The sequence below is a fragment of the Rhinolophus sinicus genome, chromosome 18 (genome assembly GCF_057876585.1).
Source record: "Rhinolophus sinicus isolate RSI-liver-muscle chromosome 18, RSI-T2T, whole genome shotgun sequence".
NCBI lineage: Eukaryota > Metazoa > Chordata > Mammalia > Chiroptera > Rhinolophidae > Rhinolophus > Rhinolophus sinicus.
In genome coordinates, this window is record NC_142518.1 from 115,355,656 (window position 1) to 115,638,440 (window position 282,785).

General features: G+C 38.3%; 2 protein-coding genes, 1 non-coding gene and 5 pseudogenes across 5 annotated transcripts; 3 read left to right on the forward strand and 5 right to left on the reverse strand.

Moving 5' to 3' along the window:
* Positions 1-10,014: 10,014 nt before the first annotated feature.
* On the reverse strand, positions 10,015-149,763 carry TEX11 (testis expressed 11). The gene is made up of 29 exons (XM_019747905.3): positions 149,638-149,763; positions 145,703-145,858; positions 135,968-136,052; positions 133,409-133,488; positions 123,700-123,780; positions 123,489-123,608; positions 118,079-118,159; positions 106,463-106,548; positions 98,285-98,339; positions 94,795-94,890; positions 85,979-86,060; positions 83,529-83,607; positions 81,546-81,697; positions 79,174-79,259; positions 75,991-76,128; positions 67,178-67,280; positions 63,033-63,157; positions 57,207-57,292; positions 54,537-54,593; positions 51,864-51,904; positions 50,569-50,655; positions 49,100-49,170; positions 47,346-47,462; positions 37,540-37,612; positions 22,476-22,625; positions 20,912-21,020; positions 19,816-19,936; positions 10,713-10,880; positions 10,015-10,086 (listed from the first exon to the last, which is right to left on the reverse strand). The coding sequence occupies exons 1-29, from the start codon at positions 149,761-149,763 to the stop codon at positions 10,015-10,017; spliced, it is 2,883 nt and encodes a 960-aa protein (XP_019603464.3).
* LOC109455950 (keratin, type I cytoskeletal 18 pseudogene) lies at positions 16,767-18,000 on the reverse strand (annotated as a pseudogene).
* On the forward strand, positions 139,247-139,792 carry LOC109455951 (putative ribosome biogenesis protein RLP24 pseudogene; annotated as a pseudogene).
* Positions 149,764-154,087: 4,324 nt separating the features above from the next.
* LOC109455973 (large ribosomal subunit protein mL39 pseudogene) lies at positions 154,088-155,175 on the forward strand (annotated as a pseudogene).
* A 7,790-nt stretch (positions 155,176-162,965) lies between these two features.
* LOC109455955 (actin, cytoplasmic 2-like) lies at positions 162,966-164,733 on the forward strand (annotated as a pseudogene). The gene is made up of 3 exons (XR_016019958.1): positions 162,966-163,747; positions 163,851-164,032; positions 164,118-164,733. The product of XR_016019958.1 is annotated as an actin, cytoplasmic 2-like (transcript).
* A 5,177-nt stretch (positions 164,734-169,910) lies between these two features.
* On the reverse strand, positions 169,911-176,602 carry SLC7A3 (solute carrier family 7 member 3). Of its 2 annotated transcripts, XM_019747918.3 has the most exons (12): positions 174,964-176,602; positions 173,584-173,983; positions 173,111-173,269; positions 172,764-172,941; positions 172,470-172,582; positions 172,121-172,343; positions 171,809-171,948; positions 171,609-171,711; positions 171,213-171,379; positions 170,861-171,027; positions 170,410-170,518; positions 169,911-170,273 (listed from the first exon to the last, which is right to left on the reverse strand). In XM_019747918.3, the coding sequence occupies exons 2-12, from the start codon at positions 173,951-173,953 to the stop codon at positions 170,143-170,145; spliced, it is 1,860 nt and encodes a 619-aa protein (XP_019603477.1). In that variant the 5' UTR covers positions 173,954-173,983; positions 174,964-176,602; the 3' UTR covers positions 169,911-170,142. The 2 variants fall into 2 exon arrangements, with proteins under 2 accessions (XP_019603477.1, XP_019603478.1); XM_019747919.3 differs by lacking the exons at positions 172,121-172,343; positions 172,470-172,582.
* A 1,841-nt stretch (positions 176,603-178,443) lies between these two features.
* On the reverse strand, positions 178,444-179,558 carry LOC109455956 (charged multivesicular body protein 1B2-like; annotated as a pseudogene).
* TRNAK-CUU (transfer RNA lysine (anticodon CUU)) lies at positions 178,839-178,912 on the reverse strand. The gene has a single exon. It is a non-coding gene; the product is annotated as a tRNA-Lys (tRNA).
* Positions 179,559-282,785: the final 103,227 nt, after the last annotated feature.

Here is a 282,785-nt window from a genome sequence, read left to right on the forward strand (position 1 = left end):
GTATGGTTGGTGGCTTCCTGTTTGACAACACAGAGAGGGCCATGAGTATGCAGACATAATATGAACATTTTCTTTGATCATGTATTGCCTTGCAGTTTAACCGAGAGCTGTGGGGAAGCCATCAAATCAAACAAACACGGCCCATTTCCACCTTCCCCCACCTCATGTTCTGGCAGAAGACATGGGAATCATCTCCAAGGACTTGGGGAACCAGGTGGTGTTTTCTTCTTACAAAAGGAAGCTGGTACTTTGGAACAGAAAAGAATATGTGGAAGACCAAATGACTGCCTATAGAGATTGCTTTTTAGACTAGCATTTGTCTTGTCTGGACCATAGTTTAAAATACTGGATTGCTGAGCTCTTGGCCAGAGGCAGAGTTCTCTATGATAACTGGGGAAAATGTGTCTACCCAGAGCCTTGCTTATCTGATAAACAGAATTTTAAATTGAAAATGAAGGGAAAGGAGGAAAATGTCCTGATAATATTATAAAATCGATTACTATGGACGATATCAGGTATGATGAGAACAGCACGGGAACATGCGCCCCTTCAGTCCTAGAAGAGCACACGTGGGGAAAGAATCATAACTAGAACTGACAACTTAAGCTGTTCCTCCATCAGTGCAGAGCACATGCATTGGCTTGAACCATATGAAACTGCCAATATTTAACTCTTTTTGACCAACAAAAATGGCAACTTCATGTGGTTCAAACTAATATTATGACATGAACATGAAATTTTCACTCAAGGTAACAAATGTCAGCCAAAGGGATCATTAAGACTTGGAGGAATGAAACTTACAACTGGGATTGCACGTCAGGAGGAACATGTTGTGAAGAAGATGCCCTTGAGAATGGCAGTGTAACTGTCACAAGATGTCTAGCACTTCAAGAGGCCAATATTCAATAGAGCAGAGTTTGGAGTAAGGAAAGGTTTATTGATCTACAACATACTGACCGAGAAGATGGGAGTTATCAATAGTTCCTCAAATCCATCTTAAGAGGGCCTCAAGTTCAAGCGCCTTTTATGTCAAGGGAAGGAATGAGGAGTGGGGCAAGAGGCGGGATCCAAGAAAGAGCGGAAAACCTCCAAATCTCTTTGTTCATGGTGGTCTTGCTCTAGTCCCAAGGTTCCTGTAAATCTTTGATCAACAGTCATCTTTTACACGCATTTCTCCACCTCTTCAACAAAGACTCCTTCTGACAAGGGATTGTTTTTGTATCATATTCAAGACTCAAGGGGAATTCCTCTAGTCAATTAGCATATGGATAGCAGGAGCCATCAGCCTGTCGGAGAGACAGAGTGTGTGGGCATTTCATTCTGTTTCAGAAGGTGACATTGTGCTATATGCATAGAAATCCACAAACGTGAGGACAGAGCCCTGTGCAGAGTTTTGGCGAAGCTAAAAGCAGAAAGGAACAGGAGCGATGTAGTGTAAGGCCATCACACAGTAACCTACACAATGAGGGAAATGAATGATGGATTCCTGATGCAGATCACAAAACGGAATAGGGCCACACCTAGCAGTGATGAGGAACTCTGTCCAGGGTTGCTGTAAGTTTCATTTGCCTAAAAGCAGAGCATTTAGAAATTCTCTACTTGTCTTGCTGACAGTATTACCCCTCAGAAAGTAAAGAAATCAACAAGAGGGATTGTTTACTCTTCATGATGTCATTCTGACCAATAATGAAGAATTGATTGGTGAAGTGGAAACTTGAAGAGCAACTGTATTATCTCAGAGTTTGTGAGGGCATAAGGCTAGACATAATGAGGGATTTTGCCTTAGACTGTAAGTAAGAACACAGACTTTCAATGGTTCAGAGAAAAGAAACATAGCATAAGGGCAAAGGAAGAGCAGGGGTTGAATAGATCAAGCTTTAAGTCATGGCTCTGCCATTTTCCAGCTGGGTGACCTTGCTTAAGTTACTTAAACTCTCTGAGCTTCAGTTTCCCAGGAATGACAAGGGAGGGAGGGAGAAAGAAAAAAGAAAAGAACAACAATGGAATGATACCACCTACTTGTTGTTTGTTAAGACAATTAGATGAGATAGCACTTAGTAGGTAGGCATTAATTGTTAGTTTTCTTGCACTTTCTACTTGGCCACCCTCCCAAAAGGGTTAAAAGGCTCTTAGAAACTAAATTCTGACCATACAATTGTGGAGTATTTTAATGAAGAAGTAAAAGGAAAGGTATCTAAAAAAGAAAATGCTGTAAATGCACAGACTTCTTTGATGATGAGACATTAGAAAGGTGAAAAGAAGGCCATCTGACCAGGGATAAATGTAAAACAGTAACATGGAACTGCCAAAATCATATCAGGAAGGCTGGACCCCAAATGAGCTAATTCTAGGGGTAAGAAAAAAAAAAAGCTGTTTTCAGTTTTGTTTGCATCAAGAAGCAAATGAAGAAGGCTTTAAAATCTGCATGTTGGGGCAGATAGTATGTTTTGTTTCAATTAAAATTTGTTTTCAAAATTATAAACACATGTAAAAAGAATTCCAACAGTACCACAGGGTATAAAATGAAAAATGAAATGGTGTAATGTTACCACACAACAAAGATAAGACCTCTTTCATTACAACTTTGCTATGGTCTTTTCTGCTATGCAAACAAACTGTCCATCAGATTGGAATGCGTCAAGCACACAAGAGAAAATTGAGGATAATAGTAAGCAAGAAATTGTAAGAAAGTATCAAGGTGCTTTAAATGATTTTGACTCTTGGCCGAGACAAATTATATTTCAGGATGTTGAGAGAACCTGTAGATGAGATCTTTGCACTGGTGTTGGTAACCTTTGAGGAACCATGGGGAATAAGTAAGATGCTGGAAGGTTCCAGTTGAGATGTTGGAGTAGGAAAACACTGTCCTCATCTCCTCCCATAGTCACATCAAAATTACAACTAAACTACCGAACAACCATCACTGAGCCTGAAGTCTAGCTGAACCAAAGTCCCGTAACTAATACAGAAGAAGCCACGACGAGACTGGTAGGAGTGGTGGAGACACAGAACAGGCTGGTCCCACACTCGCGTGTGACCATTAAAAATCAGGAGGGATATCTCGGCTGTGGAGGTACCCCTCAAGGAGTGCGAGGTCCCAGCCTCAAACCAGGCTCCCCAACCCAGGGTTCCAGTACCAGGGAGAGAAGTCCCCACAACTTCTGGCTGTGCAAACCAGCAGAGATTGGGGCTGAGTGAGACGGAGGGTGGCTACAGTCCCAGGTGCTCCCCTTAAAGGACCCACGCATGGACTTACCTGCTAACAGAATCATTCTGAGCTCCAGCACTGGGGCAGTGGGGACATACGGGGAGGAACTAAGTAGTCTGGCTTCAGGACAAGGGCTGTAGGTGCAGCTTAGTCCTGGATGGAGGAGCTGGCGGAAGCCATTGTTTCTTTATTGAGCACTCCCCCTCCCTGTGTTCAGACACAGGTGGCCACCATATATGAGTCTCCATTAACCTACCTATCACTGCTCTCCCTGCCCTGGTGATTCCCTGAGATCTTGCTCCACCCAACTTGCGAGCCCACCCAAGCCACTTCCAGTGGCTTTTCCATACAAATGCCTATCTTGGCTCATGCTGAAGACTTCCATAAAATCTCTCAAAGGTTCAGCAAGCCTAAACAAGCAGCAGCTGGCCTTTGCATGCCCGGTAGCTCTTGCTAAGCAGCCCCAAGCCTGGCATTAGTGTTAGCTGGCTTCAGCTCACAGCTTACCCTCCTCCAGGCACCTCCAAGCCCAGCACAGTGGCAACCATCTGCAGATCATTTGTAGCTCATATCAAGTGGCCCCCGGCAGGGCACAGTCAGCGGCTGACCTTGGCCTGTAACAGAGCCCCTCCCAAGAAGCCCCAGAACTAACACCCAGTGGCCAGCTTCAGACCACACCAGAGCACCACCCAACCACCTCCAAGGACGACACACCCAAAGGGCAGACCTGGCAGACACTAGAGCTCTGCTGAAGCGAGTCCTGCTCCAGAGGGTCAGGCCCTGCACAACAACTCCTCCACTGTAGTCACAGCCAGTCCTCACAACCAGTCAGCCCAAGAGTCAGTCCCTCCCACTGACATGCCAACAGGAACCAAGGCTCAACTACAACAGGAGGACACACAAAGCCCACACAAGGGACACACCTGGAGCACCTGGTTCTGATGACCAGAGAGTCTGTGCCACTGGGCCCCAAAGGACACCTACTATATAAGGTCAGTCTACTGAGACCCGGAGGCACAGCAGCCCTACCTAATACATACAAACAACCACAGGGAGGCAGCCAAAATGGGAGATGAAGAAACATGTCCCAAATGAAAGAACAAAGCTCCAGAAAAAGAACTAAACAAAATGGAGATAAGCAATCTATCAGACACAGAGTTCCAAACACTGGATATTAGGAAACTCAATGATCTCAGGGAGAACTTCAACAAGATAATAAGAAAGATAAAAATTGAGAGAGAAAACATTAAAAAGAACCCATCAAAACTAAAGAATACAGGTTCCTTTGGAGGGATGTGAGAAAGAATCTGTTCCATGCTTCTCCCCTAGCTTCCGGTGGTTTTCCTGGCAATCTTTGGTGTTCCTTGGCTTGTAGAAACATTATAGTGTGCTCCCTGTGTGCATGTCTCTGGCCAAATTCCCCCTTTCTAAAAGGTCACCAGTCATGTCAGATTAGTTCCCCACCCTATTTTAATAGGACCTCATCTTAACTAATATCATCTGCAACAACCCTATTTCCAAATAAGGTCACAGTCTGAGATAATGGGGTTAGGACTTCAAGATATTAATTGAGGGGGTCACAATGCAATCCATAACAGGGTTATGATGAAAAATATTGCTAAAAATATTCTTGCATACGTTTTCGTGAATATATGTACTCATTTCTGATGAGTATATTCCTACAAGTGGATATACTGGATTTACAGAATATGCGTATGTTCAGCTTTAGTAGATTCTGCCAGTTTTCTAAAATGGTTATATCAATTTTCCCTCCCATCATTAGTGTATGAAAAGTCCAGTTGTGCCACAGACTTACAAACATTTGGTATCATCTGTCTTTTTTATTTCAGCCATTATGATGGGAATATAGTTGTATCTCATGGTGATTTTAATTTAGATTTCCCTAATTACTAAGAAAGCCAAATTCCTTTTTATATAAAAAAAGAATACAATAACTGAAATGAAGAATATATTAGAGGAAATCAACAGATTAGGTAAAGCAGAGAATCAAATCAGCGATGTGGAAGACAAGGTAGCAGAAAACACCCAACCAGAACAGCAAAAAGAAAAAAGTATCCAAAAAAAATGAGGGTAGTTTAAGAGACCTCCGGGGCAACATCAAGTGTACCAACATTCACATCATAGGGGTACCAGAAGAAGAAGAGAGAGAGCAAGGAATTGAAAACCTATTTGAAGAAATAATGACAGAGAACTTTCCTAACCTGGCAAAGGAAAAAGACATACAAGCCCAGGAAGCACAGAGAGTCCCAAACAAGTTTAACCCAAAGAGGCCCACACCAAGACACATCATAATTAAAATGCCAAAGATTAAAGACAAAGAGAGAATCTTAAAAGCAGCAAGAGAAAAGCAGTTAGTTACCTACAAGGGAGCTCCCATGAGACTGTCAGCTGATTCCTCAACAGAAACTTTGAAGGTAAGAAGGGAGTGGCATGAAAAACAGGGCCTACAACCAAGATTACTCTACCAAGCAAGGCTGTCATTTAAAATTGAAGGAGAGACAAAGAGCTTCCCAGACAAGGAAAAGCTACAAGGAGTTCATCACCACCAAACCAGTATTACAAGGAATATTAGAGGGACTTCAAGACACACACAAAAAAAGATAAATATGTGACTAATAAAATGGCAATAACTACATATCTATCAACAATTACTTTAAATGTAAATGGATTAAATGTTCCAATCAAATGATAGGAGACCTGAATGGATAAGAAAACAAGACCCTTACATATGATGCCTACGAGAGACTCACTTCAGATCAAAAGACACACACAACTGAAAGTATAGGCATGAAAAAAGATATTTCATGAAAATGGAACCAAACAAACAAAAAAGCTGGAGAAGCAATACTTATACCAGACAAAACAGATTTTAAAACAAAAGTTTCTGGGTATTTACCCTAAGAAACCCAAATCACTACTTTGAGGGCATGTGTGCATCTGTATGTTTATTGCAGTATTATTTACAGTAGCAAAGATTATGGAAGCAACCTAAGTGCCCATATCTAGACAACTGGATGAAGAAGAGGTGGTACATGTATACATTGGAATATTACTTGGCCATAAAAAAGAATGGAATCTTGCCATCTGCTACCACATGGATGGACCTAAAGGGTATTGTGTTGAGTGAAATAAGTCAGGCAGAGAAAGGCAAATACCATTCGATCACACTTATATGTGGAATCTAAAGAATAAACGAACAAAACAGAAACAGCCTCATAAATACAGAGGACAAACTGATGGTTGCCAGATGGGAGGGGGTTTGGAGGGCTGGGTGAAAAAGATGAAAGGATTAAGATGTACAAATTGGTAGTTACAAAAGCATCATGGGTATGTAAAGTACAGCACAGGGAATATAGTCAATGATATTGTAATAACTATGCATGGTGTCAGATGGGTACTAGACTTATTGGGGTGATCACTTCTTAAGTTATATAAATGTCCAATCACTATGAAACCAATATAATATCGTACATCAACTGTAATTGGACAATTAAAAAAATTATAAAAAAGCACAGATGCTGGAAGCCTAAAGAAGGATATATGCTCTTTTTTAAAGGTTTTGGACAGGTAGATTTCACTTAATCACAGCAAGTTTCTAGAATACATTATGGGAAGAAGATTGCTTGCATGAGACCTATAAGGGAGCTAGTGATCACAAAGGTTTTATAAAACCCTTTACCTAAGAATGATTCCAGACAGACTAAGCTCATTTTCTTTTCTTCAATGAGCTTAGAAAATGTGAATGGGTAAAGCAGGGGAACGTTGTAAGCACAGTGTATCTGGATTCCAGCAAGGCATTGACAAAGTCACTCATAATATCCTTGCAAAAAAGTTGGAAAACGTAGATAGTAGTTATTGAATGGTCATCCCAAAGGCTGCTAATTAATGGATCAATGTTTATTTATGTCCTAGTTTATTATCTGTCACCCCTACTCAAATATAAGGTCTTCAACAGAGGGACTTTTTCCTCTATTTTGCTCATGACTTTATCCCCAGGACATGTAACAGTGCCCAGTACATAGTAGAGAGTGTTCAAGAAATGTCTGTTGCATGAATCAATGAACTTGGAGCTAGGCCTTCAATGCAGATTACCAAACTTTTCTCTGGCCTCTCCTATTCAGTATGTTTCATCATTTATTTGGATAAAGATGTTAGGTGGCCTGCTGACCAAATATGCAGACAATGTGGGCATCTGAGAGAGGGAACAAAATAATACAGTCTATCCAAAAAAGAACTGGCAAGAGCAATTTAATAGAGATAAATGTACTCACATGGAAAAAAATGGGAAGTACAAGCTAAGGCATTAATGACAGTAAGGGTGAAAAAAGGACTTGGAAGTTTTCACTCATTCTTTGAACTACTTATTGAAAGTGCGAGGCACTGTGCTGGACAGTGGGGATACACAGCCGTGAAGAGAACATACTGTCTGCCCTTGTGGAACTGAAAGACAATTGAGGGAGACAGGTATGAATCAGATTCGTTCACCAACAAGAGTATATTTACAAACAGTGAAGAATCTAACAGTGCTTAGAGGGCATGTAATGAGAATGTGACATGATCAGGGAAGGTTCTCTGAGGAACTGACTGACACTTGAGCTGACTTCTCAAAGCTCAGAAGGAGGAAACTAAAGTGAAGGAAGGGGAGAACTAACAGTAAGTGCCGTGAGTCAACTGTATGAAACACCCGTGTAAGTGTAAATGTGGTCCTCGCCCTTGCTTGCAGTTCAGCTAGGATCCCTTGCTTGCTCACTGGGCTGGGGACTAGCTCATGACTTGGCCAGTGTTTGTCAGGCCTTGGGCTAAAGGGGCAGCACTCATGGTCAGGGTGGTGGGGTTAGGCCGGAGGAGACAGCTGCATGGCAGGGAGACCATTCTCAAATTGGGAGATTGAGCAAATGAGTGAATATGTGAGCTTCATAGGAGCAGTTTCTCAACATTGGAAGAGAATTGCAAATACAGAAAAGGAGGAAGGCTAGAATACACTCTGGTGTTGGACTGAAAATGGAGTGTCACTATGCACTCGGTTTCACACATACACACACACACACACAATTTCCTAGCTCAATCCACTGAGGGGACTTAGAAATAATGACACTCCAGGAACAATGAGTACACCTAGCACCCAGATCTTGGGCACTGACTACCAAACATGCTCCATTAAAAGGGGCCAGGGATCCTTGATTAGAGCTGGCAAAGGCAAAACACAAGATGAGCCTGGAATGACTTACTGTGTCACCAAGTAGGGAAGTGTTCAAAGAATGAAGGGCACATGTCAAAAGTACACAGGAGCCAGCTTTGAGAAGCAAAACAATGATAATACTGGATTATAACTCATTAAATAAAATAGAAGTCCATTAGTTGGTACTAAAATATTTTCTTTTTAAACTTTATTGGGTAACAGTGTATTTTGTCACGGATCCATCAGCTCCAAGTCAAGTCGTCATTCTTCAATCTAGTTGTGGAGGGCACAGCTCACTGCCCCATGTGGGGATCGAACTGGTGACCTTGTTAAGAGCAACATGCTCTAACCAACTGAGCTAACTGGCTGCCTCGGTACTAAAATATTTTAAAAACACGAATCAATAAATGGAGAAGAAAATGCTCTACCTAACAAATGCCAGTAAGTGAGAAGGGAATGATGGAAATTTAAATATCCACCTTTAGCAACCATCACAGTAAAAATGAATTGAAGCCAAAAGTGGTGAGTGCAAGTTTAATGAGAAACACAGGAGTTGGTCTCAGAGTATCTTCCACTGAGTACCTTGTAATTACTTACTAATGAATTACTAAGTACCTGGTAAACACCATCTGAACTTTAACCAGTGGTGGGACAACGTGACATTGTGTCCTATTAGCATGCTGCACTGAGAAGAATGCCTCACTTTTGCGGTATGTCTCCCCAAAATGCATAAACTGAATTTAATCATTAGGAAACGCCAGACACATGCAAGTCAAAGTTCCTGCTACAAAGTAGTTAGCCTGTACTGTTCAAAAATATCAAGGTCATGCGGGACAGGGAAAGACCGGAGAAGTGTTTCCATTTGCAGGAGATGAAAGAGACATGACAACTAAATGCAACTTACGAGGGGCTTTATTAGGACAACCGGTGAAATCTGAATGTGGCCTATAGATTAGATGGTAGCATTGCTTCATTGTTTATGTCCTAATTTTGATGGTTGTACTGAGTCTCAAAGGGCATCTGGGACAGAGAAAGCTGACTTGCTATAGGGAGACAAGCTCCTGTTCAGTGTGAGCAAGGGCTTTTTGCCCATCAGACAGCAATTTCGGAAGTTCCCTGTCATAGGATTTGTTCTGATAGGGACCAGACAGCCAATTGTCAAGGATGCCACAGAGAGATTTCCTGAACCCAATCAGTGCTGGGCCCAGAGGCCACTGAGGTCCATCTGATGAGGAGCCTGTGGTTCCCTCTTATCTTCAGGTATTGGGATTTGAGCTTTTGTAGAAGAAAATGCACCTGTTTTGGACCGGGATGGGCATTCATTTGTGTTCAAATGGGGCATGAATCATCTTACTCTCACAGGGGCTCTTTCAACATGTAATTATTAGCATTTTGGAAAATTCACTTGTCCCCCAGGAAAGAGCTGGTCACAGCAGTAAAAGTCAAAGTGCTTTAATTTCAGAAAATGTCATTTTATAACATGAAACTAGAACTTGAGAAGACAGAAACAAAGCTCAGAGATAGTCTGACAAGAATTTAAACATTGAACGCCGCAGGACCATGCAGCATCTTGCAGTCGCTGTCGGCTTGTCTGCTCGCACGCCTCTCACTCTTCACGGAAACATGAGCCCTTGTTTTGTTCTAATGCTCTCACGAGCTGACTATACAGAATGTTCATCTGGGGAAAAGAGTGGCAAATAGATTTCTTGAGAGGAGAGGAAATGTGGAAAAGCTTTCCCATCTCATGGCGATGGCATGAGAGTAAACCCTCCCCCGAGCCACACTGGGGAAGAGGGATCCCACAGCACCAGGTCCGTTTACTCGGGACAGGCAGATACGCAAACCATTAACCATCTGTTGCTCTATTCAGTAACAAGACTTTCTCTCCACCAAGCCTCTCCTGGTTAGCGAAGGGCTTAGAAGTCTGCCACTCAGAACAGTTCCTGGAGAAAATTGCTTTCCCAACAGTCACCGTTTGCACAGAGGCCAGTACTTCCCTACATGCACTGGCATGGGCAGTGAGTGATGCATCTTTCCAGAGCCCATTCCTGGCACCCCTTTTAATTAGCTTCCATTTGCTACCCCTAAGTCCGCCCCTGTTCACCATGCTTCCTGCTTTTCACTCTAAGAAATGACTCTTCACAGCCCCCTAAGTTTTGCAGTTCTCTGGAAGCACTGAGAGGAACAACCACCCAAATCTTTTCCCAGCCAAGGAGGGTAGGATTGAGTCCTTACTGAGGGCCCAGATGGACCTCTCTGCCTCGACTCATGCCACCCACCACCGCAAGCCCTCTCCCTCCTCACCTGAGTTTCATAGTTTCCCTTGAGGTGGGGGCCAAGGCGGGCAAGGAAACGCAACCCCAGGCCACACCATTTTTCAGCAGATACACACATGCCGCTGCCATACATATATATTCCAGTGTTCCAGGACTTGACCATGAGCATGAGAATCTCCATTTCTGGGTAGGCTTCCTGTAATCCAAGAACAGTGGGTTGACAGTTATCACGGTCACAATCATTGCACCACTGACTATACCTGTGCTGCATCCCATTATTATTAAATAAACAATGGGAGCCACAGCCTCCACGAGCAATTCTGTGCTCCTGGAGAGCAGGAGGGGAGCACCTTGAAGGTTTGGCAGCTGCAGAATGCTCCAAAGCAAGAACTCATGAAAAGACAAAGTGAAAAAGCCATGCGGCCCCCGTGGTCTGAGGCCTGGTCTTCCTGTGTCCTGACTGGGGTTTCCCTTGGTGCTGTCCTCTGTCAATCACCTCCCCAGTACCTACCTCTAATTTGCAGAAGGTTGTCAAGAAGCAGTGTTATTGAATCTCTTAATTTCCTTGACCAGAATCAGTCTGTGTTTGGAATAGAAATTATATTAATCTTTATTGTTTGCATGTATGTATATATAGAGATAGATAGGTAGGTAGGTAGGTAGGTAGGTAGGTAGGTAGGTAGGTAGATAGATAGATAGATAGATAGATAGATAGATAGATAGATAGATTTCATCTTAAGGAATTGGCTCACACAATTGTGGGGACTGGCAAGTTTGAAATCTGTGGGGTAGACCAGTAGGCTGGAAATTCAGGTAAGAGTTGATGTTTTGATCTTGAATCTGAACTCTGTAAGGCAGGCCAGCAGGCTGGAAACTTGGGCAGGATTTCTAGGTTATAGCCTTGAGGCAGAATTCCTTCTCTAGCAAATCTCAGTTTTTGCCTTAAAAGCAAAAACTCATTGTGGAGGGTAATCTCTTTTACTTAACGTCAACTGATTGTCATTTTTAAGAAACGTTAATCTTTAGTGTTGACAGTATTTACCTAGATATGAAAAAAGGGCACATTGCTATGCCGGTCCCTTCACCTTCTGAGTGGCTGATCACAAGATTCTGCAGTAGTGAGAAGGATTAGTGTAGCGAGCCACTTCCTCAGTTCTTGTCTGAGCTGGATGGCAAAGGGAGCATTTATGTGCTCACCCTATGTGCTCACCCTGCCCCCCCCTTAAAGCCCTTGGAAGGGGAAATGCAATATGAGACTTAGGCAGCAGGGGCAGTGTCAATGACATTCTCTCAGCTGTATTCCTTTCCCTCTTTTGGATCTATAAAAATCATCATGCAGAAAAGACTATGAGAATGAGGGTGTTCGGAGGGACAAGACAAAGCTCTGAACCTAAAGGACACACAGCGCCTTTGGGGAGACCGGGCATCCACGTGGAAGGACTACACCAGGTGCACGATTAGGGGCCAGAGCGACACAGCAGTAGGTGTTCTAGTTCAGTAAAAGAAACAAGCATGGGGTGACGTCAGAGGAGGTCTATCCAGTCTTTCTGCTTGAAATGCCACCCCATCATGGTTCACTTGGCAAACTTCTATTTTTTCTTCAAATTCACAAGCAGAGTGAGTTACTCCTTTCTCTCTGTTTCCAGAGCAAGTGTAACATTCCTCTAATACAACTTCTCAGGTTGTTTTGAAACTGTTTATATATTTATCTCTTGCAGACTGTTGAGCTCCTAGAGTTTCAAGAAATTTCTCTTGATCATCTTTGTATCCTCGGAGTCCAACACTGTGCCTGGCACACAACGGGAGTACAACGTATGTTTGCGGAATGAATCAATGAATGAATGAACAAATGGATAACTATCTAGTCAAATGCAGCCTCCGCAGTGAGGCTTCCCCTGACTCTCCACAACTGCTGAGCCCCACCACGCTGTTCACAGCACTTCAGACACTGTGCTGGCTGTGTCCTCCCAGAGGCTGGGCGTTTGCTCCTCCAAGGCAGAATGCATCTACCTTTGTGTGTTCACAGCCTGGCACAGTGTCCGACAGTGTTGTGATTTTAACAGAATGAGTGAACACACAACCGAACAAGAAACATGTTCTTGGGATCGGACCGGTGGCTTAGGCGGTTAGAGCTCCATGCTCCTGACTCCAAAGGCTGCCGGTTCGATTCCCACATGGGCCAGTGGGCTCTCAACCACAAGGTTGCCAGTTCAATTCCTCGACTCCCACAAGGGATGGTGGGCTCTGCCCCCTGCAACTAAGGTTGAACACGGCACCTTGAGCTGAGCTGCCGCTGAGCTCCCGAATGGCTCAGTTGGTTGGAGCGCGTCCTCTCAACCACAAGGTTGCTGGTTTCAACTCCTGCAAGAGATGGTGGGCAGCGCCCCCTGCAATTAGCAACAGCAACTGGACCTGGAGCTGAGCTGCGCCCTCCACAACTAAGATTGAAAGGACAACAACTTGACTTGGAAAAAAGTCCTGGAAGTACACACTGTTCCCCAATAAAGTCCTGTTCCCCTTCCCCAATAATCTCTTTAAAAAAAAAAGAAACATGTTCTTAGGGTAGACTACATACCAAACTAAAGAGCTCCTGCACAGCAAAAGGAACCATCAACCAAACAAAAAGGCAACCAACCGAGTGGGAGAAGACACTTGCAAACCACATCTCTGATAAGGGGCTAATATCCGAAACATATAAATATCTCATACAACTCAACAACAAACACAAACAAATAATCCAATTAAAAAATGGGCAGAGGACCTGAACCAGACACTTCTCCCAACAAGACATACAAACTGCCAACAGATATATGAAAAGATGCTCAACTTCAGTATCTATTAGGGAAATACAAATAAAACCACAATGAGCTATCACCTCACCCCAGTTAGAATGGCTATTATCAACAAGACAAATAGTAACAAGTGTTGGAGAAGCTGTGGAGAAAAAGGAGCCCTCATACACTGTTGGTGGGAATGCAGATTGGAACAATCACTATGGAAAACAGTATGGAGTTTCCTCAAAAAATTAAGAGTAGAATTACCATATGACCCAGCAATCCTTCTTTTGGGTATCTACCTGAAAAAGCTGAAGACATTTATCCATAAAGATGTATGTACCCCTATATTCACTGTAGCATTATTCAACAGTGGCCAAGACATGGAAACAACCAAAGTGTCCTTCGATAGATGAATGGATAAAGAAGATGTGGTATATATACACAATGGAATACTACTCTGCCATAAGAAAATATGAAATAGTGCCATTCGCAACAACATGGATGGATCTTGAGACTATGCTAAGTGAAATATATCAAAAAGTCAAGACCCATGTGGCTTCACTCATATGTGGGGTATAAAACTGAAAGCAACAAAGGAACAAGTCAAAGAAACAAAAACTGACACAGACAACAGTTTAGTGGTTACCAGAGGGTAAGGAGGGAAGGGGGTGGTAGATGAGGGTAAAGGGGATGGAAAGAGAACTGACTCTGGGTGAACACACAATGTGATACATAGATGATGCATTACAGAATTGTACACCTGAAACCTATGTAACTTTACTAACAATTGTCACCCCAATCAATTTAATTTTTAAAAAATAAAGAAAAAATTAAACAAAACAGAAACAGACCTATGGATACAGAGTACAAAACTGATGGTTACTAGATGAGAGAGGGGTTGGGGGCTGAATGAGTAAGGGGAGGGGATTAGAAAGTATGAATTGGTAGTTATAAAATAGTCCCAGGGATGTTAAGTACAGCATAGGGAATACAGTCAGTAATATGGTAATAACTATGTATAGTGGTAGGTGGGTACTGGACTAATTGGGGGGATCACTTCATCAATTACATAGATGTCTAACCATTATGCTGTACACCTGAAACTAATATAACATAATACTGAATGTCAAATGTAATTTTTTAAAAAGTCCCAGGAATATACAATACAGTATAGGGAATATAGTGAATATTATTCTAATAACTATGTAAATTGTCAGCTGGATAATAGACTTATTGGGGTTATTTGTGAAGTATATAAATGTCTAATCACTATGTTGTTTTGCACACCTGAAACTAATTAAAAAATTAATAACAGGAACAAAAACACTCGTAGACACAAACAGAAGTTTAGTGGTTACCAGAGGGAAAGGGGGGATGCGGGATGGTAGATGAGGGTCAAATATATGGTGATGGAAGGAGAACTGACTGGGTGAACACACAATGTGATATATAGATGACGTATTATATAATTTTACACTTGAAACTTATATAATATTATTAACCAATGTCACCCCAATAAATTTAATAAAAAACAATCTCGAAGGGTTATATACTGTACGATTCTAAATCTCAAGTTATATACTATACGACTCAATTTATATAACATTCTTGAAATGTCAAAACGATAGAAATTTGTAATAGATTAGCGGTCACCAGGGTTTAAGGAGGGATTGGGGGCAGGTTGGAGAAAAGTGCGTAGGGGTATAAAAGGGCAACGTGAGGACCCTTTGTGGTGACAGAAAAGTTCTGTGTCTTGACTGTAGTAACGTCAACGTGCTGGTCGTGATACGGTACTGGAGTTTTGTAAGATGATACCACTAGGGGAAACCAGGTAAAGGGTGCATGGGATCGCTCCTGCTGTTGCTTATAACTGCATGTGGATATACACTTATTTCAAAATAAAATGAAGAAAAACAACCAGAGCAATCTACTTTCTCTTAAAACTAATCGAGAATATATACGTACTCTCGACTCCGTAGGCTCGCCTGCTCAAGCGTGCAAGTCATCCTTTCTGCCTTTCCATCGGCAGAAAGTTCTGAATACCAACGGGGGCCTCTCCTTAGGACTGAAATTTCCTAGCAAGTACAGGCCAAGATGTGTCCTCTGGTTGAGAGAGTCCCGGAATTGAGGTCAGAAGACCTGGGTTCTAGTCCTGCCTCTCATTCATTAGCCACATGAACTTAGGCAAATTGGTAACTTGACTTTTTTGAATCAGATGATGATATCAGCACTCTCTCCTTTGTAGAATTGCTGTGGGTGGAGGAATCGTATGAAAGAATGGATGTAAGAATGCTTTGTAAAATGTAAGGCTTGGTACTGGGAGGCAGGAGATTTTATATTTGTGCGATAGCCATTTTGCCACTGTGTGGAGGCACTTGATAAAGGTTATCTGCTCAATAAATAATGAGTGAGTGTCTGGCCGTTAGAAAAGTCAAACAAGGGCAGAATTTTCTCGCAAACATTTAAAACAAGGGAGATGCACAGCACATTCAATCAAACAGGGAAAAGCAGCATACACTATGTAAGAGTCAAGAGGTTTATTAAATTAACCTCTGCATAAAAAAGCTAACTATCCCATCAGGTTTCAGGCGATGAGCAATAATGGATGGGAGACTTTGCAAAAAACCAGAAAAATATTAAGCTGTCTAGGAGGCAACTTAAGAGCCAGAGAGATGGAACAGTAATATATCAGACACAATAAAAGTGGCAAAACCAAAATACTCAGAGTCGTTTTGGCCTTATATAGAAACTATGGGAATCAATCCATTTGGATTTATAGTGAAGTTTAATTTTAGTTTGCATGTTACTATGGCGAACACATCTGAAGGTCTAGATGAGGCTCATGGCTCAGAAACTGAATTTTCTCCTCTTCCCTAAAGAAAGTAGAAAAATGCATATCCAAAATGTTCATTGCTAAAGTTATTTTGTGTGTTTTTTAACTTCCAGTTCCACAGGCCATAACCACACAGCTCCAGGACACTTCAGGGCGGTGCACGTTGATGCTGCTTTGCAGCAGGTTGTCGCCCTGATGCACTGTCTTCCCACCTGTCAGGCTTTGCACGTAGTTATACATGAAGAAGCGGTTGAGCATAGAGCAGAATCGCAACCTTGGACACTAACACAAACTCAAGTAATGCCTTTCTATGTGACTTGAAGCCAGCCATTTAACCTTCTTAATATGTCACAGCTCCCTTGTAATGACAATACCACCTGACAGGCAGACAACCTGTTCAAGTTTATAACACATTATTTTTTTGTTTTTGATATTCATTGACCTCTGAACATTTTATTGACCTACTACTCCCCTAAAAGGTGCCATGCTTCTGCTGCCTCAGCACCTCAGACCCCACTTTGCCGTGCACAGTCCTGCGGGTGCTGGGCCTTTGGATGGACTACATGGAGTTGCTGTGCAGGGCGTCACCAAGATCCCAGTCTTCCTCTTTTGCCAGCAGGCTTCCAGCAGGTGGTGACGTCAGCCTCCAGCTTGCCCCTGACATTCAGCAGGGCCGCGCAGTCCTGGGTCTGGAGCAGCTCTGACTCCAGGTACAGCAGGATGCCAACAAGCGGTTCCCTGTGCATGGCACAGCGTGTCCCCACCTCCCTCAGGCTCTGCTCCAAGCTGGCCTTCAGATTGCTCATCGAGTCCAGGGGGATCTCCAAGGACTGGCCTGGACAGGACGTCTCAGCGCCGTGAGTGTCATCTCAGCAGCTCCTATCTCAGCAGTCTGTGAGGTGACCACTGCGGTGCTCTCCTCAACCCACTGGGACCCGCACTTGCCTAGCTCCTCTCGGTTCTTCTGAGCCAGCTCGTCATACTGAGTGTGGATGTCGGCCACGATCGTGCTGAGGTCCTGAGATTTGGGAGCATCCAGCTCCATGGCCAACCCAGCGTTGGCAATCTAGTTTTGCAGACCATTTACTTCCTTCTCATGGTTCTTCTTCATGAAGAGCGGCTCCTCCTTGACAACCTCAATCTCCGTCTCCAGCTGCAGCCGAGTGATATTGGTGTCATCAGTGACCTTTCGGAGCCCACTGATGTCACTCTCCACAGACTGACACACGGCCAGCTCTGTCTCATACTTGACTCTGACGTCATCAGCAGCAAGAAGGACATTGTCAAGCTGCAGAATGATGCAGGCATTGTCCACAGAACTTGCAAAGATCTGAGCTCTCGGGTCCTCGGTGGTCTTGAAGTAACGGCCCCAGTCTCTGACCTGGGGCCCCTTCTTCTCCAGGTGTTCCCAGATTTAGCTCTCCAGGCTCCGATTATCAGCCTCTAGGCCCCTCACCCTCTCAGGCAAGAGGCCAGGCGGTCATTCAGGCATTGCATAGTCTCCTTCTCAGTCTGGATGGCCCCTGGCCATCCTGCAGCCAAGCCCCCAAGCCCCCAGCCACTGGTGGAGTGGGATACAGAGATCCAGGAGCCTGATTCCCTGCGCCTGCATACACGCTGGCTGTGCTGTGCTGCTGCTTGGGCGACTACTCGGAGCCTAGGGGCCGAGAGTTGGTGGAGAAGCTGGAGCGGGTGCTGAAGCTCATGCTGTTCTGGGAGGAAGGCGAGGCCAAGCCTCAGGTTGAGGATGCAGCAGCACACACAGCATTGTTTCAAGTGATCTTAAAACCCCAAATGGAAAACTGAAGTCAAACAGCAAAAGAGGGATATCCATACGCTAAAACAGACAAGAAGCCATTAGACCCTTATCTCACACCACAAACAAAAACGAACTCAAATGGATCACAGACCTATTTGTAAGAGATAAAAGTATAAAAATTTCTACAAGAAAACTCAGGAGAAAAACTTTGTAAGTTTGGGTAGGCAAAGTTTTCTAATCATGACCAAAAACTTGACCCATAAAAGAAAAAAATGATAAATCTGACTTCATCAAAATCCAGAACTTTTGCTTTTTAAATGATGCCATTAAGAAAATGAAAACACAAGCCAAAGACTTGGAGAAAATATTTACAAATTATATATTTGATAAAGGATTTGTATCTGGAATATATAAAGAACTCTTATAACTGAATGAGAACCCAATTTTAAAAATGGAAAAATAATTGAATATACATTTGTCCAAAAGAGACATACAAATGGCCAATAAGCTCATGAAAAAAAATGATCAATACCACTCACCATCAAGAAAATGCGAATCAAAACCACAATGAGCTACGACTGCACACCCACTAGGAGGGCTGGATTAGAAAAAGAGGGACAGTAGCAAGTGTTGGTGAGGACGTGGAGAACGTAGAACCCTCTGATGGGACTGTAAAATGGTGCAGCTGCTTTGGAAAACAGACGGCAGCTCCTCAAAAAGTTACACACAAAGTTACCATATGACCCAGAAATTCATTTACTCAAGAGAACTAAAAACATGCCCACACAAAGACTTATATACACAAATGTTCACAGCATCATTATTCATAATAGCAAAACAGTGGAAACTCAAATGTCCACCAACTAGCGAGTTGATAAACAAAATGTGGTGTATCCATTCAACAGAATATAATACTATTTGATTTATTCAGCAATAGGAAGGATTAAAATGCTGACACATCCTTGTCACTCCAATACATTTTAATAAAAGAAATACTGACACATGCTACAACATGGTTGAACCGCAAAACACTAAATTGAAAGAAGTCAGACAAAAGAGGTCACACATTGTATGACTGCATTCATATGAAGTGTCCAGAGAGAGAAAATCGATAGAGACAGAAAGCAGATCAGTGGTGGCCTGGCCCTGAACCTGAGACTGACCACAAATGGCAAGAGGAAACTGTTTTGAATAATGGAAATATTCTAAAACTGGATTGTGGTGACAGTTGCCTAACTCTATGAATTTACTGCAAATCACTGAATTGTACACACACCATGGGTAAATTTTATGATATGTAAATTACACCCTAATAACACAGGGTGTAATTTACCCGAATTACATGCACCGAACAAAACAAAACACACACATACACAAAAACATCAGAGGGACCAAAATACAGGTCTTCAGTGTTTCTTCTACTCTACTACCTCCTCTGAGAAATGGCGGAAATATCCATGAGCTTTCTCAAAGAGTTAGTATCGTCACGGTGGAAGCAACAATTCTACCAGGTTTTAAAAAGACAAAATAATTCAAAAAGCCCGGTGGTACTGCTATTTTGACATAATTCACAGTATACCTGCATTAAAAATGTTCTACTTTGAACTATTTCCATTTCATAAACTAGGGAAATTTTGTAGTGTCTAGCTACACTGTAATAGGATTTTATTTACCCTAAAACTTATCAGAAAGCAATATTCTATATAACGTCTAAGACACAAAACAGCTCAGATCTTTAAAATTAGTTGAAAGTTTGACTTACGTTTTGGTTGATAAAGCTCAGAGCATCTTCAAAATAGCCCCAAACTTCTTCGAGGGGACAGAGTTCTGCACTTGGGGCCCCATCTGGTACTAAGAGGTTAATCAAGCTGTGCATACATTTGCTGAAATAAAAAAAAGAGAAAACTCATCCCACAAGGAAAGAAACCATTGGCTTCACGGCTAAGATAAGTGAAGTCCAGATCTCATCTCACACTAAGAACCTCAATGTCTGTTCTTCCCTCCAACTTCAGAAGACAAGAGTTTTGAAGCCAGAAATGGGGCTGACCAATCCTTCCTTTTATTATGCCTGTGGTTGTCTTTCACTGGTTTTCTTAGTTTCCTACACTAAGGAGTTGAGGGTGTTTACTACATTCTACGAGCTGGTTCAATCGGCAGGCACTTTAAAGCATCTTGTTACATCCTCAAATGGGCAATGGATCTGGGATTTAAATTGGGAATAACTCCAGGAGAACTGTCTCTCAAATCTCAGAAAAGGGAGATTGCAATACTGTTTTCCAGAAAAAAATCACACATCTATTTTTTCCCCATGTCTAGGGATGGAAAACATAAAATCTCCAATAAATAATATTTTATATTATGTACAGCATTTGTTGGCCTTTAAGGAAAGGTGCTTAGAAATAAAATCTGAGGCAAAATAGCAAAATGTTAACACTTGTTAAATTTGGGTGGTGGATACTTTGTTGTTTGTTCTATTAATCTCTGTACTTTTCTGTATTTTTGGCATTTTTCGTAATGAAACGAAGAAAAAAGGTAGAAGAAAAAAGGTATTTTAGTAGATACATAAACTCACACAAAGAAACAACTTTTCCTCATTTCCTCCTTTGGGAAAACCAGACTCCTTGACACAGCTAATTAATTCTTGGTCCATAATAAATATTATATAATATTACATACTATATAATACATAATATAATATGGAGCTGTGCTGAAGACTTTCCAGTCCAGGAGTTACAGGAGTGCCTCAATCACCTTTTAAGTTGGGCCAGTTGAGTAGGACTAATGACGTGTGAGGCACCGACTACAGCTCTTTCCGCTATCAAACAGCCTGGATACAGTGTTGAATTACAATTACTAACCTGTATTTGAAAACATCAAATGATTCTTTCTTTTTGTGGAGCAGTAACGCCATTTTCAAGGCCTTCAGAGCGATGGAAGGATAGTATGCAGGCGTTTCCATTGCTAATGCTATAGGAAGGGAAGATAAAAGGTTGTGAATCTCATCATAATCTCATGCATCACAGTTTTTATCCCAGGCTACAACTTGCTTTCTCTCAAACAAAAATGACCTCAAGTAGATGAACAAAAACAAACAAACGCAAACAAGGAATTGTATAAAACAATGAATCCATGGTGGCTTTCAGAGATAGCTTCTACTTTCTGGGCAGTAGGATCACTAGGTCGTCCTATCTGTTTCTGTGACCCTGAGCACAGTCATACAGGTGAAGCAATAATCTTATGAAGCAGAGTCAAGGAGGGCACACTGAGAAGGAAACAGAAAGCAGGTCAGTAAAAGGGCGGCCATCAAAACCAGATTTAGACGACAATATACTGTTTTTATCTGATACTAAAAACAGGAAACACTTGAGTGTCCAAGATAACAAGGCCTAAAAATACCAGATGCATTTACCCGGCCTCTAGAATTGGAACTCCTTCCTACAAGGAGCAGTGGTCACCATCACATGCCCATCAAGTATACGCCATCTGCTCCATGTGTCTAGGAATTCTGCCTTGGCAAGACAAAGAAAGGCACAGGTGACTTCTGTGCACTTAGGACTACCTAGGACCTTTATGAAACACACTCAGGCTCCTGAGGAGGGTGACAGATAAAAAGAGAATAAGGCCACTTCTGGCAGGACGTTCCTGTAGAGGCTCTGGCCCCCCAATACTACTTACAATCCAAGCAGAAATTAGAGGGTGGCAACTGTGTTACAAAATCTCCCCAATATTTCTCTGTACACTTTAATAAATCGCTATGGTTGCATCACCTCTGATTACTGAAGCGGTCCATTATCATTTCTAGCAGCTGAGCAAAACTAAGTTGGAGCTCCCCCTACTGTGTAGTTATACAGGGGTGCCAAAAAATGTACACAAGTGGACAGTTTGGTCAACATTGCTCAAGCAGTAGTTCGCCGTCATCAGAAGTGTCTGGACATCGATGGGAACTACTTTGAGCACCTCTTGTAATTGCAGAAGTCAAACGTGACTTGTATTCATCTTCTGTGATCGGTATATATTGAGTATTACAATTTTAATACAGTTTTCCTTTCTTAAAATGTATATGCATTATTTTGGCACCCTCTGCATAATTCAATTGCATGCATAGAATAAAAACTTATCACTACTGATTGTTATTGCCTGTTACAAGCAATGGACTTCGCCAGGGTTTATAAGTACAACGAACAGAAGTGATTATGGTTCATGACCCCAAAGAGCTTATAATCTTATATAAAAAAAAGATAAATGCACAAATGATTGTAATACAAACTAGTTCAATGATGCCATTAGAAAAGGAAAAACCAAGTGCTATCAGGAAACGTGTTTTTTTCCCCACCTGGAGGTAATAGAGGAGAACAGAGAAAAGAAATAGTAGTACAATTTCAATGGGTACTAGCCTTCCAAAAACATCAACATAGTTCTTACATGCGATTGTTTCCAGTGTTTTACTTTCTATGTCAGGCTGTTCCCACACTGGCTCCAGGAAACTGTCCAGTAATGGATCATTCTGTTTGACTTTAACTTCAAACTCATACAGGAGAAGCAACGTCTCACATGGATCATTTGGGAAGTTCCCTAAGAAAGAGGCAAAAATGCAACATTTTCTGTGATTACATTTCATTACTCTCTCCTATTCTAATCTCTCTTCTGGGGACATTTTCCTGTTGAGGAAAATTAATTTGACTTACAATTTGGAGGTCATCTCAACTTCTGTAGATACTTTTTTTACATTTTGAAATCTAGAAACTCACCAATGTTTTCAGCACCCTGTATTGCAATCACTAGCATTGCCTACATTTCCTACAATTATTGCCATGGGGTTCTGAAAGTGCCTGGAAAAGTCCTGCTGCTGCCTATTTCAAGTCCAATGTTTCCCTGTCTAGCTTTGATGACTCAGTTAACCAGAAGATGCAGTGTTGTACAAACTAACTATGGTTTTATTTTAAGCAAAGGGGAGTTTCCAAATTGTTTCATAGCATCAGTCAGCAATATTTCTTGGGTATCACCATGGGCAGTGTCTTGTATCAGGTGACATATACCATACTATATGAGATGGTTTCCATTCACTGTTAGACTGAACTTGTAAAAAAGTGCTGAGGTATAGCATACATACAGTGAACTGAATGAGGTGAATTTGTCTTAAACAGATGATGAATTTTCAGATGTTTAAATCCATGTAACTACTGCCCTGATCATGATATAGAACAATTCCAACACTGTGTTCCTTTCCAGTCAGTACCACCTTAGCAGACTTAACAGCTATTTTGACTTTTGTCACTATTGATTGTTATTGCCTGGCCTTCAACTGCATTGCTAGTACATATATAACCAACTTCTGAATATTGACCTTGTATCCTATAACTTGCTAAAGTCATTTAGTAGTTCCAGTAACTTTTTGTAGATTCTTTGGGATTTTCTATATAGGCAATCATGTCACCTGCATGTAAATAGTTTTATTTGATTTTTCACTCCACAAGCATACCTCGTTTTACTGCGCTTCACTTCAAAAAGTGAAAACTAATTAATGTAATACACCAGGTCAATAAAATAAGAAATAGAAACTACATAATGAGAAAACTACAGACGAATATCTCTGATGAATACAGATGAAAAAATCTTAAACAAAATTCTAACAAATTGAATGCAACAATGCACTAAAAAAATTATTCATCACAACCAAGTGGGGTTCATCCCTGGGGCACAAGGATGGTTCAACATCCACAAATCCATCAATGTGATACATCACATAAACAAAATAAAGGACAAAAATCATATGATTATATCAATTGATGCAGGAAAAGCATTTGACAACATACAACATCCATTTATGATGAAACTACATAACGATCTATCTCAATAGGGTCAGAAAAGCATTTGACAAAATCCAACATCTTTTCATGATAAAAAAACAATTAACAAACTTGGAATAGAAGGGAACTTCCTCATCCTGATAAAGGGCATCTATGAAAAACCCACAGTGCGGTGGCCGGTTAGCACAGTTGGTTAGAGTGCAGTGCTGGTAGCACCAAGGTTGCCAATTCGATCCCTGCATGGGCCACTGTGAGCTGCGCCCTCCTTAAAAAAAGAAAAAGAAAGAAAAAAAAAGAAAAGAAAAACCCACAGCTAACATCATACTTAATGGTGAAATACTGGATTTTTTCCTTTTAAGATCAACAACAAGACAAGGATGCCCACTCTCACCACTGCTATTCAGAACTGTTCTAGAAGTTCTAGCTAAAGAAATTAGTCAAGAAAAAGAAACAAAAGACATCAAGACTGGAAAAGAAGTAGTGAAACTATCTCTATTCACACGCAATGTGATCTTTTAAATAGATCTCTAGGGAGTCCAGTAAAATACCATTAGAAACAATAGACAAGTTTAACAAGATCAGTATACAAAAATCAATTCTATTTCTATACAATAGTAATGAATAAACTGAAAATAAGATTAAGAAAACCCATTTTCAATAGCATCCAAAAGAATAAAATACTTAGGAATAAATTAAACATGTACAAGACTTGTGCATTGAAAGAAATTTTAAAAGATGTAAATAAATGGAAAAATACTCCATATTTATGGATTAGAAGACTTAACGTTGTTAAAATGGCAATATTCCCCAAATAATCTATAGATACATCACAATTCCTCTCAGAATTTCAGCTGTGTTTTAAATTTTTTCAGAAACATTAAGAGTGATCCTAAAATTTACATGGAAATTCATGTGAATTTTAGGGGCCCAGAATAACCAAAACACTCTTGGAAAGGAAGAACAAATTTGGAGGACTCACACTTCCTGGTTTCAAAACTTAATACAAAGCTATAGTAATCAAGACAGTGTGATACTGGCATATGGACAGACATATAGGTCAATGGGATAGAAATGACAATCCAGAAATAAAATCGTGTGCCTATGGTCAACTAATTTTCCCCAAAGAGGTATAGACCATCCAATGGGGAAAGAATAGTTTTTGTTTTTGTTGTTTTAATTATTTAAAAATGGTTCCAGGGCAACTGGACAGCCACATGGAAAAGAATGAAGTTGAACCCTTACCTCACACAACATACAAAAATTAACTCAAAATGGATCAACGACCTAAATGTAACAGCAAAAACTGTAAAACTCTTTAGAAGAAAACCCAGGAATAAATACTCATGACTTTAGATTTGGCAGGTGATTCTTAGATATGATACCAAAAGCACAAGCAACAGAAGAAAAATAAATTGTACTTCATTAAAGTTTTAAAAAATTGTGCTTCAAAGGATGCTATCAAGAAAGGGAAAAGACCACCAACAGAATGGGAGAAAATATTTCCAAGTCATGTACCTGATCAGAAACGTGTATCTAGAATATATAAAGAACTCTTATGACTCAATAATAAAATGACAAATAACCCAGTTAAAAATTGGGCAGAGGGTCTGACCAGACATTTCTCCAAAGAAGATATACAAATGGCTAATAAGCATATGAAAAGATGCTCAACACCATTAGTTGTCAGGAAAAGCAGTCATCAGGATATCAAAACCACAATGAGATATCACTATACACTTACTAGGATGGCTAGAATAAAAAAAATCAGATAATACAAGTATTGACATAGAAGTGGAGAAATCAGAAGCCTCATACACCACTGGTGACAATACAAAATGATGCAGACACTTTGGCAAACAGTCTGGCAGTTATTCAATTGATTAAACATAGAGTTACCAGGGCCAGCCCGGTGGCTCAGGCGGTTAGAGCTCCGTGCTCCTAACTCCGAAGGCTGCCGGTTCGATTCCCACATGGGCCAGTGGGCTCTCAACCACAAGGTTGCCAGTTCAATTCCTCGAGTCCCGCAAGGGATGGTGGGCTCTGCCCCCTGCAACTAAGATTGAACACGGCACCTTGAGCTGAGCTGCCTCCCGGATGGCTCAGTTGTTGGTTGGAGCATGGGCTCTCAACCACAAGGTTGCCAGTTCAATTCCTCGAGTCCCGCAAGGGATGGTGGGCAGCGCCCCCTGCAACTAAAATTGAACACGGCACCTTGAGCTGAGCTGCCGCTGAGCTCCCGGATGGCTCAGTTGGTTGGAGTGCGTCCTCTCAACCACAAGGTTGCCGGTTCGACTCCCGCAAGGGATGGTGGGCTGTGCCCCCTGCAACTAGCAACGGCAACTGGACCTGGAGCTGAGCTGTGCCCTCCACAACTAAGACTGAAAGAACAACAACTTGAAGCTGAACAAAACCCTCCACAACTAAGACTGAAAGAACAACAACTTGAAGCTGAACAAAACCCTCCACAACTAAGATTGAAAGGACAACAATTTGACCATTGTTCCCCAATAAAGTCCTGTTCCCCTTCCCCAATAAAATCTTAAAAAAAAAACAAAAACAAACAAAAAAAAAAACATAGAGTTACCATATGACCTAGGTATATACCCAAGAGAAATGAAAACATGTGACCACACAAAAACTTGTGTACAAATGTTACATCAGCATTATTCATAATAATCAAAAGATGGAAACAACTCGTGTATCTATCAACTGATGAATAAATAAAAATGTGGTCTATCCATACAATGAAATATTATTTGATCATAAAAAGGAAGTACTGATACATGCCACATGTATGAACCTTGAAAACATTATGTTAAGTGAAAGAAGTCACAAAAGTCCACATATTATATGATTCCATTTATATGAAAGTGCAGAATATGCAAATCTACAGAGATACAAAGCAGATTAGTGGTTGCTTAGGGCTCCTGGGAGAAATGGGGGGGATAGGTGATGTGATAGATCAAGGGTGTAGGGGTTTCTTTTTGCGGTGATACAATGTTCTAAAATTTACTGTTGATAGTGGTTACACACACCTGTGAATATACTAAAATCCATTGAATTATACACTTTAATGTGTGAACTGTATGGCATATGAATTATATCTCAATAAAGCTGTTTTTAAAAATGAATTTATACTGTTAACATTCCTCTGTGCCTGACTTCTTTTGCTCGTGATGTCTGATATTCATTTATATTTTTGTATGTGTCAGAAGTGCATTCCTTTTTTTGCTTAGTAGTATTCCATTGTGTGAATATACTGAAATGTATTTAATCCATCCATACATGCTTCTATCGCAGCAATGACCCAGCAACGCCACTCCTAGATATATACTCAGGGGAAATGAGTGTACCTGTTTACCATAATATGCACCAGGATGTTCAAGACAGCTCTGTTCATAAGAACTAAAGATTTGAAACAATCCTAGTGTACATCAACTATACCAAATTCATTTATTTTAGAACTTTTAAAAAAATCAAACAGATACAGAAAATGTGTGTGTGTGTGTGTGTGTGTGTGTGTGTGTGTGTGTATTTTCATATTGAATTCCTGGGATAAACCTTACTTGGTTATATATTGCTGGATGCAATTTCCTAAAATTTTGTTTAAGATTTTTCATCTGTCATTTAAGACATTGACATGCATTTTTCTTTTCCTGAAATGTCCTTGTCAGGTTTTGGCATCAGTCATGCTGTCCTCATAAAATCAATGTTACCATTTTTTCTATTTTCTATAAGAGGTATTTTTACAGGATTGCTATTATTTCTTCCTTTACATTTGGGAAAATTTATACCAGTGAAGCCATTTTCTTTGTGGGGATGTATTTGAGATCAAACTTCTTTAACAGGTATAGGACTATTAAAATAGTCTAAATACGACTATTTAGACCCTCTATGGGCCAACTTTTATAGATATACTTTACAAAGAATTTGTCTGTTTTGTCAACATAGTCAAATTTATTGATATAACGTTATTCACAATGTCCTTATATTGCCATTTTAATGTCTGAAAGGTTTGCAGTGATGCCTACTTTCGAACTGATAGTAGTACTTTGTGTTCCTTCTTTTTATTTCTTGATCCAGCTCACTTGGAGTTTTGCAATTATAGTAATCTTTCTGAAGAATCACCTTTTAGTTTTGTTGATTTTCTCCATTGTATGTCTTTCCTAGTTCATTGTTTTCTGCTCTTATCTTTGTTTGTTCTTCCTTCTACTTTCTCTGGTTTAATTTGCTGTTCTTTCCCTGGATTCAAGCTGGAAACTTGACTGTCAACTCTATCTTTTCTAATATATGCATTTAAAGCTATAAAGTTTCCCTTATTTAAGTTGTATCTCACAAATTTTGATGTCATATTTTCCATTTTTGCTACGTTCGATATATTCCATAGTTTCCGTTTTGATTTCTTTGACTGATGGGTGATTTAGAAGTGTTTTTTAGATTTTCAATAGTGGGGGTTTTCTAATCATCATTCTGTTGTTGACTCCTACTTTAATTCTACTATGTTCAGAGAATATACTTTACATGATTTTAACCCTTTGAAATTTGTTGAGACTTGCTTTTTAGCTCAGCACATGATCTACTTTGGTAAATGTCACAAGTGAACCTGAAAAGATTGTGTGCTCCATAGGTGAAAGGTATAGTGTTCTATATATGTTATCAACTAGGGGTGAAGTGAAGTTTAAGGTTTGGGAAACCTTCTAGAAATCAATAATGAATGTTTGTAGATGAACTATAGTACACACCTAACTCTGATCAGGAGTTACTGTGCTAAGATAATTGTACAGAAAAATTTCCAGATTCACATCTGTACTTTTACAAAAGAAAAATCACAATGTACAAAAGCAAATATGTTAGCAACAGGAACACATGACTGACACTTGGTCAGGCACTTGGGAGAAGGAATAGTATGTCTCACCATAATGAACCTGCCTCCTGAACCTGTGACCCTGACTCAATTTCTTCAGTGACTCTATAGACCTGGAATCGAAGTCCTTCCTCACCGCCATTAGGGCTTCACTTTGTATTATAGGGTCAGCTTATGTTGCCTACGAGCATAACTGGAATGGAGTGCTACCCAAAACGAAGATTTTTAGGAGCAATTTCTATCAGAGATACTTGGGTATCTTTAGATAATTGTTTAATTTCCTTTGGGGAAAAACGTCCTAAATTCACGTTCTTCTATTTCTGTGGCCTAAGTCCCGGCCCAAAATGTACACCAGAAAGTCCACTCAAGTTTTGTCATTCTGTTTAATGTGCCTTAGGATCAGCTCCAATTGCCCTTTTCCTTGGGTAATCTAAAAACTGTCATCTCTGAAAATTTCTAATCCATTGAGAACTAATCTCTGAGCCAAAAGTAATTCATGACTGGTTGGTAGTTATTAAGCCAATGGAGGAGCCCAGCAAAAATTGTCTGCTGAAGGAATAGTCATTTAATTATAGTTTTGGTGTTTACAACTGAACAGGTAAACATGATTTCTAATTCCAAAAATGGTATCTTTTATCAACTGCATCTGGATAAATTAGAATGACCATTCCATTTCTGGGCTGAGGAGACCATAATATATAAGTATGTAATATATAAAAATGTAGGCAATGCTCGACCTAGCCAGCTAAACTGATTTTCTGCTGGTAGAAGACCCATGTTGGGTTATGTTCTAAAGTGCTTAGGTTCGCCCTGTTTGCCATAATCACTAAGACTTCTGACGATGACACTAGGTGAACACTTTAGAGCCAGGTCAAAATTGTAGAACTGGAGGTAAGTGAAATTCTTCCTTGCAATGACTTATAAAAACAACCAAAGGCTTTTCTCCATCTTCATGTTTTTGAGATAAAAAATTTACTATATTACAAAATAAATAGCTTAAAGAAATCTAATCACTAAGATTACTTCTAGCTTTAACTTTTGATGACTCTTCATATACAGAGTATGACTCCTAGGAATAAGTGGTGATGTGTGTTGTAAAGAAAAAAATACAGATTATGAGGGCAGATAGTGATGAGAGTTGCTATTTTAGAAAGGGTGTGCTTAGACAAGACCTCCCGGAGTGGTGTGACATTTGCGCAGAGGATGTAGGGGAGCAAGCCACAAGAATATCCAGGAGAAGAATGTTCTGGACAAAAGGAATGGCAAATACAAAGGCCCAGAGGCAGGGACATACTAGTTATCATTGAGATATAGTAGGGCTAGAGTATAGTGAGCTGAGAGGCACAGTGATGGGAGATGAGGTCAGAGAGGTAACCAAGGGTCAGATAGGTAACCAAGGGTCAGATAACCTATGGCCTTGTCGATCAGGGTAAGGACTTTGGATTTCATTTTAAGTCTAAGTAAATGAAAAGCACAAGAGGACTGACATGACCTGACTTATAATACTCCGGCTGCTGTGTGGCTATTGCATTTATAGGGCAGCAAGACGGAAAGCAGAGAGGGTAGAAGGGAAGCTAGTACTGGCCTGACTTATTGTTGGGAAGGGACACACCACAAATCACACTACTTCCAGCCTCACCTCCCACAGATAACACTTGAATAACAAATAATTCCAGAACTAATAATGGTCTCATACTCCTGGCTTTTGTTTATTCACTTCCCACAGCTTTCCCTACTCACTCTGCAAGAGTAAGCTCAAATACTACCTTTTAGAATGGATCGTTTCTTCCTCAGTGGTCCCACATACTTTGTTTTCCTATTAGTGAAGTTATTTTGTTTTGCTTTGTATACATGTAATAGATTATGTTTCTGACTCCCTTTCTCCCCTGTAAATATCTTAAGGACAGAGACAGAAACACATTTCCTTATGTTTCCACAATACCTAGTAGCCCCTAAGAGTTTAATAAGGACTTTGTAGAATGGATGTGGTAAGCTGCTTTCCTTAGGTCACTAACATAATGGCATATCAGGATTAATTATTTTGTAAAAGCCAATTTCCATAGCAGTAAGATTTCAGTCACTGTTTATACAGTTCTTAATTAACTTTGATTTGGAATCGATTTTTAAAAGGTTGGCATTTTCCAATTTTTCCCCAGGAGCTTATGATTCACCAGCTTTGCACTTTCCCTTAATTTGTCTATTTACCGTTGGTAGCTTAATGATTTATTTACATTACTCACATGCTGGGCTTATAATTTTAGGCATTATTTTATTGGAAACACTCAAGCTTAAAAAATATAAACCTTTAAAAAGTCTGATTCATTTTTTCTAAATGTATTTTTGTTTTAATTATTAAAATACTACATGTTCATTGAAAAATTCAAACAATGCAAAAGTAAAATAAAAAGTATAAGTTTCCCAAACTCACGAATTCTTGTTCTAAGAGGTAGAAAATGTTGAGTTTGGTGTGTATCCTTCCCAGACATTATATATGACATGGGCATTCAGATATATGTGTGTATATATGTATATATATATGGATGTGCTAGGTACTGGGTGTGCACAGGTAAGCAAAAGCAGACATAGTATCTGTCCTCATGGAGCTTACAGTCTAGTGCATATGCATACAAATACATACACATATGTTTTCAAAATAAAAGTGGAATGAGAAAAGGCCACAAAAAGCACAATATTCCAAGTAAGGAGCACACCCCAAGGTGTAAATCCTTTATCAACATGAACAGAGTTCATAGGCCGGTGGAAGGACTGGGTCTGGATTTGGTTTGGTTCTGAGAAGCACAGGAGAAAGGGCTGAAGAGTGAGCAGCTAGCTAGTCAGTGAAGCAGTGGGGAAGAAAGAACCTTTGTGCTATGAGAAGTCTTATGGGTACCCATCTCCCCTGGTTGGGAAAATGTAGAGATTCTAAGAAATCACATGCACAGCAACCCTTGATCATAAGTACTGTTATAAACTTCTGTTAACCTGGATCATGGCCCTTGCCTCCTCTCCACATGAACCTGCTGCAAATAGCTGGTCTAAGGAAAAAGTACCACAATTAAAGATAAGTTATCACAACTCAGTAGCAAAAAAACTAATAACCCAATTTAAAAATGGACTAAAGACTTAATAGACATTTCTCCACGAAAGACATCCAAATGGACAACAGGTATATGAAAAGGTGCTCAACATGACTAATTATCAGGGAAATGCAAATCAAAACCATGGTGCAATAGCACTTCATACCTGCTAGGATGACTATTATAAAAAAAATTTTAAAAGAGACAACAAGTGTTGGCGAGGATGTGGAGAAAGGGGAACCCACATACACTGCAGGGGGATTGCAAACTGGTGCAGTCACTATGGAAAACAGTATGGAGGTTCCTCAAAAGAATTAAACATAGAACTACCTTGTGACCCAGCAATTCCACTTCTGGTATTTAGCCAAAAGAACTGAAACCAGGATCTCAAAGAGATATCAGCCCTCCTAAGGTTCACAATAGCTGAGACAGGAAAACAACCTAAGTGTTCACTGAGGGATGAATGGATAAAGAAAATGTGGTTTAGACATATAATAGAATACTATTCGGCCTTAGAAAAAGAAGAAAAGTTCTGTAAAATGTGACAACATAGATGGACCTTGAGGACATTTTGCTAAGTGAAATAAGACAGTCATAGAAGGACAAATACTTCATGATTCCACTTACAAGAAAAATCTAAAATTTGATCTATCACATTCATAGAATCAAAGAATGGAATGGTGGTTGCCAGGAGCTGGGGGGAGGGGAAATGGAGAGTTGCTAATCAGTGGGCATAAAGCAACAGTTAAACAAGATGAATAAATCCTAAGAGATCTGTTTTACAACACTGTACCTATAGTAAACAATACTATATTGCACACTTAAAACTGTTAAGAGCGTAGCTCTCATGATAATTGTTCTTATCACAACAAAATAAAATTTTAAAAAGATAAGTTATCAAAAAAGCCCAATATAAGATACTACATGAAAATGGGATGAGAGGAACAGGAAGAAAGAAGGGTAGGTGGAGAATTCTCACCAGAGAAATGTTGCCATGAAGCAAACGAAAATTGTGACATGTCACTATGAATTTTAAAATACTAACCATCCCTATAAAGTAAGAATATGAAGCAGGTATTCAAGAACTCAGGGAAGAGCTGGTACACAAAAGAAAATGAAATATGAGCCATTTTAAAGATAAAGAAGAAAATGGGAAGAAAAAAATAAAACCATCACAGAAATAAAGGTAAAACTGGATGCAGCAAAAAGAGACACCACTTGATAAATAGTAAGGGGTATAGAAAACAAGAAATAGGCAAGCAAAATGAAACAGAAATTGAAATTGGTTCTAACATTTTCATGTTAAATAAAATCTGACCCTTGTTCATTTTATATCTGTATGAGAGTCATGGTTATAGCTTTAAAAAATTATCGACCAAAATGCCCAATGAACACCTTTCCTGTTGACAGAAACAACAGGAAAGTTGTGTTGCTGCAGAAGTGCAACACATGGAATGCTTAAACTCATCTTTTCTTGGCTCCTAGATTGAACTGCCAATAGAACTTTGATGGATCACTTTTTTTCTTTTCTATTGACTTTATGTTTTGTTTTTGGTTCTGGTTTGTATATACTCAGTAAGTTATTCCCTCTTGGTAGCAGCAATGACTGGGAATGTGGTTTTATGGTCTGACCATTTGGCCATTTCTCTAAATGGATTAATGGATTATCTAGCCTTTGGGTAAGAAACAATAGACAACTTAATTTGTTAAGCTTTTTTGTTGTTCTATTTGACCATTTTAAGCGCAAATTATTTCATGCCTGCTGGACTGGTGAGTTTTGTGTTTACTCTTGACATGTAGCTGAAGTTGCAGATCTGAACCTATAAAATCTCTGTATGTCTGTGTCTACGTGACAATAATTGAGAAGGCCTTCACCTTACATTGTGTGAGTGTGAATTATTTTCCTATCTCTGGAGGATATTCATAAATTATATTATAAAATCTCCTACATTAAAGGAGCTCTGTTCTACTTGGTTTACAGACATTAATAAGCACCTACATACAAATATTCTTAAAATTTCCACGAAAAGAAACTTAACTTCAAACTAAAGGTTATTCTTACAAAACACTTCTAACTCAGAAACATTTTTAGAATCCAAAGTTAAGGTAGATCTTTGGCAAGTGAGATTATCTTAATAATTTTGGTTTAAATGAAAGACGTATCTTTTTTTGGTGATTTATTTGTGTCAAGTATAAAATAAGCATACATTTTATTTTACTTGGGTCTTTTTTTCCTAAATTTATACAGGTTTACTGATTAAATAATGTTATATATTACTCATATATAACATTATGAAAAATGCAAATTGTGTTCAACTAAAATTAAATCATTATTCTAAAACTTTTTATTTCAGCAGTAACTGTTTTGTAGTATGTTAGGTTTAATTTAAGTTGATTTCCAAGATATTGAGTTAATTTAAAATTTTGGACTGATACTGAGTTAATTAGTGAATAATCACTGATACTAACATACCTTTCAAGTAAAATAGAATACTTAAACATTTATTACTAAGCATAGCTTTAAGTTTATATACTTATTGCTTCTTATTTTTATATGCTATAGGGAGACAATATCTTTGAGGCATGTTAATGAGTGTTCATTTTTCTCTTTAAAAGGGATGGGTGTGGCCATAGAAAGCTGTGTTATTTGTGTTCATGTTCTCTCCTAGTCTGCTATAAATGCTTATGGGTGAGCTATAGTTCTCAATTACACCCAAGTTTTCTCTTTGAAATAGAAATTACTTTGGTTAAAAGTTACAATTAAAACAGAGACCAAAAGGATGGTTACCAGAAAGGAGGAGGTGGGTGGATGGGTGAAAAGGGAAAGGGGAATATAGTCAATTATATCATGGTAAGCTTGCACGGTGACAGATGTTAACTAGAGTTAGTGGGGTAATCACATTGTAAGGTATGAAAATGTCAAATCACTATATTGTACACCTGAAACTAATAGAACCAATATAAGACTGCATATCAACTATATTTAAACACAAATAAATTTAAAAAAACAAGTGGTCGAGATTGTATTATGAGAAATAGTGACAAATGGATATGTGATTTTGTTTTTAAAGGAAAATGTAGTTTATTCTTAAATCAGTGGTTCTCAAACTTTGTTTTTAGGATGCCTTTGCACTCTGAAAAAATAATCAAGGACTTCCAAAGAGATTTTTCATAGGTATGGTGTAACTATTGACATTTACCATATTAGAAATTAAAACAGAAAATTTAAATATATTTACTGATTGAATTAATTTAAGATGAACCCACTGCATAACATCAATTAAAAAACATTTAAAAAATTAAGGAGATTGTTTCACATTTTTGAAAAGCTCCCTAATGCCTGACTTACTGGAAATAGCCAGATTCTCATATCTGCTTCTGTATTCAATATATTATAGCACCACACATCACGTAGCCACTAGAAAACTACGTATTTTAGTGTTATTATGAAAATAGTTTTGACCTGACAGATCCCCTAAAAGGTTGTCAGTTTGTTCCGGAATATAAAAGAGCATATTGAAGGACAAACTTGGAAGATAAATTTTACTTGCCTTGGTTTAAACCTGAGTCTGATGTAAAGCTCTGTAATGTATTATAATGTAGCAATGTTATCTTGAATTTGATGGGCTTGCTTCTTTACTGATTAATGCCTTTACTTACAATATGAGTATAATGACATGTATCCACCATTATAGTCTCATTGCCCTAAAAATTTTGTTCTATCTATTCATCCCTCCCTCCCCAAATAACCCATGGCAAGTGGCGATCCTTTTATTGTCTCCATAGTTCTGTCTTTACTTGAATGTCATATAGTTGGAATCATATGGTATGCAGCCTTTTCAGATTGGCTTTTTTCACTTAGTAATATGCATTTAAGTTTCCTCCCTGTCTTTTCATGCTTTAATAACTCATTTCTTCTGAGTTCTGAATTACATTTCATTTTTTGGACATACCACAGTTTATATATTCATTCATCTACTAAAGACCTCTTGTTGCTTCCAAGTTTTAGCAATTTGCATAAGGCTGCTGTAAACATCCGTGTGCAGGTCTTGAATGGACATGAGTTGGCATTTCATTTGGGTAAATACCAAAAAGCACGGTTGCTGGATTGTATGGTAAGATTGTTTTTAATTTAGCAAGAAATTGATAAACTGTCTTCCAAAGCGGCTGTCACACTTTACATTCCTGCCATTAATGAATGATAGTTCCTGCTGCTTCACATACTCGCCAGCATTTGGTGATGTCGTGTTTTAGATTTTTGCCATACTAATAAGTGTGTGGTCATTTCTCATTGCTGTTTTAATTTGCCATTCCCTAATGACAAATGGATAAATGGATGACAGAGACACATATCTAAATATATAGAAGAAATGGATTTTTCAGTAGACAGCTAGCATTCTCACATACTTTTAAAATAAAAGTCATTGAAGTTTTATGAATTTCACTCTAAGTACTTACTACTTTAGCACTTCAGATTCAGTTATGAGGAATTTTCATTATTATTTTCTAGATAGTCTGTAATTTCCCATTTTTAAAATGTCCAAGTGGCAAAGGGTTTTGTTTCTTGATTCCATTATTAATTTCTACTGTTATTGCACTGTGATCAGATAATGTCATGTTTTATTTATATGTCTTGGAATTTATTCAGGTTATTCTTATGATCAATTTTGTAAATGTGCAAAGGTCACATGAAAAGAAGATGAGTTTTCTATATTCAGGCTATAGAGTATATTTCTATTAAATCTTCTATACTAAGTATATTATTTAGGTATTCTCTAGCCTTTCTTTTTGTTGTTTTTATTCTTTAAATCCTAATCAAAGATTAAGAGAGGTGAATTAAATTTTACGTGTTTATGTTCTTCCTTATAATTTCTATAGTTTGATACTGAAAATCTATCAAAGATATCACACAAACAGAAAATGACAGACCAATAATTTAGAATTATGAGGAAACCAAATTCATCAATATTTTAAAAATAATAACACACTGACCAAATAAGGTTCATTCCAGAAATGCAAAGATGACTGAATTTTAGGACAACTATTATAATTCAACATATTAATACTTCAAAAGAGAAAAACCATGATTATCTCTATAGAACCTGAAAAGGCATATACTTCAATTTGATATCTGTTGATTTTTAAAAATTCTAACTCAGACAGGAATAGACACAATATTTAAAAAGTTTACTTTATGAGTTGTGAATGTCTAATCACTATGTTGTTTTGTATACCTGAAATTAAAAAAAAATAAACAAAACAGAAACAAACTCATTTAAAAAAGTCTATCTAAACCGAAAAGCCAGTACTATCCTTAATGAGGAAACAGCAGCAAGATACTACGTAATTTTGAAAAATTTACTACTTTGAGTATTTCATAACAAAATGTTAGCAGTATCTGATATCAAGTATGTGGTTTGGAAAACTACGGCAGCCTACACTCAGTGTTAAAGGCTGATTAAATTAGACATTAAAATCTACTGGCATAAGAGCAATAACATCATATGGAACAATAATGATCCTAATTTTATAATCAATACTATACTTCCATAGAAAGCAAGGTAAAAAATATTGTTACTCCAAGCAGTGTGTCACGGAGTCAAAATACAGACATCCAGTGGGGAAAAATTAGGTCTCAGAATTATTTAACTAGTTATCAAATAACCCAAATTTGTGGGTTATTCAGATTTCAAACACCATTCATAACTGCATTACCAAACTCCCAGTTCCCACTATACCTGTTTCTTTCAGGAGATTCCAGATTTCTCTGCATTTATGGATCTGCTCAAGTGCACGATTCAGTAACAAGGTCTATTGGGCAATAATGTAACAAAAAATTAGTTTCAAGCAAACAAAACTTTAAACAAATTAAAATAATTTTGATATCATTTTCATTAAAACAGTTAAAAATAAAGTGATAGAAAAATTATAGTTTGAACATTTTGGAATTTATATAGAAATATTAGCCTGTATTCGTACTTTTCCTTAATGTACTGAGAAAATAAAGATTAAACATAAAATCTGAGTATTAATTTCTTTCATAATCTAGGTCAGAAGAGAAGCGCTTCCAGAATGGTGGTATGAGAAACCACGAACCCTCTCCCCATTAAACAACCGTAACTGAAAATTATGGTGAAAATTATAAAACACAATCATGTAAAGTCTCAGGAAATTGCCCTAAGGGTAGGGCATATAGCAAATCTATTCCAAGAAATATACTAAGTCTCAGAACAGTGAGCATCTGTGGCAGTTGAGCCTCAATCTGCTTACCAACCCCCTGCTCAGTGTGATGGAAGCGCTACTTTAGGTGAGTGTGGCCAAGAAGATGGGGCTTCCTTTAGCGTCAGCTTCCAGGCTGCCAGCACTTGTCATCTCCCCTAAACCAGTTCTGTACTGCAGACGCTCTATTATAAACAAGCGTAACTGGGAGGCCTGGAGCTCTCTTCCTCTACCCCGTCCCCACTCCATCCCAGGCACGGCAAACTGGGAATATTAAGTCTCAATTGCCCTCACCTTAGCTTGCTTAGAGGACTGGGTTTCCATGCTGGGTGAGGTAAGCCAAGAATGCCAGGGACTACGAATCCTGCCCAGCCCCCCATTCATAGAGCTGGACTGTCACTCTGATAGAAATGGGCCACTGTCCCTGCCTCCAGCAATAAAACAAGGGGTACAGAGTTTCTGCTCAGGAGGAGAGGCCATTAGAAGAGTGAGCATTGTAGATCTCCCAAAAAGGACACTGACTTTAATTGGAACAGAGCATGGCAAAGTTCACATCTAAGGGCACATGGAGATTTTAGTGTTGAGTAATTAAGAGGACGCTGGTAGCTCAATGACATCAACAAGCAAAAGAGTAGACCAGCTAGAAGTTTACAGAGAGAAACTTCTACCAGGGGAAGAGAAAGCTAAGAAGATCCCTTCCCCTTCAAAGGGGCTTTACTTTAATTGGATTAGACTGTGGAGCAATTTATGTCAAAGAGCATTTTCAATCTCTCTCTCTCTCTCTCTCTCTCTCTCTCTCTCTCTCTCTCTCTCCTATTAGACTGTGGAGCAATTTATGTCAAAGAGCATTTTCAATCTCTCTCTCTCTCTCTCTCTCTCTCTCTCTCTCTCTCTCTCTCTCTCTCTCTCTCTCTCTGTCTCCAGAAGCTTAACAGGGAGATCAGGGAAAGTCAGTCAAAAATAATACTGTTAAAAACCACTTTATCCCTTTGGAGAACAGAGGTCAGGGTGACTGACCATACAGGCAAAGACTGTGACCTCTGAGGAGTGATGTAAGGAGCAGTACTGCTGGGGAAAATAGACTTCACTGAACTAGCCCAGCCAGGTCACTCAACAAGTCAACAAGCAAATACTAACAACAACAAGCCCCCAAGGGGGAATTAGTATTCAAAGATGCTCCAATATATGATCTAAAATGTCCAGTTATCAGCAAGAAAAATGAAGAGATATGCAAAGAAACAGGAGCATCTGACCCATATGCAGGAAAAAGCATAGGCAACAGGAACGGACTTTGAAGGGGTCCAGATACTGAACTTAGCATCCAGATTTCAAAGCAGCTCTTTTAAATATGTTCAAACAACTAAAGGAAACCAAAGAAAGCTCTGATGACACTGTCTCAGCAAATATAGACTCTCAATAAAGAAGGTAGTGCGATGACACATTCAAGTGATGAAAGAAAATAACTAAGAATCTAACATCCACGAAAACAATCTTTCAGAACTGAAAGCAAAATAAAGAAATTCCCAGATAAAAGCTGAGAGAATCTGTTGCTACCAGAACCATTTGAAAAAACTGCTAAGAGAAGTTCTTCAGGCTGAAAGCAAGTAACACCAGGTAGCAATTTGAATCCAAATGAAAAAAACAAAGTCCACCGGTAAACGTAATTGTGTAACTATAAAAGACAGTAACATTTATTCTCTTAACTTTTAAAAAGCAATGGTATACACTCCAATAAATTTAATAAAAAATTTAAAAAGCAACTGTATAAAACTATATATATATATACACACACACATATATACATATATATGGATGTGTCTATATGTGTGTATATATATATATATATATATATATATATATATATATAAAATAGATATCCACAGACCATTACACCAGCCCAAGAAGAATACAGTCTTCTAAAGCACATATGGCACTTTCTCTCGGATAGACCATATGTTAACTAGGCCACAACATAAATTTCAAATAAATTGAAAATATCTTGAAGTTACCCAAAGTACGTACTCTGACCACAGTGGAAAAAGATTAGAAATCAGTAAGAGAATAAAATCTGGGAAATTCACAAACATGTGGATATTAAACAACATTCTTAAATAAACAACAGGTCACAAAAGAAATCACAACGAAAATCAGAAAGCACTTTTGAGATGAATAAAAACACAATGTACGCAAACTTAGGGATGCTGCTTAAGCAGTGTTAGGGTCCGAATGTGTCCCACCAAAATTCCTGTTAAAATCCTAACCCCAAAGGTGAAGGTATTAGCAGGTGGGGCCTTGGGGAAGTGCTCAAGTCACGAGGGTAGAGCCCTCATGAATGGGATTCGTGCCTTTTATAAGAGCTCCCTAGCTCTTTCCACCATGTGAAGACATAGCAAGAAGGTGCTGGCAATGAACCAGGAAGAGGGCCCTCACCAAAGAAGGCACAACCACTGATCGCTGGCACCTTCATCATGGACTTCCAGCCTCCAGAACCGTGAGAAATCAATTTCTGTTGCTTCTAAGCCACCCAGACTGTGGTGTTTTGTTACAGCAGCCCAAACAGACTAAGACAGAAAATTGGTACTGGGTGGGGGGGCGCTGCTGTAACAAATACCTAAACATATAGAAGCAGATTTGGAACTGGGTAATGGGTGGAGCCTGGAAGTGTCTGGAGGTGCATGCTAGAAAATGTCTAACACTCAAATATATGGTGATGGAAGGAGAACTGACTCTGGGTGGTGAACACACAATGGGATTTATAGGTGATGTAATACAGAATTGTACACCTGAAATCTATGTAATTTTACTAACAATTGTCATCCCAATAAATTTAAAAAATAAATTAAAGGAAAAAAAAGAAACTGTCTAACACTGCTGTGAATGGACTAGTAAGGGCAATTCGGGTGCAGGCCAAGAAAGAGAGCTGTAGAGAAAGCCTCACTCAATCTTAGACAATACCGAAGTGGTTGTAAACAGAATGTTGCTGGAAATATGGACAGTACAGGTCATTGTGACATGGTCTCAGATGGAAATGAGGAACACTGGAAACTGAAAGGCCATTTTTTTTGTTATGAAGTGGCAAAGAGCTTGACTGAACTGTGTTTGTGTCCTAGTGTTTTATAGAATGTAGCACTTATGAGCAATGGAATTGGATATTTGGCTAAAGAAATTTCTAAGCAGTGTTGAAGAATCAATTTGGTTCCTCTTGAACGCTTATAGTAAAATGTGAGAAGAGATTAACGCTTTAAAGGTAGAATTGTTAATCACCAAGGAAGCAGAATATTAAAATTGGGAAAATTCTCAGTGTATCAATACAGAAGGAAAGAAGAAAGCTTGTTAGGGAGAGAACAGCAAGGGTATGGCTGAGTTTGATAAGAAGATTGCTGTGGATCCAACACCTTAACAGAAGCTAGGAGTTATTAACCAAGATGATGTGGACATTGGTCAGCCATCTAAACAGAAGCCAGGGCCTTACTGGCCAGGGCAATAAGAATAACTCTGAAGGCCGTTCAGAGATCTTTGGGGCCAGCCCTCCCATCACAGGCCCAGTGTGCAAGGGCTAGAGGGGCAGAACCATTTCAAAGGAGGGCCCACTGCTGCCCAGCACCATCTCACCTCCTGGGCGCTGCCCCTCAAATTCCATGCCATGCTCCTCAGCTGCCCCAAGTGTAGCCCACACTGCTGTGGCTCCTTCTCCAGAAGGCACAGGTTGCAAACCTCTGAAAGGCATCAGCTTGGTGCCTTCTCCTTGGTTTGCAGAGTGCAAGAGCCGGCGCTGTGGCTGCCTCCACCTATATTTCAAAGGATGCCCCCTGTGGGGGTGGGGCCATGGCAGAAAGCTCCTACTAGGGCAGTGCTGGTGGAAACTTGCACCGGTGACTAGGAGAGTTACGGTGTGGGATTCCAGCCTGAACCCTAACCGGTGAGAACTGCAGTGTGGGCTGCATCTGGCAGAGCCCCCTAGAGGCTTGTGGGCTCAACCGCAGTGCCAGTGGACCCTGAATGTACGGTAGGGCACCAAGCCAAGGAGGATAGTTCTCAAGCCTTGGGATTTAATGTTGTTTGCCCCATTCGGATTTAGACTTACCTCGGACCTGTTACTCCTTTCCCCCTATATCTCCCTTTTGGAATGGGGATGTCTATGCTATATCTGTCCCGCCATTGTTTTTGTGGAAGCATATAACCTGTTTGGTTTCACAGGTTCACAGCTGGAGAGCAATTTGCCCGAGGAAGAATTTTACCTTGTGTCTTACCCACATCTGCTTTAGATGATATTAGATAACACTTTGGATTCAGACTTTTGAGTCAATGCTGGAATGAATGAAAACTTTGGGGATATTGGAATGGAATGAATGTATTTTGTATGAGACAAGGACATGAATTTTGGGGGAGCCAGGGGTGTAAGGCTAGTCTCAGTGTGTGCCCCCAAATTCACATCTTGAAATCCTAACCCCAAAAGGTGATGGTATTGGCAGGTGGGGCCTTTAATAGGTGTCAAAATCAGGAGGGTGGAGCCCTCATGAATGGTATTCGTGCCTTCTAAAAGAGGCTCCCGGGAGGTCCCAAGCCCTTTCCATCACGTGAGGATACAGCAAGAAGGTGCCAGCTGTGAACCAGGAAGAGGGCCCTCACCAAAGAATGTGACCATGCTGGTACCTTGATCTTGGACTTCCAACCTCCAGAACTGTGAGAAATAAATTCTGGTTGTTTATAAGCTACCTACTCTGTGGTATTTAGTGATACTATCTCAAACGGACTAAGACATATTGCTTAGAGGGAAATTTATAGCTGTAAAAGCTGATATTACCAAAAAAAAATCTCAAATCAATAACCAAACTTCCACCTTAAGAAACCGGAAAAAGAAGAGCAAACTAAACCTCAAGCAACCAGAAGGAAGAAAATAATGAAGATTAGAGTGGGACTTAATGAAATATAGACTAGAAACATAATAGGATAAAAATGAAACCATAAATTGGTTCTTGATAAAGATCAACAAAATTGATAACCCTATATAAAAACTTATCAAGATAAAAAGAGAGAAGACACAAATGACTAAAATTAGGAGTGAAAGAGGGGGCATCACTAAGACCTTACAGAAATAAAAAGGATGATAAAGGAATACTATGAACAACTGTAAAACAACAAATTAGATAACTTAGATTGTAATGGACTCATTTCTAGAAACAAACTACTGAAACTGACTCAAAAAGAAATAGATAATCTGAATAGACTACATAAAAGAAGTAAAAAATTTATACTTTGAAAACCACAAAACATTGTTGAAAGAAATTAAAGAATAGAATAGAAATATGTATGGAAATATATTCCATTTTCATGGGTTAGAAGACATAATATTGTTAAGATTGCAATAAATAATCTTCAAACTAATCTACACATTCAGCATAATCCTTATCAAAATCCCAGCTGGTTTCTTTGCAGGAATTAACAAATCAATCCTAACATTTATATGAAAATTCAAGGGAACCAGAATAGCCAAAACAATCTTGAAAAAGAAGAACAAAGTTGATGGACTAACACATCACTACTTCAAACGTTATTACAAAGCTACAAAAAATCAAAACTGTGTGCTACTGCCACAAGGCTGGACACAGACATCACTGGAATAGAACTGAGGTTCTAGAAATAAACCTTCTTTACGGTCAATTGATTTTCAACAAGGGTACCAAGATAATTCAATGGAAAAAAACAGTTTTCAACAAATGGTCCTGGGACAACTGGATTTTCAAATGCAAAAGAGTAACATTCGACTCCTATGTCATACCCCACACAAAAATTAGCTCAACATGGATCACAGACCTAAATATAAGCACTAAAAATAAAAATATAAAACTCTTAGAAGAAAACAGGGTGAATCTTCATGATCTTGGATTAGGCAATGGCCTTAGACATGACACCAAAAACACAAGCAGCATCAAAATTAAAAATGTTTGTGCCACAGCTAGTAACACCAAGGTTGCCAGTTCTGTCCCTGTATGAGCCACTGTGAGCTGCACCCTCCCTAAAAGATAAATAAATAAATAATAAATAAATAAATAAATGTCTGTGCTTCATAAGGCACTAGCAAGAAAGGGAAAAGGCAACCACATAATGGGAGAGAATAATTAAAAATCATTATCTGATAAGAGTCTAGTATCAAGAATACATAAAGAACTATTACAATTCAATAATAAAAAGACAAATAACCCCATTAAAAATGGGTAAACATCTGAATAGACATTTTCCAAAGAAGATATATAAATGGCAAATAAGCACTTGAAAAGATGCTCCACATCTTTTGTCATTAGTCATTACACCATTAGGAATGACATCATTAGTCCTTAGGGAAACGCAAATCCAAACTTCAATGAGCTAGCACTACATACTCAGGAGGATGGCCACAATCCAAAGGACAAAACAGCAAGTGGTGGCAAGGAGGTGGAGAAAGTGGGACCCTCATCCACTGCTGGTGGGAATGTCAAATGGTGCAGCTGCTTTGAAAAACAGACTGCAGCTCTTTAAATGCTTCAACACAGCTACTATGAGCCTAGCAATTCCACTTCTAGGTATGTATTCAAGAGAAATGAAAATACATATCCACACAAAATTTGTATATGCAGCATTGTTCATAATACCTGAAAATTGGAAAAACCCCAATATCTGTCAATGGATGAATGGATAAACAAAATGTGGTATATTCATACAATGGAATATTATTCAGCCATAAAAAGGAATGAAGTACTGATTCATGGGAAACCATAAAATACTATTGAAAAATTATAAAAGGAGATGGTCAGAAAAGACTATAGGGGCTAGCCCAGTGGCTCAGGCGGTTGGAGCGTCGTGCTCCTAACTCCGAAGGCTGCCGGTTCGATTCCCACATGGGCCAGTGGACTCTCAACCACAAGGCTGCCAGTTCGATTCCTCGAGTCCCGCAAGGGATGGTGGGCTGCGCCCCCTGCAACCAGAAAACGGCAACTGGACCTGGAGCTGAGCTGCGCCCTCCACAACTAAGACTGAAAGGACAACAACTTGAAACTGAACGGCACCCTCCACAACTGAGATTGAAAGGACAACAACTTGACTTGGAAAAAAGGCCTGGAAGTACACACTGTTCCCCAATAAAGTCCTGTTCCCCTTCCCCAATAAAATCTTTAAAAAAAAGACTATAAATCATCTGATGACATTTCCATGAAATGTCCAAAAGAGGCAAATCTCTAGGGACAGACAGTAGATGAGTACTTGCCTAGGGCTGGTGGCAGGGACAGGGAGTCACAGCTAATTGGTAAGGGATTTTTAGAGTGAGGAAAGTTCTGAAATTATATTGCGTTGATAGTTGCACAACTTTGTGGATATTCTAAAAACCATTAAACTGTATAGTTTAAATGGGTGAATTATAAGTATGTGAATTATACCTCAATAAGTCTGTTAAAAACAATCTGGGACAGGGGTCAGGATACTCTGTGTAAAAGGTCAGAGAGTAAATATCTTAGGCTTTGCCAGCCACATAAACTCTCTTCCACATGTTTTTTTCTTTATTTTAATTTATAACCTTTTGCAAATGTAAAAACCATTCTTAACTCTTGGGGTATAGAAAAACAGGCCATGGACTTGATTTGGCCAGCTAGCAGTAGTTTGTCCATCCCTGTTCTAGGAAAAAGATGTGGTTCCTTGATAAATTACAATTACTTTATTTTTTAAAGAATCCCTCACTTCCTCCTGACTCATACTCAGGAGAGTAGAGACAATATTGACAGGATTACGCAGTCTATCCCTGGTCCTTCATCATCTACTTATTTGGAAATACTCCAACTTATGAGGATTTAGAGAACAAGGAACAGATGTATTTAAAAGAATTCAATAAATCCTCATTAGAGAGACAGAACATGATTCATAGGGACAAGACTTAGATGGTGAAAGGCAGAAGTACATCTATAATTATCTAAATAGATATCCTTTCAAAAGCAAAGAAGATTATAGAAAGGCTACTAGGTTAGAGCGTTCTTTGGAAACATAAAGGTGTGCAAGAGAAAGAAAACAGAAAAAAAGAACAGTCGTTCGAAAAACAATAATTTAGGGCTGTACTTAAGAGTTGGAGAAATTTCCCTCAATTTGGTCTCTATTCACCGAGATACAAATTTTAACAAAGTCAGAACTGCCAACTTAAAGAGAAAACTTTTGAAAAGTGAAAAGCACTATGCAAAACCAAGATGTTATTAATATTTTTCAGTAAAGCAAAAAACCCTACTGAGAGTAAAATTACATTTGCCGTTACTTGTTAAGAAGCAAAATGGTTGATTCTGGTTTTGCTCTGGGGCACACAGATTCTTTTCTCATCTTCTTTTACAATGCAAACGTTTCTACAAAGAGGCCCCTGTACTCCGGGGGTTATCCCGAGTGCTTAGCACAGTGCTTGGTACTCAAATGGTTTTTGAATTGAACTCAACAAGGGAAGAGAAAAGATGGAAAATGCGTTGGCAGAGATCTGTGAGAGTCTGTTCCAGGTCTAAGGAATCATACGATAGAAGAGATGAACAGAAGGAACAGAAGAAACAGCAAGAAGGATTTTATACCAATTGGAAAGAAAAGAAGCTGGCAAGTATGGGAAATTGGGAAGGCTTTTTTTTTTGCCTAGGTAAGAGAAAAAAGTAGAGAGATCTAAATCTTAAAATCATACCAAAAAATGCTAGTGGGCCAACCTGGAGACAATTTTCTTGTCTAGAAAGAAAGAAGGTAAAGAATAAAGGCCAAGCAACACACTGGCGTATGGAACACTGAGATGGTGACATTGGCATCTCCCCAAAGGGATGGGGTTTAGGAAGCTGAGAGTGGAATTCAGGCAAAGGTGGAAATTCCATCTTCTTGCTGTTAAAATTGAGTTAATGACAAAATATTTAAGGATGTGGGCCAAAGAAAGCAAATGCAATTAAGTGAAGAACCAGAAGCCACATAAATAAGTTCACATGGCTGTCAAAGCTGTGGGTTCTTACAGAATGTGTGAAAGGAAAAAAAGAGAAAAAGTCCTGTGGACCACATATGATCACAGGGAGATGATGAAGATAAAGACTATTTAAAAACAGACTCGGAAAGAGTGGTCCAAGGGAAGGGACATTTTAATAGAAGAGATTTCAAACTTGCTGCAAGAAGAGACCAAGCCACATGCAACCTTTCCGCAGGAAGGAATTGGCCATTACAAACCTTTGAAATGCAGATGCTGCTGGAAGGGAGGAAAGGATTCTCTACAGAGAGTAAAAAAGGAGCGCAGCAGGGAAGGCAAACACACCCAACAGCACACTGAACTCCTGTATTTTACTTGAAGTTTGCACATTACCTGTTCAAACGGTGTTGAAGCTCTTCTCCCTTGCTGTAGGTCAAGTGAAGACGCCATCAGTAAACAAGTTTTCTGTGAGGTCAGAACTACTTCATCACAAGGACAAAACTGGGATATCTGATAAGCAATAACCAGGACACCAATGAACAGTGAGAATTCTGCCAGGTGAACACAAACAATCAGAATGAAAATCAGCAACATTCTGTCTGAATGAGAAAATTCAGCTGGAAAAACACATCTCACCTTAAAAATGATATAGACTACAACACCGATTTACGGTTTTAATTTTATATTACTTTCCATTGTTTTTAGCACCTTTCTAGAGGTAAAATGCTTCATTTCTTCACAATTTTCCTACCTTTTCCAGTGATAAGTGTTGTCATTTGGCTCTGCATTTCTACCTAGTGATCTACTTCTTGGTTTATGTTGTAATTTCTGTGTTTTTCCCCCTTTCCATTATATAGAGCCGAAATGAGTACATATATTGTCATCATTGAAAGAGACGACGTCACATCTTGACAGGCATTAGACATAACCTCACCATTAAACCGTGTTCTCCAGCTTTCGAAACGAACTCCCTGCTTTGTACTTAAAGAAAACTCTAGGCCACTTGGGATTCTTACATGGAATCCTACTATTGCTATCACAAATGTCAAAACTAAAACTAATTCATTCACCTAATTAAAATGGCAATTATACCTGAACTTCCACAGACTATTTCTTAATCTCCCCAAATGTTTAGTGATCGTAACCATCACCATCACTGAGAATTAACAGCATTTCAAGACACCCAATGTCTCTAAGTCTCAGGTTACTCGTATATAAGATGAAGAAGCAGGTGGCCAGATGGCTCAGTTGGTTAGAGCGCGAGCTCTGAGCAACAGGGTTGCCAGTTAGATTCCCACATGGGCCAGTGAGCTGCGCCCTCCACAACTAGACTGAAGGATAACGACTTGGAGCTGATGGGCCCTGGAGAAACACTATTCCCCAATAAAATTTATTTTAAAAAAATGTAAAAGACAGATGAAGAAGCTGTGCTAAATTCTCTCTATAGCTCTTTCCTCTCTATAGTTCTTTCCAGGTCTAGAACCCTTAACATCTAATCTATCTCAATAGATCAGACTGTAGACTCCCGAATGAGTGATATTCCTCAGCCCTTCTGCCTCTGCTTTTCTTCTCTTCAATACTTGTTCATCTTCCTGGCATTTACCTCTACCTTGGAAGCTAACAACTATTTAAAAATGCTTAAAATTGCAAAACAAGCTCACAATCTTACACACAGAACCTGCTGTAGGAAAATTATAAAGGGGGCCCAAGCTTCTTAGCATCCTTTTCACCCCCTGTTGTCCCCAGATACCTATTCTCTATTCCTATAAACTTGTACCTATAACCCTTCCTAATGTTTTGATAGGGACAACATTTTAGAGTACTCCCTTCCTAAAGATAGTGTGTTTTAACACAGGCCTCCAGGAGACTGAAATTCCTTCAAAGGTAAAGGACTACGTCTCCTGTGGTAGAACTTCAGGCTCTATGATCCTTGTTAATGACATTTTGGTACAGGGATGCCTGCCTCATGTTCTCACATTATACCCCATAGGGATCAAATTGTCCTTAGGTCATTCCTGCTTAGACGTGTACTGAAAGTTCCTAGATTAAGAAGTCAATTCCACTCTATACTTAGCCCTTGACAATAACCATAGTGGTGATCTCCTTGTTGTGGGCTATATACGAGACACTTAGCAGAAGAGACTTACCTTGTAAGAAAGCATGAAAAACTCTCTCATTCTTACCAAGTCTTTGGCACATTGCACAGCCAAGTTCCAAGCTGAAAGTTAACATGAAATAATATAGTTACGAAAATCTACTGTTTAATCTGCACCATTATAATCCCTATACCTATGTCTTTAATATTAATATTCTAATGAGGGGTTTCTCAGAGGTTAAAAAAGCTAAGTTTAGGTTTTTAGAGAAATTTTTTCCAGGTAAATTTGGAGACTTCTATCACTTTCAATCTTCAGTTCTAGGCCAATGACCAGTGGAGGTAGTGCTGATTAAAATAACAAAACAAACAAACAAACAAAAACTGGGGGACATACAATAAATTCTTAGCACAGATGCATCTAAAAAATGAGGATCACCAAGGAGCTCACCAACAGGAATTGCTGAACGAAAGTTAAAATTTAACAAAGATCATGGTACATTAGAATCAAAGATTGAAGAAAACTGCTGGAAAGATTTACATCTTCCATAGAGCAGTGAGAACCCCCATTAGGCAACATTTGGCATGATCTTCACCTTGGAAAATCAAGCTTAGAATTCAGTAAAAGAAGTATTAGAAAATAACTTTTCAAACTTCCAAAAATGAAAGTCATTAAACCTTTCTGCAGTTTAAATGTTTGTTGTTTTCCATGATTTGCCTAAGTTTCTTCGAAGTCAGATTGCTGTATCTATTCCCTTTTCTCCTAGATTAGAGCCCCAGTAAAGGCCACAAAGTAGAAAAAGGTCCATGCGGAATCAGTCGTTTGTGACATTGCTGCTCAGTTTCTCTTGTTTACTTATCACTGTAGTAGCTGCTTCCACAAAGCTCCTAATTGTACAGATTGATGAATTTTCACAAAGTGAATACATCTACGTAACCAACCCAGATCAAGAACGGTCTTGATCATTACCAGAAACACAGAAGCAATCCCACCAACACTCTATAAAGTCCAACCCCCTTCAAGGCTAACCACTATCCTGAGTTCCAACATCGTAAATTAGTTTTGCCTGCTGTCATGTTTTTTACTATATATAAATTGAATCATACAATATGTACTTAATGTATGGTTTCTTTTGCTGAACGCTATATTTGTGAGATTCATCCATATTGTTGTATGTAGTTTTTTTTGATGAATCACACTTAGAGATAAATTGGGCATTGTAGATCAAGTTTAGGGGCATAACCTTGGGGACCTGCAGCTATAATTCATCATTTTATTCTTAGACCCATTTCTATAGAAAAAGAAGAAAACTAATCTTTATTGAATACCTACTATGTCCCAGGTACATACACTATTTCTTTTACAACCCTTAATAATCCTACAAAGTATATACTAATTGTTCTCATTGTAAACATAATTACCCTGAGATTAAACAAGTTATCCTTGTACCCACAGAAAGTAGAATTTGAATCCGCATCTTGTGATTTTACCACCCCAGTGTTTCCCACAGAATTCCCTTTTACCTATTTTTCGAAACCAATGAGCTTCGTTAACCATCGAGTCTGAAGGCGGAGCTGTTCCAGGAAAACACTGACTAATTTTCAGGAGTGCTGCATCAAACAGGAAAATTTCATATTGAGGTCTTTAACTTTATACTCTAGCAAAGTTGTTAATCCTGCTTTAAAAACAGTCGACCATAAGTTTGAATTTAGAAAGTTCTTTTGTGCGTATGTGCATACCAAAGGTAAATTAAAATGACAAAAAGCATTATTAAGCCCCCAAGAACTTGTTAACCCAAACTTTGAGGAACAAACACGTCTTTGGAGAGATTTTTAATTTTAATTAGAGCAATCGTTCAACACCAGAGGTAGAAAGATATGATTTACATATAAGGAAATAAAGAATCCGAATAATCTCATTAAAAAGGCTGAAATGGAGACAGAATTGGAAGAGTATGGATAGGTTGGCTATGGGTAGTATGGATAATATTTACTGAGCTCCCGTGGCAAGTACAGTACAGAGCCAGAGGTGGCATCATCAGAAAGCATTTACTACATACCACATGCCCATCTGAGAGACAAGAGTGCCAACCGGCAACATTTCTCTCCTTTGAAAAGCTTTTATTTCTAAACCACTTTGCTACATTTAACACCTGTTGACAGGTATTTGAGGTATAAAATTGAACTACTGCAATAAATGGAATAGAGTTTCTAAGACAGGGAGTTTGGGGTACATCTAGGACATAAGGAAATAAGTGTGAGCAGCAGAAATGGGAAAACCTGTTAGGCAAAAGGGGCATCACTTCAGAGAGCATGGAGTTAGTAAAGGAATGAAGGGGACAGGGAGGAATTATTAGTAGACAGGGAAGAGGCCATAGACTTGGGTAGATAGATGGATAGCTTCAAAACAACAGAGTAAACCATCTGATTTGATTCAAGGGACATGACAATTAGCAGGGCTCAGAACATTTTCATTTGTCTTTCACCTCTTCAACTACTAGCTTAGGACCAAGTAGCAATAGGGAAAGGAGGGAGGGAGGGAAGGAAAGAGGGAGGCAGGGTCTTTAAAACAAACTGGAAAAAAATTGGAATAAAATCAGAGCTGAAATCACATTTGGAGATGAATGCTAGTGATGAAAAATTTCTCTGAGCTTGTGAATAAAGAAGCCAAGGTAGACTGCTGTGAGAAATGTTAACAAAAGCATGAAGCTTAACTCAAACGTGAAGTCTGCGTCAGTGTATGCAATGTACTTGAAGAATTCAATAGAGGACAGAGGCAAGATGGACTAAAACAACCAGTGGTCCAAGGAGATATTTACCTGTATTCAAGCAAGTCAAAAGTCGATCCATTTCTTGCATTCTAAAAAATAAAGAACAGAGTGCTTTGCTACTGTTCCAAAGCTTTACTATAGAAAAGTGCCACAAAGAGACCCTACTTGTGCCCGAGAGCTGTGCAAAAATGTAAAGTTGTGAAGTTTGGTGGTCAAGGCTCCAACCTAGCAAACCCTCAACACTGTTTCCCCATCTAGGATACCATTCCTCATGCCGTCCTGAGCTTTCCCTCTTCCTGGTCTACACCACTCTCAGCAAAGCATTTCAATGACTGATAAGGTTTTACATTACAGAGCCACAGAATTTGAGAGTAAGTAGTGATCTCTGTGATTTTCAAGCTTCTTTTTGAAGAGGGGAAACTAAAACCCTTGTTTCAAATAAAATTTTATAAAGTCTAATATGCAAGAAAAACAGTGCAGCTGTTCTGGTTAAACCGGTGGCGGTGGCGGGTGGAGGCCTAGAGCCTCACCTTCCTGTAAGTCCCTGAGGCAATGACACAGAATTTCCAGGGTTCTGAGGAATACAATGTAGAAACCACTTATTCATTCCAGACTCTTCATTTCACAAATGAGAAAACAGATATGAAAATTAGGAGATGGTTTGTCCAAGATCATGCAAACTACTACTACCCAGGTCTCTTGACCCTTTGTCAAGCTTCTTTAAGGGGCAAATAAATTTTAACAGAGGAAAACATCCCATTTTACTTAAACAAAAGAATGAATATGGAAGTATTGGCAAACTCAAGTAAGGATGGTTACAAGAAATAGGAAAGAGCATACTGTAAGACTGGCCTTATCAGGAGAAGGTCTAGTATTATGTAATAAACACTGCTTCAACAAATGTAGCAGCTTTCTCAGGGATAAACATTAGAATTCTCATTTATATAAAGTAACTTCTTAGAGTAAATTTTATTAATTTGAATTTCAGCTGAGCTTAAGTTCTTCACTATTAAATTCAGTGACTACATAAAATAACCTAGGAAGTGTCCATTAATGCAAATAAATAGTGCAAATTAGAATGAGGATATGAAAAGGGGATGCATAGTTTACTTAAGAGACAAAGTGCTTTTAAAATTTTAGCACACAAGTTGTTAATACTTAGGTAGATACTGCTAATTAAAAACCATAGTATTTTTAGAAGAGAAAGGGACTTTAGAAATTACCCAGTCCAGCAATTTTTTTTATTTAGCAGATGAAAATAAAGCTTAGAGTTCAATAAATTTGAATTGCCTAAGGTAAACCAGAAGTTAGTGAAATAGCTGAAATTAGAGCTCTTTCTTTGTCTCTACCCATTGAATTAGGCGTTTTAAAAACAAGTTAGTCTAATCAATTTGTTAAATCAGGTCCTGACCTCTACTAGAAAACACTGCTAGCAGATGCTCTTTATTACTATATTTACTTGAAAACAATAACGGTACACTTAAAAAATATTCTGTAATTTAAGTGTATCATTAATTCAAATAGCATCTCTTTCCTTTTCCCCATCTCCGTATTAGTTTTAATGAGTGGGGTTTGACTGTGCTTCAAAATTACCTGGACTATGAAATGAAGCGCCTTAAGTCCAGAGATAAAGATCTTCTTGTAAAGAACTGATATTCAGTCATTTAAATAAACTGAGTGGCTATTATGTGTCAGATACCACGTGAGGTTCCAGCCAGGAAAGATAAACACAAGAGCCCCTTGAGGGCTAGGACTATTTGTAGTTATCTTCGCAAAAGCAAAGTAGAGATACACGAAAAGCAGAGTTTTTGTCCAAGTAGAGAAAGTGGAGATACTGTGTTTCCCCCAAAATAAGACCTAGCCGGACAATGAACTCTAATGCATCTTTTGGAGCAAAAATTAATATAAGACCCAGTCTTATTTTATATCATATCATATCATATCATATCATATCATATCATATCATATCATATCATATCATACCAGGTCTTATAGTAAAATAAGCCTGGGTCTTATATTAATTTTTGCTCCAAAAGACGCATTAAAGCTGATTGTCTGGCTAGGTCTTATTTTCAGGGAAACACGATAGGTGAGATTTCTCTGAGTGTTATCCCTAATCAAGACCTTGAATAGACTTTTCTTTCCAGTCATTAGGAGGCAGTGAATTTTGTGAATGAAAACACTGGTGACCCAATTCTTCCACTAATTGTTAAGTTCTTGGTATCTTATGCCAAAGAAAACTGTGAGCAGAAAGATGTTTAAATATTCCTAGCTGAGCTGAAATAGAATAAGAGTCAACAAGCCAACCAGGTAATATGTTTCTGTAGGAAAGTAAAGGATAGGTCCATGTTTAAGTCTCCTGTTAAGAAAGAAGGAAACAGACGCAATATCATAATGAAATCATAGCTGACATTATTGAGGGCTTAGCTAAGTGGCTGGCACTCTTCTTCTAAGTGTTTTACACATGTCTACTTATTGAGTCATCACAGCAACCCTGTAAGGTAGATATTATTATTATTCCCATTGTACAGATGGGGAAACAGAATTCCAGGTTACACAACTAATAAGTGGCAGAGCCAGGATATAAACACAGGAAAACTGGCTCCAGAGCCTATATTGATCTTACCCACCGTACTATACATCTCTCAATATAAAATTTATATTGAAAGTTACTATAATTTTTCTAATGGTGAATATATTGCTTCTGTTGAAATAACTTACTTCTCTTCAGATTCCGGCATTTCAGAAACTTTTGGATAAGCAAGACGAAACAAACACCTGTATGATAAAATATGAAAAGATCATGCTTAGGAAGAAACATGTGGAAGAAAATACACAAGTTACTAACCTTCACTACCCCGGGAGGCAGAAGGGAGAAAAGAGAAGGTAAGGAGGAGATTAATTTTATTTTATTTATAGATCTTTGCATTGTTTTAATGGTTATAATGAAAACATACCAATTTATAATTTTGGAAGAGTAACTCAAATAATTTAAAACAAATGTGTTGCTTATGACAAATTAGTAAATAGTCCCATAGTTTATAGCATTGTCCCAAGTCACCTGCTAGAACATCAAGGTATGGTATACAAGTCTTTACATTTTTCTTCCTATAATGGAACCTGGAAGTAGCCTTTGGGTTCCACATAAACTGGGATGACTAGTCTTTGAAGGGATCTGGCAGCATAATGACAAACTGACAAAATGATCTAGTTTGTGAAGTTTCAAACCCTAAACATCTTTTTTTAAAAATACCACCTATCCTGAATGATTTTAGAGATGTATCTGACTGAAGGCATGCAAGTATCTCAAGACTCCTGATACTTTTATTTCTACGACTCCATTTCCCTTCAGAAGTGTGTCCTCAAGTGCAGTTGACCAACAGGAGAACCACTATAGAACCTTCTGGCATCCAATTTTTCCCATGTCCTGACCTCACTTTCTTCTGTTTCACTACTGTATGTAAAAGTTCCCTTTTGATAAACCATTTACCTTCCTAAAAACAGAAAAGGGGGAAAATCAGGTTCAACAGATATCTTTTTTTTTTTTTTTTTTTTTTACTTTAAGCATCAAATTTCCAATGGCCTTTTTTACAGAAATAGAACAATCCTAAAATTTGTATGGAACCACAAAAGACCCCAAATAGCCAAACCAATTTGGCTATTTGAGAAAGAACAAAGCTGTAGGGATCGCACATCCTGATTTCAAACTATATTACAAACCTATGTAATCAAAACAGCATGGCACTGGCATGAAAACAATCGCACAGACCAATGAAATAGAGCGGAGAGCCCAGAAATAAACCCATGCATCAACTAATATTGCACAAGGGACCCGAGAATACTCAATAGGGGAAAGACAGTCTCTTCAATAAATGGTTTTGGCAAAACTGGATATTCACGTACAAAGAATGAAACTGGAACCCCATCTTACACTCACAAAAAGTTCACTCAATATGGATTAAAGACAAATGTAAGACCTGAAATCATAAAACTCCCAGAAGAAAACATAGGGAAAGAGCTCCTTGACAATGAATTTTTTGGGAAATGACACCCAGAGTACAAGCAACAAAAACAAAGTGGGAATACATCAAACTAAAAAGCTTCTATGCAGCAAAAAAAGAAAAAAGAAAAAAAAAGCTACCAACAAAATGAAAGCCAACCTATTAGAGTGGGAAAAAATAGTTGCAAACCATATATATGATAAGGCGTTAATAGCCAAAATAGGTAAGAAAATCATGACTCAAGAAGAGCAAAATGAACAAACAAAAAAACTCCAAATAATCCCTTTAAAAAATGGGCAAAGGACCTGAATAGACACTTTTCCAGAGAAGACACACAGATGGCCAACAGGCATATGAAAAGATGCTCAACAACACTCATCATCAGGGAAACGCAAACCAAAACCACAAGGTATCACCTCACACCTGTTAGAACGGCTATTACCAAAAAAGTAAAAGGTAACCCGTATTGGCGAGGATGTGGAGATAAGGGAACCCTCGTGCACGGATGGTGGGATTGCAAATTGGTGCCACCACTATGGAAAACAGTATAGAGATTCCTTAAAAATAAAAAAATATACAATTATCATATGATCCAGCAATCCCAATTCTGGGTATACATTCAAAGGAAAAGAAATTACTATCTTGAAGGGATGTCTGCACCCCCATGTTCTTTGCAGGATTATGCACCATAGCCAAGACATGGAAACAACCTATGTGTCCATCAATGGATAGATGGATAAAGAAGTGATACACACACACACAATGGAATATTATTCAGGCCTATAAGAGAAGGAAATTCTGCCTTGTGACAACATGGATGGACCTTGAGGGCATTGTGCTAAGTAAAACAGAAAGACAAATACTGTAGTGTCTCACTCATATGTAGGATATTAAAAAAAAATTCACAGAAACAGTAGAATGGTGGTTGACAGGGGGCTGAGGGAGGAAATGGGCAGATGGTGGTCAAAGGGTACAAACTTCCAGTTATAAGACGAGTAAGCTCTGGGAAGCTCATGTACAGCATGGTGACTGGAGTTACTAATACCGGACTGGATACTTGAAAGTTGCTGAGAGTAAATCTTAAATGTTCTCACCACATACACAAAAAGTGCAATTTCGTGAGGTGATTTTGTGCACTAACTTTATTGTGCTAACCATGTCTCAGTGTTTCAAATGATCAGATTGTACACCTTAAATTTACACAATGTTATCTGTGAATTATATCTCAATAAAGCCGGAAATTTTTTAAAAAAATACAAAACAGTTGGTATAGTAGGCATTGACTCAGCCAGATCCCAACAGCACTATTTCAGCAAAGCTTACTGGTATAGACCAAGAGTAAGATGAACAGGGGAAATCTTTTCCCATCCACAGAATAAGGATTACTCACTTTAAAGATGTAAGGGCTTGTTGTACGTCTTGTGAATATTTAGCCAAATATTGCAAAGCTTTTTCCGCCGCAGTTTGTTGTCCATTCTAAAAAGGACAAATACGTTAACATCTCAAAGTGATACTTACAAAATGTTATATATATTCCTGTCCACTAAGGACAAGAACAAAATCTAAACTTGTTTATTTTGTATTCTCAGAAGTACTGCTACTGCAAGATGGTAGAAGGAACATAAACCTTGTTGACAAAAACAGAGCAGGCTAGTACTGGCCCCGATCCAGAGACACTCCCAGCCTTGCCAACCTTTGCATCCACTGCACAGATCTTATGGTGTTCTGTATTCCCGCTTATTATAAAGCAGTAACCAAAGAACCCCAGGCGCTCAGGTCACTCTCATTTTCAGTACCCTAATCTCCCTGTAAGGCTCTGTAAATCCCTTCTTTTGTCCTCCTTTCCCATTGCTCCCCAACTCCTCCAATCCTTCCACAATGCTTTCTGAAATTCAGTTCATTATCAGCAAGATCTCATCTGAGAATCCTCTTCCCTAAACGTTCCTTTCACATTCTTTCTCTAATGGAAATCTAGGTTTTGCCAAGGACACAGCTTCCAATGAGGCCCCTCAAGGGGTAGCTGTTTTTTGTTTTGTTTTTTCACCTTGCAGGCAATTTCTTCTCACTTCCTGATGACTTATCTACTGCTCACAGCTATTTTCTCCAAAAGCTACTCATGTCTTAATTTGTGGCATTTTCAATATATAGACAGATGATGATTGTAATATCCTAGTTTCTTATTTCCTTGAGTTCCACCCTGCCAATTACCTTAGCCCTTCACGGGACCCTGGCTTACAAATTAATGCAATGTCTTCATCTCAGGGCTGGGACTAGGGTGAGCCAGGTGAGGTGAATGAGGCTCCCAGAGTGTAAGATTTAAGGAGGCGCTCAGCTCAGGGCTCAGGGTGTGCAAGGACCGACTGGGCATGTGCGTGGCCCTGCGCATCAGTACCTCCAGAGGTGCTCACTTCCTCACTCCCTCCGCTAGACCTGTACCCCGCTGTTTCGGGAGTTCTGCTTTCTGACCACCGACTCCTACCTTTCTAACTCACTTCCTCTATTACTCCAGCAATCTGTCAACTGCACTAAGACCTCCAATCCATTGAGGCTACTTATTTGTCACTGTCCCTCATCCCCTTGATGTCCTCCTCTGTACTATTTTAAATTCCACAGGGATTAATCAGAACCACTCCCTCGTTCCTTGATTTGCCTGCACCTCTTTTGCTTCACTGTATTCTTCCGGAAAAACCACAAGCCTGGCTAAATCCAACTTTCTACTGACTTTTGTGCCTGCATCCATGGAGCTGAAAGTGGCTGGATAAAAACACATACAACTATTTGCTTTATTTTCAAACTCCATCAAATGATCCTTAATTCTGCCAGGCAAGCATACCACACTAGCCTTGTCATTCACTTTCTTGCTTTTCTGGATGATTAGTTTATACCTTAGCCTCTCTTCTCAACCCCCCCCCACTTCCGTTCCCATTCTTGCTCTCAGGTGACAACCTGTTCCTACTTCACTGAGAAAACTGAAGCAGTCAGGAAGAGAACTTCCAGATTCCCACTACACCACACCCACTCACACACCAGGAAGCACATCACATACTCTGCCTTCTCGGCTGCTATCATAGGTGAATTATCTGTTTCTTCCTAAAGCCAATCCCTACTTGTACACACTTGTGTCTGTCACCTCTTGCTGGTTTAAGGACATTGCCCTAACGATTCTCCTATTTCCCTCTCACTTGTGAACTTTTTGTTCTCCCACTGGGTCATTCCGATCAGCATATAAACATTCTCATACATCCCATCTCAAACCTCTTGATCCTACTTCTCTCAACAACTACTGCCTGATTTCTTTCCTTCCCTTTGTAGCAAACTCCTCTAAAGAACTGTCTATACTTACTGTATCTGATTCCTTTCCTTCAATTCTTTCTTGAGCCTACTCCAGCCAGGCTTTTGTCCTACCACTCTACCAAAACTGTTCTTTTCAAGCTCACCAATGACCTCCATATTGTATACTCCAATGGTCAATCCTCAGCCCTCATTGCATTTGAACTACCATGTTTCCCCAAAAATAAGACCTAGCCGGACCATCAGCTCTAATGAGTCTTTTGGAGCAAAAATTAATGTTAAGACCCGGTCTTATTTTAATATAATAACACCGGCTCTTATATAAGACTGGGTCTTACATTAACTTTTTGCTCCAAAAGACACATTAGAGCTGATGGTCCGGCTAGGTCTTATTTTCGGGGAAACACGGTATTAACAATATTCAACATAATGATGGCTCTTCCCTCCTTGAAACACGTTTGGCTTCCAGGACACCACATTATCCTTGTTCTCTCCTACGTCACGGGTCACTCCCTTTCCTTCTCCTTTGTTGGTTCCTCTTCTTTTCCCCAAACCATTAATGTTTGAGGGCTCCAGGCTCAGTCTGTGGTCCTCTGCTCTATTCTGTATATACTCTGTTGGTGATTGCACTCAGTCTTATAGCTTTATATACCATCTATATATTAACGACTCTTATTAAACTTTTCTCTCCAGCCCAGACCCCTTTCCCAAACTCCAGTCATATATCCACATAGAGACTCATAGATCTCTGTTTGGAAGGTCTAATAGATACCTCAAATGCATCATGTCTAAAACTGAACTCCCGATTTTCTTCCCAAACTGCTCTATTTGCAGCGTTTCCTAGTACAGTTGATGGCAACTCCATTTGATGACCCAGTGTCTTCCTCTTATACCCTTCATCTAATCTATCAGCAAACACTGTTGGTCTTACATAGAAAGAAAAACTAGAATCCAACCATTTATCATTTATCTCCATTGTTAGCTTCCTTATCTGAGTCACCATCACCTTTTCCCTGAATTACTACAAAAACTTCCTAACAGGTCTCCTTGCTTCTACCTCGGCTCTCTTCCGGTCTAGTCTCAATACAACAGCCAGAGTATTTCTGTTAAATGAAAGTCAAATCATGTGACTGCGTTAAAAACCCTTTAAGGGTCCCCCATTTCATTCAGAGTAAAAGTCAAAGTCCTTTCACTGGCCTATAACCATCTACATAATCCAGACTCTCCATTCCTCTCTGACTTCATCTCTCACTAACCTCATTTCATCCTGACCATACTGGCTTCTGTGCTATTCCTGGCACCTACCTTATGGCCTTTGTACTGGCTGTTATCTCTGCCTAGAATACTCTTTGCCTTCACTACCTAACCCTGTATATCTACAGGGTTAATGCCCTCACCAATTTTAAGACTGCACAAATGTCATCTTCTTGATGAGATCTATCCTCACTACCCTATTAAAATAACTCTCAACAATCCCGGCTGACACCCACTCCTGGTCCTTTTTATTCTGCTCTATCTTTCCTATATCACTTATCAACCTCGAACATATTATACAATTTGCTTACTTACTATTCTTATTGTTTATTGTCTTCTCTCTTCCTTCTTGAATGTAAGCTCCAAGAAGACATATCACTGTTTCATTTAATTATTTAACCCAAGATGGCAGAACAGTGCCTGGCACATAGTAGGTGCTCAGTAAGTGTTTGCTGAATGAGTGATATCCTCACTAGCACTTCAAATGCCATTTATAAAGCAACTGTAGTGAGTGAAAACTGGATTCCATACTTGTTTTTTTGTAGGATACATTCCATTTCCTGGGTTTCATCATGCATCCTGCCTTCCAACCTCTAATTCAAACTAGTTTTTTCCCCCCCCGATTCTTTCTCCTCATTAAAATCATTTTCATTTTCAGAAACACAGTTCCATAACTCTTCCACTGGCTTTCATCTGCTTTCCATATCAAATGCCAACTTGTAAACCTTCCTTTAAAAAGATATTTGCCTCTGGGTTCCCCACTACTAAGTTTCTCTCGTTTCCTCCTCCTCCCCATTCTACATAAACATACCCTGTATCTGCATCTGCCAAATATTTTTCTTCCTCCAAGAGTTCTATTATCCTAATTATTACCTCAAAACATATATCATTCATACTGTATTTACCAAATACTTTGGGCAAAATATTGAGCTAGGTGCTAGAAATATGGTCCTCAAGGATCTCACAAGTCAATCTGGACAGACAAACCATGCATTAGCAACACAAGGAAGTATGCATGATAAAGACAAAATAACTAGCATACATGTTAAAAATTACTGAAATTAAGAATAGGAAGAGAGCACTGAAAACTGGAATTGATTTGGGAAGTCTGTACAGTGGAGGGAAATCTTAGATTGATTGGGCTTTGAAAAGGATAGTGTTTAAATTAAGTAAGAACATTTTTTAAAGGATTGGATGGTATAAACAAGACATGGAAAAAGGAATGTGATGGGCCTGTTTGAGAGACACTGTGTTTGGCTGGAGTGATGGAGAGCTTATGTCTCCGCCATTCTAGATCTTGTGCCTAATGTAATGGTGGCTTATATTACTATGATGTACAGATGTAGATGTGAACAAAACCAACTCCAGCTCTGTGTCCTGGATTTCATTTCATTTTTTAAGTTTCATGCTGTGACCTTTGACCAACCTCACTGTCCTGAGTAAGCATATCAAAGCCTTCCTAGTTGATGATTATCTATATTCCTTAAAACGTAGCCATAAATACTTTTTTTAGTAACAGCCAGCCAGAATGGCATGATAACTGAGATAAATATTAAACTGGTAATAGTATGAATTACAAACAATCCTCTATCACAAGACCACCAAGAGGTATGGCCCCTGGCACTATTTCATTCTTTGTCCCTTTGTCCTGTCAATCATTAGTACCCAAGTGATACCACAAAAAACTACTGTAACAGGGTTCTAGTAGCAGAGAATAATCTACAGAATTGCTGGATCATCTGTTCTGCTCTGACACAACCTTCCCATAAGTAAATTACCCTATAATAAATTCTGTTATAGTCTATGGAGTTGCCTGCACCATATTTTCGGTCTTAAGATACCTTCTCATTGTGGTGGCCATTAACCTTTACCTCACCATTGGATATAAAATGATGACACAGGAGAGTGATATAAGATAAAGCAGAAGAGATAGCAGCTGTGGCCCAGTTGTACATACGTTAATAAGAACAGAAACACTATACCTGTAGATCAAGCTTCACAGATTACAAATCACACATTCAGCCATCTTCTCAGTTAATTTTCACAAAAATTCTGGATAGGTATTATCTTTATTTTGCAAAGGATAAAATTAAGAATCAAAGAAGTGAAGCACTTAAATGGCAGAGCCAGTACTCCAATCTAGTCTATCACCGAGTCCAAGAGCTCTCCACAATTACTGCAATGCTTTTCCTAATCCCATGTATTATGAAGACCAGGATTTTGCAAATAAAAAAAACTTGGGTGCAAGTATTTATTACTTCTAAAGTTGTTTTGTGGTTAAAACCTAAAAAGGTCCACAGGTCTTTAAACTGGATATTTCCCCCTCGAACAGATGAGAAAGAGAAGTTTCCAAATCATAACTAACATATTTGTTTGCATGGTGTAGCATTTTAAATCTGGAGTTTCATTTAAAACTTAATGTTTTGCTATATTTATTGTTCCTGTAGTTTTAAGCACAAACCTGTTACCTCACTTTGTTTCATTTACTTTATATTACAGTGAAATGAAGAGAAATAAAGCAATTCTGCAACCAAGCTTGGTGTGATATGAGGCAAAACAGTAAAGGAAGTCAAATAAGGCCTCTCCTGTGACTAACTGATGATGATTCCATTAAATGTCTCTCAAAATGAAAAGGAGGTAAAAATCTCATAAATGGATACATAAGAATTACCTCTAGCGCAAACTTGGCAGCCAAACTGAGGAGCATGATAGATGCACTTCTATCTGGAAGTAGTTCATTCTTTTCTGGATCTTCACTTGCCAATAAATTATCTAAAGTAGTAATTGCCTGCAAAGCTGAAAAATAAGGAAACAATTCAAAAAATGAGATATTCTTATCAAAGATAATAGCTGTCAGTGGTTAATTATATCACAATGATTTTGGAGCTCAATTTATGAGCACTAGTATCTTTAAAATATTAGTTAATTTTCATAGTCATCTAAATTGCTAAACTGTCAAGAAGGACTTTAATGTCAGAAAAATGCCCAACTGAGCAATTCACCTCTATGAATTTATCCCATAGATATCTATGCAAACATGAACAAAAACATGCAAATATGTTCATATAGCAATATTTATAAACTATGAAAGCAACCTAAATTCCATCTACAGTGGATGGGCTAAATAGTTTTTGGTACATCCATAAAATGGAATATAATAAATACAGAATGAAGTTTAAAAAAAAAAGAATGGTGGTACTATATTCCATTATGTCTTAAAGGTAGACTATGATAAGCTAAATACACGTACTAAAGACCTTAAGTAACAAATAAAATAACAAGGCAGTTATAGCTAATAAGCCAAAGTAAAATAAATGTAATCATAAAATTCAATTAATCCAAAAGAAAGCAGAAAAAAGGAAAATGGCAACAAAGAACAGATGGGACAAATAGTAGACAAATAATAAGATGCTAAATTTAAACCTAGCCACATCAATAATCATGTTAAATATAAATGGTCTAGATGACCCAATTAAAAGGCAGAGAGATAGTCAGACAGGATTAAAGAAAGCAACTTTTAACTATGTGCTACCTACAAGAAACACACTTTAAATATAAAAACGAAATTGGTTAAAAGAAAAAGGATGGGCTAATAAATACTGCAGTAAAGGTAATCAAAAGAAAGCTGGAGGGCTATATCAATATCATACAAAACAGATTTCAGAGCAAAGACTTTTACCACTGTTAAAAGGTGATTTCATGATGATAAAGGAATCAATTCATTATGAGGACATAACAATCCTAAATATTTATGCACCCATTAACAAAATTTCAAAATACAAGAAGCAAAAACTGATAGAATGGCAAGGACAAATGAACAAATCTATAATTATAGTCAAAGATTTCAAAATCCTCCCTCAATAAGTAGAACAAATAGACATAAAATAAGCAAGAACATAGTGCATTTAACACTATTAATCAACTTGACTTGGTTGACATTTATAGAACGCTTGACCCAACACCAGCAAAATATACATTCTTCTCAAGTTCACATGAATATTTACCAAAAAGACAATATTCTGGGCCATATAACAAGCCTCAATATATTTAAAAGGATTCAAGTTATACAAAGTTATGATCTTTGACTACAATAAAGTGAAATTAAAAATTAAAGTTCTCTGGAAATCTTCAAATGTTTGGAAAATAAGCAGCACACTTCTAAATAACACAAAAGAATCAAAAGTCATATTGGAAAGCATTTTGAACTGAATCAAAATGAGAATACAACATACCAAAATTTGTGGATTGTCACTAAAACAGTACCTAGAAGGTAATTTATAGCATTAACTGTTTATATTAGACCAGAAAAACAGGTCTTAAATCAATGACCTCAGCTTTCACCTTTGGAAACTGAAAAAAGAAGAGCGAATGAAACGCAAAGTAAGCAGAAGAATGAAAATGATAAAAATCAGAACATAAATAAATGAAATCAAAAACAGAAAAAAAATAGAGAAAAATTAATAAAACCAAAAGCTGGTTCTTTGAGATCAATAAAATTGATCAACTTCTGGCCACTCTGACAAGGTGAAAAAGAGGAATGAGAAAGGTGACATCTAGCTTTTATAGATGTTAAAAAGAGAATATTGAAGATATAATGATTAACTTTAGATTAATAATTTCAACTTAGATGAAACTGACAAATTTCTTGAAAGACGCAATCTACCAAAGCTCAACCAGAAAATAATAGATAACATGAATAGCCCTATATCTATTAAAGAAAATGAGTTAATGATTAGAAACCTTCTCATTAAGAAAACTCCAGCCCCAGATGGCTTCACTGGTGAACTCTACCAAACATTTAAGGAAGAGATTAATACCAACTGCCCAACACAAACTCTTCTAGAAAACTGAAAAGGAGGGTATTTTCCAACTCATTCTATGAAGTCAGCATTACCCTGATGGCAAAACCAAAAACATTACAGGAAAACAAAACTACAGACCAATATCACTCATTGGCACAGGTACAAGTGTTCTTAAACTATTAGCAAATCAAATCTAACATTATATAGAAAGGGGAGTACATCATGAGCACGTGGAGCTTATCCCAGGAATGCAGTGGTGGTTTAACAGTTGAAAATCAATGTAATTGATCATATTAGCAAACTAAAAAGCAAATAAACAAACAAAAACTGACCATTTAAATAGATGCAGAAAAACCATATGACCAAATTCAACACCCATTCCCGATTAAAAAAGAAAAAACAACCAAACAAACAAAGAAAACTCCCAGGAACTGGAAACAGAAAAGAACTTCCTCAATCTGATAAAAGATATCTATGAAAAACCTCATATTTAGGGGTGGCCAGATGGCTCAGTTGGTTAGAACACAAGCTCTGAACAACAGGGTTGCCAGTTTGATTCTCACATGGGCCAGTGAGCTGCACCCTCCACAACTAGATTAAAGGACAACAACTTGACTTGGAGCTGATGGGCCCTGGAGAGACACTGTTCCCCAATATTCCCCAATTAAAAAAAAAACCTTCATATTTAATAGTTAAAGACTAAATGTTTTCCCTCTAGAATCAGGAAAAAGCCAAGAATGTATGCTTTGTCAAACTTACTCAACACTGTATAGGAGACACTAACAAATACAATAAAACAAAAAATAATAAACTGCACCCAGACTGGACGGAAGAAGTAAAATTGTCTTTATTTGCAGACAACACGATTATCTAAATAGAAAATCTGACGGTTATGTACAAGAAAGCTACTGGAACTAATAAGTAAATTTAGCAAATTTGTACAATATAAGATCAATATACAAAAATAATTTCAAGTGTGGCTGGTTAGGTCAGTTGGTTAGAGTGCGGTGCTCATTGCACCGGGGTCGCCAGTTCGATCCCCACATGGGCCACTGTGAGCTGCGCCCTCCACAACTAGATTGAAACAATTACTTGACTTGGAGCTGATGGGTCCTAGAAAAACACACTTAAAATAAATAAAAGTTTTTTAAAAAATCATTTCTATTTCTACATATTAGTAGTAGGAATCTAAAACTGATTTTTTTCATAGTGCCATTTAAAACAGCATAAAACATGGTCTACTTAGGGAGAAATCTGAAAAATGATGCGTAAGACCTGTGCACTGAAAGAAGAGATCTCTAAGAGTAATTAAAAATTTAAATAAGTGGAGGTATATAATTTGGTCATGGATTGGAAGACGACAATTCTCTCCAAACCAATCTATAGATTCAATGTATTCTTAATTAATATTCACCTTTGCAGAAACTGAAAAACTGATTTTAAATTTCATAGGGATATACAAAGGACTTAGAATAGCCAAAACAATTTGAAAGAGAAGAACAAAGTTGAAGGACTCACAGTGCATGATTTAAAATTTATTACATAGCTACACTTTATATATATATCGGGGGGTGCCAAAAACTGCATACAAGTGGACACTTTGGTCAGCATTGCTCAAGCAGTAGTTTGCCGTAATCAGAAGTGTCTGGACGCTGATGGGAACCACTTAGCGCACCTCTTGTCATTGCAGAAGTCACACGTGACTTGTATTCATCTTTTGTTATTGGTATATATTGAGTATTACAATTTTAACACAGTTTTCCTGTCTTAAAATGTGTATACATTTATTTGGCACTATATATATATATATATATATATATATATATATATATATATATATATACACACACACACACACACACACATATATACATATATATAAACACATATATATGTATATATATAAACACACACACACATATATATAAACGTTATTGTATTTCTATTATGGTCAAAGAGGATTATTTATTATTTGTGTTAACAGTCAAATGTAACTCATAAATAACATTTATACCTCTGTCAGAGTTGCCGTCTATAATTGCAATCTTGAATGAATAAAATTGAGTGAAAACATTTGCAGGATCATATTGTTCAGCTTCTGCCAGTGCTTCTTTAGCCTGAAAAAAAAATATTTGGTCTCTTTTATAAAAGCTTTAAGGAAGACCTTACTGTATTTTACTAATATTATTAACATAGTCACAATGGCTGAGCGATGCTCGAAAAGACATGAATCTAAGAAAAGTCTTTATAGAACTGTTCTGTTAAAATGCTAAAGAGACAATGAGTTCTACTTCTGAAAATAGGGTGCATTATATATGTCAGACCAACTCTCCTACTGAAAACAAACATGTTGGATAACATTTTTTTTTAAATTTCCTTCTGGTTTTTTTTTCTAAATATTGTTTTATATAGTTAAGAATATACCATACATGTAACTTGCATTCATACACACACACACGCACACAATAATCTCCATAAATATTCACAAGTATTTTTTCATATCATAAAAAATCCTCTATGAAACATAACTTTTAATAACACATGTTCCCTCATCAACTTTACCAACATTATAGCCAACATTTTTAAAATCCCACAGGCCACTGAAAATACATGCAAAGTAATTACCAAGCAAAATCTAAGAAAAAGTGAATTCTCAGAGAAGTAATCAGAGAATTAAAGCCATTTTTCCCCCCGTGGGCTTTAGTAAATCTAGGCAAGTATTATTTTTAGTTTTAATGGACCTTATTAGGCCAGGGAAACAGACATCAAGGCCCAAAGGGTCACACTCTTAGGCTAAGGGCAAACCAGAAGTAAACCCACTCCTGCAGACATCATCAGGGACTGCAAAAAAGTTACCTTGGTTGTAAGAAGAATGCAGCAAAACAGGGTGGAGAGACCCAATCCCTTAGGGATTACACAAACAGACTCTCGCATGAATTTACAGCCCCAAATTACATTATATGGGAGGCCAAAAGACCTCAAGCCATGGATTTAGATAAAACTAATTAGTTTTATATAATCCAGACAGAAAATTAATAAAGAAATAGTGAACTTGATTAACACTATAGACCAAATGGGTCTGACACAGAGAACATTCTACCTAACAGCACCAGAAATCAAGCCAGTAAGTAAGGAGTCTATCCTTTTAGGACAACCATTATAAGAATAGTCACAGTAAATAATTTCCACTGTAGTAGAAATGAGTAGCCAGAGCTCAGGAAAAATTAGAGATAGAAGATATAAAGCACCTCAGAAATGAAGGCTAACAAGAAGAAACATAAGAATAAATATAGCCAATAATACCATAAGAGAACAGAAGGCAAAAAGAGGAAAAACTTTAAAGTTAAGGAGAAATGAAGATAATATATATTTTACCACAATAAAAGATAAGCATTTTGTAAAGAAACAAAGATAAACAAAGTGATCTACAGATTCAATGCAATCCTTATGAAAATCCCAATGGTGATTTTTGGTAGAAATTTAAAAAGAAAAAAAAAACCCATCCTAAAATTCGTATGTAATCTCAAGGGACTCTGAGTAGTCAAAAACAATGTTGGAAAAGAAGAACAAAGTTGGAAGACTCACTCACACTTCAAAACTTGCTACAAAGTTACAGTGATCAAAAGAGTGTGCTACCACGTTAGGCATTAAGCACAGACATATGAGCCAATGAAATAGAATCAAAAGCTCAGAAATAAACCTCACATACATGGTCAAATGGTTTTCGACTAGGGTTCCAATACCATTCAATGGAAAAAGGACAGTCTTTTCAAGAAATGATGTTGGGGAAACAGGACATCCACATGAAAAGAATGAAGTTGGATCTTTATCTTGTATCATATACAAAACTTAACTCAAAATGGATCTAAAAACTACATGTAAAAGCTAAAATTGTAAGAGTCTTAGAAGAAAACATAGGGGAAAGTCTGCATAACACAAGATTTGGTAGTGATTTTTTTTTGGGGGGATGTGACACCAAAAGTACAGGCAAGTGTTTGTGCTTCAAAGAACACTACCAAAAAATGGAAAAGACAATCCACAAAATGGGAAAAAGTATCTGCCAATCATATATTAATAATGGGTTAATGTCCAGAATATATGAAGAACTCCTATAACTCAACTACTGAAAAATAAACAACCCAATTTTAAAAATGGGCAAAAGAACTTGACATTTCTCCAAAGAAGATACCCAAATGGCAAATGAGCACGTGAAAAGATGTTCAACATCATTACTCATCAGGGAAATGCAAATCAAAACCCCCAGAGACCACTTCACAGCCATTAGGATGGCTATAATAAAAAAACTAGAAACAACAAGTGTTCATCAGGATGGAGAGAAACAGGAACACTGGTTGCCAGGGGCTGGGGCTTGGGGGAAGTGCTGAGCTACTGTTTAATGGGCACAGAGTTTCCGTTTTGCCAGATGAAAAGAGTTATGGAGATGGATGGTGGCAGGGTTGCACCATACTGTGTATGTACTTAATGCCACTGAACTGTACACATAAAAACTGTTAAGATGGTAAATTTTCCCACAATTTAAAAGAATCGATTGTATTTCTGTATACTAGCAATGACCAATTGGAAATTGAAATTAACAAAGTGAGATCTTTTGCAATATTGTCAAAAACATAAATTCTTTGGGATGAAGTTAACAAAATATGTGCAACATTTTTATGCTCAAAACTTCAAACATCGATGAGAGAAATTAAAGAAGACCTAAACACAGAGCTATGTTGTGTTAATGGAATGGAACACGATATTGTTAAGATGTTAACTGCCCTGAAATTGACCTATAGATTCAATGCAGCCCTAATAAAAATCCCACCAGACATTTTTGTAGTAATTAACAAGGTGATTTTACAATTTACGTGGAACTCTAAAGGACTTCAGAGTAGACCGAAGGTTCTGAAAAACAACGAAGTTGACGTACAACTTAATGTTTAGAGAATCACTCATGTTCTTGCATATGTCAATAAATTATTCCTTTTTATTCTTGAGTACTATTCCCTTGTATGGATACACCACAATTTGTTTATCTATTCATCTGTTGATGGTCATTTGGTTGTTTCCAGTTTGAGGCTATTATGAATAAAGCTACTATGAACATTCAAGGTAGAAGTCTTTGTATGAATATTTGTTTTAATTTCTCTTGGGGAAATATCTAGAAGTGGAATTGCTAGGTCTTATGGTAAGTGTATTTCTAAGTTTATAAGAAACCATCATGCTGTTTTCCAAAGGAGTGGTGCCATTTTACGTTCTTGCCAGCAGTGTATGACAGTGCCAATTCATCCACATCCTTGTCAACATATGGTACTTTCAATCCTTTTTAATGTTAACGATTCTAGCAAGTATGCCATGGGTTTCATTTTAATAAAGTTAAATTTATTGTATTTCTATGGTTTACATTTATTGTGTGCTAAGAAATCTTTGCCTGCACCAAGATGGTAAATTTTTCTGCTATAATTTATTCTAGAAACTTTATAGCTTTAGCTTTTGTGTTTAGGCCTATGATCCATTTTGAGTTAATGTGTGTGTGTGCATGAGAAAGGGGGGGGGGGGAGAGGGAGAGGGAGAGGGAGAAAGAGAGGGAGAAGAGAGGATGAGGGAGAGACATCAAGGTTCATTTTTCCCATATAGATATCATGTTGTTCTAGCACTAGTATTGAAAGACTCTCCTTAGCTAATTGAATTAGCCAGACCCCAAAAAAGTACATACTGTCTGATTCCATTTATATGAAATTCTAGGCAAGATAAATCTAATTGATAGTGATAGAAAGCATACCAGTCATTGCCTGGGGCTAGGACTGGAGATGGGAACTGACTGGGAAGGAGCACAGGAAATCTTTTGGGGTGATGAAAGTATTCTATATCTAGATTGGGCTAGTGGGTGCTCTGGGGTATATATTTGTCAAAATCATCTAAATGCATACTTAAAATGAGTACTTTTTTATATAAATTATACTTCAACAAATTTGATTTTTAAAAGGAATTAATGATTTCTAAGAGTCCCTTTAGTTCTAAAATTCAATGATCTAAGAATTTACAAACTACACAAAGTGTTTGCCTGTTACAGATTTTATCAGATTATACTGACATTTTAGGACAATATGGTTGGAAGAGACCTCAAAGTTCTCTTAGTCCAAAAACTCTTCTGATGCTTGAATCTCCTCTATACCATTCACACCAAGAACTCATTCAGCCTCTGCTTAAATACCTTCAGGGAGAAGAAATTCACTGTATCTTAAGAAAATCCATTTCAGTTTTTGAACAGGTCTAATCATTAGACAGAGTTTCCTTATGATGACCTGAAATCTCACTCCTTGTAGTTAGTTCTCGCCCATAAAAACATGCATGAAATAAACTTAATTCTTTTATTCCTTGACAGCCATTCAGTTATTAGGAGGAAGCTATCATGTTCCTCCTAAATGTTCCATTTTGCAAGTTTAACATCCATGTCTCCTTGAGCTATCCTCCAAATAAAATGGTTTTGAGTGCTGTCACCATCCTGAGTGCCTCCCTCCCCCTTGGCACATTAGGGTTTGTCAATATCCTCTTTCAAAAGTGTTGCCCCCCAGTCCAACACAATATTTCAGATATGCTGTAACTAGAGCAGAACACAAGGTGATTACCGGTCTTCTTTTATATATTCTATTTCTATTGACGCAACGTAATTGAATGAACTTCCTCAGCATTATTGGCTTATGTTGAGTCTACAGTCAACTAACAACCCCAAATGTTTCACAATTGCTGTTGTTAAGCTACATTTCATCTACTCTGTTCGTGTCTAGTTGGTTTTGGGTACAGGATGTTTGTTGTTCCAGGTTTGTCTTCATCTTGTTAGAATGAACTCATCATTTCACCCAGTGAGGTCCCTTCAGATTTGACTCTGTCTTCTAACGTATTGGTTACTCTTTTTAGTTTCAGGTCATATGAACATTCAGTCCATATTCATGAATCCTCATCTACATATTTTTATTCTAAATTGATATGGAGTATACCATACAATTTGCTATTTGACTGTACACTTTTATTACTTTCTAATTATTTCATACTTGTAAATCCTGTTTCCACAATAATATTTTAAGCTTATCTATAGAAAGAATCGTGTCTTCTCCTTATTCTATACTACCAGGCACAGATTAGGCATTCCACAAATATTTGTTGAACTGAAACCTCAATTATGGTATTTTTACTGTATAGCTGTATCAAGAATGAGCCACTACTGACCTTCATCTCATGTTTACTTAAGTGCTAAGTTTCTTTACATCCCTCTGTACAGATACATTTGTGGCAAAGCCTGTACCTGCCGAAGCATCACAAGATCACTTCAAAATCAATGACAAGCTGTTAGAGCACAAACAGAGGCCACAGTGCCATCTAGTGAACATTACTAGTTTACTTCTGTTGATCACAAGTTCATTCTCAGTTCTGTAATGGAAAGGCAAGCTTTTTAGAACTTCACATAGTAAACAGAACAGCTATAAAGCCAGCACATGAGACATGGTTGTTCTCACTTTAGGTCATATAACTATTCTATAAATAGCCTCATCTTGTGGCTGCTGTCAGTCTTATTCCCATATTGGCCTTTGGGGTTGTGCTTTGGTCTTACCAATCTACAGCAGTACTAATGACACTCGTGGACCTAAACTACAGTTGCAAGCTGAGGACGGGATTTCCGTACTCAGTTACAGGATACTCAATTGTACATTACCATGAACTTACACAGACTATCACAAAAACAATCTATTACCCATCTCTTAACAAAGTTAAGGTTTTTATTATGATTTACAGCAAAATCCCATTATATCAAGTTGTGATGAATTGCTTCTCTACTTAGAACCCAAGTTCATTTTCCCCATACTAGGTCTGTCCTTTCAAGCCTATGACCTGCACAAACCAAACATTTAAAAATCCTCAAAATAATATAATAAAATTAGGGTACTGGACTTAAGGTACTATGACCTCCCTCAAAGGCAGAGTTTACGTCTATGAAACTACGTAGTTTAATACCGTCTCATATAACATACAGGGGATCCTCAACGGATAACTGCAATTGAAAATTTACATGTATGCACCTTAGAAAAGAACAAAGAAATTACCTATATTTGATGCATTATCTCAAAACAATGTTGCCAAATGGATAAATGAATCTGTAACATGATCTACTGAGAGTTTAGAGCAATATATTATTCAACTGCTTAGACTTGCCCAAATATGATTCAATATTTAATTTTAAAGCAAAATAAAATGAAATATGTTTCCCTCTTCTCAAAGAAAAAGGAACTAAACTAGAGAAAAGAATAATGGGGTAAATTTTTAAACAATATACTCTCATTCAGATCTGATAATCGAGGGCACGCACAGATCTTTATCACTTTTAATTTCCAGTTATTCACAGTAGCAAGGACAGAAATAGCATGAACAAATGGAAGTTATATGTCAGAGGAAATGGGCTGACAGGTATTTATTGAGTCTCTATAACTATTTCTTAAAGTAATGAGTGTTTACTATGCATTAGGCTTTGCATTAGGTTTCAGGGAAAATAAAGACACGGTTCCTGTCCTCAAGGAGGTGGTAATCTAATAGGGAGCTAGGCACGTATACAAATAACTAGAATACGAGGCAGAACATAAGTGCCTAGGTATAAACAGCAGTGTTACAAAGTCTTAGAGGAAGAGCAAGTCTCAGAAATTTCCTTAGGAAGCTAAGACTGTCATTAAGAGCTAGATTTTGAAAACAGAATTTTATAAGGTAGGGATGCAGGGAAGAGGTAATTTGCAATGGAGAAGCATAGGAAAAGGCAGAGAGGTAGAAAAGCATAGATCATGGTTAGAAAATAGCAGGTACTCCAGTTGAAGTCAAACAGGACACATGTAAAGGAAATAAAATAGGATTGTTTTATTTAAAGATTATGGAGGACATTAAGTAGTAAGGAATTTGGTCTTTACTTACAGGGAACCAGCAAACATTACTGAGAAAGAGACAATCAGAAGATTATTCCAATAGTCTTAGAGTTAATGAGGGCTTGGACTAGGGTAGTGAGGTGAAGATGGAAGAGGAGATAGCTGGTAAAAATATTGCAGAGGTAGAATTGACCAGACTTTGGCACACGATTGAATATAGGGGGAAAAGAAGGAATCCATGAATCTAAGATTTCAGTCTTCAATAGCTGGATATATACTCAAAGACAGTAGAGGAGTGAATGTGGGCAATGAGAGAAATCAGGGCTAGAGATACAGATTCAGGAATGAAGAATCGAAGCTAAGAAAACCGTGGATGTATTACTGAGGGGAGCATGTACAAAAGATAGAAAAGAAGGGAACAGAGAATAAATTCACTCAACAAATTTTTACTGAACACTTACCATGTGTCAAGCATGGTTGTGAGTATTAGGGATAAAATGGTAAACATGATAAAAATAGTACCTGCCCTCATCCAACATTTATTTGGTGAAAAGAGAATAGCCAGTAGCAGAAATAGAAAAGGAATAGGCAGAGCAATAGGATTAAGAGAAGATGTCATGGAACCCAAAGACAAAGTTTCCAGAGGTAAGAAGCGGTTGACAGTTATACTGTTTTGTGCTAGAGAGATCAAAGGGCAAGGAGGACTGAGGAAAGATCATTAGACTTAATCATTTAAAGGTCGCTAGTGATCTTCGTTAAGAGCAGTTTACAGAATCATAGATGCAAAAGTCATCCTCATGTCTTCTTTCTTTCCTATCCTACATCTGGTATATCAGAGAATTCTACCAGATTTACTTTTATAATCTCTCCAGAATCTGACCACGTCTCAGCATCCACACTTCTTCCACGCTGGTCCATGACACCATTGGCTGTTGCCGGGATTATTGCAATGGCCACCTAACTCGTCTCCCTGTTTCCACTGTAGCGCCCACCACAGTCTATTCAACACAGAGGCCAGAGTGACGTTATTAAAATACAAGTCAGATCATGTCACTCCCCTGCCCCAAGCCCCCCAATGGCTCCCCATCTCACTTGGAGTTAGTAACATAAATCTTTACACTAAACTATAATATGTCTTTCTTACACAATCTGTTTCCACTACTTCCCTGAAAACATCTCCTACTTTCCCTAATATTCCCTCTGCTCCAGTCACACTAGTATTTGTGCTGTTCCTCAAATAACCCATGTATAGTCCTACCTTTGCACTTGCTATTTCCTCTGTATAGAATGCTTTTATTTTTTTTGTCAGATATCCACATAGCCAGATCCCCCATTTTCTCAGGTCTCTACTAAAAAAACACCTTACTGAGTTCTTCCCTGGCCACCCTGTTTAAAATTTCAACCCTTCAGAGGCTTTGGTCAAGATGGTGGAGGAGGTAAATGGGGTGATCACTTCCTAAGTTATACAGATGTCTAATCACTATGTCGTACACCTGAAAGTAATGTAATATTGTATGCCAACTGTAATTGAAAAATAAAAAATGTATTAAAAAAATAGATAGGGCCAGCCTGGTGGCTCAGGTGTTTGGAGCACCGTGCTCCTAACGCCGAGGTCACCAGTTTGATTCCCACATGGGCCAGTGAGCTGCACCCTCTACAGCTAAGATTGTGAACAACAGCTCTCCCTGGAGCTGGGCTCCCGTGGGCTGCTGTGTGCTGCCATGAGCGGCCGGTGGCCAGCGTGAGCTGCCGTGAGCAGCCAACCAGCGACTGACTGCCTCAGCCAGGGGGACCACAAGGCTCATAATACCAGCATGGGCCAGGGAGCTGTGTCCTACACAACTAGACTGAGAAACAACGGCTTGAAATGGAGTGGGGGGTGGGGAGGCAGAAGAAGGGGGAGAAAATAGATGAATCAAAATACCTTATCAACTTGCTTCAAACGCAGGTAACAGGAAGCTATGTTCCTCTTCAGCTTGGCCAAGTTCAGATCCCTTTGGTCACATTCATAAACTCTCAGAGAATAACAGTACCAGATTAGGGCATCAGCGTAATTTTGTACCTGAAGTTTAAAAAGAAATAATACAATCACACATATATCTCTACATTTAACCCCATTTTTTCCAAGTCACCCCTAGAAACAAAAAATGGTTTTGTTTTCTTTTTCAGGCAACTAAAACACAACAACCTCACTAGTTGAGTTCTAAGTACATTTAATTATCATTTCTTCCTTCATATTAGGAATCTCACAGAAACCATTAACAAAATTAAAAGACAACCTACGGTATGGGAGAAAAATATTTGCAAACCACATATTCAATAGGGGGTTGATATCCCAAGGAACAACTGCAACACAATAGCAAAAAAAAAAAAAAAAAAAAAAGAGGCAGAGGATCTCAATAGACAACATACAAATGGCTGACAGGAACACCAAAAGGTGCTCAACATCACTGATCATCAGAGAAATGCAAATCAAAACCACAATGAGATACCACCTCACCCCAGTCAGAATGGCTATCATCTAAAAAGACAAGACATAACAAATGCTAGTGAGGATGTGGCAAAAAGGGAAACCTTGTATGCCATTGGAGGGAATGCAAACTGCTATGGACACTTATGGAAAACAATATGGAGGTTTCTCAAGAAATTAAAACTAGAACTACCATATGAGCCAGCAATCCCACTTCTGGGTACACATCCAAGGAAATGGGAATGGGAATGGGAATGGAATAGAGAGATGTCTGTATTCCCATGTTCACTGCAGCATTATTCACAGTAGCCAAGGTATGGAAACAACCTAAGTCTCTGTTTACTGATGGATGCATAAAGAAAACATGATATATATATATATAATGGCATATTGTTCAGCTATATAAGAGGGAAAACCTGCCATTTGCAACAGCTTGAACGAACCTGGAAGACATAATGCTAAGTGAAATAAGCTAGACAAAGACAAATACTGCATGGTATCATTAAGTGTGGAATCTAAAGAAAAGAGTCTAACTCATAGAAATAAAGAGTAGAATGGTGGTTGCCAGGCGTTAGGGAGAGGTTGGTGAAGGGTACAAATTTTCTGTTGTAAAATGAAGAATGCCTGAGGATCTAGTGTATAACATGGTGACTATACTTGATAATACTGAATTGTATAATTGAATTTTCCTAAGAGAGTAGAACTTCAGTGTGTAGGATGAATTATTTCTCACTACTGAGACGAGACTTTTCTCAGTTCTCTACCCAATGCCCCACGAATTAGAGGTTTTCTAGTCTGGCTGGTATGGACAGGCTCTATGCCCAGAACTGTGTGAGCCCCAGGGACTGTTATGTCTAATAGTTTCAGATGGTTATTCCCCTGGCTTCCGACATTTTCATTCCATATTGCCCTGGTCAGTACTCTGTTCAACACTGGAGGAGGACTCTCTGACCACTGGCATGTTCTTTCTGTGTTGTGCTCTCCTCTCTGCTATTCTGTGCTATGGACTCTAGCTGCCTTGATCTCCTCAGACGCTCAGCTCCATCTCCTCAGATTTGAAAGCCTGCTAGGATCCACTTCAGTTCTTCCTATACTGCAGCCTGGAAACTCAAGGCACTAAGCTGCACAAATGCGGTGCTCAACTTGTTTATTTCCTATCTCCCAGAGATCACTCTCTGTTGTCTGATATCCAGTCTCAAAAAGCATTTTCAATGTATTTTGTCTTTTGTTTTATTGTGGTTTTTTTTGGGGGGGGGTGTTCAGGCAAGGACATGAATGTGGTCTGTTATATCTTGGTTAAAAGGGAAGTCTATTGTAACTTTTTTAAACAATATATCCCATGTTTTCACACAAACGCACAAAAATTAGAAGGAAATATACCAAAATTTTATGAGTGATTAGAGTAGGCATGTCTATACAGGTACCCCCCATATAACATGGTTCTTAGGTTCCTAAAAAATGCCATGTTATTCGAATCCATGTTATACGAAACAAAGAACTAAGCCCCCAAAAAGGGGGTTAGGTTCCAAAAAAATTTTAAACATACTATTATGTTTTTATAGTTAAGAGAAATATCTTTATTAAAGCAATTTTCACCAAAAGTGTAACATATTAATATGTATTAAATAATGTTTTCTTCGTCATCACTACTAAGCTTTTACTATGTTCTGTGTTTTTCGGGGATTTCTCTAATTCTCAAACCGTGTTAGAGTGAAACCGTGTTATAGAAGTGCCATGTTATACGGGGGTTACCTGTACTTTTAAAAGCTTATCTGTAGTTTCAAATGTTTCTGCAGTAAACCTGGATTATTTTGTAAAGAGAAAAAATATTACTACTTCCCCACACACACTTTTTATTGAACCATCACTTCTTTTTTTTGATGTCTGCAACTTACTTTTATTTTCATTTATTAATTATTTTAAATTAAAGTTTATTGGGGTGACAGTGGTTAGTAAAGTTACATAGGTTTCAGGTGTACAATTCTGTGACACAATATCTATATATCACATTGTACCACAACTTCTTAAAGGTTTTTTAAGAGCAGTTTTAGGTTCTCAGCAAAATTGAGAGGATGTACAGAGATCTGCTATGTGCGTACCCTCTTCCCCCCTCCCATCATCCAAATCCTCCACCAGAGCAGCACATTTGTCACAACTGGTGAACCTACATTGACACATAATCACCCAAAGTCCATAGTTACACTAGGTTTCACACCTGGTGTTGTATATTCTACGGGTTTAGACAAATGTACATCACTGCAGTATTATTCAAAGTATTTTCACTGCCCTAAAAATCCTGTGCTTCACAACACAATATTTAAAGGGCATAAAACCCCTATGAGTTTCTCATTCCTCATGTTAAAATAAATTACTTCTCTACATCCTTATATCAGTTATATCATTTCCCTATACTGTAAGTTCCCAATGGGAATGAATCCCATCATAGTATTTTAAAATAAACTCTTGTCCAATGCCCATTAACACTCTACATTATAAATATTTAATGAGTAAATGGTACCCAAACAAAGAGTGATTATTATTAAAGTATTTGATGCTCTATGGTTTTTATAGTGAACACATTATTTTATTTGTTGGAGTGGATAAAGAATATAAAGAATGAAGAGATTATTCCCAAACCTCAAAACTTCTGGCAGCTTTTTCCCACAGAATGTCATGTAAATAGCCTAATGCTTGTATTGTCAGTTGTCTTCCTGTTTGGTGACCTGAAAAAAAAAAAAAAAAAAAACAATCTTAAAGCAAGAATCAAGATCTATTACATTAAATAAAAAGAGCTAACTACATTCAGAACCCATAATCTTTAAGTAATAGCTACAAACACAATCACTTTCAGACAGGTTTTCGTCATCATTTGTAGGTTTGGTAGCAAAATTGATTATACAACACAGAGTTTGGTAGAATCACAGTAATTCACGCATCACTCTGTGATAGTTTTCCAGCCTAGTCTCCCTTTAACATACTTTCCGCGTCCCAAATTTGGTCATCATCTGGTGCCTTAATGTTATTGTGAATGAACAGGCAGCAATGCTAGCAATCATTAAACAGAAGTGCTTATATTATTATGTACTAACTAGATCAGATCAAGTTCACAAGAAAGGCCAATTATACCTTAAAGCCTTTGTAAAATACTTTAAGACCATGTTTACGCATAAACTTTATTTCTTTAAATTGTAACTTGTGCCTGATTGTTTTTGGTCCAGACATTTACAAGGTTCAAATATATTGGCACACATTAAGGTGAAGTGTAAAACAATAATAGAATTCTATACCCACTTCTCTTTCACCCCTTTGGCACTATCAATTTCCACAAAAGTCCTTATTAAAACAGAGAGTCTCTGACCCCCACACCCAGACAGCAGATGTAGTTTGCTCCATGACTTAGTTAAAAATACTCACATGCAATTTACAGATGATGTATTACAGAAGTGTACACTTGAAACCTATGCAATTAGACTAACCAATGTCAACCCAACACATTTAATAAAAATTTTAAAAATATCCACATGTGAGTAAAAAGCTACTTAAGGTATCTACTTAAATTATTATAATACTTTGAGAGCATAAATGTATAATCAGCTATCACAATAAAACTCTGGTTAACTGTAATCTTCAGAGAATTAGTGATGCCGGATAACCAAGTTTTCTAGTTAGCTGACAGTTTACTTTCACTAAGCAAAACATTGTTTATTTTAAAAAATCTAAATCATTTTATTAATTTCATAATTTTTCTAAAAATGTTTTATGAATTATGCTTTTCCAAACGTACCTTCTAGTTTTCTGAAGCACAATTTAACCTTTGCTTGACCATTCAAGGCCAACAACACTAACAATTATTATGTTTTATTGTACTATTAATATATCACAGTGACGCCTTTGGGAATTATTATAGAGTATAGTACAGATTATTACATATTTTTTTAAATATTTGAAACTTTTATAAAATTTGTAGTTTTTTTCCTTACCTCACGGTCAGGTTAGCTGTACATTTCCCTGTAGACCCATTCATTCTTTGTAATATGCTACCATTAAGATGATAAGGTTTGGAAAACCAGATGACCAAGCTTATTAAAATTGGGTCTAAAAATAACTGGATTCTTAGTGAGGGTCTGCAGGGAGGGTGGCATCAGTAAAATATGGTTCACGGACTCTAAAGTTCAAAAGGGTCTTAGAGATTATCTAGTCAAAAGATTTCCTTTCAAAAAATATCTATAACTTTGTTTTTATAAAAACATGGCACATGCTTATAAAAATTCAAGCCGTCTGGTAAAATACAAAGAGAACAACACATCACCTAAAATGCCATCTCTCAGAATAAATCCCAGTGTTAACACTTAGTGACTATCATTCCAGTTATATCTCTATACATGCATAGAGTTGGAAGAATACATTGGGGCAAGAATTTTCTAAGAAACGGATCATACTATCTGTGCTCTTCAGGATATAGGGCTGTACAGAAAAGTGGGGGTGAGGAGAATGCTAACATGTGGCTCTACATCTCTGCTTTAACCAGAGCAGCTCCAGTGTATTTTATTTGAGGCAGGGTTCATATAAGATTACACCATAAAATGATGTAAAAAGAAGTTTAAAACCACGAATGTAGCTCACAAACTTCATTTCAGTTGGAAAAAACCAGGATCCAGAGATTATTGACTTGCCTGAAGGTACACAGCTAATTTGAGATCACACTGGTAACATGAAATTGGGCTTCTAAACATCACAATTTCCCACTACAAATGAGTTTTAAAGCTCAGAGGTTTGTCTGTTTTTGTTGATGTTGTTATTTTTGCTTAGTTTCTCATTCTAGCTTGCCAAACAAGTGGAATATGGATAGGTGAGGTGTTACAGTTAAAGGTTATTAGAGAAAAAAAGAAGGGAGTGAGAAAAAGGAAAAAAATCTGTTGACCTGAGAATTTTGCTACTGTTTTGATATCTATCTTAGAATTACATGCATATTAACACCTTTCTAAAATACCTATAGAAATCCTACTGACCTATAATGATTTCTTCAATCTTGTCCTTGGCAAGCAGTTCTTCCTTCCTCTGAAAAAGTATGTCAATGTGGAACAGTAAAGCTTTTCCAATATTTTCTGATGACTTAAAACGTTCACAGACAATCTTCAGGAAATAAAAGCCAAGAGATTCTCTGTGGGATGAGACACAGTTGTAAGTGGTATGAACAGAGTAACTTGTTTCTTGATCAATGGAACTAAAGTTTATTTGAGTATGAGCAAAACAGTTAAGATAAAACTATATCTGGGCTTAGGTAATATTATTAAAGGTTTAAGCCTGTTTGTCACAATAAATGATTTTATTCCATTTCTGTGTAAAAATGTAATAATGATAATCCCCTCTTCCACAGGTATTCCAGAAGCTGAATGACGTTTCATCCAAGAAGTCATGTGTCAGGTAAGAGACTGGTCATACAAGCAATGGTTGGCAAGCTATAGCTTGCCTGCCAAAGCCAACCAGCCACCAGTTTTTGTAAATGAAAGTTTTATCAGAACACAACCACTTTCACTCATTTATCGATTGTCTATGACTGCTTTCACACTCCAACAGCATATTCAGTAGGTGTGACAGAGACTTTAGAGCTCACAAAGCCTAAAATACACTATTTACCACCTGGCCCATGGTCTAAAATAGTGGTTCCCAGAACCACCTGGAGAACTAATCAATACAGAGGCCTGCGCTTGTGGAGTAAGGTGGGGCCTGGCCTCTATATTTTTATCTAGTTCCCTAGTGATTGTATTTTTAATAGCTTTATTGAGGTATAATTCACATACCACACAATTCATCCATCTAAAGTGTACAACCCAATGGATTTTAGTATATGTGCAACCATTACCACAGCTGTGCAACCACCACCCAATCAATTTGAGAACACTTTCATCACCTCAAAAAGAAATCGAATACCCATGAGCAGTCACTCACCATTTTCTCCCAACTCCCATAGCCCCGCACAACCACTAATCTACTTTGTGTCTCTATGAATGTGCCTATTCTAAAACTATCATATAAATCGAATGATATGAAACGCAGTCTTTGTAGCTAGATTCTTTCACTTAGCATAATGTTTTTAAGGGCTCATCCATGTCGTAACATGTATCAGTACTGTTTCTTTCCATTGCCAAATAAACCAATACTCCACGGTATGAGTATACCACATCTGTTTATCTATTTATCAGTCGACATTTTGGTTGATTCCACATGGGAGTATTAAGAACAATGCTGCTAAGAGCATTCCTGTACCAGTGTTTGTACGGACATATGTTTCTTATTTAACTCAGGAGGGGAACTGCTGGGTCATATGGTCCGTGACTCTCTATTTCACTTACTAAGGAACTCCCTGACTATTTCCAAAGCAGCTGCACCCTGTTACAGTCCCACCAGCAGTGGATGAGGCTTCCAATGTCGCCACATCCTTCTCAGTATCTGTTATTATCTGTCTCTTTGATTATAACCACCCTAGTGGATGTGAAGTGGTATCTCATTGTGGTTTCAATGTGCATTTCCCTGCTGGCTGAGATGTTGGAGCATCGTTTCAAGTGCTTTTCCCCAGTAATTCTGATGCACACTGATGTTGGAGAACCACTAAGAGGTCTGCAAGTACTTTTGACATTAATGAGCCCACGAAGATAGTGCACTTGACTGTACCTTCCTGTTCCACCTGACACTAGCCTGCAGGTTAACCTAGCATAACTCCTGTTTTATACAGCTGTGACTATCATATTCCCTTTTCATTTTATTTTTTTTAATTTAATATAATTTTTAAAATTAACTTGACTACGGATGCTTTAAATCATTAAGCAAGCAGTTTCATCTTCTAATTTGATCAGCACAATGGCAAATATTGTGCTCTGTGAACGTGGATGCAGACAGACAGAGTATACATATAGATACATATTCAATATGTGTTCATGGAAACCTTAGAAAAACGTTAGTCTTTAGAGAACAGAAAATCAATTCTTCTGTACCTTTCATGATCCATCAGCAGTTTAACAATGTTCAGATAGAAGTCTAAAGGCATTGCAAGATATAGCATGTCCATGACAGCTAACAAAGAGAAAAAGTGAAATAGTCATATCAGTTTCATTTTTTAAGAAGCTTAGCTATTTTCAATCATTGTTCTCTGTTCAAAATGTCTTTTCTAAATGTTTGCCATATACCATGTCTTGCCTAACAATTTATCAGAGTCTTTTTATGAAGTAATAATACCCAATGCTAGAGAGAGTGCAGTGCCACAGGCACTCTGAAACAGATGGCAAAGTAACCTGGTACAATCCTTTAGAAAGCAACGTGGCAATACTATATGATAAGAACACAGTGGTTAATAGCTTGAGATCTGAAGTGAGACAGACCTATATTTGAAACTACCTGCTACCTGTATGGCCATAGGCAAGTTACTTAGATTTTTCCACACCTGAGTTTTGTCATGTGTAAAATGGGGACTATATCACCAATCTCTTAGGGTGATTGAGAGGGTTACATGAGATAATATATGTAAATCACATGTCAAAGCACCTAGTACTTCTTAGTAAGTATTCAATGACAGCTGCTATTACTATTATTCCCTTTACCTCAGAAATTGTACTTCTGAAAAGTCATCTGAAATAAATATGGGGAAATGTTCATAAAAAAGATATTAAAAGCAGTGTCGATTATAATAACAAGAAAAAGGAAATACACTCTGAGCGTACACTGTAGGGCCAGGAATGGTGCTTGGTGATGGGAACCCAGCAGTGGACAAAACACAAAATTCCTGCTGTCAAGGAGCTTATATTCCAATAGATGGTAGACTATGGATATTTTCCATACTTACCAAAGAGTTCCTTAATGGGTATGTGCTATCCTTTCATAATTAAAAAAAACAAACTGTAGTTTTTAAAAATGTCTACTTTTTCTGCAACAGAAAATACCAGTGAAATTCTAATGCCAACAGTTAGGTTACCATTCTAAGAGTAAAATACTTTTGTTAGCAAAGAAATGAACAGATAATAAAAATGCAAGTTTCATACATTCTCTCAATACAACAAAGTAAGAGATAATTTTATTATTTTAAACTATAGAACACTTAGATTCAGGGAGGTCTCCCAATTCATAATCTGACATTGCAACTTCATTACTCTGAATATCAAGAGTATCTAGATTGAGTCAAGTAAAAAGAATGTGGGAGTAAGGAATAATTTCACTTTAAAGTCTGCTTCTTATCTACATATTGATAAAAACTGTAATGGGGAAATCCAGTCCAAAATTAATTGACTTCAAGCTAGGCGACTCCAATAATCTCTCTGGTCTTTCCACATTGTATTAGTTTGGGTAAGCCTGTTCCTTTAAGTGGTCAGTTGGTTTGTTTATTCTCCTAGTGCAAAATAAAGTGGAGTTGTCTTTCTGGTCCCTAACATTTTTGACCTGTGTATACTGCGAGAATGCTGTTACCTAGAGCTGCAGAATCCTCTGTACATTTCAGCTGCTGAGGTCTCTTAGTGATTGGTTAAGATTCTAGAGGTCACAGAAAAGTTTCAGCAGTACTCAATTAGCACTAAATTTGGAGCTACTTCCAAATTTGATTATTGCCCTACTTATTACAAATTATTATTATGTGTTGCATAATCAGTTATAGACTAACAACATATCATGCTACACAGTAATAATGCAGCTCTATAATACTATATTTTATATAGTAAAAACTAAAGCATGTATACATTAAAAGAATTTAGAGTAAGCTATTTTTATGACTAAACATAACTGACATACTGTTAAGGTGCCAGTATGCACAGAGAGATTCTTTTGCCTCACTTAATACATCTATATAGTAGTAATAACAGTGATAATAACTACAATATTATTACACACTATGCACCAGGTATGGTGCTAATTGCTTTATATACATTTTCTCATGGATTCTCAAAACAATACAATGAAGTAGACATTATTATATCGCTTTGAAAGATAAAGAAACTAAAGCACAGAAAAGTTAAGTAACTTGCCAAATGACCTACAGCTGTATATCAGGATGTTTACTTTGCTTTGTGATGCGTATATTCTAGTCCTTTGAGAATTTTGAAAAACAAATAGCAATGTTTATAGAAGTAATTACAAAGAGCACAGCATTACAGAGGCCTTTTCCATCAATAGCTAATCTTTCTTCATGGTAATGGACAACTTCAGGAGGTTGCACAGTTGCAACTCTCTGCTAGACTAAAAGAAAACCATTAGCTTTTATTTAGCTCTTTTTAACTACGTATTAAATTTGCTACTATTCTCTCTTCTTTCTCTTTTTCTTCCTGGTTAACAATCTTCTTCCTTTCCTATATGATCAATTCCCTTCTCAGTCACCATCAAATTATACTATAAAAGATCTTATATTTAACAAATTGGGGGTGATATTTCAAAATTGTGTGCTCTTCACACACAGAGATGATACCTTCGAGGAGTTCTTCATTAGTTGTTTCGCCGTTCAAGATGATTTTCATCTTTAAGAGAAGCCCAGCTGGGTTTACATATTCCTATTTTAAACAAACAAATCACAGTGATGTTAAATTGTAGAATGTCAAAGACAATTCTCAAGTAATTGCCTGTTTTACTCAACCACAGCAGGATGACTCATGATCAAAGGAAATCAAAGTTATAAAAAATCAGATCATAACATCCGGTCTATCCCTGAGGATATTTTCTAATATTTTATTCAATCTAAATGAAATAATACAAGGAAGAGAACATAGAAACATTTCCACCAGTGGCAAGCACTTAATGGCAAAGTCAATACTTAAATTGTGTGAATGTAAGCCCATATTCTTGTCTTGGTAAGCAAAACCCCACCATCAATTACAACTGTTTTCTTTTGAGATTTTAATAACAGCTAAGGTACTTTGCAAACAATGGTTGAATGAAATAGAAAACACTGTTTTTTCTATAGGCTATGCCTGTCATATTTGCTACTCATAACAATGTACTCTGAACGGTTTTCCAAGTCCTTGTTAGCTGGCCCTAAGCCATCTGTGATCTCTTGCCTGGCTCCACTTTTGCCTGACGGAGTACATCTTGAAACAGCTGGCTAAGATTAGAAGTGCAGTACAGGCCCTCAGAAAAGAACTTTTCTCTCTACGAAGTCAATTAACTTCTACGCGAACACTGCACTCACTAGGTCCAAACTCTACACATGATTATAGTTATTCATATGTGCAGTGCCTTAAGAATGGAAAGTTAGGGAAAGCCAGCACTGGCGTTAAATGGTTTTGCAAATATAGATGACATTAATACAAAGAATAAACTAAGTTTGCAAATTGTAATTGATTGCATTACTACGCTTCCTAACAGGCATGTTGAAATACCGTTTCCCCGAAAATAAGACCTAGCCGGACAATCAGCTCTAATGCGTCTTTTGGAGCAAATATTAATATAAGACCCAGTCTTATAGTAAAATAAGACCCGGTATTATAGTATATTATATTATATTATATTATATTATATTATATTATATTATATTATATTATATTATATTATACATATTATATGTTACACATATTATAGTATACATATTATACTATGTTACACATATTATATTATATTATATTATATTATAATGTTATGTTATATTATATTAGACCCAGTCTTACAGTAAAATAAAACCAGGTCTTATATTAATTTTCGCTCCAAAAGACACATTAGAGCTGATTGTCCAGCAAGGTCTTATTTTCGGGGAAACATGGTATGTCTCAGGTTCAGTTCCCTTTTACCTTCAGAGATGTACAGGTCTCCCAGATCTTGGCAGGACCTGTTTTCCTTGAGCCTACTATACACACACAAGTAAACATTTTGATTTCATTACCAAACAACTCCAGAGAATGGACAATACTTTGCCTTCACTGTATCATCATCTATTCCACTTCCACAATCATTTGCACTGTAGTGTCCATCCTTAATGTCTCTTGAAACTACACTTTCAGAATTCATGACCAAGTACATGTTAAATCCATCAGCTTTCTCCCTACCATCAATCTCCTTGTCTTATCTGTCATTTTTCTCACTGTTGCTTCTCACCCTTAGATTTCTCTTTGCTTTTTACATTTTTTTCCTTTTTACCAAACAGTTATTGGAAAACAGGATCCAGGTATAACAACTTTTCAAGGCAAGTACTGTCAATATTGTTTTGCAGATGAGGAACCTGAGGCCCAGATGAAGTAACTTACCCATGGTCACAGTTGGGAAGTGGCAGTGGAAATCTGAATTCAGATGTCTCGGACTCTAAGGGCCACAATCTTTCCACTACAACATGCTGCCTCCCTTGAAGCTCTTTCTACCGTGGCCTGCCTATCACTGCACTGTCCACTTCTCTTGCAAGCTCTAAAGATAACTTCCATTTTTTGAGGGGGAAGTATAACATGTACACACACACAATTATATAAAACATGTATGTATAGTTGACAGAAAAATGATGAAACAAACACCCATGTGCTTACCACGTAAGAAACAGAACACTATCAGCACCTCACAGGCCTCCAAGGTACTCTTGCCCATTTGTATCCTCCTCACTTCCCCACAGAAGTAAACATCACCTTGAATTTATGCAGTAATTTCCTTGTTCTTCTTTATAGGTACTCAACATATTGTTTCATTTTGCCTACATGTCCACTTAATTCAAACAGAATCATAATATGTATAAATTCTTGTGTGGCTTGCTTCTTTCACTCAGTATGATGATTTTAAGATTCATTTACGTTGATGCATGAAACTCACTTATGTGTTTTCATTACTGTACAGTGTGCTCTTCAAACAATATTCTCTACACTAGCATCACCTGGAAACTTCTGAGAAACGCAGGCCCCACTCCAAACCTACTGAAACTGTGGAGGTGGGGCCCGGCAAATAAAGTGTGTGTATGTGTGTGTGTGTGTATGTGTGTGTGTGTGTGTGTGGTTTTAGGAAAATGTGTAAAATCATTATTATTGATTTGCATCAGGAAAAATTTCCATTTTGACATAAATTCTAGTACCTATTTAGTCAGGATTAAATAACAAAATTGTGTTTTAACAGTCATTCTAGTTAATACTCAAGCACGCTCAAGTTTGAGAAGGACTACTCTGTTGTATTCCATTGTATTACGATAGTTTATTTTCCTATTCTACTTTGGACATTTGAGTTGTTTTCAACTCAATTGCTATTATGAACAATCCTGGCATCAGCTTTCTGCATATGTCTGCTGGTATACAAATTCAAGAACTTTTCCCCCAAAGTATATAACTAGGGGTGAAGTTGCTGGGTGGTTCAACTTTATCAAGTAATGTCGAACTGTTATCCAAACTAGTTGTATCAACACTCACAAAACTACAAAGAGAAGGGAAACTTCCTCAACCTAAGAAAGGGCATCTATGAAAAACTCAGAGCTAACACCATACTTGAATGGAGAAATACTGCAAGTTTCCCCCCTATGATCAGGAACAAGACAAGGATGTCCATTCTTGCCACCTCTAGTGAACACTGTAAAGGTCATTCTCTCCAGGGCAATTAGGAAAAGAAAAAGAGATAAAAGGCATCCAGATTGAAAGGAAACTTTCAATTTGCAGATGAAATGATCTTGTATATTGAAAATTCTAAGGAATCCAATAAAAACCTATTAATGCTAAAAAAGGAGTTCAGCATCAGTACTAGGCTTATCATGGTGATCACTTTGTAAGTTATATAAATGTCTAATCACTATGTTGTACACCTGAAACTAATATATGTCAAATGTAATTTTAAATTTTAAATAAATAACGAATTCAGCAAAGTTGCAACATCAGTATTTTTTAAATCAAATGTATTTCTATATACTAGGAATGAATAATCCAAAAGTGAAGTTAAGAAAATAATTGCATTTATAATAGCATCAAAAAATAAAATACATAGGAATAAATTTAACAAAAGAAGGGCAAGAGTTGCAGACTGAAAACTAGAAAACGTTGTTGAAAAAAAATTAAAGAAGATCCAAATAAAAGAAAACACATCCTATATTTCTGGATTGGAACTTAATATTGTTAAGATGGCAAACCCCAAATTGATCTACAGATTCCGTGCAATCCCTACCAAAATCCCAGATGGCTTCTTTGTGGAATTAACAAGCTGATCCCAAAATTCATATGAAAATGCAGGAGATCTAGAATAGCCAAAACAATCTTGAAAAAGAACAAAGTAGGAGGACTCATATTTTCAATTCCAAAGTGGTATACCATTTAACACTGATATCAGTTGTGCATAAGCATTCCCAATGTTCCACATACTTGTCAACACTTGGAATTATCAGACTCATAAGATTTTGCCAATCTGATGGGTATTTCACCTTCTACTAAAGACAGCTTCACAGGTGAATTCTACCAAACATTTAAAGAAGAATACCAATCCTTCTCAAACTATTCCAAAAAAAAATTTGAAGAGTAAGGATTGCCTCCAAACTCATTCTATGAAGCCAGCATTACCCTGATACCAAAAGCAAAGACACTGCAAAAAAAAAAAAAAAAAGAATCATAGTCCAATATCCTTGATGAACACAGATGCAAAAATTCTCAACAAAATACTAGTAATCCGAATTCAACAATACACGAAAAGATCATACACCATGATCAAGTGGGATTCATACCAGGGGTGCAAGGATGGTTCAATATCTGCAAAATAATTAATGTGATACATCATATCAACGAAACCAAGGATCAAAATCATATAATCATCTCAATAGATGCAGAAAAATTATTTGACAAAATTTAACATCTATTTATGATGAAAAAATCCTCTCAATACAGTGGGTATAGAAGAAACTTCTCTCAAAATAATAACATCTGTATATGACAAGCCCACAGCTAACATCATATTCAATGGTGAAAAGCTTTTAAAGCTTTTCCTCTAAGACCAAGAACAACACAAGGATGCCCACTCTCACCACTATTATTTAATACAGCATTGGAAGTTCTAATCACAGTAATCAGACAATAAAAAGAAAAGGCATCCAAATTGGAAAGGAAGAAGTAAAACTATCACTATTTGCAGATGGCATGATACTATATATAGAAAACCCTAATGAATCCTCTCCAAAATTAATAGAATTAATAAGTGAATTCAGTAAAGTTGCAGGATACAAAATTAAAATACAGAAACCTGTTGTTTCTATACACTAATAACGAACAATCAGAAGGAGAAATTATGAAAACAATCTCATTTACAGTTGCATCAAAAAGAATAAAATACCTAGGAATAAATTTAATCAACAAGGTGAAAGACCTGTACTGTGAAAACTGTAAGACACTGAAGATAGAAACTGAAGAAGACACAAATAAATGGAAGGATATACCACACTCATTGATTGGAAGGATTAATATCATTAAAATGATCACACTACCCAAAGCAATCTACAGATTCAGTGCAATCCCTATCAAAATACAAATGGTATTCTTCTCCAAACTAGAACAATTATAAAATTTATATGCAATCACAAAAGACCAAAACAACCTTGAAAAAGAACAAAACTGTAGGTATCATGCTCCCTGATTTCAAACTATACTATAAAGCTGTAATAATCAAAATGGTATGGTACTGGCCCAAAAACAGACACACAGATCAACGGAACAGAATAGAGAGCCCAGAAATAAACCCCTTTTTATATGGCCAATTAATCTATGACAAAAGAGGTAAGAAAACGCAATAGAGAAATGAGTCTCTTCAATAAGTTTTATTTGGAAAACTGGACAGATATATGCAAAAAAGTGAAACTGGACCACTTTTTTACATCATATACAAAAATAAACTCAAAATGGATTAAAAACTTAAATGTAAGAGGTAAAACCATAAAAATCCTAGAAGAAAACACAGATAGTAAACTATTTGACATCAGTCTGAGTAATATCTTTTTGGATGTGTCCCCTCGAACAAGGAAATAAAAGCAAAAACAAACAAATGGGACTTCATCAAACTAAAAAGCTTCTGCACAGTGAAGGAAACCATCAACAAAATGAAAAGACAATCTACTGAATGGGAGGAAATATTCACAAATGATATATCCACTAAAGGATTGATACTGCCCCCTAGAAGAGGAACTCATACAACTTAATAACAAAAAGTAAACAATCTGATTAAAAAATGGGCAGAGGACACGGAGAGACCTTTCTCCAAAGAGGACAGACAGATGGCCAAAAGAGATAGGAAAAGAGGCTCAGTATCACTGATCATCAGGGAAATGCACATTAAAACTACCATGAGATACCAACTCACTCCTGTCAGAATGGCTATCATCAATAAATCAACAAACAACAAGCGTTGGCGAGGATGTGGAGAAAAGGGAACCCTCATGCACTGTTGGTGGGATTGCAAATTGGTGCAGCCACTATGGAAAACAGTATGGAGGTTCCTCAAAAAAATTAAAAATAGAACTACCGTATGATCTAGCAATTCCACTTCTTGGTATTTACCCAAAAAAATCCAAACCACTAATTTGAAAAGATGTATGTACCCCTATGTTCACTGCAGCATTATTTACAATAACCAAGATATGGAAGCAACCTAAGTGCCAATCAATCGACTATTGTATAAAGAAGAGAAGCAACAAAGGAACAAGACAGACAAAGACAGAAACAAAAACTCATAGACACAGACAACACTTTAGTGGTTACCAGACAGTAACGGAGGGGGGGGAGGATGGTAGAAGAGGGTAAAGGAGGTCAAGTATATGGTGATGGAAGGAGAACTGACTCTGGGTGGTGAATACATAATGCAGTATATAAATGATGCATTATGTAGAATTGTACACTTGAAACGTATGTAGTTTTGTTGACAATTGTCACCCCAATAAATTTTAATAAAAAAAAAAGAAGAGGTGGTACACATATGCAATGGAATATTACTCAGCCATAAAAAAGAATGAAATCTTACCATTTGCAACAAGATTATATCTATTATTCACATCTCTTTTAAAATAAAAATCAATGATTTAAACAAAAATAGTAAGATGATATTATGGATTTTTACAGCACATGTAAAAGTAAACAAGATATCAATAGCATAAAAGCCAGGCTAGGAGGTATGCAAGTAAGCCATTATGACTTGTAAAGGTAGACCAAGATAAGATATATAGTAAAAACCCTAAAGAAACCACTACAATAACAAAGCAAAGAGTTATAACTAATAAGCCAACAAAAGAAATAAAATCAAATCTTAAAAATTACTCAAATAATATGTGATATGACAAGGCCCCTATAATTACTCTTCTTTTTCAAAAGTTCCTTGACTAGTCTCACTGTTTGTTCCTCCAGATGATCCTCAGAATCTTTTCATCATATTCCAAATAAATTCTTCAAGAAGTTGGAATAAAAATTACATTGGACTCAGAGCAGCCAGATGGCTCAGTTGGTTAGAGCACGAGCTCTGAACAACAGGGTTGCCGATTCAATTCCCACATGGGCCAGTGAGCTGCGCCCTCCACAATTAGATTGAAGACAACGAGCTGCCGCTGAGCTTCCGGAGGGGCGGCCGGATGGCTCAGCTGGCTAGAGCGCGAGCTCTCAACAACAAGATTGCTGGTTCAATTCCCATTTGGGATGGTGGGCTGCGCCCCCTGCAACTAAAGATTGAAAACAGCAACTGGACTTGGAGCTGAGCTGCGCCCTCCACAACTAGATTGAAGGACAACCTGGAGCTCATGGGCCCTGGAGAAACACACTGTTCCCCAATATTCCCCAATAAAATTTTTTTAAAAAGATAAATATGTAAAAGATCAACGTTATTTCTTTAAAAAATTACATTGGACTCATAAATTATTTTGAAAAATAATTACTCAAATAATCCAAAAGAATGCAGAAAAAGAGGAAAGGGAGAATAAAGAACAGATGGGACAAATACAAAATAAATAAGATGATAGACTCAAATGTAAACATAACAATAATCATATCAAATGTAAATATTCTAAACACCCCAATCAAAAGGCAGAGATTGTCAGATTGGATTCGACAGATGAATGGATAAAGAAGTTGTGGTATATATACACAATGGAATACTATTTGGCGGTAAGAAAAGATGATATAGGAACGTTTGTGACAACATGGATGGATCTTGAGAGAGTAATGCTGAGCGAAACAAGTCAGACAGAAAAAGCAGAGAACCATGTGATTTCACTGATATGTGGTATATAAACCAAAAACAACAAAAGAACAAGACAAACAAATGAGAAACAGAAACTCATAGACACAGACAATAGTTTAGTGGTTGCCAGAGGGTAACGGGGGCGGGGGGTGGGGGGGTGGGAGATGAGGGTAAGGGGGATCGAATATATGGTGATGGAAGGAGAACTGACTCTGGGTGATGAACACACAATGGGATTTATAGATGATGTAATACAGAATTGTACACCTGAAATCTATGTAAGTTTACTAACAATTGTCACCCCAATAAATTTAATTAAAAAAAAAAAAAAAAAAAAGCAAGACTCACCCATATACAGTTTACAAGAAACATACCTTAAACTAAACAGAAAAAAGTAGAGCAAGATACCCCATGTTATCACCAGTCAGAAGAAAGCTGAAGTAACTATATTAATAAATGACAAAGTAGATTTTTAAAAGCAAATGCAGTATCTCTATAAAATGAGATATTACTCTACACTAAAGGCCTCAGACATACACACATGAATGACTCTCAGAATAATTATGCTGAGTGAAAGAAGCCATACAAAACAAGAGTATATTTTCTATGATCCCATTTGTATTCGTTTCCATTCATTTTCATGCTTCTAATCTTGTTGAAAAAATTCTTTCTAAAATGTGTATATATGTCTTATTGAGTAAAACATATTGATCTTAACTGAATCTCTCTTTGAATGGTCATCAGCCTGACTATTGGTGTTCCTTATCCAGGAGTGTAGAGGTATGTATGCACGTACGTACATATGTATGCATGTACACATGTACGTGTGAGCATGAGTGGAAAGAAAACCATTTTTAAACTTAATTCCATTATCTGCCTATTTTATCATTTCCTCCTTTACCCTAAAAAGCTCACAGCAGAGAGAAGCCTTTCTGTTTCATACAAAATAATATTTTTTAAGTATCTGTTGTCAATGAGGTATATTTTATTTTTCTTTTCTGTGCTGTAGAAAGAGTGTTACAATCTTTTGTTAAAAATACCCTAGGAATACTGAAGCAAACGTCTAAACTGGATTTCAAAATGTGAACCAAAGCTTTAAAATATTCGTTAAGCTAATATTCAAAGGTTAAAAACCTCTTATACCTTGTTTGCTAGGTTTATAGCGTGGAGAGCCTTATCGTAATATTCTCTGTCGTCCCAATCCAAATAAGCAGTAGCTAGTAACCGTAGAGCTTTGGCCTATAATTACAAAAAGAAAAAAGTACACAATTGCGGGTTAAATTGCAATGCAACAGTTAACTAATACTTACACGGGGACAGGCATCTCCTCAAAGATAAGTCATCATGAAATAGCATTTCCTTAGGTAACCATATAGTCTTGGGATATGTCTCCTCATTATGCTTCCCACACCAAATACTGTCTAAGAATTTTATAGTAATAGCTTATTTAAATTTAATATTGTGTTAACTGGATTATTTTCTTAACAATGTTTTAGCATTAAAGTACTTTATCATCCCTACTTTAAAAATAAAGGAGGCTAAGGCACGGCAGTATTTAATTTAGTCATCTTACCACCTACTATATAGGTAGCATTTTATTAACCCCATATCCAAAGAAGTAAATAGAAAGACATAATCCCTCTCTCAGACTTTATAGCTTAGCTGACATTAACCAATTGGACCAAGGCACACATACCACCATGGCAGTAGGAACAGATATACTTTCCTACAGAGAAGATTTCTCCCAACTCAGCTAAGTTTTAAAAATAATAAAGTAGTGCTGAATTAAGTCAGTTTCTCCAGCCAGGTCTACATTGGTAAGGGGAGTAACTCTATTCGGTGTGGACATTTTAACTACAGATTTGCATTTTGAGCAAAGGAGTGCTCTTTCCATGAAGAATCTGCCTCGAAGTATAATAAGGACAGTAGGAACATGCAAAGGTGATCTTCTAAGAATAAAAAATACTTATGTTAAGCACATTAAGGCTGTGAAACCAGAGAAATGACATTTAGGGTGCCATATCTCTGAGTTTTTTAATTCAAAAAGCAAGATAGTGGGGCTGGTCCGGTGGCTCAGGTGGTTGGAGCTCTGTGCTCCTAAAGATGAGGTTACCGGTTTGATTCCCACATGGGCCAGTGAGCTGCGCTCTCTACAGCTAAGATTGTGAACAACTGCTCTCCCTGGAGCTGGGCTGCCGTGAGGAGCCAGCAGCCAGCGAGAGCTGCTGTGAGCGGCCCACTGGAGACCGACTGCCTCAGCCAGGGGGAGCGCAAGGCTCATAATACCAGCATGGGCCAAGGAGCTGTGTCCTACACAACTAGACTGAGAAACAATGGCTTGAACCGGAGTGGGTGGGGGAGGCGGAAAAAAGGGGGGAAAAAGCAAGATAGATCAAGTAAGATGAATATAATGTACTTAATATCATCATTATTGTGGAACAACTCTCAACTTATAAACACTCCCCAAAGGCTTTTATAAAGCAAATATGCCATCTCTGAGCTATTTCATAATAGTAAAATGGTCAAATAATCAGAAAAACGTAACAAAATGGATGAATCTCAAAACTATTATGTTAAGCAAAAGAAGGCAGACATGACAGTACATACTGTATGATTCCATTTATACGAAGTTGAAGAAAAGCTGAAAATAATCTATAGCAATAGAAGTCAGAATAGTGGTTTTATCCCGGGGGTAGGAATGGCTATTAACTGGAAAGGGATCAAGAGAAATTTTGAGGGTGATAGAAATTTCTGTAACTTTGTGTAGCAGTTACAAGTTACAAGATATATAGATATATTAAAGTTAATCAGACTGTACACTTAAGATTGTACAATTTAGTATATATAAATTATACCTCAGTAAAGTATTGCTAGCATGAAAGAAAAACTACTTCACCAACCATACTTTAATAAAAATACTTAAAACCAAAAAAAAAAAAAGAAAAGAAAAACTACTCCATAAACTACCTCATAATCTTACACCTCCATACTTCTCAGTATGACTATTACATTTCAATCACAATTAAATACTGTCTTCTGTCATTTCCTACTCCAAACGTCTTCTCATCTAGACCCCCTGCCTGGTCTTCCTTTCCCCATCCCTTTTACCTGTGTGGACCCCATCTACTTTTCAAGGTTTCCACCACAAGGCTTCTTCAACTGCTCTGCTCAACCTTCACAGCCCCCTTTCTGCATAGCCTTCTACATACTCAGGTAGGTACCACACAGTTTATCGCTTATTTTTCCCAAAATGTTTCACTTGCACTCATTTTTTAAATCTATTTTTGAAATTTTAATTGAATTATGAAGTACAAAAAAGTCCAAAATCACAAGAGTACAGCTCTAAATTTTCACAAAGTCAACACATGTATGTCAACGATACAGAAATCAAGACATAGGACGTTGACAATAACAGGCTCACCTCACGATTCTTTCCAGACACTATTCAAACAAGGGTAACAAATCACCTGACTCTCCAACACCATGTATTAGTCTGCCTGCTTTTGGCATTTCCATTTATGGAATCACATAGTATGTACGACTTCACATCTTGCTTTATTCAACACTGTATGTCAGAACACCCATATTGTTGCAATTTTTGTATTAATAGTTCATTTATTCTCATTGCTATATAATATCCCATTCTGTCACACTATCACAATATATTTTCATTTATTTTTCATTGTGATAAAATACACATAACATAAAATTGGTCATCCTAACCATTTCTAAGTGTATGGTTCAGTAGTATTAAGTATACTCACATTGTTGTGCAACCATCACTACCGTACATCTGCAGAACTCTTTTCATATCTTGCAAAATTGAAACTCTGCACCCATTATACGATAGCTCCCATGTTCCCCTCCCTCCAAACCCCTGCAGCCACCCTTCTACTTTCCGTCTCTATGAATTTGATTACTCAAGGAACTTGATCTAAGAGGAACCTTACACTATTTGTCTTTTTTGTGACTGGCTTATTTCACTTAGCACACTGTCCTCAAGACTCACGTGTCAAGAGTTTCCTTCCTTTTCAACACTGAGTAATATTTCATTGTATTCACTTCATTAGTTTTATACTTTAAACATAAGCTGTTTAAGGGTAGAGGCCATGTTTTATACTTCTTTTTTATTCCCCATCTATCAGATTGCTAGATATATATAGGTATTCACTTACATTTGATTGATACTATTGTGGTAAGGAGCAGAAATGAATGAAACAAATTCCATTTTGCTATGGTGTGTATTTAATTGGTTTTACATCAGATTTGTTTACATAACCACGTTTTTCTTGATTAAATATTAAAATTAACTCTCATACCAAGCACGTTCTATCTGGGGTGGTTAGGGGAAAACCTAGAATTTTGTAACGTGCAATAATAAAAGCTAAAACTTCTATATAGCCAAACATTGTTTAAGCACATTATATATATATTAATTCATGGGTACAAGACTCTATCTGTAGGGTAGATTCTATTGGTATATTGATGTTACAGAAACTAATGCACTGAGACATTAAATGATGTGCCCAATAGAAACTCTACTCACAAATGAGGGATAAACTTTTAATTCTATAACAATAACATAAACTGTATTTCTTCAACCTACTTACGCAACATTTAACATGATCCTTACCAGCATTTCTGGCTCAACAGAACTGTTTTCTATCTTCCCAACATCATAGCTTTGGCTATCATTAGAAAAGAGAAAAAAATACATAGATACATATTAATTTCAGATTATATTTTTTCAAGATTATATATTACTAAGAAGGCATGAAATAATTATCCTTTATTCCAACTTTTCTATTTTGCACTACAACAGATTAATACATGAAAATCAATTATATAAAGCAATACTTGTAACTGTAAAAAACCACAATATCCTCAGGCTATAAATCAACATTATAATGATATTATTGCTCTTTTCCATTTTGCTATATATAAACATACTACATTAAACTAGTTTACATGTGTATATAAGCTCTTACTTAACAGGCACATTTTAAATTCTAAGAAACATAAATATGTTTTAAAAATAAAACAAATACAGGAGTTTTCACAGAAACAAATGCTTAGCAATATTTATTAAGCTTCACAACACCCTTATGAAACACTACTAATTCCATTTTGTAGCTGAAAAAACCAATTTAGCAGTTAAGTGATTTCTAATATTTCCTAGATTGGTACTGAAAATGAGAGTGAGAGCTTGGGGAGTAGTGTAATTTGACTTTCAGTTTTCTGCTTTAATTACCAAACCATATTATCTATGGGACATTCCGATAACCACAAATAATATATTAATGTGAGCCTCAGGGTTTCAAAACCTAAAACTTAAAAAGCAAAACAAAGATCACTCACCATGAAATTGGTATTCCAAGGGAGAATGTCAATAAAATTTTGGTGAATCGAACTAAATTGAAGACGTTACTTTGAAATATTCCTTTTTCAAAAACTCAAACTGAGTTTTCAGCTTGCTAACAAGGAAATTATAATGCTGGCCTAGTCTCTGTAAGCCCTATCTCATAGAGGTCTCCTTTGGTCCATTAAACCTTCCACATCCAGTTTTTAAATAACCAATGAGGATGGAACTTTTATAATGCTGGTATAAGGAGTTCTTGGACCCTCTCCCCAGTGAAACAACCATTTTCCTGGAAAAATCATTAAAAATAAAAGACCATTTAAAGTCTCTGGAAAGTGTCCGAAGGGTATATACCAAATGGGAAAATATTTATTTTTTTAAAAATCAACTAAATCTCAGTAAGAACAGGGAGAGTCTGTGGCATTTAAGCTCCTGTCTCCTATCCACACCTGCTATCCACACCAGCTCCCTGTGATGGAAGCTACTCAGCTGTGTGCTCTCAGGAGGGTAAGAATTCCCTCTCTCTCCAGCTCCTAGACTCCTGGGCTACAGTTTCACCTTGGGAGGGTCAGGCTGTGAGCCTCTTCCCCAGGCCTATGCAGTGTGAAGTGCTATTAAGAAGGCAAAACACCTAATTTGAAAAGACAGAGCAAGCATCAGAACCAAACGTGGCAGAAATGTTGGACTTCAACACCCCACTTTCAGTAATAGATGGAACTAGGCAGAACATCAAAAAGGTTACAGAAAATATGAACAATACTATAAACCTACTAACCTAACAAACATCTATACCACACTCCACCCAATAATAACAGACTATACATTCTTCTCAAGTCCACACAGACCATTCTCCAGAATGGAATATTCTAGGCCTTAAAAAGCCTCAGTAGACTTAGGATTGAAATCAGACAAAGTATGTTCTCTGCCTACGTGGGATTAAATTAGAAATCAAGAAAAGAAGTTACATGGAAATTAAACAGCACACTCCTAAATAACCAATAGGTTAAAGAATAAAAAACACAAGGGAAATTAGAAAATACCTTATGCTGAATGAAAAGGAAAACACAACATACTTATGGGATGGCACTAAAGCACTGGTTTGGGGAAATTTTATAGCTATGAACAACAATGTTAAAAAAAAAAGAAGAAAGAGCTCAACCTTCCACCTTAGGTAAATGAAACAGAACAAACTAAACCTAAAACAAGCACAGAGGGGAAAAAGTCATAAAGATATCTATTATTGTTTTTCGGTTATCTATTTCATTTATTTAAAAACTCAAGAAAACCAAAATGTGGTGCTTTGAAAAGATCCAACAAACTGATGAACCTTTAGCTACACTAAAGGTTAGCTAAAGTGTAACTAACCTTTAGCTAATAAAGGTTAGCTAAAGTAATTTGTAGCTAAATTTGTAGTAATTTGTTAACTAAAGTATTAAAATCAAATTACTAAAATCAGGAATCAAAGAGAGGACATCACTACTGACCTTTGTAAAAGACTACTCCTAAAAGACTAGAGATCTAGTGCCACAGCTATGTGCCCTTGTATAAATCTCTTAATATCTCTAAATTTCCATTTCCTTATCTGTACAAAATGAAGTTGATGCATTATCAGTCTTTTTCATACTACAAGCAGGAGAATCACTTTTTCAAGCAAAACCTTACAAGGACATACTACACAAGAAATTGATTAAAGCCTAACTTCTCTGAAGCAAGACGGGGATCTTAGAGAAGTGTGGGTAAGTCTCCTCTTCCTCTTAAAGGAGATTCTGAAGCTCTGCTGGCTGAAGCTCTGAACATAGTTTCTAAATTATTGAACTAGATGATCTGTAAGGATTCTTGTAGCTCTAAAGTGTTATTTATAATAATAGCATCTTCCTATTAAAATTGCTATTTGTTATATTTCCACCAGATGGTGCTAATACATTTTCCATTAAAACAGGTGGTATATATGAGCATTTCTAGTCAATAATTTTATCTCATCCATGATTATATAACACCCTTAACTTTCAAAGCACTGTTGTGTTACTTATGTTACTTTCATTACAAGCCGGTGACACAGATAACATTACACCCATTTTTCAGATGAGGACATCCCAGTACACAGTACTTAGGTGAGTGACACAAAGTCACACAGTTCATTAAGAACAGATTTTCTACTGCTAGCTCTGTAATCTTTCCCTAAATCACATTGTCTGACTATCCAAAATATTGTCAAATTCTCAAGGTCTCAGGGTAAGAACAGAAGGGAAAATAAAGAAATGAACATTAACTAGCCTTAAAACTGATAAAAACTTCCTTTGGGCTTATATATTGAAGCATTAATGCTTGTGCGTACAAGTACATTTGTATTTCCTTTGTTCTTTCCTTTACTTCTTATTAGAAGACCTCTGGTGACATATATTCCTATATTACCATAGTAAAGGCTAAATATTGATAAATAAATGCTCTCCTTAATGTAAACCTAAGAGCTATTTTTAAATCCAGCATGGAAAGTACCTAATCTCGGTTCACTAACTCTAAGCACTACGGATTTAGAAAACGACACTATAATTTTTGCTGAATTCTTCTCTTCTGATTCTGTAAGAAATTCAGAAAGTTTTATAGAAGAAAGAGACACACTTCTCTTCCCACTTGAGGATACTACATCCAGGGTAAAAACTATTCCCAACTAATAGAAAGGAACTCACATTAGCTACCAACTCAGACAGGTTAAGATTAGTTTTAGAGAAATTAAAAATACTGTTCGGAAAGGGGCTCAAAAATTACTCCTCCTCTAACAGACTGCCAACCAAATTATTTATTTTCATCCCCAAAATCTGGCAACATTAAGCTTAGGTTGCTGGGGGTTTTTAAGAAAATATAACCTGTAACCATGTTCTGAGAAGGACGCTGAAGAAATCATGCTTTCTTTGGATCCTGAGGAAAGAAAGGCAGGACAGAGTTCTCACACAAGTTGTTGAGAAGTACTCTCATTTTTGTTAACCTACAAAGGACTCTCCTCTTCAGGAATTTATAAGCACTCAGTCTGACCTGTAGGTCAAAGAAGTAGGGTCTTTTAAATTTCATTTATTAACTGAAGGCAACAAAGGAACAAGACAAAGAAACAAAAACTCATAGACACAGACAATAGTTTAGTGGTTACCAGAGGGTAAGGGGGAGAGGGTGGGAGATGAGGGTAAAGGGGATCAAATATATGATGACGGAAGGAGAACTGACTCTGGGTGGTGAACACACAATGGGATTTATAGATGATGTAATACAGAATTGTACACCTGAAACCTATGTAACTTTACTACCCATTGTCACCCCAATAAATGTAATAAATAAATAAATTTAAAATGAATAAAAAATTTATTAAGATCAATGTTAGATTATTTTTTACAGAACACCTTCAGAGTGTTATGCAATTCTCCAGGTTTTTGTCCAAATCAAAGATCTTCTGTCATTTTCCTAATTTATCTCACTGTCTCTAATATTACAAGAGATTACCAATTAGGAATTTCCCTGTGTATACGCTTTGAGTTGGTTTCATTTCATTAATCTTCTTTATTTACAATCCATTTTGAAAAAATCCTCAACTCCTTCAATCCTCCAAATACATTTCAAAAACTCTCACGTTTTTCCTGTCATTTAATATATTAAAAGAGCTTTTTAAAATTGTTTTTGAAAAAATTTAAAAACAAAGTAAAACGTTAATACTGAGCATTTATGAGTGTGGGATTACGGGGGACTTTTTCTTTCCACATTACATATTTTGTGATGTTTAAAATTTTATAATTAGCACATATAATTTCCTTAATCAGTAAAGAAGTTTTCAACATTAATTTAATATAGCCATGGGTATTGCCTTTCATTTTGACTGTTCTCCCCTAAATTTAATTTGCCATAGAAAACAGGTCTTCCTATAGCAAAAGGAAAAATGTGAGCCTTCCAAGTGTTTACCAGTCAGAAGCTCCAGGGAACACAGTTAAGTGAATTAGAAAGAACTACTAGAAGTAAAAAATAAAATAAAATAAAACAAAAAGTACCCATTATTAAGAATATGACTAAGGTTTGGAATTAGGGCATTTTCCTCCCCGGGGGTGGGAGGGGGCCGGGGGATGTGCAAAATCTCTGCGGTAAATCAATGTAACCCCAAAGCCTTTGGAGATGGACTTATTTGTATTTGTTTGGTTTACAGTGCTTCTTGTAGAATACTAATTAGTTACAGAACAATTTCTGTACACCTTTTCTAAAAAGCCAAGTTCAGCATAACGTATGTTCAAATTATTAGTTAAGACTTCCAATGATAAACAGTAAATTTAAATTCCACCAGGGCAACTGAGAGGTCACTAACAAATCCCCTAGATTGTGGAATAAAGTTCTGTATCAACAGTCTCTTCCCATTTAATTATTCTTGCCTTCTGCAAACAGAGGAGCTCAACATAGCAAGAACTACAAAAGGCAAGAAATAGGAGAAAAAATTACATTTGATTAAACAGAAAGCCTCTTAAACGTATTTACAAAGCTGGCATTCTGATTTCAAAGGCCTGAAATTTTATATTCTAGAGAGTCCTAACTGAATTTGTCATTGAATACATCAAGGCAGGGACCTTGACACCACAGTTAACTAAAGGACTCCCAATGTCATTCCCACGTACAGTGACCTTCTCTTAATCTGTGACATCTCTAATAAGGGGACGTGATCAAAAGAGTGTGGCAGAACCACGGAGAGCAGCAGCTGTTCTTGAACTTTTCTTAGCAAAAGAAAAGGCAGGGAAAAGACAAAAACCGAGAAAGGTCTAAAACAGATCTGTTAACAAGAACGGAGGGGAAGAAAAGAGCTTTACAAACCATACCCACTTACCACCCTTTGTGTTCTAGGCTTCTATTTCAACAAAATTGTAATATATTACAGCAATGTTGATACCCTATCATTTGTGTGAACATGGGGTTTTTCCTTTTAGACTGAAAGGGTACTTCCAAATTACATATAACCTCTCGCTTAAGATATTCACTGTCCTCAAAAGAGTTAAGCTTGTAGGAGGAAGTACACTCACTTTCCACAGCCTCCTTCTGGTATAAATTTTACAGAGAAGGGTGCTTAATTAGCAGCTATTCATTCCTGCTTGTATCAGCAACACTCCCAATAGCTTTCTCAACACATGGACGATTAAAGCATGAAGAAAAATTGTTCTAAAAATTATTAGCATATGATAGAAAATGTGGATGTTTATCCTTATGATTGATTTACCTGGGAACTCAACAAGTAATCCATGTTAGATTTCAATGTGATCAATTTTGGAACAAAGTAGTGAACTAGCCACATCAGTGCCCATTTGCAGTAAATAAGCAACATATTGCCTAGAGATAGCAGCAGCAGCTACCATTTACTGGGCAGTTTCTCCTTCTCACACATGTTGAACATTACAATACATGCATCATTACATTTAAGCTCTAAAATAATGCTAAAAAGTAGATATCACAACAGTCAATTTCACACTGATGTCATAGGTAATTAAATTTTGACTGAGAGTTGATCTAATACTAGAAAAACTACCCATTCTGCTAAAATTCCTATATTAATACTGATAATTATTTTGCCTCTTTTAAAACACATTAAATTTTTTTCAAGGCATTTGAAAATACTTTTAGCAAGTCATTTATACATCTCCAAAACATGTGGAAAAATAATCAGGCAAAGAGATTAAAATTGTATATACTAATTAGGACTGGAATTCTTCTTGTTTCCCCCAATCTCATTCTAGTGAAAAGAACACAAAGATTCACAAAATAGTGATGCTCTATAAATCAGTTATTAGAAAGATTTTTAAAAAAATTTTATTTTATTAAATTTAGTGGGGTGACAATTGTTAGTAAAATTACATAGATTTCAGGTGTACAATTCTGTATTACACTATATGACTGCAGATCAAATTATATTCCTAAAAACATAGCCACTAAATATGTAGTAAAAATGTGATATAATTAGCTTATGGCATGGCTATCAGTCATGTCCTGTCACCGTATTTTCCTTCTATAAGGTTTTCTAAAAAAGGATGACAGGCAAGAGGCCAATATCCCATGGCATCTGTGGAAATATCCTACATGTCATGCCACTTCAAGCCTCAGCCTACTCTTATGACCCATTCCCAGAGAACATTCACCCTCATTCTTGGCATAAACTTCAAGCTCACCTCCATAGACTTAAGCTTCCAGAAGCCATCTATGCACCAGCATGCTTTTTTTATTATTATTATTGCGCTTCCCATTCCTGTCTTCTTGACATGCTAGTCTTTTGATAGGTTGGTGCTATAAACTCTGCGTGCTCTACCCTCAAATCCTGCCAATCAGAGCTCACTCATCATTCGCTTTATAAAAAGGTTGTTCACTTAAAGGAAACCTGTTGCAAAACCTATGCTAAACTAGTTAGCTCCTACGGTATATTTTAAATAATTCAATTTATAAAATGATTTATACTACAATTTCAGGTATATTGCATTCTCAGTTGAGACATGTATAGCTCTTATAACTGCATGAGCTTGTTCTGTTAGGCATAGTTCTTTTATAGAGTTTGATCAATCTTTGAGCACTAAAGTCTTTTACATAAACAAGTTATTTGCATAAACATTTTGTTAGAGATATATATAGCTGTGAGTACTATAATCTTAATGACCATATTTGTATTTATTTCACTAAGGGCAAATGTAAATTTCCACGATAGTTAAAGTAATCATGGGAGTAGCTCCAAATAACCAAAACTAACCCTATTCTCAGAAAAGGAAAACATTCAATGAATTGATTTAATATATTTTACTCCATGATGCCCTGATATGAAAGCACCTTATGGAACATCTCCAGAAAAATACATTTTTCACATAAAATCATTTATTTAACTAGAAATTATTGAGTGTCTATATGTGTGAGAATCTGTGCTGGGCATAGGTATTCAGTGAAAGACAGGGTTATTGCATGTAGTTGCTATAGTTTTACCCTATTCCCTTGGTATTTCCAGATTCAACACAGCAGTACAAATTTTAGTATAGTACTGAGCATATAGTAAGTGCTAAATATATACTTACTTGACTGATATTAAAATACCAAAATTCATTTAGACTAATAATTTTAGCTGATCCTACTCCCACCCACCACCCCCTCCGCCTCATGCTCTGGGGTTGGCAGACAGCAGTATGTACCAAGGCAAAGAAAAACATTCCATATTCTTGATGGAGATACCAAGGAGGAATGGAGGGAGAGCACAGTCTTATGTTATGTTAAGAATAGAATACACTTTTCTATCAACTGGCAACATGTAAGAATAATAAACAATACATGTTAAAGGAGTAAATAAATTGAGCATGTCGGCTTTGAAGTCAGACAATGTTTAAACTGCCAAGGCACCCTACAGTAAGTATTAACTGAACTTTACGATAATATCCCTGTATTTACATTCATTATTTTTGTTTATGTTACCTCAGCCAGAAAGCACACTCTTCAAATTTATTCTGCAAGTAGGTTTCTACTCCAAAGTTGTAACAGAGAATATGAAGGTATCTGATCTGCAATATTAAAAAAAAAAACACATGTCAGATTCATGATTTCAGGAACATTAAAAAAAATCTACAGCAGTTCAGAGTCTTTAGACATACTTAAAGAGTTCTATACATCAAAATAACCCACTATTCCTTGTGAAAACCTCTCTATTTAAAGAGGAGCTGAAAAACATTCAGGTTGGCATTAGTTATGTATGGAAAAGTAATACAATATACTAGTAACAGAACTTGAAAGGTCCTTTATAACAGCAAGTGGAAAACCTAATCATTGCCAAGCAAAAGGACAGGCTAAAAAAGGCATTATGTTAGGGAGTATATTCAAAGCCCCCAAAAATTCACTGAGGGGAGGAAAAATTATTTTTCCCCAAAATTAAGACAACTTTAAATAATTCTAAAGTTCTGAAATTTGCCCAAAGCATTTATCTAGCCACAAGACTTATTTAGAAATAATTATTTTAATGGACCCTCTTTAACAGAAATTTTCTTTACATAAATTACCACTGAGCTAAAAGTAGGAACAAGTATGTGAATGATGCCACAGGAAAATACTCTTTTATGGATTAATGAGCACCTCAGTCCCTGCATCTTCCAGAATTTTCATCTGTCAAAATACTGGCAAATGGTGTACGAGAAAAAAAATTAATCTAATAATTTATCCAAATATCCCCTTTAGAAACCGTCTACCCAGAATCTGATTAGACCCATGTAAAGGAGTCCTTTATAAGTTTTACCTGAGTAAGACTACAGAGCAGATCCTCAATTAGGAATCCAAGATCTGAGGCAAGTTATTCATAAATAATATGTAAAGACCTGTCTTGCTTCTAAAAAAGTTTCCCTTTGAATTACAGTACATTCAGAAGTTCAATATGCATGCCTGAGCACATCAGACCTACTGTATATTTGAATCTAAAATAAAGAATAGTCTTGGTAATGTGCGTCTGGCAAGAATCCAGAAGTATTTCAATGCATTCTTGACATTTCAGCAGAAAAAGCTTAACTCATTATATGCCCCAGATCCCACAGGTTCACACAGGGACACACCAATTATGGAGCTAGACTGGAATAATGCAGCTCACACCCACTTGCTGCAGAGAGGCCTGCGACTAATTGTACAGAGGAAAATGGAAAAGAAAGCTTTTGATGAACATTTAAGTGTACTGAGTCTTTATTCAATTTCCTCAGTACTTGTCTCTGTCCTCATAAAACCTGCAAGTGGACCCATATTAAATGCTACTTCCTAGGAGAGAAAAAAATACGAAATAATAAACATGACAACATACCTGCAAAATACGAAAATATCTTTCAAGAGACCCACAGCATATTTTCAACATAATGACCAAAAAAATTTTCTAACTACCAATTCTGCCCCGTTCACTCATTCATTTATACCTTCAGCAATATTTACTAAGCATTTCCTAACTATTAGGTAGTATTTTAAGCATTAGAGATACATCAGTAAACAAAACAGACATAAATCTCTGCTCATGAAACATTTCTAATGGGGTATGAAGTGCTAAGATTCATGAAAGTATCTCTTTAAAAAATATGTTTCTAGCCTTTTATGGAGTGCTAACATCTCATTTTGCAAGCAATATACAATAGCAAAAAAAATTCAAAGAAGGTAGCTCTGTAAGGTTATTGTATATTGGGTTTTACTAATGCATTATGGGAGCTCCAGGACCCAGGGGATCTCTAGGACCTCCAGCTACTGCTACATCTCCTGCCCAGAAATGATAGCTGCAACCAAATACCAATGCCAAGATGAGATTATATAGATGATTTTTAAAACTTAATTAGATACTGATGCTAAAAATGAGTTTGATCACTAACTACTCAGTTTGTTACAAGGCCTTTTATTTTTAATTAACTAGATAACTTCATTTTCTGAAAATTACTTTGTAAATTGGGTTTTTAAAATTCAGAAAAAGCAAACCTCCTATTATTTTTAAAGTCTCAAATTCCAAGCTATTTTTCTTTGTGATTTTGTTGTTGTTTAAACATTTATAGGTCATGTATTTTTACATTGTTTTTCTATTTATAATAGTGTAGCAATAATTGAATGTAATTGCCTGGCTTTCTTCCTTATTGGCTTTAAGACATTCACCTTCCAATCCCTCCCTCCCTCAGCTTTCTCTAACCCTCAGATATCTCAGTAATGATCAATAGGTCATTAGTTATTTTTCCTGGCATTCTAAGATACAATTTTCCAAACACTTTATTTGCCTCTGAACAATACAGCATTACCTTCTGCCTTCATGTCAACACCTTACAGTAATTCCTAATCTAGTTTTGGGATACAGGAAGGATGTCTTCAGAAAAAAAGTTAGTTGGTTACTTAATTAAGTCCTTTTAAGTGAATAACACTATGTTAGCTTTTCCAACCTTTTTATCCAATCATTTCCTGTCATTATAAGATTTCCTGCTCTAGACTTTCAGGTCCCTTGTCTAAACCTTAAGCCCATCAAAAACACACTAAATACTTTCACTGACCTTTAAAATTAAAAATCATGAGTTTCCTAACACTATAGTTCTATCAAAAAAGTAAAATAACTCTTAACTGTCCAGACTAAATGGTCTTTTACTAGTAGCCCCATCCTGATGTAGGCTTAATTATTCTTCTATCACATGGCCTGTGTCCTCTAACTCAGCTCTTTCCTCTCTCCTTTTCCTCTTCCCTTTATCAGCTTTAACACTGCAATGCTACCAAAAGTTTTCTCTCCTTACACACCACCTAAGAATCTCCTCTCATATCTTTCAATATACAATTCAATGTCCATTAACTCTACAAAGCTTATTAAAGAAAGGTCTCTGTCCTCTAGCAATTTATAATGTGAAATAGACAGCAACCGAGGCAGAAAAAAGAGACAGTAAAAACATGCAAATGCAAACAATCCAAGAAACTTCACAGATAAAATTATCAGAATTACTAAGAGAGTTCAGAGAAGTTGCTAGATATTAAACAAACATTTATAAACAACTGCATCTTATATACCAATGACAAAAAACTTTTAAATATAATCTTTAAGGTATCACTTATGACAGCAACTGAATGCGAAATATCTTTATACAGAAAATTGTTCATCAAACTTGATAAGCTGACTCTACAATGAATATGAAAGAATAAAAGGCCCAGAACAGCTAAGGCAATATTGAAGAAGAACAAAGTAGAAGGACTTGTCCTATCAAGACTACACCAGGTTGAATAATGTCCCTTCTCCCAAATTCATGTCCTTCTGAAACTAGTGAATATTACCTAATTTGGAAACAGGGCCTTTGCAATGTAATCAAGACTAGGTCCTACTGGATTAGGGTGACCCCAAATCCAATATGACTTGTGTGCTTATATCACTGAAAAATCAAAGTGTAATTCTAAACATTCTACAGCATTCCTCCAACCCACAGGAAGGTGGGAGAAAGTAAACAGAAAGAAAAAGCAGGAAAAAACAAAAGGAAAACCAAAAAAGCCAGTATCAAGTTCCTGTTAAAGATGCCAGACTGAGCACACACAGTTACTCTGCTCTCTCCTGAAAACCCCAGTAAAACGATAGTGAAGGGAAAAAATGAATTGTGGTTAAAAAAAAAATAACACGACAAAATTTACCTCTTAACTACATTAAGTGTACAATTTAGTAGTGTGAACTATATTCACGTTGTGCAACAGGTCTCTACTTTTCATCATGCAAAACTGAAGCTGCCCACTGAACTCCTCATTTGCCGACCACCCAAGCCCTGGCAACCACCCTTCTACTCTCTGTTTCTATGAATTTGACTACTTTCAAGACCTCATGTAAGGGGAATCACACACTATTTGGCTTTTTCTGACTGGCTTGTTTCACTTAGCTTAGTGTGTTCAAGGCTCATATATTTGACAGGATTTCCTTCCTTTTTAAGGCTGAATAATATTCCACCGTATGGATAGACAACATTTTGCTTATCCACCGATGGACACTCAGGTGGCTTCCAGCTCTTGGCTGCTGTGAATGTGGCTGCTGTGAGCATGGGGGTGCACAGAGCTCTTCAAGAACCTGCTTCAGTTCTTTCGGGTGTATGCCCAGAGGTGGGATTGCTGGACTACACAGCAATTCTATTTTTCAATTTCTTGGGGAACTGCCATACTGTCTTCTAGAGCAGCTGCACCATTTCACATCCCCACCAACAGTGCACAGGGTTCTAGTATCTCCGAGTCCTCATCAACACTTGCCATCTTCTGTTTCTCTGATAGTGGCCATCCTAATGGGTGTGAAACAATATCTCATTGAGATTTTTATTTGCATTTCCTCAATGACTAGTGATTATCTGCATCTTTTCATACACTTGTTGGCCATCTGTGTATCTTCTCTGGAGAAACGTCTATTTAGGTCCTTTGCCCATTTTGTAAATCAGGTTATTTATTTCTGTTGTTAAGTCGAAGTTCTTTGCATATCCTGGATATTAACTCCTTATCAGATATAAGATTTATAAATATTTTCTCCCATTCCATCGGTTGCTTTTCAACTACGTTGCTTGTTTCCTTTGATGCACAGAAAATTTTAAGTTTGATGTAGTCCATCTTGTCTATTTTTGCTTTTGTTACCTGTGCCAAATCCAATGTCATAAAGTTCTTCCCATCTTCTTCTAGAAGTTTTATAGTTTTAGTTTTTATAGTCTTACATGTAGGTCTTCAATCCACCCTGAGTTAATTTTGATATATGGTGTGAGGTAAAGGTCCAACTTGACTTCCCCATTGAGCGGCCTTGGCACCCGTGTTGAAGATCATTTGACCATATATGCAAAGTTTATTTCTGGGCTCTCTATTCTGTTCCATTGGTCTATATTTCTGTCTTTATGGTTGTACCACAGTGTTTTGGTTGCTGTAGTTTTGTAATATGTTTTGAAATCAGGAAGTGTGAGGCCTCCAACTTTATTCTTCATTTTCAAGATTTTTTTGGCTATTTAGGTCCCTTGAGATTCCATATTCATTTTCGAAGTTTTTTTTCTGTGTCTGTAAAAGATGCCACTGGGATTTTGACACTGACATGACACTGAGTCTATAGATAGCTTTGAATAGTATAAACATTTTAACAATATTAAGTCTTCCAATCTATAAACACAGGATATCTTTCCATTTATTTGTTCCTGCTTTATTTTTTTCATCAGTTTGTTATAGCTTTCAGTGTACAAGTCTTTCACCTACTTAGGTAAATTTATTCTTCAGTATTTTATTCCTTTTGATGCTATTAAGTAAAAATTTTTTAAAAGGCACAAAACCACTAGGATAAATACAACAGGACAGCATAACAAGATCACATTATTTTAGAAGCTGGAAAATAAATGGATAAATTAGTAACTGACTTAGTATAAATGAGATAGCAGAATACTATACTAGCAATGTGGAAAGCTGAGAAGCAACCCAATTTATATTGCCATAACCACCTCCCAATTACAGCAGTTGGCACCCAAGATACCTTGCAAAGGTGAAGTATTGGTTGAAGCTATGTTTGAGATGGATTTAGACCATCATGTCCCCTTCCTCATTCAGATAAACAACTGCAACAGACTGCAGGTTGCAAAACAGAGGATCTCTGACCTTGGGGAGATGAGGCACAATTGAGGGTAGTGGTGCTGTACTGAATAGAGGGTGATTAAGGAAAAATGTACAAACTGAGTATCAAGACCCAAGTCTTTGTTCCCTCCTCCTTGACCCCCAGAACCCAAGAAGCCAGGTACTGGATCTCTAAGGGATAGACTGGAGGAGGCTTCTATGGGAAATTTGACCAGCCCAAGAGAAAAGATCCAAGGACACTGAAATTAGCAAGCAGCCTACCCTACAGAACACCTCATCCACATGAAATTACAGAGAAGACCTAGGAACAGAGCTTCCAATGAGATTTTTAGTGTTTTGTTATTAAAGATAAGCAGCTAGTGATCATTGGACATTTGAGGAAAGCATCTAATAGAAAGGCAGAGACAAAACACACATGCACACAACACAAAAAATCACCTTGGAGAAAAAACAGATTATGCAGAGAACAAATATGGGGGAGAGAAATTTGTCAATATCTTCTAAGAGAGAAAATAATATATTGCAAGCCTGAAATAATAACAGGATGCTATGCAACAAATAAGTGCTGGCAAGGATGTGGAGAAAAGGGAACCCTCATGCACCGTTGGTGGGATTGCAAATTGGTACAGCCGCTGTGGAAAACAGTATGGTGGGGTCCTAAAAAATTAAAAATAGAGCTACCTTATGTCCCAGCAATCACACTTCTGGGTATTTATCCGAAGAAAACAAAAACACTAACTTAAAAAGATATATGGACCCCTATGATCACTGCAGCATTGTTTACAATAGCCAAGATATGGAAGCTAAGTGTCTATCAACAGATGACTGCACAAAGATGTGGTGTGCTACGCTGTACCTGAAACTAATACAATAGTAAATGTCAACTGTAATTGAATCTTTTTAAATAACCACCTCAAAAAACATAATACAGCATAGTGACTACGGTTAATAATACTGTACTGCATATTTGAAAGTTGTTAAGAAAATGAATCTTAAAATTCTCATAACAAGAAAAAAAAATTTGTAATTATGTATGGTGACAGATGTTAACTAGACTGATTGTGGTGATCATTTTGTGGTGTATACAAATATTGAATCATTATGTTGTACACCTGACACTAATACAGTGTTATGTATAGATTATACTAGGTTGGTGCAAAAGGAATTGCAGTTTTTGCAATTATTTTTAACCTTTTAAACCTCAATTACTTTTGCATCAACCTAATACCTCAATTTTTTAAAAAATAAATCAATTGACAAAAAAGATGTGATAGATATATGTGCATGTATATATTCATACATGCGATGGAATATTACTCTGCAATAAAAAAGAATGAAATCTTACCATTTGCGACAACATGGATGAACCCAGAGGGTATTATGCTAAGTGAAGTGAGTCAGACAGAGAAAGATAAATACAATATAATTTTACATCTAGTTAAACTATAAATGTGATGGTAGAATGAAAATATGCTTAGACATGCAGAGTCTAAATAAACCTATATCCCTTGCTACCATTGTCAGGAAGCTACTGGAGAATATGCCCCACAAAAATGAGGGATTAAAACCACAAAAAGAAAGACACAAGAATCACAAAACAGAGAGCAAACTGAGAGAGAAGTGAGGGGAGTTCCCAAGTAAATGGAGAAGGAAGATCTCAAACCACAACTGTGTAACATGACGAGAAGAGCAACCTGCCCACATTAGAGCAGGTCAGAAACCGTGGGGCAAATTCCTTCAAGCAAACTGATAAAGTAACTAAAATATTTCAATATATTCAAAAGAAGTTTACTTAATTAGGGGAGAGAGAATATTGGAGAAGAGATCATATTAAGTACATGGAAAACTAATTGATTAGGAAAACCAACGCAATTATTAACTCCAGAGGAAACAAAATGCTGTTCAGGCAAGAAAAAGTAATCCTAGTACCCTATATGGTTCAAATGAAAATAGCATTCACATAACATAGCAGTATAAACACTGAATAGTAATCTAACCAAAATTATGGTATAACCATGTAGAGAAAATAGAGTGGCAGGAAGTAGGCATATGTGTGGTGGGGTAAGGGGAGACTGAAAAAGATTTAAATTCATCTTTTAAAGTGGCAAGTCAATAGATGATACCTAAAACTGAAAAATCAAGAACTGGCAGTGTAAGAACACTATTTAGAGATATGGAGGTAAATATAAAAAGACCCAGCTGAAATAACTGAAAGTAGCTATTCTGCAAGATTAAAAAAAAAAAAAAAAAGTGGAGGGGTATGGGACTAGTGATTTTGTAACAAGAATTGTAGAATTATTTTTTCTCTTTAAACTATGTGTTAGTGATAAAAATTTAAAAATTACATGTAAAAGCAGGCATAGAAAGTAAACCACACACATTTAAAAGCAACAATGATAGAAGGAACTAAAAATAAACACAGATTTGTTAGAAGCATTAATATTCGAATGGCTATGCCAAGAGCCTGACTGCAGCCCAGAACATGAAAAAGTTGATCAAGCTTTCCATATGCTGTAGGTGTTTAGTTAAAAAGTATATAACTCACTTAAAATTTAATGGAACATGTCATTACAAAGATTCCAATGAGTCATTTTTAAGGCTCAAGTGATTTTGAGTTTGGAATGAAAGTCGATACCTTAAGTAAGTTACGCTCTCCCAGATACACAAAGCAGTGGGTGGAAAGGGTCAGAGAAAGTAATTACATCCCAGCTAGCCATGACAGGCAGAAAACTGAATTTTACTTCCAGAGAAATAATTCATTTGTGTGCCATGAGATTAGATTTTACTACAGAGAGAGGTATACAAAGTCTTATATAAGTGTTAAACATTTGGCTACAAAATGGTAAGTATAAATAGGCAAAAGAGTGGTAATAAAGTCTAGGCATCCTAGACTTCATTTAGAAGCTTTGTGCCTCTACAGAAGAACAGGAATGAAATCTAGCTGAATCTTGATTTAATTACTTCAAAGGGTTTAAGAGACTAATCAGCCATTTTCCTTGTGTAAATGAAGTTTCAGTGAAGTAAAACTCTACACAGAAAATAAATTCTAGAGCAAACTAAAAATAGAAAGATAAAAGCAAGGCAAACACAAATCAACTAATGAAAATAAAATTCTAATTAAAGTTTCAAATCTTGAGGAGAAATAGGGAAAAACTAAGAAAACAATCTGCTAACAGGTTTTTGCTATAAAAATATAAACAGACACACATACACTCTGGGCCATGGCCCAGGGTTTCGGTAAATTGAAGACTAGGCATTTTTGTACTGAAGGGACATTTGAGACCATGTTGTCATACACTCATTTGACAAATGAGGACACTGATTATCAGAGCAGTGAAGTGTCTCACCACTAGCCACACTGGTAAGTATCTCCTTCTACAATGCTGTACCTATATCACAAAACTTGTTTTGAGTAATTATAAGTCTTAAATATCAAAGAAAGTCTCTCTGTTCTACTTACCGAAGTAGGTAAACATATGCAAACATTTTTTAAATAATTGTTCATATAGGAAGAATTTTCCAAGTCTCACTAAACAAAGTTCAGTTACACAAAATATCACTACGACCCAATTATTCCAGTTAACTGATTTTTCACTATGTACCTATAGAATCTAGGCACTAAACCAATTATTTCCAACCATCTCATTATCTGATTTCACGACACCTCCATCAAACTCCTAGAAGTGTTGTGTGGCATATATTTACTTTAACATAGACGCTAACTTTAACTTGCTTTAGAGTAGGTTTTTCGGTTTCTGATTTTTAAAATAAAATCAATTTCATAAATTCCTCTTCCAAGGACTAGAGACATCGTCATGTTAAGTCAGCCATGCCTCGTACCCAGTTTTCATGCACTTTCTCTTCTTTGTAACAGTAGCCAGCTGAATTACATACAGGCTTGTTAGGAACTTCTTTTTATAGTTCTATAATTTTCCAGAGGGGAAAATTACAGAGACTCTGGGGGCTACATGGTTTCCTTGATAAGATTCTACGCAAGCATTCTAGTATAAGAATGTATTGTTCATCTACACAGGGGACGAGCATAGAAAGTCAGAGCCCAAGGAGGGTGAGAGAACATCTGTTAGGTTGGTGCAAAAGTAACTGCAGGTTGTACAGTATTGTGAATGTACTTAATATCACTGGATTGTACACTAAAATGGTTAAAATGGATAATTTCATGTTTTCAGGGAATTGCAATAAAAATATATTATAGAATATCAAGTAATAAATATAGAAAGATGAAATTATAAAAGTAGCCAGTTGTCAACCATTATATTACTAATTTAGGCAATAAATATCCATGAATAGTAAAAGTGGGATGAGAAATTGGATTTTAAATAGTCTCAAAGTATCACCCCACAAAAGACTTATGAATAACAAAGAGAAAATACGTGTGTTTACCATAGAGAAACCTGTAAGATCCCATTTTAATCAAGAAATCAAAGTTAGCACCACCAATAATAGAATAATGGATCCTGTATGCCACTCAATTGGAAGCCATGAGAACACAGAATCACTTCTGTGATTTTCTGGCCCCAAATTCATAACCTGGTTTAATCAGGAGGAAACTTTGAACAAACCCAAATTAAGTGTGGGGGAATCAGGGAGATGTTGAAGGGTACAAATGTGAAACCAGTCCTGGCCATCTAATGCACAACATAGTCAACAGTCCTGTATTATAAATTTCAACATTGCTAAGAGACTAGATCTTAGCTGCTTTCAACACAAAAAAGAAATGATAATTTGTGACCTGATAAAGGTGTTAGCTAACGCTATTACAGTAATCATACTGCAATATATAAATGTATCAAACCAACACACCACACACCTCAAATTTACACAACGTTATGTGGCCAATTTATATGGGAATAAAACAACTTTTTAACTAAAAATAAAATTTAAGCTATGTTCTATAAAATGACTGGTCTGTAATCTTCAAAACTGCCAAGATCATGAAAGTCAAGGCAAGAGTGAGGAAGTGTTACAAATTGAAAGAGACTGGAGACCAGGTACAGTCCTAGATTGAACCCAGTTTGTATCAAGGACAGTACTGGGAAACTTGAATGGGGTCTCTGGACAAAGGGTGTACAGGAGTTCTTTTTTTTTTTTTTTTAGCCCATCAGTAGATGACTGGATTAAGAAACTGTGGTACATTTATACAATGGAGTATTACACAGCCATAAAGAAAAATGAAATCTTACCATTTGCAACAAATATGGATGGACCTAGAGAACATTATGCTACGTACAGCAGTTCTTTGAAGTATTCTTGTAACATTTTTGTAAATATGAAATTGCTTTAAAAATTTTAAAGCTGAGAAGAGTACCTAGCATGTAATTGGCAATATAGTAATATTTACGGAATCCAGTTCTATATTATAACACAGAACTTAGAGAAAAAGTAAGGTCAATATCACAAGCAGGTACGATTTACGGAGCCTTGGGAACATTCTCCCTGTCTCTGTTATCTCCCAAAGATATTCTTGTTATCGATTCCCTCTGTGATAGTAAACACTGAAGTAGGCATGGGCACTGAAACAGGGGAGAAAGAATGGAAAAGGGAGATAAAGTAGAGAAATAAAAACTTATCAACTCTGGAATTTTGATGAGATGCAGTCTGGGACGCAGGCTTTATTTATCCTATCAAATCTCTGACACCTCCAAATCCCAATATAGAAAAATACTATGGCAGTGATCTGATTAACTGCTGTCAACCTTATCAGCAGGGAAATAAACTCATTTTTTTCTTTCATCTCAGAGCATGAAATGTGAGGAAATATTATCAGAAAGGTTTGACAATAAAAAGGAAAGCAAAGAAATGTTAAGAAATAACCCATATTGTTTTTTAAAACACCCTTTCTAGTAAAGAAGCACACAAAATATTTCAAAGATCAACGCAGTGGAACTGAAAGGGTTGCAGAAGGCAGCAATAATTCTTCCTAAAACTTGATATATTTTCAAACTCTTGAAGAATAAAAGCAGAGGTTTCCCTTACCATTTTAGGGAGCCTCATCAACATATCCTTACAGCGCATGACACATGCAGATGCTCTTTGAAAATCATCTTGAGCAATTGCCTGGGAAAGGAAAAAAAAATGTCAATAACTGGTTAAAATGAAACAAGCTATTTGTCTATAAGTCAATTTTAATGTATTTTAACTGGTGTTAAAAAGCCTTCATTTGTTTTCTAATTCTTTTCGCAACACTAGTTGGTCTAGCTAAACACAATAGCCAGGTCAAAATACAGAGAAATAAGTGACAAGAATCATGGGTAACACAGAGTTGACACTGAATGACTGGGAGTCACTTCCTTTTTCTGGAAACGCCAGAAGTGATGTAGAATCCTATGTTATTATATGATGGTATAATGCCATGTCTAGTAGACGCTTCCACAGCTTGAAGAGCTCTTGTATTTATCTCCACATTAGAAAACAGAAGAGTGTTGTCCTAAAACAGGCTCACAATAACCTCATGGTCTCAACTGCTGTGAACGAATGTCTGCTATGAAAGGCAATTTAGTGCTCTCTGGTCTTGGATTCTGAAGAGCTCCTCTGATATTTATTATGCATAACCTTGAAGCTCTGGCTGCAGTTTCCTCATCTATAAAATGAGGACACTGTAGTAGCTTATCTCTAAGAGTCCTTTCAGCGCTACCATTCTATGACTGAACACCCTCAATTGAACAAAAACATCAATTTCACATTATGTAGGCACTTGTCAAAAAGGCTTGTTTTAGTCATTTAAGAATTTAGCTGCAAATATATGGTGATGGAAAGATAATTGACTCTGGGTGGTGAACACATGATGTGATATATAAATGATGTATTACAGAATTGTACACCTGAAATCTATATAACTTTACTAACAATTGTCACCCCAATAAACTTTAATTAGAAAAAAAAAGAATTTAGCTGACAAGGCCTATTTAAAAAAAAAACAAACCATGGACATATGCAAGAAAATAATTTTATAGTGTACTTTGTAGGAGAAAAATATCCCTACATTTGCTTTTTTTTCCCTCTTCCTTATGTGGTGTCAAATATTCTTGTGCTTTAGATAAGAAAATTAATTGAGTAGAGAAGAAAAATTTCAAAATATAAGAAGCCAGCTTCTCTCCAGTTTTCTCCTCTACCTGCTAAATATTAAGCTTGACATCTTACTAAGTAGATTCTCTCCTCTAAGGCTTCAATACTACATTATGTTAAAGGAGAAAATAAATCGCAAACACAAGAGTCTCAAGAAGCCAAATTTCAATTATCTACAGATATAAAATAATATTCGTATCTATACAAATAAATGATGAATACTTGGCTGATTGATTCATTATTCAAGGTGGAGAAAATCTTTTGATAAAAAACAAATGCTGAGTGATAAACCCCATATTGGAGGAGGGTGGTTTCTGTTCGTATAACATATAAAACAATATAAGCCTTTAATGCTCAAAGAATCCGTAAGGTGTCTATCATTAACCAGATTTTAGACGATATCAAAGCTCTATAATTCAAACTAGTTTTGAAAATTCATTCACATGTACGGCCAGAAATCAACAATTCAAATCCCAAAGATTGAGAATTCAGACAAAGAAGTCTTAAGGAAAAGGCAGCATAATGTCTTTAAAAATCACATGCGCAGGTCCCATTACTGGGAGAACCTGGTTCACTAGGTCTGGGATGATGCCCAGCCTATGCTGATATCATACAAAGAAAACGGGCTTTGCATTCCCAGCTTTTCCACTTCATTGCTCAGTGACCCTAGGCAAGTTACAACCTCTTGGAGCCTCAATTTCCCTAAATGTAAAATAGGGATAGTAATTTCTACCACATAGGATTGATCTTAGGAGGATCAAATGAGACCACAGATGTAAAATATTCTGTAAACTGTAAGGCAACATACAAAAATGTGAACAATTTTAGCAGTCAAAACTACCACCAGTGCCAAGAATTGGAACCAAGGAGGTTATTTGCTCTTATGTGGTACACCTCTGTGAAATCATAACCTAGCAGATCTGTAAAGTACCATAACTTATACTGATGGATTAAGGAACTTAGGCTTGCCCTTCCTTGGAAGAGAAAAGAAAAGCTCCAAGGTTGGAGATGCTCCATCATGCAAGGAATTAAATGCTAGACTGACCATCACCTACTATGCTGCTAAGTGATGATGACAACACAGTCAATCTAAAGACAGTAAACTCTGCCGAATGGACCTACTAAAAGTTTATGCTAACTTCAACCAGACTATCGCTTCAGCTCAGCAATCAAAAATGTTACAGCTCCCGGTGCATGTCAAGTGTATTAGTAGGTACAACTTAGTTTCCTTCTCTGTTGATTTCCTTGGGTCATTTTCCACACACATGTGCAAGCCCTTTTTCATATTCTTCAAGCGCTCCGTAGCATGCCACATCCTGCTACTGCAGCCTGCCCAAAATTACTCCACCTCCCACCTTAATAGAAAGAACTCATGAGCTCCATTATCCAACATCTAATTCTCCTCTGCAACTCAAAATACCTTATGTCCCTTTCCTTACCAGAAACAGTTAGTCTTGTTAATTTTCACAGCAAAGATGGATGTTCATCCTTTGTTTTACTGTGGAACTTCATTCATATTTCTTTTAAAGCAATTACCCTGTTGTAATGCATCTGTTTCCACATCTACACCTCCCACAAAAGTTACCTTAAGTTCCTAGGAGAGAGGTACCACATATGACAGTTATTGACCTTTTTATCTCTAGTGCACAGAGCACTGACTCATCTAGCAAGCACTAAATAAATGTTTAGCCCTCTCTACACACACGTGATCAGATTTGTTTCCATCTCCTTCTGGTTTATGCCCCATCGTTTAACCTCCCTCCTCTTTATCCAACTCCTCCAATCTTCTTCTCCCTGTTTTTTTATGTTCCACCTATAATATGCTCATACAGTGGTTTCTATTTTGAAAATAAACTTTCTTTGACCATGCTTCTCTCAGTAGCTACAACTCAATTTTTCTTCTCATTGTCAAACATCCTGACACAATATACTTTATTAATGGCTCTCAACTTTTAGCATATAACAGAATTATTCAGAAGGCTTGCTGAAACACAGATTATTGGGCTTTTACCTCCCGGATTTTGAACAACTGGGCCTGGGGTGGCACCCAATAATTTGCATTTCTAACAGGTTCCCAGGTGATACACATATTTGTGCTGCTGGTCCAGGGACAATAGTTTGAGAATCACAGCTCTTGAACAATCCTACACGAATAGTTCTGAGTTTTTGATTTCAGGACTCCTACAACTCCTAAAAATTATTGAGGACTCAAAGGGATTTTGTTTATCTAGGTTATAGCTATCAATATTTACCATATTAGAAATTAGAATTACATACACTTTGAATGGCTATTTTACCTACGCATAATTTTGTCTAACAACCTGAGTTGGTAATTTGGAATACATTGGTTGACTAGGTTATGTAGATCCACCAAAGGTTGACACATCCCAGTATAACATGTCTAAAAAAGAAAAATCACATTCGTCCTCACCACTCTTATTCAATATGGTATTAAAAGTCCAAGCTGGCACAATAAGGCTGGAACAGGAAATACAAGGTATACAAATTGTAAAGAAATAAAGCTGTCCCTATCTATGGATGGCAGATAGTCTACACAGACAATTCATAGATCAAAATACTTAATATTCCTGCAATGGAAATAGTCCTCAAATTGACCAGATTCAATGCTATCTCTATGAAAATCCCAGCTGGCTTCTTTACATAAGTGGAAAAGCTTATCCTAAAATACATATGGAAATGCAAGAGACACAGAATAGTCAAAATAATCATGAAAAATAACTAAGTTGGAGGAATCACACTTTCTGATTTCCAAAACTTTACTGCACAGCTACTGTAATCAAGACAGTGTGGTACTGGCATAAGGACAGACATATAGATGAATGGAACAGAATCAAGAGTATAGAAATACACTCCCACATTTATGATCAACTGATTTTTGACAAGGGTGCCGACACCATTCAATGGGGAAAGAACAATCTTTTCAACAAATGATGTTAGGACAAATGGATATCCACATGCAAAAGAATGAAGATGTACACCCACCTCACACCATAACCAAAAATTAATTTGAATCAGATCATAGATATAAGTATTAAACTGTAAAACTCTCTTAGATATGGAGAAACTGGAGCCTTCATGCACTACTGGTGGAAGTCTAAAATGGTACAGCCACTGTGGAAAACGGTCCAGCAGTTTCACAAAAAGTTAAATATAGAGTTACCATTTTATTCAGCAATTCTACTCTGAGCTATATGTCCAAGAGAAATAAAAACATGTACACAAAAACTGTGTACATGAATATTCAAAGTAGAATTATTCATAATAGCCCCAAATTGAAAACAACTCAGATATCCATGAATATATGGATAAACAAATGTAGTCTATCCATACAATGGAATATTTGGCCATAAAAAGGAATGAAGTACTGATACATGCTACTCCATGGATTAACCTTGAAAACATGCTAGTGAAAGAAGCTCATCACACACTAGTATTTATTGTTATGATTTCATTTATACGAAATGTCCATAACAGGTAAACCTATACAGATAGAAAGCAGATTAGTGGTTGACAGGGGTAGGGTCGGGAGGAATGGGGAGTGACTGGTAACAGGTAGGGGGTTTCTTCTTGGGGTGATGAAAATATTTTAAACTTAGATGGTGGCAAAGATTGCACAATTCTTTGAATATACTAAAGCCATTGAACTGTACATTTTACATGTGTGAATTTTATAGTATATGAATTATATCTCAATAAATATGTTAAAAATAGAAATAAGAGGATTATACTAAATGATGTTTAAGGTCTTTCATTTCTAGAATTTCATAATTACAGAACACAAACTCATCACAGCTTACATTTTATCAACTAAAAATGCACACCTAACTGTATAGTGATAAATGGAGGAAACCCAAAAGCCAAACAGAGGTAAAGTACAACTTTGAACACTGATAGCGGCCGACTTTTAGAAAACATCAGCAAAAACTCAGAACAATTGCAAATGAGAAGGCTCATTTCAGGCAAATATTTTAGGCAGACTGTGAATGTAAGCGAGTCACAAACAGAGACAGGTGTTTCAAATAGAGGCTACTGCCATAGATAAATGATAAACATGACATGCAGTGTTAAAATGATATTTAGTTATATATCAGTTTTTCCAACCTCACCCACCCCCACACAGATAATCAATCACTATCAGTAATGCTACCTTCAGATATGAAACGGAGATAAAAAGGGTCAAATAACATCTTCGAAAATGCCAGTGACACCTGACCTTTTTCTAATAGGTTACATCTCATCACTTTTGCATATATACGTACAAAATGCCTTGCTCTAAGGTCCTGGTGACTATGATACCTACCGACTCTGCTTGGTACGAAAGCACTTTGAAAACGTCTCTCTCCACAGCAATCTTCTGCGCAGTCAGGTGGGCCTCAGTGGAGCTCTTCTGCATTATATTGTTATATAATTGTTCCAGACCCTGGAAAATAAAACAACAACACGATAAAATAATAAAAATCACTGCAACTATTACTAATAATTGCCACAACTAAAAATAAGTGGTAACTTACAGCCATGGTAGCTTGAAAAAATTCATCAGCCATCACAGGATTTCCAACATCCACCCATCCTTTTCCTGTTTTCATAGTCATCTGGAAGACAGAAATTAGAAAATAATGTTTTTTTTAACTTCTATTTATTTTTTTAAGTGTGTTTTTTCAGGACCCATCAGCTCTAAGTCAAGTAGTTATCTCAATCTACTTGTGGAGGGCGCAGTTCACAGTGGCCCATGCGGGGATCGAACCGGCAACCTTGATGTTATGAGCATTACGCTCTAGCCAACTGAGCCAACCAGCTGTCCCTAGAAAATAATTTGTTTTAAAAAAATTACACCTCCTCCAAACTGGTTGAGGAGAGTACTAGGGAAAATATCTAACTTTCTCTCCATATTCAGTAGTGTAATCCACAGAAAACAAAAAATGTAACAGCATTTATTACAGTTCTGTGTTTTGCTTTGAACTCTGTAAGAGAAACAGTCTTAAGAAAAGCAAGAATAAAAAATTAATAGACTTGAAAACATCTTCTAAGGAAATATTAAAAGACAACATTGGGATAATTTAGATAGGAAGATAAAGTTTTGAAAAATTAATGCTTCACATACTTGAAGAAATATGTTAAGCCTTAAACTACAAGTCAACACATGTGGGATCTAGTTTTTAATTACATCTCTAATAAAATTTTTATTAATCCAACAAATGTTCATTAAGTATCCTTTATATGCCAGGATCCCTGAAGGAACTCCCAGTATCACAACTGACAGACATCTAAATAAATAGTTGATATGTACTATGCACAAATGCTATAGAAGCAAACAAGGACTGAATCAAGATATAGGCAAGATGGAGGATTGAGCACACACTACAGCCACCCTTTCTACAGTAAATCCCTAGAAATTGTATGGATATATTTACATATATAATTTTACATACTATACATTTTATGATAAATTTTTGTATAGTATATAAACATATTATAAATTTTACTATAAATTTTATATACTACAAATCCCTACGCAGGATATATGTGATATCACATACACATTATAATATGTATATCACATATTTTACATATATGTGTGATTTTTAGGGATTTATATATATTCTCTACAAATAAGGGAAAATGTATACGTATTTTTCTTATTCAATAAGAGTCCTGGAAAATAAGGGGCATTTTCAGTTGACCTGCATGAATGAGAAACTTCTGAAAAATAGACAGCAAATGGGATGAAGCTAAAATTCACTCACATACCAAAATTCACAAAAATGCAAAATGTGGAAATATTCTGGATGTGAACAGTAGGAGTATCAGGCAGCTCAATTCCCCACAAGAGGTATCTTCTCCCTCCTCCCCAGGGGGGAACAGTGAGTACAATCACTAAGCCTGGAGAAAAATAGAGTTCCAGGTGGCTAACAACCCAGGTCAATGCAAAACATCCAGTCCTATCTCTCTCCATCAGTAACGGGATTCAGATTATAGTAACTTGTGTGACACGATATTTGCAGAAAGCTACCAAGGAATTGAGTGAAACCAATACTATGAAAGGACATCATACTCAACAAACAGAAGAATACCTGAGGAAATAAAATTAAGAGAGCAAGCATATGGAAACATAAAGAGACATATCATTATTATCCACAGAATTAAACAGTAGTCACAATCAATAAAATGTTCCTTTTAGTTTTCATTCTTTGAAGTCAACAAAGCCAAAAATGCAAGTGTTAGAGGTGACAAAAGTTGGAAGGTTAAAGGCGAGTAAAAGTAGAGAGAATGGTAAAGGTACTAATACTTCAGAGTGGAAAGTAAAGACACTCTCCACAATTGATGGAAAAGGAAATAAAAACTTAAAATATGTTATTTAAACTTTCAAAAAGTAGCCATCAGATAAATTAAAAATAGTATAATTTAACTAACAAAAACAAAAGGGGAGAGTAAGGGGTAATATAAGAAAATATGAGATAAATCTTCATCTATCATACCACAAAAAAACAGATCATATAAGCTGATGAAACAAGATTTGAGAGTGATTTAAGCACCATGATGACCCCACCTCTTGGGTTCTCCCTTTAAAGTTACAGTAAGTTGGACAACTAAATTCAACAAAGGATTCCCTGCTAAACACACAAACACATCTGAGGGATCCACAGATTGAGATAAGTGCAGGTAGGCAATTCAGAATGAGCAGAGGAGGCAGGATGAGGGGAAGGACAGAGATGGGAGCTGCAGATACAGTCCAGTGCTAACTATGGCCCCAGCTGACATGGTTGTGGAAGTGTTGGGTTGCAGCCTATGCTGAGAATCACAAAGGTCCATAATGGCAGAACTAGAACCCAGCCTCAGTGGCCAGCACCTCCTGCAGCTAAACCCAGTAACGGGGCAGAGAAGCAGCACAGAGGTGTAGTGGCCACGATCTAGCAGCCACCCATTACCAGGGAAAAAAACAAAGCTGCAAAAATTCAAGACCTGAAAAACTCAATAAATGAGATGAAGAATTAATTAGAGAGCAAGAGAAATACAGAAGACCAGATGAAAGAGAGAATCAGTGATCTTGAAGACAGAAATAACTGAGGTGGAAGAAGAGCGAACTGAAACTTTTTTCAAAAAATGGAAGAACTCTCTGAGAACTATCTGACTCCATTAGAAAGAGAAATATAAGAATAATGAGTATGACAGAGGAGAAGAGAAGAGAAGCAGAAGGAGAATGAGAAGAAGAAGTGAACTGACAGCCTATTCAAACTAATCAATGAGAACTTCCCAAACCTAGAGAAAGAAATGAACCCTCAAATTCAAGAGGCTAACAGAATACCTAATTGTCGCAATGCAAAAGGACCTTCTCCAAGACACATTATATTAAAACTGTCAAAAGTAAATGACAAAGAAAGACGTCTCAAGGCACCAAAGGAAAAAAATTTGTAACCTATCAAAGAAATCCCGTTAGTTTATCATTGTATTTTTCAGCAGAAACTTTACAAGCTAGGAGAAAGTAGAATCAAATATTCAAATTACTGAAAGAGAAAAATCACCAGCCAAGAATAGTATGTCCAGCAAAGTTATCCTTTAGACATGAAACGGAAATAAAGGCTTTTCCAGATAATCAAAAGCTGAGGGAATTTACAAGACCCGCATTACAAGAAATGTTGAACGGAGCTCTTCTACTTGAAACAAAAATATAAAAGGATATAAAACTGTGAGTGAGATGACAGACAAAAGCAGGAAACAACAACTTTATTTCAGAATAGGGTATTAAACACTTAATTAAAACATAAAAGTTAAAGGGGGGAAAGCATTTTTAAAAAGATTACAGCTTCTGCAATTTGGAAACAAACACATAGCATAATAAGGGATAACTTATGACAACAAAAACATAAAAGGGGAGAGGGAAAAGGACTGAACTTGTACAGGTGAATGAAGTTAAGATGCAAACATCAGAAAAAGGACTATAGTAGGTATGAAACCTTTTTATATAAACCGGATGATAACCACAAAACAAAAATCTAGAACTGAGACAGATAATGAGGAAAGAGGAAACAGAAGAAAAAAATCATAGAAAACCACCAAACTAAAATAGCAGACAGATGGAAGGAGAACTGACTCTGGGTGGTAAACACACAATGTGATATATAGATGATTTATTACAGAATTGTACACTTGAAACCTATGTAACTTTATTAAACATTGTCACACCAATAAACTTTAATTTTAAAATAATGTTTAAAAAAATGAAAAAGAAAAATTTAGCAGGCAGAAACACAAGGGAAAAGTAACATTGGAGATACAGAACAACCAGAAAACAAAAGGTAAAATGTCTGTAGTAAGTACTCATATAACAATAATCACCCTAAATGTAACTGGAATGAACGTACCAATCAAAAGGCACAGAGTAGTGGGATAGGTTAAAAAAACAGACCTTACTATATAAAAAACAGACCTTACTATATGTGGCCTTCAGGATGTGCATGTCAGCTACAAAGACAAATATAGGCTCAAAGTGAAGGGGTGGAAGATGATACTCCAATCAAATGGCATCGAGAGAAAAGTGAGTATAGCTGTACTTGTATCAGACAAAATAGAGATCAAGATAAAAAAGGTAACAAGAGACAAAGGTGGACATTTTATAATGATAGGACAATTCATCAAGAAGACGATATATATACATATATATGTATGTAAATGTATATGTATGTATATATACAGAGGGTGCCAAAAAATGTATACACATTTTAAGAAAGGAAAACTGTATTAAATTGTAATTCTCAATATATACCAATAACAAAAGGTGAATACAAGTCACGTTTGATGTCTACAATTACAAGAGGTGCTCAAAGTTGTTACCATCAGTGTCCACACTTCTGATTATAACCAACTACGGCTTGAGCAACGTTGACCAAAGTGTCCCCTTGTATACATTTTTTTGGCACCCTCAGAATATATGAACCCAACCTGGAAGCAATATATATAAAGCAATTACTAACAGACCTAAATGAAGAAGCTGAGAAAAATACAGTTATAGTAGGGGACCTGACTACCCCATAGATCATCGAAACAGAAAGTCATTTTAAAAGATATTAGCCTTAAATGACACATTAGACCACATGGGTATATGCTATATTTATATAGCTCTCCAACCCAAAATGACAGAATACACCTTCTTCTCAAGTGCCCAAGAAACACTCTCAAGGATGGACCACATTTTAGGGCACAAAACTAGTCTCAAAAAATTTAAGAAGACTGAAATCATACCAAGTATATTTTCCAACCACAACAGTATGAAACTGGAAATTAATTATAAGAAGAAAGCTGGAAAAACAACAGATATGTGGAGTTAAACAACATGCTACTGAACAACTATTGTGTCAAATAAGAAATGAAAGGGATCAATCAAAAGATAGACAAATGAAAATGAAAATACAACATATCAAAATTTGGGGGATGCAACAAAAGCTGTATTAAGAGGAAAGTTTATAGCATTAAAGGTCTACCTCAAGCAACAATAAAAATATTACATAATCAATCTAATATCACACCTTAAAAAACTAGAAAAAGAATGAACAAAGCCCAAAGTCAGTAGAAGTAAGGAAATAATAAAATTAGAGCAGAATGAAATGAAGAACAAAAAGATAATGGAAAAAGTTAATGAAACAAAGAGCTGGTTCTTTGAAAAGATAACTAAATTGAGAAACCTCTGGCTAGACGCACTAAAGAAAAAAAATGACAAGACTCAAATAAATAAAATCAGAAATAAAGGAGAAGTTACAATAGACAGCACAGAAATACAAAGGATTACACAAAAATCCTATGAAAGGCAATATGCTACCAAATTCAATAACCTATAAGAAATGGACAACTACTTAGAAATGTATAACCTTCCTAGACTGAATCATGAAGAAGTATAACAGAAAATCTAAATAGACCAATTAATAGTAATGAAATTGAAACAGTAATCAAAAACCTCCCCAAATAAACAAAAGTCCAAGACCAGATGGCTTCATTAGTGAATTCTACCAAACAGTCAAAGAAGATTTAATACCTATCCTTCTCAAAGTCTTTTAAACATTGAAGAGACAATACTTCCTAATTCATTTTACAAGGCTGACATTACCTTGATATCAAAACCAGGCAAGAACAACACATACAAAAAATTACAGGTCAGTGTCTCTGATAAATATAGATGCAAAAATCCTGTACAAAATGCTAGTAAATCAAACACAACAATACGTTAAGAAAATAATATATCACGATAAAGTGGAGTTCATCCCAGGGGCATAAAGATGGTTCAACATATGCAAATCGATCAATGTTATACACCACATTAACATATAAAAGATAAAAATCATATGATCATATCAATAGATGCAGAAAAAGGATATTATATATTTGGCAATATACAATACCCTTTCATGATAAAAAACATTCAACAAATTGGGTATAGAAGGAACATACCTCAACATAACAAAGGTTGCATATGACAAACCCTCAGCTAAAACCATACTCAATGGTAAAAATCTGAAAGTTTTTCCCCTAAGATCAGGAATGAATCAAGGATGTCTACTCTTGCCACTGTTACTCACACAGAACTGGAAGTTCTATCCAGAGGAACAGGCAGGAGAAAGAAATAAAAGGCTTTCAGATTGGGAAGGAAGAAGTAAAACTGTCACTATTTGCAGATGACATGATTCTATATATAGAGAATCCTAAAGACTCCACCAAAAGACTATTAGAAATAATAAACAAATACAGTAAAGCTGCAGGATACAAATTCAATATACAAAAATCCATTGGGCTCTTATATACTAACAATGAAATATCATTAAAACGAAATTTAAAAACCAGAAAAAGAAATCCAATTTAAAATTGCAACAAAAAGAATGAAATACCTAGGAATAAACTTAAAGGATGTGGAGGACCTATACACTGAAAACTACAAGACATTACTGAAAGAAATTGAAGACTCAAAGAAATGGAAAGATATTCTGTGTTCATGGATTGAAAGAATTAACATTGTTGAAATGGTCATATTACCTAAAGTAATATACAGATTTAATGCAATCCCCATCGAAATCCCAATGGCATTTTTCACAGAAATATAAATAGAACCAAAAAAAAATCCTCAAATTTGTATGGGACCACAGAAGACCCCAAATAGCCAAAATAATCTCAAGAAAAAAAGAACAAAAACTAGAGGTACCTGACTTCAAACTATACTACAAAACTATAATAATCAGAACAATATAATATTGGCAGAAAAACGGACACACAGACCAATGGAACAGAATTAAGATCCCAGAAATAAACCCACATAAATATAGACAACTAATTTTCGACAAAGGAGCCAAAAATGTACAATAGAGAAAGGAAAGCCTTTTCAATAAATGGTGCTAGGAAAATTGGAAAGCCACATGCAAAAGAAAGAAACTAGACTGCTCTGTCGCCGTGTACCAAAATTAATTCAAAATGGATTAAAGACCTAAACATAAGACCTGAAACAATAAAATACATAGAACATAGGTACCAAATTTATGGACCTTGGTCTTAGAGATGATTTTAACAATTTGACACCAAAGGCAAGGGAAGTAAGAGCAAAAATAGATGAACAGGACTACATCAAAGTAAAATCTCCTGCACTAAAAAGGAACCATCAACAAAACAAAAAGGCAACCAAATGAGTGGGAAAAGATATTTGCAAATAATATTTCCAATAAAGGGCTAATATTCAAAATATATAAAGAACTCATACAACTCAGCAACAAAAGAACAAACAATCCAATTAAAAAACGGGCAGAGGACCTGAAGAGACATTTCTCCCAAGACGACATACAAATGGCCAACAGATACATGAAAAGATGCTCAACTTCAGTATCTATTAGGGAAATGCAAATAAAAACCACAATGAGATACCACCTCACACCTGTCAGAATGGCTTTCATCAACAAGACAAGTAATAACAAGTGTTGGAGAGGCTGTGGAGAAAAAGGAACCCTCATACACTGTTGGTGGGAATGCAGACTGGTGCAGCCGCTATGGAAGGCAGTGTGGAGGTTCCTCAAAAAATTACAAATAGAATTGCCATATGACCCAGCAATCCCTCTCCTGGGTATCTACCCCAAAAATCTGAAAATGTTTATACATAAAGACACGTGTGCTCCAATGTTCATTGCAGCTTTGTTTACGGTGGCTAAGACATGGAAACAACCAAAATGTCCTTCGATAGATGAATGGATGAAGAAGTTGTGGTATATATACACAATGGAATACTTCTCTGCCATAAGAAAGGATGAAATACTGCCATTTGCGACAACATGGATGGATCTTGAGATTATCATGCTAAGTGAAATATGTCAGACAGAAAAGGACAAGAATCATATGATTTCACTCATATGTGGGATATAAACAAAAAGCAACAAACGAGCAAACAAACAAACTCATGCACACATGCAATTTGGTGGTTACCAAAGGGGAAGGGAGGTGAGGGGAGGATGAAGAGGACAATGGAGGCCAAATAATATGGTGACAGAAGATTAGAGTGGGTGTTGAGCACACAATGGATATACAAATGATGTATTATAAAATTTTACACCTGAAAGTTATATAATGTTATTAACCATTGTTACCCCAATACATTCAATTTAAAAAACAACAACATTTAATTATGATGGTCTAAATTGTGCCCCCTCAAAATTCCTATGTTGAAGTTCTAACTCCCAGGACCCCAGAACGTGACTGTATTTGGAGATGGGCCTTTAACAGGGTGATGGAGTTAAAATGCGTACAGTAGGGTGGGCCCTAATCCAGCCAGACTGGTGTTTTTATAAGAGGAAATGTGGACACACAAATGGACGCCAGGGATGTACACACACAGCAGAAAGGCCATACAAAGACAAGGCGAGAAGACTGCCATCTGCAAGGCAAGGAGAGAGGCCTCAGAAGAAACCAACCCTGCCAGCACCTTGATCTTGGACTTCTAATTTCCAGAACTGTGAGAAAATAAATTTGTGTTGTTTCGGCCACCCAGTCTGTAGTATTTTGTTATGGCAGCTCTAGCAAACTAAAACAGTAATACAAGCATACATATGATTAAGATAGATGGAGATAACCAGGAGAAATGAAAGCAGAAATGGTTACAAGTAACAACCTTAAAATGGGAAAAGACATACGCATGAGGCACTTTGTTACAGCACACAAATGGCCATCGAAGAGGGCTGGTTGAATATAATAAGGTACATGCACCAATTAAACATTAGGTGACTGTCAAAAATGAGGACTGTCTTTTTGTACTGCCATGGAGTAATCACTAGAATGTAATGTTTAAAGAAAAGTGTATATATGGAATGCTATCATTTATCTAAGAACCTTGGGGCTTGGGAGATATGAATACATACCTGTTTGCTTATATTTAAAAACCAAAAGGAAATAACTATACATGGTGTCAGGGGGCTGCACCTATTGGGGGGATCTCTTCGTAAGTTATATAAATATCTAACCACTATGCTGTTTACCTCAAATTAATAGAATATTGAATGTGAACAATAATTGAAAATTAAAAATTAAAAATAGGATAAACAATAAAATAAAATAGTTAACTACAGGGACAGGGAGAGAACAGCGTGGAGAAGACAGAGATAGAAGCTAGACTTATCTGAATATACTTTCTTGACTAGATTTGACTTCAAAACCATGGAAATAGTTTACATAATTACAGAACAAAATTCAATCAACATGGGGGGAAAGCAATTGCTAGAAATCAAAAGCAAATAAAAGAAATTGAACTTAACTATATATCAAGTCGATGGCTTAATCACAGAGAAAGAAATTATTTCAAGTAATTTTAAAACAATATTTTAATAATACTAAAACAATCTTTTGACTGTAAATCCCTAGTGGGATATAGTCTAAGAATAAAAGAGCAAAAAATTCTTAAACTGTTTTTGAAATCATTTTTCCAGGGTAAGGAGGGATGGAGCAGAGAACTATTACCTTTTATTACTTTCATTACTTTTCATAAATCCTGAATTATAAGTTCAATATTTAGTCCACTGAATCACTGTAATGACAACTATAATACTGCTGAGACCTTTCACTGTAACAGATATAATCATCATAAAAGAAACCGGGATAGCACTAAAGGATACAGACTCCCTCCAGGTTTACACCAACTCCAAGCACCTTCAGAGGACTAACCACTAGCTCACTGCAGCGGCACGTTCTCGTCACTTAATCAGGACTTACCAAAATCTGTCTTCGAAGAGCTTCTTCGGAAGCAGCTGAACCTTCACACATCGACATCAACCTGCAAGCAACATGCCGTACTGCAAAACAGTAATTAGATCATGAACACAAAACATTCATTCTCCTTTCCTATACACCTATAAAGAGAAAAGAGCAGTGAAGTGAAACAAGTTTTGCTGCTAAAAATACGAGTTTTAAAGGCTTTAAAAAACACCAATTATCCAAAATAAATGACCTGAGATTTATCAAATGAGTCATTTGCTTAATGCTCCAGTCAGACAGATATTTGATTTTCAAATTTTAATTTCTGCAGCTCTTGAGCCCCAAAGACTCACTGAAGACACCTGATGCCATGTGATGCTCTTGTATGAACCTGGCAGCAAAATAATTCTAAGTGAATTGAAATCTAAAGCTATTCAACATCTGATGAAATTTCTGAACATCATGAGTTTTAGACTATTCTCCTAAATTGAAACTTTCTAAATACATGCTATGCTGTAGATGACGTAAAAGTTCTTCAAGTATAACTTAGAAAATACAGATGTCTTCATGATACGGTTCAGTTCCCCTAAAAATAGAAAAGTCTGAATAACTACAACCTTTGTGTAGTTTCTTTGATCATAAAACATATCCAATTTTTTTAAAAGTTAAGCTCACATATAACTGAACTAGTTACCTTGATGTGAGATCTCAGCAGCCATTACTAACACTTACGCCAATACCATTTTTAATGAATATTCGTTTGAAAAAAGATTTGCCCAGCTGAAATTACAGGGCAACTGAAGGAGTCAGATTTTTATTAGCCATCATGAAATGTAAAATCTATTCATCCCTTACCAAAGGTGATTTGTCTCTGGAAAAAACTTTCAGTAAAACAACTTGCAATCGTGTATTTACATTGTCTTGCATTTCCAGTTTCTAAAAGTTTATTTTTCCAAAGTTTACTTCTACTTCAGTATTCTCAAAGACACTGATAGCTCAATTATTTCCCCTCCCCAAAGATATCTTCAGCACCTCCCTCTCAATTTACTGCTCTCCTTACACCTTCAAACACATCCATCTCCCTCCCTTGGAAAAAAAATCAACCCCACTGTTTCAAGCCTCCATCTCGTTTCTCCTCTTCGTTTCCTTGCCTAACTTCATGAATTCAATGGTCCATCTCCATCCCAGTCCTGCTACTCACTCATCCCCATAAGCCCCTGCCATATTGTTGTATCCTTACCACTTTACTAAAATTGCACTACCAAGGCTCACCTTCCCTGACTTCAAAGCAACATTTCACAATGATCATAATAACTTTTTTGGAAAACACTACTTCCTTGGCTCCCCCCATCCTGGTTCAGCTTTGAGCAGTGTCCCGCTGTGGGAAATGTCTGCGTCTAAGAACTTTGCTCCCATCCCCACGTTCTTGATCCAGCTGTTTATAGTTATCACCAACAAGCTTTCAGGCCAAAGGCAGCAGAGGGCGAGACAGAATGCTACTCCAGTACCAAGATGTTTCCTCTGCGGCTGCTGCTCTGCCCTTGTCTCCTCAGCAGCCTTTTCTGGGCCCTTCTATGTTATAAACATCTTGGTTAGACGCCTGCTGATTGACTCCTTACACCTGCCTTACTCTGCTCCATCAGTGCCCACAGCTTGATCCTTGAACTGACTTTAGACAACACACAGTGTTGTATCCTCTGGCATTTGTGAATTGTTTTCCTTGTTCATTTAGCTTTAACCCATTCCTTCCCTGATTCTCAAGCATAATGTTGCCTGGAATTTTTTATCCTGGAGTCTAACAGGCAAAATTCATTCATCCTTACAAAGCCAAGCAGTCCAGAGAGTCACCTTTTGATTTGTTGCCTCAATGTATCCTTTATAATTGAGCAACGTAATTTCCAAAATTGCATTCACTGTCACCATCCTTGCTGGAAATCAGTAACTGTGACCACACTAGACCATGACCATTTAGCTAAAGCACTGGAACTTTGCCAATGAACCACATTTAATGTAGCCAAGCAGATGAGTTTGGTTTGGGGCTTTTGTTTTGTTATTCTTATTTGCTCTCACAGGTTAAAAAAAAAAAATTTCTCAGTAACTCAGTCCAGTGTTCATCAACCAACTTCATGAGGAAACTATTCTTTACAGATTTTTAAATCTAAATCCCTCACGTAGCAACATTTTTCATTCTATTATTAATGGAGAGAGGAAACTACTACATAGTTGACGGTCCCTCAGAATCCAGACCTTCTCTTCTCTGGGGAAGATAATCTGTGTCCTTTAACATTTCCTCAAGTTCTCATTTCCCCATCCTTTAATTATCTTTGTTGTTCACCAGCAGCCTATTTCTTGCAGTGATGCTTTTAAACTTTTATTAACATGGAGCTAATTTCTGAAAAATCAGTTAAAACTGAAGGAAGCTGTGTGCTTGAGAAACCACTAATTATGGGTTGTTTCCCTTACTCTTAACAAATTTCTATGTGAGAACTGGTCAAAATATCATTTAAACTGCAAGAACACAATCTGATATATAGTAAGACTACTTCTCACAATATGAATCACAAAATATATACGTACATTTAGCTTTGTCATCGACAGTTATAACCAAACCTACTCTCTTGGTAACTGCCCAATTCCACAGGTTCACTGCCATTTCTTCAACCTGGACAAGAGAAACAGTTTCTTAGCCAGTTAAAACACTGTCCACCTCCAAAGATACATTCTTTCTTGCATGTTTTATGCTTAGTGACTATTGTGGGTCATTTACAGTTCCTCCATAATCTAATCACATTCCCCCTTTCCTCCCCTAAACTTCCCCACTATTGAGTGATGATCTCACTGTCCCATGAACACAACGTGTTCACTCCTATCTGTGCACCTTTCTTCATACTGGTGGCTTCACCTGGTTCACCTCCCCCATTCTCTTTATGTAACTCAAATCCAGTTCAGTCTTACCGGGAACACCATGGGGTTTTCAGCAACCACTACAGTCTACACTGTAGCTATTCCTTGAATTCTTATAGTCATTAAGTTTCACATAATTGGAGCACATGGTTTGGTGGTTGCCAGAGGGTAAGGGGGGTGGGGGGTGGGAGATGAGGGTAAGGGGGATCGAATATATGGTGATGGAAGGAGAACTGACTCTGAGTGATGAACACACAATGGGATTTATAGATGATGTAATACAGAATTGTACACCTGAAATCTATGTAATTTTACTAACAATTGTCACCCCAATAAATTTAATTTAAAAAAAAAGTTTCACATAATTGAACAAGCAATTATGCTACTTTGTATCATTTATTCTTTAACTGTTGAGTTATACTCTTATTTCCCAACTAGGCTCCTTGATATCAAAGCTGATGTCTCATACAACTTATGCAGCACTTATTGTACCTGCCAAAGCACTAAATAAAGAATACATACTCAAATAATAAAATTTATTTTCTTATGTTTTGCTCAAGAGACGAGGGGGCAAAGTGTCTAGCAGCTTCTTTTGGGATTTATCTTTTTACCATGTGGAACCTAGTCAGCTGGACGCAAAAATAAATCAAGCTCAAAGCCTCTCAAGGATAAAATGAAGACACACAAAAAATGTGTAATTTGGGACAAGTTGGTTTCTGGCAAGAGACCTCTGAAGAAAATAATTCGTCCCGGGTAGTACTATTGCCTGAGACCAATATGGCATAGCTGTGGCCAAAATCTCCCAGGGTGCTATGGTGACTATAATAGAAGCTATATACCATTATCTGACAATAAACATATTGGTAGTAATATGACTAACAGGAGTACTAACTGGATAAACCAAAAAAAAAAAAAAAAAACATACTTTATATACAATAAAGGTACACAATTGTATTTTAGTTTTAATTATTTTCTCTAGTGTCACTTTTCTCACAGTTCCACATTTTTCTGATGAGCTTCCCTTTAAACAGATTAGTTAGCATTGCTGTCATTTCACTAACTATTCTGGGGCTAATTCTAATGCTCATCTCCATCTCTCTCACAGTATCCCCATGCCACAGTCAACCGAATGATGACTTTCACATCAAGTACTATTTGATGTGTTTCATCAAAAACACATGGAGTTTGGGGAGGCCGGTTAGCTCAGTTGGTTAGAGCGTGGTGCTAATAACACCAAGGTTGCTGGTTCGATCCCCACAAGGGTCACTGTGAGCTGCGCCCTCCTTAAAAAAAAAAAAAAAACCACACACACGGACTTTGATTCCAAATTTCCCAGAGGAACAAATGGTATTTAGGGGGGAAAAGAAACATCCACAGTAAAACAGCATAAAGAAGCTGCCATTTTTGGTATTTCAGAAAGCAATTTGACAATATGTAAAAAAAAAACAGCCAAAAAATGTTTGTATCTTTTGATAGAGTAATTGCTTTTCTGAGACTATCCTACAGACACAATCCAAAATGTTCGGGGGGTAATATTTGCACTTAATAGTGTTCCTCCTATCATTTACAATAGTGTAAAGTTAGGAACAATATAAATATGCAATAACAAAGAAATACATAGATGAATTATGAAAAATCCACTACATGGAATATTATTCAGCCATTAAAAATAGTGGTCATGCAACCTGGAAGAAATGCATACATTCCTAGAAACATACAATCTCCCAAGGCTGAATCAGGAAGAAACAGAAAATCTGAACAGACCAATAACCACTCATGAAATCAAATCAGTAATCAAAAGCCTCCCAACACAAAAGCCCTGGACTAGCTGGCTTCACAGGTGAATTTTACCAAACATTCATGTAAGAATTAATACCTATCCCCAAACTATTCAAAAAAGTTAAAGAGGAAGGAATGCTCCCAAACTCATTTTACAAGGCCGGCATTACTCTGATAACAAAACCAGACAAAAACATTACAAAAAAGCAAATTAAACGTCAATATGCCTGCTGAATACAGAGGCAAAAATCCTCAACAAAATTAGCCAACCAAATTCAGCATTACATTGAAAAGATCATACACCATGAATAAGTGGGATTTATTCCTATGATGCAAGGCTGGTTCAACATTCACAAATCAATTAATGTGATACATCGTATAAACAAAATGGAAGGATAAAAATCATATGATCATATCATCGGATACAGAAAAAGCACTTGACAAAATCCAGCATCCATTTATGACAAAAATTCTCAGCAAACTGGGAGTGAAGGGAACATACCTCAACATAATAAAAGCCGTATATGACAAACCCACAGCTAACCTCATACTGAGTGGTGAAAAGCTGCAAGCATTTCTTCTAGATCACAAACAAGACAAGGATGCCCATTCTTGCAACTTTTATTCAACACAGTACTGGAAGTCCTAACAACAACAATCAGACAAGAAAAAATTTTTAAAAAGGCATCTGTCACACAGTCTCAGCTCCCGCTCCCCGCACAAGAACGCAGGACATGGTGAGGCCAAAAAGGAACACCCACGGAGCCACAGATAGGGGAGTCATACCACTATAGTCTCGCTGGTGGCTGGGCTGGAGACACAGAAAGCAGGAGCCACACAATATGCTGTCCACTTCTCTGCCAACCAACCCACCAACCCCCTAGTGTAGCCACGGCAGTTATATTAGTGGCTAATGGCTAACCGGTAACAGCTGATGGCCAACCAGTCACAGCTGATGGCCATATACTACCCAAGCTAGCACCTTTCCACGTGAGGCCGAGAGCCTGGAAACTGCTCTCTGGGACCCTGTCCCCACAGCATCCAAATTGGAAAGGAAGAAGTAAAACTCATTATTTGCAGATGACATGATACTACATCTAGAGAACCCTAAAGAGGCCACAGAAAAGCTTTCAAACTCAGCGTCTGGATGGTGGATCCCCATGCGTGTTCAACATGCATATCGAGAAGTGTTACTTCTGTTAGGGGCCCATATACCCCAGCCATAGTGTCATGTTCATCCACAACAACTGCAAGGTGTTCGGATTCTGTAAATCCAAGTGTCATAGAAACTTTAAAAAGAAGCACAATTCTCGCAAGGTCAGGTAGACAAAAGCATTCCATAAAGCGGCTGGTAAAGAGCTTACAGTGGATAATTTATTTGAGTTTGAAAAACGTAGAAATGAACCTGTCAAGTACCAGCAAGAGCTGTGGAAAAAAAAATCTATCGATGCAATGAAGAGAGTCGAAGAGATCAAACAGAAACGTCAAGCTAAATGTATAATAAACAGGTTGAAGAAAAATAAAATACTACAGAAAGTTCAGGACATCAAAAAAGTCAAGCAAACCATTCATCTCATCCGGGCCCCTTTTGCATGCAAAGGAACGCAGCTGGAAAACAAAACGGTACAGAAATTACAACAGGATGTGGACATGGAAGTTGTTTCTGAAAATCTTACTACTGTCTGTAAACATTTCTATGCATTGGAAAATCTCTCTTAGAACTTCTAAATTATTGATTTTTCATTTAAGGTGACTCAAATGAAAAGATAATTAAAAATACATCTCTTCTATTAATACATTGCTATCTACAAAACATCACATATCATGGATGATAGATTGCATCTCAATGTGAAACATTCACTGATGCCCTTAGGTAAATCATAAAAATTCTATAAATACAGAAGTGATTGTGGACATAAAATAGTCATGCCACTTGCATAATGGCACTAAGCAGGATTTATGCAATAACTAATGACAAAAATTCATGGCCAGTGATACATAAAATAAAATTATCTTTGCACTATAAAAAGAATCCACAAAAAACTATTAGAACTAATAAATGAATCAGTAAAGTAACAGGACACAAAATTAATATTCAGAAATGGATGACATTTTTATACAACAATAATGACCTCACAGAAAGAGGAATTAAAAAAGCTATCCCATTTATAACTGCATCAAAAAGGATAAAATACCTAGGAATAAATTTAACCAAGGAGTTAAAAGACCTATACTCAGAAAACTATCACACTAAAGAAAGAAACTGAAGAAGATACAAATACATAGAAGCATATACCGGGCTTACGGAGAGGAAAAATTAACATCAATACAATGTTCATACTACCCAAAGCAATCTACAGATTCAGTGCAATCCCTATCAAAACACCAATGACATTTTTCACAGAACTACAACAAATAATCCTAAAGTTTATATGGAACTACAAAAGGCCCCAAAGTTGGAGGTATCACATTACTAGATATCAAACGTATACTGCAAGGCTACAGTAATCGAACAGCATGGTACTGGCATAAAAACAGACACATAGATCAGTGTAACAGAATAGAGAGCCCAGAAATGAACCCACACCTATATGGTCATTTAATCTATGACAAAGGAGGCAAGAACATACAATGGGGTAATGACAGTCTCTTCAATAAATGGCATTGGGATGACTGGACAGATACATGCAAAAAACAAAACGAGACCACTTTCTTACACCATATACAAAAATAAACTCAAAATGGATTAAAGACTTAAAACCATAAAACTCCTAGAAGAAAACATAGACAATAAATTCTGACATTGCTCTTAGTAATATTTTTTCTAATGTATCTCCTCGGGCAAGGAAAACAAAACAAAACAAAAAAATAAACAAATGGGACTACATCAAACTAAAAAGTTTCTGCACAGCAAAGGAAACCATCAACAAAATGAAAAGACAGCCTAATGAATGGGAGAAGATGTTTCCCAATGATACATCTGATAAGGGGTTAATATCCAATATTAATAGAGCTCATACAACTCAACACCAAAAAAACAAACAGTCCAATGAAAAAATGGGCAGAGGGCTTGAACAGACATTTGTCCAAAGAGGACAGAGACCGTGTTTCCCCAAAAATAAGACCTAGCCAGACAATCAGCTCTAATGCGTCTTTTGGAGCAAAAATTAATGTAAGACACAGTCTTATTTTACTATAAGACTGGGATTTATAATATAATTATAATATAACATAATGTAATAAATATAATACCAGGTCTTATTTTACTATAAGATGGGGTCTTATATAATGTAATATAATATGATATGATATATGATATATGACATGACATGACATGACATGACATGACATGACATGACATGACATGACACCGGGTCTTATATTAATTTTTGTTCCAAAAGATGCATTAGAGCTGATTGTCCAGCTAGGTCTTATTTTCGGGGAAACACGGCAGATGGTCAATAGACATGAAAACATGCTCAACATCACTAATCATCAGAGAAATGCAAATTAAAACCACAATGAGGGCGGCTGGATGGCTCAATTGGTTAGAGCACGAGCTCTGAACAGCAGGGTTGCCGGTTCGATTCCCACATGGGCCAGTGAGCTGTGCGCTCCACAACTAGATTGAAGGACGACTGATGGGTCCTGGAAAAATACTGTTCCCCAATATTCCCCAATAAAAATTTAAAAAAAAACACAACCACAATGAGATATCACTGCAAGTCTTTTTTCTGTTTGAAGATTTTTACAATAAAAATGTTAGGAAAAGAGAAGAAATTGCCTTTTTAACAGAGCCAAAAATACTACATGTACACTATAATTATAGCTATAAAAATTTTAAATATGGAAATTTTAAAAGAAACTACATTAAAATGAGTGTAGTAATATTGAAGTGGTGTGAGTTCGAGTGATTTTTTCCTCCATTTTTCAAACTTTATATAAAGTTTTATTACTTTATTTTTTTGTATTTTTTCCATATTATGTTTCAAAGAAAGGATAAGATTAATTATGACTATAAACACTTCATATTCACAAAATTCAGATTTATTCAGCAAATATGTACTGGGCACCTGTATGGCAAATGTGCTAGGTATATATAAATGTGTAATGATAAACACCGTAAATATACGTAGTGAACAGAAGTAAACAATATGAAAGATTAGGCTTTCCATAACCAACATGCTGTATACCTAAAACTAATATAAAATGATATTGAATGTCAACTATAAAAAAGTAGTCTCAGGGATATAAAGTACAGCATAGGGAACATAATAAATAATACTGTAATGACTACGTACAGTGTCAGATGGGTAACAGACTAATTGGGGTTATCACTTTGTGAGGTATACAAATGTCTAATCACTATGTTGTTTTGTACACCTGAAACTAATAAAAGAAAAGGAAAAAAAAAGATTAGGCTTTCTAGAAAGTAAACAAATTGAAGGCACTTCCAAAACCAAACAGACCTTCTTGTAAAATAAGATGAGACTCTTTCCCTGAATCTCATAATCTTGTTTCACTAACAAGCACAGTAAGAAGTTATAATTTAAAAAGAGACTTACACATAAAAGAATACACTAAAAACTTTAGAACTAAGACAAGTTCAGCAAGGTTGCAGAATACAAGATTAATATACAAAATGAACTGTATTTCTATACACTAGCAATGTAACCTAAAAATTAAATTAAGAAAACACACTGTGATATATAGATGATGTATTACAGAACTGTACACCTGAAAGCTGTGAACTTTACTAACAATTGTCACCCCAATAAACTTTAATTAAAAAAAGAAAACAATTCCATCTACAATAATACCAAAATAAATAAAATATGTAGGAATAAATTAAATAATAAAACTTACACTCCAAAAATAAAAAATTGTTGGAAAAAAATTAACGAAAACTTAATAAACAGAAAGACTTAATAAAAAACTTAATACCAATATTATTAAGATGATAATACTGCCCAAAATGATCTACAGATTTAAGGCAATACCTACCAAAATTCCAGCTAGCTTCTTTGTAGAAATCAACAAGCTAATCCTAAAATTCATACGGAAATTCAAGGGATCCAGAATAGTCAAAACAATCTTGAAAAACAAGAACCACGTTGCAGGATCACACCTCTGAATTTCAAAACTTACAACAAGCTACAGTAATCAAGAGTGTGGTACTGGCATACGGACAGACATAGATCAATGGAATAGAAGTGAGAGTCCAGAATAAATCCTTGTGTTTATGGTCAACTGATTATTGACAAGGGTGCTAACTAACATAGGGAAAAAATAGACTTCCCAACAAATATACTGGGACAACTTGGTATCTGCATGCAAAAGAATGAAGTTGGATTCCCTTAGCCACACTATATGCAAAAATAAACTCAAAATAGATCATCAATGTAAAGGTAAGAACTAAAACTACAAAACTCTTACAAGAAAATATAGCAGTAAATCTTCATGACCCTGGGTTAAGTAAAGCCTCCTTAGATATGACAGCAAAAACATAAGCAATAAAAGAATAGATATTAGACTATAGAAATTTAAAACATGCTTGCTTCAGAGGATACAATCAGGAAAATGAAAAGACAACACACAGAATGGGAGAAAATATTTGCAAATCATGTATCTGACTTGAATCTAGAATACATTTAAAACTCCTATTACTCATAGTAAAATGACAAGTCAATTTAAAAATGAAGGCAAAGGATCTTAAGAGACATTTCCCAGAGAAAATATACAAATGATCAATAAGCACATAAAAAGATTCTCAACATCATTAGCCTTCATGGAAACACAAATCAAACTTCAATGAGATACCTCCTCACACCGATGAGGATAACTACTATTAAAAAAAACAAAACAGAAATAACAAGTGTTGATGAGGATGTGGAGAAATTGGAACACTTGTGCACTGTTGGTGTAAATGTGAAATGGTGCAGCCACTATGAAAAACAGCATGGTGGTACCTCAAAAAAAAAAAAAAAAAAATAGAACTACCTTATGACCCAGCAATTCCACTTCTAGGTATATATTTTAAAAAAAAAAATGAAAACAGGGACTGGAACAGATATTTGAACATCCGTGTTCATAGATACATTATTCACAATAGTCAAAAGGTGGAAGGAACTCAAGTGTCCATGGAGTGATGAAAAAACAAAATGTGGCATATACATACAATGGAATATTCTTCAGCCTTTGACAGGAAGGAAACTGACACACGCTACAACATTGATGAACCTGAGGACATTATGCTAAGTGAAATATACCAGTTACCAAAGGACAAATATTCTTAAGATTCCACTAATATGAGATACCTAGAAGAGTCAAATTTATAGAGGCAGAAAGTAGAATGGTGCTTGCCAGGGGCTGGGGAGGAAGGAGAATGGGGAGCTGTTCTGTAACAGATACAGAATTTCAGTTTTGCAAGATGAACAGAGTTCTATAGATTGGTTACACAACAATGTGAATGTACTTAACATTTAAACTTTTTACATTTAAAAACAGTTAAGATGGTAAATTTTATGTTATGCATATTTTGCCACAATTAAAAATAAAACACAAGATACTAATTCACACCCACTAGGATGATTATAATCAAACAGACAGATAATAACAAGTATTGGTGAGGATGTAGAAAAACTGGAACCCTCAAACACAGTTGATGGGAGTGTTAAATGGTACAGTCACCTTTGAAAACAATCAGGCAGTTCCTCAAAACTTTAAACAAATTTACCATAAAAAGATTCCAAATTTACCAGCAGTTTGACTCATAGGTGTATACCTAAGAGAAATAAAAACCTGTACATGAATGTTCATAGCAGCATTATTCACAATAGCCAAAAGGATTAAATAACCCAAATGTTCATCAACAGATGAATGGATACACAAAGTGTGGTCTATCCAAAGAATGGACTATTATTCAACCATAAAAAGTAATGAAGTACAGATCCCTGCTACCACATTGAAGAACCTTGAAAACATTATGCCAAGTGAAAGAAGTCAGTCACAAAAGAACACATATTGTATTACTCCATTTATAGAAAATGTCCAGAATAGACAAACCCATAGAGACAGAAAGTAGATTAAAGGTTACCTAGGGCTGGGGGAGAGGGGAAGAAATGGTTCTTTGGTGGGGGGGTGATGAAAATGTTCTCAAATTAATTGTGGTAATGGGTGCACAAATCTGTGAATATACTAAAAAAATCACTGAATTTTACACTTGAAATAGGTAAATTACATGGTTTGTGATTATATGGAAATAAAGCTATTATACGTTTAAAAAAAGAGGGAGGTTTACAATAAACTTTATTCTCACTTTTCCATATGTGAAGTTACCAAAATGTAAGGCTTTGCCCAAAGCAAACGTTCCAAAAAGTATTTCAAATTAAGTGACAGACCCTCATTTAAACACCAGAAAAAATACTCTCCAAAAAAGCACCCCTGAAGGCTTATATTCAACCTAGTTCTCCACTGGTTTCTAAAACTATTTTCCCTAAAAGCATCATTAGGCTTTAAAATCCAAAAATGACTTCTATGTACTTAGCAATGGTTTATCAAGACTACTTTTTTTACTTATACATTAATTACAATGATCAAAACGTATCAAAGAAAATTATTTGTACCAACCTGAGCATCCTGTATCTCAGCCATAGATTCCCTGTTGATATTTTCTACATCCATGAAGAGTCTATCTATTGCCTCAGGTATGCCAGGTGAATCTTCACTTGTAATCAGCTTTTCAATGACCTCTGAAAGAACAATAGAGGATAAAAGTGCTATGAACTATGACCATCAGGGAAAAGTAGAAAATCATTGAAATCTAGCCCTAGATCTTTGATCAAATAAATATAGCATGAAGAAACTTTGAATGATTACCTTAGAATAAAAATCAACTGGAGAAAACATTTCTTTTAGCCAGAAGTACAGTACAATTTTCAAATAAAATTTGTTTCCTTGGAATCACTTGTTTATAACAATCATCATTGTTGTACTAAGAAAGCAAAATGCACTTCACAAATAGTAATGTTATCATAGATCATCTTAAAACTACAAAATAAAAATTAATAATGTCTTCAAAACTGGAAAATGTAGAAATTCTAAAGGCAGATTCAGATATGTGCCCTGTAAAACTGAAATACTTAATACTTTGAAGCATTAGACAGACATAGCTAACTTATCCTGTCTCTGAAGTCTTGACCTTACTTTGTGAGAAAAAAATGACAAGTTCAATTAGTGACAACATTAGCCAGTCACTGAATCTGTACAAATGATGTCACCATTTTCTGAACAGTGTTAGAGAGGCTGTGGAGAAAAAGGAACCCTCGTACACTGCTGGGGGAATGCAGACTGGTGCAGCCGCTATGGAAAACAGTATGGAGGTCCCTCAAAAAATTAAGAATATAATTATTATACCTCCCACCAATCCCTCCTCTGGATATCTACCTGAAATATTTGAAATATTTTATTCCTAAAGGTATATGTAGCCCTATGTTCACTGCAGCATTATTTACAGTGGCCAAGACATGGGAACAACCTAAGTGTCCTTCAATGGATGAATGGATAAAGAAGATACGGTACATATATACAATGGAATATTACTTGGCCATAAGAAAGGATGAAATACTGCCACTTGTGACAACATGGATGGATCTTGAGAATATCATGCTAAGCGAAATAAGCCAGACAGAAAAAAAAATAAAAAAACAAGAACTATATGATTTCATTCATATGTGGGATATAAAACAAAAAGCAACAAACAAACAAAACAAACTCATAGACACAGACAACAGAGGGTGGTTATCATAGGGGAAGGGAGGTGGGGGTAAGATGAAGAGGGTAAAGGGGGCCAAATAAATGGCAGTGGAAGAAGACGATACTTGGGTGGTGAACACACAATGCAACATACCCTTGACGTATTATAGAATTGTGCAGTTGAAACTTATATAATGTATTAACCAATGTCACCCCAATAAATTTAATCTAATTTAAAAAAAAGAAAATGTGGTAAATATATACAATAGAATATTACTCGTCCATAAAGAAGAATGAAATCTTACCATTTGTGACAACATGATGGACCTTGAGGGTATTATGCTAAGTGGAATAAGTCTGAGAAAGATAACTACCATAGGATCTCACTTATATGTAGAAATTTAAAACAAGCAAAGAAACACCAAGCTCATAGATACAGAGAATAGGTTGGCTGTGGCCAGAGGGCGGTGGGGGCTGGGGGGGGAGGTAACATGGGTGAAGGGAATCAAAGGTACAAACTTCCATTATAAAATAATTCATGGGGATATAATATACAAAATGGCAACTACAGTCAATAATACTGTATTGCATATTTGAAAGTTCCTAAGAGAGTAAATCTTAAAAAGTTTTCATCACAAGAAAAACAAAAATAAAAATAAAAAATCTTTGCAACTATGTATGGTGATGGACTTACTGTGGTGATCATTTCCCAATATATACAAATATCAAATCACTATGTTGTATTTGTGACAACATGGATGGATCTTGAGAGTGTAATGCTGAGCGAAATAAGTCAGACAGAAAAAGCAGAGAACCATGTGATTTCACTGATATGTGGTATATAAACCAAAAACAACAAGAGAACAAGACAAACAAATGAGAAACAGAAACTCATAGACACAGACAATAGTTTAGTGGTTACCAGAGGGTAAGGGGGGTGGGGGGTGGGGAGTGGGATATGAGGGTAAGGGGGATCGAATATATGGTGATGGAAGGAGAACTGACTCTGGGTGGTGAACACACAATGGGATTTATAGATGATGTAATACAGAATTGTACACCTGAAATCTATGTAATTTTACTAACAATTGTCACCCCAATAAATTTAAAAAATAAATAAACAAAAAAAAAAAAGTCAAGGCAAGGAAAAAGGCTGCAAGTATAGGTATTAGATAAAAACAGTCGGAAAGTGCTCAATGTATTTTTTCTCTAAAAGAAAGGTTTATAATTCTATGATATCTTTTTTAAAGTTGTCTGATTAAAGGTAATAAATGTTTATTGAGGAAAGCTTGGAAAATATAGAGATAAATAAATATTATGGTATCATCTTTAAAAAAAAAATCACTATGTTGTATACCTGAAACTAATCTAATGTTGTAAGTCAGTTATACCCCAGTTTTTTTAAAAAACTAGGAAAGTTTTGAAAATGATGTTTTAAAAAATCCATGTAGCGTTTAAAAAGATTTTTTGAAATGTTCTGAAAAGAAAAAACATTTTTTTTTAATTTGAGTTCCTTTTTGTAAAAAAAATCCAAAGGTATTTTAGTAGAATACCAAATACAACTTCTGGTCACATAGTATATGAGATTGTGAAGACATTAATTTTGATTTGTGTGTGTTCTCTTAATCTTTTATATAATTCATTCTTTGTAAAATAATTTGGTCCTTTCAAAACGTATTTTCAGTGTCATTCAGCTGAGCGATTTGATTGACACCAGGTGAGGCAATGACAGAAAGGGTAAGATGCAGTCAGCAAAGCCAAGTAAGGAGTAGAGATCACATAGCTGAGTAGCTGAGTTACGCTGTGAAGAAGTCTTGCTTCTGGCAGAAGCTCAGAAAAGAGCTTCTCTAAATGCAGCCTATTCCTGAAATCTGAACACAACAAACATGCTGTATTAAGGTTATATCAAGCAAGATGGTACATTTGGAAAGAAAATGATTAAATTATCTTCCTGGCTACTAAAATAAACTATGATTTACAATATGATTTCAGTCAATATAATTTAAATGAGATTCATCCTAGTTAAAACTGGGAGAGGTGAGGTGTCACACGATTGGGACAATTAATTCTGATCGGGTAGACAGCATTGTAGGTACAGTACAATAGAAAAGAAACATTTTCCCTGTCCTTGAGGAAAGGAGCTTCTGCTACAACGTGGAAAAAATCTATCAACAGTCCTGCCAAGTCTCTCCCTGTGATCTCCGTCAGCTCAACCAGTCATTCAAATGCCAGAGCAGCTCAAAGACCAACCAGGGTCAATTCAAGATTTTACTCCCAGTCACAATGATTTTCTGCAACTTCCTTTGTGAGAAAAGAACCAAAAATGAGAATAAAATGAACATTTGCATAGTGCTTTGTAGTCTCAAAGCTTTTCACATGCATTCTCATTTAGTCATCAATCTACTCTGGAAGCGAGATATTTTTATTTTATAAGATGTAGAAACTGAGGCTTAACAAAGTGTCCTGACTTCTCAAAGGTGACACAAATAGAAAGTTAAAGTAGCAAGCGAGGACCTGAACTCAGGCTTTCTAATTTGAAATCCTATCCTTTCCACTATACTAGTTCTGTCGGGAAGAGCCTGGTACGAGTGACATGCCAGGGCTCTGAGACAACAGCAAAACAGCCAGGAGAGAACAATCATAGTGCTATAATTCTGATTGTGGGCTAAGAAAAACTACCCCAGCAGAGGCTGGTTTGAATGAGGACTGCCGAAATATCCAAAGCAGTGTCCAAAGAGCAGGGCAAACTCTTGGCAAACAGGTTTAGTCACAGACTAAAAATCACATTGTAAATCATACTTTCTACATACGGTCAGAGAGACCGTCTTTTTCATATACAATGTTCCAGGAGATCCCCACCGATGAACTGGGTCCGGTACAAGAGAATACACGCAGCAAGTCATAAGGAAGAAGTCAGATGCAAGAGCATGCACCATAGTTCCGAAAGAATGGCCACAGCAGTGTACTGCAGCTCGGCACAGCATCTTGGTCCTGGAGGGCAGCTAGGAAAGGGCGCAGGGCAATCTAACTCGGTGAAAATCATGGCAAGCAGAAATGCCCACAGCTCCAAAGCTCAACGGGTACCTAGAGCATGTCCTTAGCACGTTAAATCTCAAATCTGATGGCCAATGTGACTTCATTCCAAACCACCCTCTTCCCTACTCCACAATACTGCTATTCTTTGTTGCCAGGGACAGAACTGGCTCAGGGATGACAGCAAACCTAAACCCGGACTCATCAGGAGCTAAATCTATGTCAAGTTTTGGAGGGAAACGCTGGGAGGAACAGAAAGATCTGACAATAGCATGCTAACCAAAAGGAAGCTGCAGCTTGATTCTGGTGAGGAAACACGTCCAGTCGCATTCAAGGCACTATACTTTAGAGAATAAAGGACAGAATTATACTGACACTGAATGTATTACATCAGTAGAACTCTCAAAAGAACCACAATCAATCCTGTCAACCAAACACACAGTGTGTAGACACAGCAATGAGTCCAGGCATTTTATATCTTTCACAATCCTGCAAATGCAAGGCCCATAACCCAAGTCACTTTGCCAATGCATCCAACCCTACCCCTAAGCACCTACTTCACAAAGTATCTGTATAGATTACTCTTTTACTGTCATTTGTAGCTGAGCCCTGCTTTTCCGGACTAAGAATCTTCTATTCAGGTAAGACCTGGTTTGTTTTAGTACCATGGTTACCAAAGGCTATTTCTATCTATTTAAACAACTTTAATCTATTTCTGTTTACTGAGTGTTAACAATGTACTGGGCACTAGAAGAAAGACTTATCCAAGACACTTGCTCAGTAGATTCACATTTAATCAGACCAGAAACAAGTGGAAAGTTTGGGGATGCAGTAGAAAGACTGTAACAACACAGCTGGATTAAGGCTGAATGGATTAGCTAGCCTGAGTATTAACATTGTAGCAACTCTTCCCAAAGAGGTATTTGAAGGAAAAAAGAAGTCTAAGCCTACTCAACTGTCTCTGTGGTTTCTTATCTCTATACTATTGTAAACTACACACAACACACATAAAATAAAACTTGCTTGCAAAAGAGGTCAAAAGTTTAATAAAATCAAAAGACGGCTCATTTTCCACACAAGATATCTTTAGCCTTTCCATTCCTAATAGAATGCACTAGTTATTTAGAAGATTGCTAAGCAAAATGTCAGAAACAATTAGGCATCCTATGAATTGTTTTTGATGGTGATGAAATAATACAGGAAAGCTTTATGTGCATTTCCAAATCATTATCAGAAATAGGGTCATCCCTGTGATAGTGTCGCTGTTCTTGTGGGCAACACGAATGAAACAGACAAGAGCTCTTTCCTTCACTAAACATTTAATGATAAGGTATTTGCTAAGCACCAAGGATACCAAATGTAAACAAGACATAGTTCCTTCCCTTGAGCTTAGTCATTTCCACACAAGATATTCAGGGATACACATATATCACTCCTCCGATTTTTCAGTTATAAGTCACCTTAAAATTCTAGTAACACTCTAATTTGACAGTTGATGAAAATAAAGCATAGATAAGTTAATTAACTTGTCCAAGATCAAAGCTATTGGTAGCACAGCGTGAACAGAATTCATGACAACTGCAGTCTCTACTCTGGCTGGTGTCTACATTTCTCCTTTTAAAATTCAACAAACATTTATCAAATGCCTGGTATCAGGAAAATACTGGGCATCTTGCTAGGAATACAAAGATAAGTGAGGCAGTCTACGCCATTAAGTGGCTCACACTATTAAAGGAAATTAAAATGAAAAACTTTACAGTGTAATGTAGTAAGTGCCGTGAATACAAGATGCTACAGGAATGAAAAGGAAGAATTGAGTAACTGCCCATTTGAGAGTTGGGCTATAAGGCTTCGCTGAGGTGCTATTTGAGGTGGGTCTTAAAGGATGAGTTGGAGATTTGCCAGGCAACATACTAGAGGGAGAAGCACAGAGGCGTGGAAAAGCACAGCGGGTTCAAATAACCATACGGAGTTGTGTACGGCTGGAGAAAAGGGTAAAGAAAGGTTCCAGGAAACACCATTAAAAAGGTACAGAGAGGTCAGAGCTTGAAACATATTGTATGACATACTATGAAGGTTAAATTCTGTTAGTTATTCCACCTCTTTATTTCATAAACTGTATTATTTCTACCTATGTATATACCAGGTGACCCCACCAAGTATCTCAGTGAGATTTCTGCACAGGTCATAGAGAAATTATGCTGATGACTCAGAACTATGTGGCCCTCTCTTGGGACATTTCTTAATAACTCTGCTATTCCTAAGCTGAGGCTTCCATTGTAGCATTTAAAGGAATGGGGGGGGGGGGGTGTTCAGGAAGGCTTCGAAGTAAATCAAGTCCTTTGAAAAAGGCAAGAGTTACACGATCTGAAGGAAACCAGAGTACATATAAAGTCCTTTGAGATTCAATGAAAGTCTATTATCTTGAGTGAATTTTCCAACTGAAGTTTTTAGTCTAGATTTGCAGTCTAACATGGCAGCCACCTGCAGCTACTGAGCACTTGTAATAGGGTTAGTCCAAGTTGACATGTGCTATAATTGTAAAATACACACCAGATTTCAAAGATTTAGTATTAAAAATAAATGTAAAATAGCTCAGTAACTTTGTATACTGATTACATGTTGAAATATTTTTGATATGTGGGGCTCAAAATATAGTATTAAAAGTATTATTAAAAATAATTGCACTTGTTTCTCTTTACTTTTTAAATGTGGCTACTAGAAATTATTTTTAAATCACATGTGTAGCTCACATTATATTTCTACTGTACAGGGCTGGTCTAGAATATATTTTGTGACTGACTTCTGAGGATTTGAGGAAATAAACTAGTTAATATCTACCTCCCTAACAGTCATCACTGATTTAATAAAAAAAAAAAGTATAAACTTGGATATTTTAACGGACCATAAGGGTATTTGTATAACAGCAAAAACAAAGATGTTAAAAATCTAGAATGAGATTTCTCTCCAAATTAACCACAGCAAAGGGAGTTACAAAGGTTGATAAACAGTTGCCATTCTTTAAGAATAACCCTAATGTTGAAAAGGAAAACTGGGCTAAATTATCTTGGTACAAATATTCTTCCAACACCACTCAACTTTTGGCTTTTCCCATGTTACCTCACCTTCTGTTATGGATGGCTCTGGTGCTTGCCAAGATGAGAAACTTTTTCTGAATCAGGAAGGACAGTTTTAGGAAACCCAGTTTCCAGCCCCTTTGCTATTGTTTCGTAAATTAAGAATGTGGCCTTTTGTAAATCTGTCCTCCAGGAAGGAAATACTCTAGACAATCTGTTGAAACCTGGTTACAAAGGCACTTTACATCTCAGCAAATCCACTCCTAGGTATTTCCCCGAAGAAAAATGAAAACCTAAGTCCTAGGTATTTCCTCCAAGAGAAATGAAAACCTAAGTCATTTTTTAAAAATGTATACATGAATATTCTTACCAACTTTATTCATGATAGTCAAAAATGTCCATCAAATGACACATGGATAAACTGTAATATATTCATTCAGTGGAATGCTACTAAGCAATAAAAACTAGCTACTCATATATGCAACTATATGGATGAACCTCAAAATAATTAGTTTAGTGAAAGACACCATAGAAAAACAGAGTACATACTATATGATTTCACTTATAGTCTGCAGTGATAGAAATCAAAACAGTGGCTGCCTGGGGTGCACAGTGGTGGGGGGTAGATTAACTACAAAGGGCCATGAGGGAATTTTCTGAGATAAGAATATTCTATTTCTTAATTGGAATGGTGGTTATGTGAGTTACAGTTGCCAAAAAAAAAAGGTATCAGCTATACACTAATACTGTGTGACTTTTCTTACATATGTAAATCATACCTCAATAAAGTTGATTTCTGAGAGAAGGAAAAAGAAAAAGGAAGGAAGGAGGGGAGGGGAGGGGAGCGAAAGAAAGAAAAAGGACTATAGAGATGAAATCCCTAGAGATTGGAGGTCAGGAGCAGGAGAGCAGTGTGGTGTCAAACTTTGTTCAAAGTCAAGAAGGCAACCTTCAAGGTCAACAGGAGGTTTGTCCCCTTTGACCACCTTCATTCATTTTCATCACTCCCCATCACCCGCCAAAAAAACTGTAACCATGTCAGGTGAGGAATGTGGTAACTAACCTTTGCGTGGTGATCCTTTTGCAATATATACATATACAAAATCACTATGCTGCATACCTTAAACTTACACAATGTTACATGTATAACATGTTATATCTCAATAAAGCTGGAGGGAAAGGTGAACTGGGAACGGAAGTGCTTATACAGAGAGACCTAAGAGCCCTTCCAAGAAATGAACTAGAAATTCTAAGTCTAGGGATAAAGCCAAGAATGGAACAAGACAGTTGCCAGACCTTGGATGCAACTGGTGGCGGGACTGGCTGGAGAGTTATAGTAACATTGCCAGCTTCTCAGCTATCACCAACCAAAGTGATAGAAATGCAAAATGGTCTCTTCAATAAGAGAAAAACAGGCAGGTATCACTAAGTCTCCAAACTGAGAAGACTGAAGTTAAACACGTTGGAAAACTAACCCCGGCACTGTGTTTGTGATGAATAAAAACATTTGAATTCCTTATAGTTGTGCCATGCATTTAAGTGAGTGGTACTGCAGGGAAGTCCATTCTGGCCCTTGTGGATGGACAGCCGTGGGACATGTACAAGCCTTTGACCAAGTCCTGTGAAATTAAATTCTTACTTTCAAAGATCGTGATCCAGAAGTTAATAAGACTTATTGGCGGTTCTTGAGCCATGATGAGGGGCTGTGATATAGAGGGCATTCAAAGACGAAGATATGGTCAGTTTGGTCAGAGCACCAGAAGTTCCTGTAATTGCTGGAGCCTTCTGCTATGATGTACTTTGGGATAAGAGACTTATTGAAAGGATGCCAAAATAGAGAACAAAAGATGTGTGTGCTTTAATTTACAGAGATCTTCCATTTGAAACTCTGGAAGTTGATGCAAAAGTGGCATTAGAAATATTTCAACACAACAAGTATAAAATAGACTTCCTAGAAGAGAAGCCATCTCAGAACCCTGAGAGAAGAGCCAAGCTGCACAGTTTTGGTGATTTCAATGATGTGCGTGAGGGCCCTCTTGTTACAAGGACAAGTATTTGTTTCCAGTATGATGTGTCAGCAGTTCACAATCGTCAAGTCTTGTTTGAAGATTCCAAGGTCTCTCTTTACCTGTTCACTTAAGAGCACATTTTTCGAGATGGGATAATGTACTGGGAAGGTCTTGGAAAATGGTAACTGAAGATCAAACTAAACCTACAGAGGGAAGTGCATCTACTTAGTAACTTCCTAAAATTTAAACAAGTATCGTAAATTAAAATAAAACTTTTCTATGTAAAAAACAATTAAATCTCCAATCACAGAATGGGATTAATGTAAGAAAAGGAATCAGATTCTTGCATTTATGTATTCAAAACTAACTGCACTAATATATGCAAGGCAAGATGTAGCTTAATAGCAGCATGTATTTTAAAAAAAATACTGAAGGTCTTTCAGTAGCAAATTGGTCAAAATGAGTCATTAGTGTGGTTTAACTACCTCAACCCCAAAAAAGAGAAAAATTCAATCTTAGCTCCATCAGTATTTAAAGAGAATGATGATCACTCCCAAATCTGAAGAGAAAGATTATTTTGTACTGATCATATCAAACCTAGAGAACTGTGTTCTGTTGTGGGTACCACACTTTAAGGAATAACATGAAAAGAATAGAACATGTTTGGAGAACAGCACACAAAATGATGAGGAGACTAGAAACCATATATGAGGAATGAGTAAACCAACTAAGAATGCTTAATCTGAAGAAGAGACTTCCTAGGGGACATAAGTATCTTCAAATAGTTGAAGAGCTGACCTCCAGAAAAGGAGCTAAATGCGCCAATGGGTATAACTTAGACCAATTTCTATTCCTTCTTGGCCATGAAACTGATTGGAATTGTTGGTACAAAAAGATGGATGTTGGGGCGGCTGGTTAACTCAGTTGGTTGGAGCACGGTGCTCTTAACAACAAGGTTGCTGGTTTGATCCCCACATGGGCCACTGTGAGCTGCGCCCTCCACAACTAGATCGAAACAATTACTTGACTTGGAGCTGATGGGTCCTGGAAAACACACTTAAATAAAAGTTTTTTAAAAAAAGATGGATGCTAAGTCAATTGTCCCTATGAAGACAATGAGCTAAGGCTATCACATGGCCTTTTGTGGTCCATTTTCACAAAACCTGACTAAAAGGTTATGTGTACAAAAGACAAAACTCAAATGGCCAATAAACCTATGAAAATACACCCAATTTCACTAGTTATCAGGGAAGTGCAAATTAAAACAACATCCACATAAGATGATGTTGTAACATCATCAGGGAAAATGAAGCTAGCTGAAGGGTATATGGGAACTCTGCACTATCTCTGCAACATTTCTGTGAATCTAAAATTATCCCAAAATATTAATTAAAACAACACCCCTCATACCTGCAAATTTTTTTAAGTCTGACAATACCAAATATTAGCAAGTATATACGGAAAAGAGAAAGAGAGAGGGAGAATAAATTGTTAAAAACTACTTTGGACAGCAACTTGGCAATATTTATAAAGTTCAAGATGCTCATGGCTTTTGACCTGGCAGTTCCACAGTCAGCAGTTCCACCTCAATGTAGACCCTAAAAGACCACTGTCACTATAGGGCTGTTGAGCATTTGAAATGTGGCAAGATATACTGTAAGTACAAAATATGTACCAGACTGCAAACTTTGTACCAAAAAAATGTAAAATATCTCATTAACAACTTTTGTATTGATTACAGGTTGAAATGATAATATTTTGGATATACTGAGCTAAATCATTTGTGTTGTTAAAATGAATTTCATCTGTTTAACCTTTTTAATGTGGCTACTAGAAAATATAAAATTGTGTTTGCACTATGTTTCAATTGGACAGCACTGCCCTGAAGCCTCACCTACCAGTGCTCAAGAAATAAATCAGTTTAGTGGGTAATCATTACCAGCAGTTTTTAATGAAAAAGCATAGAACAGAACATATTATAGTCTACTGCATGTAACAAGGGTAAAATTGCTTCATTAACTTTTGATACAGCATGTATGTACTGGGATATGATGTAAAATATCTTTCCTTGCCATGGGTGGTGGTCAAAAATGTTTGAAAAGGGGGAGGTCAGTTGGCTCAGTTGGATAGAGTGCGGTGTTCTTAACAACAAGGTTCCCGGTTCGATCCCTACATGGGCCACTGTGAGCTGCACCCTCCACAACTAGATCGAAACAACTACTTGACTTGGAGCTGATGGGTCCTGGAAAAACACACTTAAATAAATAAAAGTTTAAAAGAAAAATATTTGAAATGCTCCCACTAAACTCTCCAAAACGCAATGTTCATTGTTGTGTTGTTTGCAATAGCAAATATCTGAAACACTAATACACCCAATAAAAGAGACTGAATAAATAAATTGTGGTATACTTTTTATATTCAATGTAGTACTAATCAGCAGTGAAAAATAAGTGAACTAAAGCTAAAATATCCATATGGGTAAATATCCAAAAAGATAATGCTGAGCAAAAAAAGACAAGTTGCAGGAAAAAAATCATATGATACAATTAATGTAAAATTTTAAAAGATGAAAAACTAGTATATAGTGATCTTTTAGTTCTTTGAAACATGAAATATCTGAAACATATGGCAAACTGTTCAGATTCAACAAAACTTACTGATAGGTATACAGGTGTTCATTATATTATTCTCTATACTTGCCTGAGTTCTTCGAATATTTATGTAAATAACATACTTAAAACTCATAATCCCTATTCCATGTTTATATCTTTAAGATACTATATCCTAAATTAAAACTTAAGATAGGTGGTAGTGGGCTTTGCTGTTGTTTTAAAATGACAAGCATTAACAAAATATTGACCTAAACTTTTTTAAATCATAGATTTGTAGCCACCCTGGTTAAAAGGAAATGCCATAAATTCTCCCATATCTGGCATGGCTGAGGAATCTGGTGTTCTGGTGAATCAAATTGCTTTTGTTTATTAAGAATTCCCATAAATACCCTACATGGATTACCAATTTTCAAAAGAATTAAGATACAATAAAATGCACTTAAACCTGAAATTACACAGAATTTATTTTTCACTGATGATTATGGAAAGTCACTTCAGGATCTTGCAGTTTTTTTTTAATGTACTTTTGATGCAGTAGATTTCTATTTCAGATTAAACCAGTGTTATTTTGCATGCCATAAAAACCCTGAGAGAACAAGCTATGAATTGTGAAGTCTGTTTCCCTATACTACTTTATAAAAGGGTCCCAGTGTCTTAAACATCTACATTATTTTCCTGGTACATTAATGAGAAAACTTGGAGCTACGAATACTCCAGGGAGATAAAATTCAGAAACAAAATACATTTAGAAGATCTTAGATAAAGCAGAAAAGTTTGACATTTTCGTCACTATCATGTAAAGCTATATACCTTTAAAGTCCATGGAACGAAAATCAACATTGTCCATTTTTAAATCTCTGGCTCAGGCCTATAAAATAAGAAAACATTTTAATATTCTGTTCTTTATCCTCCGATTTTTCAATAAATTTCTTTTCAGTCAAATTTTACCAGTTACTTGTTATTCAAAGGGAAAAAAATGCTGAGGAAATGAAAAAAAACAACAACAGAAAAAGTAGTTAGTGAGGGGCAGGGCCAGGCCTTCAGTGACTTCAACATGCCTGAAGGAAATGTTCATCCTAAATTTTTTCTTACCATAATCTGCCCAGCCAAGTGGAAACCAGAGCTCAGGGTCCCGTGATTGGTCTGGCTGGTGCTCACTGCCTCCTTCTAATTGGTTCAAAATCCCCCTCCCCACCGCCAACCGTCCAATCACTCACGGTTCTCCCCTCCCCCACTTCGTCAGCCCCAAAGGTCAGCTAGCGCCTCAGCGCCCCTCCCCCAAAGGTCACCAACCGTCTGTCATGCTTGGATGGAATTTCACTTCCAAACTACCAGAAGTACTATCTCCCGCCAACAGTACTCACCCACCAACTGCTCCCCATATTTCACTCAAGTCAAAAAAACACTGTCTTTGCCCGTCTTCTGTCGCTTGAGAGTCACCTACGGCCGGGCGCTCCGTGATTCCAAATCATCGCCTCTGGGCCACTCTTAAAAAGTGTTGATCTAATGGCCACATCTTCTTGCTAGTTATAAACCACTCAACTAACTGGTCCCTGACCCTCCTCTAAGCCTTCCTACCTACTAAATCACTCACCTCAGCCGAGACCGCCAACATCACAACGTCTGTCTTCACCACGAACAACGCTGCGCTCTTCGACGCTAGTAAAGCTCCTCCCCCGTCGTGACGTCAACCAAAGGCCACGCCCATTTGGCCTTTGCGCCCTGTCGTAAAGCTTAAACCCTAAGGCGCACTCTAGGCGTTACGTCCTAGGGATGTGGGTCAGAGGGCCAGGGTGAGAAATCACTGAGACTAAGTATGGTGCTTACTGCAATTATTGAGGGAACATTGTGGACGGCCAGGAAGGATTACAGGAAAGAGGAGAGCAGGCCTTTAAAAGAAAGAAAAGGGGAGGAAGAATAGAGAGAAGGGGAGGAGGGATGGAGAGAAGGGGAGGAGGGATGGGGAGAAGGGGAGGAGGGATGGGGAGAAGGGGAGGAGGGATGGGGAGGAGGGATGGAGAGAAGGGGAGGGATGGGGAGACGGGGAGGAGGGATGGGGAGGAGGGATGGAGAGAAGGGGAGGAGGGATGGGGAGAAGGGGAGGAGGGATGGGGAGGAGGGATGGAGAGAAGGGGAGGAGGGATGGGGAGAAGGGGAGGAGGGATGGAGAGAAGGGGAGGAGGGGAGGAGGGATGGAGAGAAGGGAAGGAGGGATGGAGAGAAGGGGAGGAGGGGAGGAGGGATGGAAAGAAGGGGAGGAGGGATGGAGAGAAGGGGAGGAGGGATGGAGAGAAGGGGAGGAGGAAGGGAGGAAGAAAGTAAACAATGTTGCCCACTGGTTATTCAAGACTGCAAAGATCAGAAATATCAGAAATTGAGACAGAAAAACCCTGCAGTTCTAACACTGTTTCTGCTACCTTCTCTTGTCAAACCTAAAAGAAACTGGGTAGTGTGGTAATTCTATTCTTAAATTTTTGAGGGACCTCCATACTGTTTTCCATAGTGGATGCACCAGTCTGCATTCCCACCAACAATGTATGAGGGTTCCTTTTTCTCCACAGCCTCTCCAACACTTGTTATTACTTGGAGAAGAGGGTAAAGGGGGTCAAATACAAGGTGATGGGAAGGAGATTTGACTTTGGGTGGTGAGCTCACAATAGAATATATAGATAATGTATTACAGAATTGTACACTTGAGACCTATATAATTGTATTAACTAATGTCACCCCAATAAATTTAATTTAAAAAGAAAAATAAAGGAAATGACCTAATGAATCCCCCACAGGCTCACAGTCAGAACAGGAGTCTGTCCCATCTCCAAACAAATTGTTTTGGGGATGGGAGTGGAATAAATCAACAAGTTTGATTGCTGCTAAATTTGTGGGTGATGCTTGCAGCCAAGGAGTTGGCTTCTACTGAAATCTCCATTCAGAGGCAATAGTGTTAAGGCATAATACCTCCAAATTTGGACAGCAACCCAAAATCAAAACATTAACAAGCCTCCCATTTCTTAACACACTCCTCTTTTAAGCCTGGTGGAAAGGGCAGTAGAGTATCCCATAGTTGACTGAGTCCTCATGCACCATATGCTGTATGACCCAGTGCTAGCTACTTAAAATCTCAGCTCCTCAATTTCCTCATCTGTAAAATGGGAGTAAAAGTAGTTCTAGCCTTCTAGTTCAATGGAATAGTGTACATAAATCATCTAGAACAGTGGCTGGCATGTATAGATACTTAACAAATGTTAGTTCCCATTATCATTCCCTATTTCCTGGTTGGCAAAACCAGGGCTCCCAACTTCCATCATCCCACCCAGGCCCCTAGCTCTACCATGACTTCTTTGTTCATGGCTGAACAGATGAACAAACAGGGCAATAATTAGACCTCAGTTCTCAACTCCAGAGCGGCCCTTTCACATGCATCTGAGAGCTCCTAGTGATTAACAATGTCTGTAGTAGAATGCATGTTATATTATCCAAGATTATATTAGGCATACAGGAATTAAATGACTCTACTGATTAATACTGATTGTAAATATGACTCCAAAGTGAGGAGTACGGAGCTGACAGTACTACACTGAAAGAGCCAGTGAATAAAGGAAAATATGCAGAAATAGTGAAAACTCTTATGTTGTGTGGGTATCTCCAATGCTTTTTCTTTCCCAACCAAATGGCCTCCGTAGATGTTACAAGTAAGTGAGAATTAAAAGAGACCAAAAAAAGAAGTAAAATAAAGAGAAGAGGAAAGACGATGAAAGAAGCAGGTGCCTATTGAGGAGGATATGCAAGAGTGAGTGCAGTAAATGTAGTTAAGTGGCGCTCGGCATGCTGGAGGTATCCTCCCTTCCCCTGGCATAAACTACAATTTTTCTGCTCCTACCCTTTAACAAACTGATGCAGAAATGGTGAAATAGACAGTGCTTAAGGCAGGTGAACAGCTTGGACACTAATAAGAGCTGATTAAGACTCTCATTAATAGAATGGATTAAAGGGGAGAAAGCAACCAAGAATGCAAATTAGTTAATAAGGTAGCATTAAACCTTGTTAAAAGAAGAAAAATACTTTCAGAATAAATATGCAATTATAGTCAGGAAAAGTCTAAAAACGAAAGTAATAATGCAGTAAGGGAGAGGGGCTTGTTCTACCAGATATTAAAACTACCATAAATAAAATTATATGATAATACTGCAGACAAATGGAACAAAATAGAGTCCAGAAACAGACCCAAATATATACAGAAATGATTTGGATCAGTGGGGGAAAGAGTTATTCAGGAAAAAAGGATTGAAACAACTGGATAGTCATTTAAAAAAATAAAACAAGCTCTCGGCCTTAGCGTCATCTTCTTGGATAGCTCCGCACCATGAGAGCCAAGTGGAGGAAGAAGCGAATGCGCAGGCTGAAGCGCAAAAGAAGATGAGGCAGAGGTCCAAGTAAACCGCTAGCTTGTACACCAGTGGAAGCCACAGGAGCAGAAATGAGGAAAGCCAGAGGCCAGGGATACTGGAACAAATTGTTGGACTGCATGCCTAATATCTAGGACTTCTCAATGGATCTAGAACATACATTGCCATCTGTTCCCGGCTACCACCTTTTGAGAAACCCACTTTGCTCGTACAAAAACAGTCCTTTGCTCTGGACATGTGACATTCTGGACAAGTTCTATTCTCAGTTGTGGCTGAATGTAATGTGTACAGTAAATCATCTGCTGTCTTAGCTGAAGAAAAAATAAATAAATAAATAAATAAATAAACAAACAAACAAGATCCCTGCCTGACTTCACATACCAAAAAAAATGATGTATTAATCTTAAATTTCTGAAAGAAAATGTGGGTGAATATTTTATAAACACAATGGCAAGATCTAAACATGACCTGAAAACTAGAATAAAAAGGAAAAATAATAAGTTTTACAACATAAAATTTTAAATCTTCCGAATGGCACTATAAGCAAGGTTGAAAGACAAACCATAGACTAGAGAAAGGACTTTTCAACATATGTAATGGATAAACCGTTAACCTCTCTAACATACTAGGAGCTCTTAAAAAGAAAAAGGCAACACTCTAGCAAATAAATCTACAAAGGACATGATCAGACAATTTACACAGGAAGAAATATAAATAGCCAATAAACACATGAAAAGATATTTAACCTCACCAGTTATCAAAGAAATGCAAATTAAATCAAGGTAATTTTTTGTTTCATTTATCAGATTGGCAAAGGTTAAAAAGATTAACAAAACCTCAAATTGGCAAGAGACACAAAACAGGCACTCTTATGCGCTACTGGTAGGAGTGCAAACTATTGCAACTTTTCTGGGCGGCAGGTTGGCAATGCGCACCAAAATCTTCAATGAGTGGCTCGCTCGCTCGCTGGCTGCAGCTGGCTCCCGTTCCAAGTCCTCTCACCGCTCACAATGGAAGAAGAAATTGCTGTGCTCCTCATTGACAATGGCTCTGGCATGTGCAAAGCTGGCTTTGCTGGGGATAACGCCCCACAGGAGATGTTCCGGTCCATCACCAGGAGCCCCTGACACCAGGGCATCATGGTGGGCATGGGGCAGAAGAACAGCTACGGGGGCCAACGAGGCCCAGGCAAGCGCTCCATCCTGACCCTCAGGTACCCCATCCAGCATGGCACTGTCACCAACTGGGACGACATGGAGACGATCTGGCACTACACTTTCTACAATGAGCTGCATGTGGCCTCAGAGGAGCACCCTGTGCTGCTGGCCAAAGCCCCCTGAACCCCAAGGCCAACAGGGATAAGATGGCTCAGACCACGTTCGAGACCCCAGCCATGTACGTGGCCATCCAGGCCGTGCTATCCCTGTACTCCTCTGGCCGCACCACTGTTGTTGTTATGGACTCTGGGGACAGGCTCACCCACACTGTGCCCATCTACGAGGAGTACGCTCTCCCCCACGCCACCCTGCGTCTGGACCTGGCTGGCCAGGACCTGACTGACTACCTCATGAAGATCACAGAGCATGGCTACAGCTTCCCCACCACCGCAGAGCAGGAAATCGCCCTGCTATGTAGCCCTGGCCTTTGACCAGGAGATGGCCACCGCTGCGTCGTCGTCCTCCTTAGAGAAAAGCTACGTGCGGCCGGCAGGACTGGCAGGTGATCACCATCGGCAACGAGCGGTTCCGGTGTCCAGAGGCCCTCCTCCAGCCCTCCTTCCTGGGTAGGTGTCAGGAGCTCCACTTGAGGCTGCTGAGAGGCCTGCACTGTCTGCCCTTCAACTTGAAAGGGAGGCACGCATGCTAAAGGAGAGCTTTGTCTCTTAGGTATGGAGTCCTGTGGCATCCACGAGACCACATTCAACTCCATCATGAAGTGTGACGTCGACATCCGGAAGGACCTGTACGCCAACACGGTGCTGTCTGGTGGGACCACCATGTACCCCGGCATCGCCGACAGGATGCAGAAGGAGATCACGGCCCTGGCCCCCAGCACCATGAAGATCAAGGTGAGTCAAGTGTAGCTGTGGCGGGCTGGGAGGCCTTGTTGGGAAGGCAGTGCCACGAGCTAAAGCCACGCTCTTGTCTCCCCAGATCATTGCCCCGCCGGAGCGCAAGTACTCGGTGTGGATCGGCGGCTCCATCCTGGCCTCGCTGTCCACGTTCCAGCAGATGTGGATCAGCAAGCAGGAGTACGACGAGTCGGGCCCCTCCATCGTGCACCGCAAGTGCTTCTAGGCGGACTGCGAGCGCATGCGCAGCGTCTGCTGCAGGAGTTGCCGGAAGTCTGTTTGCCCTGGCAGACGTGCTAGCCTCATGAAACTGGAATAAGCCTTCGAAAAGAAATTGTCCTTGAAGCTTGTATCTGATGTCAGCACTGGACTGTAGACCTGGTTGCTGATTTTGACCTTGTATTCAAGTTAACCGTTCCCTTGGTACATGTTTAATACCCTGTGCATATCTTTGATTTAAACCCCTAGTGCACGTGGCTCGGTCACTTGCTGGCTGAAGCGAGGACATGTTTATGCGAGAGAAGCCCAGTGGCTTGGTGATCTGCGAGACCATGCGTTTCTGGATCTGTGCAGGGTATTAATGTGCAGAGCCGCCTATTCCAGGATTTCTCCAGAGGCTGGCAAGAGTCCTGAACCAGTTGTCATTTCTGTCCTGCCGGTCTGACGGGGGTTGGGAAGGTCTGAGCATTAGGACCCCTTTTCTTTTCTTAGCTGATGTTTTCCTGCCAGAACACGTGGGTTGTTACTTCCCTTGAGTTGGAAAACGGTTTGCATTTACACCTGTAAATTTATTCATCCTTTTAATTTACGTGAGGTTTTTGTACGCAATTCTCAATTCTTGAAGAGATGACAACAAATTTTTATTTTCTACTGTCATGTGAGAACATTAGGCCCCAGCAAACACGTCATTGTGCAGCACTTAGAAAAAAAATCCTAAATGCGTGTACCTTGTTACCCAACAATTCCTTTTCTAGGAGTTTTCCTAAAGAAGAAATTGGAAAATTTTGCAAAGGTAGATTAACAAAAAAGTTTACTGAAGCATTGTAAACCACTTAATGTTCACCTAGTTAAATGTGGACTCGTTATACAGTTAGGATGTATTAGCACCATGGAGTGGAATACTTATACAGCCTTTAAAAACACTGGCAAATGCCTATATCCTACAGTTGAGTTTCAAAAAGAGAAAAGTTAGCAACTGCTTAAAAAAGATGTAATTTGAGTGGCTAAAAAAATTCTTGGGATGGTTTCCACCTGGGTATGAATGGGGGAGAGAGACGGAAGTGGCCACAGGGACCAACTAATCCCACTAATATGTAAATTGGGAAAAAAAGAAAGGAAAAAAGTTTACTCAGGAGGTATATAATTAAGTCAAATGGTATGCACATTTGAACATTGTCCGGAAGAGCATTTACCAAAGTGTTATCAATGTTTATCTTTGAGTAGTGGGATTTGGGAGAATCTTTACTTTTGTCTTTATATTTTTCAGTTTTTCAATTTCCTACAATGAACACATTTTTATGATTAGGGGAGAAAAAGAGAAGCTATTTTCATTTTTAGAAATCCACAGGAAGATGAGGGAGTTTTTATCTGATGGGCATGTGTTTTCGCAGTAAAATGTGAGGCAAAGTCAACAGCAGAGTAGGAGGGAGAGATTGGCAGAATGTGACTAGGTAAGAAACAGTTGTTTCAGAGAGCAGGGGACTCTGAGAAAAAAAGGATTCCCAGCACAATTGAGGGCTTAGTGAAAGTTGTCTGATTGCCTCCACCAATCACGTGAAAATATGGAGATGTTTGGATTCCTCCGGGTGGGGTGGAGGGGCATAGTTCTCTGGGACTATTGACTGGAAAGCTGAGGGTATTTGCAAGAGAGATAATGGTAATATATTCAGGAATTAAGTGGGAAAGGGAGCAAGCAAAGGCTGGAGGAAACTGATAAAAAAAAAAGACAGAAAGTGTATGTCGTGGGGAGAGAATGAATTGGAGGACTCATGAGGTCAAGGAATGGTTGCCGTGGGGATGCTGGAGCAAGGGAGCTGGGGAAGCTTGGGGACTTGTGGACAGAGAACTCGATGTTTGAATTAGTGATTTCTGAGGTGTACATTCTGGCAAGATCTAGGGTACAACCACGTGAATGAGTAGCTGAGGTGTGATTCCTTGAACCAAATCACAGACACTCTCTCCCTCACATATTATAACACACTCATCCACACACTCCTTGCTCTTCAATTGCAGGTCCTGGAATTATGGCCTTCAAGAATCTGACTGGGTGGGGAGGGGGTGGTAGATGAGGGTAAAGGGGATCCAAGATATGACGATAGAAGAAGAACTGACTCTGGGTGGTGAGCGCACAGTGTGATATATAGATGATGTATTACAGAATTGTACACCTGAAACCTATGTAACTTTATTAATATTGTCACCCCAATAAATTTTAATTAAAAAAAAGAGCCTGACTGGAATCTACCTTTCCTGCCTTATTTTTCCACTTCACTCCCTCAAAATCCTAGACTCTAGGCAAACTGAATTATAAAATTTTCCATCTTCTTGCCTTTGTGCATAAGGTTCCCTCCTTTTGAAATGCTTTCCATTTCTCAGATTACACATTTCACCTATCCTTTAGGCCACAGCTTAAAAGCCTCAACCTCCATGAAGACTTCCCAGCACTCCCTTGTGTGAATTCTTATAGCACTTCTCACATACCTCTATGTTGTGTCTTTGTGGTTATTTGGGCCAATTTTATCTCTGACTCTTTGAGGAGATTAAGATTAGACTATGCCTAAAGCAATTTTCTTTTCCATCTCCAAGCACAGCGTCCTACAGAGATTCTTTACTGTGTTAACTGCCTAAGTGTTTCCAAAGTGTGGTATACATGACTGTTTTAGGTTATTCACAGCCAAATGTTTTAAAACAGTTGGATATTTCTTTTAATGTGCATTAGGAAAATATTTTGCTTTCTATTTATGATACCAGTAAAATGTTTTCTTTTTAAAATAAGTGTATTTAAGCTAAACAAAAGCAAGGTCTTTTTTAATAGTACAGGAATTACACAAGTGGAGAATTCATGGAGATTAGACTAACCTGTCGGACAAACACCTCATTGAATGAAAGAAGGCTAGAGAACCAAATCACACAACTACTGCCTCCTTCACAAGTGGTTTATTGTTCACTGACAATTTTCTTTAAGTATATAAATACAATTGCCCATCTTAACAAACAAACAAATCTGTCCCTCCACTCTCTACAGCTGTTGCCCTGAAATGCTCGCCTATAGCCTATGTCCCCTTCCTTACTCTCCATTCATTCAAGCCCCTGCAATGAGGCTTCCACGCCCACCATCTGACCATTATCCATTAACAAAACCCATGACCCCTCCTGTCCTCAGTCATTCCTTCATCTCCTGCAGAGTCCTCCTCCCCTATCCCTTAAATGTTCGAGTTCCCCCAATCTTTTACTAGTATTTATTATGACGATTTTACTGTAATCATCATAATAGTGATAAAAGTAACGTTTGTACCTCCTGAAAAACTGGAAAAGTACAGAAGAGAAAGCAGAGGTGAACAGTTTGTCTACTTTCCCAGAAAAGAAAATTATGAATACTTCCTCTGGTTCTTTCACATAAATGTTTCGCACCTTGGGGTTTTGGTCTCATTTTGTTGTTTCTACTTAACAGGGTACCTTGGAGATCTTTTCACATCACCTCTTGGCATATATGTCTATTTAGTTTTTTAAATGGCTGTACAAGGTGTTCCACTGAATGAAAGTATTGTAACTCAGTTAACGTTCCTTGCTGGTGCCCATTAGGTAGCTTCCAAATGTCACACAATTATGAGTAACATCGTAGTAAATACCCTTACTATATGTAAGATTTTTTTAAATTCCTGTAAGTGGAATTGTCAGCTCAAAAGGAACGTTTTTAATTCTTGTATCATCAAATTACCCTCCACAGAAGTTACAAGAATGTATGTCCCCACCATGCATAAGACTGCCTGTTTACCCTCACTTCTGCCAACCCCTAATCAAGGAAATATGTTTTGCCAGTCTGTAAGATGAGAACTGGGATCTCACGGCTCTTTTGATTTGCACTTTTTTAACTTATGAGGTTGAGTGTTTTTCTTATATTTGTTGGTGTTTTATCTTCTTTTTCTGAAAACTATTTATATCCTTTACCCATTTTTCTATCAGGTATTCATCTCTTTCTTACTATTTGTCAGAGTTCTTTGAATATAAAGGAAACTACATAATTTGTTCTACAAGTTTTTATTTTGCCCCAAGGCAGTCTTTAGCCCTACACAGCTTCTGTCCTGAGTTGATGACTCCTGAATCTGTTGCCCCACTCCATGTTTCAATTGATTACGTATCTTCACTTATTATGAAGCTAAACTCATGCATGTTTATAAAGACAACATATCTAGAACTGAATTCATCTTTCCCCAGATATGCTCTTCCTCTTATGCTATCTTGGGTAACAAATTTGATTATTTACCCAGAAATCTAAATCATCCATTTCTATGTAATCTCTTACATCCAACTGATCCCAAACCCTGGAATATTTTGCCCAAATGACTGTAATGCCCTCCTAACTAACTTCACTGGCAATGTCACACAGTGGTTAGAGTAGACTGCAGTCAGACAGAACTGGGTTTGTGCCCTGGACCTGACTGTTCCAAGTTATGTGACCTAGAGTGTATTTCTTACCCAAAACCTGTTCCCCCTCTGTGAAAAGTAATGATCATAACATCTACTTCATTATTGCGAGGACTAAATGAAATTCTATGTACAGTATCTGGCATATAATAAACTCAATAAATGGTAGCTATCATCTCACTGCTCTAGCTGTCACCACCCTCCTCCAAGCCATTCTCCTCGCTGCTGCCAGACTAACAGATCCAACCATGCCCCTTGCCTGGAATCCTCCACTCCACACACATTTAAGAAATCTGCATTTCTTGGTAGCATATACAAGGCCATTCATGGGGTCTGTTATCCTTTGCAAGCCCATATACACTACCCTCCAGCCACATTAACTGTATGGCACATCCCGGAACACAGTATGCTTTTCACATTTCCACTGGTCCCGGCACACTCTTCACTGCCACACAAGCCCTTCCCAGCCTGTCACAACACTGATTCAATACTCTGTCAAGCATGTCCTTCTTTGAGTTCCCGCAGTGCTCTGCACTCACCTTGCCCTGCTGCAAATCACTGCTTTGTTTACCTGTGTCTCTCCCACTAGACAGTGAGATCCTTGAGGGTAGGGATGTTTTATTCATGCTTGTGTCCCCAGCAACCCAGCTAGGACCTAGCATTTCATAGGAGCCCCGTGTTTGTTGAATACATGACTAGTTCTTGGTCTGAGCAGTTCAGACCTGTTCATTTACTACTTCTGTAGTGATCATTGTCTATACATATATACAACTCTTTACCAACCCCCCCCCCCATTGTCCACTTCTCCTCTCGGGCAGTGCCAAACACCCCAGCCAAAATTTTTATTGCTCAGGCAGTCACAGGAGCGTGGGACTGGTCCAACTCCAAGGGGTGGAACAGAAGACAATGGCCTCAGTGTAGGCCCTGGCCAATGCCAGTGTTGAGGTTAGAGCCCAGCCCCAAATCCCAGAGACAAGTGTTTCTATCTACTTATTCAGAACCTAACCTTTAGTATAGGGAGGGGAAACATCTCAAGATCACTCCTTTAAGTGACTAGACTGGATGGCTATTTACACCACCCTCCTCCAACCCTGAGCCAACAGGAAGCACACACACACAGGCACAACAGATACTTCTGTGGTGACTGGAGCAAACACGCCACTTATGTGACACTCTCCACACTGCAAGTCGGGCTCCACATCATCTCTAGCAAGCACAGAACAAGACACAGTTTTTCTAGTTTCTTTTAATAATTTTTAAAAGGCCAGTGAGCAGCTACAGACACAGTTGAAAAGTAGACAAGTTTCCAAACAAAGATAAGAAACAGGAGACACATCCTTCACTCCACAAAGCAAAGCTCTATTAATGTCCTCCCACCATCTCATTGGAGGCCTAGCTCTCCATGTGGTCAGGAGTTCTCTCCATTATTGTGCAGGGAGACGAGAGAGCATTCAGGAGAGATGTCAAATCGACGGTGTACAGGAACGGCTGAGATCAAGGCCTACAGTGGGGGCCCTAGACTTGAGTGGGGGTTGGCCACCCTTAACCTCTTCCAGGCTGTGCCGAATTCCATAGCCGAAGTAGATAACAAACCCTAAGTGGGGAAAGGTAGCTATGAGGTGGGGAAATAGTGACCTGTAAAGGCTAACAGGTCTCCTACTTGAAACCAAGAGGGAAAGGAGTTGGGGTAGGATACCCAAGAGGCCAACTCTTCCCAAGTGGATACCTACCAATCAGCATCCAGACCCCAAATCGGGCCCAGGTGCCAGCTGTCATCTGCATCATAAGGTAAATATTCACAAAGATGCTCAGTAGTGGGAGGAGAGGCAAAGCAGGGACCTGGGAACAAAAGCAAAATCTTCTTTGTACATAGCGCTCCGCCAGGTGACCTAAATGAGACCCCTGACGACTACTCAGGCCGGGAAACAGTGCAATTCCTACCCAACTGTGTATTTCAGTGTCCACCATTCAGTGTGCCTCAAACGGGACTGCCAGGAACATGCAGAGTTTGGGGAAAGGAACTAAGGAGGGTCAGAGAAGAAGTCTTTGGCCTACGTGTCTCCTAGAGCCTTCCTTCCTTGTCCAATTAGAGAATATCTGTGAACTTTTTCAGACTACAAGGTATCTGGAGCCTATTTTCTTCCAAGACAGGTTGTAGGGGGAAAGAGGGAGGTCATTTACCTTAAAGTGAAGGGGAGTAGAGCTCTGTGGCTGTCTCCAGATGACCCCAGTAATCCCAGTAATGAGCGTCAGGAGCACCACAACCACTGCAATCCACACGAGGTCTCCAGACAGCAGCGGAACCGACCACTGGGCTAGCACCAGGCAGAGGACACTCACCAGTAGAGCTTCAAGAGTCAGGTTGAGAAACATCAAAAACAACTCTTGAGACCAACGTGTTAAGATATCAGGCACGCCATTCCAAGAAGGGTCACCCTCTCCCTAGTTCCCCCTCAGTCACCAAATGCCACACACTGTCTCCTCACATCATGCCAACCTCAGAGACACCCCAGAGAAAAACTCCATTGCTCACCAAGCAGTGAAGAACAAACATAGACAACTTGGCCAGAGAGTGGAGAGGGGATGGAGTTGCGTGGACAAAATAGTCCCTGTAAGGTCAGCTTTTCCGCTTCAGGGGGCGTCTCCTCCTGCAACTCCAATTCATCTTCCTCATTCTTCATCTCTGGGTCAGGCTGATACCTGGGGTTAGAGTAAGAAGGCAGCAGTAAGAACAACCCTTAACCACGTCATCATCTCCCACGCAGCTTAACCGTCCTCGTCACCGTGAAAAGTAGCTCTTTGGGGCAGGGAGGGACATCCACAGTCCTCAAGGAGAGTCAGGATGATGGAGGCAGAGGAAGGAGGAGCAGATCTCCATCATTCCTCCTCCAATAAAAACCCAAATCACAGTATGCGGAGGGAGTCTCACCTGAGGATGAGAACACAAATAGACACCAGGGAGTAAGCAAGCAGGGTCCCAATTGACATGAGGTCCACAAGGTCAGTGAGTTCAAAGAGGAACGCCATTAATGCTGAAATTGATAAGCAGAAAATAAATGAGAAAAGGGAAGAGGCAAAGTTAAGCAAGTTGGCAAAACATCTAGGGGAAGGGCAAAAATGATTTTTCACCTGCGATAACGCCAGAGACCACAGTGGCCACGATGGGGGTGTGTGTGTCGCTGTGGATCTGGGCAAGGACTCGGAACAGGAGGCCGTCCTCCGCCATTGCGTAGATCACCCGAGGCATGGGGAACATAGAGCCCAAGAGGCTGGAGAGAAGAATGGCCAGAGTAGCATTGAGTTGACTGCGATCGCTCTCCCCAAGCCTGTGAGGTTAAGGAGTCTCCACCTTCTCCTCACAGCCCTTTTAGGGATGTTCTCTAGTCCTGAATGCCATAGCCTGAGACTCGGACAGCACAAGGGAGCACATTTGACACTGACCTGGTAGAAAGAGCACACAGGGATCCAACAGCCACAACATAGCGGGCAGGGGCCCAGCCAACATGGAGAAATGCCTCAGGCAAGGGGCTCTCAGGTTGAAGCTGGTAGTAAGGCATCATTAGCGTGAGTGCCGAAGAGACACCAAAATATGCCAAAAAGCAGACGAACAGTGAAACGACAATGCCCATGGGGATGGAACGCTGGGGATTCTGGGCCTCTTCCCCTGCAGGAAGGGGCACAAGGTTCGGAATCAGGGCAAAGGCTCACCTCTACCACCCCCAATCTGCATGCGGCCTGAGCGCACACGCACTGTGCCCAAGCCCCCGACACAAAGCAAAGACTGTGTTACCAGTGGTAGCAATGCAGTCGAAGCCAACAAATGCATAGAAACATGTAGCTGCTCCACGCAGAAGCCCCTGGACCCCGAAAGGCACAAATCCGCCAGAGCCCAGAGGGCCCAAGCTGGAGGGGAAGAATGATGACAAAGGTAAGGGCGTGTCCAGCCAGCTCCCTGCCCTTTCTGGAATGTGCGACACTTAGCTAGGTGTCCAAGGCCTGGGCTCCCACTCTTCCAGTCGCTCAGTGTGTACCCCCTGGCCCCATCATATTCACAGGTCTGCATCTCCTGAGGGAGTCTCCTAACCTATAGGTGTCATTGACTCCAGCCACAGCCAGTTCATAGTCCTTTTCCGTGAGCTTCCAGTTGTGCAGGTCTCCCTTAATGAAGCCAGAGACGATGACAAAACCAAGAACCAGAAGGTTCACGGCTGTGAACACTTTGGTCACCAGGGCCGACTCACTAGCCCCCAGAGCCAGCAAAGCTGTGGGAAAAAGGCATTCGGGACTCAGCAGGTCCCCAGTCCACACTTTGTTTCCCCACCTCTGTGCAGACTGGTCCTTCCCAGCTTCTCTTTTTTCCCCACCGAGCCCTTTTCTCAGGCCTAGTCCCTCCTAGCCCCGCCCCGATCGGTACCCTGTCCCTTGCCTCACCGGTAAGCAACAACACAAGGCCCAAAGCAAAGAAGTCCGGATACTCTGCGAGGACGTGAGGGACGTTCAGTGAGATGCTTCCTTGCAGGGCCTGAGAGATGTGGTTCCCAATCAGGTTGTCGAAAGCCGAGCTCCAGGCCCGGGCCACACTGGCTGTACCTGGTGGAGCAGCGGGAGAAACATGGGGTCAAGTTTTCTCCTTCCTCTCCTCCCTCTCCCATACCAGTCTCGCAAGAATCCCGCTGTTTTCACCTAGTCGTACTTTGTAAGAACCAGAATTAGTCAATGAAGGAAACCAGGACAGAGGTAAGCAGAACAAACAAGTTCTCCACACCTTGAACCCTCCCAGCGCCCCAGCAAACACACACATTTAAGGGTAATGGTTCCTGCGATGACTTCACATTCCACCCCAATTTCCTGACTAAAAAGCCCCCTCATTGGCTGTGCAGTTTCCAAACTGCCCACCATCTCACCGATGACATAGGAGAGGATGAGATTCCAGCCGGTGGTGAAGGCCCAGAGTTCGCCCACAGTGACATAGCTGTAGAGATATGCAGAACCAGACCGAGGGACGCGGGCACCAAACTCCGCATAGCACAGTCCAGCCAACACAGAAGACAGGGCGGCCACCAAAAAGCAGATGACAATGGATGGTCCTGCTTTATCTTTGGCCACCTCGCCAGCCAGGACATACACGCCTGCACCCAGTGTGCTGCCCACACCCAAGGCCACTAAATCCAGAGTGTTCAGGCATCTGGCAAGGCGAGACTCAGCCATGCCTAGGTCCAGTGAACGTCTGCGTACCAGCTTTCGACCAAATCTGCGAAGTGCCTTCCACAGCATTCTAGCTGGAATTCAAGAGGATGCTAGGATCTGGTGAGAAACCAGACAGAAGCTCTTCAGTAGGGCTCATTATCCCTAAGCTCTAAGAATGAATTACAATACCCCCTCCACAAGCACAAGTGCTAAGGGGGGTATGGGGGGGGAGGCTACTGAAGAAACAAAGGCAAGTCACTTTTCCTCTAACCTCAGTTTCTTCCTCCACAGGAATAATACCGCCCAGGTTTGTGCAAGGACTCATTTCAGGAAAGGCATGTGAAAGCCCCCTATAGGAAGTACCGTGGCCTAGTACCTCCTAAGTGCTCCGTGAATATTAGACTCTTCTTTCTCACGGGGAAACTGGGGGATTTATCCTAGACCCCAACTCAGGAACCATGGAACCTAATATTAATGTCTGCTCCCTGGCCTGTAGCTCCTTGGGAATTAAACAGAGGGGACCTGGGAGGGGCCGGCCAATGTGGGAAGAAGCCCAGCATCCACCTTCCTTGCCCCCAGGGCCACTCCGTAGGTGTGGTTCCTAGCTCCCCGGAGGAAGGGGGAGCGACCTGGTCAGCAGATCAAAAGTGAGCAGAGTCTCCATTCCATCCCTCCCCACCAAGCCCACACCGCGGAACTGCGTGGCCATGGCCCTGGGGAGTAAGCAAATGTCCCCCCATTTTCTCCCGCCCCGCTAAGGCTGACCTGCTAGCATCAACAGTGAGGCGGGGCTTCGACATGTAAAGATTCGGAGACGCGCCCCGAGACGGGCCCCTGAGCAGCCCGAAATTGTTCACACCGGAGAGGAGGGGCTCCTCACTAGGCCCCCCGACTCAGCTCCCAGATGCTCATGCCCCATCTAGAAACGTTCTGGGGCGGAGGTGGAGAGGGGAGCCTTGGCCCCGGGGCCGGGGTCTCGCCAGCAACAGGTCACGGCCCCGTTGATGCAACTGTAAGCCATGGTTGCCAGAGAATCCTCGGCGTGCCCTGACCTTCGCCGTCCCCCTCCGACGCACGTGTCGGCCCCCAAGGCTTACCAAAAGCGGCTGCAAGCCGGGTCGGCTTCGGCGAGGCTGAGTTAAGGCGAGTTGGTTTGGAGGTGCAGAGTTATGCTGCTCAGGCTTCAAGCTGCTGCTTGGGGTCCTTGCGCGCCAAGAGCCCCTTATATACCCCCGGAGGCGGAGCCAGTAACGTCATGGAATCCCACCCCCAATCCTCCTCCTTACACACAACACACACAAACAAACGCGCGCGCACACCCACATGCACGCACACACTCCTCCGCTTTGCAAAAGGGATTGCGTGGGGCCTGACCCTGTTTCCCACTTGGTACAGCAAGACCAGCGTGGCGAGGAGCGAGAAAGGGGGAGGGCAGCCTTTCCACGTCGCTTACCTTGAGCAGGACAATGAGACGCTTCCTGGCCTGAGACCCCCTGGGATTTTTCTACCTTTGTGCCTTGATAGTCGGAATCAGTGATTGGCGGGGGTGGGGGAGGGAGAGAGGTGGAGAGGAAACAACACGGGAGAGAGCCCCCGACTTCTTCTCTCTCAGCCTTCCTTAACTTGCTTTCCTTCACCAGGTTCCCTCACCCCTGCAGTTTTTCCCAAGGACCCTGTCAGATGATGGACAGCCATCTGACGCTGGCCCCTCAGCTCTCACCTTCAACTGTGGGTGTTCCTTTTTTCAATTTATTTTTTATGGAAGAGGATTTCAACCCCTACCTGTACACAATCCCATTTAGGCTTCTAGGCTCCATCTCACCACAGTGCATCTCTGGCTACGTGTAAATGTTAAATTATTAAATATGAAATTCTGACAATATTGAAATATTGAAGGAGGGAGCTTATTTAATTTCGTTTTACTAATGAGTAAGCCGAGGCTCAGATGCATGGCTTGCCTGACATCACACCCTCATTATTTATTCACCACCTTACTGATAAAACCTGGCCCGGTGGACTTCACTACCAGCCTCCCGTAGGTACCAAACCTCATTTAAATGCGCAAGGAGAGGAGGTGTGACACCAAGCGAAGCCTAACAGGGAGAAGCGCCAACACAGACACAGGCCCTTTTAGGTAAGGAGTTTCTGGGGACCACAAGAGGAGCGGAGGAATCAAAGAATGATCACACCGGGGGTCAGACCCATAATGCCTTCCAGCCCAATAACTTCTTAGTCGGAAGGGAGCGACAAGGGGTGTGAAGCAGTAGTTCTCCACCAAAACGTCTCAGGGATCAGAGACGGACCCAAATATCCTTGTTTCCTTTCATCCATTATGAGTATGTCACCAACGAACTCTGTCTAAAATCTGAATCTTTTTTGAAGTAATTGGTTATTTCCAGCTAGCTACTGCTCCATTTGGGCATTCCTTAAGTATTTATTGAGCACTGACTGTGTATAGCATCTTGAGCAGCAATGAAGCGACTTCAAAGGAAACAGAGAATAAAATCCTTGCCTTCCTAATTTTAAAACCCTAGTTAGGGTGAGAAAACACAGTAGAATTGCAACAGCATTACATAGTGGTTAGGAGTGCAGTCTTTGGAGTTAGACCTACCTTACATTTCAGGCACAGCCACTGTAACCTGGAGCAAATTTTCTAACATCTCTGAGTCTCAGTTTCTGGATATAATACGTACATTTCACAGGGTTTTTGTGCTGCTTAGATGAGATCACGAAGTCAAGTCGTCCTGCCTGGCACAGGGGAAGCATACAGTAAAAACTGAATACATATTCAGAATAATATATTGGTGTGTATGGTAATGATTTGGTTGCTTAGAGTAGGTGATGGATTCAATTCGGAGACTAATTGACAAAATGGTGGTGTAAATATTCAAGGAAAGAAGCCATCGGCACAGATTGGAGTACATCAAGAGCAGAGCCCTCTTAGATTATAAGGGGTTGAGGATAGAAGTTGGCAGAGACTTAAGCTGAGCCTTGAAGCATGAAGGGGGATGAGCTGCGGACCTACAGGGAGGCATGAAGTCAGGGAACCATGTAGAGACCAGCTGAGCAAGTGCAGTGTTTTATAGGCAGCAGTGGACGATTAGGTCGAGTAATGGATGACTCCCTCTTGGAGTAATAGGTGTTATAAATTTAAGCCCAGTATGTAAACAGTAATTCTTATCATTGGTCATACACTCACACCATTCAAGTCTAACAGTGGACTTAACAGGCACTCTGTTATTCAATAAAAACTTGGTCAACTACTTAGAAGCATCAGGAGGTACCCTCCAATTCTAGCATTCCAACATTTGTGAACAGCTACTCTCACTCACCTATCCATCCCTTTCATGAATTTGTACACAGAATTTAACCATATTTTCTTCCTCAGCTCTTATTTTGTCAGAAGTTCCACAGTGTGTTCAATCACTGTGGACTTTCTCCTATTTCAAAATCTCTTGTGGTACAATGGCCAGGTGCAAAACATTGAAATTTTTATTTGTTTTTATTATAAAACAATGTAGCAGTAATGCAAACTGCAAAAAAAGTCACGTATAATTCCTAACAAACCAACTATTTGTTTTTGCATGCTCTGTTATGGTGTGTGTGTATGTCTGTGTGTGTGTGTGTGTGTGTATATAGCATAGTCTATATACATATTTGTCTATATATTATATATATATGATATTGAGACAGTTTAGCTAGCATGTCTTTAGGTAGACAGCGAGGTCCCTAGTAGAATAAACGAAGACAGCCATATCCTAAAACTCCAGATTTTGAAATTCCTCCTTCACTCCAGGACAAAATGTCACAAGGCCTTGAGGTTAATCATAAAATTCCTTTTGGCCTGACAAATGGAGCAGATCTGATAGATAAGAGTGGGTTATTTTGCTAATTCCTTCAGGATGGGCAAGCAGAACAAACCTGGTAGAGGAATTTCATTAGAAGGGGCCAGTTCCCTTCTTCAAACAGCTCCCCTTCCCCAAACAGGCAAGGGACCGTACAAAACTAAGAGCTTTTGCCTCAATCACTGGGCAACCCCATTAGGGAACCTCTCCCGCTCGGGAGCTCTGACAGTTTGCTTTCAATAAACTATCCTTTTTTTAAAATTCTGTGCCTCTCCTGGGTCCGTGTTTCCATTCTTCGGTCTCATGAGACACGATCCTGGTGCTCACTCATTCACTCCAAAGTCCCCTACATCATTTGGGGACTCACAGAGACACATTCCCCCTTCAGTATCACATATTAAATTGACATATAATTGTACATTCCCTTTTTCATGATCGAAACTTTTTTCAAATTGATACTCGTAATTTGAAAACATGTGTTAGTGGGTGTATAATATTCCATAGCAGCGATGCACCATTATTTTTTTCTGTATAAAAATCTTTATGCTGTAGTACTTTGGTGCTAGATTTTTGATGTAATTTTTTAGTAAGATGTTTTATATACAACAAGCTAGTGCTATCTTGGTTAAAGACATCTACAAATAAAAACACTCCTCACGCTTTTCAACTTAATATACAAACCCGTAAAATCTGTTATGGTGGAAACTCCTTGGGATTTCTTAAAGTATTAGAAAGTGCAGCATGTCAAAAGAAAAGAGTTATATATTAACAGCATTGAAGCACTCCGTAATATATGGTGGTCTTACTGTAATTGGAGGGCAACTTATCCATATACACACACAAAATCTTTCAGATGCAGGTAAAGTCAACAAAAGCACCAGTTCTTTAAATTACACGTTACCACATAGATAAGAAGTCTCTCTGATAGTTCGTCCTGTGGAAGTGACAATTGTGCCAACAGACCCTATCTGACCTTGTGTAGTTCCATGTTGAGATCAAGGTCAGCTTCATCTGCCATTTCTTTTTTATTTATTTGTTTATTTTTATTTTAAACGTGTTTTTCCAGGACCCATCAGCTCCAAGTCAAGTAGTCGTTTCAATCTAGTTGTGGAGGGCGCAGCTCATAGTGGCCCATGTGGGGATCGAACCCACAACCCTGTTGTTAAGAGCATCACACTCTAACCAACTGAGCTAACCGGCCGCCCCCATCTGCCATTTCTTGAAGTAGTATATCCACGTGGTTTTGTGGTTGTGGTGTTAGGGTTGTAGCACTACTCCTTGTGTCTTCCATTTGCTGTGTTTGAACATCAGTGCTTCAAATTTGTCCATCAAGGCCAAAATCTTTTCAAGGTGCTTACTCCTCTATGTAGAATCCATGGACTTAACTACACTTGCTGTGGACTTGGTTACCTTGCCCATTGTGACTGCAGCTTGGACTGTGGCTGCCACAGCATCAACCCGAACACTCATTCTCAAGAAATTAATGGCTTGGTTCTGCTGGCAAACCGCATTCCAATGTGTGTTCTTGTAACTTCTGTATTGCCTTTCCGAATGGCCTTATCAGCCTTTTCTCCTTTATCGCATTTCTTGGCATGCCTATTAAGTTCTTTTGCTGCCAGACTTCAAGTTAAAGAGGTGTGTCTCCATATTGGACATGGTTCTACAAGTTTCCTCAGGAGGCGACAGCCCAGGGCAGCAACGTGGATTTGCTGGGAGGGCTCTCTGAGTGCTCTCTTAGTCCCTACCTGTGGTAGCCGGGCCTCTAGGTTTGCCTGGTGTAGCATTATTTATTTAAACATTTATTCATTGTTTTTCCAGTTTTCCTTTATTCTGAGAAACACCTTCATTAGTACCCCGTCACTATTTAGTTGAATTACTTTCTTAGGCTTCATTCCTAAGAGTGGGATTATTGAGTCAAACATAATGGACATACTTATAAACTTTGATACGGTTACGGTGCTTCGCCAAAGGATTTTTATCAATTTACAGTGCTATCAGCCATGTTAGAATAAATTTCTAACATAACTATCATTTAAACAAGTTGTTTGCTAATAAAATAAAATAGAAGTAGAAAGAAGTTCATTCTTGTGTAATTAATCTTTCCTTTGGAAATTGTTTATTGGTATATTTTCTTTTTCCAACTTAGTCATTTGGGTCTTGATGCTTTCCTTATAACTTAGAATGAATTCTTTATGTAGATATTAACCTTTCTTCTATAATACTTGATTCAAATATTTTCCAGTGTTTGTTGCTTTTATTTACAAAGTTTAAAAATTTTTAACTTTTTATTGAGGTATGATATACAGAGAGAAATGTGCACACTGGTATCATAAGTACACAGCTCAACACATGTTCACAAAATGAACACACCCATGTAACAGCACTCACATTAAGAAACAAAACATTATTAGTACCCCAGAAGCCTCCTTCATGCTTCCTTCCAGTTACTACTCCCCACCTCCAACAAGGGTAACCTCTGTCCTGACTTCTAACAGCCTACACTTTTTTTTAACCTGTTTTTGTACTGTATATAAATGGAATCATACAGTATGCACTCTTTTGTTAGTTGAGCTAAAATTCATATACCATAAAATTCGCCCTTAATTGCAAAGTGTTTGTAGTTTTTAGAATGTTCAGAGTTGTGCATCCATCACTGCAATCAATTTCAGAAGATTTCTATCATCCCAAAAAGAAACCTTGCTCCCATTCTCAATCGTTCCCCATTTCCTCCCAACCCCCTTACCCTTAGGCAACCACAATTCTACTTTGGGTCTCCGAACACTTCACATAAATGGAATCATACAGTATGTGGTCTTTTGTGAACTGGCTACTTTCATTTAGCATAATGTTTTCAAGGTTCATCTATGTTGAACCATGTATAAGTACTTCATTCTTTTTTATTGCCAAATAATATTCCACAGTACGAAAATATTGCATTTTATTTATCCGTTCATCGGCTGATGAATATTTGGGTTTCTATTTGTTTTTTACTATTATGAATAATGCTATGAACATTAGTGTACAAGTTTTTCTGTGGATATATGTTTCAAATTCTTTTGAGTGCATACTTAGGAGTGGAGTCCTGGGTCATATGGTAACTGTGTTTAACTTTTAAGGAGCTACTAGATTGTTTTCCACAAAGGCTGCACCAATTTACATCCCCACTAGCAGTGTATGTGGCTTCCAATTACTCCACATTCTCCCCGATACTGTTATACTCCATTATTTGATCATAGCAAATAATGGTTTTGGTTTGCATTTCCCTAATAGCTAGTGATGGTGAACATCTATGCATGTGCTTATCGGCTACTTGGATGTCTTCTCTGGATAAAAATCTATTCAAATCCTTTGCCCATTTTCACTTGGGCTATCCTTTTGTTTAGTTTTAAGAGCTGTTTATATAATTTGGACACTAGACCCTTACCAGATATAAGATTGGCTAATATTTTTGACCATTCTATGGGCTGTTTTTCACTTACTTTACAGTGTCTTTTGATGCACGAAGTTTTTACTTTGATGAAGTCTAACTTAACTATTTTTTCTTTGGTTGCTTCTGTTTTAAGTGTCATAAGTGAGAAACGACTGCTTAATCCATGGTCACAAAGATTTACAGCTGTTTCCCTCTAAGAATTTTATGGTTTTATCTCTTATATTTAGGTCTTTGATTCATTTCGAGTTAACTTATGTACATTTTGTGGGGTAGGGGTCCAAATCCACTCTTGTGTGTGGATATCAAGGGTTCCAATAACATTTATTGAAAAGACAATTCTCTCCTCCGCTAAATTTGTCTTGGCACCCTTGTCAAAAATCAATTGATCACAATATGAGGGTTTATTTATGGACTCTCAATTCAATTTCACTGATTATATATATAATGAATGCACACACAGAGGGTGCCAAAAAATGTAGACACATTTTAAGAAAGGAAGAAGGGAAAAAACTGTATTAAAATTATGCTGATGGTAACCACTTTGAGCACCTTTTGTAATAGCAGAAGTCAAACGTGACTTGTATTCATCTTTTGTCATCGGTATATACTGAGTATTACAATTTTAATACAGTTTTTGCCTCTCTTAAAATGTGTATACATTTTTTTGGCACCGTGTGTGTGTGCGCACGTGTGTATCCTTCTGCCACTACCACATTGTCTTGATTACTGTAGCTTTATATTAATAGTAAGTTGAGAAATGTGAGTCCTCTAACTTTGTTCTTCTTTTTCAAGATTGTTTTGACTACTCAAGTTTCCTTGAATTTCCATATGAAATTTAGGATCAGCTTGTCAATTTCTGCAAAGACAGCTGGAAGTTTGATGGGTATTACCTTAAATCCATAGATCAATTTGGGGAGTAGTGCCATTTTAACAATATCAAGTCTTCTGATCCGTGAACACGGGGTGTCTTTCCATTTTCTAAAGGTCTTCTTTAATTTCTGTGAACAATGTTTTGTAGTTTCAGAGTGTATGTTTTGTGCTTCCTTAGATAAATTTATTCCTAAGTATATTATTCTTTATGATATTGTAAATGGAATTGTTTTCTTCATTTTCAGTTTGTTCCTTGTTCCTATAGAAATATAATTGCTATTTGTATATTGATCTTGCACCCTGCAACCTGACTGAACTCACTTACTGTTTCTAACAGTATTTTAATGGATTCTTTAGGACTTTCTGCATACAAAAGCATGTCATCTGCAAATAGAGTTTTACTTCTTCCTTTCCAATTTGGATGCCTTTTACTTCTTTTACTTGTCTAATTGCTCTAGCTCAAACTTCCAAGTACAATGTTGAATAGAAGTCGTGAGAGTAGACATTCTCGTCTTTTTCCGATCTGAGGTCGAAAGCCTTTAGTCTTCACCATTAAGTACGATGTTCACTGTGGGTTTTTTGTAGGCGTCCTTCATCAGATTGAGGAAATTGATTCAACATTAACTTTTTGAGCTTCATCCATATGGTTGTGTGTCACTGGACATCGCTCATTCTCCGCTGTATGAACATTCTACTGAATTTTAATTGCTGAACACATGTGCACATTCCTGTTAGGTGTAAACCTAGCAGTGGACTTGCTGAGTCACATAATGTGAATATATTCAATTTTTGAAATTTTATGTTCAAAATTGTCAATCTTGATTTCCAAAGACTATTAATAGCATGGGATAATACACTGAATTTTAAAAGAATTCATAAGTTCATAGTGATACATAAAAAGGCGGGGAGAATCTCTTCTTTATAGAAGAATGCCAGCTAATAAACGTTAGAATTAGGAAATCACCATCTCACACTCATCAAAGCAATAACTGACACAGAGAGCAATAATCAATAGATGACCTTTGAGTATAGGGAAATGGGAAATTCAGACTAACTATTGATTACAAAGGGAAAGATCCTTGTATTAGTCTGCTATTTCTGCCATAACAAATTATTACAAACTTATCGACTTAAAACAACACAAATCTATTATTCCACACTTTATATAGGTCAGAATTCTGGCACTACATGGCTAGATTCTTTGCTCAGAGCCTCATGGGGATAAAATCAGTGTATCTGCATTCCTTTTTAGACCCTCTGGGGAAGAATCCACTTCCAAGTTCATTCAAGTTGTTGGCAGAACTTAGTTCCGTGCAGTTGTAGGATTAAGGTCCCCATTTCCTTAACATGTATTCTTCTCCATCTCCAAGCGACAGGGCATCGAGTCCTTCTCCTCCTTTGAATCTCTTTGACTTTCCCTCTTCTACTTTTAAGGGCTCATGTGATTACATTGGAGATAATCCAAGACAGTGGTCACCTTAATTATATTTGCAAAGCCCTTTTTGCCATGTAATGAAACACATTTGTGGGGAGAGAAGATCATGGGGACGAAAATTCTGCCTACAACACAACCTCTACAGTGAAGATATTTGGGGGGATCCACCTTAGCCAAATGATCAAATGTAGCATCACCGGTAATGGGACAAACTGACATTAAGCGCCTCTAGTACAATGTTGAAGTAGTGAGAGTAGACTTCCTTGTCATAAATGCAAAGCATTCATTTAATGTAATGAGAAGTACATTGTCATCCATGATATATTTTTGTCAAAAAATTTTAACCTAAATCTAGTCATGAGGAAATAATCAGTCAAATCCAGATTGTGAGACAGTCTAGAACACAAAAGACACTGGCCAGAACTTTGCAAATGTCTTCAAAGATATTATAAAAGAAAAAAAATAGGGGGACTATTCTAGATTAAAGGAGACTAAAGAGACATGGCATTAGAAACAAAAAACTCATAGACACAGACAACAATTTAGTGGTTACCAGAGGGTAAAGGGGGAGGAGGGTTCTAGAAGAGGGTAAAGGGGGTCAAATATACGGTGATGGAAAGAGAACTGATTCCGGGTGGTGAACACACCATGTGATATATAGATGATGTATTACAGAATTGTACACCTGAAACCTATGTAACTTTACTAACCATTGTCACCCCAATAAGTTTAATTAAAAAAAATAAATAAAGTATACATTCCTCAATGGAACTTTGAAATGAAAAAAACAGCTATAAAGGATATTATTGGGGTTTTGGAGGGTAATATGAATGTGTTAGATGATGATACAATGTGGACCACCCATATGGTGTCAATATTAGCTTCTCTGCATGATAATGGTATTGAGGTTACGTAGGAGAATATCTTTGCTCTTAGGAGATACGTGCTGAGTATTTAGAAATGAAGTGTCGCAAACCCACAAACAGTTCAGCATAAATAATGTGCGTATGTGTGTGTGCACATGGACACACATGAAAGTGTGTGTAGAGGGAGACGGGGAAAGCAAACATGTCAAGTGCTGAAAACTAGCGAATCCAGGCAAACGGTATTCATTACACTGCTCAAATGATCCACAAGTTTGATTTTTTTTTAATTAAAAGTTTAAAAATGATCAGCTTTTTGTAGATGACATTTCCCTTTTTCTACATAACTCTAATCCATTTGGAATTTACTTTGGTGTGACAAATGTATACGTATATGTAATATGTACATATGACATTATATATAATATATAAATAATTTGAACTTTTGTCAAGATACAAATCAATAACACAATTCATTATTCATTCTTTTCTTAACTGTTTGATGATGCCTTCTTTATCATATAAATTCTTAAATATATTAGCATATAGTTCTGGATTTTCTATTTGCAATTGATTTATGCCAGCACATTTAGTTTTTAACTTAAAAATAACAAAAACAAAACGTGTTTATGAGAGAGGAAGTAAAAGTCCACTCCCACCCAGTGTGATACCCCACCGCTAACAGTTTATTTTGCTTTCTTCCAGATTCTGTGCTTATACAAGAAAATATATGCATAATATAAACACATATATGCTTTTAAAAATACAAATATGATTACACTATACATACTTTTCTGCTTTTTACTCTTTTACTTTAAAAGTTATTTTGGGCTGCTTTCTAGATCAGTACTCATAGACCCCCATTCATTCCTTTAAATTGGCTCTAGTGTTTTACAGTATGGATGGCCCATCATCTATTTAACCAGTCTCCTGTTTATGGACATTTGTATAGTTTCTAGTTTATTTTCCCAGCACATTTAAACAATAGGTACTTGACCATATTTTAGCATTTGCTAAGGCAAGACTTGCTCCTTTCAAAAAGTACTCCAAACAGTTTCTTTTTCAAAGTGAAACAGTCATTTTACAGTCATTTCTGCTATCAGGCTTGCTTTGAAAATGAGAATTTGTTCCAAAGCGATTGATATATCAGGCAACCATTTGAGCAGAATGTGAATTTCACTTTTGCTTATGTGCAATTTCGTCTGTGGGAAACAGTAAAGGAATGCACAAAACTGCCCCCAGATAAAGCTAGCTGCGCAGGAAGACTCAGAGGAACACAAGCTCACACTGCAGACAGCGACCAGCTCCATCAGCTCACCGTGTGTGCGATGAGTCACAACCATCAACATCTGGTATTCCAACTTTCCCTCAAATTGCCCATTCCTCTCCTTCCACCAATTCACAATAACTCCCAAGCTAAAACCATTCAATGCCCACTTCCACAAACAAACTAGATCTTTTTCAAGGTAAAGTGCCATATTTACTGTAGTATTTATGTATTTCTTATTTAACACGTATAGAACTGATACCATTTTTATTAACTTCCTATCTTTTCTTTTTTGTCACTGACAAAGATTCTCAGTGCTGTCCCTCTGTGATATTGTGATTTAGAAGACATATATAGTTAGTCATTCAGATGACCAGTTCTCATATAGATTTGGTCTTCCTCCACAGTTCCTGGCTCACAGCTCCCTAAACCCTAGGAATTTCCCAAGAGTTTAGAGTGATAAAGGTGTCTTTTGTTATGTTAACAAGGTGACCTTTGGAAAGCTCCTAAGGATGGGGGCTGGTTGCCCACGGAGCCAACCCAAGATTAAAGTGTTGGAACTTTCAGTCCCATCCCCCACCTCCAGCTCCGCTGTGGGGAGAGGGGCTGGAGGTTGAATCAATCGTTATGACTTCTTAATGAAGCTTCCATAAAAAAGACAAAAAACTAAAAAGGACGGGGTCCTGAGAACTTGCGGGTTGGTGAACACTTGGAGATGTGGGGACAGTGGTCCCCAGCGGGCATGAAAGTTCCACACCGCTTCCCACCTACCTGGCTTTAAGCATGCCTTCCATTAGCTATTTCCGAGTTATGGCCTTTTACAATAAACGGGTGATCTAGTAAGTAACGTTTCTCTACATTATATCAGTCACTCTAGCAAATTAATCACAAGGAGGGGTATGTGGGAAGCCCTGATTTATAACGAGTCGGTCAGAAGTGCAAGTAACAAGGCGGATTTGAGATTGACATTCTGAGTTGGAGGGGGTCGTTGGAACCTCCAATCTATATAGAACCATTTGGTCAGAAGCACGGATAAGAAGTGTGTGTGGTAGGGGGCGGGCAGTCTTGTAGATAGTGTCAATGTAAGAACATCAAACCTGTAGAGAATTTGTATAAAAATGTATTTGAGCCAAACAAAAGATACACCTGGAAGCAAGATCTCAACAGACTGAGATCAACGCTTCCTACAAAACCAGTTGGCAGCTTTTTTCATGCATTTGAGATTAGGGAGGAAATGTAAGGAAGATTACACGGAGGTGTGAAAGAGCAAGGCGGAGATGGGATTACAGGATAGTTAAGATTATGTGCTCTCTTGACGGTGGTCAACCTTTAGAAGGAGGGTTCTGAAGGGTGATCAGGTATTAGAAGGAGGGGTCTGACCCGGGGCATTTCAAAGGCATGTTAACCTAGATGCACAGAAACAATGGACTTGGCTGCTTAGGGCAAAGATAAGCCTTTTAGTAAGGAAGTTACATGCCTGGGGTGTGACTGCCCACCGTGACCTGTCCAGTGAGGGGGTTATGAGCAGATCCCCCAGAAGGTTACATTCCACAGAACCCCCTTTTCGTCCACAATAGCAGCAGAATTGAGTTGAATTGTTGTACACCCGGCTGGCTACTAAGAATTGCTTGTTGATGTGGGTGACCCGCCCCCCCTTCCCATCACGTTGGAACTGGATCTCAACACAATTTAGCCTCTACCCCCATCTTCCCATAAGGCATGTGGTTTTTATGGCACAATTTTGCATAGCTGGGTGATTTTTAGAAATGCATACGTTGCTTATAGCAGAACTGACTGTATTGAGTTTCAAAAAAAGTTTGTTGAGGTTCTAAATGGAATTAGTTTAAAATTAATTCATTTTAAAACTAATATTCTTATTTAGCTTTTCTATCCAGAAACAAAAGATGTCTCTTTATTAAAGTCATTTTATATTTCTCAGTTAAGGTTTGTAGTTTTTCTTAGGCCATACATATCTCTCATTGAGTTTATTTAAAAATATTTCTTGCTATCATGCACCAGATCTCTTCTACTGTGTTTTCTATCTGGTTATTCAAGGTGTACAAAATTGCTACTGATTTTTGTATATTTCTCTTATCTGGGGAATACTTAGTCATACAACCACATCATCTGCAAGTCATATTTTTGTCTCTTTTCAAATATTGATTTTTCTTATTTCTGTTCCATATCTCATTGCACTAACCAGAACACCCAAGACAATATTAAATAATAATGACAATAACAGGCATCCTTATTTTATTTCCAATTTAAAAGGGACTAAGTATGGTGACTGTTGGTTTGGGATTCTCTCGACCACTTTAAGAAAATGTCCTATTTCTATTTTTAAAAATTATTTTATTAGTAATGTATGTTTACAACATTGTCGCACACAAGACGTTGTCTTTCATTTTCAATTCTCTTTTGTTTGGCATTATGTTAGCCACCAGTGAACATTTCAAACCTAGGCTTTTGCCCGTGCTGTCTCATGCGAAGTGCCCCTCCCTTCTTAGTTTAAAAATGCCTACTCATGTTTCAAGACTGTATTACACAGTCTTATTGCAAGTGACAGAAATCTAACTCAGACTAGCAAAGCAAAACAAGGGACTACATTGGTTCATCTAACTGGGGAGTGCAAGGAAAGGTTTCACTCTAAGAACAGGGTTCAAACAATGTCATCAGTGCTCTCTCTCTCTCTGCGGGCCCTGTTTCTCTCTGCTTATCTCCTGCCACAGGTTCTATCCATGTGGCAACCTGTGAGGCAGATATATCTATCAGATGAAACAGGATTCTTTGGAAAGTAACCTCACAGGGTGACCTGATCATAAATTCCTATCTGGGCAGCTCAGGGTGGGTAGTCACGCCCCAGGCCTGGAACTTCTTCAGTGAGAGGTTTTAAACCAGTTCTGTCCATTGTTTCTGTGCTTCTAGGTTAATACACCTTTGCGATGCCAGAAGTAACATCCCTTGAAGGGGGTATTCACCCTCAAGAGAGCACACAATCTTAACCATCCTGTAATCACTGCCATTATTATTTAATATTGTCGTGGGTATTCTGGCTAGTGCAATAAGATTTGAAACAGAAATGAGAAAAATCAATATTTGAAAAGAGACAAAAATATGAATTGCAGATGATGTGTTTGTATGTCTAAGTATTCCCCAGATAAGAGAAACAGACAAAAGTCAGTAGCAATCTTGTACATCTTAAATAACCAGTTGCTTTCTCCCACTGCCATGGACATCCCCTCCTTAATCTCAAATGCATAAAAGAAGCTGCAAAACTGTCATACCCAGAGCATTTGAGATCATGCTCCCCAGCATATGTCGTCAGTTTGGCTCAAATATACTCTTATAAAAGTTCTCTATGGCACCAGTATCACAGAATTGTACACCTGAAACCTATGTAATTTTACTAACCATTGTGACCCCAATAAATTTTAATAATAAAAAATCCTCTTTGGGTCTGGTTGTTTCTTATGTCGACAATATGCATATGGTGTGTCCTCACAATTTGTAATCTAAGAAAGACTCTCAAGAGCCCAGTGTCTTTGTCCATATACCAACCTCATAGGATGACTCTGGCTGGTCATACTTATGACCTGTGTCCTCACCAGGGCTATGGGGCACCATGAGTGGTCAGGCATGGGTCATGTGCCCACCTCTGCACTCAGGGGTAGAGTGGAACTCATGCACAGTCCCAAGAGAACTGTATGTGACAGAAAGAGGGACAGGTCTCCACAGGTCAGAGCAGGCAGGTGTCTGCTGTTAGCGAATGAACATCTTCTCTTTGTGCGTCCTCACTCCTCCTCTCAAGAAAGAAAACCAAGCATCCTGACTGATGACTTTGACAGAAAGTACTGGGTATGCATGGCTCTGCTGTTCCTGCGTTCCGGCTTATGAAGCCATGCTGCCTGCAGAGAGGGTGTGTCCTGAGTTGCTCTGTGAGGGTCACGTGGATGGGTTGCCCAACTAGGTGAGTAAGTGTCCCTAACTCGGGGAGTGTTTAAAAGGCCCACTTGGGGGGAGGGTGGCGGTGGGTTAGTTCAGTTGGTTAGAGTGCGGTGCTCTTAACAACAAGGTTGCCGGCTTGATCCCCACATGGGCCACTGTGAGCTGCGCCCTCCACAACTAGATTGAAACAACTACTTGACTTGGAGCTGATGGTCCTGGAAAAACACACTTAAAATAAGAAAAGTTTTTTTTTGAAAAAAAGCACCACTTGGCCAAGGAGCTAAAGCTAGGTCCACTCACAAGTTTCCTCAGTAAGAACGCTGACACTTTCATTTCCATTTACTGGTCTCCTCTGCCTTATTTCTCAATTGGTTAGAAAGTATGATAGGGAAAAGGTGACATAATGTATTGGCTCCTTAAATCCTTGACATGCACTAGAGTCCAATCTGAAATGTCGCCTCAGCGGGGCTGTTCCTCCTACGCCTCAGGTAGTGCTAAGCTCTGTTCTGTCTCAACAGCTGCACAGCTCTTCAGATATAAAAGAACAACCGTGTTCCCAGTGTTTCTTTCCCACACGAGGCAGGCCTTCTCAGATGCAGAGCCCATTTTATTCCTCTCCTAACCCCAGCACCTAGCATCTTGCTAAGTTGGTGGTGTTTCAGAGGGGAAAAAAAAAGGATATTTCCTTTTCAATTACCTTTGCTATAAAAGCTTCTCAAAAAGTTTATTGAACTTTACTTGGATTCCATTCACTAGTTTCTCATCTATATGCCTACTTATTACCTTTTAATAAACTCTTAATATTAGGAATGCTAATCCTCTAATAAAAACCATAGTGCCCTTCATCTAGATTGTCTCCTGAAGTACAGATTCTACAAGTTTGCCTCATGGAAGGAGTCAGTGTGACCCCAGGACCCTTGAACCAGATAAGACAATGCACCCAGGGTTGGTGGTAGAGGTGAATGAACCAGTTCCTTCTGAGGAAAGGGCAGAAGTACGCAAGTTTCAGAGCTGAGAGCTCTGTGGGAAGAAATAGCCCCGGAAAGACAACAATAAGAAGGCATAAAGAGACCACTGTGTAAGAAATGGAGGTAATTATAAAGGTAAGTGGAAACATTCGCTTCGTATCTGTGTGCTCATACAGTGAGACAAAGCATCATAGCAGGGAGAACCTGGTGCATAGCAATACCTCGTTCCTGCTTTGACATCTCTTCTAGCCTGGTCTATTAGAAAGCAAAAAATAGCAGTCTGAAATACATGATATGGGTGCTGTAATTTAAATATCTTCGCAGGATGGGGATTTACAGTTAGATGTCAAAGGAGGGGCCAGATGAAAGGTTCTCGAAGGGCTTCATTGTTGGGCAGTGGAAGGTGGCATATTCACAGTCCAGAATCTAATCCCCAGGTTTTCAGGTTTAAAAACAAGTCATTTTTTTTGGTTTTGGCTTACTTTTATTGAGGTATAATTAATGTAACATTATATTCATTTCAGGTGTACCACCAATTCTATATTTGTATATATTGCAAAATGACCAGCACAATAAGTCCTGTTAACATCTGTCACCATACATAGTACAAAATTGTGTTCATGTGATGAGAACTTTCCAGACATACTCACCTAGCTACTTTCAAATATGCAACATGGTATTATTAACTGTAGTCACCATATTGTGCCTTATATCCCTAGGACTTATTCATCTTATAACTGGAAATTTGTACCTTTTGGCTCCCTTCACACGTAAAAACAAGTTGTTTTTAACCATTTTACTCAAAGGAGAGCCAATCAAAATAATCAACCTCACTAGTGCTTGACTTAGAACAGAAAGCAACTTATAACTTAACAATTGATACCAATTATTCTGACACATCTATCCTTCTTTTCCCTTCTTAAAAGTAAGTTGACTTAGTAATAGAATTAGAGGAAAAGGCGAATTTTTAAAATGCAACTTTTATCTCATTTTCTCTTATAGAATGAATACATGTTCATGGTAGAAAATTTGGAAAATAACAGAAATGCATATGAAGAAAAAGTTTAAGATATTCATAACTCCCAAACCCTATAAGAACCACTGCTAATATCTTTTAGCATTTCCTTCCAATCTTTTCCTGCATATATTTATGCAATTAGGGTCACACTAAATATTTTATCCTGCTTTTTAAACTCATATTATCAAATATTTCCCTTGTCGTATGTATTGAACTCTGTTCCTCCAGAATCCCTATGTTGAAGTCCTAACTCCCAGGACCCCAGAATGTGACTGTATTTGGAGATGGGCCTTTAACGGGGTAATGGAGTTAAAATGCGTACAGTAGGGTGGGCCCTAATCCAGCCTGACTGGTGTTTTTATAAGAGGAAATGTGGACACACAGAGAGACACCAAGGATGGTCGCACACTGAAAAAAAATAACCCCAAACCTAACTGCTGATTTTCACAGCCAACTGTGGTGGGGACTCCTCTTCCCAGCACTGGTGCTCTGGGCTGAGGAGGCCTGTGTGGGGCTGGGACCTCTCACTCCTCCAGGATGACCACCACAGCCGAGATATCCCTCCCGATTTTTAACTGCCACACATAAGTGTAAACCAGCCCATTCCATGCCTCTTCCCCTCCTACCAGTCTCAACGTGGTTTCTTCTGTATGTCCTTAGTTATAGGGTTTCTGTTCAGCTAGACTTCGGATCACTCTCAATGATGGTTGTTCTGTGGTTCAGTTGTAATTTTGATGTGGTTGGGGAGGAGGCCAGCACAGCATTTACCTACTCCACCATCTTGACTAGACACTCAACATACCTTTAAAATGAGAAAATAAATCATGACAAATTAAAAAATATGTATTTTTCATGCAATAATGTAAGCAAAGACCAAAAATTGTGATAATACACTATCATGACCAGAGTATGAGGAAATAGATACTCCTTTATATTACTGGTGGAAGCAACTTGGCAACATCTATCAAAGATATTTATATTCACACTATTTGACCCAGCAATTGAAATTTATCTTACAGATAAACTAGCATAGACAAGGGGTTATTAACTGCAGCACCATTTTTTTTGGGGGGGTACACTTTCTTTTTCATTATTATTATTATTAGTTTCAGGTGTACAAAACAATGTAATAGTTAGACATTTACACCCCTCACAAAGTGATAACTGCCCTCCCCCAATATATTGCCCCTCTGACATCGTATATATCTATTACAATTCCATTGACTCTATTCCCTATGCTGTACTCCATATTCTGTGTATATATATATATATATATATATATATATATATATATATATATGATTATAGTTGACATACAATATTATTCAGCTTCAGGTGTACAGTGCAGTGGTCAGGCATCTACATCATCCCTGAGGTGGTCTCCCTAATGAGACAAGTGCCCATCTGATACCCCACAAAATCTTTACATTATTGATTATATTCCCCAAACTGTCTTTCATATCCCTGTGGCAATATTGTGGTTACCAGTTTATGCTGTCTAATCCTTTCCCCTTCTCCCTCATCCCCACCACCTCCCATTTAGCAACCCTCAGTTTTTCCTCTATATCTCTGAGACTATTTGTTTACTTTGCTCATTTATTCAGTTCTTTAGATTCCACATATAAGTGAGATCACGGTATTTGTCTTTCTCTAACTGACCTATTTCACTTAGCATAATGTTTTCTCGGTCCATCCCTGTTGTTGCAAATGGTAAGATTTCATTCTTCTTTATGGCTGCGTAATACTCCATTATATAAATGTACCACAGTTTCTTAATCCAGTCGTCTACCGATGGGCATTTCGGTTGTTTCCAAGTCTTGACTACTGTAAATAGTGATGCAATAAACATAGGGGTGCATAGATTTTTTCGAATTAGTGTCTTGGATTTCTCTGGATAGATACGTAAGAGTGGAATTGCTGGGTCACAAGGTAGTTCTATTTCCAGTGTTTTGAGGAACCTCCATACTGATTTCCATATGCAGCACCATTTTTAATGGTAAAGTATTTTAAATAACCTAAATGTCAATCAGCATGGAACTCATTGAATAAAGTGTGGTCCTTCCAGTGGAACACAATGGAGTTATTTTAAAGACGAAGGAGGTTCCAAATGGTAGTGAGAGGAGTTCTGCAGATTTACTCCCAAATGAAACAGCCAGATCCCAGTCAAAGATTACGGTATCTTCCAGGGCCAAGAAGACCAATGGCTACCCTTTCCAGTGCTCTGCTCATAAAACACGGCTCTCACTTCAAGAGGCCTGTCCCCACCCTCATCTCCAGAGTAGAGGCTCAGAGATTTAGCGTCGGAGGAGAGGCAGTCTCCAAAAACTATACAAAATCCAGTGAACATCATATTTAATGGTGAAAAGCAGAATGTGGGGGGTGGGAGATGAGGGTAAGGGGGATCGAATATATGGTGATGGAAGGAGAACTGACTCTGGGTGATGAACACACAATGGGATTTATAGATGACGTAATACAGAATTGTACACCTGAAATCTATGTAATTTTACTAACAATTGTCACCCCAATAAATTTAATAAAATAAAATTTAAAAAAAGAAAAAAAGAAAAGCAGAATGTTTCCTCCCTATGATTGGGAACAAGACAAGGATGTTTATTCTCACCACTTCTATTCAACATTGGAAATGTGAAATAGAACAATTAAGCAAGGAAAGGAAATAAGATGCGTCTAGACTGGAAAGGAAGAAGTAAACGATCTTTACTTACAGATGACATGATATTGCATAGAGAAAATTCCAAGAAATCTACTAAAAACCAATAGAACTCATAAGTGAGTTCAGCCAGATTGCAGGGTACAAAATCAATATACAAAAAACAATTGTATTTCTATATAGGAGCAATAAACAAATGGGAAATGAAACTAATTTTAATTCTATTTATAACAGCATCAAAAAGAATAAAATACTTAGGAATAAATTTATAAAAAGAAGTGCAATACTTACACTTGGAAAACTACAAAATATTCTTGAAAGAAATTAAAGAAGGCCTAAAACATGGAAAGATATCCCATGTTTATCAATCAAATAACTTGGCGTTAAATGGCAATACTCTCCAAATTCATCCATGGATATAGGGCAATACCCATCAAAATTCTACCTGCCTTCCTTGCAGAAATTGACAAGCTGGTTCTAAAATTCATAAGGAAATTCAAGGGACCCAGAATAGTCAAGACAATATTGAAAAAGAAAACACAAAGTTAGAGGACTCACACGTCCCAATTTCAAAACTTACTAGAAAGTTACAGTAATCAATACACAAGGACACAATGTGTGTGTGTGTGTGTGTGTGTGTGTGTGTGTGTGTGTGTGTGTGTGTATATATATATATATATATATATATAATTGAGAGTCCAGAAATAAACCTTTACATTAATGGTCAACTGATTATTGACGAGGGTGCCAAGACAATTCAATGAGAGCCAGAATAATCTTTTCAACAAACTGTACTGGGACAACTAGATATTCCAATGCAAAAGAATGATTTTGGGCTCCTACCTCACACTATGTACAAAATTAACTTGAAATGGATCATAGACCTAAATGTAAGCACGAAAAATATAAAACTCTCATAAGAAAACATAGGTGTAAATCTTCATGACCTTGGATTTGGCAATAGATTCTTTGATATAACACCAAAAGCATGAGCAACAGCATTAAGAATAGATAAATCAGACTTCATCAAAATTAAAAACTTTTGTTCTTTACATGACGCCATAAAGAAAGTGAAAAGACAACCCATAGGAGGAAAATTTGCAAATCATTTATCTGATAAAAGACTTGTATCTAGAATACATATTAAAAAAAACCCTCTTACAATCCAATAATAAAAAGATAACCACTTCACATCCACTAGGATGAAGGATGACTTTTATTAAAAAAGAAAACCAGAAAATAACAAGTGTTGGAAAGAATATGGAGAAACTGGAACCCTCCTGCATTGGTGGTGGGTATGTAAAATGGTATCTAGCCACTGTGGAAAATAGTATGGTGATTCCTAAAACAATTAAACATAGAATTACTGTATGATCCTGCAATTCTACTTCTGAGCATATATCCAAAAGAAGTGAAAGTAGGGACTCAAACAGATATTTGTACACCTATGTTCATAGCAGTATTACCCACAAGAGCCAACAGGTAGAAAAACTCAAGTGTCCATCCACAGATGAATGGATAAACAAAATGTGTTCTATACACACACTGGAATATTATTCAACCATACAAAGGAAGGAAATATTGACATATTCTACAACATAAATGACCCTTGAAGACATCATGCTAAAGGAAATTAGCCAGTCACAAAAGGACAAATATTATAGGATTCCACTTATATGAGGTCTCTAGAAGAGTCAAATTTATAGAGACAGAAAGCAGAATGGAAGCTGCCAGTGGCCGGAAGAGAGTGGAAGGGAGAGTGAGTGTTTAATGGGGGTGGAATTTCAGTTTGGGAAGATGAGAAAGTTCTGGAGATGGATGGTAGTGATGGTTGCTCACCAGTATGAATGTACAGAATGCCACTGTGCACTTGAAAATGGTTGGCATGGTCAATCTTATGTTATGTTTATTTTACCACAATAAAAAAACAAGACAAATCACCGAATTTAAAAATGGGCAAAGGATCTGAATAGATATTTCTCCAAAAAAGATATGAAATGACCAAAAAGAACATGAAAAGATGCTCAACATCTCAACCTTCGGGGATCATGCAAATCAAACCACAATGAGATACCACCTCACACCCACTAGAGTGGCTATGATAAAAAAGACAGACAATAACAAGTATTGGTGAGGATGTGGAGTGATTGCAACACTCACACACTACTGGTGGGAATATAAAATGGTGTGGCCTTTGTAGAAAAGTCTGGCAGGTCCTCCAGAATTACTATATGATCCAGCAAATCTACACCTACGTGTACACCCAAGAGAAAGGAAAACATATGTCCATAAAAAAGTTGTACACAGGGTGGCCAGTTAGCTCAATTGGTTAGAGCGTGGTGCTAATAACACCAAGGTTGCTGGTTTGATCCCCACATGGGCCACTGTGAGCTGTGCCCTCCTTAAAAAAAAAAAGTTGTACATAAATATTGATAACAGCACTATTCATAATAGCCAAAAAATTTAAACAACTCAAATGTCGATCAATTGATGAATGGATAAATAAAATGTAGTATATCTATATAATCAAATATTATTCATCAATATAAAGAAATGAAGTACTGATACATGCCATAACACGAACCTTGAAAACTGTATGCTAAGTAAAAGAAACCAGTCATGAAAGACCACATATTGTGTGAGTCCATTCATATGTAATGTCCAGAATAGGCAAATCTATAAATACAGAAAGAAGATTAGTGGCTGCCAGGGCGTTGAGGGTTGAGAGGAAATGGGGAATAACTGCTAATGGGTAGAGGGCTTCTTTTTGAGGTGACAGAAGTGTTCTAAAATTGATTGTTGTGAGGGTTGTACAACTCTGTGAATATACAAAAGAACCACTTACCTGTACACTTTAAATCGGTGAATTGTATGGCATGTGAATTATAGCTCAATAAAGCTGTTTTTTTTTAAAGATACAGGTGAAATTGTTTTTTTAAATGAGGGAGCTCTTTAGGTTTGGATATATATATATCTCCAATAGATAGTTATATAATACAGAGATAGTGGAACGAGGGAAGGAAGGAAGGAAGGAAGGAAGGAAGGAAGGAAGGAAGGAAGGAAGGAAGGAAGGAAGGAAGGAAGGAAGGGGGAGGGAGGGACGGAGGGAGGGAAAGAAGGAATAGATATAGCTAGATGTCAAATTCATATTGTTAAGTGAATAAAGATGCAAGATGGGATGTAAGATTGCACCATTTCTCTAAAAAAGAGGAAATTTATACACACGCAATTGCTTATATATGCATAGTTTATCTCTACAGCTTTTCTCAACCATGGTTCAGTGAACAAAGTCCTATAGACAATTATTTATGTGATAATTTTCTCAATTCTCCCAAGAATTGCATGGGCGATAAAATTATTCATTACATACAGTGGATGCCTTAGGGCCTGATGGCTGGGCTGTAAAAGGATACACAAGAAACTGAAAACTCTGGGATGGGGATGGAAGGGAAATTTTTCCTGGTATGCCCTTTTAGAGCTTTTGAATTTTGAACCAAAAGAAAATATTAATACAAATTTTAAACGAAGTTTACCTATGAAAACGGGAAGAAAATAAATCTAACTAAAGCTGCCTAGTGAAGGAAGAGGACTGCTGGTTCCTTGTGCTTGGACTATTTCATTGCGGGCGTCATGTATTTCACTTGGGGTTCTACATCCAAGGATGGCCGCTGCTGGCTGTGGTGAGAGTTTGGGTCAAAGAAACTAAGATGGGAAGTTTTTTTGTTTTTTAATATAAGCATTCATATTTATTATCAGGCTCTTATAGCTCCAATATGTATAATAGCTGCACACATACATATTTCCTATTACAGGAAATTATCCCATAAGAGAAAAAAATGGAAGGGACTAACTTTATCCTAGGAAAGTGAGAATATTTTATAACCATGCCCAGAAAGTTTCACAAATGAAGTCTTTAACATCTGTTATATGTAGGTAGCAGTTAACGCCAATTCTGTTCAAAATGTGCCCAGCCCTGAGAAAGAAAGACCTGCAAGTAACTGCAATGAAGCCTGCGTAACAAAGCCTGACCAGAAACTACAGACTGAACTTTCAGTGAAAACCACTCAAAAATCCTAAAAAAAATATTAACCCATACATTACAGAAGCACATTAAACAAGATAATCTTCCTATATTTTGCTAAGAAATTCTTTTTTCTGATCTCTTAAAGTGACTGTTGTACACCTATGCTCTCTTCGAACCTCCCCAATCTCAGCTTCTCAGCTGATGGCCTTGCTTCTTTTTTTCTTTCTTTCATTATTAGTTTCAGCATACAAAACAATGTAATAGTTAGACATTTACACCCCTCATAAAGTGGTAACCCCCATCCCCCAATCTACTACCCCTCTGACATCGTATATACGTAGCTGTTACAATTCCACTGACTCTATTCCCTATGCTGTACTCCACGTCCCGTGACTATATATATATTTGATTATAGGTGACATTCAATATTCTTCAGCTTCAGGTGTACAGCGCAATGGAGGGCATCTACACCGTCCATGCAGTGGTCTCCCTAATAAGACAAGTGCTAAGATGGGAAGTTGTCAGGAGACCTTGTCACATGAGGACTGACTGAAGAAGCTAGAATTACCAAACTTACAATGAATTTAAAGAGGAGCAGATGAAAAGAGAGCCACAGATAATAGGTGAAACGTGATTGTTTGCCCTATAAAAAGGGCACAAGTAGGAGACCTTCTAGCTCTAAGATTCTGCGATTTGCTCCTTACTATTGCTGTCTTCCCTAATAGACTATAAGCATTCGCTGGTTGCTAAGTGAATCTGTGTAAGGACTGAAAACAGCCCAGCACTGGAGAGATGGGGGTGCAAACACAGCGGATTAAGGAGTGAATGAAAGGGGAGGAACGGGAGACAGTAAATCTGAAGGGCACAGTGATAATATCTAGTAGCACATTTCATCGATTCAAATGTGCACATTTCTTCATGCTCCTAACATTTCTGAAATTGGGATGCATCTTATCACTGGTGGAATCGCACCACTGCTGTTGGCCAGGCAGCAGTTGCTGAGGTAGCTGTCATTGGCTGACACCTGCTGGTAAAATCAAGAAAGCACCACCATCAAAACCTGCACAATAGTTGTGAGCAACTTGGAAGAAACTCCAGGAAAACAGAACACTCCCCCCTCCCCGGAAATACTGCATCATCAGTGTTCTTAATGACAAAGAGTACTATTACGTGTAAAATCTGGGACATGTTGACTGAGCCAAAAAGGAATTCGGAAGCGCCAGTTTCCAAATCTAAAGATGTTTTAGAAACACCTTAACCAATTTATTTCCATCCAGTGTTCTTTGCAATGTATGCATGCACAAGAGCGATATATAATAAAAATCCATCTCTAAATAAGTCTTAAAGAACACTCTCAATAATTACAAAGTATAAATTCTGAAAGCTAAAATAATGTCGTGTTATAATTTAATTGGCAATATTCTGTTCTTTCTTAGTGGTGCATTAAACAAGGGTTTATCTTATAGTCAGTGATGTTACAGTAATTCTACATCTTAACAGTACCTATTAATTAATAGTACCTACCATATATAGTAGGTGCAAAAGATACTTATCTATTGGACATTAACAGATGCATTCATTCAGTCACCAAATACTTACTTAGAGTTTACTGCATGCCAGGTACTGGATGCTGGATATACACTGGTGAATAAGACAGATATAGTCTTCACTCTCACTGAGCTTAACTACCAGATAAGACAGCAGTTCCAAAACTGGTCCCTCAAAATTAGTTCCTCAAGATACTCCAGCAAAAAAAGAGTTCTGTGGTGAGATTAGTTTGAGAAATGTTCATACTAAATTCACTTCTTCACAATGTACAGTATCACATTAAAGGCTTTCTAAAAATCTTGTGGTAAAGAAACTTGCGGAATTCTGTGTCACTCTGCAGATTCTAAGCTTATAAATGATGTAAACCCAGAGTTAGAATTGTGATACATAATGTAAAAAGAACTACAAATCAATCGAAAAAACAGAAACAATATTGGCAAAGGACATCAACAGGCGATTCACAGAAGAAATGACATCTCAAAAAATGCTCAACTCACATTCAATAAATACAAATTAAAACAATGAGAGGGCAGACTGTGCCCACCTGATTGGCAAAGATGGAAAAAGATTAACAACAGTGTTGTGAGGATTTGGGAAAGGAGATCCTCCCACTTACTGCTCCTTGGAGTGTGAGTGAGTCAATGTTTTAAGAGTGCAATTTGGCAACATCTACCACTTTTTCTTCTATGTATTTATCCTACAGAAATGCTTGCACAGGTGCCAAAGATGTACATACAAAGGATGCCCACTGCAGCGTTTTTTGAATAGTGAAAAAACTGGGAAGAACCCAAATGTCCATCAATTGGGCATTTAATAAACTATATCTCATCCACACAAAGGTCTACCATGAAGCCATTATAAAGATGAGAGTTCTCACTGAAGATGTCTGACTAAAGATACGTGTTTATCTCCCTCCCTTTTGACATCCCATTAAAATGGTAAGAAAGGAATAAATCCTTAACAGTGAGGAAAATGGGCTTAACAAATTTCTGGAAGATTGGAAATGTGTCAACTGATGAAACAGAATGGAAAAAGCCAGTGTACCTGGCAGAATCCCAGAAAGGCTCTGATTTCAGAGCTGGCAAGTATTCAAGGTCAAAAAGTGTGTGTGTGTGTCTGTGTGTGCACGCGCGTGCTTGCTTATGTGAATTGAAAGCCTGTCTATGCAACAAATTCCCTCATTGGCTCCCCATGACCCCCTCACCCATCATCTCCATATTCAGCAGAGTTAACCCAATCTTTACCTCCCAGAAAAAAACAATTCAAGAAAAGAAGAGGACTCAGGAGAGTTAGAATGAATGCCTGGAGAAAACTAAAGGTTAGTATAGGCGTTGGTGCCCCAGGGCCAATGAAAACTCTTCTTAATCTGGCATTTGGGGTCCCCCAGCCCAAAGGCAACTTCCAAGCCCAAGTTCAGTCACAAGCGCTGACCAGTTACACAGACCTGTAGTCTAATCCCATATTAAGGGCAAATATCTAGTGAGCAAACGGATCTACATACCTAAAACAGAGGTACCTGTATCAACTACCTATTCTTTCATTTATAGACATGAAGAAACAATCCAAGACCATCAGAAATACGAAAAAACAGCATTATGGAAAGAATGGCCAAAATAAGCAAGTAGAATGAAGCCCAGAGGAACAGATAATTCAAAGAGAAGGTTTCTAGGACATACTAAGACCAAGGGGAAAAAAAAGACCCTACTCAGACACTACATCATTTTACAGTATCAGAAACAGAACTTTGTAAATGCTTCCAGAAAGAAAAAGTAGGTTACCCACAAAGAAACGAAAAACAGATTTCTCATTAGCAATACTGGATGCTAGAATAACACTTTAAAATTCTGAGGGAAAATTATTCTGAACCTAGAATTTAAAACCTTAGCCAAATCACCAGTCAAGTATGAGCACAAAAAGATATTTTCAGAAATGTAAGGACTCAAAAGAGTACCTCCCGCACACCCTTTCTTAGTGTGTTACTTGAAGATGTACTCCAACAAAACCAGGGTAAGTCCCAGAAAGAAAAGACATGGGAAACAAGAAATAGTAGACTTCATTCATGGATCCAGTAACAGGAAAAAAAACCAAACAACAAACAAATCCAGGATGAAAACTGTGAAGTAGGCCTGGAAAGCAACCAGTCCAATTTAGACCAAGAAACCAGAGTGCTACAGAAAGAATGTCTTCAAGAAGAACGAAAGAGTTTCCAAACAATGGCTAGATTAAGAAGCTGGAACATCTTAATGATTTGAAGGAGTCATTAATATTTCCTCAAAACCAAATATAAAAGGCAATCAGAAACTCCAGAGAAAACAAAAACTATACAAGAAAATAATGCAGAAATATGAAGCAAGATTTCCATTCCTGGCTATAGGGTGAACTAGGTATCTGAACCAGCAGTCCCACAGAAAAGCACTTAAGCCACTGGATAAAACATAAAGCACCTTATTAAAAGCATCAGAGAACTGGTCAGAGAGTAAGGAATTACGATAAAATAAAAGGGAACCCATAAAGACATGTGAAGCATAGAAGCTGCTCTTGCCCTGGGGGCATTTGTAAAACCTGGTGCCCTCAGCTAAAATATTTGTAGACTCCTTAGGTCCAGCCAAGGTGGAGAGTATAGTGGAGGTGGAGCCCTCTTTCTGCACCCCCGGGTTTCGGCTGATCCTGAAGAGACTACAACCTCAAATAAGGACAAAGGAGAAAATATCCTCACCAAACCCCACTGCCCCAGCTCCCGGGGATTGAGGGAAAGGCTGCTTTGGCTGTTCTGAACAGAGTAGAGGGGAGAATGGTGCCCCCGAGAAACTGAACAAGAAGCTGGTCCTTGCTCACATTTACAGCTCCAATACACACCACCTAGTGGTCAAAAAGAGCCTCGATTTCGTTAACCCAGCCCCAGACCACTGCCCATAAATGCCTAGCAGAAGCAAACCCTTCCTGAAAGAATGCTCTTTTACCCAAAACCTCAAAAGATTCCCACAAAAATTTTTTCTAAGTAAAATGAGCAGCTCACTATCAGAAATTACTTAAACAAACTTCTCTCTAACCAGAAAGGTTATTTAAAAAATATATTGAAAAGACCAATTTTTGACAAGGATGTGGAGCAATCTGAATTGTGATAATTACTAATAAAGCTACACATACGTCTACTCTCTGACTCCGCAATTCCACTCCTAGGTAAACATTTGGCGGAAGTTAGTGTATCTAGCCATGGGAAGACAGGTACAAGAATATTCATAGCATCTTTATTTATAAGAGTCAAACATTAAAAATGACCCAAATGTCCATCACCAGGAGAATAAATGAATAAATGGTGGCATATCCATACAAAGGTATATCCTCAGCATCAAAAAGGAAAAAACTATTGATACGGGCAATAACATGAATGGATTGCAGAAACATGCTGAGAAAAAGAATGTGGACACAGAAAAGTACCTAATGTTTGGTTTCATCTACATGACATTCTAGAAAAGGCAAATCTATAATAACAGGAAGCAGATGAGTGGTTGGCTGGTGCATTGGGTGGAGAGGGTTTTCTGTAAAGGGGCCAAGGGAACTTTCTGGGATGGCAGAAATGTTCTCTCTTGATGGTAGTGGTGCTTACAGGGGTGCCTTCATTTGTCAAAACTCATCAAACTGTATGTGTACAATAGGCACATTTTATTATATGTAAACAATATTTAAAAAGATGAGGAAAAACTTTTAAAAACTTGTAAAAATGAGAAATATAATAATTGCAATAAAAACATAATGGACAGGATGATTCTTGGAAGATGGTGAGGTCACATAGTTTTTCAATCCCCCCAGGTTCCTCTTTAAAAACAGAGAAAATAGGAGAGCAAAAACCAAAGACCCATGGACAATATCTGCAACAAAGCTAGGTATCAAGATATCCTCAGGAACCCTGAAATTTGAGGAAGGGGGACAAGCTACCAACAGCTACAAGACGTGTGTTATCAACAACTGTACAAAAGGAAGCAGGGGAAGCAACGGGGTACCTGAGACCAGAGAACCCCAAACAGCCAAAGCAACTCACTGGGAAGCTCAGAGTGCCAATTTGAGGACAGCAGCTGAAAATGGGAGAGGTTTTGCATGTTCCAATGACAGGGCTGTGGTAAGACCTAAAGAAGCTTGAACAATCTGGGCTGGGGGCAGTGTGAGCCCTATGAACTCCCCAAACTAACCAGCCAGAGCTCCATTCTAGGACAAAGCCCTGCAAAGAGGAGAAACTGCTGGGAACAGAATCCAAAGGAGGCAGCAAGAGAAGGTCCAAGTCAAGAGGGAAGGGAGCAGCACCATTTTTGAAATATTATACAAAGCAACAGAAGAGGGAGCTCAAAAGCCATGAAATTAGAAAAATCTACTCTATATCTACCCTACTCCTAAAAAACAAAACAAAACAAAAACCAAACCTTTTCATGTAAAAATGAGCAACAGAAAGGGATCACGTTTCCATTTGTTATAATCAAAAGAGAATCAGGGTAACATCTTTTGATAAGGAAAGCACAGAAGAAATGTAACACTATAAAACATGAAAATTATAATCTACAATTTTAAAACAAGTAAAAAGACATTAAGAAAAAATATAAGCTATGAAAGAACAACATAAATCAGAATTAGAAAAACTCAAAAGTTAAGGTAATAGAACTAAGGAAAGAATTGGGAATAAAAGAAAAAAATCACCAGTGAATTCCAAACTAGAAGGAACACAACGGTGAATAAACTCAACACATAATGACTTAGGAGAAACAGACAATGAAAAGGAGGAATTTGAATTTGAGAAAAAGTGATAAATTTATAAGACAGTTAAAGAAAAACCCAGACACATAGAAGAAAACCAAAACAAGGGAACAGAACAAATAACAAAAACTATAAGAAACTTTCCTGAGATAACTTTTGAAAAAGACTTGAAACAACATTTAAGAAGGCAATTTGTTTAACTGAGGAAATCGACCCCAAATGACCATATCATAGTAAAATTACTGGACATTAAACAAAAAAATAGTATGTATCCAGGCAAAAAGAACAAGGGAAAGAAAATGAGCTAGTCATCAGATATGCTGACAGCAATGATTTATGCCAGAAGAAAATAGTTACACATTTAAGATACTCATGGAAAGAAAATGTGAGCCAGCGATTATATATCCAGCCAAACTGACTGGTATGGGCTGAATTGTGTCCCCCAAAATTCAGGTTGAAACCCTGACTCCCAGGACCTCAGAATGTGACTATATTTGGATACAGGGCGTTTAAAAGATGATAAAGTTAAAATGAGGCCGTTAGGGTGGGCCCTAGCCCAATCTGAATGGTGTCCTTCAGAGAGGAAATTCAGACACACAGAGACACCAAGGATGTGCATGCGTGAGCACAGAGAAAAGGCCGTGTGAGGGCACAGGGCACAGGGAGAAGACCGCCATCTGCAAGGCAAGGAGAGAGGCCTCAGAAGGAATCAAACCTGCCAGCACCTTGATCGTGGACTCCTAGCCTCCAGACTGTGAGAAAATCAATTCCTGTTGTTTAGGCCACCCAGTCTGTAGTATTTTGTTATGGCAGCTCTAGCAAACTAATCCACTGAATTTCTAGAATAGAGGCTACAAACTATTATCCACATGCAACCATTCAGGAAGATCGCTCTTGTGAGCCCTTCCTGAGGACTCTACTAGAGAATAAACTTTGGAAAATGAAAATGACCAGAAAGACATTGACGTAAGGACTGACAGTGAGCATGAAATAAGTACAGTAAACACATCTACTTGTAGAACTAAGATTCAATGACAGTTCTAAGAGAGTACAGGATACAATTGCTGCAAAAGGCAGGGAATGCGGAGAGGACATACAAAACACATTTTCTGTATCTGTAATCACAACGTTCGTAGCAGTGTTAACCTTGCTATTCTGAGACAGTTGTGTATGTGAGCGGGATGAAGCAAATGAGTAATTGTGTGGTGTCCTAATTCTATTATCCCCTATGTCTTTGGGAACCAAGATTCCCAAGTATGAAAGAAAGGAGATTCAGATATAAGGTAGAAGTTAAGGAAAACCCTATAGGCCTGAATTTCAATTAAAGTATCTGTGAGCACACGACACAGTTTTTCTTAAAAGGCTTAGAAACTCTGACCCGACCTGTAGCTGTGAGCATTGCTAGCAACCAAATAGTGGCCTTACATACCATTTCCCATTAAAAGGAAACCTGGGCTTTCTGGAGAAGTAGCTGATTCCAGGTCTGGGGCAGGAGATGTACAAGGCAAGTCTGAAATATCAAATATGTTCAGATCCATGAGTTCACGATGACTCAATTCTTGTTAATAAATACATAAATGTATACACATTAGCTACACAAAGGGCTTCTAAAATTGTACAGTAAATAGTTAACAGGGCTTATCTCAGGACCAGAATTACAGAGAATTTTTCTTTCAAGGCTGCAACTTTCTAGATTGTTTAAAATTTAACGAGCATGTGTTATGTTTGTAATTAGCAAAAACAGTGATTAAAACATTTGAAAACAGAAAGAACTGTGATGATTATGGCGTTCTTAAGAATCAGTTTATAAAATGAGGCATTCTCATGGACTTGATAACGAATACTAGGCTTTGGTAAAAGATAAAAGTTTCCTACACTGATTTTTAGACTGTTTTTGTATTAGTGCTCAAAATTCACAGTTTTGACTACCTAGCAGGCTATTGTTAGCAATGAAAATTCATATACCTTCACACATGGATTTCTGATCAGGTGGTTCAGTACTTAAAAAAAAAGTGGAACCCCATCTTAAGCTTGAGCATTTTCTTCCCTTCTGCTTTGGTGGGGTGTGAGGCTCAGAGGAGTACCCAGATAAAATACAGGATGGGCCAGTCAAATTGGAGTTTCAGATAAATAATGAATATTTGTAATATTTGGGACATACTTACATTCAAATTCAAGTTGAACTGGGCATCTTGGTTTTCTGTTTGTTTGTTTTTTCTAAATCTGGCAGCCTGACCTCCAAGGGATTCTGATCCATGCTGACGTTTGAAAACCACTGGGGTAAAGGTGAGAGCACGGGCCTTGGATTCAGATAGCTCTGACTCTACCACCTTAACCATGGATGGAATCCCACAGCTATGACTGGTATCTCCATATGACAAAGGAGACCAAGGGGGAGAGAGCCAAAGAGCATCAGGCCCTGGAGTAAGTTTGGAAGCAGAAACAGCCTGGAAAATTTCATCAGGATGTTCCAACACATTCCGAGTGATTGAGTGACCACTACTCTCGTGCCCATGTGGTACTGGGCTGTGAGCCCCTAAAGCAGTGATTGTCAACCAGGGCTGATTTCGACCCCTGCTAGTGTCTGGAGACATTTTCTTTTCTTTTAAAAGATTTTATTGGGCAAGGGGAACAGGACTTTATTGGGGAACAGTGTGTACTTCCAGGACTTTTTTTTCCCCCCGAAGTCAAGTTGTTGTCCTTTCAGTCTTAGTTGTGGAGGGCGCAGCTCAGCTCCAGGTCCAGTTGCCATTTTCTCGTTGCAGGGGGCACAGCCCACCATCCCTTGTGGGAGTCGAACCAGCAACCTTGTGGTTGAGAGGACGCACTCCAACCTACTGAGCCATCCAGGAGGCAGCTCAGCTCAAGGTGCCGTGTTCAATCTTAGTTGCAGGGGGCAGAGCCCACCACCCTTGCGGGACTCGAGGAATTGAACTGGCAACCCTGTGGTTGAGAGCCCACGGGCCCATATGGGAATCGAACAGGCAGCCTTTGGAGTTAGGAGCACGGAGCTCTAATAGCCTGAGCCACCGGACCAGCCTGGAGACATTTTCGGTTATCACAATATGGTGGGGTGGGGTGGGGTGGGGAGGGTGTGCTACTGACGTGATGAGTAGAGGCCAGAGATACTGGTAAACATCTTACAAAGCACAGGAAAGCCCTTCCCACAACAGAGGATTATCCATGTGAAAACATCAAGTTCCAAGGCCGAGAAGCCCTGTGGACAAAGAGCTCCCCACTTACCCCAAAGCTAGAACGAAACCTTTGTACATTCGCGCACATCTGGAATTGGGAAAGCTACTAAATTCTCTAAGCTTTTGTATCCTAATCTCTACAATGATTTACCTCACCGAGTTATTGCAGGGATTAAATCAATGAGGGAATTCAAACATTTACTGAGAACTTACATTCCTCCTCCATCTGCTGCTGAAATGCTGAATGTGCAGGGTTTCTGTTTGGCTCTTTTTTCACTTTATGCTGTTTCAAGGATGACCTTATTTTTTAGACCCCAGTTAGATGATGTTGCCTGTCATCCATGAACTGTCAACTCCCAATCTGCCATCTCCTGGCTCTTTGGAACTACACACTCATATTTTGACTTGCCTACTAGACAGGTCATGTAGATGTTCCTGGATGTCTCAAGCATGTTCAGCATTCAATTCTAAATAAGGCAATTTATAGAAATTCAAGTGCCAAAGACATATCAAAAGATGCAAAAAATCATTGGAATGTCTAACACCATACAATTTATGTAAATTAAAATAATACACACATAAAACAACAAATTGCATTTTATAAGAACACATTCAAACAAAAGGATATACATTAAGGACCCGTTGGCTGTGGGGTGAAGAGGTGATGGGAGTGGGGAATGGGACTAACAAGGAGAGATCTTACATGGGGCAGTGATGGTAATATGCTATCAACTAAGGAATATAATTGACTCAACCCACAGCTTTGAGGACCTCCCCCAAATTAATAACACATTGTCTTTGACCCTACAGTCTGTTCCCAATTTTTTGCCACTAACAATAATGTCGCAATAAATATTCTTTATATGTATATTTTATGTTGGTGATCGGACTTCTAAAGCATATATTTTTAATTGTGGTATCTCCACATATGGAATAGTATGCAGTTATTAGAAAGGATGGGTTACAAAGAAATGCATGCCAAGACACATCATAAATAAACTTCTGAAGATGAAAGACAAAGAAAAAATCTCGAAGTCAGCCAAGGAGAAAAGATGCTCTACTTATCTGATCATCAATCTGAATGATAGCAGATTTCTTATCTGAAACCATACAGGCCAGAGGGAAGAGGCACATAATTTTCCAAGTGCAGAAAGAAAAGAACTGTCAGATTAGGGCAGGAATATACAAGATGAGCCTGGTTCATCCTGTAGTACCCAGAAGTAAGGAAGTGTTCAAAAGAAAAAAAGAAACACAATGATAGGGGCATGTCCAGGGAACAGAGGAGCCAACTAAAAGAGTTAACAATGGTCAAAGCTACAACAATTTGAGTAACACAATAAAGTGGTATTGAGTTATAACCTGAAGCATGAAATAAATATCCATGAGTCCATGCTGATATAAATAAATGATTAACTGGATGGATAAATACATACATACATACATACAAATATACGTACATGGGGGAAGAGACAAGTCTCTCATGCAAAATTCTAAGTAGTTTTATGTAGATACTTTGCTCTCAAGGAGGTAGGAGGTGGAGCATAACCCTGTACTCCTTAAATTTGGGTGCACACAGTGATTTCCAAGAGTACAATATGGGAAGGGGGATAAAAGAGTAACTCCACAGTGCAGGAACCTAACAAACACCACCTCAGCCAGGTGTGTGAGGAGAACATCAAAAGTGATGTCATTTTGATAGCCCTTGATACGATGTGATAAAAATGGTACTTCGCCTCTGTGGTTTTCCTCCCTGAAACCCAAAACCCCACTTTAGTTGTACCAGACAGATTCCAATAGAGGGATATTCTACAAAATAGCTGACCAATACTCCTCAAAATTATCAAGGTCATCAAAAGCAATAAAAGTCTGAGAAACAGCCAAGAGGAGCCTAAGGAGGCCTGATGACTAAATGTTATGTTCTGAATAGTCCCTGGAACAAAGGACATTAGGTAAAAAATAAGGAAATCTGAATAAAGTATGGATTTTAGTAAAAGGTGTCAATATTGCCACATTAACTGTAACTAATGCAGGATAGTAACAGTAGGGAAACTGGGTATGGGGTCTACAGGGACTCTCTGTACTTACCCTCCTAATTTTTCTGTAAATCTAAAACTGTCCTAAAAATAAAGATTAATTTAAGAAGAACTGTCAACAACATATTCTATCTGGCAAACTATCCTTCAGGTAAAGGAAAACTGAGAGAATCTGTCGCTAGCTAACTTCTTTTTACAGAATGCTTAAAGGAAGTTCTCTAAATAGAAAGGAAATGATAAAAGAAGGCCTAGAACTTCAGAAAGGAAAGAACACCAGGATGGGCCAACATAGGGACAGGCTATCCTCTTCGTGAGTTTCTTACATCATATTTGAGGTGAAAGCAAAAATTATACCACCTTCTGATATGGTGGCTCAATATATGTAAAGCAAATACTTAAGGCAGATACATATTTTTAAAGTGGGGAAGGTAAAGGGATCTAAATGGATGTAAGGTCCCTACACTTCCCTGGAAGGGCTAGAACACCAATCCTAGTAGACTGTAATAAGTTTCGTATTAATACTGTGATACCTACACAGCAACTGAGAAAGCTATATAAAGCAGTGTGTTCAAAAATACCATAAATAAATCAAGACTGTAAAAAATCGTTCAAGTAACCACAGGAAGGCAAGAAAAGAGTTAAGAGAACAAGAAACAGAGGAAACGAACAGAAAACAAGTAATAAAATGGCAGATTCAAGCCTCAACATATCAATAATTACTATTACAGGTTGAATTGTGCCCCCCCCAAAAAAATATATTGCAGTCCTAACCCCTGGTACGTGGGCATGTGTCTTAGTTTGGGTTGCTATTACAAAGAACTATAAAGCGGGTGGCCTGTGAAGAACAGAAATTTATTTCTCACATTTCTAGAGGCTGGAAATTCAAGATTAGGGTGCCAGCACAGTGGGGTTATGGCTAGAGCCCCCTTCCAGGTTGCTGTACCCTCACATGGCAGAAAGGGCAAGGGAACTCCCTGGGGTCTTGTTTGTTTGTTTATTTATTTATTTATTTTATTTATTTTTAAGGATTTTTATTGGGGAAGGGGAACAGGACTTTATTGGGGACAGTGTGCACTTCCAGGCCTTTTTTCCAAGTCAAGTTGTCCTTTCAATCTTAGTCATGGAGGGCACAGCTTACCTCCAGGTCCAGTTGCCGTTTTCTAGTTGCAGGGGGCACAGCCCATCATCCCTTGCGGGAGTCGAACTGGCAACCCTGTGGTTGAGAGGACGCGCTCCAACCAACTGAGCCATCCGGGAGGCAGCTCAGCTCAAGGTGCCGTGTTCAATCTTAGTTGCAGGGGGCGCTGCCCACCATCCCTTGCGGGACTCGAGGAGTTGAACCAGCAACCTTGTGGTTGAGAGCCCACTGGCCCATGTGGGAATCGAACCGGCAGCCTTCGGAGCTAGGAGCATGGAGCTCTAACCGCCTGAGCCACCAGGCTGGCCCCCTCTTTTATTTTTTATTTTTATTTTTTAAGGGGGGGGTGCAGCTCACAGTGGCCCATGTGAGGATTGAACTGGCAACCTTGGTGTTATCAGCACCACGCTCTAACCAACTGAGCTAACCGGTCACCCCCAGGGTCTCTTTTAAAAGGGCACTGAACCCCCATTCATGAGGGTTCTACCTTCGCGACTTAATTACTTCCCAAAGGCCCCACCTCCCAAAACCATCCCATTAGTAATTAGCTTTCAATATGAATTTGGGGAACACAAACATTCGGCCCATAGCAAGTGTCTTTGCAGATGTAGTCAAGTTAAGATAAGGCCATTAGGGTGGAGGCAAATACAATGTGACAGGGATCCTCACAACAAGTGGGAAATGTGGACACAGACTCGGAGAGAAAGAAGAATACCATGACCCATGAACACACACACAGAGGGAAGAGGGCCACGTGACATTGGGGTGATGCTGCCATAAGGCAAGGACTGTGTGATGTGACCACAAGCTGCAAGAGGAAATGGACGATTCCGCCCAGAGCCTTCAGAGGGAGGTGGCCCTGCCAGCACCTTGATGTCTGACTCCTGGCCTCCAGAACTGGGACACAGTCATTTTTCTTTTTTTTTTAACCCACCAAGTTTGTGGACCTTAGTCACAGCTGTCCTAGTAAAATTATACAATTGATTCAAATGAAAATTGGTCAAAATTCACCAAATTAACAGACTCAGTGGATTTAAAAAAAACGCGATCCCAGTATATGCTGTCTAAAAGAAACTCACTCAACACACAATGACATAGGTAGGTTGAAAGTAAAAGAATATAAAAAGATAAACCATGTAAACATTAATCAAAAAAGCATGGATTAAATCGATATACACTGACTTGGGAGTATATCCACTGAAGTGTTAGTAAGTGAGAAAATCAAGTTGCAAGAATATGTGTGTATACACACACACATATATACGTATTTTAAATCAAAATCATATATACATAGACACACATCTATGTATGTATTATATACATAAAAGCATATACACTCATAATAAAGGTGTGAAAGGCTACAAAATTGGTCCCCTCAGGGTTGCAAGGGGAAGGGACGGGAGATATGAAAAGGGAGAGATTATTAACTTTATCTTCTTATATTTGGGGATTATTTCACTTGTTCCTGAGAACATATTATATTTGTAATTTTAAAAGAATTTCAAATAAGTAAATCTTTTTAGGGGAAGTTTCCCCCTGAAACCTACTTTTCCTCTTATTCTCTACTTTGGTGAATTGGTACCACCACTCACTCCCAAGACAAGAGACCTGCAAATAATTCTAGATCCTTCCTTTTCCGCAATCTTCCATCCTTCCACTTAATCCAGATTTTAATTCATAAATATCCCCTACCTTCCCCTAATTAACCATAAGTCCTGTTGATTCCAGTTCCTAAATCTCTTTTAAATCCCTTCCACTTTTCACCACCCCTGCTACTACTAAGGTGTTTTTTAGTTCAGGACTGTATCATCTCAACAGCCTTTAAAATAATCCCGTTTTATTCTCCCACCCAATCTGTCTCAGACAATGCTTTCAGAATCATCTTTCTAAATAGTTATAGTGTACCCCTGTTGATGCACAAATGAATATATTTTTATTTTAATAGGCATACTTCTACTTTAATATTCATAAGAAAATATAGTAAACTCATGATTTCAAAGATATTATTGCCCAAATTGAAGAAATTAAAATGGCGAAGGTGAAGCTGGAAAACATTGGTCTATAAGGATAGAGCCCAATGATGTGGTGCCATTCCACCTTTTCAATTTTGTCATCATAAATGCACCATTCCAATTAGAGAGAACTTTCTGACGGCCTCCAAACCCGCCATGTTCTTCCATCCCTCCCTGCCCTTCCTCATGCTGTTTTCCTCCTACCTAGTAAACGCCTCCTTTTCCTTCAGTGTGCAGCTCAAAGATTTCTCCTGTGAGGAATTCTTTTGCACGTGAGTGTTTATAGCACTTTATTCACAATTACTGAAAGCTGGAAGCCACGAAGATGCCGTCCAGTAAGCGAATGGACGAACTGTGGTCCATCCAGACAACAGTGTACTACTGAGTGATAAAATGGAATGAGCTATCAAACATGCAAAAACATGGATGAATCCTAATGTGTATTTCTATGTGAAAGAAGCCAGTCTGAAAGGTCTACCTACAGTATTCCATTCAGGTGACAATCTAGAAGAGGCAAAACTATAGTGAGAGTAAAAAGATCAGTGATTTCCAGGACTTTGGGGAGGAGGAGGACGGTTGAATAGGTGAAGCACATGGTGAATATTTAGGGCAGTGAAACTGCCCTCTGTGGGGCTGCCCTGGTTGAGAAACGTGTAAAGTGTCCACCAGGGCAGCCCCACAGAGGGCAGTTTCACTGCCCTAAATATTCACCATGTGCTTCACCTATTCAACCCTCCTCCTCCTCCCCAAAGTCCTGGAAATCACTGATCTTTTTACTCTCACACACGTTTCTCAAAACCTATAGAACTTTACAGCACAAAGAGTGAAACTTAACGTATGCAATTGAAACAAAAATCATTTAGGAGAGCAAGGGATACAAGGTCAGAATGCAGAATGTGAAATAAGAATTGAACTGCATCACAAGTTCAGGAAACAAGCCAACCTGCGTAACTGTGTAAATGAGTGATGTCTGTAAGGTTATAGGCAAAGGGTCTGTACTAACCACTCCATCCCAGTTGATACAGCTGTTTCCCACGTGGGTACAGGCTAGCAATTCTGCAACCACTGTACACGTATACTGGAAGTGAACACTAGGTAACCACAGGATGGATTGCAGAGCCAGGCTTCTCCCTGTTGGAGCGGGAGGGTACAGATGAGCAAAAGGGAGAAGTTAAAATAGTCCATGTGGTGATGGCGAAGAACTGGAGACATCACTATGAACTCATGTTTAGCTTGATACAGATACATTTGCAAATATTTATACATGTGCTGTTAAATTAATTAAACAAAGAGGCCAGCAGACTGAAGTGGCTTTAATGTGGAGGTGGCCGAGGTAAGCAAACCAAAATCTAAACCTATAAATGCCTCAATGTTATGAAATCAAAACGCTAGGGACAAACACTCACCAACAGCAAGCCAGGCTTTAAGCTATAACAAATAAAACAATTTCCTTACTTTGCTTCCACCTTTTCTCCACCCCCGGTTCGGCTCTGCCTGATTGGAAGGGATTTTTGCTCAAACAAACTCCTCCCAATTCTGATATGCCTCAGTTTATCTTCCAACAGCTTGGTGTGAGAAGAGGGAATGAAGGAGACCCTCTACGGCCCCCAGGAGCACGGAGCCCCCAGGTCAAGGCACCCGCTGAGCCCTGGAGCTCCTCGCCCCCTCACTGCTTCTGGAGGCCCTGGGCAAGCCCTCCACCACCACCAACCCCTCAGCCTTTGCATTATGAGGTTTCAGACTCCATTTCTTTCTCCGGACTGAGTCTGACCAAGAAACCATACTGGGGTGAAGATGCTTTTTCTGCCAGCGGTCCCATAGCACCTCTATTGTAGTGCTTGCACTTTATAAAATGGTAATTACTTGTTCATATTTTTGTGTTTGCCATGAAGTCATGAACTCTTCTTGGACAAGGACTAAATCTTACCCAACTTCTTATCGCAAAGTCTCACAACATACCTGGCGTAAGTAAGTCCTCATAAAATGTAAGGTGACTGAAAGGATTGAAGTCAGGAATCTAGGGTCAAGGAGAGCATTCCCTAAAGGTAAATATGCTTTGCGTGTTACTGCAGCTTCCTGTCTTCTTTCGGACACCGCCCTGGTCACCAGGAAAAGAACACAAAGGTCAGAGTGATGGAGCTTTCAGGGATATGAACAAAACAGATCAGAAAGGTTTAAGGTCAGGCCAGGCTTGCCCCAAGTGGCACGAGGTTGACTGTTCTGCCCAGCCACTTCTGTCTGCTTTCTGACAATATAGGGTGAGCAAACTCTGGAATTGTGGCTTCAGCCTACTTCTGGGGTCAGCAAAAGTGTACTGGATGTGAGATAACAGAATGGATATTACTCTGCAGAGGCTTCATTCCTGTGTTGCAGTTTGGAGCTCTCTGGGTTGGCATTTCACTTCTAGGTGAGGCACAGTGATTATAAAAGGTTATTCGTGATGGTGGAGGAAAGAGATGCAGGTGAGGGCAGAGAGGGAGAACTAGATTGACTATCATCATGCAAATCTCACACGGAAAACATTTAAACACTTCGGCTTAAGGTCAGCCATGATGATAGCCACACTTCCTGTAGGAATGCTGACAGGGCAGGCAGAGAGAACTGGAGAAAGGTTTCAGGTCTCTTACGTGACAGTCTTGGAGCTATTCCTCCCTCCAAAAGCCCGTTCTTCTCTTTACACTAAATACAGCCCTTATGGTTTACTATGTCTGTGTAGTCTTTGGTTACACATCCTGACAAAGGGCTCAGTGCATAAGGGTTGCATGTTTCCAGCTTCCTAGGGGCTCCTTGTCTTGGGAAACAGTGCCCACAGTCCATGAATAGGCAATGTGGCATTGCTCTGCCATGAAACTCTTAACATAAAAGGGTTTGTATTGAAAATTAGTCTTTGATTTTTTACTTATTGTTTGTGGAATGGGACATGGTGCCAACCAAGAAGCACTAGATAGAATGGAACCTCAAGTCCATTTATTAAGTTTTTTTTTCCTTTAGCTACTTGATTCTGAAAGCCAGACAGGATTTAGCAGATGCGAGGGTCAGGGGAGGGAGCGTATCAGATGGCTCATTATAGAAAAGGCAAATATGAAGGTATCTGCTATACATAGGGACTAGGAAGCTGTAAACCCAATATCCAATATCTTCAAAGATGTTTTCCATTGAAGAAAGAAAACATGGAATATGAAGTCCTCTAGGTGATCTTATCTGTACTCACTCTCTAAAGCAGGCTTTCTCAAGCATGAATGTACATATCACGGGAAGCTTTAATGACCATGACGCATAAGCTTGTTACAAGGCAGATTCCTAGATCCTAACCCATGAAATGGACTAAGTCGATCTGGGAATCTGTATTTTACACAAGCACACCAGCTAACGCAGAGGGTCCACACCTTGAGAACGTGAGCCTAAGGGTATAGCCTCATTCTTAGCACACGGATCAATGATTCTAAATTTCTTCTTATTCCAGCTTTCTGTTTTTTAGCAATCTTATCCATTGAGGTAGTTACAGTGTCCATGGATAAGATTGTTAAAGATTCCTGAATATTTGTTTCTACCCTCAACCTCTCTGAGTTTCAGAACCAAGGTTATTACTACTTGCAAGATACTATCTATGTGCCTTGCCAGCACCTCAAACTCAACATGTTCAAAACTGAAGTCATTAGTCATTCCATGAATAGCAACTTCTTACTATGTACCTGAAACCATGATAAAGATCTAGGATAGAAAGACGAATTAAAATATAGTCCTTGTCTTTGAGACGCTCCCATACTATACACTGTGATAAAACAGAATACATTCTATACTAGAAGTATGTATACAGTATTATAGGGACACAAATGCCAGAGCAATTAGTTCTGCCTGGGAGGTGGAGGGTTGGGTGGTAAAGGCTCTACTCTAAGGAAAGACATTATAGGGAACACGTCCCTGAATTCCCTGACAATACATTCATAAAGTATATCCTCTGGCCATTCAGCTATTGGGAATTTACTAATTTTATACCAATTTGTATTAGATTTAGAATTAGTTAGTATGGTTGTTTCCATGTCTTGGTCACATAAATAAAGCTGCAATGAATATTGGAGTACATATACCCTTACAGACAAATTTTTTCAGATTTTTGGGGTAGATACTCAGGAGAGGGAATGCTGGGTCAAATAGTAACTCTATTCTTAATTTTTTGAGGAACCTGCACACTGCCTTCCTTCCTTAGCAGCTGCACCAATCTGCATCCCCACCAATAGTGTAAAAGGGTTCCTTTTTCTCCACAGCAACTCCAACACTTGTTTTTTCCCCCCCTTCTTCCACCTTCCCCCGCCCCCCACTCCGGTTCAAGCCGTTGTTTCTCAGTCTAGTTGTGTAGGGCAAAGCTCCCTGGCCCGTGCTGGTATTCTAAGCCTTGTGCTCCACCCGGCTGAGGCAGTCGGTCAACTGTCATTGGTCGGCAGCTTACAGCAGCTCATGCTGGTTGCCGGCCACTCACACTGGCACACAGTAGCCCACGGCAGCTCATGCCAACCTCCAGCTGCTCACAACAGCCCAACTCCAGGGAGAGCCATTGTTCACGATCTTAGCTGTGGAGGACGCAGCTCACTGGCCCATGTGGGAATGGAACCGGCGACCTCGGTGGTTAGGAGCACGGTGCTCCAACCACCTGAGCCACGGGGCCAGCCCTCCCACACTTGTTACTATTTGTCTTATTGATGATAGCCATTCTAACTGGTGTGAGGTGATATCTCATTGTCGTTTTTATTTGTACTTCTCTGATGATTAGTGATGTTGAGCATCTTTTCATTATGTCTAGCGGCCATCTGTATGTCCTTTTTGGAGAAATGTCTATTTAGGTCCTCTGCCATTTTTCAATTGGGGGGAGTGTTTATTTTTGTTGCTGTTGAGTTGTATGAGTTCCTTATATATTTTGGATATTAGCCCCTTGTCAGAGGCATTGTTTGCAAAAATCTTCTCCCATTTGGTTGGTTGCCTCTTTATTTTGTCAATGGTTTCTTTTGCTGCGCAGAAGATTTTTAGTTTGATATAATCCCATTCATTTAATTTAGATTTTACTTCCCTTGCCTTTGGGGTCAAATTCATAAAACCCTCTTTGAACCCAAGGTCCATAAGTTTAATACCTTTGTTTTCTTCTATGCAGAGTGTCCTTCAATAGATGAATGGATAAAGAAGATGTGGTATATATACACAATGGAATACTATTCTACCATAAGAAAAGATGAAATGGTGCCATTTGCGACAGCATGGATGGATCTTGAGATTATTATGCTAAGTGGAATAAGTCAGACAGAAAAAGTGGCAAACTATATGATTTCACTGACATGTGGGATAGAAAACTGAAAACAACAAAAGAACAAGACAAACAAATGAGAAAAAAACCTCGTAGACATAGACAACAGTTTAGTGGTTACCAGAGGGTAAGGGGGAGGGAGGTGGTAGATGAGGGTAAAAGGGCTCAAATATATGGTGATGGAAGGAGAACTGACTCTGAGTGGTGAACATACAATGTGATATATAGATGGTGTATTACAGAATTGTACACCTGAAATCTATGTAACTTTGCTAACCATTGTCACCCCAATAAACTTTAATTAAAAAAAAAGAACATGAAAAAAGAAAGAGTTAGTATGATGTAACTGAAGGATGCTATTATCTAATGAAGTATAATTTAATCTACCTGGAAACATGATGTATTAATAGAAAGAAAGTGGTCTATATGCCACCAAGGCAAAAATGGAGCAGGGAAAGACTGCATCAGTGTGTCTCCAGTGCGTGGAGGGGGGACCTGGTTGGTAGAAACAAGTACTAATAGTTATCATTTACTCAATGATGCTTATGTTCCAAAGACTGAACAGTATATTTCATACGGATGATTTAGCTGAATTAACACAACTTAACATGTAGGTACTATTACTAGCCACATGTATGGTGGACCATGTGACATACATATCCCTTTATTGGAGTTAGGCACAATATGTTTTTGTTTTGTTTTGTTTCTAAACCACTGCTCTTTATTTCAGTGGTATGATACTAGAACTTAATCATGTTTATACAGGTGAATGGTCTTTTTATTACAGTAAATATACATAACACAAAATTTACCATTTTAACCATTTTAAGTACACACTTCAGTGGCATTAAGTACATTCATGCTTTTTAATCTTCCTCAACTGAAACTCTGTACCCATGAAACAACAGCTCCCCATTCCCCTTCCCCCAGCCTCTGGCAAGCACCATTCTGCTTTCTGTCTCTATGCATTTGACTAGTCGATGGATCTCATATGAGAGGAATCAGACAGTATTTGTTCCTGTGTGACTGACTTGTCTCAGTATGTCTTCAAAGTTCATCCATGCTGCAGTATTATCAGAATTTCTTTCATTTCAAGGCTGAATAATATTCCATTGTCTGTACACAGCACATGTTCTTTATCCATTTATTCATCGATGGACACTTGGGTTGCTTCCATCTTTTGGCTATTGTGAATAGTGTTGCTGTGAGCATGCGTGTGCAAGTATCTGAGTCCCTGCTTTCAGTTCCTTGGGTATAGACCCAGAAGTGAAATTGCTGCTTTGTATTTTTAATCACATTTTATATTTTGTTTCTCAACTCTCTTTTTTCTTCAAATGTGCTACTTTTAATTAGGAAAAAAAGTTATTAAGAAAGATTAAAATGTTATACACACTTAAGAAAAAATAATTAATACAGTGGTATTTCTAGTCTATTGGCCACAGAATTCAAGTTAGTTTTGAATCTGATCATCTTTGGGTGAACTGACAAAACTAGGTTTCTGGGCCTACAAAAGAACAGATCAGATGCTGGTCTTGGAAATGCCATGAAGATAATGGAATCTTTTTTTCTTTTTTCTTTTCTTTTTTTTTTTTTTTCTTTTTTGAAGATTTTATTGGGGAAGGGGAACAGGACTTTATTGGGGAATAGTGTGTACTTCCAGGACTTTTTTTCCAAGTCAAGTTGTTGTCCTTTCCATCTTAGCTGTGGAGGGTGTCGTTCAGCTTCAAGTTGTTGTCCTTTCAGTCTTAGTTGTGGAGGGCACAGCTCAGCTCCAGGTCCAGTTGCCGTTGCTAGTTGCAGGGGGCACAGCCCACCATCCCCTGTAGGAGTCGAACCGGCAACCTTGTGGTTGAGAGGATGCGCTCCAACCAACTGAGCCACCTGGGAGGCAGCTCAGCTCAAGGTGCTGTGTTCAATCTTAGTTGCAGGAGGCAGAGCCCACCATCCCTTGCGGGACTCGAGGGAATCGAACTGGCACCCTTGTGGTTGAGAGCCCACTGGCCCATGTGGGAATTGAACCAGCAGCCTATGGAGTTAGGAGCATGGAGCTCCAATCACCTGAGCAACCGGGCCGGCCCGATAATGGAATCTTGAAGGCTCAGTCTGCTGACTCCTTTCTGATCTCTCTCTAAGGTGCAATGTTGGTGACTCCAACTTTAGGAATAGTGAATACAAAATCTAGAAATAAGGGATTCTCTATCTTCTTTCTTTTCTTTTCTTTTTTTTAAAATTAAATTTATTGGGGTGACAATTGTTAGTAAAATTACATAGATTTCAGGTGTACAATTCTGTATTACATCATCTATAAATCCCATTGTGTGTTCATCACCCAGAGTCAGTTCTTCCATCACCATATATTCGATCCCCCTTACCCTCTGATATGTGGTATATAAACCAAAAACAACAAAAGAACAAGACAAACAAATGAGAAACAGAAACTCATAGACACAGACAATAGTCTATCTTCTTTCCCATCATTATTTTCCTGAATTAATTTCAGAATTGGAAGAAGTCAATAAGTATAATCCACCTGAAATGAATGAGTCTTCTGAAAGTGATTTTAGTGTGTACATATTTGGCCTCCAATGGCATTAATTAGGGTATGGATCCCTTATGACATATAATTACCAAGGTGGTGGTTATTTATATAAAGTAATATTTCAGAGGATAATTTCCAAACCTTCTAAACCCACTTATATCTGGAAAGCTGTCTTCTCTATATTATAGAGCAGGAAACCTTACCATAGGTTGCATCTCAGGCTGATTACATAGCTCAGAAGCTCTTAAGGTCAACTACAAATATGTCAAGTAAAATCTTCCTTGAAGAAAAGTACACTGGGGCAATAACTGCAAATGGGTATGGGGTTTATTTTTGAAGTTATAAAAATGTTTGAAAATTGAGTGTGGTGATAGCTGTACAACTCTATGGATACACTACAAAAGTTAATTGTATACCTTAAATGGGTGAATTGTATAGTATGTGAACCAGGTCTCAAAAAGGTAATATTTTCAAAAGATATCAAGAAAATGAAAACACAATCCTCAGAATTGAAGAAAATATTTGTAAATCATATATCTGATATGATTTTTTACCTATATCTCAGAATATATAAAGAAGTAATCCCTCTCCTGAGTATACACCAAAAAAATCTGAAAACATTTATCCATAAAGATATATGTATTCCGATGTTCACTGCAGCTTTATTTATGGTGGGCAAGACATGGAAACAACCAAAATGTCCTTCAATAGATGATTCGATAAAGTAGATGTGGTTTATAGACACAATGGAATATTACTCTGCCATAAGAAAAGATGAAATACTGCCATTGCGACAACATGGATGGATCTTGAGATTATTATGCTAAGTGAAATAAATCAGACAGAAAAAGTCAAGAACCATATGACTTCACTGACGTGTGGGATATAAAACTGAAGGCAACAAAGAAACAAGACAAACAAATAAAGAAACAAAAACTCAGAGACACAGATGACAGTTTAGCAGTTACCAGAGGATAAGGGCTGGGAGGGGGGTGGTAGATGAGGGCAAAAGGGATCAAATATATGGTGATGGAAGGAGAACTGTCTCTGGGTGGTGAACATAAATGCGATGTATAGATGATGTATTACGGAACTGCACACTTGAAACTATGTAATTTTACTAACCATTGTCATCCCAATAAATTTAATTAAAAAAAGAACTCTGACAACTCAAAAATAAAAAAAAAGATAACCCAATTAAAAAAAAAACAGATTTCAATAGACATCTCTTCTAACAAGATATACAAATGGCCAACATGCACATGAAAAGATGCCCAACATCACTAACCATTAGGGAAATGCAAATCACAACCACAATGAGATATCACTTCATACCCACAAGAATGGCTATAATCAAAACAACAGATAATAACAAGTGCTAGGGAGGGTGTGAAGAATTTGGAACCCCCCCATATACTGCTGGTGGGAATGTAAAATTCTACAAGCACTGTGGAAAACAGTTTGATAATTCCTCAACAAGTTAAATATAGAATTATTACATGACCCAGCAATTCCATTCCTATGTATATACCCCAAAGAATTAAAAACAGGTGCTCAAATAAAACCTTGAACATATGTGGTCATAGCACATATAACTAGTCACAGTAATCAAGAAGTGGAGACCACCCAAATGTCCCTCAATGGATAGATAGATAAATAAAATGTGGTTTAATATTCTATGCAATGGAATCATAAAAAGGAATGAAGCACTGATCCATGCTACAGTGTGGGAGCCTTAAAAACATCACACTAATCATTTTACAATGTATACATTATCACATATACCAGGGGTGCCAAAAAAATGTATACACATGACTGGTATTCATCTTTTGTTATGGGTATATATTGAGTATTACAATTTTAATAGTTTTTTTCCTTTCTTAAAATTTGTATACATTTTTTGGTACCGTGTGTGTGTGTGTGTGTGTGTGTGTGTGTGTGTGTGTGTGAAACATCACATTATACACCTCAAATATAGACAATGTTTGTCAATCATACCTCTATAAAGCTGGGGAAAGAGAAAAGATCACCCTAAGTGAAAAAAGCCAGACAGGGCCGGCCGGTGGCTAGGGCGGTTAGAGCTCCGTGATCCTAACTCCGAAGGCTGCCGGTTCAATTACCACATGGGCCAGTGGGCTCTCAACCACAACGTTGCCGGTTCAACTCCTCAAGTGTCGCAAGGGATGGTGGGCTCCGCCCCCTGCAACTAAGATTGAACACAGCACCTTGAGCTGAGCTGCCTCCCGATTGGCTCAGTTGGTTGGAGCGTGGGCTCTGAACCACAAGGTTGCCAGCTCGATTCCTCGACTCCCGCAAGGGATGGTGGGTAGCGCCCCCTGCAACTAGCAATGGGCAACTGGACCTGGAGCTGAGCTGCGCCTTCTACAACTAAGACTGAAAGGACAACTTGAAGCTGAACGGCATCCTCCACAACTAAGATTGAAAGGACAACAACTTGACTTGGAAAAAAGTCCTGGAAGTACACACTGTTCCCCAATAAAGTCCTGTTCTCCTTCCCCAATAAAATCTCAAAAAAAAAAAAAAAAAAAAAAAAAAGAGAGAGAAAAATTTAAAGAAGCCAGACACAAAAAAAGATCATATATTGTATGATTTCATTCACATGACATGTCCAGAATAGGTAAACCCATAGAGATAGAAAGCAGATTAGTGGTTGCCCGGGGCTGCTGATGAGGGAAAATGGGGAGCGACTGATTAATGGGTACAGGTTTCCATTTGGAGTGATGAAAAAGTTAGAGGTGATGGTTACACAATATCATGAATATAGTTTGTATCACTGAATTGTATATTTAAAAACAGTTAAAATGGTAAATTTCATGGTATGTGTATTTTACCACACACAAAAAAGAAAAATTCAGACATGTATAGGTTGTTATTAAGAAATAACAATCTATAAATGAGATATAGGCTTCATTATGTCACAGCTTGGAAAATAAAAGTATAGTGGATCTAACAAGTTAAGATATAGGAATGCAAAAGTGTAACCCTGTAAGACTAACTGCTGATTGAAATCTTTTATCATGTAAAAACAATCTTAGTAATGGAAAAAAAAAAAAAAACACCTTAGATGCCATCCTAATCTCTCCTACAGTAAAAAAAAGATGAGCACACAGAAAAAAACATGAACAAAGCTATGTTTGATAACAGATGTCAGGTCCAACACGTAAAGAGCTCAAAAGTCATCACTCCTGGCCTCACAACAAGGAAATAGCTGAACAAGTTGAAAATCAACAACTATTCTTTGGTTTATCAGAGAACTGAGGTCACAGGGCAAAACGCTGTTCCCAAAAGTGGAGACAGGTGAATACAGAGAATCACAGCTTTTGAGAGCAGAAGCCTACCACTGGAGCGAGTAGTATGATAGGAAACTTAAGCTATAACTGACCAATTGCTGGAAGATGTTTGTGGACAAGTATGAGAGTTAAAAAATCCAGAGTGGGGGACCAGTCCTAGGGAGGCCCGACACTTTCATGAGTTTTACCTATATGAGCAACACTAGGTTCTCAGTGTGAAGATTGGAGAAAAATTCCCTGATGATTTTGATGTAAGAGGCTACCAGTTTGAAACGTGCCCAGAGTATTCTGTTTTCCTTAACAAAAGCCTGCACTAAAGGTAATCAATGTTACCAGAGCCTAACCACCTTGGGCTTTACCAGAGCCTAGCCAATCTGTTGGAATGGAAATACCCAACTCCAGCCCCCTCCTGTCTCACCTTAGTTGGAGTGTGTGTATGAAATGAAAAGCACTTGTAAAGATCAAAGCCCAGGAACACAGATTCACTAAAAGATTGAGACCTAATCACAGGAATATAGAATACTTCCCTGCCTCTGACACCATACCACCACATCAGTTAGGCTCCTGTATAATAACAGGGGATTATAACTGGAAGAACTGCATATCTCAGACCTTATTTAAGAAGAACTCTCTAGAGAAATCCAAAGCCAACAGGGGAGATAAAAACAAGGATATCAAAGGAAATTTTACCTCTGACACAGCTACAGTAAACAGTAAACCCAGCCTAACTTCTAGCCAGATAAACATAAAATCCACACAATAAATGCCAATTTACGTGAGTTCATTTTATCTAGTACAGGCACACCTTGGAGATATCGTGAGTTCAGTTCTGGACCACAGCAATAAAGTGAGTATTGCAATACAGTGAGTTGTATGTAATCTTTTTACTGGTGAAGGGTCTTGCCTTCAGTTTGTAAAAAACACATCTGTGAAACCCAGTAAAGCAAAGCACAATAAACGAAGTATGACTGTATATCTTGTCCAGCTTTCAACAAGATATTACAAGGCACACAAAATGGCAACAAAACAAAACAAAACAACCCCCCCCACACACACATATTATAGTATAAAGAGACAGAGAAATCATCAGAACAAGGCTCAGTTATGGCAGAGATTTTGGAATGATCAGAACAGAACAGGAATTTAAAATAATTATTGCTAAGGGTTCTATTGGAAAAACTGGACAACATATAAGAACAGATGGGTTATATAAACAGAGAGATTGAAACTCTAAGAAAGAATCAAAAGGAAATGCTGAAAATCAAAAACATTATAACAGAAATGAAGAATATCTTTTATGGGCTCATCAGTAGATAGGACATAAATGAGGAAAGAATCAGTGAGTTTGAATATATGTAAATAGAAACTTCCAAAACTGGAATGCAAAGAAAAAAGAATGAAAAAGACGAACACACTATCCAATAATTGTGGGACAATTACAAAAGGTGCAATATATGTATAATGGGAATACCAGAAAGAAAAGAAAGAGATAAAGGAACAGAAGAAATATTTGAACTAATAATGGCTGAGAATTTTCCAAATTAATGAAAGATAACAAACCAAAGATCCAGGAAGCTCACAGAACACCAATCAGGATAAATATTTTAAAAATCTACATCTAGGTATATCATATTCAAATTACAGAAAAATCAAAGTCAAGATCTTTAAAGAAGTCAGTTTAAAAAACACCTTATCTACAGAGGAAGAAAGATAAGAATTACATCAGACGTCTCTTCGGAAACCATGCAAGCAAAGGAGAGTGTAATGAAATATGTGAAGTGTGAAAGAAAAAACCACCAACCTAGAATTGTGTATCCAGCAAATTTATCCTTCAGAAGTGAAGGAGATCAATGAGAAAAATAACCTAATTTAAAAATAGACAAAAGACTTGAATAGACACTTCTCCAAAGAAGATATACAAATGACCAATAAGCACATGAAAATATGCTCAACATCACTAATTATGAGGGAAAACAAACCAAAACTACAATGAGATACCACTTCACACTCATTAAGATATCAGGATGGCTACTTTTTTTAAAAAAAATGAAAGATAATGACAAATGTTAGCAAGGATGTGGAGAAATTGGAACCCTTATGCATTGCTGGTAGAAATGTGAAATGGTGCAGCATGGCAGTTCCAAAAAAAAATTAAACATAGAATTACCATATGATACAGCACTTCTAGGTATATACCTCAAAGATTTTTAAATAGAGCCTTGAACAGATATTTGTAAACCCATTTTCATAGTAGAACTACTCCCAATAGCCCAAATAGGGAAACAACACAAATGACCACCAACAGATGAATGGATAAATAAAATGTGGTATATACATACAGTGGAATATTATTCAACCTTAAAAAGAAAGGCAATTCTGATACACGCTACAACATGGATGAACCTTGAGGACATTCTGCTAAATGAAATACTCCAGACACAAAAGGACAAATATTGTATGATTCCACTTATATTAGGTACCTAGAGTTGTCAAATTCATAGAGACAGAAATTACAATAGTGGTTTCTGAGGGCTGGGGGAGGAATGGGGAGTTATTGTTTAATGGGTATAGAGTTTCAGATTGGGATGATAAAAAAGTTCTAGAGATGGATAGTGGTGATTATTGTACATCAGTATAAATGTAATTAATGCCATGAACTTTATATTGAAAAATGGTTAAAATGATAAATTTTAAGCTACATATATTTTACCACAATGTAAAATGAAAAAAGGAGACAGCTCTGTATATATGGACATGAAAATAGCTCTACATAGTTTGTTGTAAAAAACTAAAAGACAGTAGAAAAACTGTAGATCTTAAAATCCTATAAAAATGTTTACAGAAATGCTTTCCTTAGTTATTTCCCAGTTCTAAAGTTGTACTTTGTTTGTCATGTTCCTGTTAGTAACACACTTGTAAACCACTTCTACCGATAACTAATCTCATCTCTTAGATGACAATTCTTATTAAAATTTCTATGAGTAATTCTTTTTCCAAATTTTTAGCTTTCAACATACTCACTATAGTACTAATCATTTTACCTGACAATATCTATTGACTAATCAATTCCCAGTGATAATTATAAGACATTCATGTCCAGAAGCAAGGAAGAAAAAAATTAGAATCCATGAAAACAGATGGTTAGTGATATGCCTCCAAATCTAGGACATATGGAAAATGAAAATGTGAGACTCCCTCGTGAGTCCCAGAGTCAATAACATTAATATAATCAATACAGTGTGTGGCTTATCAAATAAATACTGTAGAAAGCTTAGTGGGACCATTTGGAATCTGACAGAAGGAAGTGGTTAAATAGGGTTGGCTATATGCACAGCTGTTCCACATAGAAAAATGGCTAGAAGAACATATACCAAAATATTAATATTGATTATCTCTTGGGAGTAGAGTTACCAGTTTTCTTTTTGTTTATCTGTATTATCAAAAATTTCTAAAATGAATGTGATAACTACTATAATAGGAAAATCCCAAACAATAGAACTTATCGAGGACATTATCAAAATTGTGATGTAGGACACCCCAGCCTTTATTTTCCCACAAAGATCAACAATTAGACAGCTATCAATGAATAAAAATGGCTCTGAGAGAGCTCTGAAGTCCAATTAAGAAACTTTAGTAACACAGTGGAACGAAAAAACCTGAGAATAACCTTACAAGAAGAAAAGAAAAAAAAGAAGACAGCTTCACTTTGCCTGCATCAGTCCATCCCCCCAGTATTGCTCAACACCAAGAGGGAACTTCCCAGCTAGAAAGAGTTCCCCTCGCCAGGAAAGGAAGAGTGGGGTGACCAGTTTCTCCAGATTTTTGGGCACCACATGAAGGTCCCACTTCAGTGTCACCCTACTTGGACAAGCAAAGCTGAGATGTATAGAGATGGCTAGGAACAAATCCCAAAAAGCGGGGGCTACCAATGCAGTCACATAGTGGAAGCAATCATGGTTAACACTGACCTGCTCTGCGGACAAACACAGATTTCGCCATTAAATAAACTAACAGCTAACATAACCGCAGTGGACCCCCCACAAATGTCGTTATCTTTAGCCCCACAGGTATTCACATTCACTGACACCAGCCACCTGAGTCCCTCCCCACTCCCCTTCCCACTGGAACACAAGAACCTCACCAGCACCCATCCCAGGCCTCTATAGCTACTTGAGTGCAAGATGACAGCCTAGACCTCCACAGCTACCCCCATTGCCATGTGTGTGCTCAAGGCTAGCCCCTCCAGCTGTGCACTTGCACGTTGCTGGCCTGATGTCTATCACTGAATTCCACTGCAGTGAACACACCCTAGGGGAGACTGTGCAGCCACGGAAGAGCATGCCAACAGCCAAGGCCCCTGCAGCTGTCAGTTAGCCTACAGTTGGCCCTGGCTTTTGCTGCCCTGGTCCTTATCACTACATGTACGTCTGCATTTGGCTGCTGTCACTACAAAGGCATCTGCAGCTGACTCTCCTAGCTAAATGTGTGCAACCACTGGCTCTGGCCACCATTGTTACATGCCCTGGTCCCTAGCCGCAGTAACAGGAGGTGCAGCTGATGACATTAGCAATCCCTGAAGCCCCCACAGTGATCATCAAGGACCACAGAGTTGTCGATGCTGTGGAACCCAGCTGCCTGAGCCAAAGAGACATCACACTTCCCTGCCATCACATGCCCCTCTACTTGGCACCTTATACCACTAGACTAATAGTCACAGTATGCTCAAGCAATCTGTGACTCCCAGGCAAATGGCTTCCCTTACCAAATGCAGTCCATAAAGTCTGGAAGAGGTGACTGCTTCTTCAAGTGTGCGGGTACCTACACAAGGCTACAGGGATCACAAAAAATCAGGGAAGCATGATTCCACCAAGGGACTATAGTAAACCTCCAGTAACTGGCCCCAAAGAGACAGAGATCCAGGAATTGTCCAAGAAAGAATTCAAAATCATTGTTCAAAAGTTGCTCAGAGTGTTACAAGACAATGCAGATACACAATTTAATGATATTTTTAAAATACTAGAACAAAATGAAAAATTCAACAAGAGAAAACATAAAAAAGAACCAAACAGAAATCGTGAAGCTGAAGAATACGACTGAACTAAAGAATTCAATAGAGATCTTCAACAGCAGACTTCAACAGGCAGAAGAAAGAATCAGTGAGGTAGAAGACAGATCAATTCAAATTATCCAATCAGAGGAGAAAAAAAAAAGTATGAGAAGGAGTGAAGAAAGCCTACAGGACCTGTGACACACCATCAAGAGAAATAATGTATACATCATTGGAGTTCCATAAAAAGAGAGGGAGAAAGTGGTAGACAGCTTATTCACAGAAATAATGGCTGAGAACTTCCCAAATCTGGGGAGAGATTTGGACATCCAAATTCATTCAGTTCATTGGTCATCCCAAAATTTCAATCCAAAATGATAATATCCAAGAAACATAATAAAACTACCTAAAATCAAGAAAAATAGAGAACTTTAAAAGCAAGAAGAGAAAAAAAATTCTCATACAAGGGAACCCCCATAAGGCTATCAGTGGATTTCTCAGCAGAGACCTTACAGACCAGAAGAGACTGGGGTGATATTTTCAAAGTGTTAAAAGAAAGAAACTGCCAATCAAGAATACTTTACTCAGTAAAGTTATCCTTTAGAAATAAAGGCAAGATAAAGACATTCTCTAATAAAATTTGAGGGAATTCATCACCACTAAATGTGCCTTATAAGAAATGCTGAAAGGAGGTCTTCAAGTTGAAACAAAAGGATGTTAATTAGTAACATGAAAACATATGAAAATATATAACAATATAACACACTGGCGAGAGCAAGCATAGAGACAGATTTAGAATACTCTAATACTTCAGTATGGTGATGTGTTACCTACTTAAATATACTGTAAAGGTTAAAGGAGAAAATTTATTTAAAAAAGCTACAGCTTCAACAATTTGTAATGGGTACAAAACATAAAAAGATGTAAATGGCAACATCCTAAACATAAAAGGGGGAAGTGAAATGATAAGATTTTTTGTATGTAATCGAAATTTTTGTTATCAGTGGAAAACAGATTGTATATATATATAATGTTTTATGTAAGTCTTATGGTAACCACAAAGCAAAAACGTACAGTAGTTTACAAAGATAAAGAGAAGGGAATCAAAGCATAATATTATGGAAAATTATAAATTCACAAAGCAAGGCAGAAAGAGCAGAAAGGAACAAGGAAAGTACAAAAGAGCCCGAAAACAATTAATAAGGTGGCATTAGTAAGTACCAACACAGAAAAATACAGGAGCAGGGGGTTTCAAACATTTGAAGAAGAATTAATGCCAATCTTCCTCAAAATTGAAGAGAAGCAAACACTTCCAAGCTCATTTTATGAGGCCAGCAGTATCCTGATACCAAAGCCAGATAAAGACACTACCAAAAAATAAAACTATAGGCCAATATCCCTGATAATATAGATGTAAAAATTCTCAACAAAATATCAGCAAACAAAATTTAACAGCCCATTAAAGAGATCATATACCACAATAAAGTGGGATTTATCCCTGGGATGCAAGGATGGTTCAATATATGCAAATCATTGACAGAATGAAAGGTATAAATCACATGATCATCTCAATAGTTGCAGAAAAAGCATTTGAAAAAATACAAAATCTTTTCATGACAAAAACATTCAACAAATTGGTACAGAAGAAATATACCTCAATATAATAAAGGCTGTATATGACAAGCCTACAGCTAACATCATATTCAGTGGTGAAAGTTTGAAAGTTTTTTCTCTAACATCAGGAACAAGACAGGACACCCACTCTCACCACTGTTATTCAATGTAGCACTGGAAGTCCTAGCCAGAGCAATCAGGCAAGAAAAAAAAATAAAAGGCATCCAAATCAGAAAGGAAGTAGTAAAACTGTCTCTCTGCAGATGATGTTACCTTATATACAGAAAATCCTAAAGACTCTACCAAAAAACTGTTAGAACAAATAAACAAAATCAGTAAAGGGCAGGATACAAAATCAAAATACAGAAATCAGTTGTTTCTATACACTAACAATGAAACATCTGAAAATAAAGAAAACAATCCAATTCACAATAGCATCAAAAACAATACAGTACTTATGAATAAATTTAACCAAGGAGGTGAACGATATCTACACTGAAAACTACAAGATTTTGATGAAAGAAATTGAAGATACAAACAAATGGAAAGATATCCCATATTAAAGGATCAGAAGAATTAATATTATTAAAATGCCTGTACTACCCAAAGCCATCTATAGAATCAATGCAACCCTATCAAAATTCCATGTTTCACAGAAATAGAAAAAAATCCTAAAATTAGTATGGAATCACAAAAGACCATGAATAGCCAAAGCAATCTTGAGAAAGAAGAACTAAGCTAGAGGCATCACACTTCCTCATTTCAAACTATATTACAAAGCTATAGTAATCAAAATGATATAGTATGGGCATAAAAATAGACGCATAGACAAATGGAACAGAGCCAAGAATCCAGAAATAAACCCTTACATATAGTCAATTAATATTTGACAAGGGAGCCAAGAATACTCAATAGAGAAAGGATAATCTCTTCAATAAGCAGTGCTGGACAAACTGGATATATACATGTAGAAGAATGAAATTCTTTTACCAGTCACAAAAATTAACTCGAAGTCAATTAGAGACTTAAACATAAGACCTGAAACTATAAAAATCCTAGAAGAAATCATAGGGGGAAAGTTCCTTGACACTGGTCTTGGCAATGATTTTTTGGATATGACACCAAAAGCACAAGCAACAAAAGCGAAAATTAGTAAGTGGGATTATATCAACCTAAAAAGCTCTGCACAGCAAAAGAAACAATCAATGAAATGAAAAGGTAACCGACAGAAGGGGAGAAAATATTTGCAAATCATATATCTGATAAGGGGTTAAAATCCCAAAATATGTAAAGAACTCATACAACTCAATAGTAAAAACAAAAAACAAAAAAACCCCACCACCACCAACAACAAAAAAACCAACCAACAAACAAAAAACAAATTGATTTTAAAAATGGTCAGAGTAACTGAATAGAAATTTTTCCATAGAAGACATACAAACAAGTACATGAAAAGATGTTCAACATCACTAATCATCAGGGAAATGCAAATCAAAACCACAATGGGATACCACCTCACACCTGTTAGAATGGCATTTATCAAAAAGACAAGAAATAACAAGTGTTGACAAGAATGTGGAGAAAAGGGAACCCTCGTGCAGTGTTGGTGGGAATGTAAATTGGTGCATCCACTCTGGAAAACAGTGCGAAGTTTCCTCAAAATGTTAAAACTAGAACTACTATATGATTCAGAAATCCCACTGTGGGTATACGAGGTATGATAATTAAGTTCGCGAATTTGTTGCAATGAGGTTGCTAACCTTTTTTTATATCAGAGGGATTATTCATTATGAATTTGTACCAACTGCACAAACAGTTAACCAAGTTTACTATTTGGAAGTGCTGAAAAGGCTACGGGAAAAAGTTAGACAACCTGAACTTTTCACCAACAATTCATGGCTCTTGCATCACGACAATGCACCAGCTCACAGCGGCACTGTCTGTGGGGGAGTTTTGAAACAGTAAACAAATAACTGTATTGGAACACCCTCCCTACTCACCTGGTCTGGCCCCCAATGACTTCTTTCTTTACCCAAAGATAAAGGAAATATTGAAAGGAAGACATTTTGATGACATTCAGGATATCAAGCATAAAATGACAACAGCTCTGATGGCCATTGCAGAAAAAGAATTCCAAAATTGCCTTGAAGGGTGGACTAGGCACTGGCGTCGGTGCATAGCTTCCCAAGGGGAGTTCTTCCAAGGTGACCATAGTGATATTCAGCAATGAGGCAAAGAGCACTTTTTCTAGGATGAACTCGTGAACTTAACTGTCAGAACTTATATAGTCAAAGAAAATGAAAACAGGATATTGAAGAAGTATCTGCACTCCCATGTTCGCTGCAGCATCATTCACAACAGCCAAGATATGGAAACAACCTCAGTGTCTATTTGGATGGATGGATGGATGGATGGATGGATGGATGGATGGATGGATGGACGGAAGGACGGATGGACGGACGGACGGACGGATGGATGAAGATGTGGGATCTTTGCAACAACATGGAAGAACCTTGAGGATATTATACTAAGTGAAATAAGTCAGACAGAGAAAGACGAATACTTCATGCTATCACTTATATGTGAAATCTAAAAAAGCCAAACACAGAAACAGAAAGCAGAGTTGGGAAAATGGAGGGATGGTGGTCAAAGGGTACAAATTTCTGGTTATAAGATGAATAAGTTCTGGAGCTCATGTACAGCATGGTGACTGTAGTTAATAATACTGGATTATATACTTGAAACTTGCTAAGACATTGCATCTTAAATATTATCACCACAAAAAAGAAATGGTAATTATGTGATGTAATTCAAGTGTTAGCTGTAACTGTAGTGGTGATCATTTTGCAATGTATAAGTGTATCAATTCAACACACTGTCCACCTTAAACTTACACAATGTTGCATGTCTATATCTCAATAATGCTGGAGGGGAAAAGTTACCAAAGAGATGGTTCATTTTAATAGTAGTTGAGCTCAGTTGCAGTTCCTAGTAGCTTTTTCAGCTAGGGAAGTGAACAAAATGTTCTGTGACAAAGTAACAGGGTAGCTCAGACCCAGAAAGAGACTGTAAACTATGATAAGCATTCTCTAGAATACAAAAGGAAATAATGAACAGGAGAACAAGCTTTTGTTCTCGTGTCTCTCTCCCTCTCACTTCTTCTCTGGTTTTGATCCATACTCTGAGCATCCTAAGTCAAGTCACATGTCGTGGTCACCAGAGGAATCTATAATATAAGGAAGAGCGTGTCTCTAGACTGTTCTAATATCAGCTGGGATCATTTACTACCACACCTGCTAAACAGTCCTGCCTTCCACTCTCTTCCCACTGCAGATCAGTGCAACATCTATGCTGCTTTCAAGATGATCTTTACAAAATAGAACAGCTACTCTTTTGACTCCCCAGTGCCTACAAGATGAAACACAAACTGCTCAGTCCAGCGTATTAGGATCCAGTCTAGCTTCAGAGCCTCGCTTTGTACCGCAGCCCCTCCTGATTACTAAGTTTCTCACCATTCCACAAACACACTGGCCCTTTTATGTCTCCATGTCTTAACACATTGTAGTCCCTCCTCTTAGAATGTTCCTTCTCTTTCTTCCCCACCAGACAACGTCTTAGATGTTTGAGAAGAGGGAATTTACTTTTTTTTAAAAAAAATAAATGTATTGGGGTGACAATGGTTAGTAAAATGACAGAGGTTTCAAGTGTGCACCGTCTGTATATAACTTTTTTCCCCACAGCATCCCCATGTGTCTGACACATGGACTGAATAATCCATGATTGAATAACAGATGTCATGCCTTAAACCACACACTTCACCTTCAGCCACACAGATTTCAAGCCCAACACACATGTTCTCCCCTCCATGTCTTTGCCCGCACTGTATCCTTGTAACTCTCAGGGGGGAAAAATGTGTGTATGATTTCTCAGGAAACAGAAACTAGCTATCACGTATTGAGCAGTTTGGCTAAGCAATTTATATTCGTTAGCTTATTTTCATCCTCAATCAATACTGTGACCTAAGTACTATTATCATGTTACAGATTAAAAAGCCCCGAGGTTTAGAGGGTTAAATAACTTTTCCATCTTGTAAACGGTGGGATTTAAATGCAGGTCTTCAAAGCCTGAACCTTTGTGTTTCAGACAATGTGTATCACACACAAATGATGTCTGTGTCCTCTGTGTTCCCACAGTACTCGCTTCAGCTCCCCGTAACAGCAGTCACCACACTCGGATGCAGCCTTTCTGTTTGCACAATATCATCCCCACTGGACTGTAAGACCCATAGTGACAGCAACAAAGTCTCACTAATCTTTTCTCCCCAGTGTGTTTAGCACATTATAAGTGCTCAGTAAATGTTCACTGTATGAATGAATTCCAAAACCTATCTCTGGCAGTAGCCTTTGGCTGCTGCCTTGATTTTCCTCTTCTTGCTGTATCCTTCCATGATTCACTCAACTATAAGCATCGAATGTTGACAACTTGGTAGTGTCTAATGAAGGATGCCTTCATATGCCAAGCGACTGTGTATGAAGTGATCTGCAGGGGACCAGAGCAGGACTTTTGTTCCAAAAGACGCATTAGGGCTTCTGTTCAGGGGATGTCGTCCTGAAAAATCAGGCTAGGGCTGATTTTCCAGTTAGGTCTTATTTTCGGGGAAACAGTAGCTTCAGTTAAAGTAGTACTGGAACTGCTTTCTTAGGTGGATAAATGTCTTTTAACTTGGGAAGCTCTAGGATAAAGCACAGAAATACTTGAGGGACCCATTATATGAATATTTTTTTTGTGTTAAAAAGGTGATTTTGCATATTTGATGTTTTATATATTTGTCACCTGAGGGTGTATCTGTTCTGGTAAAATGAGATCTTTATGACCAATTGGAAATGTTTGAGCAATTTAGATGTTTTATTTTCAGGTAAAATCTTACTAAATTCCTCTTTTATAACCCAGCTTTATTGAAGCATGCTTGACAAATTGTATATATTTAAAGTGTACAACATGATGATTTGCTATATATATTTCACTTTGTGAAATGATCACCACAATAAGGTTAATTGACATCTATCATGTCAGATAGTTACCTTCTTTTTTGGTGTGGAGAGAACATTTAAGATCTACTCTCTTAACAAATTTCAAGTGTACAATACAGCACTGACAACTATAGTCACCATGCTGTACATTAGGTCCCCAGACCTTATTCATCTTATAACTGAATGACTGAAGGCTTGTACCCTTTGACCAACATCTCCCCCACTTAGCCCCTGGTAACCACGAGTCTACTCTGTTTCTATGAGTTCGATTTTTTTTTTTTCAGATTCCACATAAAAGTGAGACCTTATAGTACTTGTCTTTCACTGTCTGGATTATACTTAACATTATGTTGCAAATGGCAGGATTTCCTTTCTCATGGCTGAATATATATATATATATATATATATATATATATATATATATATATATATATATACACACACATATACATACACATCTCACATCTCCTTCATCCATTCATCCATTGATGGACACTCAGGCTGTTTCCCCATCTTAGCTACTATGAGTAGTGCTGCTGCAATGAACATGGGGGTACAGATGTCTCTTTGAGACACTGATTTCATTTCCTTTGTCTATATACTCGGGAGAGGAATTGCTGGATCATATGGTAGTTCTATTTTTAGTTTTTTGAGGCCCTTCCATACTGTTTTCCATAGCAGCTTACATTCCCATCAACAGTGTATAAGGGTTCCCTTTCCTTCACACTCTGACCTATATGTATGTCCTGTCTTTTTGCTAAAAGTCAGGGGCTCTTATTGCACTAACTTTCTCTTTGCTTATGTTGTCTAGCGACTGCTGCCTTTGCCGACTGTCTTCAAAAAATGTCTGCATTTCCACACCTCCCATTCAATTTTGTTTTATTTGGGAAATACTTTAAACAAACAAAAAAGTGTAGAGAATAACATAATAAACACCCATGTACCCACAACTCTGTTAAATACTAACATTTTGCCAAATTCCCCTACTATGTTTAAGAAGTACATTACTGCTACAATTTAAGTATCATGTGTACCTATCACTTCCTCATTCCTCTTCCTACGTTCCCAGATGTAACCACTATTTAGACTTTGATATCTCTTATTTCCTCACAGCTTTTGATATTTATACTACACACATATGTATCTCTAAACAGTACGTAGTCATGGGACATGTGGGATCAATGGCCCCCAAAGAACCATGCCTCCCTGAGTCCACACCCTTGGGTAGTCTCCTCCCACAGTGACTCTGGACTTGACCACGTGATTTGCTTTGGCCAACGTGATATCTACAAATGTGATGCAAGCAGAAGCTTGACAAGCACTTGTGCACTGGCGCTTGCCATCACATGAATAGGTCCAAGCCTTCTGGACAGGGAGGGCACATTGAAGAAAATCCAGGCACCCTGTGAGTGAGGTCATCTTAAATCATCCAGCCCCCCAAAGGTGCCAACTGACTGCCACAGCCTGAGTGAGCCTAGGCAAGACCAGCAGAAGAAATGCCCAACTAAGTCTAGTTCAAATCATCTACAGAATTTTGAGCAAGTTAGTGTTTTAAGTGATTAAATTTTGGGGTGACAGCTTTATGTCAATGGTATTGTATTATACAAGGCATATAACAAGCACATATCACAATCTGCTTTTTTGCTTCTTTATATTGAGTTTTCCATTACATATATATGGAAAATCATATTAAAATTGTAATACTCAACATATACCGATAACAAAAGATGAAAACAAGTCATGTGTGACTTCAGCAGTCACAAGGGGTGCTCAAAGTGGTGACCATCTGGGGCCAGACATTTCTGATTACAGCGAACTACTGCTTGAGCAATGTTGACCAGTGTCCACTTGTATACATTTTTGTGGCAACCCTGATATATATATATATATATATATATATATGTATATAGCATTCATCTTCTAGCAATTCCATATTCTGTACCTATAGTTCAGCTCTACCAGTCTATTTTCATTGACAAGAATGGGCCCTGCTGTTTGACCTGGGTAATTTCCTTTCCTTTTTTCCTGAAACGCCCTTCCTAACCATGCATACTTAATAAATGCTTATTTAGTCTGTCTCCATTTAATTACCTTCTTTGTGAAGATGTCTCTAATTTTACTCTCCATTGTTACACTTTGCCACATTTTCTCTGTCTATGTTTCCCCTACTACCAGATCATCTTTATTCCTTAAGAGCAAAAGCCACATCTTATTCATATTTTTGTTCTCAATGTGTCACACAGTGTCTAGTACATAGTAAGAGGTCAATGGCTATTGAATGACTAAATAAACCTCCTCTCCAGGCATATTCCCTACTATCCTTCCAGTTCTGTGACCACACATCGCACTTCCTAGCCTGTCTGCCTTGCTTCTGCCAACCTCTGTGTCTAGAATGTCTTCCATCACCTCATCTGAGCTGAAAACCTTCCTATTTGTCCAGGGCCAGATTACTGTCATCTCCTGTTGCTACCTTTTCTCATCACCATGGCTGGAAATGATCCTTTTCTTGTCCTGTTCCCTATTATATCATGAGATTTTAGGGTCAATAAGATCCAAAGATCAATGAGATCTACTCTTTATCCTCAAGAACTCTCTGTCTCCTGTGGGGGTCCTTAACCTAGGACAGTGGTTCTCAAAGTCTAGTGAATAAAAGTACCCTCCTAGGGGGACTGTTCAAAATCTTTGGGGCCCACCTCCAAAGAGCCTGATTCAGTCACTGGGGGTGGGACCTGAGAACTGGCTTTTAAACAAGAGTTCCAGGTGATTACAATGCAGATGAGTGCATCCGCACTTGCCCTTTGGGAAATTCATGGACTGCATGAAATTACATGAAAACTGTAAAAAATATGCATAAATGTGCATTTGCTTCAGAAGAGTCCACAGTTTATATTACACCATGTATGACCTCCAAAAAAAAAAAAAAAAGGTGAACACTTACTGATCAAATGGAAAACAGATTTATTAACTGACAAGTTACAAAACAATTAAGCAAAGTGGTAGAACAGAAACATACATAAAGTGCTGTGGGAACGTAGATCAAGGAGCAACTAAGTGTGCCTGGGTAGCTAGGAAAAGCCTCACAAGAGAGGGTAACATTTTAGCAGAATATTCCAAAGTGAGAACAAGTTTGCTAAGTGGAATAATATAATACTAGTATTCTAGGCAGAGGGAACAGCATATGTAAAGATACAGAGATACAAAAGGGAAGTTTTACATTCAATATGTTTAGAATATTTGTGAGAGGAAGTGCATGTGTATTATGAAACTAGAGACCATGTATGCCAAGTTAAGAATTTGAACTTTATCTTGTAAGTAACAGAGAAACAAGTTGTTTTCCAATGAGGTAAATGTCACATAACATAAAATTCAGCATTTTAAGGGATACAATTCAGTACATTCACATCGTTGTGCAACCATCACTTCTATCTTGTTCCAGAACACTTTATCACTCAAAAAGAAACCATGTGCCCCAGTAAGCAGTCCCTCCCCAGCCCCTGGCAAACATTAATCTGATTTCTGTCTCTAAGGATTTGCCTAACCTAGATATTTCATATGAATGGAATCCTACAGTATGAGGCCTTTTCTGTCTGGCTTCTTTCACTTGGGATTATGTTCAGTTCATCCATGTTTAGCATGCATCAGTACTTCATTCTTTCCCTTTTTTGCGACTAGTATTCATTGTATGGATAGACCACTTTTTGTTTAACCAATCATCAGTTGATGGACATTCGGGTTGTTTCTACTTTGGGCCTATTGGTGAATAATGCTGCTTTGAACATTCACCTAAAAGTTTTCGTTGGAAAACCTGCTTTAAAAGAAAAACCTACTTTTAATTCTCTTGGCTATACACCTAGGCGTGGAACTGCTGAGTCATATGGTAATTCCGTATGTAACGTTCTGAGGAACCTCAACAGAGACTTTGAAGCAAAGCAATGATCAGTGGATAGTAACTACAGCAAAGTGTAGAGGAAAGCTGGAATTTTTATTGCTGCTGCTGATGTTAATTGAGGTGAAAAATCTAAGTCTGAGGTACTAAGTCTAAACTATTTAGGGAAGAAGAGTCCAGTAGACAGTTAGAAATACTAAATTGAATCTTGAAAGAAAGTTATTTAAATTCACTGGTGTAGATGAGATTTCTCACAGATGATGTGTAAGTAAGACAAACAAAAAGAATCAAGGACAGAAATCTCCTTCCTGGGCTGTTCCTTAACCCAGCCTCTGAACATTCCCTTGAGTACCAACCTTAGCCTATCCCTCTTGTTATAATCTCCCTAAGCAATCTCATATATTCCATGCTTTTAACCATTACCTAAGTGCTGATAGTGCTTTCGGCTTCAGCTCTTCCCTGTGCTTCGAATTCTTATACCCCATTGCCTGATGAATACCTCTTCTTGAGTACCCCTAAACATGTCTGAAACTGAACTTACTGTCACCCTGACCACCAAACCTGTTCCTCCTATAGTCCCTATCTCAGTTGGTAGTACCATTTTCCTTCTAGGACAAGCAAGAAACCTAGAAGTCATCCTCTTGCTCAACAATGCCACCACCCACATATGTAAATCTTACTTCTCACTAATGTTTTATTCTACTCTTCTAAAGATCTCTAGAATCCATCCTCTCCAATCTGACAACTGCCTTAGTTCAAGCCCTCATCATCTTGTATATAGTATAACAATTAAATCCTCACCCATCTCCCAGCCTTGGATCTTGGCCAATTCCCATTTTACTCCCACCCACCACATAGCCACCATAATTATCTGCTTAAAATGAAATTCTGACTATTATGTTTTCTTAAAACCTACTTGAAGCCCTACAGGGCTCTTCTCCAATAAGCACAGCACTGATAAGGGCTAGCAGTTCTCAGCCCCTACGCTCCTTATCCTCATCTGCAGCCAATCATAAACTGCTACTTCTCAGTGATGTGCAAAGTCTGAAAAAGTCAGAAAATTAATCTGCAACAGTAACTTACTTTAGCTCTTCTTTTAGAGTAGGAGAGGCAGACGATATCTTGCAGTGTGTTGAGAAGAGAACAAATGGGAGGTAAGGAAGGAAGGGCAGACTCAGATACCCAGTATCAATGTTTTCACAAATGTATCAAAACAAAATGAGAGGGAAAGGAAAGAGAGAAATTACAGTTTGAGAATAGGCAGAATATTTGTTTCTGGGTTGAGAATTTGAGAACATCTGTTGATAGGGAGGAAAGAAACAATGGAGAGGAACAGAAGATACAAGAGAAAGGAAGACAGCTGACGCAGCAAGGTCATGGAGAAACAGACAGGGAAACATGAAGAGCAAAGGTAGACAGTGTTTTTCCCCATTTCTTATATTGTTTAACTTTTCATAATAAGCCTGTGTCATTTTCATAAAACCAGCAAATTCATTACTTTAAGTAAGAAAAAATGGTAAAAGAGTTAGCCTTAGACAGGAAGGTCTTAGTCTTAAGTGAAGAAGGTAAAGATGGGAGTCACCACTAATCATCTTGGAGGCAGAGAGAGAAAATTTCTCACTTGATGACCAGTATGTTCTCTGAAGTGGAAGACAGGCTCATGAGATATCAAGAAGGCCACAGTGGAGAACTCAAGAAAAAGGGCAAGTTCTTAGAAGAGGTAAACAGGTGTGTGAGAAAGAGTTGATACCAGATAAGTAAAACCTGCAGAACAGTACAGCAAACCCAACTAAGGTTGGGAATGCTAATTTTGCAGTAGCTTCTATCTTCAGGACTGTGATTTTTACACCACCAAAGTTGGGAATGTCAGGAGCATAAGCAGTGAGAACATATGGCTGAATTTATCCAAGATTAAGCTGTGTAGGGAAATTTAACTTTAATGCAAAATATATGTTTATCCCCCCTACTAGCTATACCTCATTGACCTTTCTATTCCCTAGGCCCATGTATATATCATACTTTCAACCATTTTGTAAGGACCCTTGACTAGAGGATTTTCACACAAGAAGGAAAAAAAGTAATACTAGTCATTGTGCTTCCTCCTATATTCCACAACCCAGCTGATAAGAATGGTTCCCCTACAGATAGCAGCTTCACTCAACAACTTCTTGCAATAATTCTGATAAATATACAATATTCAATTGAAGTGACCCTGGCCTTAATATAGTATGTTACTTTCCTAGGTCATTTCGGGGGAAACAAAAAGGATTTGTAATTTCCTACCTACACGCTTCCCCCAAACTATCAACTATCCCAAACTTATCAGTATCAGTTTTCGGTGTTACCAACAACTACCAAAACCCTCCTGTGTCCATTAAACACAGTCTCTAACAAGTCACTGTGCCAGCCAGAAGGGAACAAGGAGATAAGCTAGAGGAAAATTTGAAATAAGTTTTTTAATCTAAGGTTTTTAAATCTATCTTAGTTCCAACATATCCTAATACTCCTTTTATGAAGAGGAAGGTTATTTTCTAAAACCTAATTAAATACAGAGGACCTCATGGTGTATCAAAGCCCAGAAGGCTACACATTAGATGCATCTCTCATTAAATACAACCACTACAAAAAATAATTAAAGAAATTAAAATGTTACACTAGAAAATATTCACTTAATACAAAACAAAGCAGTAAAGGAGGACTAGAGAAACAAACAAAAAAAAATGAATCATAGAAAAAACTTAAATGGCAGATATAATTTAACTATATCAATATCATTAACTGTGAATGAATTAAATAATCTTATCAAAAAGCAGCTATTGACAGATGGATTAAAATAACAAGACCCAACTATATGTTATTCTATAAGAGAAACACTTTAGACCAAAGGTACAAATTGGTTGAGCAGCGGCCAGATGGCTCAGTTGGTTAGAGTACGAGCTCTGAATGACAGGATTGTGGGCTCAATTCCCAAATGGGCCAGTGAGCTGCGCCCTCCACAACTAGATTGAAGACAACGAGCTGCCGCTGAGCTTCCAGAGGGGCAGCTGGATGGCTCAGTTGGTTAGAGCGCAAACTTTCAAAAACAAGGTTGCCAGTTCAATTCCCAGATGGGATGGTGGGCTGCGCCCCCTGCAACTAGAGATTGAAAAACGGTGACTGGACTTGGAGCTGAGCTGCGCCCTCCATGGCTAGATGGAGGGACAGTGACTTAGAGCTGATGGGCCCTGGAGAAACACACTGTTCCCCAATATCACCCAATAAAATATATTAAAAACAAAACAAAAAAACCCATAAAAAACAAATAGGTTGAAAGTAAAAGAATAGAAAAATATATACCATGCAAACAGAAACCATAAGAAAGTTCGAATGACTAGACTAGTGTAAGATAAAATAGACTTTAAAATTAAAATGTTACTGGAGATAAAGAGAAACATTTTATAATGATAAAATCATCAGGGATATATAACAATTGTAATATATATGCACCTAACAACAGAACCCCAAAATATGTGAAGCAAAATTTGCCAGAATTGAAGGGGGAAAGAAACAATTCAATAATAATAGTCGGAGACTTCAATATCCCCCTTTCAATAATGGAGAGAAAAACAGGACAGAAGATCAGCAAGGAAACTAAAGACTTAAACAACATTATACACAAACTAGACCTAACAGGCATCTTCAGAGCACATCAAACAGAAGAATGCACATTCCTCTGAAGTACACATGGAACATTCTCCAGGATACATATATGCTAGACCTCAGTAAATCTAAAATGACTGAAATTGTACAAACTATGTTCTTCAATCACAATGGAGTGAAATTGGAAATTAATAACAGAAAGAAATTTGGGCAATTTAACAAATACATGGAAATTAAACAATGCATTCCTGGAAAAGCAAGGGTTCAAAGAAGAAATCACAAGGGAAATTAGAAAAATACTATGAGATGAAAAAAATGCAAGCGCAATATAACAAAACTTATAGGATGCTACTAAAGTACTGCTTACAAGGAATTGTATAGATATAAATGCTTACATTAAAAAAGAAAGATCTCAAGTCGGACACCTAACCTTTCACTTGAAGACACTGGAAAATGAAGAGAAAACTAAACCCAAAGCAAATGAAAGGAAGGAAATAATAAGGATTAGAATGTAAATTAATAAAATAGAGACTAGAAAAACAATAGAGAAAATCTCCAAAATCAAACAAATTGGTAACCACAAGATTGCCATGGGGATACGAAAGACAGTTTTGGGAATATAACCAATAATGTTATAAAGATTTTGTAGGGTATCAGATGGGCACTTGTCTTATTAGGGAGACCACTTCAGGGATGGTGTAGATGCCTGACCACTGTGCTGTACACCTGAAGCTGAATAACAATGAATGTTAACCATAATTCAATATATATATGGTCACAGGTTGTGGAGTACAGCGTAGGGAATAGAGTCAATGGAATTATAACAACTATACACGATGTCAGAGGGGTAGTAGCTTGGGGGAGGGGTGTTATCACTTTGTGAGGGTGTGTAAATGTCTAACTATTGTTTTGTACACCTGAAACTAATAAAAAAAAGTTGGTTCTTTGAAAAGATTAACAAAACTGCCAAACCTTTAACTAAATTGATGAGGAAAAAAGGAAAAAAGATGCAGATTACTAAAATCAGGAATGAAAGTAGGGACATTACTACTCACATTAGAAATATTAAAAAGACTATTAGGGAATACTATGAACAACTGTATGTCAACAAATTAGATAACCTAGATGAAATGGACAACTTACTAAAAAGACACAAAGTCACTAAAATTACTCAAGAAGAAACAGAAAACCTCAAGAGATCTAAATAAGTAAAATGACTGAAATGATAATCAAAACACTTTCCACAAAGAAAATCCCAGACACCGATGGCTTCACTAGTGAATTCTACCAAATATTTAAGGAAAAGTTAAAACCAATTCTTCACAAACTCTTCTAAAAATATATATAAGAGGAGGGAACACTTCTCAACTCATTCTATGAGGTCACTATTACCCCGATATCAAAACAAAAGACATCACTAGAAAATTACAGACCCAAGTCTCTTATGACTAAAGACACACACACACACACACACACACACACAGATAAACAAACAAAAAAACAACCCACACTTGCAACATAAATCCAGCAACATACAAAAAAGATCATAAACCATGACCAAGTAGGATTTATCATAAGAATGCAAGGTTGGTTTAACATTCAAAAATCAATTAGAGTAAAACACTATATCGATAGAATAAAGGACAAAAATCTGATCATCTCAATAAACATAGAAAACTGACAAACTTCAAAACCTCTTCATGATTAAAACATCCAATAAAGAAGCAACAAAGGGAACTTCCTCAACCGGATAAAGGGCATGTATGAAAAACCCACAGTTAACAAAATATTTAATAGTGAAAGATTGATTGCTTTTCTCTAACTTCAGAGGGAAGACATGCATGTCTACTCTTGCCACTTTTATTCAACATTGTACTGGAGGATCTAGCCAGAGCAATTAGGCAAGAAAAAGAAACAAGGCATCCAGACAAGAAAAAAAAGTAAAACTATTTGTAGATAACATAGTTTTGTATATAGGAAATCCTACAAAATCCACTAAAAATGATTAGAACTAATAAATGAATTTAGCAGGGTTGCAGGTAAATATACAAAATTGATGGTATTTCTTTTTTTTGGTAATATCTAAAATATTTTTAGATTATTATTATTTAATTTATTGGGGTGACAATTGTTAGTAAAATTACATAGATTTCAGGTGTACAATTCTGTATTACATCATCTATAAATCCCATTGTGTGTTCACCACCCAGAGTCAGTTCTCCTTCCATCACCATATATTTGAACCCCCTTACCCTCATCTCCCACCCCCACCCCCCTTACCCTCTGGTAACCACTAAACTATTGTCTTTGTCTAAGATTATTATTACTTTTTAATTTATTTTTTAAATTTATTGGGGTGACAATTGTTAGTAAAATTACATAGATTTCAGGTGTACAATTCTGTATTACATCATCTGTAAATCCCATTGTGTGTTCACCACCCAGAGTCAGTTCTCCTTCCATCACCATATATTTAATTGATGGTATTTCTATACATTTGCAAAGAACAATCCAAAAATGAAATTAAGGAAACAATTTCATTTATAATAACACTAAAAAGAATAAAAGAATTATAAATTTATCAAAAACTACAAAACTTACACTCTGAGAACTATAAAACATTGTTCTAATAGCTTGAATAAGACCTACATAAATGGAGAGACATCTTATTTTACAGATTATTAGACATAATATTGTTAAAATGTCAATACTCTCCAAATCTGTCTACAGATTCAGTGCAATCTCCATTAAAATTCCAGCTTGTTTCTTTGCAGAATTTTATAAGCTGAACCTAAAATTCGTATAGAAATTCAAAGGACCCAGAATAGCCCAAAAAATCTTTAAAAAGAAGAACAAAGCTAGAGGACTCACATGTCCCAATTTCAGAACTTAGTATAAGCTACAGTAACCAAGACTGTGGTTCTGGAATAAGGACTGACATATAGATCAATGGAATACAATTAAGAGTCCAGAATAAACCCATGTATCTGTGGTCAACTGATTTTTGAAAAGGGTGCTAAGTATATTCAATAGGGAAAGAATTGTCTTTTCAACAACTGGTGCTGGGAACACTAGATAGCCATGTGCAGAAGGTGAAGTTAGACCCTTACCTCACATTATATACAACATTAACTCAAAATTGATCAAAGATCTAAATGTAACATAGGTGTACATCTCTATTACCTTGATTAGGCAATGGATTCTTAGGTATGACACCAAAAACATGAATAACCAAATAAAAAAATAGATACGTTGTACTGAAGAAAAATTAAAAACCTTGGTGTTTCAAAGGACATATCAAGAAAGTGAAAAGACTCTGCCACTCCATCAGTTGAGAAGACAGTCCATGTCAGATCCCAGGGGAATAAGAAATGAGTTCCCCGACTCTGGGTGGTGAACACACAATGTGATATATAGATGTATTACAGAATTGTACACCTGAACTCAATGTAACGTTACTAACTATTGTCACTCCAATAAACTTTAATTAAAAAAAGAAAAAGATGGGGTGGCCAGTTAGCTCAGTTGGTTACAGCATGGGGCTAATAACACCAAGGTTGCTGGTTCAATCCCTGCGTGGGCTACTGTGAGCTGCACCTTCCTACAAAAAAAAAAGAAAAGAAAAGAAAAAAGAAAAAAAAAGAAAGAAATGAGTTCCCCAAATATAAGTAGGGGCTGAAGAGCTTGGACAAGGATAAAAAGGTTACAGCTGTAAACTGCATCGAAATCAGTTTTCTTACAGTTTTGAAGTCTAAGACCTCAAGGATTATGAAGAATATCTCTCCAAATGCAATCAGTTTATATAACTTTATTCTTGAAGGGAATTTCACATTCCCAGATTTGAGAATGCTCAGAGAGAATATAAACATCGGAAACGCTGCTTGGCTTAGGACAGGGGTGTCTAAACTGCAGCCCACGGGCCAACTGCGGCCCACAATCCGTTTTTAATTGGCCCACAGCAAATTCAAAAAATATATTTAGTTAAATAAACCAGGTGAGGCAATACGTACTTCACCTCGAGTGAGTGGCCCGGCTGTTTGTGTATTTTACCGCGTATGGCCCTTGGTAAAAAACGTTGAAAAAAGTTTGGACACCCCTGGCTTAGGAGAATAGGTACTTTGGGTAAGCAGAAGTACAGGTAATGGAGCCATACTTATAAAGAGACAGCTCAGTGGGGAACCACTTTTTAAAGCACAAAAGTTTATGTGGGGAGGAGAATTCAGAGTATTATTTATTTAGACAATAATTTGTGTTTTATTCTCCCTGCTGTAAAGTCAACCCTCTCCATTCTAAACTAGCCACACCACGTGTCCAGAATCGAGGTTCCCTAACCCAAGGACCTCAGGTTATGTGACAGAACCTAAAGCAAAAAGTTACCAAACACATAGAAGACAAAAATTCCCCAGTTCCTGTCATCAGATCTTGTTTGAGAGATGGTAATGCATCAAAAAGTGTTGGTATAGAAAGTGGCTCAAAGGTATGGGAGCAAATGACTCAGATTTTGAGGAAATAGTTATGCTTCACCAGGACAATGAGGAAAGAAGGTACTAGACTTCCAGGGAGTGATAAAAAAAAGTGAAAAGACAACTCATAGAATGGGAGAAAATATCATAAATCATATCTATGTTAAGGGACTTGTGTCTAAAATATATAAATTCTTACAACTTAATAATAAGACAAATAATCCAATTTAAAAGTTGACAAAGGAGACTCCTAATTTCCAGTCTGGCATATAAGGAGTTTAGAAGTTGCCACTCCATCCTAACAAGTAAAGAGCTGAAAAAACTGAAAAATCAACAACTCTTCCCAGATTTGTCAGAGAAGTGAGGTCACAGGGCAAAGCACTGTCCCCCAAACTGGAGAGACAGACAGGCAGATACAGAGAATCACAAGGTACTGGAGCAGAAAACCACAAGCAGAAACCACCCCAAGAATCAGTGCTGTGTTAGGAAAACCTGAACTGTAATTGACACAATGCTAGAGGCTCGGAGTGGACAATCTTGAGAAATTACAAATCCAGGGAGACCCCATCATGGGGGTCCCCACACTTTTGTCAGTTTTACCTCTAGGTTCTCACAGGAATGACTGATGAAAAATTTCCTCAGGATTCTAGTAGAGGGAAAGTAATAATTTTGAAATATGTCAGACCATTCTGTTCTACCTAACAAGACCTACCCTTCCGAGCAACTATTTTATCAGAGCCTAACCAACCTGGGGGAAGGGAAATACCCAACTCCTGTCCCCTCTAGCTACCCTCTACCAGCTAATGGGGGAGAGAGAAACTGAGACACTTAAGAAGTTCACAGCCCAGGGCCATAGGCTCACTCAAAGACTGAGACAAAATCATAGGACTGAGTATAAAAAGGCTTCCCCTCCCAGCACACCTTACCAGTACATTACTACGTATAGGCAGATTTACCAAAGTTCCTTTTACCTCGTACATCAAATCTGGCTTCTAACAAAAAATTACAAGGCATACCAAAAGGCAAAAAAAAAAAAAAAAAAAAAAAAAAAAAAAAAATCATATGAAGAGATAAGGCAAACATCAGAACCAGATCCAGATATGCCAGATGTTGGAATTATCAGACCATGGATTTAAAACAACTATGATTAATACGTCAGGGGCTCTCATGGAAAAAGTAGATAACATGTAAGAACAGATGAGTAATTTAAGCAGAGAGATGGAAATTCTAAGAAAGAATCAAAAAGAATTGCTAGAGATAAAAAGCACTGCAATGGAAATTGAGAATGCCTTAGACAGGCTCATTAGTACACTGGACATGGCTGAGGAAAGAATCTGTAGACTTGAGCACATACCGATAGAAACCTTCAAAAGTGAAAAAGACTGGGGGGAAAAAACCCCAAACAAAATATCTAAGAACTGTGAGTCAACCAAAAAACGTGTGATATATGCATAATGGGGATACCAGAAGGAGGGAAAAAAAGGAACAAGATTTTTATTTTTTTTATTTTTAATTGATCTAAGGTAAAGGTTTGCTGAAAATAACAACAATGCATTCAGTTAAGTACGCTTATGCGTGTACGTATATGCTTATGACAAGTGAAATTAAGGACAGCAATGATACAAAAGATGGAAGAGAGGAATTAGGATTAGTTTGTCATCGTAAGACACTCACACTACCTGTGAAGCAGTATAGCTTTATTTGAAAGTGGACTTGGATTAGCTATAAATGCATACTGAAAACTGTAGGGCAACCAGTAAAAAAGTTTTAAAAAAAATACAGGAGAACTATAATTGAAATCCTAAGAAAGGAGACAAAATGAAATCATATGAAGGCCTCAATTAAAACCACAAAAGACAGAGGCGGCCGTACCTGGCGGTCCCCAGTGAGCCTGTTGGTCCTGTGGGTTCCGTGCAGCGGCGTCTGAGGAGGCGCGCGCGTGGTCCCTGCGGCTGTCTGGGCTGTGGGAGGACAGAGGCGACGCCATGCAATGCCTGCCTCAGCACCGCCAAGCCACGGCCGTTCTCTCAGTGGGTGGAGATGAGCGGGCCTCCCAGCGTCACCGGCTGCAAGGAACCACCACAGCCTGGCCTAGCATGTTGGAAATGCGTGAGAAGCACCCCATGGGGACGATGGGTAGCACCGAGAATGGGCAAGAGGCGGTGGCAGCGGTCAGGGCAGAGGTGGGCGCTGGAGGCGGGTGCTGGAGGCAAGTCCGTGTTCGGGGCCACAGGCAGATGCTGCAGGCGAGTCTGCGGTTGGGGCTGGAGGCAGGAACTGGAGGCAACCCGAATGGTGCCTAAGGTTACCAGATGAAGGCCAGCAAGAACAAAGACACCCGCCGGGGGAGGGGGGGGGGTGTTCGTTGGCAGCCTGAGCTAATATACAAGCAAAAAGGACCTAAAGGATTATTTTACCAAATTTGGAGGGGTCATTGACTGTACAATAAAAATGGATCCCAACACTTGCAGGTCAAGAGGGTTTGGGTTTATCCTCTTCAAAGATGCAGCCAGTGTGAAGAAGATCTTAGCCCAGAACGCGCACAGGCTGCATGGTCGTGTCATTGACCAAACAGGCCATGGCCATGAAGAAGGACCTGGTAAAGAAAACTTTTGTGGGGGATCTGAATGCCAAAGCCACTGAGATACCCATGAATCCAAAGTTGAACAAAAGAGGAGGCTTTGTTTTCATCACCTTTAAAGAAGAGTAACCTGGAGAAAACATGGATCGACCTGGAGGACATTATGCTAAGTGAAATAAGTCAGACTGAGAAAGACAAATGCCATATGATTCCACTTACATGTGGAGTCTAAAAAAGCATAATAAACAAACAAAACAGAAACAGACTCATAGATATGGAGAACAAACTAATGGTTGCTGGACAGGAGAGGGTTGGAGGATGGGTGAAGGGATTAAGAAGTACAAATTGGCACTTACAAAAGTGACAGAGATATGAAGTACAGCATAGGGAATATAGTCAATAATATGGTAATAACTATGTATGTTGCCAGGTGAGTACTAGATTTATTGGGGGATCACTTCTTAAATTATATAAATGTCTAACCACTACACTGTACACCTGAAACTAATATAAAATAATATTGAATGCCAACTATAATTGGAAAAAATTAGTCACAGGGATGTAAAATACAACATTGGGAATATAGTCAATAATATTCTAATAACTATGTACAGTGTCAGATGGGTAATAGATTTATTGGGGTGATGACTTTGTGACGTATATAAATGTCTAAACACTATGTTGTTTTGTACACCTAAAACTAATATAATATTGTATGTCAACAGCAATTGAAAAATAAATTTTTAAAAATAAAAAAGAATAGGAACCTGTGAAGATTCTAAAGAAAAAGTTCTCCGCTATCAGTGGAGATAAGTGTGAAATCAAGGTGGCCCAGCCCAAAGAGGTCTAGCAGCAGCAGCAGCAGCAGTATGGCTCTGGGGGCCACAGGAACTGCCACCAAGGGAACAGACACAGCGGTGGAGATGGTGAAGTGGAAGAAATCAGACTCAGAGTTGGAAGCAGGGCTACCTCAACTACTGGAACCAGGACGGTGGCTATCAGCAGGGCTCCAGGTGGCCACAAGGACTTACCCTGTGACCACGATGGCTATGGCCTGGCTCTGACTAGTCAGGGTAGTAGGAAAGACAGGCAGAGCCAGCAACATGGTGACCATCACAATAACTACAAGCCAGACTGAGGCTTCAGCAGGAGTGCCCGACTGACCACGCATGCTTCATTTGGCTAGCAAGTGAACAAACAATTCTGCACCAAATTTAACTTGGCAACCAGTGTCACCTTTTTCACCTTTTAATTTTATATTTTTTGTGTCAGACATTTCCTGTAACAGAAGTGTTAATTTTACTGTACGTTTGGATACCTTTTAGGAATCTAATGTATTGTATGGCGTCCAGATTTTGCCACGACCTGGATATTGAAGCTACCCAAGATTTTGAAATAAAAATGTAACCCCTTAAATAAATAAATAAAACCACAAAAGACAGAAAAAGAATGGGAGACAAAAACAGGAAAAAAAGGGCTGGCCCGGTGGCTCAGGTGGTTAGAGCTCCATGCTCCTAACTCCAAAGGCTGCCGGTTCGATTCCCACATGGGCCAGTGGGCTCTCAACCACAAGGTTGCCAGTTCAATTCCTCGAGTCCCGCAAGGGATGGTGGGCTGCGCCCCCTGCAACTAGCAATGGCAACTGGAACTGGAGCTGAGCTGCGCCCTCCACAACTAAGACTGAAAGGACAACAACTTGAAGCTGAATGTCACCCTCCACAACTAAGATTGAAAGGACAACAACTTGACTTGGAAAAAAGTCCTGGAAGTACACACTGTTCCCCAATAAAGTCCTGTTCCCCTTCCCCAATAAAGTTTTTTAAAAAAATAGGAAAAAAAGAACAAGTGCAACAAATAGTGAACACTGGTGAATACGGTAAATACTACCACTTTGAATGATAATGGTCTAAATGTACCAATTAAAACACAGAAATTGTCAGAGTGGATCAAAAAATAAGACCCAGCTATATGTTGTCTACAGGAACCCCACTTTAAATATAAAGATATATACAGATTAAAAGTAAATTGATGGAGGAAAATATACCATGCTAACAAATAATCAAAAGAAAGGAGTAGCTATATTAAATATTATACAGGGAAGACTTCAAAGCACAGAAAGTTATCAGGGATAAAGAACATTACAAAATTATGAAAGGGTCAGTTCTGAAAGATCCTTAGCATGTATGAGCCTAACAGCAAAGCATCAAAACATGTGAGGCACAAACTAATGGCACTGCAAAGAGAAATCGATGAACTCAGTATCTTACTTGGAGACTTCAATACCCCTCTATCAGAAGTGGACAGACCCAGCAGTCAGAAAACCGTTAGGATATAGTTGAACTCAACACCATCATCAAGCAAAGGAATATAATTGATATCTATAGACCACTGCATCCAGCAACACCAAAATACACATTGTTCTCAAGATCACATGGAACATTCACCAGAAATGATCACATTCTGGGCCATAAAACACACCTCAATAATTTAAAGAGAAGAATTTAAAAGAATGGAAATGATGCAATTTCTACTATCAGGCCATCATGGAAATAAACCAGAAATCAATAACAGAAAGATAACTGGAAAATCCCAAAACATATGGAGCTTAAACAACACACTTCTAAATAACACATGGGTCAAAGACGAACTCTCAAGAGAAATTTAAAAATATTTTGACTAAATGAAAATGAAAACACAACTTATCAAAATAGGTGGGATACCGCAAAAGCTTAGAGGGAAGTTTATAGCATTGAATGCCTACATTAGAAAAGAAGGAAGATCTAAAATCAATAATCTAAATGTCTACCTCAGAAAACAAGAAAAAGAAGAGCAAATTTAAATCCAAAGTAAGCAGAAGAAAAATAATAAGTATTAGAGCGGAAATCAATGAAATTGAAAACAGGAAATCGATAGAAAAAAATCAATGAAACCAAAAGCTGGTTCTTTGAAAAGATCAGTATGCTGAATTATACAATTGAATTGTCCACTTGAAATGGGTAAATTGTGTGGTATGTGAATTATACCTCAATTAAAAAGCAAACAATCCAATTGCAAAATGGGCAGAGGACCTGAAGAGACATTTCTCCAAAGAGGACATACAAATGGCAAATAGACATATGAAAAGATGCTCAACATCACTAATCATCAGAGAAATGCAAATCAAAACCACAATGAGATATCACCTCACCCCAGTCAGAATGGCTATCATCAACAAGACAAATAGCAACAAGTGTTGGAGAGGCTGCGGAGAAAAGGGAACCCTCGTACACTGTTGGTGGGAAAGCAGACTGGTGCAGCCGTTATGGAAGGCAGTGTGGAGGTTCCTCAAAAAATTAAGAATAGAATTACCATATGACCCAGCAATCCCACTCCTGGGTATCTACCCAAAAATTCTGAAAACATTTATCTGTAAAGATACATGTGCTCCGATGTTCATTGCAGCTTTATTTACAGTGGCCAAGACATGGAAACAACCAAAGTGTCCTTCAATAGATGAATGGATAAAGAAAATCTGATATATACACACAATGGAATACTACTCTGCCATAAGAAATGATGAAATAGTGCCATTTGCGACAACATGGATAGATCTTGAGATTATTATGCCAAGTGAAATATATCAGACAGAAAAAGTCGAGAACCATGTGACTTCATTCATATGTGGGCTATATAACTGAAAGCAACAAAGGAACAAGACAAAGAAACAAAAACTCATAGACACAGACAATAGTTTAGTGGTTACCGGAGGGTAGGGAGGGTGGGGGGATGGTAGAAGAGAGAAAAGGGGATCAAACATAGGGTGATGGAAGGAGCACTGACTCTGCGTGGTGAGCACACAATGTGATATATAGGTAAGGTGTTATAGAAATGCACACTTGAAACCTATGTGATTTTACTATTGTAATTTTTTTTTAAAAGCACTATTCTGGAAGGAAAGTGTATAGAAGACCTAGTTTGTTGCAAACTCAGGAAACAAAGGAAGTTAGCCTCCTTCACATTGGCCTAATTAGCACTCAGTGCAGCCTGATCTCCAAGAGGTTCTGACCTTGAAACACCTTGCTGCAAGCTGCTCTGACAAGAAATGACTAATCGCATACCCACCTGTGAAGACTATTCATCACATTATTGAACACCCATCTCATTAGCTCTCCATTCCACTACCTGATAATAGTGACTAGATACTGAGCTCCAAGTATGTGCCAGGCATTATGCTATACACTTTATATATTTTTTCATTTAATTCTTACAATAACCATATATGCCTCACTAATCTAGTTGATAGGTAAAGAAACTGAGGTTCAGAGAAGGTAAGTAATTTTCCCATGATCACACAGCTAGTAACTAAAAGAGCCAAAATTCATTCTCTTAACTATTAAACATTAAAGAAATATTTAAAATACATTATCATCTCTATATAGCTAATATTTCATTAGAAAAAAAGATACTTCATTACAATTAAACTTCTATCTACTTTAACTTCAAAGCATACTTCCTTCCTTTTTATTGCAGTTCAATCTAAGTTTCTTCATTCTTGAAGTCAAGCCAGATCACAAAACAGACTTAGTTCTCACAGTGTTTATATGTCATGGATACCACTCTACTGAAATTATATGTAACCCCCAGGGTTCTCTCCCCCTGTTTTGCTGCTTATGACCCAGGCCTTAACTTCTCCTCTAAGGTCCAAGATTCATATCTATATTTTTCCATATTCACCTTTTCTGCTTTTGCCCTTTCTTCTTTTTTTTCTCTAAAGAACCAGAAACTAGTCCATAGGGACTACTCACCTGACTAGACCAGATGACACTGATTGCATCATAAACTGGAATTCTGACAGCCTAAGAACTCAATATTCCATGTCGCAAATGACTGAGAAGACTATACAGGCAATAGCTTATCTGTGATCTCTTTTCTGATGGCTGCTAGAATGACAAAAAAGAAATATTACAATTATAAGGGTAGCCATTAAACACATTGATATTATAACAGTAGAAACCAATGTAATAAGTCCCCAGCATAAGTAATTTTTCTGCTGTTATCAACCAATACCAAATACACAGTATTAATATAAAAACAGCTAGCTCTAAGGCTCCTTGCCAGCTAAACAACTCCCCACCTCCATCCCATTGCCAGCAATTATGCACCTCAGTATCCAATTATTTCAATGTTCTTTCAGTTCATAACAAATGCCAGCTAGAACTGAAAATGTGCCAAATTACCATCACAGCAGTTAATCTTCTTAAGGTTTTCATGACTAGAGCTCTACATCCCCAATTCAGTCTCATTTTTGCTTTACCTTTTCTCTTCTCCTGTCCTTCTAGCTGAACTACATATCTTACTTATACATAGACACAATCATATCAAATAGAGTCTGGGCAATTGAGAGTACAACCTCACACTAAAATAGATCCTACACAGCCCTCTATATATTGTGGGTTATAGATGGTTCTGGAATATATAAAAAGGTGATTCCCAAAAAATCAATACATTTTTAAAGCTCCAATTTTCTAATTACAAAAAGACCAAAATTCATCACAGTCTACTGGCTGCATTTCTGCCAAAAGTATGACCTACAGTCAACTTCAATTCCAACAGCGTAATTCGTTACCTATCAACTACACACCAAATTTCACATTTGTTATAGACAAAATATTCCAAAGCTGTCAAATTGCTTCCCAGCTACCAATACCAGTTGCAAAATTTCCCTAAGATCTAAACAAAATAAGATCAGTTTCCTTAGTACACCATCCAACTAACAATATTTTTTAAACAATAACTAGTTATATTCTAGTTTCAAACTACTCACAGATTCCAGTATTATTTTCTATTATACCCTAATTGCATACTATGCTTAAGCAACAAATAAAAGAAAGAAGAGGAGGAGGAGGAAGAAGAAGAAGAAGAAGAAGAAGAAGAAGAAGAAGAAGAAGAAGAAGAACAACAACAACAACAACAACAACAACACCACCACCACCACCACCACCACCACCACCACCACCACCACCACCTATCCACCATTTCCTAAACCTTTTTTGCTTTGGTCTTGCTCATCCATTCAGCCTTTATCTCCTCTCCTTAACTCTGGGGGTCCCAAATTCTACTGTTTCCTTTGTAAAGCTCTTAATTGGAAGCTGCTCATTTCCCTTACTCACCTCTCCCATAGATCAAGATCAGGTTAGCATGTTCTTCACTGGATCCTCAAAGTATTATTTTACCATCTTCCCTCAACAGCCCATGTTTCTTCAAAGTTCATACTACTCAATTGTATCACCCTTTCAATGTTAAATGTCAACTTGCAGGTCTCTCACCTACATTCACCGAGGACTTTGGGAACACCTATTTCCCTTCCCCCTTTTCATCCTGAAAGCCTGCATCATCCCCCTTGATGATCTAACACCCAAACCTCACAGCTTCCTTCACAAATTTTATTCTAATTTCTTCATCTCAATTCCATTTAAATTTTCCATTTCTGTAGTGACACCTGTAAAGGCTCTCCCTCCAAAACCAAACATACGGTTCACTCTCAGAACTACTTGTTTTTCTACCTCTCCTACACCTTACGCTCCTTGAATTAGCCCTTCAACTTCCTGAGGCCTTTAGTTTATCAAGCCTCTTATCTATTTTCCAAGGACACCATGTCCCTGTGGACTTCACTTCCTTGTCTACCTAGGAAAGACTTCAGGGACAGTGGGGCTTCTATGACAGTAACCAGCACTCCCAATTCACCTGTCCCCTTGATTTCCCACAACACCCATTCTCCCAATACCTACCCACAAATCAACCCAACTATTTGTATTTTCCAGTCCTGTTTACAAATTACAAACTACTACTGAGTAAAATCCTATACTACTGATCACTAGTCTCCCCTCCACCCAATGTATCTTCCACTGCCACCAGAATGATCCTTTACAACATAAACTAAGCAGGACTTCAGGAATGGCAGAGTGAGGGGCTTATCAAATCCTCTCCCCTAAAAAACAATGATATAACTGTACAACATTGTCAAAAACAATCATTTCAGGACTATGGAAGTAGACTGAAATTAAACAATAAATTAAGAAGTGTTTAAGAAAACCTATTGAGCCTTGGGTAAGGACAGTGGGACTCTAGGGTGTTTTAGCTTAAGGCTGTTCCCATCCCTGCTACCACAGCTCCACTGGAGCTTATTTCGCAAGGGCAGGGCAGGGCACGCCTTAAACATCAACAACTTGGCTGCTGGAGGGGAATTACTTCTTGAGAAATGAGCACATAAAAGCCCTATGCCCAGGGGTGTTGAAAATAGCAAACTCCTTAGATCAGGAAAACCCAACATCACAGCTACTTGAGGTCACAATATTGGTTGGGGCAAGAAATCAGACAGCCATCCTGCCCCAATTTATCAGAAAGATCCAGAAAATAAGACAGCCCTATAGTGGGATCTGCTAAGCTCCCTCATATTCCTAGTGGTCTAGAAGGCTATGAATATGTGCAAGGCTTCACTGAAGCTCAGGGCACTGGAGAAGGCCCTAGTTATCTACATTTCCCTGGCTGAATGTGAAGACTTGTACAGGCGCAGAGGAGACATAAGAAGGCCCAGCAGAAAGTAAAAATCAGGGAAGACCTATAAACTCCCTGAACTTTATGCTTCCCAACCCACACACAATTCCATCAATAAGGACAACCTCTAACAAATCACTGACTGTCCACTAAGCTATCCTGACCCAGGTATGACACCTAAGTAAGCAGGCTTAGAAATAAAAAGAAGTTTAAAAAAAAACAGAGCAGAAACATCAATGCGCTACATTGAAGAGGAGACAGAATCTACAGTAGTCCAGGCACGTCAATAAACAAATAAAAAAAACTAGACAAAACCACAACAATTTCTGGAGGAGTAGGGATCAGAACCTGAGCTTAAACTTTTGAGGAACTACTGTTTTCCAAAATGGCTACACCCACTAGGGTGGCTATGAAGAAAGAAAGAGAGAGAGAGAGAGAGAGAGAGAGAGAGAGGGGAAGAGGAAGAGGAAGAGGAAAGGAAAGGAAAGGAAAGGAAAGGAAAGGAAAGGAAAGGAAAGGAAAGGAAAGGAAAGAAGGAAGGAAGGAAGGAAGGAAGGAAGGAAGGAAGGAAGGAAGGAAGGAAGGAAGGAGAAAGAAGGAAGGAAAGAAAGGAAGAAAGGAAGGAAGGAAGAAACAAAGAAAGAAACAAAGAAAGAAAGGAAGAAAAAGATGGACAGTAAACAAGTGTTGGCAATGATGTGGAGAAAACTGGAACCCTCATCCACTGCTGGTGGAAATGTAAAATTGTGTGGTTGCTTTGGAAAACAGCATGACAGCTTCTCAAAAGGTTAAACACAGAGTTAACTACCATATTACTGTGGACAAAAAAAAAGGGTTCTATAATAAATCTAACTGAAAGTAACCCCTTAGGGTGACCTGATCATAAATTCCTAACTGGGAAGGTCATGGTGGATAGTCACGCCCTGAGGCCTATAAAAGGCTTAACTTTGCCTCAAGCCAACTCTGCCCATTATTTTTGTGCATCTAAGTTAACACACCTTTGAAACGCCTCTTTTTCAGACCCCTTGGAAGTGTAACCACCTTCAAGAGAGCACATAATCTTGTTAACTATCCTGTAATCCAATCATAGAGATTTCTCTGACTTGCTTTCTCCCATGTTCATGGGATCTTTCTTAAGGTCCCTCCTTAATTTCAAAGGTATAAAAGGAATTGCAAAATTTGTTATTCTTTGGAGCATTTGAGATGTTGCTTCCTGGTATGTCATCAGTTTAACTCAAACTCTTAAAAAATTCTCTACACGTTTGGACATTTCTTATACCGACATTACCCAAAAAGTTGGGGGGAAAACCCCATATGTCCATCAACTGATGAATGGATAAACAAAATATGATATAGTCATACAATGGACTACTATTCAGACATAAAAAGGAATGAACTAAGTACTGACACATGCTATAACATTGATGAACCTCGAAAACACTATGCTAAGTGAAAGAAGTCAGACCAAAAGGCCACATCGTATGATTCCATTTATATGAAATGTCCAGAGTGGACAAATACATAGAGAAAGAAAGTAGATTATTGGTTGTCCTGGGCTGGGGGAGGAAGAAAATAGGAAGTGACTGCTAACCAGCAGAGTTTCTTTTTGGCGTGATGAAAATATTCTGGAATTAGATAGTGGTGATAGTTGAACAACTTTGTGAATATACTAAAAACCACTGAGTTATATACTTTAAAATGGTGAATTTTATGGTATGTGAATTACATCTCAATAAAAAAAAGAAAAAAACAATGCTAAGTGAAAGCAGCCAGATGAAAAGGCTATATAGTGAGTGAATGATACCATTGATATGAAATCTAGAAAAGGCAAATCTATGGAGATAGAAAACAGATTAGCAGTTGCCTGGGGCTGGGGGTGGGAAAGGGGAGTGACTGAAAAAGCATACAAGGGATCATGTAGTCTTATGGATATGTTCTAAAATCAGATTGTGGGCATGGTTGCACAACTATATAAATTTACAAAAAAATCATTAAATTGTATACTTTAGATGGGTGAATTTTTCATATACTATGTAAATTGTACCTCAAATAAAGCTGTTGTTAAATAGGAAAATATAAATAAACCAGGACTCCTTAGAGAAATGGCAAGTCTGGGGCCAGGAAATATACAAGATAAGCTTTGTGTCAGAAATCAAGCAAGCTATGGAACCCTAATGAGGAGTGTCAGAGGGATGCGGGAGGCAACACTTGGGCAAAAGATGGGACAATTTGAACATTGACAAGAATAATGAGTGCATTCAACTGAAACACACTGAATACACTAAAAAACACAAGTTCGTGATAGAGGGAGAACAAACACATACAACTCATTAGATATCACTGAAAGTAAGCAACTAGGGCACCAACTCTTTATTCTGAAAATTGGTAATCAAGTTCAAGATCAAGAATTATGCATCCCTCCTGCACTCTCTGTACAGGTAACCCAGTAGCCCTACTTGATGAGGGAAAATTTACTTGCAGAAGAATTCCAGCTAATTAATGTAGAAGATAAAATTAGGAAATCACCATTTTGAAACTCCTAGAGAAATAATTAATTCTGCCAGTGATCATCAAAGGGTTAAACCATTAGATGAAATGTTGATGGGATCAGGCTGTCACCTGTTCATCAAAGGTGGACTAGACACGTACCTCCAAATGTGAGTCAAAGTGAATTACACAGCAACTCCTGTGAAGTATTCTTTTTTTTTTTCAAATGCAATTTTATTTTATTTTTTTAGATTTTATTGGGGAAGGGGAACAGGACTTTATTGGGGAACAGTGTGTACTTCCAGGCCTTTTTTCCAAGCCAAGTTGTTGTCCTTTCAATCTTAGTTGTGGAGGGTGCTGTTCAGCTTCAAGTTGTTGTCCTTTCAGTCTTAGTTGTGGAGGGCAAAGCTCAGCTCCAGGTCCAGTTGCCATTTTCTCGTTGCAGGAGGCACAGCCCACCATCCCTTGTGGGAGTCGAACTGGCAACCTTGCGGTTGAAAGGACGCATTCCAACCTATTGAGCCATTCAGGAGCTCAGCAGCAGCTCAGCTCAAGGTGCCATGTTCAATTTTAGTTGCAGGGGGTGCTGCTCACCATCCCTTGCGGGAGTTGAGGAATCGAACTGGCAACCTTGTGGTTGAGAGCCCACTGACCCATGTGGGAATCGAACCGGCAGACTTCGGAGTTAGGTGCATGGAGCTCTAACCGCCTGAGCCACTGGGCCGGCCCCCTGTGAAGTATTCTTGACTAAAACAAACAAAAGTTAAACCTGAGTATCATCAAGCTTCTAAAACTAACTTCCATTATTAAAAAAATATGGGTTGGTGTATAGAGGAAAAAAGTAAATGATAGCACAAGAAAGAAAACAGACAAATCTAAACTTGCCTAACTGAAACTGTGCCCCTTGACCAACATTTCCTCCATTATTCCTTTCCCCCTTGATTGTGGTAAATATTTTACAAGGTATACCTATATCAAGTCATCAACTTGTACGCCTTAAATATATACAATTTTTCATTGTCAATGATATCTTGTCTTAGTATGTCTGGACTGCTTTAAAAAGAAAAAAAGCACTGTACACTAGGTGGCTTATAAACAACAGACATTTCTCATAGTTCTAGAGGCAGGAAAGTCCAAGATCAAGGTGCTGGTAGATTGTCTGGTGAGAGCCCACTTGCTGGTTCACAGACTATCCTCTTTTCACTGTGTCCTCACATGGTGGAATGGGCAAGGGAATCTTTCTGGGTTTTCTTTATAAGCGCACTAATCCTATTCATGAGGGTTCTGTTCTCATGATCTAAATACCTCCCAAAGGCCCCACCTCCACACACCATCACCTTGGGGGTTAGGTTTCAACACATGAATTTTAGGGGGAGGGGCACAAATATTTACTCTATAGTAACCTCAATAAAGCTGGGAAAAGAAGCGATAACAATCAAATGTAATATACAGACCTTGTTGAATCCTTATATGAACAAACCAACTGTTAGACAATCTTTTGAGATAATCTGAGAAATTTTATAATGGGCTGGGTATTATACGGTATTAAGGAATTATTAATGTCGTAAGATAATATAATGACAGCATGGTTATATAAGAAAGCATCTGTACTTTTTAGACATGCCTACTGAATACACAGGGGTGAAATAACATGATGTCTGGGATTGGCTTTAAAATACTTCAGCAAATTTTTAAGATTAGAAAGAGGAAGAAAAAAAGAGATAACTGAAACACGACTGGCAAAATCTTGATAATTACTGAATGTGGCTAACGAGTATATGAGGGCTCGTTATACTATTCTCTTCACTTATGAGTACAATTGCAAATATTTAATATTTTTTCAAATTCACAAATCTGACCATGTAACTTCCAAGCATAACATACTTTCAGTGGTTCCCCAAGGTCCACAGAGATAAAGTCCAAATCGACAGCATGGTCTATAAGGCCTCCATAAAGTTAGTCTTCCACCTCACCTCTTACTGCGCCCTAAATTCCAGCCACGAACCCTATTTCACACCTCCCTGCGCCTGCATCTCCTGCTTCCTCTGTCTTTGTTATCACACTTCTTCCCCCATTTTTCAGGCCTGAGAAGAGTTTTCTGATTCCAACACAGGTCTCCTGTGTGAAGCCTTTCTTGACCTACAATATCCAGTGGACTTTGGTTTTGAACCTTATTCTCCTGTCACATGACATCTGGGGTAGCTGCAGCCACAGAGCCTTTGCTTAGGTTCGAGCTCCTGTACCCAGGACCTCTGATGCTAGGATTCCTAGAGGCTTAATACCTAATCCTTTCGTGGCTCTCACGGCTGTTCCCCCTGACACACCTCAGACTCACTGTCCTGGGCCACAGCACTTCAGGAGGCACTCACTCTCAGGGTCAAGCAAGTAGGACTGGCACTACAGGCACCTCAGGGACCTCACCCTAGTCCTGGTCGTGGCCCTTCCTCAGACCTTGAAGTCCTAGCGTTAAATACCTTTGTCTTATCTTTCACCATTCTCGGCTCAGTTTCACTCACTCACATCCAACTCTAGTTCCCCTCTAATGCTTGGCATATTGAAAAACGTACCTCTCTCCATTTGTGAGCTGAAAATTTGTCCTGATCATGGGCATTGGTTGCTGAGTACAAGAGCAGCGTGCTGTTATACCAGTCACAGAAAAGGAAATAGCTTAAATCCTTACTGAAATTAGATATAAGAACCAGTGCCATCAAATTCGAAAAGCTCTTGAAAGTACTCAGCAGATCCCTTCAAATCACCATAAGTATCCATCTACCTCTTCTTCCTCTAATTAAAACTGCCTTTCTCTCAATTACTAGCACTCAAGTTAAACCTTAAAAAACATATGTGATTTTCTTTTGTTTAATCACTAATATAACAAAAATATTTTCTATTTTTCATTACTTATATGTAACGTTTCATTTACACTGTGGATTAAGTAGTCTTTTATTCGTATCTGGTATTCTGGAAACACAACCACCACTTATAAGTGGTTTGTCTGATAAAATTGTTCAAAACTCCAAATCACTGGGGCCGGCCTGGTGGCTCAGGCGGTTAGAGCTCCATACTCCGAAGGCTGCCGGTTCGATTCCCACATGGGCCAGTGGGCTCTCAACCACAAGGTTGCCGGTTCAATTCCTGTGCCCCTGCAACTAGCAACGGCAACTGGACCTGGAGCTGAGCTGCGCCCTCTACAACTAAGACTGAAAGAACAACAACTTGAAGCTGAACAGCATCCTCCACAACTAAGATTGAAAGGACAACAACTTGACTTGGAAAAAAGTCCTGGAAGTACACACTGTTCCCCAATAAAGTCCTGTTCCCCTTCAAAACAAAAAAACAAAAAAAAAAACAACCCCTCCAAATCACTAATTTAGATGAACTTTAAAAAAAATATACAATCACAAAAGAATTAAACATTTACCTTACTAATCATATCTATTTAGGATACCAAACAGACCTAGTGGGTAAGGGAAAGTTCTTTACAAAAGAATTCCAGCTAATACATGTAAAAAGCATGATAGACTTAGAAAAATCACCAGTGTGAAACCCGTTATGAAATAACTGATTCAGATAATGATCATCAGTGGATGCTGAAACCAGCAGGTGAAAGACAAATGGGGAACTAGACAACGCAAAGAGCTCCATCACCACATCGCTAGAAGTGGAACAAGCAGACACTGGAGGAGCACGTATGAAGGTTGGGGTTCTATAGGAAGAGAGCATGGCATTCTCCAGGAACGGAAAACAGGCTTTCGAATGACTGAGATACAGAGTTTGAGCTGGGGTGAGTTGATAAATGAAGGTGATGCAGGAGGGGGGCCTTGTGAGCTAATCAAAGAATTTTGGACTTTTTCTTAAGGGGAGTAGGAAGTCACTGAAGGGCTGTGTTTTTTAACGTGTTCTCTGGCTGTAGTGTGGAGAATGATTCGGGGGTAGAAAAGAGTGGGGGCACATAGATAATTAGGAGAGAGTTGCAATAGTTCAGGTGAGAGGGGGTGGTGGCCTGGATCTGGGTAGTGGCAGTAGGAATAGAGAGAAGTATACGGATATAATGGATATTTAACGAATAGACCTGAAAGGACTTGGTGGTAGAATAACTAGAGAGGGTGGTATGAAGGTTTCAGGCTTGGGCCACTGAGTCGATGGGGGTACCATTCTCTAAGGTAAGGAACACAAGAGGAGGAACAGGTTTAGACAGAGAAGGGAAGAAAGAACCCAGTATGGGAAATGGTGAATTTGAGATGCCTATTCACATAGGCAGAGTGATACATGGGATCTGAAGCTCAGGAAACAGGTCTGGTTTGGACATACATTTGTCTGCAGTGAGTGTATAATAAGCAGTTGAAGCCACGAGAATGGATAAGCTAACCCTAATATAAACCAATAAACCAGCAAAGCATAACACATGTGCCCATAGCCCCATAACTTCCACCCCTCACAATTCCAGGCCAATGGCAGAAGAGGAGCCAGATCAGTGAATTGAAGAGTAGGACGTGAGGAAATAAAAGGCGAATGATGGGAAAAAAGGAGAGATGACAGGTAAAGAGGAAAATGAATTTGTATAGCACATATCCATGCTGTCCAATTCATTCTTTACTAGATTCATTGTCCCATGTTATAATATAAATACACAGTATTGCCTTCTCCAAGAAATGCCTCACATGCACATCTAGTCTTCCCAGTAAAACTATAAGCTCTTCATGGAGCTTTTTATAAAATTTCATTGTACGCCCCACTACATGCACAGAAGTCAAAAAGCTGTTCAAAAATGATCTCCTAGGTATGCAGGCAATGTCTTTGTGGCATCACAGTGGTCAAGGGTATGGCGCTCAGCGAGCCAACCTGGCCAATCCCACAATTAGCTGGATTAATGCCAACGTATTGATTCACAAAGGGAAACACATACATCTCGAGGCCCAGGGTCTGGTTATCTGTACAGGGCAGTCAGTCCTTCTTGGGGAAGGGCGGGGGAGGCAGGCAGATTCAGCAAGCCAGACTATATGTTAAAACATTGATTTGTGAGCACATTTTTAAAGAAGTTTTTAAAATTTAAAAAATTTTTAATCTATTTTAATTGGGGGATATTGGGGAACTGTGTGTTTCTCCAGGGCCCATCAGCTCCAAGTCAAGTCATTGTCCTTTAATCTAGTTGTGGAGGGTGCAGCTCACTGGCCCATGTGGGAATCATATCGGCAACCCTGTTGTTCAGAGCTCACACTCTAGCCAACTGAGCCATCCAGCCACCTTGTGAGCACATTTTTAAAACAAAAGGAGTTTATATCCACAAAAGCCATGTACCCATCAAATTATATGAGCCTGATAAACTAACCAGAACTGGGGGCAAGAGAATTGGTGAAAGGAAACTTACTCTTGCCTGTAATGTTTTAATATCTTTTACAAGAAGAAGTATTCACATATTACCTAAGTAACTAAAAATAATCAAAAGAACCTCCAGAAAAGGCTAAAAAACACAAAATATTATTCTTCCCCCTTCCGGGCTCCTTGCAGATAACCGCCTTTCATCCTTTTATTCACAGATCACTACCGTGTTTCCCTGAAAATAAGACCTAGCCGGACAATCAGCTCTAATGTGTCTTTTGGAGCAAAAATTAATATAAGACCCGGTCTTATTTTACTATAAGACCAGCTATAATATAACATAACATAATGTAATATAAATATAATATAATACTGGGTCTTATATTAATTTTTGCTCCAAAAGACGCATTAGAGCTGATTGTCCAGCTAGGTCTTATTTTCGGGGAAACACGGTATCTCAGATGGTCAAGTTATAAGGCAGTTAAGTAAGTGAGCATTTCTTTGCATTATTACATTTCATTCTCTTCATCCTGAGACTACACTCTGGTCTTTGATGGAAACTTGAAAAATAGCTTAGTCTCATTAAAAGAAAACTTTGAAGCTCTCTCTTAGGGTAGGTTAATTCTGTAGATGTATGCTTTCCGATAGCTACTTTTATCCATTACACTTTACTTCATTCGAAGATAATGACCTTTTCCCATCCTTATCTGCAATTCAGGAAACACCCTTCTATAATGCACCCTTCCTCCTTCTTAATAAGGTGTATAAGTACTTGTTCACTAATATAGTAGATTTAAAAATAAGGGTACATTAATAGGAGGTTTTTGTTAGTCAGATTTCTGAAGCTTGAACTAGATGACCCCTAGTTTCATAGAGATCATGAAGATTTGATGATTTAGGTAGGATGGCCTTGGCTCCCTGAAACATTTCTCTTTGCCCTCTGGTACCAAGGAGGACAAAGACTGAGCCAGACCAGGCCAAGTCCCACACAAGAATAAGTTTCGTCTATGTAAAAAGTCCCCATTTTACAAAAAAAAAAAAAAAAGTCTCCTTATGATCTTGAATAACTGATCCTCCCCATGAAAAAACCAGAAACTGGATCTATTTTGTGTGTTTTGACAGATCTGTTGGCTCAGATACTATATATGAGATATGACAATTAAGTTTGCAAACTCATCCTAGAAAAAGTGCTACATATCTCATTGTTGAATCTCACTATGGTCACCTTAGAAGGACTCCCCTTGGGAAGCTCTGCACCGATGCCAGCACCTAGTCCACCCTTCAAAGCAATTTTGGAACTCTTCTGAAATGGCCATCAGAGCTGCCATCGTATTACCCTTGGTACCCTGAATGTCATCAAAATGTCTTCCTTTCAATATTTCCTTTACCTTCAGGTAAAGAAAGAAGTCATTGGGGGCCAGATCAGGTGAGTAGGGAGGATGCTCCAATACAGTTATTGGTTTACTGGCTAAAAACTCCCTTTGGTTTTGTTCATCAGTGAGCTCCTTCGGGACCATTTTTGCACACACCTTTCTCATGCCAAGATTTTCAGTTAAGATTTTCCTAACTGTTTCTCTATCGCAGTTTACTGGGTCTACTATACTTTTCACAGTCAGCCAATGATTCTGACACACAATTCAATGAATTTTTGCAAGGTTTTCATCAGTTCTGCTCATTACTGGCTGCCCTGACCTCTCTTCATCCGTGACGCGTTCTCTCCTTTCAGAAAAACGTTTAATCCATCTGTACACTGCCATTTTCTTCATGGCATTATCCCTATAAACTTTGACTAACATGTCCCTGATTTCACTTCCACTTTTGCCAGGTTTAACAAGAAATTTAATGTTTGGTCATTGCTCTAATTTAAGCTCAGACATTCTCGCGACAGCACACAAAAACACACAACAACAATAATGAATGCCACTCAGCAAGACACCGCCACATGTCGACACAAACACAGCTGTGAGACACTGATATACCAAGGTTATGAAACCTTACTGAGCTGTTTGTACAGGGCTGCCAATGTAAGCACACGGTGGCAAGTTCGCGAACGTAATTGTCAGACCTCGTACATCAGCTGAAGGTAGGTGAACAAAAGCAACCCTGATTTGATGGATTGATTTCAACATAAGAGAAAGTCTCTATCCAGGCTGAAAAGACTTGAGCTCCACCCTGCCCTTCTTGATATTTTTTAAATAGTTACTTGTCTGAAGACACTAATGGCATACTGGCATACTAATCAAATTTGCAGCTGATAAGCTGGAAAAAGATAGCTAGCACAATTGGATGACATTCAAAATTCAAACTAAGCTTGACAAGCAGGAATAATAAACTAAATTTAACAAGCTGGAAAGAGAGAGATCAACTTAAGGACTTGTGCTAGATCCTAAGACACAATTGTGCAAGTACCCAATGGATGAGCATAGCAGCAAAGTTAAAGTATTAAGGATTTCAACTAGATATGGGCTCAACATAAGTCAACAGAGTGGTCGATGCAGCTGTCAAAAGAAAAATAACAGAAGGATAAAAGCTAACTTAACCTTAACCTGCATGAATAGTAGCATGGGGTCTAGAACAAAGAAAGTCATTGACCCACTCCTCTGTACTCATCAGAACATGGACCTGAAATAATATATTTCATTCTAGATGCCAGTCTTTAAAAAGAGATATTAATGAACTGAAGTATGAACAGAACAAAATAACCAGGATGATGAGTAGATCTTAAAACTCTGCCATGAGAATAATGGCAATAAAGGAGGTGCAGATGTTTAGCAAAGAGAAGACAAGACAAGAATCCAGTGACCGCTGTTTGCAAACATAAAGGGCTGTCAAGTATCAGAACAGCCCAACAACGGAATAGTCTATTTCTGGAGCAATTTCCAGAATAATGAAGTGTTCAAGCACAGACTTAGACAATCACTTGGTGGGGATACTGAGAGAGATTCAAAAACCTGGGATAATGCCTACGTGTCTCTGCTTACAAAGCCCAAAAGCTATGATACTTCAGTAGCAGTAAGTATGCCTATCACCCAGATCTTGGTTTCTAAATATCATTCCTCACATAAGGCAGCTTACGTGCTCCTTGGAGAAATAGCTGATCCCAGGGCAAGGGTGGGGAAAATTCAAGATAAGCCTGAAATATTCTTGCTGTCCCAGAAAGTAAGGAAGTGCTAAAGAATGGTGGGGACATGTCAATCAGCTTGAAGGGGTTCCCACTAGCCAAATGTGGGCCAATTTAAGCATCAAACTGAATAATGCCAGCCAAACATTATAACGCATGCACTAAATCAGAATCTATGTGTCCATCCTGATAATCTATCAATACCAGGGTTGGTTAGAGGGAAAGCTCTTCATTACAGCAGAATCCCAACTAATGGATGTAGAACGAGACCTATACTTAGAAAATCACCGCTTTTCAAACATCATAGTAATAACTGATTCAGGCAAGAATCATCAGTGAAGGTTAAAAACTATTGGGTGAAAGTTTAATGAGGAACAAGACATTTATACAGTCTCAAAGTATCCTCTTCCCACAAACTGTATATTAATTTCAAAGGGAAAAACAGTAAATTTACAATGGAGAAAGCTGGCACACTCCATTTTAACCAAATAGTCAAAGTTAACATCACTGGTTGTGGGACAAACTACGTAACATCATGTACCTTCTACTGTAATGCACTGAGGACATACCACTTCTGTGGTATTCCTACAAAACAATGCATAGTCTGAAGCTAATTATAAGGAAACATCAGGAAAGCCCAAACTAAGGGACATTCTGCAAAATAACTGGCCTGTACTCTTCAAAAATGCCAACATCATGAAAAAAAAAGAAGACTGAGCAACTATACCAGATTAGACTAAAGTGACATGACAAATGAATTCAATGTAAAACACTGGATGTTTTTCTGGACTGAGGAAAAAATTGCTATAAAGGACATTAATAGGACAAAGGTATAATCTAAATCTGAATAGTAACAGTATGGTATCAATGTTAATTTTCCTGATTTTGATCATTATATTGTTGTTTTTTAAAGAGAATGCCCCAGTTCTTAGGAAATACATGCTGAAGTATCTAGGAGTATAGGGAATTGATGCCTGTAAATTACTCCAAGTGATGCAAAAAAGTATGCAGAGATGGGGATAGAATAAGAAAGCAAATATAGCAACATGAATATAGAATATTTTCTATTTTCTATATTTCTACATTTTCTTTCAAAATATAGAAAAATTTACGGGGGTTGCTGGTTACCTCAGTTGGTTAGAGCACGAGCTCTTAACAACAAGATTGCTGGTTCGATCCCCACATGGTCCAGTGTGAGCTGCACCCTCCACACTAGATTGAAACAACTACTTGACTTGGAGCTGATGAGTCCTGGAAAACCATACTTTAAAAAAAAATTACGAAACTGGGTAAAGAGTATATGGAAGGGCTTTATACTATTCTTGCAACTTTTAAGTTTGAAAACTAGATCAAAGTAATAAGATTTTAAAAGCTTTGAATGATAAAAAAAGGGAGAACTATACTAAATGTTCTGTAAAGTTCTAACAAGACTATTAGCAGGAGCCAAATTCTGAAACCAAAGCTTTCGGGAAAGAAGACAGAAAGGTTCCTGCACTCAGAAAGTTTACCGATGAGAAACAGAGATAAGTAAACAAAAGATTACAAAACAGTATAAAAAGTAAAAGAGGCTAAATAAAAAGAGAGGCATACCATTAATGAAGACTTAAATAAATGGAGACATATACCCTGTTCCTGGCTGGGAAATCTCAGTAATGTAAAAACATCAACTCTTCCCAAATTAAGCTGAAAATTCCATGTAATCAACTAAAATCCATGTAATCTCAACAAAAATCTGAAGATCTTTTGTGGAATTTATTGATTCTAAAAATTTTTTGGAAGGAAAAATGAGCTAGATTAGCCAAGAAATGTTTTAAATACAACGAGGGAAAACTTTCCCTATCAGGTATCAAAATTTATGATAAGGCCATAGTAGTAATTTTAATGTTGATGTTGATATTGATAGTGATACTTGCATAAGAACAAATGGATACATCAGTGAAACAAATGGGATGATCCAGAAACAGATTCAAATGTATGAGGGAATTTGGTATATGATAAAAGTGGCATTTGAAATCACTGGAGAAAGTCAATAAATCGAGTTGGGACAAATAGCTACCTGTTTGAAAAAATAAAGTGATAGCATTATCTCAAACCACTCACAAAAATTAATTCTAGAGAGTTTAAAGAATAAAACCTTAAAAACCAATTTAGAAACAACCTGTGTCGGACAAAGATTTCTTAGATATGAAACCAAAAGCATGAATCATAAAAGAAAATGTTGATAAATTGAACTTCATCAAAATTAGGAACTTCTGCTTTTCAAATGATACTGGTAAGAGAATAAAGACAAACTACAGAGTAAGAGGAAATGTGTGCAAATCACATATCTGATAAAGGACGTGTACCCAGAATATATAAGTACTCTCAAAACTCAATAATAACAAAACAGATCATCCAATTTTTAATGGGCAAAATATTTGAAGAGATACTATACCAAAGGTGTTCAACAATCATTAGTAATTAGGAAAATACGAATTAAAACCACGATGAAATACCATTACACACCTATTAGAACATCTTTAAAAACAAAACAAAAACCTGACACTACCAAGTGCTGGGGAACTAGAAGTACCTGGAACTCTCATTCATTGCTGAAAGTAATGCAAAGTTGTACAGCCCCTTTGGAAAACAAATATACATTGATGATAGCCCCCACCTTGGCATTCATGCAAGTGAAATGAATACTCATGTTCACACAAAACCCTGATGCTGGTGATTACAGCCACTGTATTTGTAATCACTACACACTGGCAACAAATGTCCCTCAACTGGGGACTCTGGCAAAACAAACTGTGGTACATCCATACATTGGAACCTACTCAGCAGTAAAAGGAACAAACCAACGACACAAACGACAGGGCAGGTACAATTTAAGGGCAGTACATGGATTGAAAGAAGCCAGTCTCAAAAGGTTATATAGTGTATGATATGATTTAATTTAGATGGCAGTTTTGAAAAGGCAGAACTCTAATGACAGCAAACAGGCAGTGAGTACTAGGCGTGGACTCTGAAGGGGGACCGAGGAATTTTTGGAAGTGATGGAACTATTGACCATGATGGTGGTTACACGACTGTGCATTTGCCAAAACTTGAAGAAAAGTACACGAAAAAGGATGAATTTTACTATATGTAAATTATACCTTAATAAAAAAAATGAAAAAAACATCCTAGCACACACGTGCACACACACATACACACACAGAGAAATGTGAGAACAAAGGGACACAGTGAAACTTTTGGGGGTGAGGTACATGTTCATTATCTTGATTGTGGAGATCGCTTCATGGGTGTGTACACATGTCAAATTCAGCAAATTATATTCTGTAAGTATGGACAGTTTATTGTGCATCAATTCCATCTCAATAAAGCTGCTAAAAAAGGAAAAACTTATGAGAAGAAAATATAAGTGAATATGTTTAAAACCTTGGAGTAGGGAAAGCCTTCTTAAGCAAGACCAAAAAAGCAAGAGCAAAAGCCATAAGGGAAAACAATGATATACACTCAGACCTCGTTTTATTGCACTTCACAGATACTGCGTTTTCATCAGCATCAAGACAGACACCCCCACCAGCAAAAAGATTATGGCTCACTGAAGGCTCAGATGATGGAGAGCATCTTTCAAGAATAAGGTACTTTTAATTAAGGTATGCACATTGTTTTTTTAACACATAATGCTAGTACACTGAATAGACTTCAGTGTAGGGTAAACATAACTTTTATATGGATTGGGAAACCAAAAAATTCGTGTGACTCGCTTTATTGCCATATTTGCTTTATTGCAGTGGTGTGCAACCAAAGCTGTAATATCTCCGAGGTGTGCCTGTATATGACTACATCAAAATTGAAAGTTTCTATCCTAAAGACATTGTAAATACATACAAAAGAATGGCAGATTAGGGGGACATATTTGTAACATATACAGACGACTGATAAGTAATATCCAAAATATAAAGAACTCCTACAAATCAATAAGAAAAAACAAACAACCCAATAGAAACATTACCAAAAGTTTTAATAAGCAACTAAGAAAAGAGGAAATGCCCATATCAATAAATATATCAAAGGATGATAAATTAACTCACTAAAAATCAGAGAACTATGAATTAAAACAAGACATTGCTTTTTGCCTAACAGATTAACAAAAGACTTAAAAGACTGGTATCAAGTGTTGGCAGTGATATAGGGAAAGAGGTGTTCCCACATACTGTTGTTGGAAGCACTCATTCCAACAACCGTTTAGTGAACAATTTTGTACTATTAAAATGTAAAATATGCAAACCCTTCAATCCAATAATTCGACTTTTCATTGCCTACCCTAGAGAAACACTTGCATATATATCCATAAAGAGTTAATGGGAAAACCCAAAAAGCTAGAAACTATCTCTCAGTGATTCTCAAACTATGGGTGGTAAAGGACCAGTTTGTTATTGTTTTTGTAAACTTCCAGTCGGAAGGACATTCTGACACCTGCTACAACACGGATACACCTTGAGGACATGATGTTGAGTGACACACAGCAGGCAGAAAAAGACAAATGCTTTGTGATTTCACTAATATGAGGTCCCTAGAGGAGTCAAATTCATAGAGACAGACAGCAGAATGGAAGCTGCCAGGGACCGGGGAAGAGGGGAAGGGAGAGTGAGTGTTTAATAGGATGGAATTTCAGTTTGGGAAGATGAGAAAGTTCTGGAGATGGATGGCGGTGATGGTTGCTCACCAGTGTGAATGTACATAATGCCACTGTGCACTTAAAAATGGTTAGAATGGTCAATTTTGTGTTGTGTTTACTTTGGCACACTTGTAAAAGGAAACGGGCAATGGTATAGGCGTAGCCCAGAATTCAGTGCAGCGTGTCCTGTCAGAAGCACTGACCCACCTCACTCGCTCAGGCATACTGCTGAGGGAAACAGCAGGCTGCAGAACACTACAGAGTATGATATCACCTATGGAGGAAAAAGAAAAACTGCAGTTCTGGTTTGAAATATGCAGAAAATGATCTGAAGAACAAATACAACCTGTTAACACTGGTTTCCTCTGGGACAGGGGCCGCATCGGGGCTGGCAAAGGAGAACTACCTATAATGTTTGGCTTAAGTAACAAAAACATATTCATTGTACTACTTGAAGAATTAAATTGCTTTTTATAAAAAAAATTAAAAGGATGGATCAACTACAGAAAATCTACAGTACGGTTAGTAAGAAGGCACTGGTGCTGTGGGGACACAGGGGACACCCAATCCCAGCCTGGGGAAAACAAGGAGGGCTTCCTAGAGGAAGCAGAAAGGAAAGCCTGAAAGGAGTTTTGAAAGACGAGTAGAAACTACCCAAGAAAAATATGAGTGGGAACAAAAAATGAAGAGGGTATTGTATGTGCGGAGGCGTGAGGTGGGAAAGAACAGCTTTTTCTCTGGGAAAGGGAACTATTAGGTTGGTGCAAAAGTAATTGCGGTTTTTGCAATTATTTCCAACCTTTTCAATCGCAACTACTTTTGCACCAACTTATAGTTTACCAGGTGTGAAGCCCAGAACCAACGTAAATGAGTAGAGGTTTGGGCTTTTACACTGGACACAACAGGGAATTTGTAAAGCTTATAGGAGTCACCTATAAGTTTTACAAAGATCATTCTAGCTGCTGTGCAGAAAAATGTACTGGACAGTTAATTGTGGACATAAAACGGCCACTTTGAAAGCTACTTTAGCAATCTAGAACAAAAATGATAAAGGGGGTAGGGATTGAAGGGGTGCAGGCAAGGAATAACAGAAGGGTCTTTTTAATTTTTAAAAATTGTCAATTACAGTTGACACTCAACATTATTTTATATTAGTTTCAGGTGTACAGCATAGTGGTTAGACATTTACATAATTTATGCAGTGATCCCCCAATAAGTCTAGTACCCAACTGGCACTATACATAGTTATTACCATATTATACACTATATTCCCTATGCTGTACTTTACATCCCCATGACTATGTGTAACTACCAATTTGTACGTCTGAATCCCTTCCTCTTTCTCACCCTGCCCCCCAGCCCCCTCCCCTCTGGCAACCATGAGTTCAGAGCGTTGTTTGACACTGGACATTTTAAGTGTGAGCCGGGTTTCCAAGTGGACATGTTCAATGGAGAGTGGATTATCCAGGTCTGGAACTGGGGAGAAAGGCCTACCAGAACCATGTATCTGGGAACCAGGTTAGTGAAACCATGAGACTTCAGTCTCTTCTGTACCATAAACCTCACCCTCTCTACCGGCTCCTTTCCATCATCACTTGAGTAAACTCAAGTCTCTCTCAACTTTAAGGTGAAAAAAACCTTTCTCCACTCCATCCTGCTATTGTTTACTCCTCATAGAACAACAGAGAATTCCTGAATGAGTTGGTGCTCAGTGTCCTTCCCACTTGCCATCACTCCACAAAAATAGTGACTGCAAAGGCCACTAAACCTAACAGATGCCTTTAGTCCTCATCTTATTCTGGTCTCTTAGGAGCATTTAATACAGTAATAAATGTACTCCTTCCTTCCTTCCTTCCTTCCTTCCTTCCTTCCTTCCTTCCTTCCTTCCTTCCTTCCTCCCTCCCTCCCTCCCTCTCTCCTGTTAGTACTCTGTTCCCTTGGCTTTCAGGGCACCTCACCCACCCAGTTTTCCTCCTATGTCTCTCCCCATTCCTCAACTTCCTTTGTGAGCGCCCCCTCTCCTACCTCATACTGCCTCTATATCCAACCAAAGCCAGTTAGAACATGATTGGAAAATTATTACGGAAGGGTTACAAATTCGATTGCAGGTAAGCCTGGGAGCCTAAAACAAAAATACTTCGGGCCAGCCCGGTGGCTCAGGCGGTTAGAGCTCCATGCTCCTAACTCCGAAGGCTGCCGGTTCGATTCCCACATGGGCCAGTGGGCTCTCAACCACAAGGTTGCCAGTTCAATTCCTCGACTCCCGCAAGGGATGGTGGGCAGCGCCTCCTGCAACTGGCAACGGCAACTGGACCTGGAGCTGAGCTGTGCCCTCCACAACTAAGACTGAAAGAACAACAACTTGAAGCTGAACAGAACCCTCCACAACTAAGATTGAAAGGACAACAACTTGACTTGGAGAAAAAGTCCTGGAAGTGCACACTGTTCCCCAATAAAGTCCTGTTTCCCTTCCCCAATAAAATCTTTAAAAAAAAAAAAACAACAACAACAACACTTCTCTCCCTACTAAAAATCAACATCAAATGAATAAGCAGTCTTCTGGTGAAGTAACCCACTGTGGTAGGCTAAACGGCAAACGGCGTCCAGGTCTCAATCCCCAGAGTCTGTGAACATCTTACCTTATGTGGCAAAAGAGACTTTGCAGAGAAAAAAAGATGTTGAAGATATGATTAAGTTGAAGACCTTGAGATGGGGACGTGATCCTGGATTATCCTGGTGGCCTCAACATAATCACCAGGGTCCTTATGAGTGAACGGGAGGTAGGCAAGTCAGACAAGGAGATGTGAAGACAGGAGTAGAAACTGGAGAGGAGATTGCTGGCTTTGAAGATGGAAGGTGACCATGAACCAAGGAATGCAAGTGTCCTCTAGAAGCTGGAAACAAGGCACAGATTCTTCCCTAGCGCCTCCAGAAGGAACACAGCCCTAGCAACACATTGATTTTAGCCCCCTAAGACCTATTTTGGACTTCTGAGCTCCGGAGCGATAAGATACCTTGTTTCTCCGAAAATAAGATCTGACTGGAAAATAAGCCCTAGCATGATTTTTCAGGAGGACAGCCCCTGAGCATAAGCCCTAATGCATCTTTTGGAGCAAAACTTAATATAAGACCCAGTCTTATTTTCCGGGAAACACGGTAACAAGTCTGTGCTGTTTTAAGCCACTAAGTTTGCAGTAATTTGTTACAGCAGCGACAGGAAATTAACACACTCACTTTAAAGGGAAAAGAGGAGGGATAAACTGGATCCTAAGGAAAAGACAGTTGGCCCCAAGAAAACTCTTAGGACTTGCCATCCTAACAAGAAAAGGCTCGAGGAACCTCTTCTCCAGAATCAGTCTAGAGAGACCACCCTGTGATTTTGTGCTGTCTTGCCTTAAGGGCTGCTTGTCTGGATGGGCTAGCTGACTCTGCCCCTTTTACCCTCCAGAAGAGACCTGGCACTAGGTCTGCTTCTTCCCTTCCTCTTGGCCAAACCCATGAGGATTTCTCTAGGAAGCTGATAGACTCACGTACATGCCACCTCTTCACAGCATTAGAATGGAGGCCAGGAAAGAACCGGTGTGATACAGGAAGTTCTCACTGATTAGTGGATGAGAGCTGGGTTTGGGGGTGCTGGGCTCTGAATGGGATCCTTCTTTACAGGAAATTCCCCTCCATCAGCTGTGTCCCATTGAATGCAGCCAACTACTGAGGGTGGAACACATCACGGACAAGATTTCAGTTGAGGAGTCCTGCAGTCACAATCCTAAGGTCTGTCGATTCTCTGCTGTGTCCTAAGACAGACAGTTGTTTAGAAACAAAAAACAAAAAAATGTACGTTTCTCACAGCATCCACAAAAATAAATCCTAGTTAGATTAAAGATGTAAGCAAACACACGGAAAGCACTATACAAGTATTAGAAAACACAGTCTTAGAAACAGCATATGGAAGACCTCGTTAAACAAAACAGAGAAGTCAAAAGCCAAAAAAGAAAAGATTGATAAGTCTGATCTCGAAATTCAAAACTTCTATTTAATAAAGTAAATTATAAACAAAGCTAAAAGGCAAGAGACCAACCGGGAGAAAATATTTGCAATATATATAACAAAGGACTGATATTTTTCTTTAATTATCCTGGACAAGAAAAAGACAATATGGAAAAACAGGTAAAGGATATGAGCAGGCATGTCACAAGAAAAATTCAAGCGGCCAATAAACATATAAATGGATGTTCAACTTCCCCATTAATCAGACTACTGAAAGTAAAATAATGAGATTCTGCTTTCTACCTATTATTGTGGTGATATGTAAAGTTGGTAATATTCAGCGTTGGGAAAAGTTAGGAGAAGCGAGACTCTTACACCTGCTGGGGGAGTATAAGCTAGTAGAACCATGCCAGAGGGGCATTTGGCAGTAAGGACTAAGATTACGAACGCACATCATTTTCGATTCCACTCCTAGGTAAGTGCCCTAGAGCAAACAGATGGTGACATGTTCTCAAAATGTGGTCCACAGATCCCAGGGTTTCCCAAGACCCTTTCAGGGGGTCTATGAGATTCAAAAGTATTTTCATCATAGTATTGAGACGCTCTTTGCCTTTTTTACTGTGTTGATGTTTGCACTGATGGTGCAAAAGCAAAGGTGGGAGGAAAAGAAAGAGCAGAGGTGGGTAAAACTGCTGGTTCCTCAGTGCAGGCCAAGGCAGCGGCAGCATTGTTTCACCACCATACACTTAGGAATGTCCCTGATGCAGCCGTCAAAATGATGGACTTATGCACATGGTTTTCGAATAGTCTCTGTACCAGAACAGAAAGTGCAGACAAAGCACGCTGAAGCACAACGGTTGCCCAAGGAAAAGCACCTGTGAGATTGAGTTGGGAGCTGAACGAGTCCCTCTTGCCATGGAACATCATTTTTCTTGAAATAACAACTGACAGATAAATTATGGCTATTCAGATTTGAGTATTTGGCTGGCATTTTCTCGAAAATGGACAAAGTGAGCCTGTCACTTCAAGAAAAACAACCGACAGTATCTGGCAATGATAAAATGTGAACTTTCAGGCAAAAATTAGAATTTTGGAAAACTTGCACCTCCACCATAGGTTTGACAGCTTTCTGACATTTAAAAGTCTTCTGATGAGAGCAGTGGTGACATTAATGACTGTAATTTTTTGGCACTGCATAATAATGCATTAACTGTGTCAATATCTGAAAGGTCTGCAGAACTCAGTGAACCGATATTTTCCAAATTGTCAAAGCATGATGTCATAAAACCACGCGCAGGCAAAAGATCTATTGAAGTACAAGGTAGACCAATGGCTTTTAATGTAACAAACTATGGAAAGAAAGTTGGTTGATATGGTTTCCAAATCCATCTTAATCTTTAAGAAACCACTACCATGTTTCCCCAAAAATAATACCTAACTGGACCATCAGGTCTAATGCATCTTTTGGAGCAAAAATTAATATAAGACCCAGTATTATATTATATTAGACCCGGTCTTATATTATAGTAAAATAAGACCGGGTATTATATAATATTACATATTACATTATATTATACCCGGTCTTATATAAAATATAATATAGTATAATATAATACTGGGTCTTACATTAAATTTTGCTTCAAAAGACACATTAGAGCTGATGGTCCAGCTAGGTCTTATTTTTGGGGAAACACGGTACTTGTTGAGGAATGTAGTATTAAAGAATATCCAAAATTATCTGAAAAGGCTATTAAAATACTCCTTGTTTTTCTAATTGCACATCTGTGTGATATACTCCAACTAAATCATAATATATCAAATGCAGAAGCAGATATCAGAATCCAGATGTCTCCTATTAAGTCTATTAAAGAAAATGGCAAAAAATCTAATACAATTTTCCTGGTTTTTTTTTTTTTTTTTTTTTTTGCTTTGGAAAAGTTAGTTTTCATTTAAAATACTATTTATTTTAACATGTAATGGGCTTGTTGCTATTATTTTTGATGAATAAACATTTTAAAATTCTATCACTTATCATTTCTAATACATTGAATATAGATAGAAACCCACATACATAAATTTTCTTAGGAGTGTAAAGGGGTCCTGAGATCAACAAGTTTGAGAACCACTGCCATAAAGAAAGTCTGACAAGGACTCATGTGTGGGAAAGTTCGTAGCAGTGCAGGCTCACCTCGTTTTATTGTGCTCCGTTTTAGCACCCTTCATGGGTATTGCGTTTCTTACAAATTGAAGGCAAGACCCTCCACCAGCAAAGACTCACTTTATTGTGATATTTGCTTAATTACGGTGGTCTGGAATGGAACCCGCAGTATCTCTTTAGGTGTGTCTGTGTCTGTACTGCCTGTAAAAGCAAGAAACTGGGAAAAATCTAGTAGTCTATCAATAAGGAATGGTTAAATAAGCCATTGTATAGCCATTCTGTGGCATATTGTGGCATTTATTAAAATGAAGTAAATCTAGATGTAGCCAAATAAAAATGTTTCCAAAACATCGAATGAAAAAACTTGTGCTCGCTTTGGCAGCACATATACTAAGAGGGTAAGGGGGATCAAATATATGGTGATGGAAGGAGAACTGACTCTGGGTGGTGAACACACAATGGGATTTATAGATGATGTAATACAGAATTGTACACCTGAAATCTATGTAATTTTACTAACAATTGTCACCCCAATAAATTTAATTAAAAAAAAAAAAGAAAAAACTTGCAGGATACGTAGTTATGGTATACTTTTTGTAGAAATAAAAATACAACACAGTTTCTAAAACAAACAAACAAACAAACAAAGACCTGGAAAGCTGCCAGGGTATATACCAAATTGTTAACAGTGGTTGCCTTTGGGAAGAGGGGGAAGAGGACCTAGGACCGTGGGTAATGACCAAAGTGTACCTTAACCCCATCCATGTGTAACGTTTTGAGGGTTTTCTTTTTCTTGCAAGGAGGATGCACTAGTGTAATTAAAAATAATTAGGAAAAAGGAATAAAGCAACTGGTCAAGCCCACTGCTATGAGAAAGAAAGGGGACTGCGCCCAGGCTGAGAGGGCCAACGTATTTGATGAGTCTAGGAATGAGCCACTAGGGGTGAAATCGGGTGACGGAGCTGGTGGCTGGCTGAAATGGTGGCCACCTGGACGGCGGAACTTTCTGGGTCAGACACCTCCTGCTCCCTTCCTGGGACTGAATACAAAGAAGGTCTTCAGGGCCGCAGAGCTCAGCCTCTCCCGCTTCCGCGGTCACGAACCTCGCGCTAATGCCTGCAAACGCTTTGGCCATTCCTGGTCCCTGATGCCCACTCCCGTCCACATCAGAGGCAGAGCTGGCTGACGGCTAAGGCAGGGCCTCCCTAAGCACCAGCCCCAAGACTACGACCTCAGTCGGGGCGGCACACCGAGACACTCTGAGACTCCGGGAGCGTGACGGGCTGGGGAGTGTGATAGAGGGTAGCTAGGTCCGGGGGGAGTGGGGGACACAGTTACCAAGTGAGTCGCGGTAGGTGGCAGGCAACCCGCAGACTCTTCCAGGTGCTGCCTGGCAGGCTTCGTTTTCGAAAGTAGCGCCACAGCGTTCCCATTGGTGTTCCACTCCAGCCAACCAGCAGGTCTCCCTGTGACCCACTCCTAGACTAAGAGGCCAATCAGAAGAGGCTATGTGCGTCGTATTCTGTAGGATCAATTAAAAGCTTGCTCACTTCTGACTGACGTGTGGACAGCCAACGGGAAGGGCTGACGTCTGGTGATTCAACCTCCTGTTTCACCATCTAGATCTAGGACCCTGTCTTTTTCCCATCGGTGCCTGGAATCCAGTTGGATCAGGGAGAAATAACCAAAAAGGAGGTGCAGGCTGGAGGGATGGTGGCCCAAGATGCAAAGTAATATTTCCCCGAGTTTCCAAGAAGGTCGGCCCGAGGAGCCTGTGATTCGAATGTCAGTGCTGCTCTGGGCTTGACCTCAAGTATTCCAACCTGAGAAAAGTGTTGGTCGTGAGAACGCCTCAGATGATATTGCTTTGCCTGCAGGCTGATTGCTTCATTTTCCCCCAAAGTCAGGTGGGAAGAAACCTGGGAACATTCAGGGCCTTTAATTAAGAGTGTTGGTTTATCTACAGTGAAGAGTGGTAAGGATGCACAATTAGCAGCAATAAATACTGCTTCTAGAACAACCCAAATGAAATGTGTGGATAAATTTTTAAAAACCTAATAGTGGTATAATTACAATTAAACGTACCAAAAAAAATGCAAATTAAAACTAAGAAATATCATTTTCCCCGAATAGTTTGGATAATTATTGTTTAATATTTTGCCACTTTTGGCAAAGAAACTTTTTGTGGGGAAACAGCAATTTCTCCACTTCAGGTGAGGAGACAGAAATCCTAGTTTGCTGTTAAGTGGGAGCCTAAACTGTACCCTTTAAGAAGGCAACTTAGTAGTACCCATCAAAATGTAAAATGTGCACATCCTTTGACCCAGCACTGCTCTAAAAATCTAGCCTACATACATGCCAAGTACATGAGCAAGGTTATATGTAGTATTACTTGTAGTAGTGAATGATTGGAGACAAATTTCCATCAATAAGTGAATCATGAAATTGCGATACAACTATACTATGAAATGTTATGCTGTCATTTTTAAAAAGGAGGTAAATTTCCATATACTACCATGAAAGGAAGTCCACAATATGTTTCAAAGTGAAAAAATTAAGTTGCAAAATAGTACACGTAATAGCCCACTTAAAAAAAAACTATATACAAGCATGTGGATATTCATATCATACATGTATATTGTGTGTATATATTCATATATACATGTTTATATTATTTATGCATAGAAAAAGGTCTGGGAAGACATATACCAAAATAAGTTATTCTTGGAGAGTGGGAATAGGAAGAGGGAATGAGGAGAAATCTCACTTTTTACACATTTATGTTGTTTGAATTTTGTCAACTAGCATTAATCACTTTTGAATTTTTACCACAAAAATTTTTCACAAAATAGGCACTTTTGTAATCAGAACAATCAACAAAGTTATAATTTATGTAATGCAAATAAGAATAATTTCTTACCGGTATGAGGTGACTATTTCATTTAAAAATTTCAGCTAGAAGACCTAGAATAAAATTTCAGCTAGAAGACCTATAATAAAATCCAACACCAAGTTTCAGTGTGGTCCCCAGGACTTGATAGAACAGGATGTTGCAAACAAAATTTAATCAGGTTAAGTGAAGTCACTAATTGCTGGGAGAGAACACTACGCCACAGCAAACTCCATCATATGGGGGAAATTGTGATTTCACTTTTTTGGTGGCATCACCTCCAGGCTTTACTCCTTGGCAAGGACTGGAAATCATCAGAATTAGAGATTTAAGATACTTCAAATATCA

Excerpts from the sequence above, each read along its gene's own strand:
- TEX11 (XM_019747905.3), bottom strand. The coding sequence starts at position 149,763 with ATGGTGCATGCTCTTGCATCTGACTTCTTCCTTATGACTTGCTGCGTG. Across the intron at positions 133,489-135,967 it reads TGTCGATGACAAAGCTAAAT|TACGGCATGTTGCTTGCAGG; the intron begins GTACGTATATAT and ends ACTGTTTTGCAG. Across the intron at positions 63,158-67,177 it reads AGACGGCAACTCTGACAGAG|CTTTGCAGGCAATTACTACT; the intron begins GTATAAATGTTA and ends CTTATTTTTCAG.
- SLC7A3 (XM_019747918.3), bottom strand. The coding sequence starts at position 173,953 with ATGCTGTGGAAGGCACTTCGCAGATTTGGTCGAAAGCTGGTACGCAGA. Across the intron at positions 172,942-173,110 it reads CCTTGTGTTGTTGCTTACCG|CTTTGCTGGCTCTGGGGGCT; the intron begins GTGAGGCAAGGG and ends TTTTTCCCACAG. Across the intron at positions 172,583-172,763 it reads GGAGTCAATGACACCTATAG|CTTGGGCCCTCTGGGCTCTG; the intron begins GTTAGGAGACTC and ends CTTCCCCTCCAG.